At 38.7% G+C, this 277,824-nt stretch overlaps 2 protein-coding genes across 5 annotated transcripts; one reads left to right on the top strand and one right to left on the bottom strand.

Annotated features, from left to right (window-relative positions):
- Positions 1–63,857: 63,857 nt before the first annotated feature.
- Positions 63,858–121,842, top strand: PRKAA2 (protein kinase AMP-activated catalytic subunit alpha 2). 4 transcript variants are annotated; one of them, XM_061186531.1, is made up of 9 exons: positions 63,858–64,030; positions 95,935–96,076; positions 105,941–106,034; positions 106,615–106,759; positions 107,996–108,083; positions 109,501–109,725; positions 117,163–117,667; positions 119,964–120,090; positions 121,361–121,842. In XM_061186531.1, exons 1-9 carry the CDS (start codon positions 63,937–63,939, stop codon positions 121,597–121,599), a joined length of 1,659 nt encoding a protein of 552 aa, XP_061042514.1. In that variant the 5' UTR covers positions 63,858–63,936; the 3' UTR covers positions 121,600–121,842. The 4 variants fall into 4 exon arrangements, with proteins under 4 accessions (XP_061042514.1, XP_061042518.1, XP_061042515.1 ...); XM_061186532.1 differs by lacking the exon at positions 63,858–64,030 and adding an exon at positions 82,441–82,522; XM_061186533.1 differs by lacking the exons at positions 63,858–64,030; positions 95,935–96,076 and adding an exon at positions 82,460–82,522.
- An 11,079-nt stretch (positions 121,843–132,921) lies between these two features.
- Positions 132,922–265,175, bottom strand: FYB2 (FYN binding protein 2). Its single transcript, XM_061186530.1, has 20 exons — positions 265,075–265,175; positions 218,340–219,084; positions 214,118–214,279; positions 212,299–212,332; positions 190,884–190,984; positions 182,681–182,715; positions 180,360–180,391; positions 176,178–176,280; positions 173,893–174,052; positions 163,153–163,264; positions 163,016–163,056; positions 154,271–154,331; positions 153,094–153,192; positions 148,851–148,879; positions 147,009–147,069; positions 139,131–139,217; positions 137,337–137,418; positions 133,804–133,960; positions 133,664–133,697; positions 132,922–133,316 (listed from the first exon to the last, which is right to left on the bottom strand). Exons 1-20 carry the CDS (start codon positions 265,081–265,083, stop codon positions 133,295–133,297), a joined length of 2,166 nt encoding a protein of 721 aa, XP_061042513.1. The 5' UTR covers positions 265,084–265,175; the 3' UTR covers positions 132,922–133,294.
- Positions 265,176–277,824: the final 12,649 nt, after the last annotated feature.

Genomic DNA, 277,824 nt, shown 5'->3' with positions numbered 1-277,824 from the left:
ATACGAACAGGAAAAGGACTGCACGACTCTGGACCTAGACCCTGTGGACTGGAATCTTGGCCGTGGCTCTGTGCCTTGGTTTCCCCATATGTAAACTGGAGATAATAACTGTTTCTCCTAAATAGAGTAATTGTGAAGACTTAAATAGCTAACCCATATAAGCGCCTACAACAGTGCCAGGTATATAGGTGTTAACTATGACTTTTACTCCTGTTTCCAGGGTGAATGAGTTCCAAGCCCTACAACCCCCTGCTAGTTCAGCTGGCCCCCAGCCTGCTTGTACAACTGTGGGGGGTAGTTTGGGGGGCAATCTAATGCTTTGCCTTAGAGGCTGTCATATGCTTTTAAATTAATTATTTTATGTGAATTAATTTTTCTTCCAGGTAGACTATAATCATTTCCAAGGCAAGGGCCTTTCCTTCTATCTTCTGTAGTGCCTAGCAGAAAACTGGGCACACAGTACAATAAATAGGCATTTCTTCCAGATGTCTCTTTTTGTACATCCAAAAATAGAAATAGTTGTAGCTTTTTTATATGTTATATTGTTCACATTCTTTTTTTATCCTGACTTGTTACGGGGTTCAGTAACCCTATATCCAGCCACCACCAACCACTTGACCTTTCTCCAATAGTCCTTTCCCACTGCACACCCCGTCCTCCTTTTCCCTCTGCCTGTAATGCACATCCATCCCTTCTCTAACTACCAAAATGCTTCTCTTGCTTTAGGGTACTCTGAAATGTCACCTTCTCTCTGAGCCCTTTCTTGATCTCTAGACAGAATTAACTTCACTTTCAACACTTTATTTATAACACTCTTGTGGCACTCATCACAGTCTGATTTGGCGTTATACTTAGTAAAGGCTAGTCCGCTCTACAGTTTATCAACTCCAAAGCATCTCCCAGGTACCTCGCACAGAGTCTGACGCCTGCAGAATTAAGCTTAAGTCCAGACTGCACAGCAACAATTGGGCTGGCAAAGAAAGGCAAAATCGCTGTCTTCTGGAAGCAAGAGTAATTGAATCTCTGAGACAGTTTTGGAGCTGGGGTATCTAGCTGCAGATCAGACACAACATTCTCAATCAAAGAGCAGCAAGTAAAAGCCAGGGAAACTAGAAGAACAAATTCCTTAGACGGCTTTACCGTGAGAAATACCTTCACTTGACATGTTAAAATAGCAGAAACAATACAAAACCGATTTCACCATTACTGACATTCTGAAAGGAATTCTGGGATCCTGGTGTCTTCCCTTGCCCACTCAACGCTCCTTGTTATGATAATCATCCTTGAAGTTCTAAGTCACCAAGCCACATCTTTGGAATCCCAAACGAAAAGTAAGAGCAAACCCCTGAAACTTCAGCAGCCCACTCTGATCTTTCCCTCCTTTGAGTTTCAAAAGTCCTAGGGCATCTGTGCCACTGACAGCCACTAATATTCCACTGTAGAGTCCTCTGTTCTTATTTGAATTTTATAGTCACCTCCCTTTACATTTCCTGTCTGTTTTTCCTTCTCTGTGAAATGACTTTTATTAATTTAAGAACAGACATTTTTAAAAGCCAGACTTTTACTGTAGCTAAATGGTATTATAACTCAGCAGTCACTGCTGGGCCCTTTAAAGTTACTGGGTAAGATTGATGGTAAACTTCAGCTGGCACTAGATTGAATACTAGGAACCTTTTTGGCTTCAAGGTTCCCTGGATTAAATTCAGCTACTTATTAAGAAAGATAAAAATCTGTTATTCCAGGAGTGAATAAAAGGGAAAATAAATGGATGTTTAAATAAGAGCTTTATATTTCCATTTACAAGGCTCTGTGGGCTATTTTTTTCATAACAAAAAGATCATAGTGTTAATTGATGCATGTCGTTGGGTGCAAACAATTATTACATTTGGATAACTCTTCAAGGGAACAGAACACTACAGATACTCATTAAAATGGACTTGAACTCGTCATAAATATAGCTATTCTTTATGTACTAGGAAATAAAACAGCCTCCCCAGATACATCTGAAGGCCTCTTTGCTTTAAATCCTAAAATTGAAGAGTCCAATTAGCAAGTAAAATGCAACAGAACAGACTGGATAGTTTAGAATGGTGTCATTTCAAAGTAATTACATAATCTAAATTCCTGGTAAACATAGCCCACCAGAATGCACACCTGAAAATGACATCCAGTTCACTAAACTAGTCTGTATAGAAACTATAACATCAGCGGGGATAAATGCCTTTTTAAGATTAACTTATTATGTGTAGCAACAACGGCACATCATTCTTAAATAACTGATACCTCCCAAGAGATTTAAATGGCCTTCATTTCTAAGATCTCTCGTTACCTCATAATTTTATTTCTTTCTTTTTTAAACCCCTAACATTTAATAATTAATCATTTTTTATTTTTTGAAAAGGCATGAATTGGCTCTGGAAATACTTAAGGGAAAGGTAACTGAGTTCCTTTACATAAAATTGTGTAGTCAAAAGGTCAGAGCCCAAACTTCCCAAGCCATTGAAATTCACTTAAAGAAACCTAAGTTTTAGCTAACAAGTACCCATTTATCCAAGTTCTTTAAAAGTGTTACATTCCATCTCTGGTTTTTACTAAACAGAACTTGTTGGCTTGCTGCTCTAAGTGTTGGATTCAATATCACGAATGCTCCCACTGGACTAAATAGAGGCCTCCAGAGTAACACTCTGGAGAAAAGGCAGGAAGGAGCAGAAGCTTTGAGGTCTGAACATCTTGATGTGCTGTTTGATCTGAGATATGCTCAACAACCTCTCTGAACCTGAATTTCCTCAACTTTTAAATGGGACTGACATTTTTCTCTGGTTCTGGGGACTAAAACATTAATAATGAAATAATACATTTGAAAATACCTAGTACACAATAGGTAGTTGACAAATGTTAATTGAATGTTAATATTTTAAATGAGCACTTTATTTCTACAATATACCTGTTTTAAACACAGATATTAAAAGTTATTCAGTATAGATTAAGGATTAAAGTCTTGGTGGTTCTTGTATCAGACTGCCTAGGTTGCAAATAAAGATGTGGCAGAGATCTTAAAAGGTGTTTATCCAGTACTAACTCTGAATGTACCATTTAATTTTATTCATTTTTCCCTAGATGCAAAAACACCTTCAGCATCTCTATATCTATCTTTTTTGAAATGTGCAATTTCTTGAGAATTCTGAAGAGATTGAATCAAACAAGCTTATTTCTTTTAGACAATTTAGTTACACATTATTTTCTTCAGGATTGTTTGTGAAACTCAAGAAAAGCTATTTGCTTAAACTAATAATCTTGTACAAGTGGGAGTACTTTCATTTTAAAGGCACTTTCACACCTATTATTTTATTCTTACAGTTCACTGAAGTGGGGGGGGGGTTGCTATCATTAGCCCATTTTATAGATGACAAAACTGAGGCAAGCCCATTTAACTGGATAGAAATGGTTTTCCTCGAAGGTAAAATGGAAATGATTCTAACATTAGCTCATGCGGAGTAAAATAGAACCCTTCACAGTTTATAAAGGCATTTACATTCACTGATCTCATTTCAGGTAGATAAGGCAGAGATTATTATCTTCGTTTTAGAAATGAAGGTACTGAATTTTTGAAAGATAAGAGATTTGCTTAAAATTGGAGGTAAGGAGATTCCTGAAGGACTAGAATTCCAGATCTCTTAATTTCTAAACTAAAATTCTTTTCTTTACAGCCTCAAAGGTGCTCAGAAATTTCTGCTGCTCAACCATGGTTTCACAGAGTAATTTAGAGGGACTGCAGAATTAGCCTCACGTCTTTACTAAAAAGATGGAGGAGAAGTTTTATGTTGTTTTGTATTTTCTTATAGACTTGGAAAGGAACAACATTGTTGCACCTTGTGTCACTGAAAAGCAAGAATTGGGTTCATTGTTTGTCAAGCAGTTATTTGTTACAAAAAGGGAGCTTGATAACACAAAACAGTAGTATTACTGTACAGCAGTCTCAATTCATGTCAATATGTTTACCTTTCCACAAGCAGTCATCTTTTCTTTAGCTAGAAATTATAGCAGTTAAGAGCTAACTTTATGATAATTCAAAGAGTGAATGCTGTTCATTAAATTAAAAAAAAAAAAAAGCAATCTAGAATGGACAGAGGAACTTGCAAATAAAGATGTGGCAGTTTGTCTCCAGAATGGGTAAAACTGGAGCATGGCTGGTAACTCAAAAGGAGACTGATGCTGCCACCTTGTGTCATTGTAGAAAAATGCTAGGACTCCCAAAGTGAAAATTGTCATAGTTGGGAGATGGGGAATGGTTGTAATGGGAATTCAGAATTTTTACATCATATGTGAAATAATAATAGCCCAGAGTTTTTGATATTTTCCTGATCCAGTACTTATCATTCATGTGACAGGTATATACTGAGTATCTGATATGTACCAAACAATTTTAGGAGCTAGGGATATGGCAATGAACAAAGCAGACAAGAATTACTGTCCTCATTGAGGACCGATAATTAGGTCTCTAATTATCTCATGTGTATGGACTCATTAAACAACTCTATGAGGAAGGTTTTCCCATTTTACAGATAAGGTTACTGGGGCACAGGGAAGTTAAGAAACTAGTCTAAGATTATGAGGTTACTAAGTGGTAAAGCCTGGATTTGAACCTGGGCCGTCTGATACAAGAGCCATTGAAACTTTAACCATTAATCCACACTGAATAAATTTGTCCTCTGTCTAAGGTACACAAGGGAAAGATCAGTGGTTTCCCCAAGTGGCACTTCAGCTGTGTGTGTCTGGGAAGAAGGGTAGAAGATGTGAACAGTTTTGTGTTTGTGTGTGGGTATACACATACATACACATTTATGTGCATTTACTGAATTCATATGTATACATATTCTGTATACCTATTCACAAACATTATGTGTGTATTTATTCACTGTATATATATGGGTGTTTATTCATTCGTTTAATCACTCACACATTTTCATGAGCACCTGTTCTACACTAGAATTCATGCTAGATGCTAGAGATAATCAAATGAAAAGCTTATGGTCCCTTTCCTCAAATGACTCATTTTTAGTAGGAGAAAAACATAACCAAATACTTGCAATATTATCCTGACTCTCATCACATTTTATTATAAAGACTTAATTGGTTTCTTCAAAAGCCTGTACTCTTCAGACAAAAGCCAAACCTTTGTGCCTAGCGTGGTATATAATAAGTCGTCAAAAAGTAGTTGTTGAATAAAAGGCTAGCAGAGAGTTATAAGTTCCACATAGGGCCATCAGGGAAAGCTTCACAAAGCAGATAAGGCAGGGCTGCATAATAAGGCTGGAAAAGACATGTAATAACTTGAGGACATAGAAACAAAAGAGTTAAACCATTCATAAAACTTAATCCCAGAAGGATCATTGATATAAACATGAATGATAAAATACAGCTTTTAGAATCGAACAAAGGAGAACCTATTCATGACTGTGGGGTAGGCAAAGATTTCCTATATGGGAATAAAAAACAATAATGACAAAAGAAGAGATACAAATTGGAATATTTTAAAATTAAGAACTTATATTTATGAAATACATCCGAGGTCACTGAACTATGGCCTGTAGGTTAAATTCAGCCCACTACACATCTTTGTACAGCCTGTGAGCTCAAAATGGTTTTTATGTTTTCACATGGTTGAAAAAACTCTAAAGAAGAATAATATTTCATGATATGTGAAATGTATATGAAATGCAAAATTTTGGTGCCCATAAATAAAGTTTTATTGGAACACAGCCATGCTTATTCATTTAATTGTATGGCTATCTACAGCTGCTTTTGTGCCACAAAGACAGAGTTGAGTAGTTGCAACAGAGATCACATGGCCTACAAAGTCTAAAATATTTTCTATCTGGCCCTTTACGGAAAAAGTTTGATGACAGCCAAAATACACAAGCAAGAAAGTGAAAAGACAATTAGGACAGATTAGGAAAAGATGTATATCCACAAACAGAATTTATATGCAGAATGTATAAGGAACTACAAATCAATCAAAAATACAGACAACCCCTAAATTTTTAAAGGTTCGGGGGAGAGGGGCAAGTCTTGAATAGGCACTTCATGAAAGAGGATATATGAATGACCAATAAGCGTAGGACAAGGTGCTCAACATAATTAGACATTAGGGAAATGCAAATTAAAAGCACTGTATATCTATCAGAATGGCTACAATTAAAAATCCTGACAATATCAAGTGCTGGTGAGGATGTGGACCAACAGGAGTGAAAACTGGTATAGTTGCTTTGAAAAATTCTTTGGCAATATCTACTAAAATTGAACATATGCATATCCTATGACCCAGGAGTCCCACTCCTATGGATGTGCCCAACAAAGATAAAGGCATATGTCTATCAAAAGACTTGTACAAGAAGGTTCAAAGCAACTTTATTCATGATAGCTCACAAACGGAAGCAACACAAATGCCAATCAAAAATAGAATGACTAAATAAATTAGGATATATCATACAGTGGAATACTATGCAGCAGTGAAAAAGAATGACCTGCATCTACACAGAGGAACATGGATGAATCTCTCAGGCATAATGTTGAAAAAAAGAAATTGACATGCAGAAGCCCTAAGAAACTAATACCTTGAGTTACTGAGTATATTATTTTCTTCAGTCCAACAAAAACTTTTCTTTCTTTCTTTAAATGTTAGAGGGTGGGGAAATGGGATACAGAGGGTAGAGACAGGAAGATGCGGGACCTTTGCACTGAATGTTCCCTCTGTTGTAATGTTCCCCTCCTTCAGCCAGCCCTTTATTCACCATGTCCACATCTCTCCTGACACCATTAATTTATTTTTCTCCATAGAATTCCTGCATCTTACTTGTTTGTTTCTTTCCTGTCTTCCTCCACCAGACTTCAAACTCTATTAGAATAAGAACTTTTGTCTTTTTTCACCTTGTGTCTCCTTAGCGCCTGGCACTTAGCAAATATTTTTGAATTAGTAAATAGTCAACTTAGTAACTAAGTCAATTACTAAATAATCAAACAAGTGAGTGAATGAATGAATGACCAGCTGGGATGGCACACACGAATGCTTCAGGAAGAGTTAATGATAAGTTTAGATATTGTCAAGTCAGAGTCCTCACGGGAGGAGGCCTGCTTTATTGATATTCATCAGATAAAGGACACAGCTGTGGAGTTTCATCTCTTAGCAGCCAGTGTCCCAGACCAACCCAACTCTCCTTTTCTCAGCAACTATAGTGTCTGCTTCACTGTTTAAGCTGAATTCCAAATTTGCTAATTGCGTTCTATCTTCCCAGCCTGGACTGTGCCTCCTCTCTCAGACATTCCTTTTTCCATTGTCCCCTCTTCAGCAATGTTAACCGGGCTTTATCTCCCATCTTACACTGTTGGGCGGTATAGTGGGCTTTCCAGTAGGAGAGGGTGTCTCAGGTTAATCTAATCTGGATAAAAGCTAAAAGTTAGATTAAGACAAAATTCAGGTGGAAAAATAAGGAAAGAAATGTTAGTCCCATTCTTCGAACATCTATTACACACTGGTGTCTTTCATGTATATTATATCATCTCTTCATGTTAACCCTGTGAGATAATAGTAATAGTTACCACTTATATCGGGCTTATATGCCAAGCCCAAAGCACTTTGCTTGTATTATCTAATGCAGCAGTCCCCAACTTTTTGGCACCAGGGACCGGTTTCGTGGAAGACAATTTTTGCACGGACGGGGTTGGGGGGATGGTTCAGGCGGTAATGCAAACAATGGGGAGCGGCAGATGAAGCTTCGCCACTCACCTCCTGCTGTGCAGCCCGGTTCCTAAGAGGCCATGGACCGATACCAGTCCGCGGCCCAGGGGTTGGGGATCCCTGATCTAATGCATGTACTACTTAATGTCCCTAGCAGATAGGTGCTTTTATTAATGGGATTCAAAGAGGTTAAGTAACTTGCCCAAGGTCACACAACAATAGTCATGGTGGAGCCAGGATCCAAAACAGACAGTTGGGGTCCAAAGTCTGTGCTCTTAACCAACAAGCTGTAATAACCCAATAAGCTACTATTTGACTATTAGAGGGTATTGCTATCTCCTGATGAAGGAATCAGGAAAAAAATAATTTTACTCATTGTCACAGTGCTAGTAAATGGCAGAGCCAATATTTGAACCCAATTTAGACCATATATCAAACTACCTATGTACATAGACGCTTTGTTGTTTTCAGATGCATCTCAAATTAAGCATGTCCGGAAATATACTATCCCAAACCACTCTTCCTCTAGGGGTATCCACCTAAGTAAATAGAATCTCCATCTACCAATATCCTTCATGCCCTACATCCAACCAGTCACCAACTTTCATTGCTTCTCCCTCCAAAGTAGATCACAAACTCTATCTCTTACCTCTGCCTCAACATCAACCATCCTTTCTTCCTTATCTACTGCAATAACATTTTAATTGCTCTGGTTTTACATTTGCCCACTTCTAACTCTCCACACAACAGCCAGAATGATTTTTGAAATGGGAATTTGATTATGTCACTTACCTGCTTAAATCCTTTTTAAACTTTGAGGCTTATGATAAAATTTAAAATCCTTCATAATGTGGTCCTTAACTAACTCTCCAGCTTATTTCCCACCTTGCTCATACACTCTGGGGACACTGGCTTTCCCTGTATTCCTCAAAGATACTAAGTTCCTTCCCAATTTGGAGTCTTTACATATACTGCTCCTCTTATTACGTTCTTTCCTCCCTTCTATTGCCTTCCATTTTTTAACAGCTTTATAAAGATGTAATTCACACATCAAAAAATATGCCCATTTAAAGTGTACAGTTCAATGGTTTTAGTATATTCACAGAGATGAGCAACCATAACCACAATCAATTTTAGAACATTTTTATCATCCTCAAAAGAAACCTGAAAAAATATATATGTATATGTATATGTATATATATATATATATATATATATATATATATATAAAATCAATTTTAGAACATTTTTATCATCCTCAAAAGAAACCTGAAAAAAAGAATATATATATATAACTGAATCACTTTGCTATACAGCATAAAATAACACAACATTGTAAATCAACTGTAGTTCAATAAGATAAAATTTAAAAAAAGAAACCTGTACCCATTAGCAGTCACCTCCCTATTTCCTCCAATCCCTCCAGGGCTAAATAGTCACTAACCTATTTTCTGTCTCTATGGATTTGCTTATTCTGGATATTTCATATAAATGGAGTTGTATAATATATGGTCTTTTTTTGACTGGCTTCTTTCACTTGGGTAATGTTTTCAAGGTTCATCCAAGTTGTAGCATGTATTAGTACTTCACTTTTTTTTTCTTACCGAGTATTATTCCACTGTATGGGTACACCACATTTTTGTTTATACACCCATTGGGTGACATTTGGGTTGCTTCCACTTCTTGGTTATTATGACTAAAGCTGCTCTAAACATTTGTTCCACTGAGGGACTTTAGCCTTTACTCAGAATGAAATGAAAGTCTATTTCAGAGCTGGGGTCAGAGGAGTGATGATCGGACTTGACTTTTAAAAGAATCATTCTGGATGTTTTGAGAGTAGACTGGATGTGGGCAAAGGTAGAAGCAGGACTCTCTAGTTTAGAGACTATTGCAGTAATCCAAGAGAAAGACAGTTGTGGGTCAATTTAAGGCAGTAGGTAAAGAAGGTGATGACAGAGGTCAGATTCTGGAGATACTTTGAAGGTAGAACCAACAGGATTTGCTGACAAAATGCATGTGTGGTAGGAGAAAAAGAGAGATGTCAAAGATGACTTGGAGGCTTTTAGCCTGGGTAACTAGAAGGATGGAGTTGCCATCCCTAGAGGTAAGAAGAACTGAGAGGGAAGCAGGTCTGGGGAGGGAAGATCAGGAGTTCAGTATTGGACATGGAAAATTTGAAATATCTATTAGTTGTTCAGGATGTCAAGTAGACAGATGTATATTATAGATATCATTTTATTTGTCCTTGTAACATCAAATAACATACAACTAATTTAATTTTTTACTCATTCAGTGAACAATTAGTGAATGCCTAGATGTTTAAGGCACACCTGTAGATATCCAATAAAGATAATCTAACTCTGTTTATGCCTCTGACAGTATTCTACATACTGCCAGTGAATCAGTGAAAGCAGCATGGGGTGTGGAGACAAGAATGTTAGTTCTGTCTCTGTTGCAAGTGATCATGTGACTTTGGGCAAGTATCTTCATTTGTTTGTGCTTCAATTTCTTCAACTTTAAAATGGGGGGGGTTGGACTTCCCTGGTGGTCCAGTGGTTAAGAATCCACCTGCCAACGCAGGGGACACGGGATCCATCCCTGGTTAGGGAAGATCCCACATTGCCACGGAGCAACTAAACCCATGTGCCACAACTACTGAAGCCCGCGCACCTAGACCCCGTGCTCCGCAACGAAGAGTAGCCCCTGCTCGCCACAACTAGAGAAAGCCCGCGTGCAGCAATGAAGACCCAGCGCAGCCAAAAATAAATTTTTAAAAAATGGGGGGGTGTGCAAGACGATAGCCAAGATCCCTCCCACACCCCCAGCCCTAAAAATCCTTCAATTTGCTTACCTTAATTGAAACCTAGTTTTCCCCAGTTTACAACATTTCCTTAAACTTTGCTGAGGAAGGCAGCTACTTTTCCTTCTGTTAATTCACTGAACAAAGAAAAAGAAGTTGGTCTATATATTCCTGACTCTCCATGGCCACTTCCATAACTTTGTTTCTCGTTCATAAATTTAACAATCTCTTCTTTAAAAAACAAATGAATCTTTTTATTATTATTACAAAAGTACTACATATTCAATGTAGACAAAAATTAAAATTTAAAATTATGTTGTGTCTTCTTTTCCGTTGCTAATTTCTTTTTTAAATTTTTTTAATTATTTAAAATTTTAATTTTTTTACATCTTTGTTGCAGTATAATTGCTTTACACTGCTGGGTTAGTTGCTGCTGTATAACAAAGTGAGTCAGCTATATGTATACATATATCCCCATATCCCCTCCCTCTTGTGTCTCCCTCCCACCCTCCCTATCCCAACCCTCTAGGTGGTCACAAAGCACCGAGCTGATTTCCCTGTGCTATGTGGATGCTTCCCACTAGCTATCTATTTTACATTTGGTAGTGTATATATGTCAATGCCACTCTCTCACTTCGTCCCTACTTGCCCTTACCCTTCCCCATGTCCTCAAGTCCATTCTCCACATCTGCGTCTTTATTTCTGTCCTGCCCCTACGTTCTTCAGAACCTTTTTTTTTTAGATTCCATATATATGTGTTAGCATATAGTATTTGTTTTTCTCTTTCTGACTTACTTCATTCTAGGTCTATCCACCTCACTACAAATAACTCAATTTCATTTCTATTTATGGAGTAATATTCCATTGTATATATGTGCCACATCTTCTTTATCCATTCATCTATCGATGGACACTTCGGTTGCTTCCATGTCCTGGCTATTGTACATAGGGCTGCAATGAACATTGTGGTACATGACTCTTTTTGAATTATGGCTTTCTCAGGGTATATGCCCAGTAGTGGGAATCCTGGGTCATATAGTAGTTCTATTTTTAGTTTTTTAATGAACTTCCATACTGTTCTCCATAGTGGTTGTATCAATTTACATTCCCACCAAGAGTGTAAGAAGGTTCCCTTTTCTCCACACCCTCTCCAGCATTTATTGTTTGCAGATTTTTTGATGATGGCCATTCTGACTGGTGTGAGGTGATACCTCATTGTAGTCGGGATTTGCATTTCTCTAATGATTAGTGTTGTTGAGCATCCTTTCATGTGTCTGTTGGCAATCTGTATATCTTTGGAGAAATGTCTGTTTAGGTCTTCTCCCCATTTTTGGATGGGGTTGTTTGTTTTTTCAATATTGAGTTGCATGAGCTGCTTGTATATTTTGGAGATTAATCCATTGTCAGTTGCTTTGTTTGCAAATATTTTCTCCCATTCTGAGGGTTGTCTTTTCATCTTGTTTATGGTTTCCTTTGCTGTGCAAAAGCTTTTAAGTTTCAATAGGTCCCATTTGTTTATTTTTGTTTTCATTTCCATTTCTCTAGGAGGTGGGTCAAAAAGGATCTTGCTGTGATTTATGTCATAGAGTGTTCTGCCTATGTTTTCCTCTAAGAGTTTTATAGTGTATGGTCTTACATTTAGGTCTTAAACCCATTGTGAGTTTATTTTTGTGTATGGTGTTAGGGAGTGTTCTAATTTCATTCTTTTACATGTAGCTGTCCAGTTTTCCCAGCACCACTTATTGAAGAGGCTGTCTTTTCTCCATTGCATATGCTTGCCTCCTTTATCAAAGATGAGGTGACCATATATGCGTGGGTTTATCTCTGGGTTTTCTATCCTGGTCCATTGGTCTATATTTCTGTTTTTGTGCCAGTACCATACTATCTTGATTACTGTAACTTTGTAGTATAGTCTGAAGTCAGGGAGCCTGATTCCTCCAGCTCCGTTTTTCTTTCTCAAGATTGCTTTGGCTATTTGGGGTCTTTTGTATTTCCATACAAATTGTGAAATTTTTTGTTCTGGTTCTGTGAAAATGCCATTGGTAGTTTGATAGGGATTGCATTGAATCTGTACATTGCTTTGGGTAGTATAGTCATGTTCACAAAGTTGATTCTTCCAATCCAAGAACATGGTATATCCCTCCATCTGTTTGTATCATCTTTCAGTGTCTTATAGTTTTCTGCGTACAGGTCTTTTGTCTCCTTAGGTAGGTTTATTCCTAGGTATTTTATTCTTTTTGTTGCAATGGTAAATGGGAGTGTTTCCTTGATTTCTCTTTCAGATTTTTCATCATTAGTGTATAGGAATGCAAGAGAATTCCGTGCATTAATTTTGTATCCTGCTACTTTACCAAATTCATTGATTAGCTCTAGTAGTTCTCTGGTAGCATCTCTAGGACTCTCTATGTATAGTATCATGTCATCTGCAAACAGTGACAGTTTTACTTCTTCTTTCCAATTTGGATTCCTTTTACTTCCTTTTTGTCTCTGATTGCTGTGGCTAAAACTTCCAAAACTATGTTGAATAATAGTGGTGACAGTGGGCAACCTTGTCTTGTTCCTGATCTTAGTGGAAATGGTTTCAATTTTTCACCATTGAGGATGTTGTTGGCTGTGGGTTTGTCATATATGGCCTTTATTATGTTGAGGTAAGTTCCCTCTATGCCTAGTTTCTGGAGAGTTTTTATCATAAATGGGTGTTGAATTTTGTTGAAAGCTTTTTCTGCCTCTATGGAGATTATCATATGGTTTTTATTCTTCAATTTGTTAATATGGTGTATCACATTGATTGATTTGTGTATATTGAAGAATTTTGCATTCCTGGGATAAACCCCACTTGATCATGGTGTATGATCCTTTAATGTGCTGCTGGATTCTGTTTGCTGTATTTTGTTGAGGATTGTTGCATCTATGTTCATCAGTGATATTGGCCTGTAGTATTCTTTTTTTTGTAACATCTTTCTCTGATTTTGGTATCAGGGTGATGGTGGCCTCGTAGAATGAGTTTGGGAGTGTTCCTCCCTCCACTGTATTTTGGAAGAGTTTGAGAAGGATAGGTGTTAGCTCTTCTCTAAAAGTTTGATAGAATCGCCTGTGAAGCCATCTGGTCCTGGGCTTTTGTTTGTTGGAAGATTTTTAATCACAGTTTCAATTTCAGTGCTTGTGATTGGTCTGTTTATATTTTCTATTTCTTCCTGGTTCAGTATCGGAATGTTGTGTTTTCTAAGAATTTGTCCATTTCTTCTAGGTTGTCTATTTTATTGGCATATAGTTGCTTGTAGTAATCTCTCTTGGTCCTTCATATGTCTGCAATGTCAGTTAATACTTCTCCTTTTTCATTTCTAATTCTGTTGATTTGAGCCTTCTCCCTTTTTTTCTAGATGAGTCTGGCTAACTGTTTATCAATTTTGTTTATCTTCTCAAAGAACCAGCTTTTAGTTTCATTGATTTTTGCTATTGTTTCCTTCATTTCTTTTTCATTTATTTCTGATCTGATCTTTATGATTTCTTTCCTTCTGCTAACTTTGGGGTTTTTTTGTTCTTCTTTCTCTAATTGCTTTAGGTGTAAGGTTAGGTTGCTTATTTGAGATTTTTCTTGTTTCTTGAGGTATGATTGTATTGCTGTAAACTTCCCTCTTAGAACTGCTTTTGCTGCATCCCATAGGTTTTAGGTAGTCGTGTTTTCATTGTCATTTGTTTCTAGGTATTTTTTTATTTCCTCTTTCATTTCTTCAGTGATCTCTTGGTTATTCAGTAGCATATTGTTTAGCCTCCATATGTTTGTATTTTTTACAGTTTTTTTCCTGTAATTAGTCTCATAGTGTTGTGGTCAGAAAAAATACTTGATACAATTTCAATTTTCTTAAATTTACCAAGGCTTGATTTGTGACCCAAGATATGATCTATCCTGGAGAATGTTCTATGAGCACTTGAGGAGAAAGTGTATTCTGTTGTTTTTGGATGGAATGTCCTATAAATATCAACTAAGTCCATCTTGTTTTTCCTTATTTATTTTCATTTTGGTTGATCTGTCCATTGGCGAAAGTGGTGTGTTAAAGTCCCCTACTATTATTGTGTTACTGTCGATTTCCCCTTTTACAGCTGTTAGTATTTGCCTTATGTATTGAGGTGCTCCTATGTTGGGTGCATAAGTATTTACAATTGTTATATCTTCTTCTTGGATTTATCCCTTGATAATTATGTAGTGTACTTCTTTGTCTCTCATAATAGTCTTTATTTTAAAGTCTACTTTGTCTGATATGAGAATTGCTATTTCAGCTTTCTCTTGATTTCCATTTGCATGGAATATCTTTTTCCATCCCCTCACTTTCAGTCTGTATGTGTCCCTAGGTCTGAAGTGGGTCTCTTGTAGACAACATATAGATGGGTCTTGTTTTTGTATCCATTCAGCCAGTCTATGTCTTTTGGTTAGAGCAATTAATCCATTTACATTTAAGGTAATTATCGATATGTATGTTCCTATTACCATTTTCTTAATTGTTTTGGGTTTGTTTTTGTAGGTCTTTTCCTTCTCTTGTGTTTCCCGCCTAGAGAAATTCCTTTAGCATTTGTTGTAAAGCTGGTTTGGTGGTGCTGAATTCTCTTAGCTTTTGCTTGTCTGTAAAGGTTTTAATTTCTCTGTCGAATCTGAATAAGATCTTTGCTGGGTAGAGTAATCTTGGTTGTAGGTTTTTCCCTTTCAGCACTTTAAATATGTCCTGCCACTCCCGTCTGGCTTTCAGAGTTTCTGCTGAAAGATCAGCTGTTAACCTTATGGGGATTCCCTTGTATGTTATTTGTTGCTTTTCCCTTGCTGCTTTTAATATTTTTTCTTTGTATTTGATTTTTGATAGTTTGATTAATTTGTGTCTTTGTGTGTTTCTCCTTGGATTTATCTTGTATGGGACTCTCTGCACCTCCTGGACTTGATTGACCATTTCCTTTCCCACATTAGGGAAGTTTTCATGTATAATCTCTTCAAATATTTTCTCAGTCCCTTTCTTTTTCTCTTCTTCTTCTGGGACCCCTATAATTCGAATGTTGGTGCATTTAACGTTGTCCCAGATGTGTCTGAGACTGTCCTCAATTGTTTCCATTCTTATTTCTTTATTTGCTCTGTGGTAGTTATTTCCACTATTTTATCTTCAAAGTCACTTCTCCGTTCTTCTGCCTCCGTTCTTCTGCTACTGATTCCTTCTAGAGAATTTTTAATTTCATTTATTGTATTGCTCATCATTGTTTGTTTGCTCTTTAGTTCTTCTAGGTCCTTGTTAAACGTTTCTTGTATTTTCTCCATTCTACTTCCAAGATTCTGGATCATCTTTACTATCATTACTCTGAATTCTTTTTCATGTAGACTGCCTATTTCCTCTTCATTTGTTTGGTCTGGTGGGTTTTTACCTTGCTCCTTCATCTGCTGCGTATTTCTCTGTCTTCTCATTTTGCTTAACTTACTGTGTTTGGGGTCTCCTTTTCCCAGGCTGCAGGTTCGTAGTTCCCATTGTTTTTGGTGTCTGCCCCCAATGGTTGAGGTTGGTTCAGTGGTTTGTGTAGGCTTCCTGGTGGAGGGGACTGGTGCCTGTGTTCTGGTGGATGAGGCTGGATCTTGTCTTTCTGGTGGGGTGGACCATGTCCAGTGGTGTGTTTTGGGGCGTCTGTGAATTTAGTATGATTTTAGGCAGCCTCTCTGCTAATGGGTGGGGTTATGTTCCTGTCTTGCTATTTGTTTAGCATGGGGTGTCCAGCACTGGAGCTTGCTGGTCGTTGAGTGGAGCAGGGTCTTAGTGTTGAGATGGAGATCTCTGGGAGAGCTCTTGTTGATTGATATTACATGGGGCCAGGAGGTCTCTGGTGGACCAATGTCCTGAACTTGGCTCTCCCACCTCAGAGGCTCAGGCCTGACACTTGGCCAGAGCACCAAGACCCTGTCAGCCACATGGCACTATATTAAATTCTCCCAGTGATATCTTGTTCTTGAATAGTTGTTTGTTGTACTGCTTCTCTTTCCCAGAAGAGAATGTAAAATCCTTGAGTGATGTTTCCTAGTCTCCCTGATACCTGCTGGTCTTGGAGGGTCTCCTGGGAGGGGGGGGATGCAGCTGTTCATCACTTCACTCAGGCTGGGGAGGAGTACAGCAGCCACGACTGGGGTGTGTACAAAGTGCCTGTGGTGGCAGAGACCAGCAGGCAGTTGCAACAGACTCCTTTGCTAATGTCTTGTAACACTGTACTCACAGCTCTGGTAGCATCTGTAACATTTTGTCTGCTATTATAGTTATTTGTGTACCAGGAGATTGTACATTTCATGAGGTCAGTGATTGTGTCATACACATTTTTACAGTTCTCATAGTGTTCAGTTCATTGCCTTGTCGATAACAGACACCCCAAAAATGTATACTGAATTAATGAGCGAGTCAATCAACCAACTATAACAAAATAAAATTTAAAATATTTAATATACGGGGGCTTCCCTGGTGGCGCACTGGTTAAGAATCTGCCTGCCAATACAGGGGACACAGGTTCAAGCCCTGGGCTGGGAAGATCCCACATGCCACAGAGCAACTAAGCCTGTGTACCACAACTACTGAGCTACTGAGCCTGTGCTCTAGAGCCTACAAGCCACAACTACTGAGCCCCCGTGCCACAACTACTGAAGCCCGCACTCCTTGAGCCCGTGCTCCACAACAAGAGAAGCCACCGCAATGAGAAGCCTGCAAACCACAGCAAAGAGTAGCCCCTGCTCACCGCAACTAGAGAAAAGCCCACGCACAGCAACGAAGACCCAACACAGCCAAAAATAAAATAAATAAAAAACATTTAATATACAATAAATAAAATTTCCCAGGAAGACAGTTTTGACATCTGTGGATAGTTTTTCTGCTCTTTTTGAGTTTTTATGTAATATCATTAAACTCCCTTTGATTTTATATATACCTATGAGATCACTGGAATTATCTCTGACACAGGCAAGATATTTCTAATTTTTGAAAAAAGTAGTATAATGGAAATATCACAGCAAGTAGAATCAGCAATTTGAATTCCAATCAGTCACTAAGTAGCTGTGTGACTTTGGGCAAGTTGCTGTCTCTTCTTAAGCCTCAGTTCCCAGTGTGAGAAAGCGAGAATTGCAGACCTTACATTCTGGGCTGATGTGGGAATACAATGAGATAATTAATGTGGAAATTCTTTGCAGACTGAAATGACCATAGTAAAAAAATCATCTTTTAAAAAAATTAATTTCTGAGAAGATATACTATTATTACATTATTTTTACTGTTAAAAGGATCATAATTCTTCAATGGAATAGGTTAGCTGACTCCTAGTTTAATGCTAAGATTTGATAGGGATTTTACTAGAGAGGCATGTTTTGTAATTTTCAAATAAGGGGACAGAGAAATATGTCCATAAAGATTTTGGAAATGTATAAAATCTTAGGGTCACCACACGTGGCTACACAATTCCAGGATCTCCATCCACGTGGACATATATGAAGGCCCCTGGTCTTGTATAGCATAGCAGTCCTGGTAGTCAGCCATGTGGTTAAAAAGCATGGAGAGCCTTAGAATGGAGCACCAGATAAATTCTGTGGATATTTTCAGAGGTAATTATAATTTATAGATGTTTAAGCCTCAAGGAAAAAAGGTGGTGGGGGAGATAAAGACCATCTCTAATTTTTATGGGGTAAAATCTTCTCGAGGTAAGAAAGACTTAAGACAGCTTGGGGCTCAATATGATCGTTTGACAAGAGGAATTGTTTTAAGCAAGACATTGAATCACTGTCAAATATGTTTCATTCCAGCCAATGGGGAAAAACTTATAAAGCCCTTTGTGAGCCAAATTCAGAGCTATGAATGCTGGAAGGGGAAGACCCTTTTCCATTCCCAGTGATACCAGGAAGGGAAGCAGCAGCAGTTTTGGAATGAGCCCAGCAAGTGTCAGAGCAGCAGGGAGACCTGGAGTAGCTGTAGCACCAGGAAGAAAACTTCATCCAGGACCCCATGTGAAAGGCAGCCACTTGGGGGCTTGGGATTCCAGTGACCTCACTGAGAAAGTTTAACAATATTAAAGGTGGTCCCACAGTAACAAAAAGAAAGGGTTTACACAAAGGGACTTGTCACTCAATCTTTTATAAGAATGATAAGCCTGTTTATCTTTTTTTTTTAATCTTTTTTTTTTTTACAATATTATTTAAATTCAAATTTTCCGTTTTTTAACCCAGTTGGTAATATAGTCATAAAGAAGATATTATCTTACAGTTGAATCTGGGCAAAGTATTCTGTCTATTGCCCTAATCTGTGAGTTGGAATAAAGGTAAAGGTCACTGCCTCAAGGCAATCACACATAAAAGTTTGTGTTCTTTCCTTGATTATTCTTTCTAGGTCACTCTTCTGGGATAATCAGTAGTTATTCAGGTTTCAGGATTTGATACAGATACTCTCTCTTAAAATAGGGCAGGAAACAGAAAACAGGAGAAAATATTAGGACTAATGTTTGAGGAAGTTCCTTAACCCTTAATAGGCATGTTTCTGAATTTTTTTTTTTTAATTTGGAGGATAATGGATGTCTTCCTTGAATTACATAAATGATTCATTTGATTAAACTCGATATTATGATAGTACAGAGTCAGGATGAACTATTTACTAGCACGTGTGACCACGGGCAATTGACTTCAGCTCTCTGTCCCTAGAGTTTCCTGATCCGTAGAATGAGGAGACTAGCTCTGCTTTGAAGTGCTCCTGGGCAGACTAAATAAAGAATGTATATAAAGTCCCAAATAACATGCTCAATTCACAGTAAGTGTTTTATATTTCAGCAATGTAATGGGAGGACTCCCTAGAAACTACATTCTGTCATGAAGGATTAATGCTTCACATACGGTAACTAACTGAAATGCTCAAATTTCTAAAATGTATAGACAAATGAGAAAGGAAACTTAGTATTCTAAACCAGGCAAACAGATTCATCAAAACAGAAAGAGAGCTAAGGAGGAAAACAAGACTGTGAGTTCATGCAGACCAATAAAAATCTTCCTCTGAAAAAGCCTGGGAGGCTGTTGAAATTCTTCCTAGGCTTTGTCATCTGACCTCTAGATTATTTGATTGTATCTAAGTAGGAGGAAGGGTGATAGAATCTACACTCCTCCCCTCTGCAATTTACAAGTTGCAAAACTGGTCTGTGTCCACCTTTGCCACGGAAATAAGGTATCTCAGCAGAATTAATTCTTTAATGCATAAACATCATCAAATTTTAGACCCCTAAGAACTCTTAGTTGTAGTGTGGACCTCATTTTATAAGAAGGAAGTTATTTTAGGAAGACTAAGGAACTTGCTTAAAATAGAGAAAGACCAAGATCCCAGATTTGGGGTGATCTGTTTTTTGTTCTTCTGTTTTTTTGTTTTTGTTTTCAGTTTAAATGAATTGAATTTTTTAAAAATCCCAGATCTTCTCATTCCTAGTCCTGTGCATTTTTCACCACACCACATTGATTTTGTTCCTGTTTTGTTTTGTTTTACATGTAAAGGATTCTGTTTCACCAAAGAAATCGAAGGGAAAAGACACTTTACATTCATATACCTATTCCTCTGCCTCCTAATCCATAACTCTTATATATGTGGTTTTCAATCAGAGATATTTAGAAACATAGGATGATATTTTTTAGTAGTAGTGCTAAAATAACTTAGCACTCTTTTTAAAAAGACATCAAAATTGATACCTGGCACCATAACCTCACGATGTCTAGATTCCAGTGAAAAATTGCAAAGAAGCAAAGAAACGTGCAAAAAGGCAGGAAAATGTGACCCATAACTAGGAGAAAAATAAGTTAATATAAACAACTCAGAAATGACAGATGTAGGCACGAGCTATAAAACAGTTCAAGAATTTAAAGGAAAATATAAATACAATGCAGAGGAAATTAAAAATTTGAAAAAGACTAGAATGGAAATTCTACAGTTGAAAAATACAATATCCCAAATTTTAAAAATTCACTGAATGGGTTTAACAGCGTAGGTGCTACAGAAGAAAAGATGAGTGAATCTGAAGACATAGTAAGCTGAAATATAGCTAAGTGAAGCACAGAGGAAAAAGACTGAAAAAGAATGAGCAGTTACAATGACTTGTGGGATAACACAGGCATATCTCATTTTATTGCACTTTGCTTTATTGTGTTTTGCAGATATGCATATTTTACAAATTGAAGGTTTGTGGCAACCCTGCATCTATTGGTGCCATTTTCCCAACAGCATTTGCTCACTTTGTGTCTCTGTGTCACATTTTGGCAATTCTCCCAGTATTCAAACTTTTTCATTATTATTATATTTGTCATGGTAATCTGTGATCACTCATCTTTGATATTACTTTTGTAATTGTTTTGACATTTTTTAGCAATAAAGTATTTTTAATGAAGATATAGACATTGTGTTTTTAGATATAATGCGATTGCACATTTAGTAGGCTACAGTATAGTGTAAACATAACTTTTATATGCACTGGGAAACCAAAAAATTTGTGTGACTCACTTTATTGCAATACTTTATTGCAGTGGTCTGGAACCGAATCTACAGGGTCTCAGAAATATGCCTATTTGTCATGTAATACATACGTAATTTGAATCCCAGAAGAGGAATAAAGGCTGAAAAATCTCCAAATTTGATGAAAACTATAAACCCACAGATCCACGAAATTCAACAAATAGCAAGCAGAATACACACACACACACACAACAAAGGCACATCATAAACAAATTACTGAGCACCAGTGTAAAAAGAAAATCTAAATGCAACCAGAGGAAAATAGACATATTACACATATGAGACATTGTCAGAAAAAATTCTAGCCAGAAAAACATATAACAATATACTGAAAGTTTCTTGGGAGGGAGATGTCAATCTGGAATTATATACCCAGGAAAAATATCCTTTAACAATGAAAGTGAAATATAGATTCTTTCAGACAAGAACATGAAATTTATTGCCAACAGACCTGCACTACAAGAAATAATAAAGGAAGTTCTTCAGGCTAAAGGAAACTCATCTCAGTGGATTGGGGCATGGATTGTCCCTGATCCAAGGTTGTGGCCAATTGCTAAAACCCTTAGGTGGTAACTTGAAAGAATGTTCTGGTGAAGGGGATTCCTTGGTTGGTGTAATGATTCAAGCATGGGAGTGGGAGGCGATGCATACAAAGACAATGGAATTGGCTAGTTGTTACTAAGTTGTATCTTACAGGTTTTCCCTCCTACAGAGGGATAATGAAAAGCTGAGGGCAATTAACAATGCAAAATTAATTGTGAAGGCCAGAGATCCTTTGTGGTATCTTAGAAAGAGTCCTACATCACCTGCAGTGAGAAGCAGAAAAAGCTAAAACCAAAAAGAACTAGAGAGAGTTCCTAACTTCAAAGACAATTGAACACATAACCAAAGAAGGTCCATCATGCCCATGTCAGTGCCCTGGTTGGGAAAGCCTAGGATCCTGACCCATGGAATAGAGATAACTGCATATCCCCTGAAGATTTTTGCTCCCCAGACTTATCTAAACCCTCAGAACCTACAGAGGTGGCCTACCCTTCCTCACTTAGAGCCAGCATGCTCTTCATAGACGAAGACACTCGAGGGATCTCTCCTTGACAGTGCACCTGGTCCCAGGTGCCAAGCCAGTTGCTCCACAGAGTAATAGCATAAGCCAGCTGAGTTCATGTTGAGCCTGGTAAGAGAGGATAAGGTTAGTACTCCAAATGCACTGTGAGAATTCATAAGCATGTTCCAGGTGGAGCCAGGGGTTACCTGTGGTACTGGATTTTAGAACATTTTATCAAAGGAACATAAACCTGAATAAGGGAGAGTTTATTGACTTGGTGGGAGCTCTCTTGAGATATTGGCTGTAACTCTCTTGAGATATTGGATGTAACACCCTTCTAAGACACTCAAGCGACAGTGCAAACTCACTGCAAGTGTGGCTGCAGGAAGTAATGGCTTATGCCAAGATAAGTAGAAATGCTTGAATTTCTGTGTATATGGTGGGCAGAGAGGATAAAGAGTTCAGGCAATGGACACACTGGGGTAGACATACCATGTAAGGCTAAAAGACCCACCAGAAGACTTTGTTCCATGGAAGTCCCAAAGATCATGCAATTTACCAAGGCCATCAGGTATACACCAGTGAGAGAGGCACCTGCATCACTAAGAAGTTTAGTGGTGGCTTTCCTCTAAAGGGCAGGTCTGACAGTAAGAGAGGTATGAGAACTTAGCTCATTGTTAGGAAAGGGGATGAGGCCAACAGGTAGTGTTTAACCACCAGAAGTCAAAGGCTCACAATGATCATAATAATGGGCAAAGTTGATGTAGCATCTAAGATACTGACCCACAGAATTGTAGAGATGGTTAATAGAACACAGTGTCCCTGGAGGCAAAACAGATGGGCAGTTGAAAAAAGGTACTGCTTTATGCCTCTAATAAAAACAAAGCAAGAATAGATAAACAGGGAGCTGAACACAGTGACCTCAATAAAAGTTGATGATTCCTTGATCAGTCTCTGACCTGTGGCAGATACCAAACGTGGAGTCCAATTTTTTCAGTCTGGGTGCAACCAGGAGATAGAAACCACACTGTGATTTAAACAAGGGAAGTTCAATATAAAAAATTATCAAGCAATGATAAAAGAGTAAGTATAAGATATAAATATACCTTGGGGTTGAGGGAGAGTAACCAAGAAAGGACAAACAAGTACAGGAGTTCAGACCTCACTGGAGAATGTGTAGCTGCAGTCCACTAGATGATGAAAAATTCTCTGATTTCCCAGACCACAGCTGGTCCACAGTTGCTGGGAAAGCAGGAAACAACCCTCTGGAGCATAGGCAAGCCGAAACCAGTTGGCATGCACGGGTTGTAGGAGAAGGCTACTTCCCTGAGTAGGGGAGCTGAGAGCTTGAGTTTGTCATTTTTTTCTCTGTATGTGCTGAAGTGCTCTCAAAAGAATCCATGCCATACCAGAGTCCTTATAGTCATCTGACGGTCACAGTGGTCAAACACAGTAGACACGCAAGTTTCCAAGGCACATGCTCCATCTGGCATTTCATCGCAATCAACCACAGCTGGATTAATTGCAATGCCATTGCATGTCATGGGTTACTAGCATCCCATTTCCCATTACCAATGTGCTCAGCACTGCACTCAAGCCCATGATCAACCCAATCCCCAAATCCTAAATTTCTGGGACCATTCCCATCCTATATCAGTCTAAGTCCAATTAAGAGACAGAAACCACACCATAATTTGAAGAGGGAAGGTTCAATATGAAGAATAATTAAGCTATGATAAAAGAGTAAGTATAAGACATTAGTACCCTAAGAATGAGGGAAGGTACCCAAGAAAAGACAACTTGTAAAGTGGAAGGTCTCTCCTGAAGACTGGGTTCAGATCTTGTTGGAAAAGGTATAGCTGCGACACACTGACTGGCAGGGACATGTGCTGATTTTCCCAGGCCAGGGCTGGACCAGTTTCTGGGCAAGCAGGGAGACAACCCTTTGGGAGTGAGGATGGCCTGCAGGGGGAGTCAGGGTGCCAAGTGGAGATGCCATGTCTGGAGAGCACAGCGTCTGTATCAGGAAAGCCACACCATTGCCGGGGATGTAGGAGACAAACCTCTGGGGGGAGGGGTGGAGGCCAGCAGGAGGTGGGGTGCTGGTGCAGGCAGTATGCTTTGAGGGTACAATGTCTGTGTGGAGAGGGCTATGGGAAGATCGTCAAGCTAGGCGGGAGCGGTTCATTCTGGGAGCGAGGCTCGGGCAGAAGACGACACTGAGCAGCCAGAAATAGTGAAAGAAGCCCTTTCCTCCAGCAATGCCTCTCTAGTGCTCTCTACTGAGAAAGCTTAGCATTTGGCTCACTGTAAAGAACAAATGCTTAAAAGGAAGGATTCCATCCATTTTCATAGAGTACGTATTAATGTGTAAATTTAAAGCTGGGAGGTAATAAGTTGATAACTATTCCACCACTGAATAAAGAGGTGATTGTCTTCAGGAAGAAGGATCCTGAAATACCACACTAAGTATATACTCAGATTCCCCAGACCTTTCCCAAAGGGACCTAGGGCCATTTGCTTGGGTGACTGTACAGTGGGGAAAGAGAAATACCAATACATTTTTTTAAACTATTGGAAAAGAGTCTGACTTTTGACATCAATACTGTGATGGTTAATTTTATGTGTCAGCTTGGCTAGGCTGTGGTGCCCAGATGTTTGGTCAAATACTAGTCTAGATGTTGCTGTGAAGGCATTTTTCAGACGTGACTAACATTCAAATTAGAAGACTGTTTTTTTTTTTTTTTTTTTTTTTTTGGCTGTGTTGGGTCTTCACTTCTGTGCGAGGGCTTTCTCTAGTTGTGGCAAGTGGGGGCCACTCTTCATCGCGGTGCGCGGGCCTCTCACTATCGCGGCCTCTCTTGTTGCGGAGCACAGGCTCCAGTCGCGCAGGCTCAGTAGTTGTGGCTCACGGGCCTAGTTGCTCCGCGGCATGTGGGATCTTCCCAGACCAGGGCTCGAACCCATGTCCCCTGCATTGGCAGGCAGATTCTCAACCACTGCGCCACCAGGGAAGCCCTCAAATTAGAAGACTTTGAGCAAAGCAGATTACCCTCCAATGTCTGAGTGGGCCTCATCCAATCAGCTTAGGCCTTAGGAATAAAAAGATAGGTCCTCTGTAGGAAAAAGTAATTCTTCCTCTAGACTGCCTTTGGACTTGAGTTACAATAGCAACCTTTGCCTGGGCGTCCAGCCTGCCAGCCTGCCTTGCAGGATTCAGACTTACCAGTCCCTATAATCACATGAACCAATTCCTTCAAATCTCTCTTTCTCTCCGTACACACACACACACACACACCCCATATTGGTTTTGTTTCTCTGGAAAACCCAGGCTAACATAGATACCTAGAAACCCAATATCATCCTAAACTTCTGTACAGTGGATGCAAGAGTGAGCCGGGCAGTAAGTGGATTCTTGGCCAAAGTCTGACTTAAAATCTGTATACTAGGCCTGTGCACCCACCCTGTGGTTATTTCCCCCATCCTTGAATGTATAATTGAGAGTGACATACTTGGCATTTGGAATAACCCTCAGCCTGTGGGGTAAGGGATATGAAGGTAGGGAAGGCCAAGTGGAAGCCTCTGAAGCTGCCCCATCCCCACCCTTTAATCAAGATAGAAACAACACTGTATCCCAGGGAGGATGGAGTGGGTTAGTACCACTCTTAAGGATCTCAAGGATGCGGGGGTGGTGATCTCTACGATATCTCCATGTGTCCGGCCAGTCTGGCCTCTGCAGAAACCAGATGATAGATTCTGGAGAATGACAACTATGAGCTCAACCAAGTAATAACCCTAATTTCAGCTAACAGACTGGACATAAACCTTTATAAGAGCACATTAATTATGGCCTTAGGTGTATGGTATGTGATCATTAACTTGAAGGATGTAGTCTTTTCTATTCCAATCAAGAAAAAGGACCAGAATCAGTTCACATGGAATGGATAATTACGTACATTCACAATTTTGTCCCCAGAACTACCTTACCTCTTCTGCTTTCTGACATTAATACAGTCAAAAGAGACAAGGGCTTTCCTTTCCGGACGTTCCACAAAACATCACATTGATCCATTGCAGTGATGACATCATGCTGATTTGGCAAGATGAATAAGAAGTAGCTAGCACACTAGCTATTCAGGTTCTCCAGGAGGTGGGAGATATATCCCATGATAATTAAGGGGCCTGCTATTTCGGTAAAGTTTTTAAAGCTCCAGTGGTCAGGTACTTGGCAGAACAACTCTTCCAGAGCAAAAGACAAATTGATGCATCTTGCACCTTTCTATAAAGATGGAAGCACAATGCCTGGTAGGTCTTTAGGTTCTGAAGGTAGTACACTCCACACCTAGGAATACCACCCATATGTTGGTGTCATGAAAGTCTGTCAGCCTTGAGTTGGGCCTGGAATACGAAAGGGCTCTGCAGCAGATCCAGGCTGTAGGGCAAGCAGTTCTGCCACTTGGGTCAGACATTTGGTAGAGCCTATGTGTTGGAAATAGTGGTGGAAAAAATTGCCATGTAGAGTTTGTGGAAAGCTCTAGTTGTAGATTCACAATGCAGGCCCTAGGGCTTCTGGAACAAAGATACTCTATTCACAGCAAAGAATTCTGTGCCTTTTGAAAAACAGCTCCTGACATGGTACTGGCTCCTGGTAGATGTGGAATGACTTAGGTCACTAAGGACTTAAGGACCAGGTGTTCAGAACTGCCTGTCATGACTTGGGCTCCGTCAGACCCACCAAGTTATAAATTTGGGCAGTCCCAATAGTAATCCATCATAAGATGAAAGTGTTACATCTGAGATCAAGCATAAGCAGAACCAAAGGGCACAAGTAAACTGCATAACTGGCTATCCCAAACATCCAAAGAACCCTGGAGGAGATATTCCCTAGGGACTGCATGACATAAGAGGTGGACTGTAGTGGTCATAGTGGTGCACCACTTAGCTCTCCCTTCAGGAAGGAACTTGTTGTCCAGCCACAGTTGCAAAGAGTGAAGTCAGTTGACAGCTTCCAGTTTCAGTGTCTTCAGGATTCATTTTGGCTTTTGAACTGAGAACTTCCTCTTTCCAGGCAACACCAAGCCAATGACTAAACACAGTGGAGGTGTGTTATGGACTGAATGTTCGTGTCCCCCTTCTACCAATTCATATGTTGAAGCCCTAACCTTCAATGTGATGATGCTATGGTCTGAATGTTTGTGGGCCTCCCAAATTCATATGTTGAAATACTAATGCCCAGGGTGATGGTATTAGTAGGTGGGGATTCTGGGAGATGCTTCGGTCAAAAAGGAGAGGTTCTTCAGTCCTCTGAAGATTAGTGTTCTTATAAAAGAGTTCACTAGCCCCTCCTGCCATGTGAGGACACAGCACAAAGTCTATGACACAGAAGTGGGCCTTCACGCAACCATGTTGGCACCCTGGCCTCAAGACTTCCATCCTCCAGAACTGTGAGAAATAAATTCCTGTTATTTACAAGCTACCCATTCTGTGGTATTTTGTTAGAGCAGCCAGAACAGACTAAGACAGATGGTACTTGGAGACGGGGACTTTGAAGTTAATTAAGGTTAGATTAGGTCATGAGAGTGGGGTCCTGATGGTGTGATTTGTGGCCTTCTAAGAAAAGGAAACTGAAAGGACATGTGAGGATGTTGAGAGAAGGCAGCAGTCTGCAAGCCAGAAAGAGAGCTCTCACCAGGGACTGAACCCTGTCCGACTTTGATCTTGGGCTTCCCAACCTCCAGAACTATGAGAAAATAAATGTCTGTTGTTTAAGTCGCCCAGTCTAATGGCCTTTTGTTATGACAACCTGAGCAGACTAAGTCAGTATACTACAGCCTGGCCATTTATGTCCAACCAGAACCCTGAATCTTTGCTCTAGAGCTCCTCATTGGATTGATTAAGACTTTGTCAGCTCTGCATTTCAGTCTTATGCCCCTGCTTTATTGGTAACTATTCAAGATATATATGGTTTGCAATTTTGTTTTTTAATATAAGCAAATACTAATATATATAGCTGAATCCTCCCCTCCCATTTTTAGATAAGTGGTAACATACTATATGCTTTCTCCTCCTTGCTTTTTACACTTAACACTATATCCTGAAGGTAACGCCATAGTAATATATGTCTTTATTCCTTTTTTTTTACATTTGCTTGGTACTCTATTATATGAATGTGCTATAGCATGCTCATCTAATTCCCTGTTGATGACACTGGGTTGTTTTCAGTATTTTGTCATCAGTTTATCTTTAGGATAGAGTCTTAGAAGCATAATTGCCAAGTCGAAGAGCAAAAAAATGTGTAATTTTGCAAGATATTAACCGGCATTCATTCTTTAATTTGCCATGAAATCCATTTCTGCTCTTTAATTTACCATCTTCCCACAAATAACCTCTCTCTATCCAGTCGAACAAGTCAGACTTTTGGAAATTTCCTCCAACCCTCCTTTAATTCCCTGCCACCGTCAAAATAGGTATAAAATTAAAATAATTTTGCTTTCCAGGGGTGTTTCAAATTGGGTTCTGACTTTGAATCCCTAAAGCCACTGCTTTAATTCAAACCCTTGTAAACTGTTTGGACATGCTCTCTCTTACATCATATTATTGGTGTCTTGGTGCCTAGGACGGAGTGTACAGTAGGAATTTGACTTAGCTGGAAAGTCGGAGAATGTTTGCATTAAAAAGATGATTTCTAACATTATACCTGAAGACTGAACAGACATTAACTAGAGAAAGGGCATTCTAGGCAGAGGGAAAAGCATATCCTAAGGTACTGTGGTAGGAGGGCACATAAAGATTGGGAGGGACTGAAAGAAAGCCAATGAGTTAGAAGCACAAAGAGCAAAATAAAATATACTGAAGAGGTAGGTAGAGGTTAGAACAGGCAGAATTTGTAGGCTAGATTATGGATTCCTTGTTTTATTCTAAAATATATAGAAACAATTTAAAGATTTTAAGCAGCCGGGTGACTCAATCAGATTTGGAAATTTGAAACATTATTCTGGCTGCTGGGTCAACAAAAGCTGGAGTAGTCCAGGCAAGAGATACCAGACTGGTAGCAGTGGTGGCAGCAAAGTAGACAGATTCAAGAAGTATTTTTAAATAGATTTAATGGCAATTGAATTAATTAAAATACTTTAAAACTCTACAAATAGACACGCTTAGTGATGGACTGGTTAAGGGGGTACTTCCCCCTTAACCACGTTTCTGCTTATATGACTTGATGGTCAGTCACACCAATCATCGAAACAGAGAACACCAAAAGACAACCAGGTTGGGCAGAGTGGAAGGTGGGCTGGAAATAGTGAGTTGGTTTTTTGGACACACTGAGCCTGCAGTGCATTTGAGATTCCAAGATAAGAGAGTAAGCACAAAATGGAAATAAGGGTCAGAGGAGAGGTCTTGGTTGATGAGATATACTTGTGAGTCATCTGCAAATAACATAATTTGAAATCAGGGGGGGGTATATGGGAATGCCTAAGTATGTAATGAGGAGGGAAGAGGCGTAGGCCAAGTCCTGAGGACTCACAGCATTAACAGGCAGAAAGAGGAGGAGGAGCACACAAATGTAATAGAAAAATGGCAACGTGTAAGTGGGGTTAAAAGGAGGCCAGGGAAAGAGAGTGTTTAAAGGAGAGAATGCTGAGTTGTGTTGACTGCTGCTTGAGGCTGAGTTAAAATGAAGCCATCAATAAAGATCGTTAGATTGAGCAACAGAGAAGTCCTAGGTAACCTTTACAAGGGCAGTTTTAGTGAAGTGGTAGATGTGGAAGCCCAATTAAAGTGAGTTGAGGGGTGGATAGCAGGTGAGAGAGTGGAGACAGCTTTCCCTGTAGACTGAGAAACGAAGTACAGAAGCAGTAAACGACTACGTGCAGTAAGGGGATGTCTTTGGAAGATGGGAGAGCATTTTGAATGCAGTCGAGTGAGAGAGATGATGGTTGCAAGGAGGAGGGAGAAATAACAAGGGACCAAGCCTGGGAGAAGGCCAGAGGGAATCAGATCTGTATTGAGGAACTGGCTGCCAACAGGAGAAGGGACACTTCATCAGATGAAATAGGAGAGAAGGAGGAGATGTGGGCAGGGTTTGTTGACCTAGTGATAAGATTATGACAGAGTGCCCATCTGATGGTTTCTATTTTCCCCATTCAATTTGAAGAGAGGTTATCAGTTGAAGGTGATAGCAATGGGGATAGGAAGTTGGAAGGTAGAGATTCTATGAAACAGATATCTCAGAGAATATGAAAGTGAGCTTATGAGAGAAATGTAACCTTATGGTTGGATGGTGCTGACAGCTCATTTTACTTGTCAATTGTCAACATTACTGTTCTTCTCAATTTAACTTCTTAGCTTGTAAAATTAATCCAAATTGATCTCTGCAAGAGTTTGGTCTGAATTAACCAGATGATGGTTTCAATTTTCCACTTTATTTATGTCCTAGCCTGGATCTCCCAGAAGCAGAGCTTGAAGCAGAGGGCTTAAGTGCTCTTATTTTATTAAGGAGTATAATCCCAGGGAAGAAGAGTGAAGGGCAGGCAGAGTGGAGCAAGGAAGGCACGAAAGCCAAAGTAAGGATGCTATATGTTATTGTTGCAAAGCTTGATTGTTGGCTGGATCCCAAAGCCTGTGCTCTTAAGAGTCAGGACACAGTGTTTCTCAGGACTGCCCTCTTAGGAAAGAATGCGGTAGAAGAGAGGAAGATTTTAGCCATTGGCTATAATCTGTGAGATCCTTGGTTCACCCCCTGTGCTTCCAGGTTTTATATGTCTGGATGTCTGCACTCTAGTAGGGTCCAGAAGGGGCTGTAACACAAAGAAGCCCTGGGATGGGAAGAGAGAGGCAGCAGGCAGGGCCAGGAGGTGAAGTGCTTTCAACTTGGGCCTGTGTGAACTTTGTCAGAGCCCACGCAGAGCTGGTTGGCCCCATAGCAGGTAGAATAAGAGACAGGTACATCCAAAGAAGTATCTGATACAACTTACAACTGGGAATATGGCTTCCTTGATTTGACTAAACTCACCTAATACTTTATTTTTTTTTAAGATTTATTTATTATTTATTTATTTTATTTATTTATTATTTTTATTTTTGGCTGTGTCAGGTCTAAGTTGTGGCACGTGGGATCTTTCATTGCGGCGCGTGGGCTTCTCTCTAGTTGTGGCGTGCAGGTTTTCTCTTCTCTAGTTGTGGTACACAGCCTCCAGGGCGCGTGCGCTCTCTAGTTGAGGCACGCAAGCTCAGTAGTTGTGGCATGTGGGCTTAGTTGCCCCACGGCATGTGGGATCTTAGTTCCCTGACCAGGGATCCAACCCGCGTCCCCTGCATTGTAAGGCGGATACTTTACCACTGGACCACCAGGGAGTCCCTAAACTCACCTAATTCTTTAGAAACACAGACAAAAATGCGAATCAACTAGTCTGTTTCTAAAGTCATGATAAAGTCCTCTAATCCGGATGATGAGCTGACTAGAGATTTTTAAGATGCTTTCAACGTAGCAGGAGGATTTCAGATTTGCATTGGGCAGAAAACAACTTTAAAATTGTTATTTTAATAGGACAAAAGAGTCTTATGGATTCTGAAGGCTGACTTTTTCCCCCTTAATCATAAAGCACTCTGTCCTGCCATCTAGCGTTCACTAGCTTATCAGAGGGAAATTTGTAAGGAGTTACTTATCTGTTTCCCAGTGGCGGCACTACCAGCATTTTGTGGCGGGACAATTTCTAGTTATGAGGGGCCACCCCAGGCATTTAGGAATACTTGTGTCTCTGCCTCCACCCCACCTCCTCACTAAATAGCAATAACCAACCCCAGTTATTGTGAGGACTGAAAACATTCCCACATGCTTTCAAATGTACCACTGCAGGAGGGGTTGACCGTGAGTCCCCACTTTTCAGATGAGGAAACCAGGGCATAGAGAAGCTAAGTGACAAGGTCACGTTACAGAAAAGCAGTGGGGCAGGTGCTCAGTAAACACAGGTCCTTTTCTAACTTCCCCCTTTCCCTCTACAAAGGGTCTTGAAGTAACTTAAGCATTCTTAGTGCATTTGTACAATGACACAATTTATAAAAAAATTATTTTCACATGGCTGTATTTCATAAAGTGAGGTTCAATTGTAAGATTATCAGGGTAACAAAAATAAGACAGTTGAGAGATCAAAGTCATGAAGTACAAAGATCACTGAAAGTTTGAGAAAGAACTTGTGAGAGGAAATTTTAAGCAAACTTGGCTATTGAGTCTAAAAATTAGAATGAGGATTTGATAATGGCCTTCTGGCATATGAAGGGTTTTCACACAGAGAATGGTGTGTTTATGTGACATACTACATAGTCTGAGATAATATGAATTCATGGTGATTGTATTGGGGTATTGTTTGTACAGCGCTTAAAAGCTTATCGAGCACTTTCATATACATTATCTCATTTAGTCGAGTTAAAATGTCAATGTTATTTATATGTATCTTGTTATGCACATATGTAAAAGACTAGGAAAAAAGCAAACATTACTGATAAAAATGAGAAAAAGGGCTATTGAATACAAACATATCTAATGACCAGGTTTTAATTAGATAGGAAGATAGGAGTTCATATGAGCCCATGCCTGACCACCTAATATCTAGGTAATGTAGGGAACTGATTAATTTAATTGAAGGTATAGGTATGTATTACAAGACTTAGTTAGCTGAACAAACCAATAAAACATCAATCAAAGTGAAATCAAGTTCAAAGAGAAAGTATATATGCCTGACATATTGCCAGTTATCTATGAAAACAAACCAGAAAACAGTTAAATTAGGGACACAGAATTACAGGGAATGCATGAGGCACAACAAAAAGACAGGACAAAGAAGATGATATAAGAGAAAAGCCTGAAAAAACAAGAGATTTGAGAACTCCTTATGAGAACAAAACTACATGTAAGCTGCAACCATCTAATTCATTATTCATGAAGAATTGTCCATCCAACTACCCACGTTTGTTAGCCTGAATAACTAGAAATGGGCACCTGATATGAGGTAAGAATGATTCACTACACATTATGAATATTTGTTTTCATAGTCACAGTATCTGACCAACTTTTAAATCAAGGAATTATCTTCTGTGATGGTGCTGTTACACCTTCCTCCTTGCATTATTCATTCCACAGAGAGAGCACCCACTATGTGCCAGACACTATTCTAGGCACTGGGGATATAGTAGAGAACAGGATAAATATATTCTTACCCTCATGGCGATTACTTTCTCATGTGTATAAGAAGCAGGGGAGGGGAGAAATAGAAGATAGATACACAAAATAAAGAAGTAAAAGAAGTGCAGCATGTAAATAGTGTTACAGAATTAGTAAAGCAGGAAAGGAGGTTAGGGACTATTGGGGCATCAAAGAAAAAACAACATTTGTTGCTTAGGATAAAATATTAGGTGAATAGAGCAGGACTGAAAACTGCATGTAAGTACATTGCTTATTTTTATGTAAAAATATATTTTAAAAATATATATAGAAAACAGAATCAAAGGAAATACTCTTGAATATTAAAGTGATTATCTTTTTGGTTGGTGAATCTCAAAGTGGTTTTTAAAGTGAATCTCTTTATTCTTTGCTATTTTATTAGTTTTTCTATGATTAGCCTATATTACTTTTATAAATCAGAAACAATAAAAATTTTAAGATATTTTTCTAAATATGTTTTCCATTGCCACTGAATATAATGGTTTATGTTCCAGCATAATATATTTGTGTTAGATGTATAGAAGAATCATTTACTCAAGGGATAAAATAAAACCTTCCTGAAATGTCCTGTATTATCTATCACTACTCACATTTCTGTTAAAATGTTATTAATTTTTACAGTTCTGAACCATATACCCCTGACTTCTCTCCCCTCATGCACTTACTGCTTAAACCACTCATAAGATGCTTATCATGTATTTTCTTGTATCAGTAGCCCCCCTTTGAGAAGCAGCATGATAATCTCTAGGTCCATCCATGTTGCTGCAAATAGCATTATTTCATTCTTTTTTATGGCTCAGTAAAATTCTATTGTGTATATATACCACATCGTATTTATTCATTCATCTGTGGATGGGCATTTAGATTTCTTCCATATCTTGGTTATTGTAAATAATGCAGCTAGGAACATTGGGGTGCATGTATCTTTTTGAATTAGAGTTTTTGTCTTTTCCGGATATATGTCCAGCAGTGAGATTGTTGGGTCATACGGCAGCTCCATTTTTAGTTTTTTAAGGAACTTCCATACTGTTTCCCATAGTAGCTGCACCAATTTACATTCCCACCAACAGTGTAGGACGGTTCCCTTTTCTCCACACCCTCTCCAGCATGATTTGTAGCCTTTCTGATCAATGTGAGGTGATACTTCATGGTGGTTTTGATTTGCATTTCTCTAACAATTAGCGATGTTTGACGTCTTTTCATATGCCTGTTGGCCATCTGTATACCTTCTTTGAAGAAATGTCTATTTAGGTCTTCTGGCCATTTTTATGATTGGGTTGTTTATTTTTTTGATATTGAGCTGTATGAGCTCTTTGTATATTTTGGAAATTAAGCCCTTGTCAGTCACATCCTTTGCAAATATTTTTTCCCAATCTGTAGGATGTCTTTTTGTTTTGTTGATGAATGTTACTCATTATTATTCTAAATTTAATTTTCCAAAAGGCAGGGACCATGTTTTATATTCCTCTATATTCTTAGCTACAGCTAAGCACATAGTAAATGCATCCATCCATTTTATTTCCCTAGGACCTAACATGTGGGGAACAGGTGAGATTTGGGGTGGCGGTGGGGGAGAATTAAATGCCAGTTTTAATTAAAAATTAAATGCAGTTTTATATGTTACGTTTGTAATCCACTCTGTTATTCTGTGAGGTAGATAGCAAATATGAAAGATGAGGCTCTGAGAATTTAAACAACTTGCCGGAGATCACCCGGCTGTTAAGTGCAAATTAAGTGCATGTTTGTTTGACTCTTTCCATTGTACTGTGTGTTTGAAATGAACGTGAATAAATGGATGAGTGAATTTGAGAAGGATCTGGAATTGTCTTTTGGCTCCTCCTGTGTTTATCTATTTACCACTGTATTCCCAGAACTTCCCACAGTGCCTACTTCACAGGAAGAGTTCAATAATTATTTTTTAAATGAATGAATAAGTAAATGAAGAAAAGGACAAAGGAACAAATCAAGGAATGAATGGACAACATAGCCACTCAAAAAGTCTCCTACATCCAGTATATGACATATTTATGACAAATTCTTCTATTCGGTACCTAGAGAAAGTGGAGGAAGTAATTCATTACCTATTTGCTACACGTACAGATTCAGACCAACTGGTACACAATCACCTTTGGCTTTATTTTTATAAAATGAAGAAGTAATAAGTCTCTAGTTGTGCAACCACAAGCTTCATTTATTTGTCTGTGGGTTCACTTGGAATAAGCAAAGGAATTCAAATAAATCTGTGTAGTGTATCCCAAACATATTTTTTCTTTCTGATTCAAGGAACTTTGGGAAAACACACATTTGTTTGCATTTTAGATAATTGTGTTCAACTCCCACCCTGCCCCACTCCAAAAAAAACAATCAGCCTCAAGCTGGTAAGGGTCTACAGGGACTAGGGACTCCTGGAGGGACTATTACAGATACTTCTTTGGATTGAAACTAGTCTCCCACTTCCTCTTAATATAAGCATGGGGGAAACACCATAAGCTTAACATAAAATGGATTTGTTTATAATAAGATGTCATCATGATAAAAACACATTAATACATCTGCAGGGTACAATGAAAAACTACTGCAAAAATCAGCTGTAAAAATAATACACATTTTGATGAAAAATACCAGATAGCTCAGGAACGAGCCAATACATGTCTTTGTGAAGGAAGTTTATATCCCACTTGTGCTTATAAAACATTTCTCAATTTATAAAAATATGCTTTCTTGCATAATTTTAGAGGATATAAAAATACTCATACTGGAAATGGCATAATATCACTATGTTTTAAATGGTTACATTCTCTCCATTCACACATACAAATCTTCAACATTATAATTAATTTTGGAATGCTGAGGTTGTTCTGAGATAGCCACATAACTAAGAATCACAAATACTTTGTAGTGAGAATAGTAGAAATATAAATGAGTGTTAGTTGTAGGTGATTTTCAAGTTTTGTGATGTACTGCTAATGCACAGCATTGAACAAGAAGTCTTTCTTAGTGTTAGAGCTACAACCTTGCTACAAATGAGGAAATTGCTAATGTTTGGTATGATTATTTTTATTATCACACATATTCGAGTGTATAGTTATATGGCATTGTAGTCATAAACATGGCTTTTTTATTTTGTTTCCTGTGGTCATTGGTGGATAATGAAAACCGTCTGAAGCATTTAATAAGCCTAAAGTTCTATTTTATTACAGTGAAGCTCCCTTACCTCATGTAATTTTCTGCATTGCATTCGATTAATGGCAATAAACTTTATTGTAAAAATGAATCACTGTCCTTTTGAATTTTATAATCTAAGGAGAATCATGACAGATACATAGCTATTAATTATTTATACAATCATACAGATATATAGACATACCTGTAGATTATTGCCTGGCTCCTAATATTTGCATCCTAATATTTACATACAATTTGGTACTAAAAAGTTGACATTCTATTAAGGATGATCAAATGGAGCATATTCCACAATCTGTATATAACATTAGCTTGTTTTTTTGTATTGAAAATCACTTCAGATATCTTGCCTTTTGTTTATATCGTTTACTTTTTTTCACATATGTGTGCTCATAAGGTTGACTCATATTAATCTTATTTGCTGCAGTAACAAACAACCTCAAATTGCTGTGGCTTATACTAATAAAGATTTATTTCATACTCATAGGTCTGTGAGTTGCCTACAGCTTTGATGGGCTCCGTGTGTTTTCTCAGTCTAGGACTATCTGAGGAAATCTCTTCTTTTGGCAGAGGTCAGAAGCTCAAGAGGCCTTGTCAAATTGTGCAAGCATATTTAACACCTCTGCAAAGACGGGGTGTATGTCACATCTGCCCACGTTCCATTGGCCGAAGCAAGTCACATGGCTAAGCCCCTGGGGAAGTACATTCCTCCCATTGTGAGGGAAGGGGGATTGGAGAGTTAATATTAACACACTCTATCATGACTACCGATTATAAAGTTAAGTCATATCCCTGAGTTACAAAAAGAGTTAAATACTAAAAAATCATTGCAAATGTAAGTAAAAGTTTAATATTTCTTTGAACAGCTACTTACCAAGGACATTATTGTTTGGGAGCCAGAGTGGAAGTTGAGAGAAAAAAGTCCGATACATTAATTAAATCTAAGAAAGTACAAAACAAAACACATTCATTCCTCTTTGGGGCTTCCTTAGCACCTGTGCTTACCTCTATCAATCATGTTGCTTATCACTGTGCTTTCTGATTGTTCAGTTCTAAGACAGGAGCACTACTGATTATCTTTGTATACCCGAGACCGAGTAAAATCCCTGGCACAGAGTAAGCACTCAATGACTGTTTGTTGAATGACTAAATGAATCCATGCACACATAACCCAGAAAACATTGTTCTATTGTTTCTTTTTTTAAGTGTGAAGTTATTTATATTTTATGACATGGGAGAACTAACATATTTGCTTTTCTACTCCCCATTTTTTTTTTTCTATCTGGGACTTTTCATGTTTCCTTCCCTCAGTGAGGTTATTTTATTTTATTTTTTCTCTTTTCCTTTTATTTCTTAAATTTAATTTTATTTATTTATTTTTACTACAGCAGGTTCTTATTAGTTATCAATTTTATACATATTACTGTATATATGTCAATCCTAATCTCCCAATTCATTCCACCACCACGCCCACCCCCCACAACCGCTTTCCTCCCTTGGTGTCCATACGTTCGTTCTCTACATCTGTGTCTCTATTTCTGCCCTGCAAACTGATTCATCTGTACCATTTTTCTAGATTCCACATATATGCGTTAATATACGATACTTGTTTTTCTCTTTCTGACTTACTTCACTCTGTATGACAGTCTCTAGATTCAACCACGTTTCTACAAATGACCCAATATCGTTCCTTTTAATAGCTGAGTAATATTCCATTGTATATATGTACCACATCTTCTTTATCCATTCATCTGTCGATGGGCATTTAGGTTGCTTCCATGACCTAGTTACTGTAAATAGTGCTACAATGAGCATTGGGGTGCATGTGTCTTTTTGAATTATGGTTTTCTCAGGGTATATGCCCAGTAGTGGGATTGCTGGATCATATGGTAATTCTATTTTTAGTTTTTTAAGGAACCCTCCATACTGTTCTCCACAGTGGCTGTATCAGTTTACATTCCCACCAACAGTGCAAGAGGGTTCCCTTTTCTCCACACCCTCTCCAGCATTTGTTGTTTGTAGATTTTCTGATGATGCCCATTCTAACTGGTATGAGGTGATACCTCATTGTAGTGTTGATTTACATTTCTCTAATAATTAGTGATGTTGAGCAACTTTTCATGTGCGTCTTGGCCATCTGTATGTCTTCTTTGGAGAAATGTCTATTTAGGTCTTCTGCCCATATTTTGATTGGGTTGTTTGTTTTCTTAATATTGAACTTCATGAGCTATTTATATATTTTGGAGGTTAATCCTTTGTCTGTTGATTCATTTGCAAATATTTTCTCCCATTCTGAGGGTTGTTTTCTCATCTTGTTTATAGTTTCCTTTGCTGTGCAAAAGCTTTTAAGTTTCATTAGGCCCCACTTGTTTATTTTTGTTTTTATTTCCATTACTCTAGGAGGTGGGTCAAAAAAGATCTTGCTGTGATTTATGTCAAAGAGTGCTCTTCCTATGTTTTCCTCTAAGAGTTTTATAGTGTCCGGTCTTACATTTAGGTCTCTAATCCATTTTGAGTTTATTTTTGTGTATGGTGTTAGGGAGTGTTCTAATTTCATTCTTTTACATGTAGCTGTCCAGTTTCGCCAGCACCACTTGAAGAAACTGTCTTTTCTCCATTGTATATCCTTGCCTCTTTTGTCATAGATTAGTTGACAATAGGTGTATGGGTTTATCTCTGGGCTTTCTATCCTGTTCCATTGATCTATATTTCTGTTTTTGTGCCAGGACCATACTGTCTTGATTACTGTAGCTTTGTATTATAGTCTGAAGTCAGGGAGTCTGATTCCTCCAGCTCCGTTTTTTCCCCTCAAGATTGCTTTGCCTATTCGGGGTCTTTTGTGTCTCCATACAAATTTTAAGATTTTTTTTTCTAGTTCTGTAAAACCTGCCATTGGTAATTTGATAGGGATTGCATTGAATCTCTAGATTGTTTTGAGTAGTATAGTCATTTTCACAATATTGATTCTTCCAATCCAAGAACATAGTATATCTCTCCATCTGTTTGTATCATCTTTAATTTCTTTCATCAGTGTATTTTAGTTTTCTGCATACAGGTCTTTTGTCTCCTTAGGTAGGTTTATTCCTAGGTATTTTATTCTTTTTTGTTGCAATGGTGAATGGGATTGTTTCCTTAATTTCTCTTTCTGATTTTTCGTTTTTAGTATATAGGAATGCAAGAGATTTCTGTGCATTCATTTTATATCCTGCAACTTTACCAAATTCATTGATTAACTCTAGTAGTTTTCTGGTGGCATCTTTAGGGTTATCTATGTGTAGTATCATGTCATCTGCAAACAGTGACAGTTTTACGTCTTCTTTTCCAATTTTTATTCCTTTTATTTCTCTTTCTTCTCTGATTGCTGTGACTAGGACTTCCAAAACTATGTTGAATAATAGTGGCGAGAGTGGACATCCTTGTCTGGTTCCTGATCTTAGAGGAAATGCTTTCAGTTTTCACCATTGAGAATGATGTTTGCTGTGGGTTTGTCATATATGGCCTTTATTATGTTGAGGTAATTTCCCTCTATGCCCACTTTCTGGAGAGTTTTTATCATAAATGGGTGTTGAATTTTGTCAAAAGCTTTTTCTGCATCTATTGAGATGATCATACGGTTTTTGCTCTTCAATTTGTTAATATGGTGTATCACATTGATTGATTTGTGTATATTGAAGAATCCTTGCATCCCTGGGATAAATCCCACTTGATCATGGTGTATGATCCTTTTAATGTGGATTCTGTTTGCTAGTATTTTTTAAAATTTATTTATTTTATTTATTTATTTTTGAGTCTTCCTTGTTGGGCGCAGGCTTTATCTAGCTGCGGCAAGCGGAGGCTACTCTTTCTTGCAGTGCGCTGGCTTCTCTTATTGCGGAGCACGGGCTCTAGGCACGTGGGCTTCAGTAGTTGTGGCACGTGGGCTCAGTAGTTGTGGCTTGTGGGCTCTAGAGGGCAGGCTCCTGTAGTTGTGGCACACAGGCTTAGTTGCTCCGCGGCATGTGGGATATTCCCGGACCAGGGCTCAAACCCGTGTCCCGTGCATTGACAGGCAGATTCTTAGCCACTGCACCACCAGGGAAGCCCTGTTTGCTAGTATTTTGTTGAGGATTTTTGCATCTATATTCATCAGTGATATTGCTCTGTAATTTTCTTTTTTTGTAGTATCTTTGTCTGGTTTTGGTATCAGAGTGATGGTGGCCTCGTAGAATGAGTTTGGGAGTGTTCCTTCCTCTGCAATTTTTTGGAAGAGTTTGAGAAGGACGGGTGTTAGCTCTACTCTAAATGTTTGATAGAATTCACCTGTGAAGCCCTCTGGTCCTGGACTTCTGTTCGTTGGAAGATTTTTAATCACAGTTTCAATTTCATTACTTGTGGTTGGTCTGTTCATACTTTCTATTTCTTCCTGGTTCAGTCTTGGAAGCTTATACCTTTCTAAGAATTTGTCCATTTCTTCCAGGTTGTCCATTTTATTGGCATAGAATTGCTTGTAGTAGTCTCTTACGATGATTTGTATTTCTGCAGTGTCCGTTGTAACTTCTCCTTTTTCATGTCTAATTTTACTGATTTAAGTCCTCTCCCTCTTTTTCTTGATGAGTCTGGCTAAAGGTTTATCAATTTTGTTTATCTTCTCAAAGAACCAGCTTTTAGTTTGATTGATCTTTGCTATTGTTTTCTTTGTTTCTATTTCATTTATTTCTGCTCTGATCTTTATGATTTCTTTCCTTCTATTAACTTTGGGTTTTGTTTGTTCTTCTTTCTCTAGTTCTTTTAGGTGTAAGGTTAGATTGTTTACTTGAGATTTTTCTTGTTTCTTGAGGTAGGCTTGTATTGCTATAAACTTCCCTCATAGAACTGCTTTTGCTGCATCCCATAGGTTTTGAATTGCATTTTTCATCATCATTTGTCTCTAGGTACTTTTTGATTTCCTCTTTGATTTCTTCAGTGATCTCTTCGTTATTTAGTAATGTGTTGTTTAGTCTCCATGTGTTTGTGTTTTTTATGTTTTTTTCCCGTAATTGATTTCTAATCTCATAGCGTTGTGGTCGGAAAAGATGCTTGATATGATTTCAATTTTCTTAAATTTACCAAGGCTTGATTTGTGACCCAAGATGTGATCTATCCTGGAGAATGTTCCATGTGCCCTTGAGAAGAAAGTGTAATCTGCTGTTTTCAGATGGAATGTCCTATAAATATCAATTAAGTCTATCTGGTCTATTGTGTCATTTAAAGCTTGTGTTTCCTTATTAATTTTCTGTCTGGATGATCTGTCCATTGGTGTTAGTGAAGTGTTAAAGTCCCCCAGTATTATTGTGTTCCTATCAATTTCCTCTTTTATAGCTGTTAGCATTTGCCTTGTGTATTGATGTGCTCCTATGTTGGGTGCCTATATATTATAATTGTTATATATTCTTCTTGGATTGATCCCTTGATCATTATGTAGTATCCTTCCTTGTCTCTTATAACATTCTTTATTTTAGAGTCTCTTTTATCTGATATGAGTATTGCTACTCCAGCTTTCTTTTGATTTCTTTTTTCAAGGAATATCTTTTTCCATCCCCTCACTTTCAGTCTGTATGTGTCCCTAGGTCTGAAGTGGGTCTCTTATAGACAGCATATAGATGGGTCTTGTTTTTGTATCCTTTCAGAGAACCTGTGTCTTTTGGTTGGAGCACTTAATCCATTCACATTTAAGGTAATTGTCATTATGTATGTTCCTATTACCATTTTCTGAATTGTTTTGGGTTTGTTTTTGTAGATCCTTTTCTTCTCTTGTGTTCCCCACCCAGAGAAGTTCCTTTAGCATTTGTTGTATAGCTGGTTTGGTGGTGCTGAATTCTCTTAGCTTTTGCTTGTCTGTAAAGCTTTTGACTTCTCTGTCGAATCTGAATGAGATCCTTGCTGGGGAGAGTAATCTTGGTTGTAGGTTCTTCGCTTTAATCACTTTAAATATATCGTGCCACTCCCTTCTGGCTTGCAGAGTTTCTGCTGAGAAATCAGCTGTTAACCTTATGGGAGTTCCCTTGTATGTTATTTTTCGTTTTTCCCTTGCTGCTTTTAATAATTTTTCTTTGTCTTCAATTTTTGTCAGTTTGATTACTATGTGTATTGGCATGTTCCTCTTTGGGTTTATCCTGCTTGGGACTCTCTGCACTTCCTGGAGTTGGGTACCTATTTCCTTTCCCAGGTTAGGGAAGTTTTTGACTATACTCTCTTCAAATATTTTCTCAGGTGTTTTCTCTCTCTCTTCTCCCTCTGGGACCCCTATAATGCAAATGTTGGTGCGTTTAATGTTGTCCCAGAGGTCTCTTAGTCCGTCTTCATTTCTTTTCATTCTTTTTTCTTTATTCTGTTCTGTGACAGTGAATTCCATCACTCTGTCTTCCAGGTCACTTATCCATTCTTCTGCCTCAGTTATTCTGCTATTGATTCCTTCTAGTGCCTTTTTCCTTTCAGTTATTGTACTGTTCATCTCTGTTTGTTTGTTCTTTAATTCTTCTATGTCTTTGTTCTTTAATTCTTCTAGGTCTTTGTTAAACATTTCTTGCATCTTCTCGATCTTTGCCTCCATTCTTTTTCCAAGGTCCTGGATCATCGTCACTATCATTATTCTGAATTCTTTTTCTGGAAGGTTTCCTATCTCCACTTCATTTAGTTGTTTTTCTGGAGTTTTTTCTTGTTCCTTCTTCTGGTACATAGTTCTCTGCCTTTTCATTTTGTCTCTCTTTCTGTGAATGTAGTTTTTGTTCCACAGACTGCAATATTGTAGTTCTTCTTGCTTCTGCTGTCTGCTCTCTGGTGGATGAGGCTATCTAAGAGGCTTTTGCAAGCTTCCTGATGGGAGGGACTGGTGGTGGGTAGAGCTGGCTGCTGCTCTGGTGGGCAGAGCTCAGTCAGTGAGGTTATTTTAAATAAAATAAGTTGAACACGCTTGGTTTGATATACGTCAAGTGTGTTCCTGCAGATAAGCTTTGTGAATGCACATGTGTGCACCTGGGTGTGTGTGTGTGTGAGAGAGAGAGAAAGACATCTGTGTTTTTATACATTTAGGAAATATCTTTAGGGTATTCACTATATATTAATGAATACAGTTCTTGAACTTTCTTGCCATATTTATTTCTTTTGTGATTTGCTTACTGGGAAAACCTTCAGAGAGTCACATTATATAGTTATGAGCCTTTCAGAAGGACTATTACCATACTAGCACAGTTAAAAAGATTTCAAATAGGTTGTATAATGCAGTGCCTTCACAGTAAATATAAGACAACAATAAAGGAATGAGAAAGCTATGATAATTCAAAAGAAATGAAAATGGAAATAGCAGAATGCCAACTGGTTTCTATTACTATTCAACACAAATAATAAACTTTTCAATTTCTATAAAATTATTGTTAAACTCACTTGGTTCAATTGTGTATTTTTAAACTTCACACTGAAGTATTTTCAAATGAAGTTCATAAAAAATTGTATCTTTGCAAGTCATCAAGAAATAATATAGAGATATCATCTTTACAGTTCCCCACAACTTTCCAATTCTGTGTCTGGTTTTTGATAGACTATGTATGTGACAAGAGTAGAAAATATTTCAATGTAGCTACAGAAAAGGAAACAGAATTTGCTCATGATTTTTACAAATGCATATCATCTTACTGTGGAAAACTTAATTGCTCATGACAAAACTTCTGAGCTCTCAGAGGGATGATTTCTCAGTTCAAGTGACCTTGGGTTTTTTTTTTTTTCCTTATAGGTTAAAATGTGAATAACAGTTTAGAGACTAAATGAATAATCCAAAGCACAGAGCAAAGCCAGCTTGCCCCATGAAATATCAGATGTATAAGGAATATTCAGAAGAAAATTTTAACTTTGGAACTTAGACATATCATGGCAGGAATACTAAAGTCATTAAAAATAGTTAACATTTGAAATCTCAAAATCTTTGCTGACTGCTGAGAAATATTAGCAATACAATAAGATTGTTGTTTTTACTTGATGATTGATTCTATTCTAAGGATGCTATCAAATACAGACTCAGCTAAGACTCATGACATAAACCTATGATATAGAGCTTCCAACGGCAAAGGAATGAGCATGTACAAATTCTTGTAGGGATTTATTTCTTAATTTATATTTGAAAAATGTTTCTAACAGATGGGAAAAAGTAAGGAGCTATTCATAAAACCTTTGGCTTATTCCCACGAAAATGCTCCATTTATTGAACAGGAAACAAGGTGTTGAATGTACTTTTAACCAAACTGAGAATTCATTTCTCCAATTTATAAAAGCTATTCATTCCTTCTACCAATCCAAACATTTCCTCATCTGATACCACTCAATATGCTTGACTTCTTAAATCAAGCTCAGGAAGAGAAAAAAAAAAACATCCCTTTTCAAAGTTGATGAATTCTAGTGAGTGACAAGGTTGGGGATTACTTGGTGTGACAGAAAACTTGACAGATTGGCATGTTCCTGGTTTATTTGATACTATGGCAACCTTCTACTCAGGCAAAAGCCTGGAGCTTGCTAGGGGGTGCCCACAATTTTTAGAATGAATTTTGGACCTGTGAGGATGAGCCAGATGCTTTGGAGACCTTTAGACTGTGGATGGAACAGGAATGGAAAACAAGCGTAAACATCAAAAATGTAGAATTAACTGGCAAACTAAGAGGGAAAGTAAGGAACCACTGGTGAGCTGGTGAGCACATATTTACGACCAATGCAGAGAGCACTTCCAGCAATAACTCAGAGTTGAAGCTGAATTTTGGATTCAAGGAACATAATCAATGTCAGGGTTTAGAAGATTTATTACAGACAGGTTTGATTAATTCTGTCTCAAAAAACAAAAACAAAAAAACAAAACCTCTTCGCCTTCCAGCTTGTTTTCACTAAGCAATCACCATACCATTTAGTTTTTGTCCTGGGGGCATCATAAAAACATCATTAGATTTTAGAATGAAGAAGTAAAGAAAAGGGTGGAAAAAATGTATAATCACAGTCTCTCTCTCTTTTTTTTTTTTTACAGGTCTATGTTTCTAAGGGTATTTATGTTAAATGCAATGAAAGTAGGTAACAAAAATCGGGTAACTTCTTTCTTATGTAACTAAGAGAGTTTGGTGAAAGAAATATAATGAGCCGCCGTTTTCATCCACGAGTTAAAAGATAAGTAACTTGTCTTTAAATTGTTTCCTGGGTATAAGTCTTCTCCTTGAGAAGGTAAGAGCCTTCAGGGCATTGTTCATGAGATACTTCTTTTGTATCTAGCACAGTAGGCATTAAAAAATCCTAGAGGCTTGAATCATACTCTGAAAAATTAGCATTTAACTTACTCCAAAAATTCCTCTAATGATTCAACTTTATAATAAGCCAAATAATAACTAACTGAAAAAAAGTCATGTTAAAAGTAGTTGTAGGGGCTTCCCTGGTGGCGCAGTGGTTGAGAGTCTGCCTGCCAATGCAGGGGACATGGGTTCGAGCCCTGGTCTGGGAGGATCCCACATGCCGCGGAACAACTAGGCCCGTGAGCCACAACTACTGAGCCTGTGCGTCTGGAGCCTGTGCTCCGCAACAAGAGAGGCCGCGATAGTGAGAGGCCCATGCACCGCGATGAAGAGTGGCCCCCGCTTGCCGCAACTGGAGAAAGCCCTCGCATAGGGACGAAGACCCAACACAGACAAAAATAAAAATAAATAAAATTTAAAAAAAAAAGTAGTTGTAAATTTGAGAAAAGTGAATTAGATCAGCTAAAAAAGTACCTCCAATTTTAAAAAATTAATTGTTCCTTAAACGGCCTTTGAAATAGTTTGTAGAAGGCTTGACATGTACTTTATAAAATGAGAGGAAGATACTTAAGGTGCTTTTTTTTAATTCCTTAGGAAGAAAACCTTAAAGCCCTATTTCTAAGAATATAGTTAAAGATAGCTTTGAATTCTTTTTCTTTTTCCTGAAACAACTCATGAGAAATGTTGTGATAAGTTTTTCATTATACATCATAATTGTTAGCATTTCCCTATGTCTGTAGCTAAGTACACCTGAAATTCTACACAACTTATTACATAATCTATGTGAGATATCAGGTAGATCAAGTAATGAAAGAGTAAAGGAGCAGGATCACTGTGGAGATGCCAACCACATGCTCACTTTCCAAATTCTGGCAAGGGCACCAAAGTGTCAAATTTGCACAGGGTCCTCCCCACAACATGGCTTGTTCTCCCTTCTCCCTTTATCTCAGTAACAGGAGAAGCCTTCTGGGGCACTAGGATGATGACAGAAAAAGAAAAAAACAAAGTGGGGGAAATAAAAGCTGCCTCCAATCTTTGGAAAAGTAGAAGATGTTCCCTGCGAAGGTAACCCAAGTGGTAGAAGAAAGCAGAAAAGACAGGTACAGTTGACTTGGGCTATTCAGTTATGGTTTGCAGGGATACTGCTCATGACTACTTGTGGATGATGTCCTTAGTATGCTGCTGAGTCCTTTCCCTGAGAAATCTGTTGCCAGCTCTTCATTGTCAGGGGCTGTGGACTAAAAGAACAAAATCACCTCATCAATTGTTAGAGTCGTCACCGTGAGGAGAAAATAAAAATCCTTCCTCCTTAATTTTGAGAATCAGGATGGCAGCAGAGGGCACCAGATGGACAAACAGCGCTGAGGATCACTGGGGGATGGAAATGAGTGTGGGTCACATGGGTTCCACAGAGACTAGAGGTCAGAACTCAATAAAACCTCAGGGTAAACTCAGTTCCTGAAACATTTCTACTTGTTTCCAAGACTAGCATGACCTGGGGAAAGAAGCATCATTTTTAAAAGTAAAACTATTATTTTCTTGAGAATTTAGTTTATGAAGGACATTATTGCCTTCCTCTAACCTGCACAAATAATTATTTCTGGCTCTAAATAGTAATAGATTAAATGAGTGGACTTATTTTGTACAAAAGACAAAGTCTGAATTCCATCTGAACTTGGTAGTAGAAATAATGCTCCTTCCTTCCTTCTTTTATTCATTCAGCAATTATTTAAAGAATACCTACAATGTGTAAGCTTCAGTGGAGCAAAAGATAATCATAAATAGTTACTAATGACAGTGTAAATGCACTAGAATAATTGTTTATATGAACAAAATAAACCATATCAGATTCAAGAGTGTTGATTTACATTCCTCTCTAGTGGAAAAGGGTAGAATTATACCAAGTGCTCTAGGAATTGGTAGGGGTGTGTGCTACCCAAGTACAGCAGTACACAGAAGAGTTGAGAATCACAACATATGGGCATACAATGAAGAATAAAAGTTTTCTTGTTCTTAGGCTTTCGTAGATACTGTATATCAATAATATCCTAGAAAGTGATAATTACACAGAAGAGATATAGCTACAGTTTAATAGGATGCCAGAGCAAAAGATTAATTCTAGCCAAGAGTGATTAGGGAATTCTTTGTGAAGGTGGAAAAAGATGGGAATGATTACATGATATAAGACTTTAAAAGGTAAGATAGCTCTTTAATTATTAAGTAATACATTCTTAAAACATTTATTGCGAACCTAGGTGCTTGGGATACAAAGATAAACAGGATAAAACCCACGCCCTTGAATATTTCAGGCAGGGAGAAATGTTTTTCTCTCTCAAAAAGGGAGAAAAAACAATCCCACAGAACAAATACAGTGTTATATCACAACATAGTGCTAGAACGGAAGTGATAGAGGGCCTTATAGGAATAAACCAAAAGAAGCCTTTAGTGCTGCCTAGGAGGGGATAGGTAAATTGAGATAAAGTTACGCCTGAACTGAGATTTCATTCGTTACTCATGCCTACTATGTTCAAAGTGCCTGCTCTCAAGGACTTAATAGTCAAATGGTGGCCCAGACATAAATAGATAAGTACAGTGATGGATCTAATTAAGTGTAATTTACACAGCATTATTACATGCAAGTGGTCAAATGCATCTGGGAGGTTGAAGAAAGCCTGCATAGAGGAGGTGAATTTTGAAACTATGTCTGTTAGGCAGACTGTGATTGAGAGTACCAAGGACTAAAGAAGTTCCAGACAATGAGAACAATGGAGAATGAGTACAGAGGTTTACTATAGCTTGGTGTGTACACAGAATGGAAAGAAATTTGATATGAATAGAGCTTTGAGGAAGGAAGATGAGGTTGGCAGAGACCAGATAGAGGGCCTTGAATGCAGAGTTAAAGACTGAATTTGACTCTGTAGACCAGTACTTTTCAAACTGGATTCCACTAAGTCCTTGAGTTCCAAGGAATTACCTCAGGAAGATGAAGGGCAAAAGGGCAGATTTTAGAGGTCCATGAATTCCAGTATAGAGTTTCAAACATTAATTTTTAGGCAATGTAAAGTCTTTGAATATTTTGAAGGAAGGAAGTGATAGACTATAACAGATTTTGGAAGATTTATCTATCACAATACCATCATCCAGAATTGCCCCATTTCTCTCCTAATTTATAAATAAGCATCACCAAATCCTATTCATTCTTTCTCTTAAATATCTCTCAAATTCATCCATTCCTCTCCTTCCCTACAGGAACTGCCAGTGGCTCGGGTCCTCATTATTTTTCCTCTGGTTAAATAAAAGAGCCTTTTAACTTTCTGCTCTACACTCTTCAGTCAGTCTTATCCACAACTTTGTCATATCACTCACTGCACCATTTTGAAATTTATTAATTTAAATGTATATGTTTTCCATTAGAGTTTAAGTTCCTTGAAAGCAGGTATGGGTGTTCCTGAAGGAGCATCAAAATGGGATCCACAGCTAAATGTTCTATAGTATTAACTCCGTCACACACAATCCTTTTTTCTTTTTCTACACGATCATTCCTATCAACATACAAGCATGTTGAATTTTTCTTCACCCTAAAAAAATCCACCCTTGCCTCCACATCCCCGCTTTGTTACTGCCCCCTTCATAGCAAAACAAAAATTTCTCTGCTCCCTTTCATGGCAAACATTAAAAGAATTGTATAGAATCACCTCTCTACTTCTTCACTGCAGCTTTCTCATAAACTCAGTCCACTCTTTATCTCCATCATTCCACTACAAAGTCATTTGTCAAGGCCATCAAATCTAACTGTCAACTCTTCATTCTCATCTCACTTGATCTTTTGGTAGCATGAGACATGGTTGATAAGTGTCTTGAAATAGTTGACAATAGTTTCTTAAATTTTCTCCCACTTTAGTGGATATTCCTTTTCAGTATCTTTTGCTAACTCCTCTTCCTTTTACATATCCTTAAACCTGGGATATCTCAGTCTGAGAATCTCTTCCTTTTGCTGTTTCTATTTACTTCCTAAGGGATCTCCAGTCCTATTGTATATATGCTGATGATTTTGAAACTTACATTTTGTCTGGACCTCTCCCCTGAAGTTCACACTCTTGTGGTCAGCTACTACTTGACATATCCTTTCGAATTTCAATTAAACATCTCACACTCACAATGATCAAAACAGAATTTTGTCCCTCATCATTCCCTTCTTCCCAACTTATTTCTCATGAAGTCTTTTGCATGTCAGTCTATGGCACCCTTGTTCATCTAGTTGTACGGGCCAAAAAACCCAAGTCTTTGATCCCTCTTTGGTGATTCTTCTTACACCTCCCATCCAACACTGGCAAATCCGCTTGGTGCTAACATCAAAATATATGCCAAATCTGAATGCCTCTCACCATCTTCATTGTAACCACTGTGGTGTAAGCTACTATCAGCACTCAACTGATCTACTACAATGGGCTCTTAATTAGTTTTTCTTCCACTTTTGTCCCCTTAGACTCTTTCCCACACAGCCAAATAGAGATCCTTTATGTTTATAATTCATATCATATCACTCCCCTGTTCAAAAATGTTCCAAAAATATGTGATCACACTTTAAAAGAAAATCCATAGTTTTTAACATAGCCTACTCTAGATGATCCGGCTCCAGGCATTCTAATTGCAAACCCTGCCATTCTCATTCTTGTACTTACCACTCTGAATACACTGACTTTCTTGCTATTCCTCCGAAATGCTATTTGTACTGTCTCAGGGCCTTTGCACTTCCCCTTCTTTCTGTCTGGAATGCTCTTATCCCAGATATTTCAATGACTCCTTCCTTCACAGAATTCTCAGGTCTCTGCTCAAATGTTACATTCTCAGAAAGACTTTCTCTGACAACCTATATAAAATGCCTATTCAACCCTCCCCCTTTCCCCACTTTCATCTTTGTATCCATTTACTCTGCTTATTTTCCTTTACAGCACTTGTCACTAACAGTACATTATATTATATATTTGTTTGATTGTTTATTGTCTGGCTCTTCCACTAGAATGTGACAAAGACTCTCTCCTTGACCTAACTCTTGTCAGGCTCCTGTGAGCCCAAATAGGCCCCATCCTTGGGCACGTCTTCAAGAGCCCAGTTTAAACAGGAATCCTGCTAAGTCAGTTTAGCCAGAATAATCATCCTTGATATCCAACAAAATTCCTCATCCTCGCCATCACCTTGGCCTTCCTCTGGCAAGGATCCTGTTAGGTTAGTTTAACAAAGAATTACCCTACCCTCTTAGTTATTTTCTACCCACCAATACTCCCACCCTGCTCCTTGGCTGTAAATCCCAACTATTCTTTGTTGTATTCAGAGTTGAGCCCAATCCAATTTCTCTCACCTCCTGCAAAACCCTATTACAGTAGTCCCTATACCTATAACAATAGTCCTGAATAAAGGATGACTTAGCTTCTTTAAAATTGTCATGAATATTTTTTTCTTTAACAAATGTTAACACTACGAGTGGTAAACAAGAAAGACACCAGGTTGTCTTGTTCATTACCATATCCCCAGTGCCTAGAATAGTGCTTAGCACACAGTAGGCATTCAATACATCTTTCTTCAATGAATGAATATATTTAGAACAAGGAACAATATACTCAAAGACTCTGGGAATCTTTAATTGGTGAAATAGCTAGTTTTACACCACTTTTAAAACATTTCAGTATTTTAAAAATGAGAGTGAAAAGTTTATTAATGAACATTTAAAAAAATTATTAACACATTTAATTTCATAAAATCAGAACCTCAGAATTAAGAGCCATTCAAGGGCACCTAGTACAAGCCCACATTCTAATTAAAAAAGAAATGGAAATCTCTGGCTAATTTTTAAGGTCTTTATTCTCGGAGGGAGAGTTATTTTATTATTTACAGAGCATTTGCAAAATTTGAAATTAGCTAATTGATCTTAAGTTTGCACTAATTAATCATGTTAAAGCTTTGTAGTTAATGTTCACAGGATTGAACCAAAAAGCCAAAGCATTAACACCTGCTGGAGGTCATTAAAAGTGTATTATAAAAGACTTCAAATAATGTATATACTGTATAGTTTTGTCAAGGGTTGTTTTAATTCCAAAGCACAGCCATAACAAAGATGATAATCGTTTCAAGGTGACATTGGTATCTCTTTATTCAAACCTCACTAGTGTAAAAGCACAGTATAGATAGGCACTGAATCCATGCCAGGGAAGAAATAATTGATTTAACTGATTTAAAAGTATGTTTGAGATTTTTTCAGACAAGCTGTCAACACACACATGAAAGCAAGGTTCTAAAAATGCTGTTAGATCCATAATGTTTATACAGCAAAGCAAACAATCTTTGTTATTCCAATTAATGAATCTGCTCACGGAGGAAATCTGATCCAAAATGTTTTATTTTTTTCTCAACTACGCTGAAAAAATGTTGACTCATATTGAAGCAATTTAGAAACATACTCGGCCACAAAATGGAAATGGATTACATTAAGTTTAATATTTGTTACTAGGCTATCTGCTAAAAATAACATCGCAAAGTTTTACACTTCCTTGAAAGGGTTTTAACGGTTGTCACATGTATTGTATCTACTAATCTTTTTGGAGAATGTTGGGCCAGGTAATATCATTCTCTCAACCTTACAAACCAGTAATAATAAATGTCAAGAGGTAAAATGTATGCAAGGAAAATAATGTAGCAAGATCAGTTTGTTGAGATACCTTGGACTACAGCCTATAGTACTTCATAGTAATCTCCCTTTTTCCTTTGATAAAATGGGGAGTGGGATTTGGGAATTGAATTGCCTAACAGTTGAAAAGAACTTTAAAAATAATCTACTTCAACACTACTAGTTTTACCAATGAGATGTAAATGATCTGTTTAAGGACACACTGTTAAGTGACTAAGCTGAGACATGAACTCAGGATTTTGTTTCTAAATACTATGCTTACTACAACACCATACCACCTCTTATGATCAAGAATAATTATTGAGCTAAGTCCAACAAGGTTTATGATATTCAACAGGTAAAATGACCCACTTTTTCAGCAAATAAATGACATTTTTTAAAAAGAGGGAGGAAAAAAATCATAGATTAAAAGAGATATAAGATCCATCTCAACAAAGAGCTAACTGTATACTTTTAAAAATCTTGTTTAGAATAAACTAAATGTACAATTACATTCTTAAGACAATCAAGGGAAATTGAACACAGAGTGGGTGTTTTATAATAGTAAGGAACTATTGTTAATTTTGTTAGATATGATAGTGGTAGTATGGTTATGCTAAAAAGAAGTCCTTATCTGTTAGAGGTATATACTGAAGTATTTACCAGTGACATAGCAAACAATATGTTTGCTATAAAACACCTTAGGAATCAAACAAATTAAAAAGTGCAAAGATAGACTGGTAAATGTTAACGATATTGATAATCATTAAGGGTGGGGGTTATTTATCCTACTTTGGTGTATGTTTGAAATTTTTCATAATAAAAATTAAAAAGAAGGAATTATTGAACTTATACCACATATAAGACACCATCGACACACTTCATTAATCACTGAGTGTCCAACTTTCTTTTTATTTTAAACTGGAGAACGATAACAGGAAGACCTTATCATGAATCTTAAGGTCCTATACGTTCTAGGTTCTGCCTATCACCAACCTCACTAATGAGTGCAACACAGAGATGGGAAATTCTGCTTTGTATTTAACATATGTATGCATAAAATGAAACATTAATTTTGACTTATTTTTAAAAATACTTTTCCCAGAGGTTGGTTCAAGATGGCGGAGTAGAAGGATGTGCACTCACTCCCTCTTGTGAGAGCACCAGTATAACAACTAACTGCTGAACAATCATCGACAGGAAGACACTGGAACTCACCAAAAAAGATACCCCACATCCAAAGACAAAGGAGAAGCTGCAATGAGACAGTAGGAGGGGTGCAATCACAATAAAATGAAATCCCATAACTGCTGGTGGGTGACTCACATACTGGAGAACACTTATACCTCAGAAGTCCACCCACTGGAGTGAAGGTTCTGAGCCCCACATCAGGCTTCCCAACCTGGGGGTCCAGCAATGGGAGGAAGAACTCCTAGAGAATCAGACTTTGAAGGCTAGCGGGATTTGATTGCAGGACTTCGACAGGACTGGGGGAAACAGAGACTCCACTCTTAGAGGGCACACACAAAGTATTGTGTGCATCAGGACCCAGGGAAGGAGCAGTAACCCCATAGGAGACTGAACCAGACCTACCTGCTAGTGTTGGAGGGACTCCTGCAGAGGCAGGGGGTGGCTGTGGCTCACTGTGGGGACAAGGACACTGGCAGCAGAAGTTCTGGGAAGTACTCCTTGGCGTGAGCCCTCCCAGAGTCCACCATTAGCCCCACGAAAGAGTGGGGTAGGCGCCAGTGCTGAGTCGCCTCAGGCCAAACAACCAACAGGGAGAGAACACAGCCCCACCCATCAGCAGACAAGCGGATTAAAGTTTTACTGAGCTCTGCCAACCACAGCAACAGCCAGCTCTACCCACCACCAGTCCCTCCCATCAGGAAGCTTGCACAAGCCTCTTAGATAGCCTCATCCACCAGAGGGCAGACAGCAGAAGCAAGAAGAACTACAATATTGCAGTCTGTGGAACAAAAACCACATTCACAGAAAGAGAGACAAAATGAAAAGGCAGAGGACTATGTACCAGAGGAAGGAACAAGAAAAAACTCCAGAAAAACAACTAAATGAAGTGGAGATAGGAAACCTTCCAGAAAAAGAATTCAGAATAATGATAGTGACGATGATCCAGGACCTTGGAAAAAGAATGGAGGCAAAGATCGAGAAGATGCAAGAAATGTTTAACAAAGACCTAGAAGAATTAAAGAACAAAGACCTAGAAGAATTAAAGAACAAACAAACAGAGATGAACAGTACAATAACTGAAAGGAAAAAGGCACTAGAAGGAATCAATAGCAGAATAACTGAGGCAGAAGAATGGATAAGTGACCTGGAAGACAGAGTGATGGAATTCACTGTCACAGAACAGAATAAAGAAAAAAGAATGAAAAGAAATGAAGACGGACTAAGAGACCTCTGGGACAACATTAAACGCACCAACATTTGCATTATAGGGGTCCCAGAGGGAGAAGAGAGAGAGAAAACACCTGAGAAAATATTTGAAGAGAGTATAGTCAAAAACTTCCCTAACCTGGGAAAGGAAATAGGTACCCAACTCCAGGAAGTGCAGAGAGTCCCAAGCAGGATAAACCCAAGGAGGAACACGCCAAGACACATAGTAATCAAACTGACAAAAATTGAAGACAAAGAAAAATTATTAAAAGCAGCAAGGGAAAAACGAAAAATAACATACAAGGGAACTCCCATAAGGTTAACAGCTGATTTCTCAGCAGAAACTCTGCAAGCCAGAAGGGAGTGGCATGATATATTTAAACTGATTAAAGGGAAGAACCTACAACCAAGATTACTCTCCCCAGCAAGGATCTCATTCAGATTCGACAGAGAAGTCAAAAGCTTTACAGACAAGCAAAAGCTAAGAGAATTCAGCACCACCAAACCAGCTATACAACAAATGCTAAAGGAACTTCTCTGAGTGGGGAACACAAGAGAAGAAAAGGATCTACAAAAACAAACCCAAAACAATTCAGAAAATGGTAATAGGAACATACATAATGACAATTACCTTAATTGTGAATGGATTAAGTGCTCCAACCAAAAAACACAGGTTCTCTGAAAGGATACAAAAACAAGACCCATCTATATGCTGTCTATAAGAGACCCACTTCAGACCTAGGGACACATACAGACTGAAAGTGAGGGGATGGAAAAAGATATTCCTTGAAAAAAGAAATCAAAAGAAAGCTGGAGTAGCAATACTCATATCAGATAAAAGAGACTCTAAAATAAAGAATGTTATAAGAGACAAGGAAGGACACTACATAATGATCAAGGGATCAATCCAAGAAGAATATATAACAATTATAATATATAGGCACCCAACATAGGAGCACATCAATACACAAGGCAAATGCTAACAGCTATAAAAGAGGAAATTGATAGGAACACAATAATACTGGGGGACTTTAACACTTCACTAACACCAATGGACAGATCATCCAGACAGAAAATTAATAAGGAAACACAAGCTTTAAATGACACAATAGACCAGATAGACTTAATTGATATTTATAGGACATTCCATCTGAAAACAGCAGATTACACTTTCTTCTCAAGGGCACATGGAACATTCTCCAGGATAGATCACATCTTGGGTCACAAATCAAGCCTTGGTAAATTTAAGAAAATTGAAATCATATCAAGCATCTTTTCCGACCACAACGCTATGAGATTAGAAATCAATTACGGGAAAAAAACATAAAAAACACAAACACATGGAGACTAAATAACACGTTACTAAATAACGAAGAGATCACTGAAGAAATCAAAGAGGAAATCAAAAAATACCTAGAGACAAATGACGATGAAAAATGCAATCCAAAACCTATGGGATGCAGCAAAAGCAGTTCTAAGAGGGAAGTTTATAGCAATACAAGCCTACCTCAAGAAACAAGAAAAATCTCAAGTAAACAATCTAACCTTACACCTAAAAGAACTAGAGAAAGAAGAACAGACAAAACCCAAAGTTAGTAGAAGGAAAGAAATCATAAAGATCAGAGCAGAAATAAATGAAATAGAAACAAAGAAAACAATAGCAAAGATCAATCAAACTAAAATCTGGTTCTTTGAGAAGATAAACAAAATTGATAAACCTTTAGCCAGACTCATCAAGAAAAAGAGGGAGAGGACTTAAATCAGTAAAATTAGACATGAAACAGGAGAAGTTACAACGGACACTGCAGAAATACAAATCATCATAAGAGACTACTACAAGCAATTCTATGCCAATAAAATGGACAACCTGGAAGAAATAGACAAATTCTTAGAAAGGTATAAGCTTCCAAGACTGAACCAGGAAGAAACAGAAAATATGAACAGACCAACCACAAGTAATGAAATTGAAACTGTGATTAAAAATCTTCCAACAAACAAAAGTCCAGGACCAGATGGCTTCACAGGTGAATTCTATCAAACATTTAGAGAAGCGCTAACACCCGTCCTTCTCAAACTCTTCCAAAAAATTGCAGAGGAAGGAACACTCCCAAAGTCATTCTATAAGGCCACCATCACCCTGTCACCAAAACCATACTATATTAACATACTATACTAACCATAGTTAGTAACATACTATACTAACCATACATACTAACAAACATAGTATAAAAAAAAAAGAAAATTACAGAGCAATATCACTGATGAATATAGATGCAAAACTCCTCAACAAAACACTAGTAAAAAGAATCCAACAACACATTAAAAGGATCATACACCATGATCAAGTGGGATTTATCCCAGGGATGCAAGGGTTCTTCAATATACGCAAATCAATGTGATACACCATATTAACAAATTGAAGAATAAAAACCATATGATCATCTCAATAGATGCAGAAAAAGCTTTCGACAAAATTCAACACCCATTTATGATAAAAAATCTCCAGAAAGTGGGCATAGAGGGAACCTATCTCAACATAATAAAGGCCATATATGACAAACCCACAGCAAACATCATTCTCAATGGTGAAAACTGAAAGCATTTCCTCTAAGATCAGGAACAAGACAAGGATGTCCACTCTCACCACTATTATTCAACATAGTTTTGGACATCCTAGCCACAGCAATCAGAGAAGAAAGAGAAATAAAAGGAATACAAATTGGAAAAGAAGAAGTAAAACAGTCACTGTTTGCAGATGACATGATACTATACATAGATAATCCTAAAGATGTCACCAGAAAACTACTAGAGTTAATCAATGAATTTGGTAAAGCTGCAGGATACAAAATGAATGCACAGAAATCTCTTGCATTCCTATACACTAACAATGAAAGATCAGAAGGAGAAATTAAGGAAACAATCCCGTTCACCATTGCAACAAAAAGAATAAAATACCTAGGAAGAAATCTACCTAAGGAGACAAAAGACCTGTATGCAGAAAACTAAAATACACTGATGAAAGAAATTAAAGATGATACAAACAGATGGAGAGATATACCATGTTCTTGGATTGGAAGAATCAACATTGTGAACATGACTATACTACCCACAGCAATCTACAGACTCAATGCAATCCGTATCAAACTACCAATGGCATTTTTCACAGAACTAGAACAAAAAAATTTCACAGTTTGTATGGAAACAGAAAAGACCTCAAATAGCCAAAGCAATCTTGAGAAAAAAACGGAGTTGGGGGCTTCCCTGGTGGCGCAGTGGTTGAGAATCTGCCTGCCAATGCAGGGGACACGGGTTCGAGCCCTGGTCTGGGAAGATCCCACATGCCGCGGAGCAACTGGGCCCGTGAGCCACAATTACTGAGCCTGCGCGTCTGGAGCCTGTGCCCTGCAGCAAGTGAGGCCGCGATAGTGATAGGTCCGCGCACCGCGATGAAGAGTGGCCCCTGCTTGCCACAACTAGAGAAAGTCCTCGCACAGAAACGAAGACCCAACACATCCATAAATAAATAAATTTAAAAAAAAACAAAAAACGGAGTTGGAGGAATCAGGCTCCCTGACTTCAGAGTATACTACAAAGCTACAGTAATCAAGACAGTATGGTACTGGCACAAAAACAGAAATATAGACCAATAGAACAGGATAGAAAGCCCAGAGATAAACCCACGCACATATGGTCACCTAATTTTTGATAAAGGAGGCAAGAATATACAATGGAGAAAAGACAGCCTCTTCAGTAAGTGGTGCTGGGAAATGTGTACACCTACATGTAAAAGAATGAAATTAGAACACTCCCTAACACCATACACAAAAATAAACTCAAAATGGATTAGAGACCTAAATGTAAGACCATACACTATAAAACTCTTAGAGGAAAACATAGGAAGAACACTCTTTGACATAAATCACCACAAGATCTTTTCTGATCCACCTCCTAGAGTAATGCAAATATAAACGAAAATAAACAAATGGGACCTAATGAAACTTAAAACGTTTTGCAAAGCAAAGGAAAGTACAAACAAGACGAAAAGGCAACCCTCAGAATGGGGGAAAATATTTGCAAATGAATTAATGGACAAAGGATTAATCTCCAAAATATATAAACAGCTCATACTACCCAATGTAAAATAGATAGCTAGTGGGAAGCAGCCGCATAGTACAGGGAGATCAGCTCGGTGCTTTGTGACCACCTAGAGGGGTGGGATAGGGAGGGTGGCAGGGAGATGCAAGAGGGAGGAGATATGGGGATATATGTATATGTATAGCTGACTCACTTTGTTATAAAGCAGAAACTAACACACCATTGTAAAGCAATTACACTCTAATAAAGATGTTTTAAAAAAAAATCCAATCAAAAAATGGGCAGAAGACTTAAATCGACATTTCTCCAAAGAAGACATACAGATGGCCAAGAAGCACATGAAAAGCTGCTCAACATCAGTAATTATTAGAGAAATGCAAATCAAAACTACAGTGAGGTATCACCTCACACCAGTTAGAATGGGCATCAGCAGAAAATCTACAAACAACAAATGCTGGAGAGGGTGTGAAGAAAAGGGAACCCTCTTGCACTGTTGTTGGGAATGTAAATTGATACAGTCACTATGGAGAACAGTATGGAGGTTCCATAAAAAACAAAAAATAGGTGGGCAGGACTTCCACCGGAAATGGAGTGGTCTGGGAAATCTCCGAGCTGAATTCAGGCCGGGTTTTTCCCTGAAGGTTTGGCTTGGGGGCTGGGTGAAGATGGCTTGCGCCGCTGTCCGGTCCCCGGCCGACCAGGACAGGTTCATTTGTATCTATCCTGCTTATTTAAATAACAAGAAGACCATAGCGGAGGGGTGGCGAATCCCCATAAGTAAGGCTGTTGAAAATCCTACAGCTACAAACCAAAAACAAAAAAACAAAAAATAGAATCACCATATGACCCAGCAATTCCACTACTGGGCATATACCCAGAGAAAATCGTAATTCAAAAAGACACATGCCCCCCAGTGTTCATTGCAGCACTATTTACCTTAGCCAGGTCATGGAAACAACCTAAATGTCCACTGACAGACGAATGGATAAAGAAGTTGTGGTACATATATACAATGGAATATTACTCAGCCATAAAAAGGAACGATATTGGGTCATTTGTAGAGACGTGGATGGATCTAGAGACTGTCATACAGAGTGAAGTAAGTCAGAAAGAGAAAACCAAATATCGTATATTAACGCATATATGAAGATCCTAGAAAAATGGTACAGATGAACTGGTTTGCAGGGCAGAAATAGAGACTCAGATGTTGAGAACAAATGTATGGACACCAAGGGGCGAATGTGGCGGGGGGGTGGGGGGTGGGATGAACTTGGAGATTGGGATTGACATATATACACTAATATGTATAAAATAGATAACTAGTAAGAACCTGCTGTATAAAAAATAAATAAAATTAAATTAAAAAAATTTTTTAAAGTTGCTCTTCCCTGTATTCTGTTCCTTGGTTCTACAGTTTGGTAATCATTTTCTTTATTTCAATTCAACAAATATTTCTTCAATAACGTACCAGGTCTGTTAGGCCCTAGGAATAGCAGATGGAGTATGTCATTTTCACATGTATATGAAATATTAATTTATTTATGAAAATATGTGAAAGACATACGAAGTATTCATATATATAACAACAGAATTGATAGATGCTGTATTAACTATATGAAAAAAGCGCTATGGGAGTCCTAAAGAGGAAGATGTGAAGAGAAACTTGATCAATCATGTTAGAGGAAGAATGGAATTATCTTTCTATTCTCTCTATAAAAATATAAAATATGAAGAGGCAATCAAAGAATACATAGCCAAAAAAATGTAGAAAATAAGTATTATAGAGACATGTGGAACAGCTAATTTATAAAAATATTGTTATTTTTCTGGATTTAGGGATGTTTGTATTATTTGTTAGCTTCAAAAATTTTGTAGATAGTTGTGTTTTTTTCATTTCAAATATTCACTTTCGTGCCCAATTTTGTATTTTTTAATTAAAGAGGTTCCCCCTCACTGTATAAACTTCAGGTGCCCCACCAGCTGAATCCACTGGAGGGTCTGTAATTTGCTAGGATATGTCAGTGCTAAGGATACATCCATCAGTGAACAAAAATAGAGGGGAGAAAACTCTCTTGTGAAGCTTACATTCTAGTTGTGAGAGACAGACAAAACAAAAATGTAATAAACAAGGAAATTAAACAGTATGTCAGAAGGTAAGTGCCATGGAAAAAGTGGAGAAGGGTTAAGGGGATGAGAGTGCAAGGCAGGGAGCGTTGGGTGGGTGGTCAGAGTAGGTAAGCCTCATGGAGAAGCAAAGAATTGAAGGATCTGGTAATTGATAATATCAATGGAGTCTAGTTAAGTATATAAGTTTAGTGGTGCTTCATTATTCTATTACTCAGGCCCCCAGTTTAGAATATTTGAAGTAAAATAATTCCAAAGTCACAGTAGTAGGAGGGTAAAGCAGTAACAGTTGGACTGGGGTTAAGAATTGAATAGCTGCGTGGGACATTAATCTTAGAGACAGGTACTGAACAACAGAGGGACACTAAAACATCACTGGAAAATAATAAAATGGGGAATACTGTATTTACTATAACTTCTTTGGAGGGGGGAGATGAGACCCCCAAGTGGCACAGCTCTTAAGGAGATTCAGTCTGATGAACTGTCAGATTGTATTGCGGGGTAGGGTGAGACAAATATGGAACCGTATCTGAAATATTCAGGGCAACAGAAGGCTGAGGGCTGCCACCAAGAGTTGTCCTTTCCCACCCTCCTCACCCACTTAGCATTCGATCTTTCCTCTAAATAAAAGTTGGGAAAACAGCCAAAAATGTAAGTTTAAAGTATATATTGTTAGTCTGCCCTAAAAATAATAAAAAAATGAGAATTGGACTATAATTGTGAAAAATGTAAACGTTCTTAGAGCATCACATATTCTTTTTTATATTGGTAGCTGTTGTATAGTAGAAAGACAAATGGACAAGTCAGAACTGGATATGAGTTCTGACTCTGCCACTTAGCTGATTTGCCTTGGGCAAATCAGAAGTGGAAAAACTAAGATTTATCATCTATGAAACGGGGATAATAATAAGTTTCTTTTATGACAATTGGTGAGATAACTGTGTTTAAATGAACTTTTTAATCAACAAAGTATCATCCCACTTGTTTGGCATAATAATAAAGCTACAAGGTAGTTCATAGTTGCTAGGTAAGGACCACAGTTATGAGGTGTATAATAGTTCAAGCTGCAATTATCAACCAATAGTTAAGACAGTGCAGAATGCTTTAAAATCTCTATTTATAGGCTGTCTTCATATAGCTTCAAGAAAGCAATCTAACACTCTTTAACATCTTTTACTAGGACTTTATAACAAGAGACACATACATCTTGTACCTCAAAAGTAGAAGAGGTATTTTTTCTTACTAACTTGAATGAATACTGAAGGAGTGATCCTTAACCAAATGAAGGTTCAGTATCAAAAATAACTGGCTATTTTCCCCGAATTGCCGGCTAGGTAGAGTGATTCTTAAATGATACTTCTTGTCAGCAAGAAGGAAGATCCCAAGAATGAACAAAAATAGCCTCTGTTCAACAGCTGTGATGTCTATAATTTATAAGCTGCGATCATCTCTCATCGGATTGTCTTGGTGCCCAAGCAAGAATGGATGCATGTTTGTCATTTGTATATTTATCACTTCTCAGAAAACAAATTTTTGTTACATCTTATTCTTTCTGATCAATACATTTTTCTCTTTATCTATAAATAGTGAGCTGAGACTTACTGTATGGAGAATGTGACCTTGAAACTCTACTGTCAGACACAAAGTTAAAAATGTTCAACTAATCCTTAAACATTTATTCTCAATCACTAAAGCACTAAAAGACAGGCAACACTGAAGAATAGGGCATGCAAGGAAGGAAAGAAAGAAGAAAAGAAGGAAGGGAGGGAGGAGGAAGCGATAATCACTTCATTTACCATACCTCGGCAGTCTTTAAATGCTCTGCCTGGATGTCACGCTTCTAGTTACCTCTTACCGGTTTTCTCCCCCCCTTCAATCTTCATCTTTAATTTGTGTCCTTATATAGCTCTTGCTCTTCATAATTCTTTGTCCCTTAGGTATCTTACTTCCCATGCTCACCACATGCAGTTTCTCTCTCCATTTCTTTCACTGTTTCCCTCTTGTGCAGCTCTACCACAAACTATTCCTACGCTATATATTTATGTAAGTATGCGTTAAAATACAATCGAGCAAATATTGGGACTGATTGACCGGAGAACTTTGTGCAAACTAGTTAAAATTGAGAGCTCTGGGGGAGAGGGTCTCCTCCATCTCCAGGGCAAAATAATTGAGAATTAGAAAGTACGTAGAGGAGGACCACTGAAGCCAGCACAGAATCGGGTTCTCTATTGCGCCGTGACCTGTATCAAAACACTCAGCCCATGACTCAAGAAACTTCCTTGTGGCTCTCCTCCGACTGACCTTCGATCAATGCCCTTCCCCACCGTCTCCAGCCCCCACTTCCCTTGGACCCACACGCTGCTTTTCACGTCCCTCTCTCCTCACACTTCAGGCCTGTTTCTTCTCCAGATTCTACTTCCATCTCTTTCCATTCGCTAAGATTCGGACCAAATCTCACCCTCTCTTTTCCACTCCCTCCGGTTCTCCTGCTCACGGGCCCCCTAACCCGGCTCCCGCCCTTGGGCTCCTCCCCCAGGTAGCGGGGCGCCGTCCTGCCCCTCACCCCTCCCGCGCACACCTGTCTGCCTCCGACCCTCCCCGCACGGAGCTCGCGCCCTCCCTCCACTCCTCCCGCAGCGCTCGGCGTCCCGCGCCCACCCCGGCCGCCCACCCCGGGGGCTGGGCGCGCACACGCCCCCCCGCCCCGCCCACCTGCTCGTGGGCACTCCCCCCCCCCCCCCCCCCGCCTCGCCTAGTCCCCGGCATCTCAGGCCCCCGCCCCCGCGGGCCCGCTGCACTGTGGGTAGGCGGCGGCGGCAGCACAGAAGAGCTCGCGGCGGCGGCGGAGCGGACGGCCGAGCGAGGCTGCGCGCGCCGAACATGGCTGAGAAGCAGAAGCACGACGGGCGGGTGAAGATCGGACACTACGTGCTGGGGGACACGCTGGGCGTCGGCACCTTCGGCAAAGTGAAGAGTTGAGTATGCGCCGAGGCCGCCGCGCCGAGCTGCCAACCTCGCGGGAGGCCGAGCCCCGGAGCCCCGGAGCCCCGGAGCCCCGGAGCCCGGGAGCCCCGGGCCGTGGGCGGGCGGCTGGCAGCGGGTGGCGGGGCCTGGCGGCAGGTGGAGTGGCCCCGCCCGGGCCGCGCGGAGCCTGGGGACCCCGGGAGGGCAGCGGGCAGCGCCTCGCCCCGCGGCAGCTGCGGGCGCCGGGCGAGGGGGCGCGGGCGTCGCGGGGTCCAGGGCCGGCGCCCACCGCGCTTCTCCTGGCCGTCCTCAGTGCCCTCCTCTGTGAAGCCGGGAGACTGTGCTGTAGGGCGAGGTGCCTTCCAGCTGGGAGGCTGTACGGATAGGACTGGGGAATGACCCACGTTCCTGATGGAGTTTCCATTTCGTGCCAGGTGCCCAATTAGGTGCTTCACGTGTGATCTCCTTTAATCCTTATAGCAGGTGCAGGTGTTATCTTCACGTTAAACGTGAGAAAACGGGGACCCCTAGGGGTCTAGGAACGTGCTCAAGGTCACACCGAAATTGGCAGAACCGTGATGAAGGTCTAAAATGTCCTCTAATTTTGGCCAGGCTGGGCGGTTCCTGACATCCCGATTCTTTCGTGCTCCCAGACTCTGGGTTGGTGGGGATGACAGTTTAGGGGATGCTCCCCGGGCGAGAGCGGGGTGGGTCTTTCTGATGCCTGTGTGAAACGCTGGAATGCAGCTGGCTTGGGTCAGGGCTTAATCAGAACTGGGAGGTCTGAAGGTTGGTTGGTGTTTGTAAAATGGTTCTAGGAAGGCTTCTGGGATGGGGAGGACGGAGATGGGGATCTTAGAGGATGTAGGGCTGAGGCCAGAACTGCTAAGACATGCTCTGCTGAGGTCTGTATTCTTGGTGATGGGATCCCATTTTGGGTGTAGTAAAACAGGCTGGTTTTGAAATTTCTTTACTTTACTTCTTACTAGTTAAGTATTGAACTTGCCTGTTTTTCTTGTTAATGAGGGTCACGTGGGATTTAATTAATTTGTCCTCTCTCCAGAACTAGAACGAGCTTATTAAAAATACTTCTCTTTTGATTGTTGCAAATCCAATATTATAAGTAAAATGTTTGTTTTTTTTTTTCTTTTCTTTTTGCAGGGGAAATATTAGGTAGGCAGTTTGGAGATTTTATTGAGGCCTCTATTTCCTTAAAAAATCATATTTTAACCTTAAATCAAGGCTGTTAAATGGATAGAAGAGACTTGTTCATTCCTGTGACAAGGATCAGCTCTTATTTATTTCCACGTGTCTTATACCCTTTCGTTTGTTCAGAAAACACTTATTGAGTGCCTACAATGTGCCAGGCACTGTTCTAGGTAATGGGGATACCCTAGGAACAAAATCAGATTAAAATCTCTCCTTTTGTGAAGCTTCTTTTCTAGTAGGGGAAGACAAACAATAATTGCAATATGTATATAAAATATTCAATATACAGTATTTTTAGTACTATTGAGAAAAATGAATCAGAGAAGGGAGGATAGGGAGTTTAGTGAGGTTAGCAATTTTCAATAAGGTTGTCAGGCAAGGCCTCACAGACGGTGGTATTTGTGTAAAGACCTCAAGTTTGTAAAATTCTTTGAAGTCCTGTGAGGGCTGTGAAGTCCTGGTTTAGGTTTGAAAGACATCATAAAGTGGACAGTTAGTAGAATATATTTAGAATGAATATAGGAGGATCCAGGAATTGGATTAATGCCTGTGACATTACTAAGGACTATTGTGTTTTGACGTTATACCCTCAAACCTTTGCCATCTAGACATGTACACTCTCCAGGTTATATAATGTACCCTACGCCCTTTCAACTTGTGTTAAAATTTTTGTCTTTTTAAATTCTTCTGTAATCTGAATGTTGGCTAAAACACCCATCAGATCAATCGGTCCATTGTCATAGGACAACTTAAATATCTTTTTTGTATATATTCTTGAGCTGCTTCTAGGCACTGAGTTCTTAAAATATCAACCAACAGAGGTACTTTGATTTATGAGAAATCCTTTTCCTGGAGGACCCCTTCCCAGTGAGCAACCAACTGGAGGGGTGTTCCTAACACTATATTAGCACTTCTCCAAAGTTAGGCTGTGGTTTCCCATCCAAGGTTAGAATTAGTACAATTGCTTAATAAAAATTATATAAGTTGCTGCAGTCTGAAGTTACTCATTTACAGTTGACCCTGGAACAACACGAGTTTGAACTGCACAGGTCTACTCTTACAGCAGACTTTTTTCACTAAATACATACTACAGTGTTATACAGTCCCAGGTTGGTTGACTCCTAGAATGCGGAATCATGGTTACTGCAGGCAGACTGTAAAGTTAAATACAGGTTTTCAACTGCCTGGGGTTCAGTGCCCCTAACTCTGGTGTCGTTCAAGGTCACTTGTAATTCTTTAAGGAACTAGAAACAAAAGCACATGCATTTTAAACACAGCTTTATTCAGGTGTATTTTACATATCATAAAATTTACCCATTCCAAGTGTACAATTCAGTGATTTTTAGTAACTACCGAATGGTACAGCCATCATCATAAATCGATTTTAGAACATTTTCATCACTGCAGTAAGTTTCCTCATGCCCATTTATAGTTAACCCTCAGCCCTAGGAAACTGCTAATCTGTTTCCTGTCTGGATAAATCTGCTTTCTCTGGACATTTCTTATAAATGAGATCATTCAGTATGGAGTCTCTTGTGTCTGACTTATTTAACAATGCTTTTGAGGTTCATGCATGACACAGCATGTGTCAGTAGTTTGTTCCTTTTTATTGCTGAATAATATTCCATTGCATGAGTATGCCACATTCTGCCTATGCAGTCACCCGTTGATGGCCATTGTTTTCCGTTTGGGACTATTACACATAATGCCACAACAAACGTTCACATGCAAATCTTTGTGTGGACATATGTTCTCGTACACATTGGGTAGATACCTAAGAGCAGAATTGTTGGGTCATATCATAGTTTTATTTTTAGCTTTTGGGGAAACTGCAGACTTTTCCAAAGTGGTTGTACCATTTTACAATCCCACCAACAATGTATGAGGGTTCTTATTTCTCTAAATCCTAAGATTTGTTTATTGTCGTCTTACTATAGCTGTTCTAGGAGATGTGAAATGGTATCTCATTGGGGTTTCAGTTTGCACTTTCCTAGTGACTAATGATGCTGAACATCTTTTCATGTACTGATTAGCCATTTGTGTATCTCCTTGGGTGAAATGTCTGTTCATATATTTAGTTCATTTGTTGAGTTGTTTGTTGTAAGTTGAGTTTATAAGAATCTTTTTTTTATAAATTCTGGGTACAAGTCCCTTACTGCAAATATTTTCTCCAGGTCAGTTGTTTGACTTTTCATTTTCTTAATGGTGTCTTTTAAAGTATAAATGTTTTGAATTTTTATGAGGTCCAGTTTATTGACTTTTTTCCTTTTATGGACGATGCTTTTGGTGTTATATTTAAGAAATCTTTGCTTTGGGTTTCAAGGATTTGCTCGTATTTTTTTTTAAATAAATGTTTTATTGTTTTAGCTCTTACATTTACATCTATGACCCATTTTGAGTTAATATTTGAATATGGTGTAAGATGAGTTTCTAAGGCCAACGTTTTGAATATGGATATCCAATTGTCCCAGCACCGTTTGTTGAAAATACATGCATTTTTATTTGGTATAGATTTAGACTTTGTAAATTTAATTTCTACTAAAAAACTTAGTAGTAAATGATTTAGTTTTATATGGCTATAAAAACATGGAAATGGAGGAATGATGAATATTTTGTGTGCCTTCTCTCTTAACTATTATGTTATTTACAGATATTGAAAGTTTAACTTCAGTTGTTGATGTATCAATTTACAGACCAAAGTTAGGTACAGTAAACAAAAATGGAAATAACTAGTTTTCATTTAATAGTACTGGTTTCAAGCTATTTTTAAAAAGCATATGGAAATCCTTCTATTTATTGATAAATAATTGAAGCCTTATTTAAAATATTCTAAATTGATTTTTCTCCATTGTTCTAGTGTAAGAGTACAAGGGGAATGCTTATGGAAACAGATTATGTGGGCTGACAGGGTTTAGAAGTAATGCTTTTTACCTACTTAAATTTTTTTCTGTATATTGATTGTTTTGGTTCTTACTCTTTCCAGGGTAAGGTAGAACTTCTGTTTAAGAGCCCTTGTAATTAGACCTGCTCAGTTCTTATCTAAATAATGAACATGATAGAAATTCTAGAATAGATCTGGTGTTTGTGTTATACACTGGTTGAAGAAAAAAAATGTTTTTAATATAATGGTAATTATTTGTTTAAAAAGAAGCTTGTATTTTTGAGGTGAGGAGTGATAGATTTGGTTTATGAAATAATTACTCTTCATTGGAATTGTACACCATAGGATCCTTTGTTGTCAGAGTAGCCTTTTCTAGTCAACAAGGTCTCATCAAGGCATTACTTTTTCTGTTTTTCAAATAGTTATGTGCATGGCTCACAGAATTGGCTTTCAAGAAATTAAGTAAATATTTTATTAATTCCCCACTTATTTTTTAGATAACAGGAAAGATAAGCAAATGGAAAATTTTTTATTAATTTTTTTAAACAAGCAATGTTACTTTTTTGAAATGTAAGTAACAAGTCCTAAATGATAAATTAGATTTTGGACAACTGCCTGGTCAGTTGGTGGGCCTCAGAGTTACACCTATGGTATTTGGGGCCCACACTGGCATTGTTTTTGACTCTCTTGTAGTATCAAGGCCCTAAACAAGACATTTAACCTCTCCGGGCTTTGTTTTCTTCTTCTAAAGCACAGCACTAGAACTTGAAATTTGTGAGGTCTTTTACAACTTATTTTTTAAAGATTTAATTTCAAAATATGGGAGCGTTTAATTGTTCCTTCCGGCTTAATGGAAATTTGAATTACTGAAGACCAGAGCTGAAATAAAGATGTAATATAAAGCAAAAGAAAAGGGAAACACATTTGTAACACTTTAGTGATAAAAGCTACAACTTGAATCAGTGTTTACTATATATGCATTTGATTTTATTTATTCCCCAGAGTAATCCTGCATTTGATATTATCTCCATTTTACTAATGTAGATATTGAGAATCAGCTACTTTAAGTAATTTGCCCAAGGTCATGGTGCTAGTAAGTGGCAGAAATGGCAAATTCAGGGTTCTCTGATGCAAGTCTGTGGTATATGGAATGGAAAGTAAAAATGCATAGTGTGATATCTTTTGAGTTTCAAACCTACAAGGATATAATTTTTACATGTCCATAGATATTTATCAAGGATTAAGAAAATAAGATTTAAATGTATTTGTTTTAATCCAAATTTAGAGCCAATAACAGTTTTTTTGAAACTCCATATGGATGGTTAAAAATTATATTTTCATATAAATTTTACTCTGGTGCCTTAATCCATTCCATTTTTTACATGATAAATTTACTGAATTCTGACAGTTTTAACCCAAATTTTTAAAAATACCAGGTATTTCAGGGTTCCCCCCCAATTATGAAAATAACCTTGACTAAAGATTACCAGTAACCTTTAGTAAACAGACTAAAGAGAATTTGTAAAAAAATAGCTTGATGTCCTAGGAAGAAAGAACATTGGTTTAGGAAGGCATTAGCTGGGGATTTTAATTCCATACCACAGCCAGTTATATGAATTTGGGAAAACCATTAAACTTCTCTGAGCCTGTTTCCTTCTTTGTAAAATGGCAATAACAACACTTGGCCTACCTGCTTTCTATAATTTTTTTGAGGATTAAATGAGTTGAGGCACTAAAATGGCTTTAAAAAATAAATTGCCGTACAAATAGATGGCACTGTTGTGGAGATGACTAGATACACGGCCATTGTGAGTGAATCCTGCACCCTGTGTGAGGTGTTAATAAGTGTTTGCTGATTGCAATTCTGATTGCAACATTGAGACAGAGCTTTTATAATCTGCCCCTATTTTTTGGTTGCCTGCATTGGAAAGTTCCCAATGACTAATTCATTTGTGCTATATGATAATTATTAATGTTTATATTAAAAATGCGGTATCCTTTTTGGTTAAGCCATGAAATTTGTTTTTTCACAAATATGGAAAATGAATAAAATAAAAATGAAGTGGAAATAACTGAATGTTCATGTAAGTTGCTAGCTGAACTGATTTTACTTTTGAAAATATGCAAATTCTAAACAACTGTTAAACGATACTTCCAAATAATGAAGCTATATATTTTCTGAAATACTAGAACATTAGTGTTGGAATGAAAATCAATTCATCATATCTCTCAAACAATTAAGTAAACAGTGTGCTATTTAGGGTTTTGTTTTTTGGTTTTGCTGATTTATATATTGTTTTTTATGATTTCAACATAGGTAATTTTGTCCTTAGTGCTGCATGGATTTTGTTCATTTTGTGTAATCCATTGACTCTCAAAAGATATTTTTCCATAGGAAACAATGTTATAAATGATGGATAGATTTCAGGTTAAGTCCACAAAGGCAACATGGTATATAGTATGGAGAACACTGGATTTTAGAAGGCCTGGTGTGGAAGTTTGCTGTTATAAAAGCCAGCTATGCAACCTTAAGCCAAAGTCACTTGATCTCTGAAAAAGGGAATAAGACTATATGTTCTTTTATACTGTTAAGAGTAGTACAGAAGAAAATGTAGGTGAAAAGATACAAGTACTTAACTTTTAGGTACTTTATATACTTGGGTCCTATTATGTACTGAAACCTGTAATTTGCTGAACTCTGAGAATAATCTGTGATCTGGTTCTGAGACCAGAATTTATTTGATGATGAGGAGGAAGAGTTTACTATCTCCTGTTTTATTTTTCCCTGGTCTTCTTTCCTATTTCATTTGATTATGTTCATTAATCTAATTCTCTAGACGCTGCTCACTTATCACCATCTTCTGTACACCATGCGTATGCATGCAATGCATATATGCAAACATGTAACAGATGTATATTCCAGGTCTCATGGTAGTGATCATAGAACTCTTGGAAGAAGGAGGCAAAGCTGGAAAAGGGAGGAGGATGTGAGCAGCAGTTGGCAGTTTTTATGTGTGGTTTGTTGTCAAGGTTCTACTTACAGTAGAACCAAAATAATACATGCAGTTCATTTTTTGTCGAACTATGGAAAATGCAGACTCTGAGCTAAAAATGCCTTTCTACAAACTTTCTCCTAACATATCTATGTAAATTAGAAAGGATTTTTGTAATTCATCATATACTGAGGAAATTACTTCAATTCTGTGGACTCTCTCCCTTTCCCATGCTGACACAGCACTGCTTTGTCTAGATTTTTTTGTTTTTTGTTTTTTGTTTTGTTCGTTTGTTTTTTGTAAGAACATGCCAAAATATTCACTTACCTCCTGGTCCATGTTAGCCTTCCTTAAAGCATTTCGTACTGTTTTGTAATGATAATACTGCCCCTTTTATTCTTCTGAGATTCCTGTGGTTTCCTTGATGATAGAGAAAATATTTTATAGAGAAAGCAGTTAATTTTTTGAAGCCAGGTAGATAATTTAATTGGATCTAACAGAAGATCTAATCTCAAATCCTTTAAGAGATAAGGAGAAAGTGGGCACACAAGACCCCTAAAATACTGAATGGGTTATGAAAGTGAGAGCCAATCTCCCTAGTATATTCATTAGATGCAGATATAAGAGCAAACACTTTGAATCAGGTTGAATAGATTTTTATCTATTATTTAAACCATTGAAATGCATGTGCAAAGCAATGTGTTTATTTTTAAATGTGGTGAACCATTTTATTTTTAGTTTGGTGTTATTAAGGAAAGAATTTGAGGCAGTGCTTATCTCTGCTAATAATAGAAACCTTCACCCCTTCAGGGGAACAGTATTCTTGCTTAAGTGGTGTCTTATGGTTAACAATGTTTGCCTCTGATAAATTTTACTGTATTTCTTTTGGTGGTGCTTTAGTTTTTAAAGTGTTAATAATTCCTTTTTTAATTTGCCCTTAGTTTTTTTAAACAGCCTTTTATATGATCATCAAATCTTGCTGTAATGTCTCTTATCCTGAATGCTTATGTATCAATTTATTAAAATACTTCTTTTAGAATCTTTTTTCTTCATAGTATTTGTACATTTTACACGCTATTAAAAACACAATGAGCAATATGTTCTCATTTAACATCTCTCAATTTCTAAATTATAAATTAGTTATGTTATCTAGCTATCATAATTGAAAATAATGGAATTAAAATTTTAAATATACCATAAATTTTTCTAAATTCTTACTTTACTTGATAAATACCATAAGTATTAGTTATTTAATTTTTGTTTTTACTGTATTGGAGCATAACTTGGTACCATATGTATTCCATAATTGACTTCAGTTCTTCCAGACTTAGTTAATGAAATAATAGAATGAATATATATTAAGCATCTACCATGTTTAGTCATATTGGATTTTAAGCAAACTATTTTTACCAGTGTTAAAAATGTGGCAATGATACTACAACAGATGATTTACTAATTTAAAATAAAGAGGAAAATATTCATCACCGAATTTACTTAAATGATTCTTCTCTCACATTTGAATTCTAAGTCAAATATGATATGATGAATCCACCTTTTACTCAGATTTATACCAGGCCCTCTTAGTGCTCTACTAATTCACAGTTGGATAGTATAACAGTTATACTATATGCTGTAAATTTGCTTTTAGTAAGAAATTTGACTTTGTGTCTTATGGTAGCTTTTCGGATAAGATAAAGAAATGTGCTCTGAATGTCTTATTGCTGATGAACAACTATTCCCAAAGAATTTAGGAGTCATTCTAAAGGGAAATCTTTGTCATTTATTCTATTTAATAAGTATAGTAAGATTTCCTATTTGGGGTAGTACAAAGCTAGATGAGATAATTAATAGATAAATCACAGAATCAGAATTTAAATGTGTATCGACTGCTTGAATTGCTAGGTAGAATTTAATAGGGATAAGTGTCAAATCTAGCACTTGGTTAAAAACAGAAACAAAAAACAGGTGCATAAAAGAGTACAACAGTTGATAGCAGTTCCTAAGATGTTGAGGTTCTGTCTGACCATGAGTTTTGGAAATATATGTTATGAGTGCTTAAGTGTAAAAAATAGTTATTGGATAAAAAATAGACATATAGAGGCCATATTAGTTGATAGTTGTAGAGGTAGTATAGTTCTGTACTTCGTATTAAGCTAAATTTTGAAGATTGGGTTTAGTTCTTTGTTCCACAATTTGGAAAAAATCTTAGCCAATTATGTTTCATTCAGAGAATGATCATTATAACTAGGGGAGTTCAAAAAGTATGCCATATGAGGTATGGTAAAGGGTATTTTTCATACTATGAGAAAACCTATTTTAAGTGTGATAGCTGTTTTTAGACAACTAAAGTACCATCATCTGGAAAAAGGAGTCCCCATATTCAGTGATGCTTTGGAGGATAGAACTGTGACTATTGAGTGAATGTTTTAAGGAGGCAAATTATAATCCAGAATAATGAGGATCTTTCTATCAAGGAGACTGTCTAGGAATGCTACAACTTATACCACACATCAATTGTATTTCTGTTATTGACATACTTACTTGGGTACCAGATGGCCACCAAGATTGTTGCCATAAAATTTCTAGTTTGAATGGAAAGTTGGCGTAGATAATCTATAAAGTTCCTTTTAACTTTAATATTCTATTACTGCATATACATTTTTTTCCAGTGTGATTCACTTCCATATCTGGCTATGATTTCTAACTTGCATCTAATCAATTTTCTAGTTACAAACAGTTAGAAAATCTGGAGAAAGTTAAAAATCTGAAGGCAGACAGGACTTGAGTGATCACTATCCCTGGGAGAAGAAAAATGCATTGGACTGAGTCTGACATTTTATTTGGCTTTTCTCTTTGAGTGATTTGCCAATTTGTAAAAATGGTAACTGTAAGAAGCCAAACAGAGAGCAGTGGCTAAAAGGCACTGCAGAGTTTGAATCCTGGGGAGAACAACAGCTGGAGTTCATAACTTATCAAGGAGGAAAGTCCCAGGTAACCAGTTGGGTTTTGGTTGCAACCCCCTGAAGACTGAAATCCTTAGAATCAGCTTAATCCTAGACTTATTAAGATGATCTGCCTCCTATCTTTATTCTCTGGAGGAAAATAAAATCAGGTGGACCCTCTACAGTTTTTCACACACAGTGTTTAACATTCCAGGAGACAAGGCCAAGACAGTAGAAAAAAACCCCTAAGGATTCAGATATTAAAGCTATCAGACATGGACTTTAAAATAACTGTGATTGGAGTTATGTCAGCATCATGGTGGTGTGAGTTGTTCCTTTTTTCTCTGCCCTTCAATTTACATCTAATTGGACATGCCTAACCGAAAAAAAAAAAAAAAAGCACTTCTGCATAGCATACCAGGACACTCGAGAGATCCATCTATCTGTGTACCTGAAAGTGGGTAGATTGGACTGCAGAAGAGGCTGTGGAGTGAGGGAATGGTGGCAGCAGGTCTAGCCATGGGCCAGCACAGACCTTTTTGGCAGAGGAGGTGAGGGTGAAGGTGGTCAGTGAGGTCTGCCCAGCTTTGCATGCTGCAGCTGCAGGAGCTTGTTGCTGTCTCTGAGGAGGGACCTCAGTGACTGGGGGAGGGGAAGGAAAGGGAATTAGGCAGACAAAGAAAACTGAAGGAAAGCATCTCCCGCTGTTGGTCCTAGGATTCTGGCAAGAGGACTGCCCACGGTTGCTGGCTGCCCGTACCCCCCAGCCCCAAACTTGGGGATTCCTCTACTAGGATGTGGGCACACCCAAAGTCTGAAGTGCTTAACATACACCTCCCTCACTGTGCCGCCAGCCACCCTCCCCTCTTTCATTTTTCTCTGACAGTTTTTGTTTTGTGTTGTTTTGTTTTTAATGTACCACTCCCAACTCCCAACCTTAGTGATGAGTTGGCACTGGTAAGAGAAATGAAGAACCTGTGCTATAGCGCCACCTTCTGGAAAACAAAAGGAAGTCTTCTAATTACCAACCTACTGAACTGTTAGGAGCAAAGTAAACAAAGCCTTCCCTAAAGAAAGGTGTTTCTACTTCAAATGTGGCAGCAAAGGCTCTTTTCATCAAACACAATGGAAAAAAATCATTGTAATATGGTATCACAAAAAGAAAATGACAGTTTTCCAACAACCAAACCCAAGGACATGGAATATTGTGATCTAACTGATAAAGAGTTGAAATTAGCTGTTATGAGGAAATTCAGTGAGCTACAGGAAAACTCAGGCAATACAGTGATCTCAGGAATAAAATTAACAAACAGAAGGAGTACTTTACCAAAGAGATTGAAATTCTGAAAAGGAACCAAACAAATTCTGTAGCTGAAGAACTCAATAAGTGGGATGAAGAATTAGAATGCAGTGGAAATAGAGCAGATCAGATGGAAGAAGGAATTAGTGAGCTCAAGGACAGGAATATAGAGATGATTGAGGTGGCAGAAGAGAGAGAAATAAGATTTTTTAAAAGTGAAGAAACTCTGCAAGAACTCTTGGACTTCATTTGACTAGCCAAAAGAAGAAGAGAGAGAAAAGGGAGCAGAGGGTATATTAAAGAAATAATATCTGAGAACTTCCCAGACCCGGAGAAGGAACTGGATATACAAGTCCACAAAGCTAATAGAACCACTAATTATTTCAACACAAAAAGACATTCTGCAAGACAGATTATATTAAAACTGTCAAAGGTCACTGATAACTTTAAAAGGCGGCAAGGAAAAATAGTAGCCTACAAGATTACCTTCATTAGGCTATCAGCAGATTTCTTAGGAGAAACTCTTATAGGCCAGGAGAGAGTGGAATGATGTATTCAAAATATTGAAAGATAAAAGCTGCCAACCAAGAATATTCAATTTGGCAAAATGATCCTTCATATATGAAGGAGAAATAAAGGCTTTCCCAGACAAACAAAAGCTGAGGCAGTTCACCACCACTAGACCTGCCTTACAGGAAATGTTGAAAAGAGCTCTTCAAGCAGAAATGAAAGATGAAAGTACACAAAGCTCTGATTAAGATGATAGACAGAAAACTAACCTTTTTTAGAATTGTATATTAAACTCTTAGAGTATAAAGTTTAAAGGAAAAGAACTGTAGCTGCCACAACTTGTAATCACCGCATAAAAAGATAATTTGTGATGTCAAAAACGTAAAAGGGGAAGAGTAAAAGAATGGAACCTTCATAGGCAAATGAAGATAAATTACTATCAGCAGAAAAAGGACTGTTTTATCTATGAAATGTTTCATGTAAATTTCATGGTACCCACAAAGCAAAAATCTAGAATGGAGATTGAAACATTAAAAGAAAAGGGGAGGGACTTCCCTGGCAATCCAGTGGTAAAGAATCTGCCTTCCAATGCAGGGGACGCAGGTTCGATCCCTGGTCGGGAAACTAAGATCCCACGTGCTGTGGGGCAACTAAGCCCGCGTGCCACAACTATTGAGCTCATGCGCCTCAACGAGAGAGCCCGCGTGCCACAAACTACAGAGCCCACTCTCTCTGGAGCCCACGCGCCACAACTACAGAGCTCAGGTGCCCTGGAGCCCATGCGCCACAACTAGAGAGAAGCCCAGGAGCTGCAACTAGAGAGAAACCCTAGCAGACCGTGCACCATAATAAAAAGATCCTGTATGCCTCAACAGAGACCCTGTGTGCTGCAAGTAAGAGCCAACGCAGCCCAAAAAAACAAGGAAAATAAATATTTTTTTAAAAATGGGAGACTGAGCAAATCACCATGAAAAATCACCATGAAAAATCACCAACTTGTAAAGGTAGACAGAAACAGAAGGAAAAAGAAACAGTGGAGAGAGAAAAATAACAGAAGATACAAATAAAATGGCAGTAGTAAATTCTTACATATCAGATAATCACCCTAAATGTAAATGGATTGAACTCACCAATCCAAAGGCACAGTGTGGCTGGATGGATTAAAGAAAAAAAAGACCCAATTATATGTGACCTACAGGAGACTCTTTAGCTCTGAAGACACACAAAGGCTCAAAGTAAAAGGATGGATGATGATATTCCAAGTAAATGGCAACCCAAAGAAGGTGGGCATAGCCATACTTATATCAGACAAAATAGACTTCAAGTCAGAAAGTATAAGAAGAGACAAGGTCACTGTATAATGATAAAGGGGCCAGTATATCAAGAAGATATAACAATCATAAATATATATGCTCCTAACATGCAAGCACCAAAATGTATTAAGCGAATAATAACAGATCTTAAGGGAGAAATAAACAATAATACAATAATTGTAGGGGACTTCAGTATTCTAGTGCCAGCAGTGGATCATACAAACAAATTCAACAAAGAAATGTTGGAATTGAATCATACTTTAAAACCAATGGACATGTACAGAACATTCTATCCAACAGCAGCAGAATACACATTCTTCTCAAGTGCACATGGAACATTCTCCAGGATAGATCATATGATAGGCTACAGAACAAATCTTAGCACATCTAAGATTGAAATCATACCATCTTCTCTGATCACAGTGGTACGAAACTAGAAATCAACAACAAGAAGATAGTGAGAAGATCTAAAAATATATGAAAACTAAACAACACACTTATAAGAAACCATTGGGTCAAAGAAGAAATCAAAAGGGAAATAAAAAGTCTTGAGACAAATGAAAATGGAAATACAGTATATCAAATATTTTGGGAAAGCAGCAAAAGCAGTTCTGAGAGGAAAGTTTATAGCAATATACACATATATTAAGAAATTATATCTCAAATAAACAACCTAACTTCATACCTCAAGGAATTTAAAAAAAAAGAGCAAATTAAACCCAAAGTTAGTAGAAGGAAGGAAATAATAAAGATCAGAAAGGAAAACAATGAAATAGAGACCAGTAAAACAATAGAAAGGATCAATGGAACTGAGAGCTGGTTCTTTGAAAAGATAAACAAAATTGACAAACCTTTAGCTAGACTAAGAAAAAAAGGAAATAAGACTCAAGTAAAATTAGAAGTGAAAGAGGAGACATTACAAATGACTACAGAAATATAGAATCATAAGAGACTGTTATGAACAGTTATATGTCAACAGATTACATAACCTAGAAGAAATTGATGCATTTTTAGAAACACAGAACCTACCAAGACTGAATCAGTACTGGAAACCTAGCTAGAGCAGTTAGGCAAGACAAAGGAATAAAAGGCATCCAAATTGAGAAAGAAGAAGTAAAATTATCACTTTTTGCTGATGATATGATCTTACATAAAAAAATCCTAGAGTCAGTCAAGAAACTGTTGGAATTAATCAACAATTTCAGTAAAGTGGCAGGATACAAAATCAACATACAGAAGTCAATTACATTTCTTTTCACTAATGATGAAGCATCTGAAATAAAGAAATAAAGGAGACTATCCCAGTCACGAAAGCATCAAAAACAATAAATGCTTAGGAATAAACTTATCCAAGGAAATGAAAGATCTATACAGTGAAAACTATGAGCCTTTGCTGAAAGAAATCGAAGACACAAACAAATGGAAATACATCTTGTGTTTATGGGTTGGAAGAATTAATAGTGTTAAAATGGCCGTACTATACAAAGCCATCTGCAAATTCCATATAGTCACCATCAAAATGCCAAAGGCATTCTTCACAGAAATAGAAGAAAAAAATCTTAAAGTTTACGTGGACCCACAAAAGACTCTGAATGGCCAAAGAAATCCTGAGGAAAAAAATAAAGCTGAAGGTATCATACTTAGGAATTTTAATCAAAACAATATTTTACTGGCATAAAAATAAGCACATTGACCAATGAAACAGAATAGAGAGCCCAGAATTAAATTCCAGCATGTATTGTCAACTAATTTTCAACAAGGGAGCCAAGAATACCCAGTGGGGAAAGGATAGTCTCTTCAATAAATGGTGCTGAGAAAACTGAAGAAACGCATGCAGGACAATGAAATTGGAACCCTCTTTCACAAAAATTAACCCGAAATGGATCAAAGACTTAAACAAAAGACCTGATATTATAAAACTCCTAGAAGAAAATGTAGGGAAGAAGCTCATTGATTTTGGTTTTGGCAATGATTTTTGGACATTATGCCAAAAGCACAAGCAACAAAAGCAAAAATCAACAAATGGGACTACATCAAACTCAATAGCTTCTGCACAGCAAAAGAAACAGTTAACAAAATGAGATAACAGATTTGAAAAAATGTTCATAAGATGTTCTCACTCCAGATGAACACTAGAATCTTCCAGAAACACCCCAAAGCTTCTTAAATCATCTGTAGGTTTATAGAATGGGAGAAAATTTTTGCAAACCATATATGGGATAATTGGTTAATATCCAAAATATATAAAGAATGCAGTCTCCTTAATAAGAAAACAATTCAGTGACAAAATGGGCAGAAGAACTAAATAGACATTTTTCCAAAGAGGACATGAAAATGGACAACAGACATGAAAAGATGCTCAACATTGCTAATCATCAGGGAAATGCAAATCAAAACCAGAATGAAATATTACTTCACACCTGTTATAATGGCTGTCATCAAGAAGACAAGAGACAACAGGTGCTGGTGAAGATGTGGTGAAAATGGAACCTTTATACTTGTTAGTGGGAATGTAAATTGGTCCAACCACTATGGAAAATGATATGGAGGTTCCTCAAAACATTAAAAATGGATCTACCATATGATCCAGCAATTCCTCTTCTAGGTATATTCCCAAAGGAAAAGAGAACAGGATTTTAATGAGATATATGCAATCCCATTTTTATTACAGCATTATTCACCATAGCAAAAATATGGAAACAGCCCAAATGCTCATCAACAGATGAATGACTGAAAAATTGTGGTACATGTACACAATGAAATATTATTCAGCCATGGGAGAGGAGGATATCCTCCAATTTGTGACAATATGGATGGACCTTGAGCGCATTATGCTAAGTGGGATAAGTCAGAGAAAGACAAGTATTGTATCATGTCATTTATATGTGGAATATAAAAAGTTAAACCTGTAAAAAACAGAGTAAAGTGGGTGTTACCAGAGGATTGGAAAGGGGGTTAAGAGTGATGGTATTTAAGGGTACAAACTTGTAATGAATAGTAAATAAGCTATAGAGATCTAATTCACATTATAATTAATATAGACAATGATACTCTATATAATGTGATAAATATTGCTATGTTGAAAAACATATTACAGCATGTAAATGTATCAAAGTAACATGCTATACATCTTAAATTTACACAATATTGCATGTCAAATTTATTCAATTGAAAAATAATTGTGATTAATATGTTCAAGGTGGAGAATTTTAGCAGAGAACGGGAATCTATAAAAATAACCAAAGGAAAACTCAGTGCACCCCTTGTGCAGGGCTTAGAAGCTGCATGCATTGGCTGTTATTTGATGTGGTTACTGTTTGAGACTTATGAATGCTGGAGTAGGTTGTATCCATCTACAACCTAGTCTCCCTGTGTGATTGATTAAGGGTCTGGGAAGCAGCCACTGATATTTTAAGGACTCCTGATAAAGATGTGTTTGATTTTGCCATGCTGATACACTGTTTCCAGTCCTAAGTCCTTCCAAAAAGCTAAGTCTTAAGATTACTACCTGTTGTGTCCTGTGAGTATGAATGTCATTTTGAACCCAAGACCATTGATGATCATGCAGAGTAGGCACTTTCACAGTTCCAGAAAAGGAAGGGAGAGGGAGTGGGGCAGAAGCAATATCTGAAGAGATAATGGGAGAAAGTTTTCCAAAATTGATAAACACATCAAGCCACAGATTCAGAAGATAATGAACCCTAAGCAGAATAAATATAAGAAAACCATTCCTAGGCGCACATCATTGGAAAACTGCTCAAAACTGTTTTTTTGTTTTTGTTTGGTTTTGTTTTTGCTTGAGACTCTCCTATACTGGAGTGGACTTCATCTGTCTATGCAGAGATGGGGGAAAATGTTTAGAGAAAATCTTAAAGTAGCCAAAGGATAAAAAAAAGGCATATTGTTTTCCAAGGAACAAAAATAAGCAGACTTTCTCAACAAAAACAATGAAAGCAAGGAAGCGGTGGAACGATATCTTCAGAGAGGTGAAAGAAACAAACTGCCAACCTATAATTTTGTACCCAACAAAAATATTCTTCAAAAATAAAGGCACAATACATTTTCAGGTAAGCATAAACTGAGAGAATATGTCTCCAGCAGACCTACAGTAAAGGGCGCACCAAAGGGAATTCTTCAGGCAGAAAAATAGGTGATGCTTTCCCAGATGGAAGACCGTTGGAAAGGGTAAATATGTGGGTAACTAAATAGATATTCACTATGTAAAGTAATAACATCTTGCGAGATTTTGAATACATGTAGGACTAAAATACAACAACAGAAAAAGTAGGAGAGGAAGCATAGAGTTAAAGTGTTCTAAAGTCTGTGCATTGTCTAGGAAATGGTGAAAACATTATATTAGATTCTGTTAATGTCCAAGATGAATGTTGTAATGTCTAGGGTAACCACTAAAATGAACACTTGGAGAGACCTCTAAATTATTCCACAATTCTACTTTCAGGAGAAATTCTATGGAACATAAAATGATATTCAGTAAATATATTCAAAAACAAAAATTATTCAGCTAGGGGCAGTTGATGGGCATAGAAGGGGAGATGTTTGAAGACAGGAAAAGGAAGGAGAGTGAACAAGAGGGAGACAAAGCATGTAGAATAAGAGAAACACAGAAAGAGAATAGACACATAAGGACCAGAGTTGGAAAGACAAGAGGGGATGATTTAAGAAGCTTTGGGAGTGTTTCCGGAAGATTCTGTTGTTCATCTGGAGTGAGAAACATCTATGAACATTTTTTCAAATCTGTTATCTCTGACCTGAATGCTAATACTTTCTCCAGCAGTTTTAAATAATCTATACCAGAAAACTTTTTCCCTGACTCTATGTAAATGATTCATCTTAAATGATTCTGTAAAAAGTAAGTTGATTCTCCTATGGAATTCTTGATTGACTTAAGTTTTAAAGAAGTACTTTAAAATTGTAGTCCAAGCCAGTATAAACACAGGTTTTAAAAATAAAGCAGAATACAGCATATCATGTAATCAGTTCTCAAAGAAGGTAGCTTTAGAACAAGTCTTTGCTAAAAAAATCACATCCTCAGGCCCTTCCTGATCTGTTTAAATTAGTTTTCCCACCTTCACCCCAGTCATTCTTGTTATTCCCAGTACTCTGCTTAATTTTCATTTTTTTATCATTCTATCACCATTATTATATGTTCATTTATTGTTTATATTCTCCTCCAGAATACAAGTTCCATTTATACCTGCATTTTCAGCATTTGGAGCAATGGCTAGTACACATTAGACCCTCAGAAGATATTTGTTGATTGAATGAATGAACAAATGAATGTTGAGGCCAACAGGGAGTAAAAACAACTAAGAGAAGAAGGTCTTCAATGATATGTGAGTTTGTTCTCTCAGTAAAAATCTAGTGCATGTTGCATATTGTATTATGGGATTATTTCAGTCTGCATTTTATTTTCTTGAAATTAGGCAGTTTTTAAAGAACATCTTTCATATATCTGAACCATAGTAAAGGCCACAGCCCTACCCCAGCCTGCATTTGAGCCGAACATAGAAGTCTTCTTCCTTGATTTTTCTCACTCCGTCCCTTTACTGTGTCCTAATTTCTCAGCTGAAATGCTGGACATAAAAGGATAAACATGCAAGTAAGCACTCTTGACGTGTTATAATCAAGAGAGCCTGGTTATTGGGAGGCAAAGTAATGTGAGTTTTGAGCTTGTGTGTTGGAGGCAGATAAACCTTGCTCCTCATTGTTCTCTAGTTCTGGTTTCTTCATCTGTAAACTAGGGGTAATGTTTACTTTTAGGGTTCTGGGGAATAAATAAGATTTGTATATAAGGTGCCCATAGTACTTTTTTAATCAGTGGTATATCAAAACAGGAAGTCTTTTGCTTCCTGTTCATAACTGTCCTTTAGAGAATTTTAAGGGACTTTCAAGGAAAGGAAATTTGGAGAAAAGCAATGAGACTGTTTTGTTTCACCATGGGCAAAGAAGAAAGGAGGCTTGTGTTATTTTGGCAGGAGTCTGCTGAAGGTAGGGGTCAGAACATGTGTGCATCAGATGACACTCCGGAGTCCCAGAATGAAGGCTCTTGATACAAATGAGTAAGGGTGGCTGGTGCCACACAAGGCGCTGCTTGCTGACACATGGTGTCCCTTGGCTTGTAATGGCCTAGGTATGGATATAGTGTCATCCAAACATTCTTTCTTAATGTTTTAAATTGAATTGTACCATGTATGTAAAGCGGTACATACATTCTAAGTGATTTCTTACATAAATCCTCAATGAATTTTCACAGACTGAACATAGACATATAACCACTACTTAAAGGCACAAAAAATGACCAGTATCACACAAGCCCCCCACCTTTGTCCCATTTTAGTTAACGTTTCCATCTTCCACCCCCACCAAAGGTCACCACTATCCATGGATTATAAATAGTTTCATCTATTTTTGAACTTCATAGGAATATAATCTTATTTCTCTCATTTATTTAACTTGAGATTATGTTTGTGAGATTTACCCATGTCATTGCATGTAGTTGTAATTCATTCATTCTCATTGCTGTATAGTATTACATTAAGACTATACCATTATTTATACATACTGTATAACAATAATATAATAATTCAAATTATTATACATATTATACAGTTTGTAGCCTTTACAGAAGAATGACATTTTGACAGTTCTTTGAGCCTCAAAGATAAATAGATAATAATTTAGACCTAAAATACACAATAGTTTATTTTTTGATCTTTTATTAGATTTTAATAAAGGATTTCTATTAAATTAGATTTTAATAAAATATTTTAATAAATCTTAATTAGATTTAATTGTTTCTTTGCTTTATTAGATATATTACTGTTCTAAATTATGATATTAAAATTGAATGAAGTATTTTAAATGAATTAATATGGAATAATATATAGGAAGAGAAGTGTTCCAAGTTATTTTTCATAAAAAAAATTATAGGGTCCGTGCTTGTGGTAAAAAACGCTAGACTTCATTGGGAATGATACTGGACATTAGAAAAATTATAGTCTTTGTGCAAAACAATCATGTATTTACAACTCCATAATACAGCCATAAGAAGTCCTGCATCTTGTGTATCAAGAAAAGCTGGAAAGCATCCAGAAAATGACAACTAAAATCAAGAGGCTAGAGTGGCTTAAAAGATTTATACCCTTAAAAGATGTAGTGTGGAATGATCCTTGGGGATATAATTACAAAAATCTTAGAATTGGAAGGGGAATTAGGCTTGATCTAGTCCAACCTGTTAGTTAATGCAGGAATTTATCTTATGGTGATCTTGACAAATGGCTGAGCTTCCTCTATTTGAATATTGGATGGTGCGTGCTGCTGGGTTTTAATTCCAGCCCTGCTACTTCATAGCTGAACGACTGTGGGCAAATTCTTAACTTCTCTGTGCCTCATTTTCTTGGCTTACCGCTTATTGCCAACCCTGGCAATAGAAAAAGACTACAGGGGACCTGACCTCCAGCCCCCTCCCATCTAGTATTGAGAGATGAACTGAAAAATCGATAAATGTTAGCGTTACACATCCTGTGAAAAAAAGGATACTCAGGGTACAGTAGTAACATTAAAAAATTTTAATGTTTTAATTTTCAGTATAGGCTTGAGTGGTGAAAAAGGAGGTGAGAGGGTCTTCGTAGAGCAGAGGACTCTGTTGAAAGAATTTGTATTGATTATTCCCAGTTTTGCTCCTAGAACAATATAAAACAGTTTTATTCTTTCTTCTGTATAACAACTCTTCACCTTATCAAATGTAAAATTCTAAAAGGATAGATTGGGTAAGTATAGATTTTTCAATCGCTTTAGAGAGTATTCTGTGTAATTTGAATAGAGTTTGGGAAAAACAAAATGGACCGCTAATGAGTGATAATTTTGTAGAATCCTTTAATCCAAGAAATTGTGTGGGCTATAAATTATAGTTTATTTCCATTAGTTAATGGATGGTAGTTTAGCAAAATGGGAAATTTGAAATAAGTTCAAACATTTTGCATTTTAAAGTATTCTGAATAGGGTATTATTGAGATTCAGCTGTGAATGACAAGAATTTTCAAAATAAGAATAGCTTAAACAAGATAGTATTTTACTCTCTTGTAACAGTCTGAGCAAGTAGTTCCAGGCTTCAGGATGGAGGAAGAGATGAAGAAGCTGCTGCTAGAGACATTTCTGCTCGCATGTCATTGGCCAGAACATAGGTCACATGGCCATACCTAGTTACAAGAGATATTAGGATGCAGTCTCTACTCTGGGTAGACATGTGCTCAGGTGTAATTTGGGAATCACATGTCTGGGAAGGAAGGCTGGAATAGATATTGGGGGACACCTAGCAGTGTGACAGAACTAATTTGTTCACTGCCTACATCCCAAGTGCCTATTAACTGCACTTGGTATGGAATACACCATAGTAGGCATTCATTAAATAGTTGTTCCATGGATGAGTGTTCTTTATTGCTCCTGTCAAAAGAAGTATTGATCTGCATATTTACTTATATACATGATAAATTATGGCAAATTTGTCCATCCTTGGTTTTTAAAAATGTTTTGTTTCTCATCTATGTTCTCCCTTCACAAATAAGGTATCCCTAACAGTTTTCAGACAGATTTGCTACCATACAGAATCGATTTTAGCTCCTTTATTGCTCATGTTTCTTCTCCCTGCTAAAACTTGGAGACCTATTAAATCTCTCTTTACATGTGTCTTTGATCAACACAGTCCTGGCATGTAAATGGTGCTCAGTAAATGTTTTTAGATTGAATAAATGAATGTTAGTTAAACATTAATGAATCCAAGCCTTTTTTTCCCTGTTACTTCCGTAAAAAGGTTATAGCTGTAATACACAAAAAGAAATTCTTGGTGTTAAATCTGTTTATATTACAAGATTTTTAGGAATGTTCATTTGGCTTTCAGGTAGGATGTGATTATGAGACAACTATCTGGATTTAATTAATTATAGCTAAGTACTAATTCACTTAATAAGTTATTAGAAAATAGAGGCTAGTATATTTCAGCAAAAAGAGGGGGTGTTCTTAATGCATTTGTATCTTTTGACCTCAGATAACCAATTAGCTTATCAGTGTGCTTAAGTGTTTCAAAGGATGATGCCATTTCTTTTTTTTTTTAATTTTATTGGAGTATAATTGATTTACAATGTTGTGTTAGTTTCAGGTGTACAGTACAGTGATTCAGTTATACATATACATATGTTCATTCTTTTTCAGATTCCTTTCTCGTATAGGTTATCACAATATTGAGTAGAGTTCCCTGTGCTATATAGTAGGTCCTTGTTGGTTAGCCATATATAGTAGTGTGTGTATGTGTATGTTAATCGCAAGCTCCTGATTTATCCCTTCCCCCGACGTTTCCCCTTTGTAAACCATAAGTTTGTTTCTGATATCTGTAAGTCTTTTTCTGTTTTGTACATAAGTTCATTTGTGTCATTTTTTTAAAAAAATTAGATTCCACAGATGAGTGAAATCATATGAAATTTGTCTTTCTCTGTCTGACTTACTTCACTTTGTATGATAATCTCTGGGTCCATCCATGTTGCTGCAAATGGCATTATTTTGTTCTTTGTGGCTGAGTAACATTCCGTTGTATACATGTACCACATCTTTATCCATTCCTCTGTCGATGGAAATTTAGTTTGCTTCCATGTCTTGGCTATTGTAAATAGTGATGCAATGAACACTGGGGTGCACATATCTTTTTGAATTATGTTTTCTCCAGATATATGCCTAGGAGTGGGAATTGCTGGATCATATGGTAGTTCTATTTTTGTTTTTTAAGGAACCTCCATACTGTTCTCCACAGTGGTTGTACCAATTTACATTTCTGCCAACAGTGTAAGAGGGTTCCCTTTTCTCCACACCCTCACCAGCATTTATTGTTTGTAGGCTTTTTGATGATGGCCATTCTGACCGGTGTGAGGTGATACCTCATTGTAGTTGTGATTTGCATTTCTCTGATAATTAGTGATGTTGAGCATCTTTTCATGTGCTTTTTGTCCATCTGTATGTCTTCTTTGGAGAAATGTCTATTTAGATCTTCCACCCATTTTTTGATTTTTTTTTTTTTTCATTTTTGAGCTGCATGAGCTGTTTGTGTATTTTGGAGATTAATCCCTTGTCAATCACATCATTTGCAAATATTTTCTCCCATTCCGTGGGTTGTCTTTTCATTTTGTTTATGGTTTCCTTTGCTGTGCAGAAGATTTTAACTTTAATTAGGTCCCATTTGCTTATTTTTGTTTTTATTTTCATTACTGTATGTCATGGTTCAAAGAAGATTTTGCTGCAATCTATATCAATGAGTGTTCTGCCTATGTTTTTCTCTTAAGAGTTTTATAGTGTCCGGCCTTACACTTAGGTCTTTGATCCATTTTGACTTTATTTTTGTGTATGGTGTTAGGGAATGTTCTAATTTCATTCTTTTACTTGTAGCTGTCCAGTTTTCCCAGCACCACTTATTGAAGAGACTGGCTTTTCTCCACTGTGTATTCTTGCCTCGTTTGTCATAGATTAATTGACCATAGGTGCATGGGTTTATTTCGGGGTTTTCTATCCTGTTCCATTGATCTATATTTCTGTTTTTGTGCCAGTACCATACTGTTTTGATTACTATAGCTTTGTAATATAGTCTGAAGTCAGGGGACCTGATTCCTCTATCTCCTTTTTTCTTTCTCAGGATTGCTTTGGCTATTTAGGGCCTTTTGTGTTTCCGTACAAATTTTTAAAAATTGGGGGCTTGTTCTGTGAAAATTGCCATTGGTAATTTAATAGGGATTGTGCTGAATCTGCCTTGGGTAGTGTAGTCATTTTGACAATATTGATTCTTCCAATTCAGGAACATGGTATGTCTTTCCATCTGTTTGTGTCATCTTCGGTTTCTTTCATCAGCATCTTATAGTTTCCAGAGTACAGGTCTTTTGTCTCCTTAAGTAGGTTTATTCCTAGATATTTTATTCTTTTTGATGCAATGGTATATGGGATTGTTTCCTTAATTTTTCTTTCTGATCTTTTGTTCTTAATGTATAGGACTGCAACAGATTTCTGTGTATTAGTATCATATGCTGCAACTTTACTGAATTCCTTGAGGAGCTCTAGTAGTTTTCTGGTAGCATTTTTAGGATTTTCTATGTATAGTATCATGTCATCTGCAAACAGTGACAGTTTTACTTCTTCTTTTCCAATTTGTATTCCTTTTATTTCTCTTTCTTCTCTGATTGCCATGGCTAGGACTTCCAAAACTATGTTAAATAATAGTGGTGAGAGTGAGCAACCTTGTCTTGTTCCTGACCTTAGTGGAAATGGTTTCAGTTTTTCACCATTGAGAATGATGCTGGCTGTGGGTTTGTCATATATGACCTTTATTATGTTGAGGTAATTTCCCTCTGTGCCCACTTTCTGGAGAGTTTTTATCATAAATGGGTGTTGAATTTTATCAAAAGCTTTTTCTGCATCTATTGAGATGATCATATGGTTTTTATTCTTCAGTTTGTTAATGTGGTGTGTCACAGTGATTGATTTGCAGATACTGAAGAATTCTTGCATCCCTGGGATAAATCCCACTTGATCATCATGTATGATCCTTTTAATGTATTGTTGGATTTGGTTTGATAGTAGTTTTTTGAGGACTTTTGCATGTGTGTTCATTAGTGATATTGGCATGTAATTTTCTTTTTTTGTGATATCTTTGTCTGGTTTTGGTATCAGGGTGATGGTGGCCTCATAGAATGAGCTTGGGAGTGTTCCTTCTTCTGCAATTGTTTGGAAGAGTTTCAGAAGGATAGGTGTTAACTCTTTTCTAAATGTTTGATAGAATTCACCTGTGAAGTCATCTGGTCCTGGACTTTTGTTTGTTTGAAGTTTTTTAATCACAGTTTCGATATCAGTATTTGTGATTGGTGTGTTCATATTTTCTATTTCTTCCTGGTTCAGTTATGTAAGGTTGTGTATTTCTAAGAATTTGTCCATTTCTTCTAGGTTGTCCATTTTACTGGCCTATAGTTGTTTGTAGTAGTCTCTTATGATCCTTTGTATTTCTGTGGTGTCCGTTGTAACTTCTCCTTTTTCATTTCTAATTTTATTGATTTGAGCCCTGTATCTTTTTTTCTTGATGAGTCTGGCTAAAGGTTTGTCAATTTTGTTTATCTTCTTGAAAAACCAGGTTTATTTCATTGATCTTTTCTGTTGTTTTCTTTGTCTCTATTTCATTTATTCTCTGATATTTATGATTTCTTTCCTTCTACTAACTTTGGATTTTGTTTATTCTTCTTTCTCTAGTTGCTTTAGGTGTAAGGTTAGGATGTTTATTTGAGATTTTTCTTGTTTCCTGAGGTAAGATTGTATTGTTCTCAACTCTCTTAGAACTGCTTTTGCTGTGTCTCATAGGTTTTGTATTGTGGTGTTTTTGTTGTCATTTGTCTCTAGGTATTTTTTTAAATTTCCTCTTTGATTTCTTCAGTAATCCATTGGTATTAATCCAACATGTTTAGTAACATGTTGTTTAGCCTCCATGTGTCTGTTTTTTACAGTTTTTTTTCCCCTGTAATTGATTTCTAATTTCATAGTGTTGTGGTCAGAAAAGATGCTTGATATGACTTTAATTTTCTTAAATTTGCCAAGGCTTGATTTGTGGCCAAAGATGTGATCTATCCTGGAGAATGTTCCATGTGCACTGGAGAAGAAAGTGTGTTCTGTTGCTTTTGAATGGAATGTTCTATAAATATCAATTAAGTTCATCTGGTCTAATGTGTCATTTAAGGCCTGTGTTTCCTATTGATTTTCTGTTTGGTTGATCTGTCCATTGATGAAAGTGGGGTCCCCCATTATTATTGTGTTACTGTTGATTTCTCCTTTTATGGCTGTTAGCATTTGCCTTATATATTGAGGTGCTCCAATGTGGGGTGCTCCAATGTGGGGTGCATATGTATTCACAATTGTTATATTTTTTGTATTGATCCCTTGATCATTATGTAGTGTCCTTCCTTGTCTCTTGTAACAGTCTTTATTTTAAAGTCCATTTTGTCTAATACGAGTATTGCTACTCCAGCTTTCTTTTTATTTCCACTTGCATGGAGTATCTTTTTCCATCCCCTCACTTTCAATCTGTATGTGTCCCTAGATCTGAAGTGGGTCTCTTATAAACAGCATATATTTGGGTCTTATTTTTGTGTCCATTCAGCCAGTCTGTCTTTTGGTTTGAGCATTTAATCCATTTAAATTTAAGGTAATTATCAATATGTATGTTTTTATTGCCATTTTGTTAACTGATTTGGCTTTGTTTTTGAAGGTGTTTTTTCTTTCCTTCCTTTTTTGTTCTCTTCCCTTATGATTTGATGTCTATCTTTTGTGCTGTGTTTGGTTTGCTTTTTCTTTTTTGTATGTGTATCTATTGTAGATTTTTGGTTTGTGGTTCCCATGAGGTTTTGATATAGCAGTCTATATATGTACAAGATTGTTTTGAGTTGCTGGTCTCTTAATTTCCAGTGCATTTTCAATATCCTGTGTTTGTACTCTTCTCACAATTGCTGGTTTTGATATCATATTTGTGTGTGGGTGATTTCCTACCTTTGCTTTGTGTTTGCCTTTACTGATGAGCTTTGTGATTTGTAATTTTCTTGTTTCTAGCTGTGGCCTTTTATTTTCTGCCTGGAGAAGTTCCTAGGATTTGTTTAATGCTGGTTTGGTGGTATTGAATTCTCTTAGCATTTGCTTGTCTGTAAAGAATTTAATTTCTCTGTCAAATCTGAATGAGAGCCTTGCTGGTAGAGTATTCTTGGTTGTAGGTTCTTCCCTTTCACTTTGAATATATCATGCCCATTCCCTTGTGGCCTGCCAGGTTTCTTCTGAAAAATCAGCTGATAACTTTATGAGGATTCACTTGTATGTTGTTTGTTGCTTTTACCTTGTTGCTTTTAAATTTTTTTTTGGCTTTAATTTTTGTCAGTTTGATTAATATGTGTCTTAGCGTCTTGTATGGGACTCTCTTTACTTCCTGGACTTGAGTGACTGTTTCCTTTCTCATGTTAGAGTAGTTTTCAGCTATAATGTCTTCAGATATTTTCTCAGGCCCTTTCTCTCTCTCTTCTCCTTCTGGGACCCCTATAATGTGAATGTTAGTGCATTTAATGTTGTCCCAGAGGTCTCTTAGACTGTCTTCATTTCTTTTCATTATTTTTTCTTTATTCTGTTCTGCGGCAGTGATTTCTACCTTTCTGTCTTCCAGCTCACTTATTCGTTCTTCTGCCTCGATTATTCTGCTATTGATTTCTTCTAGTGAATTTTTCATTCAAGTTATTGTATTTTTCATCTCTGTTTCTTTGTTCTTTAAACCTTCTAGCTCTTTGTTAAACATCTTTTGTATCTTCTCGATCTGTGCCTCCATTATTTTTCTGAGCTCTTGGATCATCTTTACTATCATTACTCTAAATTCATTTTCAGGTACGTTGCCTATTTCCACTTCATTTAGTTGTTCTTGTGGGTTTTTATCTTGTTCCTTTGTCTGGAACATTTTTCTCTGCTGTCTCATTTTGTCTCACTTTGTGTGATTGTGGTTTCTGTTCCACAGGCTGCAGGATTGTAGCTCCTCTTGCTTCTGCTGTCTGTCCCCTGGTGGGTGAGGTTTGTCCTTGGGCTTATGCAGGCTTCTTGGTGGGAGAGACTGGTTCCTGCCCACTGGTGGGTGGAGCTAGGTCTTGTCCCTCTGGTGGGTAGGGCCTTGTCAAGGGATGTGTTTAGAGATGGCTGTGAGCTCAGTATGGTGTTATCGGCCTGTCTGCTGATGGGTGGGGCTGTGTTCCTATCCTGCTGGTTATTTGGCCTGAGCATTCTAGCAGTGAAGCCTGTAGGCTGTTGGGTAGGGCCAGGTCTTGATACCAAAATGGCGACCTCTGGGAGAACTCACATTGATCAATATTCTCTGGGGTCTATGCCACCAATGTCCTTGCCTCCACAGTGAACCACGGTCCAGCCCTGGCTCCTATTGAGTTACTGCTTTCTGCTGGGTCCCTGTGTATGTGAAGCCTGTGTGAGCCCTCCAGGAGTGGAGTCTATGTTTCCCACAGTCCTGTGGAGCTCCTGCACTCAAGCCCCACTGGCCTTCAAAGCCAGATGGTCTGGGAGTTCCTCCTTCTGATGCCAGACCCTCAGGCTGGGGAGCCTGACGGGGGCTCAAGATTTTCACTCTTGTGGGAGAACCTCTTCAATATAGGTATTTTCTAGTTTGTGGGTCATCTACACAGGGGTATGGGATTTGATTATGTCATGAAAGCACCCCTCCTACAGTTTTGTTGTGGCTCTTTCTTTGTCTTTGAATGTAAAATATCTTTTTTGGTAGGTTCCAGTCTTTTGTCGATGGTTGTTCAGCAGTAAGTTGTGATTTTGGTGTTTTCATGAGAGGAAGTGAGCTCAAGTTCTTCTTCTCCACCATCTTTTCCGGGATTGAGGAGCTGCTCTTAGTTTGGATGCTGGCTGTCTCTTTCCTCAGCGTGTGTTGGCTGTTATCCCTTTGATACAGCGTATGCAGGTGCAGTGGCCCTTGCGCACTCTGGGGAGAGCGGGGGCAGGACTTGTTGCCTGCTTGCGGGTCTGCTAGGGGCAGCTGCCATTCCCACGCTCCCGGGACAGAGCTTGGCACCTGCTCACCAGTCTCCTGAGGGCGGCTACTACCCATGCACTCCTGGGACAGCACTCCTCTGGAGCCCAGGATGGTAGTGACAACTTGTGCCCACCCCCAGAGTTCCTGTAGGCGGTGTCCTCTTGCCTGGGAGAGCTCACAGGGAAGGAAGCTCTTATGGTGTTCCCGCCTCTCTCCTCGTGCACCCCCAAATAATGGCACCTTGCCTCTCCAGTGGGCTCTGGTTTCTTCTGAGTACCCCCTCAGTTGCCACAGTCCAGCCTTTTCAGGCTGTCTCTGCACATCCAACCCCGGTCCTCTTCCTGGGTCTGACCTCTGAAAGCTGAGCTTCAGCACCCAGCCCCCACCCACACTGACAGGCAAGCGTCTAAGGCTGGGGAGCACAGGGTGGCAGTGACAACCTTCTGTGCTCGTTACTCTCCATTTTGCCTTCCACAAACTGGTTGTTGCACTCTCTTCCTAGGCTCCAAAGCTCCCCCTCCATCCAGGCTGATCTCCACACTGGTGAGGGTACTCCCCAAGGTGCCTAAACCTTTCTTCCTTCACAACTCCCTTCCTGGGGTTCAGGCCCTGTCCCAATTCCTTTCTTTATCTTTTTCCTTTGTCCTATATGGTTACATGGAGGTTTTCTTGCCCTTGCGGAAGTCTGAGGTCTTCTGCCAGTGTTCAGTAGATCTTCTGTATGAATCATTCCACTTGTAGATGTGCTTTTAATGTTTTTGTGGGAGAAGGTGAGCTCCCTGTCCTACTCCTTTGCCATCTTGATCCTCCCCCAATTCCATCGATGCCATTTCTTTGCCATTGCTTCACGAGGAAAAATTTCTTCATAAAGAAATTTTTTTTTATAAAGATAAATGAGTGTGTTATTTCTTCAGATATCATAGACAAAGCAATGATTTGAAAAAAACTTTAATTAAAGATTCAGCTTTATTGGGGTATAATTGACAAAATTATAAGATATTTAAAGTGTTCATCATGGTGATGTTTTACATTAGATCCTCATATCTTATTCATCTTAGCACTGAAAGTTTGTGCCCTTTTACCCACTTCTTCTTATTTCCCTCATCCCCCAGCTCCTAGCAACCACTTTTCTACTCTCTGTTTCTATGAGTTTGACTTTTTTTCTTTGATATCCCACATATAACTGGATCTCATGTAGTATTTCTTTATCTGGCTTATTTCACTTAGCATAATACCCTCAAGGTCCATCCATGTTGAAAATAGGATTTCTTTCTTTCTCATGACTTAATAATATATTGCACTCTGTGTGTGTGTGTGTGTGTGTACGTGAGAGAGAGAGAGAGAGAAAGAAAGAGGGAATATGCACACCACATCATCTTTATTCATTCATTCATATGTTCATGGACACTGAGGTAGTTTCCATATCTTTGCTTTTGTGAATAATGCTGCAATGAACATGCGAGTGTAGATATTTCTTTGATATCCTGTTTTTATTTCCTTTAAGTATCCAGAAGTGGGATTGCTGGATCATATGGTAGTTCTATTTTTTATTTTTTGAGGAACCTCCACACTGTTTTACATAGTGGTTACATCAGTGTACATTCCCATCAACAGTGCACAAGCGTTCCCCTTTCTCCACATCTTCACCAACACTTGTTATCTTTTCAGTTTTAGTGACAGCCATTCTGACAGGTGTGAGGTGATAGCTCATTGTGGTGGTGGTTTTGATTTGCATCCACCTGATGGTTAGTGATGATTACCTGATGATTTTGTGTACTTGGCCATTTGTATACCTTCTTTGGCAAGAGGTTTATTCAGTTTCTCTGTCCATTTTTAAAATCAGATTGTTTGGGTTTTTGCTATTAAGTTGTTAAGTAATTTATATATTTTGGGTATTAACCCCTTATCAGGTATATAATTTGCAAATATTTTCTTCCATTCAGTAGGTTGCCTTTTCATTTTGTTGATGTTTTCTTTTGCTGTGCAGAAGCTTTTTAGTTTATTTAGTCCCACTTGTTTATATTTGCTTTTGTTGCCTTTGCTTTTGTTGTCAAGTCCCAAAAAATCATTGCTAAGACTAATGTCAAGGAGCTTACCCCCTTCTAGAAGTTTTATGGTTTCTCATTTTAAATTTAAGTCTTTAATCCATTTTGAGTTGATTTTTATGTACCGTGTGAGATAGGGGTCTATTTTCATTCTTCTGTATGTGGCTATCCAATTTTCCCAACACCATTTATTGGAGAGAGTATCTTTTCCCCATTGTATATTCTTGATTCTTTTGTCATAAATTAATTGACCTTATATGCATGAGTTTATTTATGGGCTCTTTATTCTATTCCATTAATCTCTGTGTCTGGTTTTATGCCAGTACTGTGCTGTTTTGATTACTATAACTTTGTAACATAGTTTGAAATCAGGAAGTGTGATGCATCCAGTATGTACAAAATACTGTGCTTATATATTGCCTAGGAGATTCAGATGAATACTGACTGTCTTATTCAAGGAGGGTAAGAGCTAATAGCTCATGTCATATGATTTTTCAAAAATACAAATATATATAATAGCCTCAAAATGATGAATGACACATGAGCTTTATAAATATACTGTGAGGGTTTGAAAGAAGTAGAGATTCCATCAAATAGGGAGAAAATGGGAAAGCTTTATAGAAAAGGCAAAAAAAAGGGTTACATGTGGATTTTCTGATGAAATAGTTTTGAAACTAGTTATGGGTTTTAGTTTATTATAGCAATTATTTATTCTTCAATAATACAATGACTGGATTAACCAGAAGAGGAGAAAGAAGGAGATTAACAAAACATAGTAAATTCTATTCTATTCTATCCAAAAGATGTTTCAAATTTGATTATACTTTTAGGTAAGAATATGGAATTCAGTCATCCTTTCCACAAAGATTTAATTAACATCTCTGTGCTAGGTGTTGAGGATACAGAGGAGACTAAGATATAGTTTCTGTCCTCAAGGAGTGCATACTCCAATAGAAGAGACAGACATGAAAAGAGATATCTTCTGTTCTATGCAATAAATGACATCAAAGAGGCATATGTGAGTAAAGAAGTTTGGGGTTACAGTGGAAGGAAGCATGAATAAATAATTATGTTGCTATGACAGCAAGGTTATTTTCCTTTTTCTTTTCTCTAGTTGGAGAACATCAATTAACAGGCCATAAGGTGGCAGTTAAAATTTTAAACAGACAGAAGATTCGCAGTTTAGATGTTGTTGGAAAAATAAAACGAGAAATTCAAAATCTAAAACTCTTTCGTCATCCTCATATTATCAAACTGTAAGTATTTTTGCACTTGATAATATAAAAGAGAAACTGTCTTGAAATATTATATTTAATAATTATTTATTTTTAGTTAAACTTTTATAAATATACAATTTTTTTATATTTAGCAAGTGTTAATTCATTTAACCTCATCAATCCTTTTTTTCATACTTATGGTTTAGAATTAAAAGTCTAATTGTAAATTGGCTCATTGCTAATATTCATGTTGAAGGTCATTTAGTATTTTGCTATTTCTAGATTTCTTTTATAATTATTTTCTAGTCACTTTTAATTAACATACCAAGATATTTTTTTTATGGAAAAGGTAGAAAGTTGCTATTAAAGATTATCTGCCACAGTATTGAATATTATTTGCCAAACTGCAATCATTAATTACTGATCGTAAAGCCCTTAGGAAGGCAAATGAATTTTTTTCTTTTTGGATAAGACAAGTTACAAATTTAGAAGATAAGTAAATTAAGAGTTTAATAAATAAACTAAGTAATTAAATAGAAAGATAAATAATAATTTAAAATCAACTAGATCCATAGAAAATTTAGACATTAAGTGTGCAGCAGTGTTCCTTTACATCATTTGAAGTTGTGTTTAATATTTATTGTGAAAATGTAATTGCTAAACACTGAAAACTGTCTTTACTTTTATCTTAAAGCTTGGATAGAGTTTAATAAAATAAATATTAATTTTATTGACTACCTGATCATGGCTAGAAACTGTATTGAGCATTTTACATACATAATTTCACTTCATTCTCACAATAAGCATATAAGGAGTATTATTATCCTCATTTTATGGATAAGAAAATTGCATATCTAAAGAGGATCAGCAACTTGTCCAAGGTTAAATAGCTAGTAAGTTGCAGAGCTAGTAGTTGAGTTCATATCTGATTTCAAATGCCATGCTGTTAATTTCTACTCCAGTACTGAGAAAACTGAAATGACAAGCAGTAGTATTAATATCTTTGAGGCTTCATTTGCTAGGTCATTATAGTCAGAGGTTATATTTAGCCTAAACTTTGTTAGTGAGTAATCTTTAGATGTCAGCATTGATGGGGAACAACTTGATAACCCTCTAGAGGTATGTTGTTTACCTAATAACAAGGCTGCGTAGTAGCTGTGGTAGGGAATAGTGGCCCCCAGTCCCAAGATGTCCTAATGCCCAGTGAGTATGTTATATTACATGGCAAAGGAGAAGTCCAAGGTTATAGATGGATTTAAGGTTGCTAATCAGCTGACAAAAATAGGGAGATTTTCCTGGGTTATCTGGGTGGTCCGAGTGTAATACAATGGTCCTTAGAAGTGGAAGAGGGGATCATAAGCCAGAGGGAGAGATTTGAGGATGGAAGCAAGGTCAGAGTGATGAGATGTGAGAAGGACTCAACTGGCTGTGCCTGGCTTTGAAGATGGAGGAAGGGGGCCATGAGCCAAGGATTGCAGATGGTCTCTAAAAGTTGGAAAACACAAAGAAATGGATTTCTTTTAGAGCCTCCAGAAGGCAATGCAGCCCTGCTATGTCTTGATTTTAGCCCAGTGAGGCATGTGTCAGACTTCTACCCTATCAGACTTCTTACCCCTGTGTAAGATAATACAGAATACATTTGTGTTGTTTTAAGCACTAGGTTCTAAGTATGGCAACAATAGGAAACCAATACAGTAGCATTCTTGAAATCCTTAACTGAATGGCTGATCCAGTTATTGCTGGGATTTGGAACACACATTTATATATTTCTAGTATTTATAGTATTTCTGTAACTAGATACATTTATTGCTAGAGAACCATTGCAAATTGGTATGTTAAATGAGGGTCCCACTCAGTGTATCTTACCAACAGCATGAATATGTCACTGACTGTTCAAAGAAGGCTTTTTTTGGGTTTGGTGTGCCATTGGGTGACCTGTGATGACTCCGTTCTCACATCACTATGATGAAAACTTCATTCTAACAGTAAGCTTCAGTGTCATTTGATCTTCATTTGAAGTTCACTTGATCATAAACGTAAACAGGAAATGAGGCCCCTGAAATTGTATGGCAGTACTTGATTATGAGGTTGTCATCTAGGACCTGTATTCTAGATAATCCAGAATATGTATATACAGGTTTTTAAAGATTATCATAGGAATTAAAATATCACCTATGAGTTCAGTTACTCACTCTCGTATTCTTTGTTTCCTTAACTTTAAAATGGGGATACCCCATGGTGCTGTTTGAGGATTAAATGTGTTCTCGCTGTTACAATGCCTGCTACTAGATGTGCATTGGCCCAGAAGCAGGAATGGGCAGCCTGCAAGCTGATTCCAGTCCTCTCATCATTCCGAATGATTTTCAGTTAACTGAAACAGCTCATGTCTGACTTCATCTCCATGTTAGTAATGACTTTATTCTAGTTACTGAATGACTTCTAAGCTAAGTCTCTTTGCTCTTCCTTACTGAGTGGTCACGTCCTATAAGAGGAGAAAACTGGGAAACCAGACTAAAAATGTCATATGCCAAAGTGAGAATGGAGAAGGGAGAGATCTCTGTATTTTCCTTGTTTCCTAACTTCATCACTTTTAGAATGCCAACCCTGAAAGATCCCAGGGAAACTTTGTCCATTTAGGGTATGAGTTCTAGTTCCTGTTCTGTTCCTATAAACACAAATCAGATTTTGTCAATAAGCAGTTGCAGTTGTCATGAGGATTTAGAAGCTTATTTTTGATGTTATAACTGCTAGTGTTTTCTTCCTTCCATTTCTATAATTACTTATAATTTTGGTTTGATTACTTATATCATTCTGTTTTAGAATTATTTAATTATTTGCTGTTTTGTGAAGGAGTTATAGAATGTTCTCAGTATTGGTCAGAAGGTAATTGGCAGAGGTGAATTTAGTGTTTAAAGCTTCTGGCTTCCAGCCTTGAGCTTATCCATTCTGCCACATTTCCTCTTTTATTGTGGATCTGAATTTTTTTTAAAAAGGCACCCATGTATTCTTGCTACACAACAAGCTTATTGACATAGCCTCTAACAGTGTTAGTGATTTAAACAGGGAGAGAGACCTGGTCCTTTTAGTGGTTTTGTTTTTTCTCTGCAGTCTTGGACTAACTGCCAAGAATAGTTTCCTTGCTACAGAATGGGCTTCTACAGTAAGCAAGAAAGTTTGAAAACTAAATACTAAGAATGAAGGTTATATATTGCACAATTTCTCTATTAATTCCAATTGAAAAAACCCCGCTGGGAGAAAATTAAAAGGAATAAACAAGATTGAAAGGAAATGCCAAACTTTCCCATGAACTAGAATTTGTTGAAATGACTTTTGTCCTTGTTTTTCATTCCCCCATGGTTCTTAGGGAAACTTCATTTTAACTGGTCAAAGGATCAATACTTTCTAATTTGGTAGAGATGGTTTTGCCTGCCAACTTTTCAAAATGTTTATCTTATCCAACCTATGGACAGCTTTTAACATTATTCATCACTACCACCTTGAAATGTTGTAGTCTCTAGGTTTCCATGGCACCACAGTCTTCTGATTTTCTTTTTACATTCTTGCCTCTTCTTGAGACTTTCTTTTATGGGTCCCTTGTTATCTGCCTGGCCATTAGATATTGATGTATTTCAGCATTCTGAGCTAGAGTAATCTTAGTGAACCCTTTTTGGGTGACCTTATCTACTACCACGGTGTCATTTGTAATCTCTATCTTAAAAATTTACAAATCTATATTGCTCCTGAATTCTGAACACATTTATTGAACTATTTATTAGGTGTTTCCATTCTGGAGTCACAGAGTCATCTGAAACTAAGTTGAACTTTTTCTCCCATATATACATATTTTTGTGCATGAATGAGAATACCATTCACACAGCTTCCTAAGCCTAAAACTTGGGCATCATATTTAATTCCTCTTCCCTCGCCCCTTACATATAATTGATCATTAAGTTCTGCCACTCTTAATCTTGAGTGTCCCCTAAATCTGTTCATTTCTCTCTGCTCTTATTGTCAGGTCACCATCTTCTCTTGCTTGCTATATTTCAACTGTTGCTTCTGCTTGGAAAACTTTACCTATATCTCCCTTCCTCTAGGCTTCCAATTCCAACTTGTCCTTTAAATATCAGCTTTTAAATGCAACTACCTCTAGAAAAACTACTTTGCCCTAGTCCTAACACTGGGTTAGGTTTCATCCTCTCGGTCCTGGAGCACCCAGAATTTCAGCTTTTCCAAAGTCCTGGGCATTATATTGTAATTGGTCATTTTCTTATTAGTATCGCCACGAGACTGAATTCTTTAGGAGCAGAAGCTATGTTTGTTTTTTCTTTTATTCAGCAAACTTTTATTGGGCACTTAGTATCTGATAGGTACTGTTGTAAGGCATTGGGGGTACAGTGGTAAAAGACAGCATCTCTGCCCTTGTGGAGTTTATGTTCTAGGGGTATCTAGCAGTTCTCGATAGTAAGTAAACAAATTAACCAGACTATTTTAGGCACTGATAAGTGCTATGAGGAGAGTGAAACAGGGTGCTGTCCTAGGGTGTGATGAGGAAGGAGGAGGTGCTAATTTAGATTGGGTTGTTAGGAAAGCTTCACTGAGAGGTAAGGTTTGAGCTAAGACCTAAAGGATGATAAAGATCTAGCCATTTGAAAATCTGGGGACAGAGTGTTTTGGTTTTTTTTTTTTTTTTTTTTAAGGAATTCCTTTATTTTTATTATTTATTTATTTATTTATTTATTTTTGGCTGTGTTGGGTCTTCGTTTCTGTGCGAGGGCTTTCTCTAGTTGCGGCAAGCGGGGGCCACTCTTCATCGCGGTGCGCGGGCCTCTCACTGTTGCGGCTTCTCTTGTTGCGGAGCACAGGCTCCAGACGCGCAGGCTCAGTAGTTGTGGCTCACGGGCCTAGTTGCTCCGCAGCACGTGGGATCTTCCCAGACCATGGCTCGAACCCGTGTCCCCTGCATTGGCAGGCAGATTCTCAACCACTGCGCCACCAGGGAAGCCCCAGAGTGTTTTTAAAGCAAGGGGACCAGCAACCTCAGAGTTGCTGAGGTTGAAACAATGTTCGAGTATTATAGGAAAAAGAAGATTGCTATAATGTCTGGAGTGGAGTGAATGACGGAAAGAGAGGTAGTTCATGAGGTCAAAGAGTAGACAAGGACCACATATCATAGAATCTTGAGGACCTTGCCGATTTTGGATTCTGTTCAAAATGGGAAGCTTTCAGAGAGCTGGGGGAGTGACATGATATGACCATAGTGTGGAATGGGTACAGAGGCAGAAGTGGAAGCAGAGAGACCAGTTAGGAAGCTGTTGCTATGGTCCAGCTGACAGATTAATTGTGGCTTTAGCCAAGTGGTGGTATAGATTTGTGCTGTCCAATACAGTAGCCACTAGCCATATGTGACATAAATTTAAATTAAATGAATTAAACATTTTGGTTATCTGGTCACACTATCCACATTTCAAGTGCTTAATAGCCACATGTGGCTAGTGGCTATCGTATTAGACAGAGAAGATATAAAATATTTCCATCATTGCAGAAAGTTGTATCTGACAACACTGGTCTAGCTGGAGGTAAATCTGTCAATTCAATGTATATTTTGGAGGTAAAACTAATAAATTACTGAGGAAAAGAAAGGGAGTGAGGACCCTCCCCCCACTTTTTTTTTGCCCGAGCAACTGGGATTTTGGGTTTTGGCTTGAAAAACTAGGTGTTGATAATGATACCATTTTCTGAGATACGCAGAATGGAGCAGAACCATGTTGGGGTACAGGTGAACATTAATGGTCTGCTTTGGCTGTGCTAAGTTGAGAATCCCATTAGATATCCAAGTGGAGATGTCCAATACCATCTTAATCTCTCCAGCACCTAGTACAACACTAGGTGTTCAGTGATTACTTACTGCATATATAAGGAAGTAAATGTGAACAAGGTCCTGATGATTCTAGGAGGACAGCAAAGCAAAAGAATGAAAGTGTAAAGAACATGGTGTGGTGGGAACAAACAGTCTGGTTTGTCTCATGCACAGAATATGTATAGGGATATGGAGGAAAATAAGGCCAGAGTGTTAGCTTGTTGATCCATTCATTCAACAAATGGTACCATTTAGGTACTGGGGATACACCAGCAAACAAAAAGATGACAACAAAATTTCTGCTATTATGAAGCTCATATTTGTGTGTGTGTATTTTGTGTGTGTGTGTGTGTAGCGGGTGGCGTTGAAGAGATACACAATAAATGCTATGTCAGTAAAATATGTTGTATGTTAGACAGTGAAGAAGAGAGGGAATATGCATGCAGATATCTGGAGGGGGGAAATAACAGATGGTGAGAACAGCACATACAAAGGCTCTGAGGTGGAAATTGCTACAGGCAGTAGTAGGTAGATCATAGTAGCAGAGTGATCTAGGGGGAATTGGAGTAAGAGATGTGGTCAGAGACATAAAAGGGAGCCAGATTGTGTAGGATATACTAGACCACTGTAAGAGCTTTGGCTTTTAACTCTGAGTAAAAGAGAAGCCACTGGCAAGTTTTATCCGGAGGTGTGATGTGACCTGACTTACGCTGAAGCAGGGAAATCAGTTAGGGATCAATTGCAGTATTCTGATTAAAAGAGATGGTGGCTTGGAATAGAGCATAGTGTGGAGGGTGTTGAGAAGTAAGCATATTTTGTATATATTTTCAAGATAGAGAACAGCATTTGCTGACAGATTAGATGTAGGTTGTGAAAGGAGAGAAGTCAAGGATGACTCCAAGGTTAACTGGTGTGGGCAAATAAAAAAATGGAGTTGCCATTAATTGAAATGGAAAAGATTGTAGGAGGAACAAGTTTGAAGTGGGATGTTAGGTATCAAGAATTCGATTTTGTTTTTTTTGAAGTTGAAATGTTTATTAGGCATCCAAGTAGAGATGCAAGTAGGTTATTTGATATATGAGTCTGAAGTTAAGGGGAGAGGTATAAACCAGAGATAAATTTGGAAGTCATCAGCGTATAGATGGTATTGAAGATACTTAAGGCCCAAAGACTAGATGATGTCACCAAGGATGTGCATATAAATAAATAAGAATTCTAGGGATTGATCTCTATGGCAGTATGATGTTAAGATGTCTGGGAGATGAGGAGGAACCAGCAAAGGAGAATGAAAGTGAACAGTTAAAATGGTTGGAAGAAAACCAAGAGAATTTGGCATCTTGAAGCCAAGGGGAAAATGTGTTTGAAGAAAGAGAGATTATTAACTGTTCCTATACTGCTGAATATTGAGTAAGATGAGGCTGAGGAGGAAGAGCTAATTGTAGAAACCAAGTCCTTTAGTAGGTGGGGCAGAGGAATCCAGTGCATAATTGGAGGAGTTAGTCTTAGACAGTATATGACCATGGAATGAGTCATTGTGTGTGGTAGAGGAAAAGAGAGTTAGAACTGAGGAGTCAAGGAAGTTAGAGGGCATGTATTGGGCAGATCATCTATATGGATATTTTGTTCACCCGGAATGATGACAGCATTAGCAGTGGGGAAAAAGACATTAAGTCAAAATGAGAGGGAGTTGACAGCGAGGTTGGTTGATGACTATAACAAGAAAAGGTATTGGGTAGTGTAATCTGGTGGCCTGCACTTCAGAGACAGTGGGGTTTTTGAGGAAGGATTTCCTTTAGACCATAGTTCATTACTAGACTCTGGAAATTGGCCAGCATTTAAAATTTCATTGTGAGTTAATAAAATCTAGGCTGTGATCAGTAATGGCTGCTAATATCTCAAAAAAGAGACAGATATCCTACACCTGTGGCTGGAAGCACATACCACCATCTAGTCTTTAAGAAGAAAATTAAAATCAAACTGAAATCTGATCAAGCCTCTGGATCCAACAGTATTTACTGAAGACTGCAATATACTCGGAGGAATCAGCAACTAAATTTATTAGAATTGCGTCACTTTTCTCTTTTACCCCAAAGATGTACAAAGCAGAAAAGTGACTGAGAATTCTGTTACTGAATTAGATCAGCCTACAGTGAAGTGACACAGTGGGTGCTCCTGTTCCTCACTATTCATTTTATTCAATTAGAGTTTGCTGCCTGTTAGGATTGCTTTTATAGAACCATTTTTTTCCTCGAGTTCTCAGGGAAGATTCCCTTTTCGCAGTTCATTTGAAGTAGACTCAACCTTATTTGCCAGTTATATTAGTTTATTCTGTGTAAAGTGGGGTACCTTGTCATTTTTCATCCCAAAGACTAACGATGGCTATTATAAATATTTCTTCTGAAAGTCTGTAATCATTTTCAATACTACAGCTTTAATTTTTACTTTTTTCTAATTCTTTTTTTAATTGAAGCATAGTTGATTTACAGTGTTGTGTTAATATTTTACTTTTTGCAAGTGTTTAATTTATACATGATGTGTCCTCTTTTAAAATATGTAGTATATAGTTATATCACCAACTTCCTGGTCATTTTTTCCCTCCTCTTTTATGAAGACTAGTAACCAGAACCGCCATTTAGAACATGCTCTCTTTTTTGCACCTTAATAATAAAAGGTGCCCCATCTGGGTGGACTAATTACCAAAATGTTCCCCTGCTTCTGGCATATCCTGTGTCAAGGCATACTGCCTACAGGGGGGCATCTGGGCCACTTCTCAGCCCCTGCTTGTGCCTTCCACTGGGTGCCTTTAAGCCATGCAGAACTGCCAGCTACACTTAGTGGCTTTAAATAGCAACTCAGTGTAAATTAGATATTGCTCATGATCAACCAGATTATAAATAACTCTTTATAAATAAAGCAGAGTAGAACAATTTTTCTTTTATATGTGTTAAATGCAACCTTCATTTAAAACATTAGTGTTATATTTAACTTGTTTTTAAAGTTTTCAAAACTCTGGTACAATTGTGTGTGTATGTGGAAGTTGTAGTTTTTTAGGAAAAATTTTATTTTGTCAAATAGAGCTAAGGTTCTTTATTGTTTTATGTGCTCAGCTTTGAGTGCCTAGAAAATGTACATATATATTTTCACACACATAAACACACACACATATGTAAATACATACATCTATTTAATTTTTTATTATGGAAATTTCATAATGAATACAACAGTAAAGTAATGAAGCCTCATTTATCTGTCATTCAGCTTCAACAGTTATTAGTGTATTGTTTTATCTGCTTCCTGCTACTTCTCCCACCCCAAATTATTTTGAAGCAAATCCCAAATAGTATGTTTTTAGTCTGTAAATTCTTCAGTATCTACTGTGGTAATTTAAAGGCTCTATTTTAATAAAACAAGCACAGTTCAGTATCACACCTAAACAGTTAGAATATTATGAACCATCCAGTCTGTATTCAGATTTTCTTGATTGTTTCATAAATGGTTTTTAAAGTTGGTTTGTTTGAACTGGATTGAAAGAAAACAAGTCTATACAGTATAATTGGTCAATATGTCTCTTGATTTGCTTTTAATCTATACCTTCCCTTCCCTTTTTTTGCATTTCATTTTTTGAGGAAAGGATCATTTGTCTACTTTTTAGATTTTGCTGATTTGTATCCCTTTTGGTATCATTTTACCTTTCCAAGAATATTTTTCACTTATGTTTAAATATAAGCTACCTCATCTCTATAGACTACAAACAAATTTTTGTTTAAATGGAAAAATTGATGCTTAATTTAGTTGTTGAGGAATGAAGGATTTTGTAAACGTGAAAGGGGGGATCTGAAGGGAAGTCTATAAGCCCTAGGAAGTAATTGAGTTTTGTGAAGCTTCGTGTTTATAGCTCTGTGATTATTTTGATAACATTATATAATTTGTTGCCATCTTAAAATATTGTAGAATACTGGAATACCAATTTATAGCAAGAATGGATGTACTAGGTTGATTCTGGTTACAGTAACATTTTTTATTAAATTTTTTCATTTACAAAAAAGATACCAGGTGATCAGCACTCCAACAGATTTTTTTATGGTAATGGAATATGTGTCTGGTGGTGAATTATTTGACTACATCTGTAAACATGGACGGGTGAGTAACATGCTGTTTAGTACAATAAGCCCTTAAGCTAAAAAAGAAGAAAGTAGTGAGAAATAGCAAACCACAAAGGTATCTTCAGAGTCGGGGTTGCTTCTGTAATAATGTCTAACTAAACATACAGAGTATTAGATATATTTTTCCTTAAAAAGTACACCTTATGAAATACTGATTTTAGGAAATATATTCCACTTAATTGCCAACGTGAAAAGCCTATGCTTTTCAAAATGAAAAATCAGTTCCATAACATCATGTTGAAGCTTCAGTTATTTCCTTTTCTTTGCAATTTCACGTAAGTTCTGTTTTAGATTATGTTTTACTTGTTGATTCCCTGAAACATTGTGCACACTTAGTAATATTAATTGAAAATGAACTGCCTAGCAGCAAAGAAAAACCTGTTGATAGACATGTTGAGCTTGAATGCAAGTTTTTGGCTTGTTTGTCTCATTTGTTGAGAATTCTAGCACAGTTCTGATTAGCGTACTCAGTTATATTTAGGCTGATTATGAAACTAAAACTTTTGCTATGTCGATGTCCCAAATGTTCTTAGTGCAGTTTCTTTTATACCTGATAGGTTGAAGAGATGGAAGCCAGGCGCCTCTTTCAGCAGATTCTGTCTGCCGTGGATTACTGTCACAGGCATATGGTCGTTCATCGAGACCTGAAACCAGAGAACGTGCTATTGGATGCACACATGAATGCCAAGATAGCTGATTTTGGTATGTAACTCCAGGGTTGTTTAGAAGTATGCTAGCTGCCTTTGCAAGTGTGTCAGTACCAACTCTTAATGAACTAAGAACTTTCAACTTCATTCATGTAAATCCTATACCGTGAAAAGGGATTAGTTGGACAGTCTGCACGCTAGCTTGTTCTATTCATTTAAACCACTTTTTAAAAATGCAAGTATTTCTAGAGACATTCAGAGGGCTTGCGTCAAGGTAAATCCACTCAATCTGCATTGCTTCCTGAGGAAATGAGACTTAACTGTTTTTTTGTGAGGGCCACAAACTCCTTTGAAAACCTAATGAAAGTATGGGCACTTTCCCTGATAAATGCACTTAAATGGAGGTACATGAAAATTTGCACGCAGTTTTGGAGCGTTGGAGTCCTTCTGAATTGATCGAGGAGGAATGTCAGTGGACTATGGGTAACAGGTAACAACTTGGTAGAAGAATAAGAGTTTTTGTTGGTGGTAAAATAAGAGAGTAAAATGTAATTTTTATGCACCAAACACTTTCTGGGATAAACATACTTGGACAGGGTGCCATAGTAGAGGAAAGGATTAGAAAGTGAGAGATTATAGAAAGAGATGAAAAGGTATCAGAGTTCAGCATTACTTATTTAAAATTTTTGTCTGTACCTTGTCTTTAATCTAAAAGCCAGGAAAGTCATTTTCCTATTTCTCTTCCTTCTCTAAATCACAAAGCTCATTTAGTGCTGTAGTTCAACTAGATTTCTGGTTCAATGGAATATTTTTCTGCGTTGAATTAAAGCTTTCCAAATTAAAAACTTTTGGAACGTAATGTTTATAAATTGGAGCCTATCTGATTTCTACTTAGAGATTTTTAAAAATGCCTTTGAAAGCAGAGTATAAAAAAGTAAGAGTAGTCTCTATTTTCTTTCATTTGCAGAAGTGGGTAAATAATATTTTGATGCTTTTATGTTTGGAAAAGTTCATATAATTTAGAATAACCTCATATTTGTGAAGTGAATCAACATTCTTATTTAGAAAAGGAGTTTAGTTTCAATCTTAGGCATGGTGTGCTTTAGCTTTTTTGTCATGTATGAGCACTCTGAAATGGAGTCTTTCTAGTTCAACAGATGCTTTCTACTGCTTTTTAAAATAAACATTATGATATGTGAGGCATTACAGACCTGACGTTTTTCCTTATGCATTTATCTATATTTAGTTTTAAACATGTAGCACCAGGTAAACATATTACTCTTATTTTCAGGATTATCTAATATGATGTCAGATGGTGAATTTCTGCGCACTAGTTGTGGCTCCCCAAATTATGCAGCACCTGAAGTCATCTCAGGCAGGTAATAATATATCAGTGAAGAGTAAGCTTTTTGTAATGCTTTGTTCATTCTGATAACATTTAACTATAATATATTCTCTTTGGAAGATAAGATTTTTAACATAATAGAAACATATTGTCCCTTTAATTTTTCTATTGTTGAAGAGAGATTACTTATATTAAACAATTTTTTAAAACATTTGATTTAGATTTTGTTATGGATGTATTTAAGGAGTTTTTCCACTAAAAATTGAAAAAAAAACTTGATTTCTTTTTTTCATTTTAGAAAATTGCATCTAGGAGAGCAAGCATTTGCTGCATTTAAGCTAGTGTCATTATTTCTTCTCAGACACAGTCCTTTAATAATTCTGTATATACTCTTTTATAAAGCATACAGAGTATTGTTTTTATGTTTTGTTTTTAGAAGAATGAGGTTTTCTGGGGGGACAGTATTGTCATTTCATGAAGTTAACTGCACAAGAGAAGACTCTGTAATTATTCATGTAACTTACTCATTGGTACATTTTTTAAATGTTTATACAGATTGCAGTGATAAATTCAAGTCTTCTATGGTGACCAATGTCTGATTTTAAAAGTTTACAGAATTCTGTGAGAGAAAATAAAGAAAAGGTATTATTGCAGATATAGCAGTTTGGACTATACAGCAAACAATGTAAATAATGGACAGCAATTTTTATTGAAATGGCGTGTATTTTTTTAATTGGAATTGTAGAGATCTACTTTGTTACCTCAGACTTAGGTTTGAGTTTGGTAATGTGCTATCAGGGGAATCTTAATAATGTAGAAAGGTGAGAGGAAAAAGGAACAACATTCTAGGCATAGGTTTTCTGGATAAAGGTAATCTTAGTCCCAGGGGCTACCAGGTGGTTAGAATGAAAGTAGTAGGTACCCAGGATAATGTGATACAGCATGAATACTGTGAAAGAGATTGCAGTAGGACTAGTTAGGTACTTTACTATTTCAAATATTCTTTAAAATAGGTGTGCCAGGCATAAACATTCTATTATATATGCATTTTCTTTTAATAGCTTTATGGTAAGAAGATATAGCCTATACACTATATAGTATTGCTTTTCTTCAAGTTTCTGGTCATCCACTTCGATGTTTCTATCAAAAATCAACCATAGAAAGTTTCATATTTTTTAATTAGTCAATTAGTAACTTCAGTTTAGTTTGTGTCAAAAAAATAAAAATACTATTTTCTCTTGGGAAATTTGAATAGTATTTGGTTAGACCACTTATTCTTTCTGGGGAACAACCATTGAGTGTTGGGGAGCGGCCACGGACTTCACTAAAGACCTTGGAAAGCAATACATATAGAGTCTATACTGTGTATATAAGTACATATAGAAACAGGGTACACGTGGATGGGAAGTGGCACTTGCATTTCAGGTGTGTGTTCTCATCTTTTCCCCTAGGTTGTACGCAGGTCCTGAAGTTGATATCTGGAGCTGCGGTGTTATTTTGTACGCTCTTCTCTGTGGCACCCTCCCGTTTGACGATGAGCATGTGCCTACGTTGTTTAAGAAGATCCGAGGGGGCGTATTCTATATCCCAGAATATCTCAATCGCTCCGTTGCCACTCTCCTGATGCATATGCTACAGGTTGACCCCCTGAAACGAGCAACTATCAAAGACATAAGGTGAATAGTCTTTTTGTTGCTATTAAGTACATATTCTAGTATTAATATTAGTACCACTACCTGAATGGCTGCTTTATGTTAGGCACTGTAACACTTGATTTTATACGAATTTTACTTTCCTTATTACATAAAGCTGATCCTGTCACTCAACTTTTAAATATTTCAGATTGTTTCCCAAACTTTTCAGTGTAGGTAACAAAACATCCAAGGCCCTTCCTAGTAAAGGCTCAACGCTGTACCCCTTATACCAGAGCTTCAGCCACAGTGAACTTTTCCTTGTTCCTCAAACATAATGCATATTTTATGCCTCATGTCTTTGTTTATATTATTCCCTTTGCCTCTGATGCCTTTTCTGCATTTTTGGACCTGAAAGATTTCCATTCATCCTTTAAAATTCTGCTCACTTATCACCTTCCTTGTGAAATCACTTCTGATTCTCCTGGGAAGTTTTAGTTGCTTCCACTTCTGTGATTTCCACATTTTGTTCATGCTTTCATTCTTTCATTCTCATTCTGTATCTAGTTGTTTTCAGTGTATCTTTCTCCTCTCTTGTAACTATAAAAGGGTAGAGAGAGTGTTTTATCATCTTTGTATATACAGTGCTAGAAGGCCTAGAAATATAGTATACACTCAGAAAGTATTTGAATAAGGTTCAAATGGAAAAACAGGGTGAGAGTTATATATTTTACATACGGTTGATGAAATAAACCATAAAAAGTTTTGCTAAGATTTTGAATCCAAAAATAGCTGCTAGTGGGTTTGCTGAGAAGGATTTCTTGTTATGTGAGAAACTTTGGAAAGTGCAGTTGCTGGTGTTACTGTGAATATGACCTTTATATAGCACACACAAGTCAGGATGATTCATTGCCTTCTACTTTTTATTTATCAGTCATGTTTCTTAGAGGGTTTTTTGTTCTTACCTAACATTTCATCAGGTATTTATTTGCAAACGCATTCTTTTGACATCTTTCCAGAATACTTTGCCTTGTCTTCATAAGCCAGAATATGACTCTTGGAATATCTAAATGGTGGCTGAGGTAGTTGTTTTTGTGACTGCTGCTGATCTCTTTTGCACTCCCGTTGCATTCGTGTACTGTTTTCTTCCCCCAGCCTCTCTTAGTGTTCCAGGCTTCATACATAAAAATGTAAAATTGTAAATTAGAACCAGATTTAGTTATGGAAATGGACTTAGTAGGGAAAAACTCTTTTGTGTTCATAGTCCTTTAGAATAAATAGTTCACTTAATTGGCTTTTCCTTAGAAAGAAAATTGGCTTTTCCTTAGAAAAGAAAATTAAGTATGCTAATATATATATACTTGCACCTGTTTGTATCAGCACATACATTTAGAATAGTAAATGTACTGATTCTGTTATATTAAAACAGGTGTCTGTATATTTACAAGCTTTAGAAGAAAAATGTAAATAAAAGTCTACTAGGATGAGTTAATTTACACATATGTAGGTGGTATAAAATAGTGGCAACCATCTCTGTACTTAAAATAATAACTTGAATTTATAGTTTTCATCATTTTCTTATTTATCCATATTCTGTTTGTTAATGTTTGGGAGTTCTTCATTTGACAAAATATGGTTCAACAGAGTTACTAATTATTGAACGATTATTATATAACAGGCATTTTGCTAGATACTTGACATATTTTATTACATTGATTCTTAATAGGTAACTACTATTATTCTCATTTTACAAACCATGAAACTGAAGCTTAGAAAGGTTATGTTTCGATTTATGTATCTGTTTGCCCCTATTAAATTTTAGGTTCCTTTAAATTAGGGACCAAGTATTAATATGTTCTAGGCATTGTGCATTTGATATGAACTAAGTTTTGAGTAAATCTGTATTTGTGAAAATTACCCAGCTAATAAGAGGCAGGCAGAAGTAGGGCTCAGAAATTGCCTGATTCAGAACCTGTACTACTTCCGCTAATCCAGCTTGGCACACCAGTTCTATGACATCCATCCTTTCTCCAACATACCATGATATGTTATATTTCTCTCATGTTACCACATTCTGTCTTACAGTTACAGGCACACCTAGTTTTATTGTGCTTCACTTTACTGTGCTGTTAAGATACTGTGTTTTTTACAAATTGAAGGTTTGTGGGAACCTTGTGTTGTCAGATGATGGTTAGCATTTTTTATCAATAAAGTGTTTTTAATTAAGGTATACACACTGCTTTTTTAGACATAATGCTATTGCAAACATAATAGACTACAGTATACTCTAAATGTAATTTTTATATGCACTGGGAAACCGAAATATTGGTGACTTGCTTTATTGCAATATTCGCCTTATTGCAGTGGTCTGGAACCAAACCAGCAATCTCTCTAAGGTATGCCTGTATTTTTGTATAGATCTTTTTTTTCTTTTAAGATGGTAAGCTATTGGAGGTTAGAAAATATATCTCAGTGTTTATTCGTTCATTTAATCATTTTTGCTTTTATTTATTTAACATCTACTCTGTTTAAGGTCCTATGCTAGGTGCTGGGAATATATTGGTAGGCAAGACAGACATTGTCTTCAGGAAAATCACATCTTTAAGTGTCGTAAGCTTAGTATTACTGTTAATGTTATTGTGGTTAAAAGTGAGTGTCTGAAGTTCAACTGTCTAATTACAAATTCTGATTCTTTGTTTACTAGCTATTGGCTTATTCCTTATAACTCTTCATGCTTTAGGTACATAATATATAGTGGAATTGTTTGGAGGATAGTCTTAGGTTGAACCATATGAATTTACTGTTTCTGTAGGTCTAAACACAGTTGAATATTAGAAACTGCAAACATTCATCCTAATGTAATTAAAGCTTTTCGAATAATGCCCAGCATACAATATTAGCTATTAATATTATTTTAAAGTGAATATATAAGGACCTTTTAGCTGCACTTAAAGAAGTTTGCACACATTGTGAAGTTTCTAAAATTTGATTGGTAGTCATCATAACTCATTTAGTCTTAAGTCATATATCAAAATCAGGTACTAGGCAATAGTGACAGAGGGACATAATTTCTGGTGGCTGTGTAGTAACCCATATGAAATGAATTGATTTTGTCTCAGGTGAACCTTCATAAACATCCTGGTTACTGCTTACCTTGGTCAAGTTAATTTAGAAATTGACTCCTGAAAATTAAAAGCTGGAAGTATGGCTTTTTTTTTTTTTTTTTACATGTGGAGTGTTGCTTTATTATTATAATTATTTTTTTTAATTGAAGTATAGTTGATTTACAAGGTCATGTCGGTTTCAGGTGTACAGCACAGTGACTCAGTTACACACACACGTATATGTATATATATGTATGTATATATTCCTTTTCGGATTCTTTTCCGTTATAGGTTATTACAAAATACTGAGTATAGTTCCCTGTGCTATACAGTAGGTTCTTATTGCTTATCTATTTTATATATAGTAGTGTATATATATTAATCCCAACCTCCTAATTTATTCCTCCCCCAACCCCAAAGTATGGCTTTTTAATTGGCACTGTTGTTATTATGAAGAACTGTGGTTCTTTTTCTGAATTAATTGGAAATGAAAATTTAGATTACTTCTCTATTTTTTTTTAAACATTTATTGGTATAATTCACATACCATAAATTTGCTTCTTTAAATTGTATGATTCAGTGGTTTTTAGTATGTTCACAAAGTTATACAGTCATCACCACTGTCTAATTCTAGAACATTTTTCTCATCCCCAAAAGAAACTCTATACCCATTTCCTCCTCCTTGCAGCCCCTGGCAACCACTAATCTACTTTCTGTCTTTATGGATTTCCCTCTTCTGGACATTTCATATAAATGGAATCATACGGCATGTGGCCTTTTGAGTCTGGCTTCTCTCACTTAGCATGATGTTTTCAATGTTCTTTCATGCTGTAGCATGTATCAGTACATCGTTACTTTTTTGCTTGAAAAATATTCCATTGTTTAGATATACTAAATTTTGTTTATCTGTTCATCACTTAATGGATATTTGAGTTGTTTCCACTTTTTGGCTCTTTCATAATGTTGCCATGAACATTTATGTATAGGTTTTTAAATGGTCATATGTTTTTATTCCTCTTGCATAGATGCCTAGAATTTGTAATTGTTGTACGTTGTTGTTGCTCTTGTTTGTTAAGTGATTTTATTGAACTAATTCCGTAAGTCTATATTCTTTGTCATGGGTGGCCACTAAAGTCTCTGCTTGGTTAGCTTAATGGTCAGCTAATTGTTAGACAAAGCTTTCCTTAAAGGCCTTGATCTAATAAGTCTCCCAGCCTTTGCTGAGGGACTTTGTGTGCATGTTGGGGTGTGTCTTCAGTGCTTTAATGAAAAGCTCATAACTCTGCATTAGTCTTCATTCCTGCTAGCACAGGGCCTCAAAGTCAACCAGTGATGAGAAATCAGGGCCTTTCTTGGAAATGAACACAGCCCTGCATTTGTGAGTCCCAGGATTATATAAGAGTATTTCAAGGACCCCTATGGAACTTATTTCCCTAACTTTTCCTTTTTAGTTTTTTGACGAGCTTCTTGTTTGCTCCAACTCTTATTGCTGCTTTTAGCAGCTGGGATGTTAGACAGTTGCCATTGATTGTTTTTGACAAATGTTCTGGGGAGAAGGCTTTGTAGAGGGAGCTCTGAGTCAGGTCAGATGAAGACAGGGCTTGAGTGTAGAGGTTTCCAGAGATCTGCCAGCCATGTCAAATAACGACAGTTCTCTTGGGATAGGACTTTTGGAGAACTCTAAACCTATTCTTCTCCCCATCCCCCCACCAGTGGTTGCTAGATGCTGGTTTTTGGGGCTACAATGATTGTGAGGCTGTTGGTTTTCAAGGCTACCGTAGAAATGGGGAAAGGAGATGGATATGGAGTAACTTAACACTTTATTGACTGGGGGATTTTTGCAGAAACTAACACCTGTGGCTGTAATACGTCTCTGGTCAAAAATGTGTTAAAGTGTCACAAATCTCACTGTTCTTACTGAGACTCGGCCAATTTTTTAAACAAACACTCCTCAGATTATTACAGGCCTTTGGTTAATTTCCAGAGTTCTGAAAAAGTTGATTTTGACAACTTTCACTAGTAATCTCATTTCTGTTATGGAAGAATAGAATTTTTGGAGTTCATTCAAAAGTGTTCATCTTCCCTATTTGTCATTGATATTTTAAAAACGTTAGATGTGTAACACTTTATTTTTTTCTATTATTTCTTTTGAAAAAATTAGTATCCACCAGTCATTTTTATTGCTAAACATTTATTTAAGTGCTTATTATTATCATGATATAGCAATTAAACACATTATGAATTCATTTTTGACTTCATTGGCTATTCATCGTTTATTCTGCATTTATTGAATATTTACTCTGTACTGGGTCCTGGAATGCAGGTGAATAAGGCATGGTCCCTGTTTCAAGGAGTTCCCAGTTTAGTGGGGAGGATTAAGAAAAAAAACTGTAACAACCATAAGAAAGTATGAGTGTTATAATAGCATCACCTACTAGAAGCTGTAGAAGTTTCGTCTCTGTGTATATACTCAAGGCCTGGCACACCATCATTTCTCACTTGGGCTATTGCGCTAGCATCCTCCTCCTCCTCATCATTATTACTCTTATCTTTTCAATTCAATTTCTTTATCACAAGCAGAATGATCTTTACAGAATGCAAATTAGATCATGTCACGCCTGTCTCTTTAAAATCTTTCAGTTATTTTCATCACCCATAGGTTCATCCAGAAACCTTTTTTATAGCCTACAGCTGTCAGAAATACCTGATATCTTTTGCCACTCCAACCCGTAACTCATTATGATTTCATGAGTGTGACCTCAGTCCAGTTCCTTGAACATAGCAAAATTTTTTCTTATCTCAGAGTCTTTGCATATATTGTTTCTTTTGCTGGGGATACCTGTTCCCCAGCTCTAGTTAGCTGACTTCTAGTCATTCTGGTATCTGCTTAAATATTACTGAGGGTGGCTTCCTTAATCACCTACCTCCCATTCTGAATTATATACTCTTATTTTACCCTGTACTTTTCACTCATAATCTTTATCACAGGATTTTTATATTTGTATATTTGTAACTATATATTCATTTTTGAGAGTGTTTGTTTAATCTGTATTCAGCTAGAATATAATTTCTGTGAGAAGGAGTGTGCCTTTTTACCACGGTTATGTCCTTAGTAAATATTCATAAATGAATTAGTCAGTAGAAGGCATTCAGGTAAAATATATACTGAGCTAAATTTTGCTTAGGGGGTGCCCAATTTACCATGTAGCAATGCTTACACAATCTTGAAGGAATAGTACATGTGTTAGTTAAATGAAAAGGGGTGGGATATTCTAGGGTGGCAATAGTAACATCATATGCAAAGGCCCAGAAGAGTGAGAAAATAAGATCTAGGAGACTGGTTCTCAAATATTTTGGTTTGAGTACCCCTTTACAGTCTTAAAATGGAGGACTCCAAAGAGTCTTTTTTTAAATATAGGTCATATTTATCAATATCATATTAGAAATCAAAACTGAGAAATTTTAAAAATATTTAATTCACTTAATAATAATAAACCTACTACATGTTATTCTGAATAATATGTCTCTTATGAAAAATAACCTTATTTTCCAAAACAAGAAAATATGGTGACAAGAGTACCTTTATTTTACATTTTTCAAATCCTCTAAATCAGAGACAGCAGCTAGGTTCTCATTATCTGCTTCTTCAGTCATCTGTTGCAATATGTTGTATTAGTTGAAGTCTAGGAAAAATATCGGATCCCCAAAAAGTGGTGGGAAAAGGGAGGAACATTTTCATAGCCTTTCAGATAGTTACAGATATTTTTCTTTGATATTAAACCCAAGCTTAACATGTTAATTGCAATATCAAATAAGAAAACATATCAGTGAACTTCTGTACTTTATTACATTAAAATCCACTGGTCTATTGTGCATTTTGAGTGGCTCTTTTGCCCATGTATGATTCTGTGACATCTTGCATTGGTCATATGGAAAATATTGGGTTATTGAGGTAGACTGATGTTCCAAATGGTGACACATTTTATTATATAATATCAAATTACAGTCATTATCCTCTTCACGATAAAAGTAGAAGCTGTCAAACTCATGGAGACAGACACAAATTACACAAAATTCTAACATTTTGCTTGAAAGCTTGAATTTTATGATTGGCAACAAATATTGCCAGTTGTTTCCTTTGACGTGACAGGCTCATTTCATTTATTTTTGAGAAAATGTCAGCCAAATACCCAAGTCTGAATAATCATAGTTATTCAAGAGCAGGGATGAATCAACTTACCCAGGGTCCTTACCCAGCTAGTAAGTGACTAGAGACCAGGTCTTTCTGATTCTGTTATATTGTATTACCCCATGTCTAAATTGTTTGGGACTTGCCAAAGCATGTTCTTACAATAGTGTATTGTGGTATTTTTCCTAGAGAGCATGAATGGTTTAAACAAGATTTGCCCAGTTACTTATTTCCTGAAGACCCCTCCTATGATGCTAACGTCATTGATGATGAGGCTGTGAAAGAAGTGTGTGAAAAATTTGAGTGTACAGAATCAGAAGTAATGAACAGTTTATATAGTGGTGACCCTCAAGACCAGCTTGCAGTGGCTTATCATCTTATCATTGACAATCGGAGAATAATGAACCAAGCCAGTGAGTTCTACCTCGCCTCTAGTCCCCCAACTGGTTCTTTTATGGATGATAGTGCCATGCATATTCCCCCAGGCCTGAAACCTCATCCAGAAAGGATGCCACCTCTTGTAGCAGACAGCCCTAAAGCAAGATGTCCATTGGATGCACTGAATACAACTAAGCCCAAATCTTTAGCTGTGAAAAAAGCCAAGTGGCATCTTGGAATCCGAAGTCAAAGCAAACCATATGACATTATGGCTGAAGTTTACCGAGCTATGAAGCAGCTGGATTTTGAATGGAAGGTAGGAAATTGTAGTATATGAAGATCATTTGTAGAAGCCATTTTTTGTGTAGTAAGCTGCTCTGAGCTGCTGAGTTGAGTACTAAGGTCAATAAAAAAAGTTGGTTTTGATTTAGATATGAATTTAGTGGTCTTGATGCTTCTGGCTGATAAATCCCATTCTTTCCAATAATGTACCATGTGCATTCAAAACAAAACAAAACAAATCTCTGTAAGGATGAAGAACTGTCAATGTTGGGGACCTATGTATTTTTTTAATTACAGAATAGCATTCTTGGCTGAGAAACAAAGTTTTAATCAACTTGAAATCGCTTGAGAAATTAATCTCTTGAATTCAAGAGAATTTAATCTCTTGAATCTCTTGAGAAATCTCTTGAAAACCTGTTTCAGCATGCATCATAACAATAAAAAGTCACGTGTCTTCAAAGACACTATGTTTTTACTTTTCTCTCTCCTTTTTAAGGGAGGGTTTTTTTCTTTTTGCCAGTAGCTGTAACAGCAAGTGGTTGATACAAATTATACCATCAGGACATATTTATTCAGTAAACAAATACTTTTCTGTAAGTTGAGAAAAATCTGTCTTATTTGGCTTGTTCTTTTAGTCCTTAGTTGCGGTGTATTTTTCTTATTCTCAGCCCACATTTTACTTTTTTATTAGTGCTCAAATTCATTTCAATTCTATTTGAGTATATGTGGGGGAAAAATCAGTTTTTCATTTTCAGGTGCCTTTTACTCTTGTTCCTTTCTTGAGGACTGTGAATGTACTTTTTTTTTTTTTTAACATCTTTATTGGAGTATAATTGCTTTACAATGGTGTGTTAGTTTCTGCTTTATAACAAAGTGAATCAGTTATACATATACATATGTTCCCATATCTCTTCCCTCTTGCATCTCCCTCCCTCCCACCCTCCCTATCCCACCCCTCTAGGTGGTCACAAAGCACGGAGCTGATCTCCCTGTGCTATGCGGCTGCTTCCCACTAGCTATCTATTTTACGTTTGGTAGTGTATATATGTCCATGCCACTCTCTCACTTTGTCACAGCTTACCCTTCCCCCTCCCCATATCCTCAGGTCCATTCTCTAGTAGGTCTGTGTCTTTATTCCCATCTTACCACTAGGTTCTTCATGACCTGTTTTTTTTTTTCCCCCCTTAGATTCCATATATATGTGTTAGCATGCTGTATTTGTTTTTCTCTTTCTGACTTACTTCACTCTGTATGACAGAATCTAACTCCATCCACCTCACTACAAATAACTCAATTTCGTTTCTTTTTATGGCTGAGTAATATTCCATTGTATATATGTACCACATCTTCTTTATCCATTCATCCGATGATGGACACTTAGGTTGCTTCCATGTCCTGGCTATTGTAAATAGAACTGCAATGAACATTTTGGTACATGACTCTTTTTGAATTATGGTTTTCTCACGGTATATGCCCAGTAGTGGGATTGCTGGGTCGTATGGTAGTTCTATTTTTAGTTTTTTAAGGAACCTCCATACTGTTCTCCATAGTGGCTGTATCAATTTACATTCCCACCAACAGTGCAAGAGTGTGAACGTACTTCTAACGGAAGAAAAAAATTTTCAAACATATCATGTAAATATTCATTTGACATGTTTTTATTTCATTATTTGTACATGGAATGAATAAACAAAATAATATTTCCTTAAAACCATTTAAAAAAAAACAGATCTCCCTTTTCCGAAGCAGTTTTATTTAGTTAAAAAGGAGATGTTAATGTCTTTAAAATTCTTACTGAGAAATTTTTGGAACTAATTTGATAAGATGTTTTGAAAACCAGAATCTTCTTTATCTGAGTTGCGGTTTTATTATCTTCAAAAGGCAAATAGTGTCTTCTTTACGAGATTACTACGATACTTAAATTTTATGGCAGTACCTGTTAACAGTGCCTGATTCAAACCATTGACATGTTATTTGTCCTTTTTCTGTCTGTTCTATATTCATAGGTAAAGGTATCCAAGTTGATACCTTTGGGCAACCAAAATATTACTGATGGTTTAGAGTGGAGGCATATCTGGAAAGAAGGCTGGACTCTCTAGAGTCTCTGAGTTCCCTTTGAATTTTAACTGTTGTACACAGTACTGTTAGTGGGATTAAATAAATACTAAACTACTATGTAATGTTAAAAAAGAAAAGGTCATTCAGGAATTCCCTCTCTACCCCACCTCTATCAGTTATTTGTTTTGATATTATTCTTTGCAATAAGAATAAGGGAGATATTTTGTAGTTTGTTATTTCGAATGTTTTTCCTTAAAGACTTTTCATTTTAGGTAGTGAATGCATACCATCTACGTGTAAGAAGAAGAAATCCAGTGACTGGCAATAATGTGAAAATGAGCTTACAGCTGTACCTGGTTGACAATAGAAGCTATCTTTTGGACTTTAAAAGCATTGATGGTAAGGAAGCCATGCAGGCATGAGCTCTGAGAAGATAAAACTTGGCACTAGTTGACAAGATGTTAAACCATCTCAAAGACATGGTGGGTAGGTCTTCTATACTGGTTTTTAAGTAATCTAGATTTAACTAAAAATGTAAGTGAAACAAAAAGGATTGAAGATGTGGAAAATCTCTAATCTAGCACTTCTCCAAAAGAAGTGCTTCCTTGGTATAAAAAATGTCATTTGTAGTGTTGGCTGTGGAGAAAAGTAAGGAACAACAGGAAAGCAGTTTTTACCTAAAATTAGCTGATGTTGTTAGATTCTTTGTCACACTTCTCCATTCATCTTTTATCAGTAAGCATTATAATATCTAAACGTCATTCTTCATCAGCTTCTCTCATCTTGGGTGGCCAAGGTATCCAGATAGGCCTTTCCTGGGATTTGGGCTGGATTTTGGTGCCCATGGCCATCCAGGAGGCAGAGGAGTCAAGGGAGGCGGTCACGTCCAAGGACCTAGTGTGTGCCAAGAGTCAAACCTGGCTGAGCAAATGTGCTTATTCCACTCAGAGGCCCAAGTGGGGTACAAGTAGAATAAACCAAGAGTCCACTGCTGGATGGAACCAGAGGAAAACTGAGTTCATAATTAGGGAAGTTGTTTTCAACAGCATTTAAACATTTTTCTTGAACTGCCATCAACTATAGCTGTATTTATATGGTCCGCAGACCACCTTCATCAAAATTACCCAGAGTTCTTGTTAAAAAGAGGATTCTTAGGAACTCTCCCAGACCTAGCAAATCAGAATCTCTGGAGATGGGTCCTGGGAAACTGGGAATCTGCATTTTTAACAACAAGATTTCCCTTGCCCCTTCCCCTAGGCAGTTGCAATGTACACTGAAGGATCAGTGCAATGGTAACTTTTGTTTTTATCTTAATGATTTTTTTCTGTTGATACAACGCAAGAAAATAATCTTCCAGAGGTGTTCTTTCTACAGATGAAAGGGATATCAGTTTGATTTCAAGGTTACTGTCAAATACTATGTTGAGAAGGATTTAGGAGTCACATTTTGACTGTATGGGAGTGTTGAGATTGGTTAGTGATGTCTGTTATGATTGTGGGAGGGAAGAGCTTTTGCCACCCCTGCTCCTAAAACACTGAAACATGACATTTGCTGTCAGGTTGCCCTTGCTCAGATGTGCCTACTTAATATTCTGAATAAGGTATCTTCATAGGAAGGGCTCGGGCAAATATACCTTTCATATAAATTGCACTTCTTTGGTCCATTTCAGATGAGGTGGTGGAGCAGAGGTCTGGTTCCTCAACACCTCAGCGGTCCTGTTCTGCTGCTGGCTTACACAGACCGCGATCCAGTTTGGATTCTGTAACTGCGGAGAGCCATTCACTCTCTGGCTCTCTCATGGGCTCCTTGATCGGAAGCACATCGTCTTCAGTTCCACCTCGCCTGGGCAGTCACACCATGGATTTTTTTGAAATGTGTGCCAGTCTGATCACTACGTTAGCCCGTTGATGATCTTTCCTTAGTTTCTATCTTTCTGTTTTTGCACTGTGAAAATCAGATATATTCTTTAAATTATTGTTTTACTTACGGATATCACATACTCTGCAGTACTGCTTGAGAGCTGTGACTATCTCCAGGGGACACTCAACGCCATTGAAATTACTGAAAACGAAAAAGTCTGACATCTTATTTACTGTAGACATCTGTAATTCTGTTTTGCCTATGATAAATTTACATAGGTAGTATCTTTAATACGTGAACATTGATGAAGATTATTGTCAATCTAAAATTGTGGATTCACTACAGATGATTAATACACCTTTACTGGTGAACCATCTCAGTCAAAGGGTGGTTTGGCAACATCTTCTTGCTTTACTGTTGAGTGTAGATAAATCCAGTTTGCTTTCTAAATTTCAGCAGGCTTTAAGCTGTGTTTATGCACAAGAAGATTAAAAAATAGCACAAACATTAGTAAGATAGTAATTAAATGTTGAAATCTTAAGAACCAGCCCGCCAAATTTCAGAAACCAAGTTCTGCTAGCAGTTTTTGCAAATATTGCCCGGTGTTCAACAGAAGGGCTGTGGTCCTGAAACAGGTAACGGCCATTTCCAGGTTCCTTAAAAACAGCTATAACCAACTAGAGGTTTTATCTTGAGATTTTCCTGAATAACATATTTAAGAGCCTTCAAGGTTCTACTCAGTACTGGAACATCTGGAATTACAACAATTACAACAACTTTTGTCTTTTTCATAAACTTATATCATTTTACAACATGCCTTCAAAATCTACGTTTCTCAAATTCTTTTTCACTCTATTTATTTTTGTACTTCACCAAGCATGATAAAATAGACAGTTAAATGAAACAAAGCAAAATATCAACAGTCTCTTAAAGAGAACTCTTATCTTTGATCCCTTATTGTGTGTGGTGGCGAGGAGTTTGGTGTGTATGTGTGTGTCCTGTTGTATCCCATAATGCTAATTATTCATCAGAAGTTTGTTACTGTATTCACCCCCCTCCCTCACCTTCCCTAGTCACCTTTGTCTTTGTTTATTGTTTGATCCTTAGTGGCTAATTGACTCAGCTTTGAAATCTTTTCTGGTTCTCTTTCTTTGTTCTATATCTTGGTTGCTAGCCATCCAGTTTGAAACACTGTTCTGGCCCTAAGGGCTTTTGTGTACTTCCAAAGCTTGGTAGGCTGTGACTTTCACTGTTGAACCTGGTAGGGCAGGGAAGCCTTAAACATTCAAAAAATTCTCTCTTGAATAAATATATGTGTTGTTTACATATATGCATATATGTATTCGCACCAGTGCTTTTAAATGAAAAACCAAACTTTTTTTTTTTTTTGGCTTTGTGCAGGTTTTTTTAAGGCTTTTAAAAAAACAAAAAACCTATATACAGCAGGGTAGATAATAGCCCATTGATTACATTTTGTTTTAGTAAAAATATTTAATTTTAAAATTATGTATAATTTATCGAATTTGTATTTATTCATTTGTCTTGTTTAATATGTTATAATTAACAATCTCATTCACCTGACTTACCCTATAAAAGATTAAGCTCTTGAAAACAAAAAGTGACATTGCCTTGACAGGTTTCTCTTTGCCAAAAATAATGTGTTTTCTACCAAGAAGCAAATGAGAATGTTAGACCAAATTTCTCTTGTGTTTATGAAAGACAAGTATGTCTATCTTTAAAGAGCTTTGAGTCAGGAGTTTGCAGTGTGTCACATCATATTGTTTTGCAGAACTTTTAAAAAATGGTGTTATATAACTTTTAAGCCTGACTTCTTAATATCAAAATACAAGGAATCCTTGTTAGCCAATTTGGGGAAGAGGGTGGGGTTGCAGTTAAGATGTGTTAAGTTTAAACCTTTGAAAGATTGCCATCTAGTGGCATCGAAGGATACTTTTTTGTGAATATTTTTATAGGGAAAAGCAGTCCTGCTGCATATAGGTATGGCATAATTTTGGCCTCAACAAATGTGTAAATACCTCTTTTGGGAAAAACAGGACCACCTCATAATACTTGCCTATGAATGGGGTGACCTTCAAAATAAGGAATTAATCTGATTCCTTATTCCCAATGACAAAATCCCTAACAATTTTGAAGACAGAGAAACGGTAGGAAGGAATCCAGTGGCATTTTAGCTTCTTTAGTCTAATGAATCAAATGTTAGAAACTTATATCAGAGTTGCTTTAAATGGATGATTGTCATGTTTTTTAAGAGTTAAAAAGTTATTTACTATTTTCTCATTCTTGCCAGTATTTATGAATATCTACATTTTGATAGCCATCTGTTGAATTTTAGGAGAACCAAGGGTCACAGTTTGGGTTCTTGTGTCCTTAAGTTTCTAGAGCACAGCTCTTCTGTGAATGTAGATGGCGTAGTACTTTGTAGAGACAAGATTACAGGAGACTCAGCCCAGCATAATGGGGCTAGAACATTTTCATAGGAGACTCTTTGTTGCTAATGAGTAGGGAGAGGGAAAGAAATCAGTTGCTAAATTCCCACATTTCAGTCTTGTAAACTGGGTAATTGTGGATGTGGTATGTGGTAGACAGACCTGGGGTAGGAACGGTTTCTTCGTGTTAAGATTCTGGAGGAGAGCTGCTGTTATTAGGCTACAGATAAAGTCTTAGCTATATCATGGAAATGGAGTCCATACTGGTTCTAGAATAGCATTTCCCAAACTGTCTTCTGTCAGATGCTCTGTGGAAAAGGGGTTTCATTGAACAAGTTTGGGAAATGATGCATGTTACTCTCCTGCTTGAAGATGACAAAGGATGTGGGCATAAAGACTTTGACCAATCCTTCTGTGAAAAAAAGAAAACCATTTAACTTTGTTTAATCCTGCTTTGCCCAGATTAATTTAAACATGGTTTTAAACTTACTACCCCCTGGGAAAAAACATATTTGAAAAATACTATTTTAAGAAAATTATTGTACCAGGTTGCCATAATGGGTAGATAAGAATAAAATTAAGATTTCCTTTTCCCTTATCAGTTGTTGGAGAGAATCTGGTTCAAAATCAGAATAATTTCATTTTAACCTGTAGACATATTCATCTTGAGCGAATGCTGGATTAGTAGAATTTTATATGTCTACAACTTGTTTCATAGCACCTTGATTTTCTTAATCAGGTTGTGGTATTTTGTGGAGGGCAAAATTTATCCTTTTTTGTGTTGAATGGATAACTGAAAAACCTTAAACAAGATTACTTCTAAAATTGGTCTAAGAGACTAGTAACTAATGCTTATGGCTCTATGGGTAATGAGTCAATAACATTGATTTTTACTTTCAGAAAGTATAGTCAGTGAACATTTTCTAAATACTTTTATATATAGAACACCATATTTAGATCTAATTCCTGTTATTCTTTAATGAAGGAACAAACAACATCCCGAATTAGATATGTTGGGAGGGAGGGAGGCAAACTATTATAAGTTGGGCTTTCGTCTTGATCAACAAATTTTTGAGACACTTTTGTAACCACTAGTGTTTGCATTCCTTGATACTTGCCAGCTATAAAGAGAATCCAAGAGCCTAAATTATTCAGAAATAACAGTATTCCATGTCAGGGAATTGGCTCTATGTAGTACAGACAATTCTCCCCTTTCTGCGAGTAGGTTTCCTGGGACAGTTACATAATCCTGGGCTTGCTTTCTCTTATTCCCTAGCCAGTTTGTACTCAGGGAATACAAATTGATTTTTTATTAGATGAGACATAATTGAGAAGATAATCATAGATAACTGTTACAGATTTTTTGACTATTTGGATTTATCTGTAAATGTACAGTATATTGAGTTAATATAAGCAATGCACCTTCCATTTATAAAATATAAGATCTTGGAATGTGCCTCCCATAGACACTGCATGTTTCTCTATTCACTGGTTAATAATTTAAATCCTGTTAATGGCTGTGAAATCTCAATATCTAAATGCTAGACATGTTCACAGTTTTGTCTGTTTTTATTTCTTTTTAAAGACCTCCACGTTTTCAATTTGGCACGTCTTTACCTGATCATTCTGTCACTCTGTGACTTAAAATAGGGAATGTACTTTATTTTAATAATAGTTCTCAGAAACTCTAAAATTCTGGATGAGGGATCTGTGCAATCTGTTTGTAAGTCACATCCTGTGTTGGGCCTCATTTTTGTAACCTCTAAAGTGGGAGGGATAGATTAAAAGACCTCTGAGTTACCTTTCAGCTTTAAAGTTCTGTCTTCTCTGCCTTTTCATATGATTTGTATTAGTGCTCACTTTTTACACATTTAGAGATTTTATACTAGTGTGAATGGTTTGTATTTGTTTGGCGAGGTGTTTTGAAGGTATATACTAAAATATTTTTCTAAATACAGCTGCCCCCCTGGAATACAAATGGTAAAAATCATCCAGAAAACCAAACATGTTAAAATGTCATGTGCACTTGCCATAAAGCAAAAGATTACTAATTTGGAGTGATGGAAGTGTTCCATACATTTTAATAGTGATTTTTAGATCCAGAGACCCTCCATATCTTCTATTAATTTATTTAATACATTACAGTAACCTTGTGAGTTAACGATTTTCCAGATGAGAAAGCAGGACCAGAAAGCTCTTCACAAGGCTTTAATGCCATACAAGTGTTCAATGATGATCACTGCTCTTTATATGCCCCCTTCCTCTGGGGGAAAACAGTCTGAATCACTGAAATATCTGCATAGTTGAGTAATAAAAATAAAGATGTATTGCTTTCAAGTCTTAGAGTGACATGAAGTAGTCTTAACTGAATATTTTTTAGTTTATTTGAACCAGTTGATTGTACCAACTAGATGTAATTATCGTAAGTATTTATGATTAGCATATTGATTTTTGTTAAGTACTTCTAAGTTATTGAGGGTGCTTAAAAAATACTGAAGAAACTTTTTAGGACATGATTCTTCCTTTAACTTTATTTATATGATTCTCATAGCACAAGATTGTTTAGAAAGTAAAACTAGCCCCAACTCCTATCTTAAATTATCATAGTTTTTGACTATTAATCTAAATTAGGCTTATCTAAATTTCATATACAGATTGATAATTTTTCATTTTATATGCATATTAGATGATAAGACGCTATTTTCATAGAGTATATTTCTATTCACAGACTACCTAATTATTATTAGCTTGATATGGATTCTTTCAAACCTTATAAAAATTTGAAATGTAATTTGTGTTTGAGCTTTTAAAAGTGTATCTTATTTAAGCAAGTTGCTGGCATCCTTACCAGCCTTTCCCTATATAATTATAATGCATTTGATGCCACTGAACAGTAATAACATAAAGAACAGGACCCATGGTCTAGACTATGCTGAGTTTTAATTAAACTTTTTCAGTCATAACCTGATAAGAATCAGGCTGGGTCTAGAAGTTAGACTGCGGGGCTGTATTAATTTCATGAGCCAATGTTAATGCTTACTGCCAGCCTGCATAGCAGTGCCAGTTTGCAGCCGTGATTGTGTATGTGACTTTTGGTAACTACTGTTTATATGTAAAGCAGCTCAGATGTTATGGAAGTAGCTCATGATTATTTGGACAAGCAGGGTAAGTAAATTTAAGTTACGTTTGAAAAAGTGCAATTAAGGAAATCCGAGAGCAGAATGCTCTTTCCAGGAAAAAAGTGAAGTGCTTGTAGAATATCCTAGCATGACAACTCTTTTGAACATACAGAGAATTTTGACAGGGTTCATACGGAGGGAATTTTTTAATTCGCGGTTTGCTACTTTGTGTCGATTTAAAACTTCAAGGAAGGATGGGAGGGAGGCTCAAGAGGGAGGGGATATGGGGACATGTGTATGCATATGGCTGATTCACTTTGTTGGGCAACAGAAACGAACACAGTATTGTGAAACAATTATACTCCAATAAAGATGTATTAAAAAAAAGACTGAAGAAAAAAAATAAAATTTCAAGGAAGGAATAGGAACATTCTAGCCAAGGAGAACTGCATATTTAATTCTTGCTGCTAATTTAAGCATGCATTTTTCACAGCTAAAACTCCTTTTTAAGTTTTGTTACAAAGAAAGTCCATTTTTCTAGACAGATAACATTTTCCTAAGATGGAAAAAAACAGATCCACTAAAAAAACAAAAACACCTTAATTAATTGTGCCTTTTCTCTTGAATTGTAGGACTAATAATTAGTCAAAAACTTGTTTAAACTGTGTTTTTCCCCTAATTCCTCTCATTTTTCCTTAAATCTGTCCTCCACAAATAGTCACATTGTTTGCTTTTGCCTGTTTGTTTTCAGGTTCCTTTGGCCAGACCTCACTATCATTGTCAGAAATTGTTCACTAAATGTGTTTTTCTGTTTGTTTTATGTTGCTTCACTTTTTAAGTCACCTTGGTAAAAGTTTGGCTGCCTTTTCATGTTTTTAAAATGAATGCAATGAATAGCAGTCTTTATATTTCAACCCTTTAAAAAGTTTGTAAAGGAAAGAAATAATGCAGAGCAAAGAACAAAATCTAATTTTTGAATCTGATTCTCAGTTTGGCTGCTTGACAGCAGCAAGTCATTTAACCTCATTTAGTTTTTTCATCTACAAAATGTGGATAATAACCTACCTCACAGATGTGTGTGAGAAACTGAAGGCCCTTGTTTAAAATACAGGCTTTATCATCATATTTAATGTAAATCCCTTCCTTTTTTTAATAGATATCTTTGATACTGATAGGATGAGTATCTTGATTTTAGGTAAGTCTTATGTGGTAAGAATATAGTGGTAAAAATGTTTAAAAGACCACAGTTTTACAAATTATGGTATTCTTATTTTAAGGGACTTTTAAAATTTCTTGAAAGTATCAAATATCCAAATATCAAATTTGTCTTTTGTTGCAACAGATATTCAGAACTTCTTAAACTGTTGGCTGAAGATGCCTTAATGTACCAAAATACAGCTTTCTCTCCAGACTATTCACAAATATCTATGGTTGTATGATGTTTTGAGTGTTTAATGTAAAATTGTTAGAGAACTGTGAACTCTAAGCATAGTAATCTTAATGTTGTTTTAGGAAGAATGTTTGTGTTCTGTATCATGTATGCTTAAATATCATACAGTGACTTTTGAGTGCAACAAACAAAACTGAAAGTTGACAGCCATTAGGTTGTATCCATGACAATCATAAGAAAATGTAAGATTGGATATTAATTGTTCAAAAAATTTTCAAGAACACTTTGCATTCATTCTTTCTCAGCCCATCTTTGGAAAACAAATCCCATAGACTGATGCATTTACCCACCGAAGCACTTGATTACATATCTATTAAAATAATTTTTTTAACTGTTGAAATTGGGATCATTTTCTATAATTCATTTCAGGAAGAGAAAAAAAGACCAGACTCTTAGTGCTTTTGTGTTTTAATAACCATAGATTCAAAGTTCAGTTTTGTTTGTTATGTATTTTTTGTGAGTGTTAAATGATCAGTGGGAAGAATGTCTTCCAGCAACTGTGTGGTAAAGATGTCTTCTTGAATTACACAGCACTTCATAGTTACAGATTCTCCCTAGTTAATACTTGCACTGTACAAACTCATAGGTAACAAACACAAAAGAGAAAAGCAGCCTGTCTGATTACTTATAAGCTTTTTTCACAAAATCAAATTAAAGTCTCTGGTTAATTTGAAAGCTGTTTTGTTTCTGTTCAGTCATTAAGCTAATATTCTGCAACTCAATTAATAGTTACAGACAAAGCCATTGTAGAACTTTGCTGCCTGTGATTCCTTGGAGATTCCATACCATCTTTGCCCACTTTTGTCTTCCTTGTTGTACACTGTAGTTTCTAACTTTAGCCATTGTATTAGTTTCCTATTGCTGCCATAAGAAGTTACTACAAACTTAGGGATTTAAACAACACAAATTTATTGTCTTACGGTTCTGTAAGTAAGAAGTAAGTTCGGTGGGCTTAGCTGTTGTTGTTTCTGCATCAAGTCACGCAGGCTGAAAACCAAAGCATTGGTAGGGCAGGGTTCTGGGGCAGAGTCTGTTTCAAGGCTCATTCAAGTTGGTGGTGAATTTAGTTCTATGCTGCTGTGGGATTGCAGTCCCATTTCCTTTCTGGCTCTTGGCTAGGGATCACTTGCAGCTTCTAGAGACCAGCATCATTCTCTGGTCCATGGCTCCCTTCATCTTCAAAGCCAGTGACAGGGGGCTTATGCTTCAAATGTCGCCTGCCTCTTCTTCACTACATCTCTGACTGGCTGACTCTTCTGCCTTCCTCTTCTGATTGTAAGGACCTGTGCTATTAAATAGGGCTCACTTCGATAACCTCCCTATTTAAGGCCAGCTGGTTAGCAAACTTAATTTCATCTATAAAGAAGTCTCTTTTTTCCAAGTCACATAACATATTTACAGGTATTAAAACCAGGACACGAAGATCACGGAGGCCAAAATTCTGCTTACCATAGAAGACCTCAGGTTTACAACAAAATTTTACACTGAAGGCTGCTGAGAATAGAGAACAAGCAATGTAGATGTGGTCCTATGTGCTTGTGATGGTCACCTCCCATATTTATATATCTATCATCTAAAAGCAACTTTTTGAAAAATATTATATGCTAGCTCTCATTAAAAATACATCAAAGTCAAGCTATATAAGATTTCAATTTGCTTTATCCAAACTTTTAGAAGAACAGATTTGTTTTTATTAGCGAATACTTTTTTCCTTTAGTTCCTAAATTGTATGGGTAATAGATGCTTATTGTAGCAAATCTGAGTACAGGAAGTTTGAAGAAGCTGAAAAAAATTATCCGAACCCTGTTACCCAGAAACAACCACTTCTTAGGAATTTGTCATTATATATTGACTTTTTGCTCTTCCTCTTCTTCCCCTCAGAATCTATGTTTTAAAAGTTCTGAACATGTGCGGGAGAGGCCCTGCTCAAGAGAATGCTATGTCGACTTGGAAGACCAAGTGTGTCAGAGGTACTCAAAAGGAGGAAGGGACAGCTTTGGTGGTGCATGGTAACAGGTTGCTGGTGGCCCGGCCTATAAATGAACGAGAGGCCCAGTGGTAGCCTCTGTTAGGGTCAAGTCCCTGTGTAAGCTGTCTTTTATCCAACAGAGTGTTGTCATCTTTAATGATTTATTTTTATGCAAAATTAAACAGTAAAATAGAAACTCAGTTTTTCCATTGAAATGTTCTGCTAGATTAGGGTTTCTAGGAGACAGATGACATTTGCTTGAGACATTACTGAAACTTTAGTTATGATGTTTACATTAAAGAACCTTGTAGATTAATAGTGTATGAAGTTTAGTTTCAGTGCCGTGATTTAAAGAATGGAAGAAATGTGGCTGATAGCGAAATAGAAACAACTACTTCGATATGGATGGAATGTTCTTCCTAAAAATGTATTCCATATCAATAAATAGTAATTAATTAGGTACTAGTTTATATTAGACCAAATGGTTTATACTTCAAAAAGCATAGAAAAGTGTTCAGTTTCAAAAGCCTGTTAGGTATATCTATGTAAAATTATTACATCCTAGCCATTCTTTCTTTCAAGTCTTAACCTTTGAATTTCAAAAACCTGTTTTTATGTTCAGCATCTTCCAACGTCAGAAAAGCCCAGGTACTAAAAATAACAACACTTAGACAGTATTTTGTATTAAGGATTTTAAGACACTTTTATTTATATTATTACATTACAGCCTGACAACAACCCTGAGAAGTAGACAAGGTGAGTGTTATTAGCCCTGCTCTACTGATGAGGAAATGGAGACTCAGAGCTGAGTCATGGAATTAATTAGAATAAGAGGCCATGCGATGAGATGGAATGTGCGTGGGACAAACCTGTGTCAGGTAAAATGTAGTCCCACGGCCACCTCAGGATTTAAGATACTTCATGTTTTGGTGCGGTGGCAAGTGTGATATGTGGGTTTTGATCCTCTTTTGTACAGGATTATTGCAGGAATGGTGTCTGCTCAACATAGCCCTGCACTCCCTCTGGCTTACCACCTTGCCCATGGGCCATACCTGTCCCATGTCCTCCCTTCTACCGTGCCCAGTGTGGGAGAGGGCTGCTGTTGCCTGGTCGCCCTGCCTCTCACTGAGAAGTAAATTCAATCCAGGGGGGTCCAAGCAGAAATATATTCCCAGCCTTTCTTTGGTGCCAGCCTTAATCTCATCTCCCAGAAAAGAAATCTCAGTGTCACTTCCTAATTAATTTCTTTTCTCTCTCACTTCTACCTCTAATGGGGCTCCTGAAACTATATATTTCTATTGCTGCTGTCTTAAGGTCTAGTGGTCTTTCTTACGCCTCGAATATTGCAAAAATAACTAGTCTCTCCTCGTTCTAATCTGCCATCCATAATCTGTCACCCATATTGCCATGAATTTTTTTTCCTTTTTTCTCCAGACACCTGGCATTGTCTTCCTGCTTAAGACCTTTGAATGGTTCCTACTCTCTAGAGGAAAAAAAGTCCACGTGAACTCTGTCACATTCTAGCCCTGACTTACCCCATTCCAGCACTTGTCATTTCCTACCAGATACACTATACTCCTTTTACCTTGAATTTCTTCCTGGTCACCAGGCAGAGCATGAATTTTTCCATCTCTGTGTCTTGTCTAGCAATATATGTGTTTAAAGACCAAGCTTCAGTGTCACCTATATGTTGTGTGTTATAATTGTTATTTGTAATAATCTCTGTACCTATCATCTTCCTCTCTAAACTTTATGAATATTTTTGATCCTTGTCTTCTAGAATAAGCTTGGCCTTTATTGGCACATGCCATTTGGAACAAGAAAAAGAAGATAAAAGAGCATAGAAGCTTAAAAAATAGTCTCACAGTATAAAGGATGAGGCCATGGATCATACCCTTGAAGGGCAGAATCACCCTAACAACAGGCAGTGTACATCATCTGAAAAATAGAATGTTTGTTATTTACAGCTCAGCTTATTTATGTTTCTTTACTTTCTGTAAGTAAAAATACCTATGAATTATTTTAATAGATATTTGGGCATAAACAAAATAATATCCTGCTGTTTAAAATAAGTCAAATGGTTATTTTAAACTGATACAGCATATATATTATTTAAATTTTATTAAATATATTTAGGCAATTCTCAAAAATGTTGGGTGAATTTAGGAAAAAACTACTTTTCAGCATACTATTCCCAAAGAAACCAATTTTGGGTAGCATTTGTCTGATTTTAGTTTTGTGATAAAATTGGTATATAAATGTCCTTCTGCTTTGAGATTATACCTTTAATTGGAGTATTTAAAAGATGTTGGTTATACTATTTACTTTTCAGAATTAAATTATACTCAATTTAAATGCACAACATCTTCTAGAAATTATAAACACTCATGTACTAATATTAGAAGCATTAGAAGCAAACTAACCATCTGCACAACTGACTAGGTGCCATAAGGCGTGATTTCTAACTTTGGACATGGCTCATTAAGCAAGTGCTGGAATGCCAACACACACTGTTTCACAGTCTCTTGAGCCAGCCCTGAAATAGATACTGAAATAATAGACATTGAAAGATAACTGCTTAGGAGCAAAATCAACATCTAAATGTGGAGGATTTGTTTTTCTCCTCTAAATTCCTGATGAAAGTTTCCACAGACTCCACCGTCTCATGCTGACACGTAAACTGATTGATGTGAGGCAGGACTGAGACCTTAGAACTAGTTCTCACTTGTGCAGACTGTACCATTTGATCTTGATCTTCCTAAGGTGACCAAACTTCATGCCTGAGAAAAAAGAAAAATAATAATAGACAGACAACATTTTGAAATACAGGCCCATGGAATAGTGAGTAGGAGACTTCTTCAGGGGAATTTTTTATCCAGTTTAATATTTTTATGCTCCTTTAAAATGTTTATAAATATGCTCTGTAGAGAAGTTTGATAACCTCAGGAGCGGCAGACACAAAAATAGTCTCTTCCAAGAGTAATCCTTATAGAATAGGGCATTGCATATTGAAAAACTTTTCCTGAATTTAAATATATGAAATAGTCTTTCCTTGAGACTTAGAGACATAATAATGTATTATGTATTTAGAATTTATTATTTAAAGTATAAAAATCAAACCACTTACTTGAAATCTAGATGTTCAATTAGCACATATCCATCTATAGAAATAAAAATCACTATTACTAATCTGAAAGTTATAATGCTTTGAGATTTTTTTTTAAAAACAGTGATTGAAATCTTATGGGCAATAAGCCAGTAACTTACATTTGCCTTTAGAATTGCGACATATCACTAGATTTTCTTCAGTGATATCAATGACTTCCAGTTCTTCTCCAGGGGTTATTGGCAAGTCGAATATTCCATTTCTTGAATTATTGGAACATGCCACTGCTGTGTTCATGACAGTAATTTCTTTGTCATACTGAAAGGAGAAATTACTAATCGGAATGTGCTTGCATAGTTTTCATTCTTTTTCATTGTAACAAAATTAATGGAGGACATACTATATAGTAACTTCAAAATAAACTCAAGATGCTAGATATTAATTAGTTAACTAATGACTAAGGGAAAAGAAAATAATAGCAAGATATTCAGGGAAAGAAAAGTTATTTAAGGAAATAATAGTACATTTATTATTATCACAATCTTACATTTGTTTGTTACGATCATATTTTCAAAGTGTTTTCACACCCATTATCTAATTGTACTAGAATGAATTCTGGTGGGTGAGAAGGCATTAACATTGGTATAAATTAAGTACCGTGAATGGTATGTTAACTGTTGCAGTAATAAAGTCACCACCAAACCTGGGAAAGGACAAGTTAAAAAAGAAAAAAAAGAGGGAAAGAGAAAAACCTCTTTCTTTGTGTAGTGCTTTAGAGTTTATAATTCTTTCTTTCTTACACACAGCATTTCTAGCTGTTCTTTCTACCCTTGCTCTCTGGTGGGCTCATGTATTCTTACATACATACAGCTGTAGCACACACATTTTAAAGAGGTAGGAATGATGTGTGGGGCAATTCCCACTCTCCCTTGGTAGCTAACGATGAGCATTTGTGAAAAAAACTGAGGAATTTGATTTCTGACCTCAGGGGAGTTTTTTTCTGTGTGGTAAACTAGCCAACCCATACAGCAACAGGTACACCACCTTCTAATGTACTGAAATCCATTGACTGGAAAAAAATAGTTCCAGAATATGTAGCTTATATTTACAGATGTCTGCTTCACCAAATTAGGGTGGCCAAACATCTTCCTTTGCTTGGGATAGTCTCTACTTATAGTTAATGTCCCTATTTATAAATACTTACTGTGATTAAGTGTGCCTCCTTCCACTCTCAGAAATGTCCTGAATTTGGATGATAAGTTATGATTAACCTATACCAAACGGGATCTAATCCACAAGATTTTTCTTTTGCCCAACAGAGTGATCTTACCCTTTCCAGGCCATTGTTCACTGTGAATGCACAGTGATTTCTTAAAATGTAAATCTGATTAGGTGGTCACCTTCTTTTTTTATAAAGTACTAGAAACTCTTCATTCAGGGTAAGATCCACATTTCTTAGTTTGACATTCAGAGCCCTTTGCCTACCATCATTCCCCGTCCCCCCATTTCTGTCCCATTTATTGAAGCCACATCAAGCTATATGATAATCCTGAATGTGCTGTGTACCTTACATATTTCCATGCCATTGCTCCTACTGTTTTCTCTGCCTGAAATACTTTTTTCTTAAGTACCTTTTGTGAAGACTTTCATGACTGCCATGTATAATTTACTGTTTTAACTGCACTTTGTATATACGCCTATTATGGTATCTGATTAACATACCATCTCATAAAATGAAAATGGAAAACAGTTTTATCCATCCTTGTACCCTCAATGCCTGGTACAAATGGGGCACCCAATATTTTGTGATTTGAGCTGAATAAAAATTATTGAAACTGTATAGTTTTTCTAAAGATATATCAAGGAAACTCACCATAGGTGATTAGGAAAAATAGACTCATGTACATATGAGAGTGTCACAGCTGCAGTGGGGGGCACTAGCTAGAACGTAGGGTCCTTTCAACAAGTAATTGTTGCACACTTGTTTTTCAGCTAATCAAATAACTTCACAGTTTGCAGTAAATAATATCATAGCACAATTCCTAGATATAGTAACCCTAATCAGCTTTGGTCCAAGCAGAATTTATTAATGATTATGAGGGATTTGTGTATGTTCCTATGTTAGTTCAGTCCAAAAACGTTTTTGGATATTTACACAGTGTTAGGTACTCCTGTTCTGCTCTGTGTATGGATATAAAGATAGATCATATACCCTTGTCCTCCAGGAGCTCATAGTTTAATTGAGGAACATGTTATTGCAATAATGCTAACATTTTGTGATAAGCTAGAGGTTTGCTCAGGTATATAGGTATGTATAGGTATGTAATTTCTTTAATCAGGAAGTATGGGTTCCTAAAGGAGATGCCTCGATTAGGTCATCATAAATGAATAGGCGCTAGTCAGATGGAGAAAAGTAGCAAGGGTACACCAGACAGTTGGAACAGACCAGATAAATGCCTAGAGGAAGGAAATAGCAGGGCAAGGATAAAGGTGGACGTTCATTCAAGAAACAGAACTGTTGGGCTTCCCTGGTGGTGCAGTGGTTGAGAATCTGTCTGCCAATGCAGGGGACACGGGTTCGAGCCCTGGTCTGGGAAGATCCCACATGCCGCAGAGCAACTAGGCCCGTGAGCCACAATTACTGAGCCTGCGCGTCTGGAGCCTGTGCTCCGCAACAAGAGAGGCCGCGATAGTGAGAGGCCCGCGCACCGCGATGAAGAGTGGCTCCCGCTTGCCGCAACTAGAGAAAGCCCTCGCACAGAAACGGAGACCCAACGCAGCCAAATAAATAAATAAATAAATAAATAAATAAATAAATCAAACATACGCATCTGATTCAAGATCCTCATGTTAAAAAAAAAAAAAAGAAACAGAACTATGAACAATTTGTGGCCAAGGCACAAAGTGCAAGGTGAAGAATGGCAGGAAATAAAACCAGAAAGACAAGCAAAGGTCATGACATGAAGAGCTCTATATCTCATGTTAAGAAACCTAATCTTTATCTATTTGGCAATGGGGAACTTTGGAAAGATTTTAGGCAAAGTAGTAATTTGGACAGATTCCATGAGCAGGGTGCATACTTTCGCTCAATCCAATGTCTGGTACATGGAAGGTGTTCAATGTATGTTTCTTAAAATTAATAAATTCTCACTGTGACAGTATATGAAATCAAAAGGGAGGAGTGTTTGAACCTTGCAATTATAGAAAAATGCCCCATGGACTCTAAATGAAAGAAGTTTTTAATCATTTAGTGTGACCATTTTTATGTTGGGAGCTGGAGGGAAAACTTGAACAAGACAAAAAATCTCTTCTTCAGAAGGGACTCAAGACTTTAGTTCAGAAGACACACACACACACACACACACAGTAATAGCCCTGATTAGTGTTATAACGGATACTGTGTAATAGATGTATGAAATATGCTGAGGGAGTAACTTTGCCTGGTTGAGTTAGGGAAGCGTGGGTGACATTTGAACAGAGCCTTAAAGAATGACTTAGCAGTTTTTCCAGGCAGAGGAAATAGCATGTACAAAGGCATGATAATACAGAAATGTATCAGGAAAAAATTAACATATCAGATGTTTAATCAAAGATCATGTCAATCCCAGTGAGGCAGATGTGCAACACACTTATAGAATCTTTAAAAAAAGAAATTCCTCTTATTGTTAATTTTTACTTTCAGAGGAGAACGTACCTTGAATCTTTCTCTAAAAAGTTTTTCTTCTCTTTCCATTCTGTTCTTTTCTAAGTTTTGCTTCTTGGTTTTGAAGAAATTCCTGGGAGATAAGCAGGCAGAAATATGCAGGTAGAGTAACATGTATTATAATAAAACTCTAAGCTTCCAAAGCCATAAACTCATTCTATTTCAGGATAAATTCAGATATAATTTTATGTGTTTAATTTTATACCATCTTCCTGTTGCCTCTCCTTCCTCAAATCTATCTGCATACCTTCCTCCAGAGTCATCTTTCTAAAATTTAATTGATCAAGTCACTCTCTTGCTTAAAACCTTTCAATCTGTCTCTACTGCCTATAAGATAAAGTCAAATTCCTTAGTGTGGTACACAGAGCATTTTATAATCTGGCCCCAACCTACCTTTCCAGCTGCCCTTTTCCATATACATTCAAAGTCTACATGGAACATCTTAGAAGGTGGGCTATCATTTCTATGCCTTTATACCAGGGATACCCTCCCCCCCCGACTCCTCTGAAAACTGGTCATCATCTTTGATTAATAAAGGGATAATAAAAGGGTTGCACTAATATAGAAAGTAATTCTTATCGGTAGAGTAAGTTGGTAGAAACCATTTAAAAAGGAACAAAGAACACATAGAAAATTGATACATCAATTTACAGGAATAATAATAGACTCAATATTGCATTTTCAAGTTTACTCAGTTGAGAAAAAAAGTAAACCATTATATCAGTTTGTTGTAAGAAATAAAAAAGCATGAGAAGATTGTTTCCTGAAAAGACTTATGTATAGACATTAAAATACTAGAAAGCTTTCTTTGGGGTGGGGAAGGTAAACAATTTCACTGTTATTTCATCTCTTGGAATTCTGTTTTGTTATGCTACGCAAAGTAAAAGTGTGAAGTTTAAGGTAGAAAGATGCTCTTCTCGTCTAATGAATACATCTTTCCAACTTGGGAAAAATAAATTACATCAAGTCTAAACTTAAAGAAAACAAACTTAAGGGAAGGGCCATCCTGTGCCATCCTCTGAGTTTAAATTTGGTATAGACTGATGTCTGATTTCTTTCGGGGTGCCCGTGTAGGACTTTTCTAGACAGATTTCCCAGAGCAGACAGACCATGCAGTGTTCCCAGCTCAGTGACCGTTTAGACAAGGATTTCCCCAAGACACTTGTTAAACAAAGTGCCTCAGCTCCTGCCCCATATCCCAGCAACTGAGAAGACTGAAGCACAGGGCCCTAAGTGACCATCAGAGATAGGAAAAAGCATCACCACCCCACCAAGCCAACTGGGAATTTGAATCACATGAATAAAGGTGAGATCTTGAGTCAATAAAACATTCTTTTTTATTTCTAACACTAATGTAGTGATAACTAGAATTATATTGTATTTTAGGGAAATCAGTCTTACTATATGATACCTAGTTTCTCTTCTCAAAGCATCATTTAAGGTCCAATTGGTGTATTATTTAAGTTCTGTCTTACCGGGGAAAAGTTCCTACAGCCCAAAGGAAGACTGGAAATTTTTCATCGTTTGATAAGGACTGGCTAGAATTCTTCTCTTGCTCCCTATCCACCAAAAGCAGGAATGATAAATGTGTGTGACACTTTACATTTTCATATTCTTTTTCTCTTTTAATCCTCTCAGTTGTACTATAATGTAGGTGTTAATATTCTCATTCTGTAGATGAGGAATCCGAAAATCAAATTTAATGACCTGCCCAAGGTCACACAGCTAGTAAGAGGTATAAATCGCAGCAGATAAGCTGTAATTTAAGTGTACATTTGTGCTTACCTTTCTGATTCTTTAGCACCATTTTTCTCTTTTTTTTCCTTTGATATCAAAAACTTGGGCTTCCAAGTCTTTAGTTTATCTTCATCACTGAGAAGAAAAATATTTTGAGCAAGTAAATTAAGATTGAACTAAAACCCTTACGGAACAGTCAGTACTTTCTGGACAACTGTGTTTTACCAAAAAATTAAAAATTAAAAAGTCATCTAGAAGTATATTTTGATAATCTATGGCAAGGCCAGAGCGTAAATATTTTAGGCTTTGCAAGCCATGCCATCTCTATGGTAACTACTCAACTCTGCTATTGCGACTGTATTTACAATAACAAGTGGCCGGCCACATTTGGCCCCCAGGCCATAGCTTGCCAACGCCTGATCTGTGGCAATCCAAATTTGAAGCCAGAATCTGAAAAAGAATGGATATATGTATATGTATAACTGAATCACTTTGCTGTACACCTGAAACTAATACAACATTGTAAATCAACTATACTCCAATATAAAATAAAAATTAAATTAAAAAAAAAATTGAAGCCAGAAGCAAGAGATCAACCTGCTTATAATCACACTTCCTCTCCTTTCTGAGCCTGTTTCTTCACCTCTAAAATGTGAATGATAAAATGGACCTTCACTGTGGGACAAGACTAATCCAACTAGTATTTAGCATGAGAAGAAAAGGATGCAGAGAGGAGAGAGGGTATTATAGAAGGAACTAATATTTTTGAGCACCTATGTGTCAAGTCTTATGCTAGGCATTTTACATATGTTAACTAATGTGGTTCTTACAGGAAGTATTACAACAGTCCTTTAAAGTAGTCTTTCATAAAGTTTTACAAAGGGGGAAAGAGATGATCTAGGTAACTTATTATGGTCACAGAAATAGTGGCTTTGAACCCAGTGGCTTTGAATCCAAGTGTGTTTGACTCCAAAGTCTATGGTCTTTCATCATGCCTGCTGCTTTAAAACGTTACCTTGCTGGTATGACAAAGTAACCAATATGTTCATCATTGATGTGAGCAAAACTGGCCCCTCCTCTATCAACCATCTGTATGTCTATGGTGTCTGCACATCAGAACACAACTTTTCACTGGGTAAACTATAACCACAAGAATATTACGTCAGAGGAATTTAAAATTTTTCCAGTGACATTGTGTCACAATTCCCTTCAGATTATGGTCACAAGGTCCAACAGAATATCAGGGACTCAGCGTCTGACCAGCATTAAAGATGAGGCCTAGGAATATGGGTTTAACAGATACAAACTACTATACATAAAATAGATGAGCAGCAAGGATTTACTGTATAGCACAAGAAATTATATTCAATATCATAATAACCTATAATGGAATATAATCAGAAAAAATAACTGAATCAGTGTGCTGTACACCTGAAACTAACACAATATTGTAAATCAACTGTACGTCAATAAAAAGGAAAGACGCAGCTTAGGGAAAGCTTTTAAGAAGACTTCCAGGACTTGTCTAGGGATCTCCGATCACTCTCTTTTCTCAATGTCTGTTGCCTTTGGAGTCTATAACAACGAGCTCAGCAGTTACTTCTTTTCTAATTGTCTGATGTTCACTCATTTTATCTCTTCACTTTAGGTTCCCAAAAGATGGGATCCAGACACACATTCCAGATATATCTACCACAAGCTCAGCACAGTGCTAGGCACAGAGCAAGTGTTTAATGAGAACTTGTGCATGGACTTGTTAGGCAGGAGCAATGGCTGTGAGGGCAGGGAACAGGCAAAGCAAATGCCTGCTTAACAGTTTATTTTCTTTAATGATTATAAAACAATATATTATTTCCAGAAAAGTCATACCAATTTTTACCCATGCCAGCCATGTGACCATTATGGTCAACTCTTTGTCAACTTATTTTAGCTTTTATAGGGATCTAGTTAGAGAGCTTAATTAATTTGGCAGGATGAGGATTGTTTTTTTGCCGTATCACAGGTTAAGAAACTAAGATTCAGAGAAGTAACATGACATGCCATAGGCCCCACTGGGACCAGGTTGTAGAAGCTGTTCCAGTGTCTTTTTCAAGATCCCCCTCTTCTTCCTTCCCTTGCTGACTCTCTAGGGGAAATTCTAATGAACAAAAGGAAATGAAAATCAGAGGTCCGGATTGTCTAGCAGCAATTTAATCCAGAGTTGTTTAGGCATCTCTTCAACCTAATACGTACCAGGACGTGACATGCAAACTAGCCAAGCTGACAAGAACTCAGATATCATCTTCCATCTCCCTTCCTATCCCCAATTCTGCTATTTTCCATCAGTGTTCCATCTGCTACAAATGTCTTTAATAATTGATTTCTCTGAGGCCAAACTACAGAAGATTTACTCTATCACATGAAAAAGAAATTGGTCAGATTTTGATAGGGTTAAGTGACTTGGTAAATATCATTTAATCTTAAAATATCTTCTTCATTTTTTTCACCACCCCAAAACACATTTTGATCATCTTTCACCTGAGCACCTTTAACAATATTCTAACAAATGTTCTACTTCCGACCTTCCCTCCAAAGCATTCTGCAGAAGGATCTAGGTCTAGTTACTCTTCCTGAAGTGTGGCTCTGATTATATTGTCCTCTTGCCCATAGTTCTGGACTTCCTTATTTGGCAGTAGGGCAAAAGAATTTTCTGATAGGGCCCTCCCAGTACAAAACTGCTAAATCCTGGATAAAGGTTTTTTTGTTTTGTTTTAACAAATTGCCACACTTTACACTTAGATTAAGTCCTGTACATTATACCTTAATAGCCCCCAGCAAATAAACTGAAACCAGAGAGAGAGCAGTAAGCAGTATGCAAGCACAGAAGATAAGTCTGTCCTGAGGAAAATGCTATCAGCACCACAATATTTCAGATTAAACTTTACATTAGGGCAAGGTAGGAGTTAAGGTGTATCATCATGTTAGATATTTTTAAAAGCCAGTTCAGCTCTATGCTATTTATATAAGACACACTGAACAAGAATATGGAAATCAGAAAAAGGATCAAAAATGTATCCTAGGGAAATACTAACTAAAAGAAAGGTCAGGTAGGTATAAGATTGGGCAAATTAGACTTTAAGACAAAGCATCACTAGGAAATTAGCTTAGTGTTGTAGTAAAGAGAATGGATTGGGAGTCTAGTTGCTGGGATTTGAATCCTGGTTCTACCACTTACTGGCGCTATGAGCTTGGGCAAATAACTTCACCTCTGTGTCTCAACCTCTCTTCTACAAAATTTGTATAATAATAGTATCTACTTCACAATTGTGAAGATTGAATGAGTTAATACATGTTAAATCTAAAAACAGTGATTGACTCACAGTAAGACCTACATAAGTATTATTTTTGTTATTAATATTATTGATATTAGGGGGGATGGAGATGGCTACAACCTAAAAAGAAACATTTAATTCAGCAGAAGATATTTAAAATTTTGTATGCAACTAATAAAAGAGCCTTAGAATATATAAAGAAAAAAATGATAGAACTTTTGGAAGAAACTGACAAATCTACCATCTTTCTGTGAGATTTCAAGCCACTTCTTTCATATATTAATGGATCAAGCATCTAAAAATCCATAAATCTATAAACGATTTTATTAAGAGAATTAACACATATTGTGTTGGCCAAAAAATTCGTTTGGGTTTTTCCGTAACAGTAGAAAAACCTGAACGAACTTTTTGGCCAAGCCAAATATTTGATTTAAAGGACATAAGTTGATCCATGAATCAATTAGAGAAGTCATATTTTTCTAAAGTACACATGGAACATTTATAAAAATTGACCATATACTAGGCATGAATCATGTCACAGAATATGTCAAAGTACTGATATCAGCTACTTCCTCAGTGTGCTAATACCGTATCAACTACTTTTCCAGATCACAATTCAATTAAGATAGAAATGACACATGGGAAGGGGGAAGGGTAAGCTGGGATGAAGTAAGAGAGTGGCATTGACATATATACACTACCAAATGTAAAATAGATAGCTAGTGGGAAGCAGCTGCATAGCACAGGGAGATCAGCTCGGTGCTTTGTGACCACCTAGAGGGGTGGGATAGGGAGGGTGGGAGGGAGATGCAAGAGGGAGGGGATATGGGGATATATGTATACGTGTAGCTGATTCACTTTGTTATACAGCAGAAACTAACACAACATTGTTATACTCCAATAAAGATGTTTAAAAAAAAATGACACAAATAGAATACAGAGCATGGAAACAGATCTTCAGATTTTTGGAAACTTAGTATGACAAAGATGTCATTGTAGAAATGGGGAAAATAGAGGCTATGCAATTAATCATGCTAGAACATTTACCCACATGGAAGAAAATTTAATTGGATCTCTACTTCACTAAAAATGCCAAAATCAGTTCCAGGTAGATCTAAGGCTTATGTGTAAAAGCCAAAAAGTTAACAGTTTTAGAAGAAAATATGGGAGAATATCATATGATCTTGGGATAAAGATTTCTTTAAAGATATGGAAAGCAACAATCATAAATCACGTGTATACTTAGAAGGGAAAATACAATAAATGCAAATTTTATAGGGAATGCAAATTCATAAGAAAATGCCAGCTTATTTTCCAAAGTGGTTGTACCAATTTACACTCTTCCCAGCAGTATTTAAAGGGAATACTGATCCACATTCTCACCAACAACACAGAAAGAATTCTTAATTTTTGGCAATCTATTGGGTATAAGATACTATCTCATTGTGGTATTAATTTGCATTACTTTCATTACTAACAATGTTGAACCTCTTTTAATATGTTTATTCAGCCCTCATGTCTTTCTTTCTATAGAAGACCTGTTCATATCTTTTGCCTATTTTTCTGTGGAAAACAAGTTGGCATTTTCTTATGAATTTTCATTCCCTATAAAATTTGCATTATTTTCCCTTCTAAGTATAGATATGAGAATATTTGTAGCAATATTGTTCAAAAGTGCAAAAAATATGGAACTACCCCAATACTCACAAGAAAATGGATAAATTGTGGTATGTACATAAAATAGAATATTGTAGAACAGTAAAAATGAATAAATTAATAGTGGCTTAAAAAAGGATGGATTTTGATTAAAATAAAAGTTGCAGAATTCTATATACAACGTACCATTTTTACAATGTTAAAATCCCTAATGAAATAATATATTTTTATCACCTGTGTTTGATAACAGGATTTTGGTTTTGAACAGGAAGTGAAAGACGCGAAATGTAGGAGAGTGTTTACCTTGGGGGAAGGCAATGAGATAGACCAAGGGATGTGCACAAGGTAGAGAAACCAAGGCACTGGATATGTTCTGGTTCTGAACTTGAGTTATGGGTTGAGGGAAATTTGTTTTATCTTGCTTTAAACTTACATGTTTCTTATTTTCATTTTTACAAATATCATATAATTTATTTTGAAGAAAGAATTCATTCTTAACTCTAATTTTATATTCCAGGGCTCTCCTCTCCATCTCCTGCCAAATTGCATTTCCTGCTTGTAACACCCACTTTCTTGATCACATGCCTTATGGTCCAATGAAACTTCCCAAACACACTTGTTTTCCATTTACACAGCTGTCCACCCCTCTCCCCCCAGCAAACCTTCCCCGCTTCTCTCTCTCTCTCTCTCTCTCTCTCAACCCCAATCTCCAGCTGTCAAAATGTTTCCTATCCTTGCTTCTTTAACTTGGCACAGAGACTTTTCTGATCCCCTAAATAATGGAAATGTCTACCAATTCTGAGCTTCCAAATTATTTTGCACATGTTTTGGAGGCGGGTCCTTCTTTGTCATCTGATTTAACAAACTATGTTTTGGTATGAGGCCACATGATAGAGATCAGAAAGCCACAGCCCCTACCTCAGGGAGTTCCCATCTAGAGGAGGAGACAGGCAAGAAATAAGACGAATACAACTATGAAAAGAATGTTCTGATAAAAAGGGGGACCTAACCCAAATAGATAAGCTCAGAGAGGACTTACTGGGGAAAGCAAAATCTGAATTCAGTTTTAAATAATGAAGGATAAAATAGTCAACCAAGCAGAAAGCATGGCAAAGTGTGTTAGACAGAACAATTCTTTTGTTCTTAAATACTCACCTCCTTGGAAAGGCCTTCTCCAGATATCTACTTTAAAATGACTATCAATCTCCTTCCAACACACACACCATATGTCCACTCTCTTTCAGAATACCCAAAGCAATCAAATTCCTATGTTTAATTATAGATTTTTAAATTAATTTATCTGTCTCTCCAATCAGATAGGGATAGGAATTACATCTGTTTCATTCACTGCTTTATACCAACACTTAGCATAGTGTCTGGCGTATAGTACATGCTCAGTAAATATTTGTTGAATGAATTGAAGAAGTTGGAACAAATGTGAAGGTTTAGAAATGCTGGAAAGCTTGAGTTCAAGGAACACCCAAATGTACAGTATGGATGGAACATAGGAATGGTGAGTGAGTGGGAAGTACAGCTGAGGCTGAGAGTTTGCCAGGAGCTGGATCAATAATGAATTTTATGTCTTCTTAAGCAGTTTGGATTTCATTTTGAGAGCAATGGACAACCACTAACCATGTTTAAGCTGGTGAATGGTGGGTTTTGTGACATGATCCTATTTGTACTTTAGAAAGTTTGGAAAATAAACTGAAGTGGAGGTGAGGTGGCCATTCAGGAAGTCATTGCAATGATCCAGCTGAGAAGCAATGAGTGCCTTCATGTGGCTGTGCAGTGGGGATGGGGAAGCAGGAACATTTTGAGAGTTATTTAAACAGAAGAGGGTGCAGGGCACGAGAGGAGGAGGAGTCAAGGACAATGAATGCCTAGGGTTTTGGTTTGAGCAACTGTGTGTTTATTGAAACAATCACCAACATAGAAATTAGAAGAAAGGGATCATATTTGGATGGGGACAGTTGAGATTATGAGTTATTATGGAATTCTGAGTTTCAAAGAGAGTTATCTAGCAGGCTTATTAAAGTGGAAGAGAGAAATCTGACCTCAAAATTGTAAATTTTGATATCTTTACTATAGTGATTGTAATTAAAGCCCTAGATGTAGATGAGACCATTCAAGAACATATAAAGGAAGAAGGGAAGAGAACTGATACAGGAAATCTGAGAAACACATAATTTTTAAAGAAATGAATGGCAGAATTAGAACACGTACATGCACACAAAACCAAAACTAACCAACCAAACAGGAGGAGCAACAGCCAAAGATGAAGAATAAGAAATAATGATAACATAGAAACCTGGGGAAAAGTTAATATTTTTTTCCTTTGAAGGATGGCATGATCAACAATTTAAGATATTACAAAGACGCCAAGTATAATAAGGACTTACATGTATCCACTGGATTTAACAAAGAAGTTATTAGTGACCTTACCAAAAACAAGTGCACTGTCATGGTGGAACAGAACCCCAGTTGCAGTGAGCTTGGAAAGATGTATCCAAGATGAGTAGAGGAGACCTTTATTTGCAACCATTTAATTGAGAGGGAAAGGACAGATAATAAGTAGCTAGAGAAAGGGTATTGAGTTTCAGGATGGTTTCTCTTTTTTGATTTTAGTTATTTAGGCCTTGAGAACAGAGGTTCTGTCAGGTGGTGCTTGCCATCCTCCACAGGAGGCATTTAAATAAGTATTTGTTACGTTGAAATGAGTTTCAAGTCTATAGATTCAAAGGTAAGAAACAAAGCTCCAGTGAGTTTTGAATCACCTACCACTGTTAGGTCATCTGCATTACTCATTATTTTCCTTTCCTAGTGGGGGCAATATATCACAACTTGACTTTTCACCCAGTAACCAAGGATCTGAAGGGATGGCCCTCTGACCGTATTTAACAAAGCATCAGGAAATGGGTTAAATATCAGCAGGGATGACCAATGCGGTAAATTGACTTACTTTGACTTTTTTTCATTTATGTCCACATCATCATAGATAATAACTTCCTGAGACCTAAGTTCTAGGGTCAAGATAGGATCAAAATAGTCTATTATTAGGTATGGTTTATACAATCCCCAGCTTTCCAAATTATACACAATTACTTAATTATCTAGGTGCATCCCCATGCCTGTTTTATCAAAATCTGATCATAGGATATAGAAAGGATCAAAGAACAAAACAAGTATCCATTTGGTAAAAAGTTCAACTGAGGATTAAAAAATAGTGAGATGTCCTAGTATCTCAAACACATGCATAAATATTTATATCAATTTGATTTCGTGTGGATTTCCAGAAAATATGAGTTGCTGAAAGGATCATGTTTAGACTAGGTTCCCATCATCCTGGAACTGGACAAAGATGTTATAATGCTAGAGCAGTGAGAGGGCTTAATTTCTAGGGCAAAAAACACAACTTAATAGAACATTAATGTTGATTTTTCTTCCATGATTTTTATTTCAAAACACTGACAACTGCTTCTTTATAATAATCTTGCATAAAATTGAATCTAACTTAGTACATAATCATAATTAGACGTTTTCAGTTTAGGTATTCACATTCCTTGGTGCTCTACGTAGAATTCCATAATATTCAAGTGACTCACCACTTGAACTAGTTAGAAACCTTTTGGCATAATTATTCACAATTCATAATTCAGTTATTCATATATTTGGATGGGGGTACAATGCGTGCCTATTCTAAGTTGACTTTTTTTTTTTTTTTTTTACATAGACGGAGGATATTTTGGGAAAGCTGTTATTTTTAAATTTTATTTATTTATTTTTATTTTTGGCTGCGTTGGGACTTCGTTGCTGCACACAGGCTTTCTCTAGTTGCGGCGAGGGGGGGGCTACTCTTCATTGCGGTGTGCAGGTTTCTCATTGCTGTAGCTTCTCTTGTTGCAGAGCACGGGCTCTAGGCGCACGGGCTTCAGTAGTTGTGGCACGCAGGCTCAGTAGTTGTGGCTCACGGGCTTAGTTGCTCCGTGGCATGTGGGATCTTCCCCGACCAGGACTCGAACCCATGTCCCCTGCATTGGCAGGCGGATTCTTAAGCACTGCGCCACCAGGGAAGCCTGGGAGAGCTGTTATTATACCAAGTTTATGTAACTATTTGTTATTTAGTGCAGCAAACTTATATTTGTGGAATATAATATACATTTGAATTGTCAAGTCAGAGTAAAATCAAAGTAGCCACCATCGCTAGAGCCCATAAACTAAACCTGACAAACAACAAAACACATGGCCCTCTCTCATCGATAGATTCAACTTACTGAACGTGATTGAGAGCGAGCGCACTAAATGTCAGGCACTGTACTAATTTGTGCACTGTTGTTTTTATAGCAAAGCAAAAAGTATTCCAATGACGCATCCTTGATTCAGTTAGTATGTGTACTGCAAAGTGGTCATGTTCAAATTGCTATGTCTTAATTCGGGTGGGCTGGCTGTTAAATCCTTCAGAAGGTTATGTGGTATAATGTAAAATGCACGAGCTTCGTATTCAGAGACTTGAGTACAAATCCTAGGTCACTAAAATATGGATGTGAGTCCTAGAGCCTTCGTAAAAAGGGATAATGCATCTATTTCTCGGATTTTAAGAGGCCTGGCGTATAGGAGGCACTTGAGAAATGTTACTCATCTTCCCCAATGTAAGTACTACTATTGTGTAAAATGTCTTTGATTTTGATGTATCAATTTTTCATTAAACGTGGAATGCAGGAAGGATTACTACTTCTCTTTCTCAGACTGTGAATATGTCAGTGCTGAATAATTTTGTTCCAGCAAATAAGCGAATGTCACTTACCTAAATCAGGCAGCGAAATGGAAAGTGCACTGTTAATTGACAAAAGACACAAAGGGTTAAGGGAAAAAGCCATGTTCAGAGATATTAGCTGATACATCTCAAATAACATATTGATGACTAGGTTTCTTGATATAGATGCTTTGGGGGAAAGATAGGAAGCAAACCTTTCCTGCAGCTTTGTTCTGATCACCTCCCCTCTCCCGTAAATGAGCTTATTTATCCCCAGTGACCACCCACAGCCCCTTTCCTAACGAGACAATCTCAGGCTGTCCCTTAGCCCTGCCCTTCTTTGTCCACAGGATTCTGTTTCTGCCTTCTACCTTCCACGATGCCAATTCAATGTGGGGTAAGTATGGTGAGAGAGAGCCATCTGGAGACGCTGGACCCTGACTATGTATATGTTTAACCAAAGAGGTGACTTGAGGGGAGAATTCCAGGCCAGGTGGAAATGGAAGATGGTAAATGTGCTAAGTAGGAGAGGACATTGGCTAGGTAGATCATCTGGTTTTCTTCAAATCTCACAGTTAAGATTACATGAAAGGAAGCATGATGTGGTAGGAAAAAATCCATGTATTTTAAGCAATTAATTTAAGTTCAGTCCTACAGGTATTCTGGGGACACTCATCACGGGCCAGGCCCATGTGCTGGGTATACAAACTGATCAGACACAGTTTCTGTCTTGAAGTAGCTCGCGGTTTAGTGAGGGACACCAAAAGTAAGTTAATATAACACTCTGTGATAAGAACATAATAAAGGACTGACCAAAGGAACAGCACTAACCTTTATGGAAGCTTTAGTTCTCCATTTCCAAAATGAATACCAGCACCTATCTTGTAGAGTTCCCTTTGTACGGGATGAGCTTTCCTAAGTGAATGTGCCTGGGACAGTGATCCCTTCCGTTGGTGTCTATGAGACCAGAACTGTGATGTGCAGGACACAGTAGGAGAAACACATGGTCACTAGAGTCAGAGCTGATTTGACTCTCAGTTCCGCCACTTAGCCACTTACCCTGGGCAAGTCACATAACTTTTCAAAGCCTTAGTTTTTCATCTGTAAAACGGAGGAACAAGTTTCTAACTCATGGGTTATTGTGAGGATTAGAGAGAACACGTGTGAAGCCTTAGTGCACTTCCTGCCCTCAACATCTAATGAGCACATATCCTTGGGGCCTCGGCTTAAGCAAGCGGTCCCTTGCTTAAGGGAGCCTTTCTTAACACCCATTCCCTTCCTCCATTTTAATTAGGTCAGGGTGCTGGTAGCTCCTATTTAAACACAGAAACCAAGGCCACACACAAAAAAAATCTATAATGATATTTCCTTCCTTTAGGTCATCTATTCATTCAACAGATATTTATTGAGTGCCTATTATATCCCAGGCACTGTTCCTTTTTTTTTTTTTTTTTCTTCCACGCACTGTACTTTATGTTGCAGATACTGCAGTGGACAAAACAGTCAAAATCCCTGCCCTCATGGAGTCTAGTAGAGTGAGACAGACAGAAAACAAACAAGGAAATTTATGATCTGTCATGTAAGGAAATTTATGGAGATAAGTGCAATTAAGAAAAATAGAGCAGGGTAAGGGGGGAGGGGGACTGGAGGTGAGGGCTGGTTTGCCATTTTTCAGAGGACCTCAGGGAAGGCTTCACTGATAAGGTGATTTTGAAGCAGAGGCCTGAAGATAGTGAGAGAATAGGCCAACTAGATATCTGGGGTAAGAGCATTCCTAGGGGAGGAAACAGCAGACACAAAGACCCTCAAGCTGAGGAGTGCTTGGCCTGTTGAAAGAAGAAGTCAGAACATTTGGAACAGAGGGAGTGAGAAGAGGCTTAACATTTAATTCCCATGTAAAACTCATAGCATAGCTAAGACCAGTGGCATTTAATTCTTGGTTTATTTATGCCTAAATCAAGCCATTTAATAATGACTATCCTAACAGGCAGTGTGTGCGTGTGTGTGCATGTGTTTGTGAGTGTGTGTGTGTGTGTGAGAGAGAGAGAAGATTGAGAGCCCCAACTCTTTTTAAAGGTCACATTTTCATGGTTGCAACCTCCTTCTGAAGATTATGCAACAAACTAGGAGTTGATATTCCAGAGAGGAGCCCTCAATCAAAAGGCTCAACAAAAGGTAAACAAAGAAACAAATAAATAAACAAAGTTCTGTTTTTACCTTGGTATGTCTCCATGCTATTAATTGAAAAATTAAGGTAGAGAGGCAGATTTTGGCAAAATTTAAGGGGAAAAAGGCTTTTTAGACCTTCCTACAAATGGCAGATTTCCCCCTGCACATAGTGAATTTCTCTTTATAGAGGTGTGCAGGCATAGAGATTTGGCTTCTTAGGAAATCTGCAGAGAAGCTTGTGTAGTGGGTTGGACTAGGTATATGGATTTCTCTTCTTACCCTGAGATTCTCTGACTCTAAGAAAAAGGGTTTCTCAGTAGTATTAATAGATGTTACAAGATGTGCACGGGATGTTACGGAAACATAGAAGAGAAACCGGTAATACAGGTTTGGGTAGAAAGGTTCATGGAATGCGTCCCAGAAAGGACAATGTTTGACCAAACTTTAAGGGAAGGCTAGAACTTTGATAATCAAAGGAAGTTGGAGAAGGGCAGGTACATTCCAGACCAACGGAATGTCGTGGTCAAAAGCAAGGAGGCATGAAACGCCAGGGCACTCATATACAAAGAGGGAATGTGTTAATGGGCTGGTGATGAGAGTAAATCTGAGCGAGAGATGGAGCTGGACAAGTAGGAAGGGGCGGCCACAAAAGTATTGACTTGCAATGAAAAGGGATTGGATATTTGTTCTAAAAGTCATAAGCAGTCACAGTTCTAAGAATAGCTCTAAGAAAAAGGAAATAACATTTGCATTTTAAAAACATCAGCATTGGGACTTCCCTGGTGGCCCAGTGGGTAAGACTCCACACTCCCAATGCAGTGGGCCCGGGTTCAATCCCTGGTCGGGGGAACTAGATCCCGCATGCCTACCGCAACTAAGATCCTGCGTGCTGCAACTAAAACCCTGTGCAGCCAAAATAAATAAATAAATATTATTTAAAAAAAAAAAAAACACGCATCAGCATTCTCACCTGGATCAAATTTTTATGGGACTGCAGGTATCACACTAATAATTTTTGTCAGAAACATCTAACCTGCTAAGGTCGGGGTCTGCCTTTAGGTCTCATTGGCCACTGGAGCTAGACTCCCTCTTCTTCCATGGTCAGGACTACAATTTGTAACCCCATATTCTATATCAATCTCTTGGTAGATCTACATCCACAGACAATTAGACTTAAAGTCATGTTACTCTGAGGTTTTATAATTGAAAAGAACTTCAAGGTAGAATAACATAATTCCATGTCAATATATGTAATAACCTGGGTCAAATTATTTTACCATCCTCTGCCCTCATAAAATACAGAACTATGTCTATGTTTTTGTGTGTGTGTCTCTCATATATATATATATATACACACACACACACACACACACACACACACATATATATGAGAGAAGTGCCTCCAGAGACCACTCAGTCTCCCTCCTCCCTCCTATTATACACAAGAAGAAACTTGATCCCTATGAATACAAAATGGAAGTGATTTGCCCATGGTTGCACACTGAATAAACAGAAAAGCTGAAACTAGAATCCAGAACCTAGGCCTCTTGTTTCTTTCTCCTTCTCATGAATTTCTAACCTTCCCAATTCCCACTGGTAATTAGCTAGGGTGATCTTGGAGGGTCCCTTCCAGGTCTAAGACTTTGAGGTACATGGACCATTCAGCTGAAAAATTCATCTTCCCTTTCCACACACTGCCTCTCTCAAGAGAGGCAAATTAGAATATGGAAGTGTAGACAAATAAAACCACTGGAACTTGTAGGGCTGAGAGAGCATAAAAGGATGTAATTAATAACATAATGCTCAGTAACAACAACAGGAATCTATGCCAAGGATGATGAGGAAAGTTTCTTTCCTGGACTTTGTTTAAGACTTTCCCTCTACCGTTGTTCACAACCTTTTCTCATCAATTTTTTCAAAAGGGACATTGTCACTTTCCCATTAGCATCTGTGGGTGTAGTTCACTCAAATATTGGCAAGGAGGAGGTAGGTGATAACCAGGGCCTTTGGTTTTAGTTTCTGGTACCACTGCACTAGAACAGAATAGAGAACATCAGCTGTGTAACTAACCAGGCCAGCACTGCTAATCCTTTCCTGGAAAGAGAAATAAAAAGGGACCTTTTACCTTATATTTTCTTTTGACTTGGTTTTCTTCATTTTAAATCTATCCTTTTCTTTCTTGAAGAACCTCTGCAGTCTTTTAAGTGCTTCTTTTCCATCTAAACTAAGAGGAATCAGAGGATATAAATAACATGGTGTTTGAGAGAGTACTGGGGATGGAAGCCTGCTGTAGTAAAAAGGATCAGAGACTTCAGTCTCATTTCTTCAACACACCCCACTCAAGGAAGAGCAGGAAAATGCCTTGTCAGCTTCTATGCTCTTCTTTGTTTAGATGCTGATAGGAAGTAACACACATCAGCTATGGATGGAATTACTATATTTCAAAACAAACTTTCATCTACTCCAAATGGTTTCTATTTTAAAGAGTTTATGGAGCAAAGTCTTCCTTTTAGAGACGATGACTCAGGGACCCATAGTTTACAAACTATACTAGAAATACATTATAGAAATTCCTAGCTTCTGAAAGTCACGTCACTGATCTTTAATTTATGGAATGATAATATAACGATGATGGTACACTGACTGCCTGGTTGATGATTAAAATTTTTCCAAATATGCTCTTGATTGGGGGGGGGGGGGAGTAGGGAGAGGGAATGACACACTCACATCATCCCACCCAGCATGAATGCCCTCTTTTCCCTTCAACCCTCAAACTTCTTGCTTTTGACTACTGCTGTTTTCCTTTCCACAATGTGTGCCTAATAACTGAATTTGATTAATAATGCCCATTTGAACAAATACTGTCCTTGATAACACTGAATTATTAGATAATAAATTAAGCTCCAATCCCAGAGATAGCCTCATTAACTTTCAAAGATACAGGTAAATCATAACCATTAATTTCTTCCTAGAAAAGCAACTACAGAATTGAAGCATTTTATTGATATTTACTTCTCTTTTCTCACTTATTCCCTAACACAGTATCAAAGTCCTCTACTCTGGGAGACGGACATTTTCTCAAAAGATAAAGCAATGTGATCAAAATTATTAGATATGATTGTACACAATTACAAGTACCCTATTGATCACAATGTTGTATTACAGTAGCTTATCTCCATTCTCTATGCATATCTTCCCTAACGATGGGGTGGGTAGGGATGGAGGTCATTTCTTAAACTTTGGTTTTCCTAGACTAACAGGAAATACCCTTAGCTATGAAGCCAAGAAAAAGAGAAACTCACTCTATCTTTGGGTAGTTGCTCTTTGTTTTGTAGACATCTTCATACATTTCTTCACTATTTTCTTTTGAAATTAAAAAAAAATTATTCATTATAATGGCAATAATTCAGATTCATATTTGACACAAAATTATTGGATACCTACCAGGTGCTAGGTACTCTAATCTTTTGTTTGTGAAGTAGTTTTTATTGAAACATATGCACATGTTTTTACAAGCATGTGGTAAAAATAAATAACCTCTATAAAAGTACGTACAAACAAAAATTAATATTTGCTTCTACCCTGTTTTCAAGTCTGTCTGATTTAGTCAAAGAAAGTTAATTTATTAACAGATTCCCGCCTTCAACCCTTTGCATATTTTACATATAACAATCAGTCTACTAAATACCAGACATTGTGCTGAATGCTGGGGAAATAATGGAGACAACCAGACACATCTTGAACAATCTTCCCCCATCATAGCATGGCTTTCACCTAGTCCAACACATAAGCTTAAAATACACAGATATACTTTGAATCTACCCTGGCAATGGAGGATTTTCAAGTTCAGAACTTGATTCACAATGAGTTTAGGACAGTCACTTAACTTCTCTGTGCCTCAGTTTCCTTTTTTTAAAATGAGGGTACCGTGTTTAATAATCTCTAAGATTGTTTCTCCATCTAAAATTCTAATATTCTAAGAAGGACAAAACCAACCAGAGTAGCATTTCATTATCCCTCCTCCATTAACTTTTCATTCATTCAACAAATATTTTTTGAATATGTAACATGTGCCTGGCATTATGATAGGGGCTAGGGAAAATGGTGAGCATAGAGAAGGAAATCATCTAGGAGGGAAGAGAATTATTAATCAAAGAATCACATAAATATAGAATTACAACTGTTACAAATGCTATGAAAAAGAGGGTCAAGGTACTATAAGACTGTATACCTAAGAGAATATTCCTTGGGGAATAATGATTGAGCTGAGATCAGAAGAAAGATTAAGAGTCACTTAGACAAAGGGGCACATGGGAGTAAAGAACATTCCAGGAAGAGGGAGTAGAATATGCAAACACCCTGCAGTGGGAGCTTAGCAAGTCAGAGAAGCTAACAGGTCAGCATGACTGGATCTCAAAGATGAAGCCTGAGTATGTATGAAAAGAGGATGGAGGGGTAGGTAGGGGCATTCAAGTCCTCTATACCATGTTAACGTCAATCTTAAAAGTATTGGGAATATACTACAAAGTTATAGTAGTCAAAACAGTATGGTACTGGCACAAAAACAGACATAGATCAATGGAACAGAATAAAAAGCCCAGAAACAAACACACACACTAACAGTTAATTAATCTATGACAAAGGAGGCAAGAATATACATGGAGAAAAGACAGTCTCTTCAATAAGTGGTGCTGGGGAAACTCCTAGAAGAAAACATAGGCAGAACACACTTTGACATAAGTCTTAGCAATATTTTTTTTTGGATCTGTCTCCTCATGCAAGGAAACAAAAGCAAAAATAAACAAATGGGACCTAATCAAACTTAGAAGCTTTTGCACAGCAAAGGAAAACATTAACAAAACAAAAAGACAACTTACTGAATGGGAGAAGATATTTGCAAATGATATGTCTGAAAAGGGGTTAATATCCAAAATATATAACAAGCTCATACAACTCAATATCAAAAAAACAAGCAACCCGATTTTAAAAATGGGCAAAGGCCTGAATAGACATCTTTTCAAAAAAGACCTGCAGATGGCAAACAGGCACAAGAAAAGATGCTCAGCAACACTAATCATCAGGGAAATGCAAGTCAAAAGTGCAATGAGATATCACCTCACATCTGTCAGAATGGCTATCATCAAAAAGATGACAAAAAGGGGCACCTTCAAGTTGGTGGAGGAGTAAGACGTGTAGATCACCTTCCTCCCCACAAATACATCAAAACTACATCTACATGTGGAACAACTCCTACAGAACACCTACTGAATGTTAGCAGAAGACCTCAGACTTCCCAAAAGGCAAGAAACTTCCCACGTACCGGGCCGTGTGGCTGACAGGGTCTTGGTGCTCTAGCCGGGTGACAGGCCTAAGCCTCTGAGGTGGGAGAGCCAAGTTCAGGTCATTGGTCCACCAGAGACCTCCCAGCCCCACGTAATATCAAACGGTGAAAGCTGTCCCAGAGATCTCCATCTCAATGCTAAGACCCAGTTCCACTCAACGACCAGCAATCTACAGTGCTGGACACCCTATGCCAAACAACTACCAAGACAGGAATACAACTCCACCCATTAGCACAGAGGCTGCCTAAAATCATAATAAATTCACAGACACCCCAAAACACACCACTGGACGTGGTCCTGCCCACCAGAAAGACAAGATCCAGCCTCATCCAGCAGAACACAGGCACCATTCCCCTCCACCCGGAAGCTTACACAATCTACTGAACCAACCTTACCCACTGGGAGTAGACACCAAAAATGAACCTGCAGCCTGTGAATAGGAGACACCAAACACAGTAAGTTAAGCAAAATGAGAAGACAGAGAAACACAGCAGATGAAGGAGCAAGGTAAAAACCCACTAGACCAAACAAATGAAGAGGAAATAGGCAGTCTACCAGAAAAAGAATTCAGAGTAATGATAGTAAAGATGATCCAAAATATTGGAAATAGAATGGAGAAAATACAAGAAACGTTTAACAAGGACCTAGAAGAACTAAAGAGCAAACAAACAATAATGAACAACACAATAAATGAAATAAAAAATTCTCTAGAAGGAATCAATAGCAGAATAACTGAGGCAGAAGAATGGATAAATGACCTGGAAGATAAAATAGTGGAAATAACTACCACAGAGCAGAATAAAGAAATAAAAGAATTGAGGACAATCTCAGAGACCTCTGGGACAACATTAAACACACGAACATTCAAATTATAGGGGTCCCAGAAGAAGAAGAGGCAAAAAATGGGGCTGAGAAAATATTTGAGGAGATTATAGTTGAAAATTTCCCTAACATGAGAATGGAAATAGTCAAGCCCAGGAAGCACAGAGAGTCCTACACAGGATAAATCCAAGGAGAAACACACCAAGACACATATTAATCAAACTATCAAAAATTAAATACAAAGAAAAAATATTAAAAGCAGCAAGGGAAGCAAGAATTAACATACAAGGGAATCCCCATAAGGCTAACAGCTGATCTTTCAGCAGAAACTCTGCAAGCCAGAAGGGAGTGGCAGGACATATTTAAGGTGATGAAAGGGAAAAACCTACAACCAAGATTACTCTACCCAGCAAGGATCTCATTCAGATCCAATGGAGAAATTAAAACATTTACAGACAAGCAAAAGCTAAGAGAATTCAGCACCACCAAACCAGCTCTACAACAAATGCTAAAGGAACTTCTCTAGGCAGGAAACACAAGAGAAGGGAAAGACTTACAATAACAAACCCAAAACAATTAAGAAAATAGTAATAGGAACATACATATTGATAACAACCTTAAATGTAAATGGATTAAATGCTCCAACGAAAAGACATAGACTGGCTGAATGGATAAAAAACAAGACCCATATATATGCTATCTACAAGAGACCCACTTCAGGCCTAGGGACACATACAGACTGAAAGTGAGGGGATGGAAAAAGATATTCCATGCAAATGGAAATCAAAAGAAAGCTGGAGTAGCAATTCTCATATCAGACAAAATAGACTTTAAAATAAAGACTATTACAGGAGACAAAAAAGGACACTACATTAATGATCAAGGGATCAATCCAATAAGAAGATACAACAATTATAAATATTTATGCACCCAACATAGGAGCACCTTAATACATAAGGCAAATGCTAACAGCCATAAAAGGGGAAATCGACAGTAACAGAATCATAGTACGGGATTTTAACACCCCTCTTTCACCAATGGACAGATCATCCGAAATGAAAATAAATAAGGAAACACAAGCTTTAAATGATACACTGAACAAGATGAACTTAATTGATATTTATAGGACATTCCATTCAAAAACAGCAGATGACAATTTCTTCTCAAGTGCTCATGGAACATTCTCCAGGATAGATCATATCATGGGACACAAATCAAGCTTTGGTAAATTTAAGAAAATTGAAATTGTATCAAGTATCTTTTCCGACCACAATGCTATGAGACTAGATATCAATTACAGGAAAAAATCTGTTAAAAAAACCAACACATGGAAGCTAAACAATACACTACTAAATAACCAAGAGATCACTGAAGAAATCAAAGAGGAAATCAAAAAATACCTAGAGACAAATGACAATGAAAACACGATGACCCAAAACCTATGGGATGCAGCAAAAGCAGTTCTAAGAGGGAAGTTTATAGCAATAAAATCCTCCCTCAAGAAACAAGAAACATCTCAAATAAACAACCTAACCTTACACCTAAAGCAATTAGAGAAAGAAGAAAAAAAAAAACCCCAAAGTTAGCAGAAGGAAAGAAATCATAAAGATCAGATCAGAAATAAATGAAAAAGAAATGAAGGAAAGAATAGCAAAGATCAATAAAACTAAAAGCTGGTTCTTTGAGAAGATAAACAAAATTGATAAACCATTAGCCAGAGTCATCAAGAAAAAAGAAGAGAAGACTCAAATCAATAGAATTAGAAATGGAAAGGGAGAAGTAACAACTGACACTGCAGAAATACAAAGGATCAGGAGAGATTACTACAGGCAACTATATGCCAATAAAATGGACAACCTGGAAGAAACGGAGAAATTCTTAGAAAAGCACAACCTTCCGAGACTGAACCAGGAAGAAATAGAAAATATGAACAGACCAATCACAAGCACTGAAATTGAAACTGTGATTAAAAATCTTCCAACAAACAAAAGCCCAGGACCAGATAGCTTCACAGGCGAATTCTAACAAACACTGAGAGAAGAGCTAACACCTACCCTTCTCAAACTCTTCCAAAATATAGCGAAAGAGGAACACTCCCAAACCCATTCTATGAGGCCACCTTCAGCCTGATACCAAAATCAGACAAAGATGCCACAAAAAAAGAAAACTACAGGCCAATATCACTGATGAATATAGATGCAAAAATCCTCAACAAAATACTAGCAAACAGAATCCAACAGCACATTAAAAGGATCATACACCATGATCAAGTGGGGTTTATTCCAGGAATGCAAGGATATTTCAAATATGCAAATAAATCAATGTGATAAACCATATTAACAAATTGAAGGAGAAAAACCATATGATCATCTCAATAGATGCAGAAAAAGCTTTTGACAAAATTCAACACCCATTTATGATAAAACCCCTCCAGAAAGTAGGCATAGAGGGAACTTACCTCAACATAATAAAGGCCATATATGACAAACCCACAGCCAACATCATTCTCAATGGTGAAAACCTGAAACCATTTCCTCTAAGATCAGCAACAAGACAAGGTTGCCCACTCTCACCACTATTATTCAACTTAGTTTTGGAATTTTAGCCACAGCAATCAGAGAAGAAAAAGAAATAAAATGAATCCAAATCGGAAAAGAAGTAAAACTGTCACTGTTTGCAGATGACATGATACTATATATAGAGAATCCTAAAGATGCTACCAGAAAACTACTAGAGCTAATCAATGAATTTGTTAAAGTAGCAGGATACAAAATTCATGCACAGAAATCTCTTGCATTTCTATACACTAATGATGAAAAATCTGAAAGAGAAATTAAGGAAACACTCCCATTAACCACTGCAACAAAAAGAATAAAATACCTAGGAATAAACCTACCTGAAGAGACAAAAGACCTGTATGCAGAAAACTATAAGACACTGATGAAAGAAATTAAAGATGATACAAACAGATGGAGAGATATACCATGTTCTTGGACTGGAAGAATCAACATTGTGAAAATGACTATATTACCCAAAGCAAACTACAGATTCAATGCAATCCCTATCTAACTACCAATGGCATTTTTCACAGAACTAGAACAAAAAATTTCACAATTTGTATGGAAACACAGAAGACCCCAAATAGCCAAAGCAATCTTGAGAAAGAAAAACGGAGCTGGTGGAATCAGGCTCCCTGACTTCAGACTATACTACAAAGCTATAGTAATCAAGACAGTATGGTACTTGCACAAAAACAGAAATATAGATCAGTGGAACAGGATAGAAAGCCCAGCGATAAACTCACACACATATGGTCACCTTACCTTCAATAAAGGAGGCAAGAATATACAATGGAGAAAACACAGCCTCTTCAATAACTGGTGCTGGGAAAACTAGATAGCTACATATAAAAGAATGAAATTAGAACACTCCCTAACACCATACACAAAAATAAATTCAAAATGGATTAAAGACCTAAATGTAAGGCCAGACACTATAAAACTCTTAGAGGAAAACATAGGCAAAACACTCTATGACATAAATCACAGCAAGATCCTTTTTGACCCCCTCCTAGAGAAATGGCAATAAAAACACAAATAAACAAATGGGACCTAATGAAACTTAAAAGCTTTTGCACAGCAAAGGAAACCATAAACAAGACAAAAAGACAACCCTCAGAATGGGAGAACATATTTGCAAGTGAAGCAACTGACACAGGATTAACCTGCCAAATATACAAGCAGCTCATGCAGCTCAATATCAAAAAAACAAACAACCCAATCCAAAAATGGGTAGAAGACCTAAACAGACATTTCTCCAAAGAAGATATACAGATTGCCAACAAGCACGTGAAAGGATGCTCAACATCACTAATCATTAGAGAAATGCAAATCAAAACTACAATGAGATATCATCTCACACCGGTCAGAATGGCCATCATCAAAAAATCTACAAACAATAAATGCTGGAGAGGGTGTGGAGAAAAGGGAACCTTCCTGCACTGCTGGTGGGAATGTAAATTGATACAACCACTATGGAGAACAGTATGGAGGTTCCTCAAAAGTCTAAAATTAGAACTACCATACGACCCAGCAATCCCACTACTGAGCATATACCCTGAGAAAACCATAATTCAAAAAGAGTCATGTACCAAAATGTTCACTGAAGCTCTATTTACAATAGCCAGGACATGGAAGCAACCTAAGTGTCCATCGACAGATGAATGCATAAAGAAGATGTGGCACATATATACAATGGAATATTACTCAGCCATAAAAAGAAATGAAATTGAGTTATTTGTAGTGAGATGGATAGACCTAGAGACTATCATACAGAGTGAAGTAAGTGAGAAAGAGAAAAACAAATACCGTATGCTAACACATATATATGGAATCTAAAAAAAAAAAAAAAAAAAAAAAAAGGTTCTGAAGAACCTAGGGGCAGGACAGGAATAAAGACACAGACGTAGAGTATGGACTTGAGGACACGGGAAGTGGGAAGTGTAAGCTGGGGTGAAGTGAGAGAGTGGCATGGACATATATACACTACCAAATGTAAAATAGATAGCTAGTGGGAAGCAGCTGCATAGCACAGGGAGATCAGCTCAGTGCTTTGTGTCCACCTAGAGGGGTGGGATAGGGAGGATGGGAGGGAGATGCAAGAGGGAGGAGATATGGGGATATATTTATATGTATAGCTGATTCACTTTGTTATAAAGCAGAAACTAACACACCATTTTAAAGCAATTATACTCCAATAAAGATGGTAAAAAAAAAAAAAAAGATGACAAGAGATGTTGGCGAGGATGTGGAGGAAAGGGAACCCTCCTACACTGTTTGTGGGAATGTAAATTGGTGCAGCCACTATGGGAAACAGTATGGAGGTTCCTCAAATAATTAAAAATAGAACTGCCATATGATCCAGCAATTCCACTCCTGGGTGTCTATCTGAAGAAAATGAAAACACTAATTCAAAAAAGATGCACCCTAATGTTCATATTAGCATTATTTACAATGGCCAAGATATGGTAGCAACCTCAGTGTCCATTAACAGATGAATGGGTAAAGAAGATGTAGTGTATACACACGCACACACACACACACACACACAGGAATACTACTCAGCCATAAAAAAAAATGAAATTTTGCCATTTGCAACAACATGGATGGACTTGGAGAGTGTTATGCTTAGTAAATAAGCCAGACATAGAAAGACAAAAACCGTACGTTTTCACTTACATGCGGAATCTAAAAGAGAAAAAGAAAAGAAAAATAAATGAATATAACAAAACAGACTCACAGATACAGAGAATGAATTGTTACCAGTGGGAACAAGTGTGGAGGAAGGGGCAAGGTGGGGTATGGGCAAGATGTGGAAGGGGATTAAGAGATACAGACTACTAGCTATAAAATAAATAAGATACAAAGATACGATGTATAGCACAAGGACTATGACAAATATTTTATAATAACTTTAAGTGGACTATAATCTATAAAAATATAAAATCACTATGTTGTACATCTGAAACTAATGTTGTAAATAAACTATACTTCAATTTTTTAAAAAAAGTATTGAGAATCCATACAAGTGTTTTGAGTAAAACACATTCCTATCTTCAGACTTGGATTGTGAAGAGATCAGGAAGAAAGCAATTTCACATCAAAGTTGCTTTCTTGCCACAAAAGACCCATTACCAGCATCTTCACCTTCATGATTCTAAATGCATTTATTCACACATACCTTGAACCACTTCTATTAGCTTATCATCACCCCACCCAAATGGCATTAATAAAAATATGTAAATAAAAGATACCTTACTACTAATCTGCCACAGAAACTCTTAGCAATTCCTATTGACAGTTTCAAATGTTTTCTTAAACTTACCATTATCGGAGACAAATGAGTTAGAGAAATCTGACTTTGCTCTGTGGGGAGAAAAGATACAAAGACCGTTGACCTGTTGTATTGTACTTTTAAAGTCTCATCACATTCATCTCGCTGAAGGGCTGGCACGTACTTACCTCTCTCTCCCGGGGTACTCAACATCATCATACGTCTCAGAAATGGAATTTGGCTTAAAGGCTCCTTGGCCTGGGGTTTCTTTAGTCATCTCCAAGGCCTTCACATACCCCCCTGTAAGGAAAACAGAGAACACCCTGAGAACATCTCACCAACTGCTCTCATAAATGCATTCACACGGGTCACTGGCAATGGAGACAATAATAGGAAAAGGCAGACTAAATATGGTAACACTGGATTATAACCTTGATATGTATGATCCTTTGGCAAACCACTTCACCTTGCTGAGCCTCAGTTATGATTCTCTCAAGTTGGGATAACGATAGTAACCCCTACTCTTGGATGATTATGGCAAGGATTAATGCATATTTATGAAGGGTGCTAATTACCCAGTAAACCAGTGATTCCTCGCTCTTCTTGGATGTTTCTTCCTCTAAGCCCTGACCTCAAATGTTGAAGTCTACCAGGGCACAGCCCTGGGGCATTGCTCCCTACATTTAGATGACTTTATCCAATTTGTGGCATTTTTTCTTAAAGTAAAATTTCTTAGACAAGTTGATTGAGCACATGCCAACATTTATTATGCATTAGTGATGGAATCAGCCAAATAGTGTGCCAGGTTAAAAAATGCCTAGGGATTGTTTGCACAAGTAGCTACCCTGTTACATGCAAGAGCTGGTTTATTTCACAGAGCTGTAAACTTGTCATAACCTTAAAACTGTCACCATTTTATCAGTTGGCATAGGTTAATATTTACAGTATGGGTGATTCAGAACCATTTGCAGACATGAACTATTAATCGGAAATAAGTAATATATCTGAAAAATAACAATAAGCACATTGAATTTTTTTTTATAATAAGCCTTTTATTTATTTATTTATTTATTTATTTATTTATTTATTTATTTATTTATTTATATTTATTTTTGGCTGTGTTGGGTCTTCGTTTCTGTGCGAGGGCTTTCTCTAGTTGCGGCAAGTGGGGGCCACTCTTCATCGCGGTGCACAGGCCTCTCACTGTCGCGGCCTCTCTTGTTGCGGAGCACAGGCTCCAGACGCGCAGGCTCAGTAGTTGTGGCTCACGGGCCTAGTTGCTCCGCGGCATGTGGGATTTTCCCAGACCAGGGCTCGAACCCGTGTCCCCTGCATTGGCAGGCAGATTCTCAACCGCTGCGCCACCATGGAAGCCCAGCACATTGACTTTTACCTATTTTTTTTTTTTTACATCTTTATTGGAGTATAATTGCTTTGCAATGGTGTGTTAGTTTCTGCTTTATAACAAAGTGAATCAGCTATACATATAAATATATCCCCATATCTCCTCCCTCTTGCATCTCCCTCCCACCCTCCCTATTCCACCCCTCTAGGTGGTCACAAAGCACAGAGCTGATCTCCCTGTGCTATGTGGCTGCTTCCCACTAGCTATCTATTTTACATTTGGTAGTGTATATATGTCCATGCCACTCTCTCACTTCGTCCCAGCTTACTCTTCCTCCTCCCCGTGCCCTCAAGTCCATTCTCTAGGTCTGTGTCTTTATTCCTGTCCTGCCCCTAGGTTCTTCAGAACCTTTTTTTTTTTAAGATTCCATGTATATGTGTTAGCATATGGTATTTGTTTTTATCTTTCTGACTTACTTCACTCTGTATGACAGTCTCTAGGTCCATCCACCTCACTACAAATAACTCAATTTCGTTTCTTTTTATGGCTGAGTAATATTCCATTGTATATATGTGCCACATCTTCTTTATCCATTCATCTGTCGTTCGACACTTCGATTGCTTCCGTGTCCTGGCTATTGTAAATAGAGCTGCAATGAACATTGTGGTACATGACTCTTTTTGAATTATGGTTTTCTCAGGGTATACGCCCAGTAGTGGGATTGCTGGGTCGTATGGTAGTTATATTTTTAGTTTTTTAAGGAACCTCCATACTGTTCTTCATAGTGGCTGTATCAATTTACATTCCCACAAACAGTGCAAGAGTGTTCCCTTTTCTCCACACCCTCTCCAGCATTTATTGTTTGTAGATTTTTTGATGATGGCCATTCTGACCAGTGTGAGGTAGTACCACACTGTACTTTTGATTTGCATTTCTCTAATGATTAGTGATGTTGAGCATCCTTTCATGTATTTGTTGGCAGTCTGTATATCTTCTTTGGAGAAATGTCAATTTAGGTCTTCTGTCCATTTTTGGATTGGGTTGTTTTTTTGATATTGAGCTGCATGAGCTGCTTGTAAATTTTGGAGATTAATCCTTTGTCAGTTGCTTCACTTGCAAATATTTTCTCCCATTGTGAGGGTTGTCTTTTTGTCTTGTTTATGGTTTCCTTTGCTGTGCAAAAGCGTTTAAGTTTCATTAGGTCCTGTTTGTTTATTTTTGTTTTTATTTCCATTTCTCTAGGAGGGGTGTCAAAAAGGATCTTGCTGTGATTTACATCACAGAGTGTTCTGCCTATGTTTTCCTCTAAGAGTTTTATAGTGTCTGGCCTTACATTTAGGTCTTTAATCCATTTTTAGTTTATTTTTGTGTATGGTGTTAGGGAGTGTTCTAATTTCATTCTTTTACATGTAGCTGTCCAGTTTTCCCAGCACAACTTATGAAGAGATTGTTTTTTCTCCATTGTATATCCTTGCCTCCTTATTCATAGATTAGTTGACCATAGGTGCGTGGGTTTATCTCTGGGCTTTGTGTCCTGTTTCATTGATCTATATTTCTGTTTTTGTGCCAGTACCATACTATCTTGTTACTGTAGCTTTGCAGTATACTCTGAAATCTGGGCGCCTGATTCCTCCAGCTCCGTTTTTCTTTCTCAAGATTGCTTTGGCAATCTTTGGGGTCTTTTTTGTTTCCATACAAATTGTGAAGTTTTTTGTTCTGGTTCTGTGAAAAATGCCATTGGTAGTTAGATAGGGATTGCATTGAATCTGTAGTTTGCTTTGGGTAATATAGTCATTTTCACAATGTTGATTCTTCCAGTCCAAGAACATAGTATATCTCTCCATCTGTTTGTTTGCATCATCTTTAATTTCTTTCATCAGTGTCTTATAGTTTTCTGCATACAGGTCTTTTGTCTCTTCAGGTAGGTTTATTCCTAGGTATTTTATTCTTTTTGTTGCAATGGTTAATGGGAGTGTTTCCTTAATTTCTCTTTTAGATTTTTCATCATTAGTGTATAGGAATGCAAGAGCATTAATGCAAGTGCATTAATTTTGTATCCTGCTACTTTAACAAATTCATTGATTAGCTCTAGTAGTTTTCTGGTAGCGTCTTTAGGATTCTCTATATATAGTATCATGTCATCTGCAAACAGTGACAGTTTTACTTCTTTTCTGATTTGGATTCATTTTATTTCTTTTTCTTCTCTGATTGCTGTGGCTAAAACTTCCAAGACTATGCTGAATTATAGTGGTGAGAGTGGACAACCTTGTCTTGTTCCTGATCTTAGAGGAAATGTTTTCAGTTTTTCACCATTGAGGACGATGTTGGCTGTGGGTTTGTCATATATGGCCTTTATTATGTTGAGGTAGGGTCCCTCTATGCCTACTTTCTGGAGGGTTTTTATCATAAATGGGTGTTGAATTTTGTCAAAAGGTTTTTCTGCATCTATTGAAATGATCATACGGTTTTTCTCCTTCAATTTGTTAATATGGTTTATCACATTGATTGATTTGCATATTTTGAAGAATCTTTGCATTCCTGGGATAAACACCACTTGATCATGGTGTATGATCCTTTTAATGTGCTGTTGGATTCTCTTTGCTAGTATTTTGTTGAGAATTTTTGCATATATGTTCATCAGTGATATTGGCCTGTAGTTTTCTTTGTGACATCTTTATCTGGTTTTGGTATCAGGGTGATGGTGGCCTCGTAGAATGAGTTTGGGAGTGTTCCTCCCTGTGCTATATATTGGAAGAGTTTGAGAAGGATAGGTGTTAGCTCTTCTCTAAATGTTTGATGGAATTCGCCTGTGAAGCCACCTGGTCCTGGGCTTTTGTTTGTTAGAAGATTTAAAATCACAGTTTCAATTTCAGTGCTTGTGATTGGTCTGATTATATTTTCTATTTCTTCCTGGTTCAGTCTCGGAAGGTTGTGCTTTTCTAAGAATTTGTCCATTTCTTCCAGGTTGTCCATTTTATTGGCATAGAGTTGCTTGTAGTAATCTCATGATCCTTTGTATTTCTGCAGTGTCAGTTGTTACTTCTCCTTTTCCATTTCTAATTCTATTGATTTGAGTCTTCTCTTCTTTTTTCTTGATGATTCTGGCTAATGGTTTATCAATTTTGTTTATCTTCTCAAAGAACCAGCTTTTAGTTTTATTGATCTTTGCTATTCTTTCCTTCATTTCTTTTTCATTTATTTCTGATCTGATCTTTATGATTTCTTCTGTTAATTTTGGGGGTTTTTTTTTTCTTCTTTCTCTAATTGCTTTAGGTGTAAGGTTAGGTTGTTTATTTGAGAGGTTTCTTGTTTCTTGAGAGCGGATTGTATTGCTGTAAACTTTCCTCTTAAATTGCTTTTGCTGCATCCCATAGGTTTTGGGTCGTCGTGTTTTCATTGTCATTTGTCTCTAGGTATTTTTTGATTTCCTCTTTGATTTCTTCAGTGATCTTGGTTATTTAGTAGTGTATTGTTTAGCCTCCATGTGTTTGTATTTTTTACAGATTTTTCCCTGTAATTGATTTCTAGTCTCATAGTGTTGTGGTCAGAAAAGATACTTGATACGATTTCAATTTTCTTAAATTTACCAAGGCTTGATTTGTGACCCAAGATATGATCTATCCTGGAGAATATTCCATGGGCACTTGAGAAGAAAGTGTAATCTGCTGTTTTTGGATGGAATGTACTATAAATATCAATTAAGTCCATCTTGTTTAATGTATCATTTAAAGCTTGTATTTCCTTATTTGTTTTCACTTTGGATGATCTGTCCATTGGTGAAAGTGGGGTGATAAAATCCCCTACTATGTCTGTGTTTCTGTCGATTTCTCCTTTTATGGCTGTTAGCATTTGCCTTATGTATTGAGGTGCTCCTATGTTGGGTGCATAAGTATTTACAATTGTTATATTTTCTTCTTGGATTGATCCCTTGATCATTATGTAGTGTCCTTCTTTGTCTCTTGTAATAGTCTTTATTTTAAAGTCTATTTTGTCTGATATGAGAATTGCTACTCCAGCTTTCTTTTGATTTCCATTTGCATGGAATATCTTTTTCCATCCCCTCACTTTCAGTCTGTATGTGTCCCTAGGCCTGAATTGGGTCTCTTGTAGAGAGCATATATACGGGTCTTGTTTTTGTATCCATTCAGCCAGTCTATGTCTTTTGGTTGGAGCATTTAATCCATTTACATTTAAGATAATTATCAATATGTGTGTTCCTATTACCATTTTCTTAATTGTTTTGCATTTGTTATTGTAGGTGTTTTCCTTCTCTTGTGTTTCCTGCCTAGAGAAGTTCCTTTAGCATTTGTTGTAAAGCTGGTTTGGTAGTGCTGAATTCTCTTAGCTTTTGCTTGTCTGTAAAGATTTTAATTTCTCCATCGAATCTGAATGAGATCCTTGCTGGGTAGAGTAATCTTGGTTGTAGGTTTTTCCCTTTCATCACGTTAAATATGTCCTGTCACTCCCTTCTGGCTTGCAGAGTTTCTGCTGAAAGATCAGCTGTTAACCTTATATTATGTTAACATAACATAAGGTTATGTTATTTGTTGTTTTTCCCGTGCTGCTGTTATTATTTTTTCTTTGTATTTAATTTTTGATAGTTTGATTAATATGTGTCTTGGCGTGTTTCTCCTTGGATTTATCCTGTATGGGACTCTCTGACTTTTGTCTATTAATTAAAGGCACCAAGGAACAAGATTTTATCTTCTGACAAGAAGTCAGTTAGCATATAGGCCCCAAACCGTGTCAATGAATGTCAGCTCCCAGAGGCATAAAGGCCCTACTTTTCCTTACGGAGTTATTGGTATGTTTCTCCAGCACAAAGCAAAGATGCTGAGCACACAGTTGCTTAATTCTTACTTCAGGACACTTTTTTTCTTTCTTACTCCTTCCTTTTTGAGGCAGACATATTGAAAAATGTTTATGGCTTCATTTTAAAAACACAGACAACTCCCAAATTACATCCCTAACTTCGACAGCTCTCATGAGTTCAGCCTTCACACAGTTTCCATTTGGTTGTCTCAACATATTACATTCCAAACCAAACTCTTGCTTTCTCTCTGCGAATGTGCTCTTCCTGAAGTCTGCCCCATCTCAACAAAGAGTAGCAACCCCAACCTTTCAGTTGCTCAGGTCCAAAACCTTGAAGACATCCTTGACTCCTTTCTCTCTCATGTCCCACCTCCAATCCATAACCATCTGTCAGCTTGATTTTCGATCTATATCCTGAATCCAAGCATATCTCGACAACTTGACATGGTACCCTCCTCCAAGCTACCATCATCTCTCAGTTAAATTCTTGCAACAAACTCCTAACAGGTCCCAGGTTCTTCTACATTCTTTTTTCAAGACAGCAGCCGAGATATGATTCTTTAAAATACAAGTCAGATCATTCTGTTCTTGTGCTCAAAACCTTTCAATGTTATTTAAAAAAAATACATCTCTCAAAATAAATGCCAAAGTTCTTGCAATGGTCTACAAAAGCCCCTATATTACCTGGCCCCTTGTTATCTCTCTGACCTTATCTCCTATTACAGTCTCCTTCAGTCACTGCTCCAGCCACACTGGCCTCCTTACTATTCTACCAACACATCTAGTAGACTCCTGCCCTGCGATATTTGCACTCCTTCCCCTCTCTCCCTAGAACATTCTGGATAGCCATGGCTCTACTGCTCACCTACTTTACATCTTTGAGGTCATCTATGTGCACTTTAAAATTGCAACTTCCACTCCCTCCACCTGCCTCCCTAATTCTATTTTTCTTTTTTTTTTAAATTTATTTATTTTATTTATATTGTTTTTGGCTGCGTTGGGTCTTCGTTGCTGCGCACAGGCTTTCTCTAGTTGTGGCGAGCAGGGCCTACTCTTTGCTGCGGTGCGTGGGCTTCTCATTGTGGTGGCTTCTCTTGTTACAGAGTACGGGCTCTAGGCTTCAGTAGTTGTGGCACTCAGGCTCAGTAGTTGTGGCTCACAGGTTCTAGAGCACAGGCTCAGTAGTTGTGGCGCATGGGCTTGGTTTCTCTGTGGCATGTGGGATCTTCCAGGACCAGGGCTCGAACCTGTGTCCCCTGCATTGGCAGGTGGATTCTTAACCACTGCACCACCAGGGAAGCCCCCCCTAATTCTCTTTCTTTGCTTTACTATTTTTTTCTACAATATTTACTACCATTCCACATAGTGAATATTTTATTGTTTATGTATTTATCATCTGTCTCCTCAGATCAGAATGTAATCTCCATGAGGACAGGAATTTTTGTCTGGTTTATTTGCTGCTATACCCTCCAGCACCTAGAACAATGCTGGGGACATAAAAGCTACTCAAATATTTTTTAATATTGAATGATTTGAATGCATATGTCTTCTAAGGAGAGAGTTTCATGTTTATAGGGTTTACTGATATTTTGAAATTTATATCTAGTATTTTATTACATACTTTTTATTTGTTCTATTTTTCCCTCATTTTCCTTGTGCTTGACTGACTGAGGTTTCCTCTCTTTTCTTCATTCTGTTTTTCTTTTTTATTTGTTTGGAAAGTATACATGCTGGGTCTATCTTTTGACAGTTACCTTGGTAAAATTAAAATTAAAATTTTAATTACAGTATAACATACAGGAAAGGGCACAAATCATAAGAGTACAGATCAATGAATTTTCCCAAAGTGTGCATGAGGATCAGCTATGGTAACAGATTTTTTTTTCCTTTACCCAGCACCAGGGGCAAAATGGGCAAATTTCCTTCTGCTCCCTGGGGTTTGTCTTATTAATTCTTCTTTTTTTTTTTAATGGAAAGAAGTAGTTCTTTTTATTTTGTTCATTTTTTTCAAAAGAGGTCCATTTGTATAGAAGGAGTATAGAAAGACACTCAATTGTATTTTTTTTCCTCAAAACTTTCCTCTCTGTTTTCACGCCCACTTTCCTTGACTAAGCATTTTGTGCTTCTCATCACAAGAGAGTAGGGAACTATTGCAGAGAACTATTAAATGGGTTTAGCACAAGTTCCCTTTGTGCTTTAGCAGTATGTACAGATTACTTAGAAGAATCTTCTTCAGACTGTTTTCAATATAGTGTTAATTCCCAAATCTATAGTGACTCTTCATGGACAGTACTTAATTGCTTGAAAATGGCTTTCAGCCCCATATTTAGGCCTCTCTTTTAAATCTTTTATTCACTTCAGCTTGTTTTCCTCCCTTCCATTTTTTTTCTACACTCCAAATTAGTCTATCCACTTCTCATCTTAAGGCATGGTTTTAGATTCAACCCGACCTCTGTGCTTTTCATGTGTCACTTATCTCATTAGAAATGTCTTTTTTTATTTGTCCCATTTCTTTATTTTTTTTAAATTTTATTGTGTTAAGAACACTTGAGGTCTACTTTTATAATAAATTTATAAGTACACCATATAGTATTGTTAAGAATAGGCACAGTCCTATTCATTCTGTGTGGACATAATTCTTTGAGGTCCCTGTTATAAACTCACTTTGGGCAGGCCCTGGGTTATAGCTCCTGTCCTCTGTACACCATGCAGTCAAAACCAGAGCTCAAGGGACTCAGAGCTAGTGAAAACCCTCAGGGCCAGAGTAGCTTTGGCACTCACTCATTGCCCAGGTTTCCTGGTTACTGCAGGTATGTGGATGCTTCCTTTTAAATCAGTTCTGTTATACTTTTATGAATTTTCCAAAAAAAAATTATTCTTTACTTGTTTTAGTCAGGAGAATCATTCAGATTGTCAAATCTACCATACTCTCTCACTGAAGTTTGATTTATTCTTTCATTCCTCCCTTTAACAAAGTTTTGTTGGGTATATCCACTGTGCCAGGTTGCAGAGATACAGAGAAAAATATCAAATGGTCTCTGACCCCATGGTGCTCACTGTGTACCATGGGAAACAAACATGTACACCGTGAATTATAATGTAAGGCATGCTGTAATTTTTTTTAAAAAAAGGAAATAAAGAGAACTGACAGTTATGTAGCAATGAACCAGATACTTTATATGCATTGACAAAGAGCCCTGGGAAGTAAATAGTACTACCCCCATGTGTACATAAAAGTAAGTAAATTTCCCAAGGTTGTGGGATTAATGCATAGTAATCCTGGGTCCCAGAAATGCTTGACTCTAAAACCTAATATGGAAAAGTGGCCATTTGGTTGTTGTTTAAGTGTCCTGGAAACAGAGAAGAGTGAGCGATTATGGTCTCTGGAGAGTGGGAAAGAGGAGGATGGAGGTAAGGAAGGCCTCAGAAGAAGTGACTTCTGAGATAGATCTTGAAGGATGACTAGGACATCAGCAGGTAAAGAATGGGCATAAAGCCATCTCAGACAGAGGAAAGAGATCAAGCAAAGTTATAGGGACACTAAAGCACATGACATAGTCAGTTAACTTAGAATAAAGAGTATATTGGGAAGGAGGTGGGTGGCAGGGATGCAGCCATCTAGCCTGGAGGCAGACTTTATAGGGCCTGAGTCCATCTTATGATTGCAATGTATTCTCATCACTCTGATTATAGCACATTATGAAATGTTTGCCATGGCTTATTGGGCTGGAGTAGACATCTGTTTTGCCTACCCAGTGTCTACTGTTTTTTCATGATAACAGCTTTTTAATTTTCCTTGAGAAATCCTTCAATCTGAAATGATACCGTTTGGGTAGAACTAATTCTACCTTCAGCTCCAGATGTGAATTTATGACACTGGCTGGGTCAATCAGAGCATCCTATCCCACATTCATGATAACTGGATAGGGGTTGGCATGTGACACAATCAAGCCAACAAGACTCAAATCTGGGCCTTTTCTTGAAACTGTTGAGAGGATAACCACTTCTAGTTTTCTTCTGGGGTTCCTAAGAGGACAGATAGTGCATAAGCCTGTCACTGCTAGATGCCATCTTGCCTCCACAAGGGTAGAGTCTGCTTGAAAATGGAGACAAGAAGGAGGGGAGCAAAGCCAGGAGTAGAAAAAGTAACACTGAGTCCTTGTGATACTGTTTGTGTCCCTGGGTGCAGCCATGCCCAAACCTTCTGCTAGGTGAGCCTGCTTTTCCTCTTTTGCTTAACACACTATGATTTGATAACTTGCAATCAAGAGTCTTGACTCACATGAAAGTAAAATGCAACTTGAATAAAGTCAAAGAATAATATCATACTATGTCATCAGTGTGTCAATGTCTTGGGTCTACAAAGAACAATAGGAGCCGGTACATATAAAAAGAAATCAGCAACATTTGCTGAGTACCTATTACGTAACATGTCAGATTTGGTCCTCACCAAACCCCAGTTTGATCTATATTATGATCCCCCTTTTTTTTATGATCCCTTTTTATAAATGAGGAAACTGAGGAATATGAAGGAATATGGAGTTACTATGTTACATAGCTAATAAGTATGAGAGCCTAGATTCGAACTCAGGCCTCCTACTTCTAAATCCAGTGCTTTTTTCACTCTTGCACAGCTGCCTCACTCAAGCAAGTGACTTTGTATATAATAGATGCTCAGTAAATATTTATAAAAGAAATTAAAATCTTGGTCACACACAGCTTTAAAATAATTCGATAATGGTGAAGAGAACCAGGAAGAAACACAACTCACAGTGGCCATCGGAGTATCTGGCCAGCTTGGGGTCCTCGGGGCAGGCCTCTGTCTGGATGACATCAATCTCAGCGTCCTGCTTCCCGGCCAGTGTGCTCCTCCTACCCCTGTGGACTTTCACCATCTGGGTTTTTCCAGGTATCTCTTCATAGGCACCCACCTAAACACATGCAACAGGGACAGTCTGGCGGGGCTTTGGTTTATCTGTTGGTTTTCTGCTTACTCATGCTGTTCTGTATTCATTCATTCCTCCCAGGTAGCCACTGTTTATTCCTATATTTAACAGAGACTTATCTCTCTAAGTTTCACAGGGGCACATATAATGTCTTTTGTTGCCCTCTGAACAGCCAATGAATGCCTGGCACAGAGGCAGGCCCATAGGACACAGTCAGGAGATGACGGAGCTCTGACCGCAGGATAGGCTCTTGATATGTTTTATCTCACTTACTCTTCATGACACCCCATTCGAAAAATATCATGATTCCTCTTGATAAAGAATTTAGAAAGGTTAAATAACTGACTTCTGGTCTCATAGCTAGTCATCTGCCTAGGCAGGTCTGGACCCCAGAGCCCTGTGCTCTTGCCTACCAAAGGATGCTGTGCTCCTTTTGCCTGACATTTCATCTTCCCACCCTCCATTCTTCTGTTTCCCCCTGCTTCTTTCCACACTTCCTCCCTCCAGCATCTGTCATGCACTTACTGAAGGAAACACCATGCTAAGCCCTGGAGAAAGAGAGAGATATGATGGGCATAGTGGCTTCCACGCTGGTTATGGAGCAATACATGCAAACAATTAAGGTATATTGTGGTGAATATCATTTACAGCAGGATTGCTCACTGAGGTGGAAATAGGAAGGGCAGGTCAGTTCTTGTGGCTAGGAGACAGGGTGGGGAAGACTTCAAAAGCAGGTTTTATGAAACTATTTTAAAATGTAAGTAAGAGATTGGTTGAAGGGATAAGGAATACCTGGTAGATAAATCAACACAGGCAAAGGGACAGAAGTGTTAGTGTCCTCATAAGGGTGGGACAGAGGCTACTGATGAAGAAAGAGTGAAGGGGACAGAGGAGGAAAGACTGGAGGTGAGGCTGAAAAGATCAGCTAGAATGGAGCTGAGTTATGAAGGGTATTGCACACGAGGCAAAAAGTGTGGGCTTTATCTCCTAGTCTTAGGGAGCTAGGCAGGGAAGAAACCTGATCAGATTTGCATTTCAGAAAGATCTGGATAGATTGGCAGGAAGAGACGCTGGAGGCAGAGGCGAATTGGGACACTTCTGGCCATCCAAGTGTTTCATAATTACGAGATGATGATGGGAGAGGAGATTACTGTCCTTTCAACTACAAGTGGACACAGGGTTGACTGTGACAATCATCTGAAAGTACTTGCAAAAAGGTAAAATAATGAATAGATACAAGGCATGGAATTTCCTGAGTTCTTGGTGGGATCTGGGCAAACGAAGAGGAAAAGAAGAGGAGGGGCATTCTTTTAAGTCACACAGCCAAGAATGAAATTTTTAAATGGGGAAAAAATGACAGGAAAGTAATGATATCATTCCACAAATGACACAAATATAGTGTTTCACGCAAATATAGTGACCACCGTCCTTCAGCAGAGCCCCTACTGCAGCAGTGCACGGCTTCTCTCTCTGACCACATGGTTTTGAAGGGGATAGTGTCCATTGGATATGGATACACACATATACAGTGTTTACTATTAATAAACAATGTTAATTAATCAATTAATTAATTAACAACAATATATTTCATTTTAATGGTAGCTTGTGGCTTACAAAACACCTTCATCTACATTATTTCATTTTCCCATCACAAATGAGATAGAATCAGGATGGGAGTGGGGATGGTAATCAGGTGCGGATTATTTATTCTCACTTTACACATGAGACGCCTGAGCTCAGAGACTAACTCCCTGTTCTCAGCAGGGCCTCAGAGCACAGAACTTAAGGAGCCCTCCCTCCAGGTTCTGCAAGAGCAGGGTGGGCACCTGAGTGACTGTCTCTTTGTATTTTGCCCTCTGGGTACCTTGCTGGACTCATACCCATCTCAGCCCTGCTTATGAGGCCTGCTTCCTGGCTAATAAGTGGAAAATCCAAGGCTAGAGTTCAGTGTTATTGTCCTGTCGATTTCTTTGATAAAACACCCAACACCCACTGCATCTTCTGACTGTCTCTCTGTCTCTCTGGAGAGCTACATGGCTCAGCCTCTAAAAAGTCACCCCATGAACTGATCCTATTACATGGCTGACCTGGACTGCTTGGTCACAGATACCTTGGAAAGATAGTCTGAATATAGATCCTTTTCTGTTTTTCGTGGTTCCAATTTGCATGGTTCTTTTTCCTCCATTTTTTTATCTTCATCTTCATGTTTCAGGCTGAAATGTGAAGAGAAAAAGTGAAGAAAAAGTGAAGGTGAGAGTATTTCGATGATAGTGTGCCCCTAACCCTTTTATTTTTTAAAGATGAGGGGACCAGGATCAAGTCAAACATAGAAAATTTCCCTGAGTTTCTGCCTGCTCCAATCAATGCCAGAGTGAATTCCTGCTGAAAATCTCTTAATCTTTAATCTCTTAAAATCTCTTAATCATCCATTGCCTGATGGATAAAATATCAGTCCCACTGTGATCTGGCCCCCACCTTTCTTTCCAACCCCATCTTCCTCTGCTCCTTCTATCCACGTTTATTCTAGTCTACACTCTCCTAACTCCCCAATCCTTCCATCCCATTTTGAGCAACTCTCCCTTCGTATTTGCTATTTCCCTTGTCAGTCATGCCTTCCACATCTTACACTGCTGAGAAACGCAGTACCCTTTCCAATCTGTCTAAATCAGCTTACCTCTGAGAATCTTTGCTTGATTCTCCCAAGCAGCCATACCCTTTAATCTGTTCCCCTAACACTCTGTCCCTCTATCTTGTGTTAAACTGTAGTGTCTATGGATCTGTTTCCAGTTCCTCCACTTTCCCTTGTCAACTAACTAAAAATCAGAGCTCTGTTACTTATCTGTATCCCCAGCACTAATGCTGTGTAACCTGTGGTAGCAAAGTGATCCCCAGCCAGTATTCCTTCATAAGAGGCATGCCTGCCATGCACCAGTAATATGGACACCAGCCACAGTGGAAGAGCAGAGGAGGAGATCAAGGTGGAGAGTTCAGTGAAAAAGCTGAAAGCCGGGAGAGAGCACTGAGGAGCATCAGCGTGCATGTGACAACTTCTGTTTCTGGCATCATAGTGAAGTGGATAGTTCTACAACCACATTTACATGGAAAGCAGAGACAGAAGAGCCCTCAGAGAAAACCAGAAGAGGTGGCCGTGAAGGAAGGAGAAACACCAGGAGAGCATGCTGTTCCGAAAGACCACGGGAAGAATTTTAAGGAGTTTCACTCATCCGTTCAGCCAAGGACTGATGACTCTTATCCACCATTAAGGCCACTAGTTCTAGAACATATATTAGAACAGGGGCTGTGTAGGCAGGGCTGGGTTCCAGCCCCCACTCTGTCTCTTTCCAAAGCCTAAGATGAACTTTTCTAAAAATCAAATTTTTCCAGAATGGAGATATATATATATATATATAAAACTGTCAAATTACATTTAATATTGTGACTCCTAGGAATGCTAGGGGAGAGGAGTACATTACTTCTGCTTTAAAACTCTTCTGTGGTTTCCACCGACCTATAGGATAAGGTCTAAATCTGTGCCATCAAGACAGTGGCCACTGTCCACATGTGGCTATTGAACACATGAAATGTGTCTGGTCCAAATTGAGCTGTAAGCAGGACTTCCCTGGTGGCTCAGTGGTTAAGAATACGCCTGCCAATGCAGGGGACACGGGTTGGAGCCCTGGTCCGGGAAGATCCCACATGCCGCAGAGCAACTCAGTCCATGGGCCACAACTACTGAGCCCGAGCTCTAGAGCCCACGAGCCACAATTACTGAGCCCACACGCCACAACTACTGAAGCATGCACACCTAGAGCCCGTGCTCCGCAACAAGAGAAGCCACTGCAATGAGAAGCCCACGCACCGAACAAAGAGTAGCCCCCGCTCAATGCAACTAGAGAAAGCCCGCACACAGCAATGAAGACCCAACGCAGCCAAAAATAAATAAATAAATTTATTTAAAAAAAAACTGAGCTGTAAGTATAAAACACATCTGGATCCTGAAGACTTGGTATGAAAAAAAGGATCTAAAACACTACCAAACATAAAATAGATAGCTAGTGGGAAGCAGCTGCATAGCACAAGGAGATCAGCTCGGTGCTTTGTGACCACCTAGAGGGGTGGGATAGGGAGGGTGGGAGGGAGGGAGATGCAAGAGGGAAGAGATATGGGAACATATGTATATGTATAACTTTGTTATACATATACACTTTGTTATAAAGTAGAAACTAACACACCATTGTAAAGCAACTATACTCCAATAAAGATGTTTAAAAAAAAAAAATAAATAAAATAAAATAAAATATTTCATTAGTAACTTTTGTGTTGATTACATGTTGAAATGATAATGTTTGGGATCTATCAGGATAAATAAAATACATTATTAAAATTAATTTCTTTTTTTTTTTTGCTTTTTAAAAGATGGCTACTAGAAACAAATTAAGTGACATACGTGGTTTGCATTACATTTCTATTGGACAGGGTTGCTCTGAATTTAATTAGGGAGCGCAGGCCCTCCTGGATCCAGCTCTGCATATGACCCCGGCCTCGTTCCTGCTGTTCCCACACCACACTTTGTGCTCAAGCATCATCCAGCTCTTTGTGGATCCCTGTACTGGCCTCACGGTTCAACACCACGTCTTTGCTCCCACTTGTCCTTTGCCTGGGACATGCCTTCTGCCATTTTCACCTGGCCAGTTCCTACATGTTTTCATGATTCAGCTCAGTTGTCACTCTTGAAGGAAGCATGCCTGGTGCCTCACCTCTGTGTTTTCACAACTGCCTTAGCAGTGATTATATGATATTGTAATTTCCTACTTATGTGGTCATCTTCCCTCCAAGGGACCACCTCATCCCAACCACTCTGGTCTCCACTCTCATCTTGCACTAAGCATTAGAGATATATTCTATTCATTTTCGAACCTCAGAGTCTAGCAGTGTCTGAACAGAGAAAAAGCTCAATAAATGTTGAACTAAATAGGTAATCATCTGACACGTGCCTCCTATGTGCCCAGCACTGTGCTAGGTGCTAGAAGGTAATTGCAGGGGTCATGAATTTAGGGTCAGGCAAGAACCCAAGGAGAGAGATGAAGCAGGGTTTTCCCCCATGATTCAGCTCGTGTGTTTTTAGCCTCAGCCAGGAAATGTTGATACTTGCTCCTCCAGAGCTCATGGACCATGTTTATTTAATGCATTAAAAAGATGCAGACATAGAGAATGGACTTGAGGTCATGGGGAGGGGGAAGGGGAGGCTGGGATGAAATGAGAGAGTGGCATGGACATATATACACTACCAAATGTAAAATAGATAGCTAGTGGGAAGCAGCTGCATAGCACAGGGAGATCAGCTCAGTGCTTTGTGTGCACCTAGAGGGGTGGGATAGGGAGGGTGGGAGGGAGATGCAAGAGGGAGGGGATATGGGGATATATGTATACACATAGCTGATTCACTTTGTTATACAGCAGAAACTAACACATCATTGTAAAGTAATTATACTCCAATAAAGATGCTAAAAAAATTTTTTTAAAAAGAAAAACTCCGGGGGGGGGAGAGAGAGAGAGAGAGAGAGGCGGACTCTGAAGAGTCAGGTAAAAGCACTGTTATGTGCCAAGGCCCTGATCTGGACCAAGAATGAGAAAAATGGGCCCTGCCCACAAGGAGCACACAGACAAGAAGGGGAGGGGAGAGTGAGGATGAACTGGCATCTTAGCAAACGAACGATATACGTGACATTAGTGCAAACGTGTGTGTGACTTACAGCAGTACTGCAGGGAAGGGACTGGTTACTCCTCTCTGAGGAGGGGAATTAGGAAGGCTTCTTACAGGAGGGGACATTTGATGGTTAGTAGAAGTTTGCCAGATCATTAAGTTGGGGTGAATGAATTAAATGAGCAAAGGCAAAGGGGCCTGAAACAGCATGGTGCATTTTGCAGACTGTCAATTCTTTGGGATCCATGTGATTGTTATATGCCTGTTTGACTGTGTCTCTCCCACTGGGGAACCCCTGAGGGTAGTGGCTAGGTCTCTGTCACTGCTCCAGCCCTAGTGGTTAGCAAATGGCCAGCATGCTGGGGACTCGGCAAGCCTCTGCTGAGTGAGTGCAGTGTGCTAGAACGAGATGAACCTGAAAGGCCGGGCAGGAACCCCGAGCACCTTTTCTGCACCAGGCACCTTGAAAGGTGCTAGGGGTGTTGAACCAGGTCAGGCACTGGAAACAGCTGGCCCATTAAGGAAAACCAGTGCAGTGCAGAGTGTCAGCAGCTGATTAATGCTTTTCCTTTTGACGATAAAACTCACCTAAGTTCTTGATGGAGAAAACTCTTCCAAGGCTGAAAGTAAAGAGAAAAACGGTCCTTTTCAGAAACCTACCCAAGTCAAACCCCAACCAGGCCTCTGTTGTTTGGTTACAGATCATTAGAGACCTGAGCGGCCAGTGAGGTCTCAGTACAGAGCAAAGGTAGACGCTGACAACAGAACGTTCCATGAACTGCTGCCAGAGTAACTGAAGATCAATCGAAAAGAAAACAGGCGTTTCTGAAGTTACGGTGTGTGCCAGCGGGAACGTGTAATTTGACTTAGAAAAATAAATTGTTCTCTGCACACTTTTCCAGGAATGCATCTGTAGAATAAAGAACTTTTAAATCTTATGAGCAAACAGGAATGTGTGATATTTGAGCAATGTTCCAGTGGGCAAAATTGGTACAGGCAAGTGTGCAAGCCATGCCAGGAATTCCCCGTTCCTGATCATGCACCGCCTGATCAAAACTCAGCTCTCACGTAATCTGGACTTGGTGCCATTAAAATTGTGTCCCAATGACCATAACATAGCTCCTCATTTAGTCAGTGGTCACATATCTGATGCCATTCCCTATCTGGATTCTAGCCAAGAACCTGAAGAGAACAGAAAATATCTAAGCATCCAAAATGCTGCTACAAAGTCCAGGCCCAAGAGCTCATATACCCTCCTTTGAGGAGAGCCTCACAGCTTTCATTCAGGTATGACTGGCTCTCATTTTCCATATAATCCTAGCAGATTGGATGGCACTGGTAGAAAGACAAGTCAGACAGACCTTGCTTTGTATCTTTGCTATATTATTTATAGGTTATTTAACCTCTCTGAGCCTTGAGTTCTCGTCTGTAAAATGGAAGCAGGGATACCAGCTCACAGGGTGACCGTGAGGATTATGAGCTGCCTTGTATGCACAAGCGCCTGTCCCCAAACAGGGACTTGGTGTGTGCTCGACCACATGAAAGACTCACTGCTGGACGCAAGAGGCTGGCAGGAGAAGGAAATAATAATTGATAGAAATAAGAAAACAACTACAGCAAACAGACCATGGTGGTTCGGTGTGAGGGCAACTGGCTCTGAACACCTACGAGGGCCCAAGAGCATCTCATAAGAAAAGCATGAACAGTGCCCACTCAGCCCCTTATGTTCCACGGGACTCCAAGTCATCAAGAAAGGGTGAAATCAGATGCCAGCCACCGAGCTCAAAAACACTGAGATGAACGTAATGCATATCTGAAGGTTGAAAGATTAAAAAAAAAAAAAAATACTTTCATGCTTTTTTATTTTGAATGGGATAAAATTTGGTCATTTGGAAAGTTCCCTGGTGCAGAGAATTTTATTATTTGCTGATATTGCCAGCTAAGTGAGGCATCTTAATGAACTGTTTCTGCTTTTGTTAATAGGAATAATAATCATTTATAGTTTTCTATCTATAAAGTGTATCACAAATGAACAATCCTTTCCAGTAAGCATTAGAACCATGAAGCAGAAAGATGAAGGACCTCAACTAAATGTACCCAGTGATAAAGGAGTAGTACCTTAACTGTCCCAGTTAAAACATTAGGTAAGTGCCTACTGTGTGCCGTGTGCTGTACTAGGTGCTCACCTACTTTGTCTGGCTTAGTTCTCTCAGCAATTCAGTGAAACAAGTATTGGCCCCTTATTTATTGAGCCTCTACTACTGCAGATGAGGTAACCCAAAGGCATATGCTTCCTGCCCTCATGGGGAACGCACCATTTTACAGAAGACACAGCTGTAGCTCAGAGAGGTAAAATGCCTGGGATAGATTCCAGCACTTCCTATTAAACTGTTTACCGGAATTTACCTCTTTTCATTCTCACAATGACTTCTGATGGGGATGCTTCTATGACCACTATTTTACATGTGAGGAAAGGGAGGTTCAAGGTCACACAGACAGGAGCCGGGATCAAAGCCCGTGATTCTGCTTGGGCCCCAAATCAACTTGCTAGCCCTGTGCCCACCAGAAGCCCAGAAAATATGCCTTCAGAAGTCTGGTCATTCTCGTGAAAGCACAGGAGCTCTTCTCTCTGAAGGGACAGTTATTAAAGGCCAGTTGGTGCTGGCCACCCTAGATAAGGGGCCAGGAATGGATTAGGACCACCTTCTCCCATCCTAACACATTTTCTGTCTCTGATCTTATAGGGCCTCAGGCTTCAGAATCTTAGCAGCTAGAGTATGGAAAAGCCCCCCAAATCAGGGGAAAACCCAAAACAAAGACCATTCCTCCCTCATGAAAGAAACTACTTCAGAATCAACTCTGCACACTTGCTTTAGTTATGAAGCTGATAAGAAGAGAAGAAACAATACCTTTCGGAGTTCTTCAATTCTGACTTCGTAAGTTGCTAAAATAAACATGAAAAAATTATTTCAAGGCAGTTTCTTATAGTACCCATTTCTTATACAGTATGCAGGATTAAAGCAATTATAGAAGGTGGCAGAGTTCAGTTTTCTCAACCTTCAGAACAATCGGTCTATGGGAGACTTGTCCACATGGTTTGGGAAATTCTCAGGTCATTGATCATGGTATCATTTCTGGGGGGATTTCTAGGATGGAATGTACAGTCAATTTGTTTCAAAAACATTTGAAACAATTTTCAGTTTCCTTTTTGTTAAGTAGATTCATACTCTACGATGAAGAGAAAGTGCTGCAATTTAGTGGTAGCAATCAGAAGGCAAACTTGAAAGGAAAGGGAAAGGAAAAAGGCCAACAAAAGTCCAAATCCCACTTCAACAAGTCAAACTCCACAGCACGCCTAAAAGTGTTTGGCTCCATGAGTGTTTTGTTTCCTTAGTACAGCTTGGAAAGAGGAGACTGACCACCAACTAAGGCTTGAATACCTTTTGATTTTTTCCAAAAGTTTCGTGGATTTTATTTAATGACGATGACAAATTTAACCATTAACAAATACAAGTAGTAGCAAGAATTTGGGTTCACAGCCTAGTCCTGCCACTTCCTGTGGAACTGCAGACAAATTACTTCATTTCTTCGAACCTCAGATTGCCCATCTGTGAAATGGGGACAACTGGAACCTGCCTTCCAGGGTTCATGGGGAGATTAAAGGAAATGATGTAAGTCACGTATACCTAGCAGAACACCAGACGTTGTATAGAAAGTGACATGTTTTTTGATAAAATTGCTAATTTAATTTTTCTTTGCTTATAAGTTATCTATAAAAGTTTTCCCCCTACTGTTAATGAATATGCATGCATAATAAACAGGACTACCCCAGTTCCTTTTCTCTTTCTTGCTGCTAAAGTCCTAAAGCTTTAGTTTACAGAACTGACCAAACAATAACATGCATTGCTTAGCCATTATTATTCTACACATAAAATCCATTAATAAAGTAAATGAAATCACAGTTTTTCTTTAGGGACTATGTGCATGTGATTGTTGACACAGGGACCTAAAATTCTGTGTGGAGGATTAATAACATGTACTTCAGCTTCGGTAACTGTACACTCTTATTTTCACCAATTTTTGAATCAACATATTTTATTCTGCTATTACGTGCTTTAAAAACATTTAAGAATACCTGCTTATAATGCAGTCTGCCTCATCCTTTTCAAGCATAAATTTATTTTCCAATTTTAAAAATGATAATCTCCTTCTCTCTCCCTCCCCCTACTTATTTACTGTTCTGTGTTTTTGAAAGAATTAACAAATCATGATCTCCTTGCTTCTACCTGCCACCTGGTGGGGAGGGAGATACTATTCTGTCCTAGAAATGGGAAAACCAAGGCTCAGAAAGGACTTATTCAATACTTGCTAAGGCTAGTAAATAAAGATAATCCACACACAATTAATAATGCACTCACAATTTGATACTGTTTTTTAGCAAAGTGGAGGTTCTCCCAACAGTAAGTATTGCCATCAAAACCTGCTCCCAACATAGGAATATAAAATACAAATATCACATCCCAGGGGGTCAGGAAAGGACTAGGAATTATAATATAACAGGAGGATGTAACCCAAAGCGTTAGAACCCTCACTTACTTTCCACAGGGAGTTATATAACTCTTTCCACTGAATAGCTTTGTCCCAGCTGGGAGAAAAAGGACAAATATCAGAAGATGGTCCTCAGCAACCCTCCAACTGCAGTATCATATCATGGTCATGTCTTCCAGCCCTCAGCTCTTTTTCCATTTACTAACTCCCTGCGTAACTTTGGAAAAGTCCCTTCACCTGTTTTATACCAGGAGGTGAGACAATTATTACTAATATTATAAAGACAATAATAAAAAATAGCTAACTTTTTAAAATGATAATCACTACTAAGACTCTGATTTACTGATGAGGAATAGACACCAGAGAAATGAAGCAACTTGCCCAGGTTCGCTCAATAGGAAATGGCTTTCAAATTTTCTTCTAGTCATGGAATCATTCATTTAAATGCAATATTACAGGAGCATAAACAGAACTTCTCTGGAAGTTATCCCCGAGGGTCTCCAGGACCCCTTAGGACAGCCCTTGGTCTTAGGAAGCACCGTCTGAAAGGCACTGGTTTAGATGAGCTCTGAGGACAATTCTGCAGAGCTTCCAGACAAGCCTAAATCCTGCTTACACATCACCAAGTTCTGTACGAAAAGGTGAAGCTTCAGAAAGGCACCTATGTCGAGCTATGCACACCTGAGGTGATGGCCTTCTGTTTTCTGGGCATTGTTTAAGGGACAGACTCACTCAAAAGTGATGGCAAAAGTCTCTTTCTCCTTCCATTCCTTTCCCCCTCATTATCTTCTTCCCAGAAAGGTAGCATTTAGATTCCTCACCATTGGCAGGCAGAGGAAGGAAGAAACCCATTTTAAGCTAATTTTTTAAATAAGATGTGAGACTTACACTGAGGCTTATTTTTTTTTTTAACCTATGGATATCCAATTGCTCCAACACCATTTGTTAAAAGGCTATCTTTCCTCCATTGAATTGCTTTACAATTTTGTAAAAATACAAAATCAGTTGGGCATATTTGTGTAGGTCTTAATTCTGGGTTCTCAATTTTGTTCTATGGTTCTATGTGTTTCTCTCTGTCAATACCACACAGTTTTGGTTACAGAAGCTATAATTCTTAACATTAGGTAGTCTGATACCTCCCACTTTTTCTTCTCCAAAACTGTTTTAAGCTATTCTAGTTTCTTTGCCTTTCCATGCACATTTTAGGATAATATCTATATCTATAAAAGAATCTTGCTGGGATTTTACTAGAAATTGCATTAGACCTGTATGTCAACTTGGGGAGAATATTTTTACTGTATTCAGTCTGCCAATCCATAAATGTGGCATAAATGTTTCTCCATTTATTTAGATTTTCTTTGATTTCATCAGCATTTTGTAGTTTTTAACATTTAACTCTTATACATGTTTTGTTAGATTTTAGTCTAAGCATTTATCTTTTTTGAGTGATTGTAAATGGTATTATATTTTTTTCATTTTTAGTGTTCAAGTGTTCATTGGTAGTATATAGAAACACAATTGATTTTTTTATGTTTATTTTGTATACTGTGACCTTGCTGAACTCATTTATCAGTTCTAGAAGGTTTTCTTTTTTTTGTAAATTCCTTGAGATACCCTACTTAGACAGTCATGTCATCTGCAAATAATGACTGTTTGTTTCTTTCTTTTTGATCTGCATTCCTTTATTTCCTTTTCTTGCCTTATTGCACCCACTAGAACTTCCAGCACTACACTGAATAGGAGTGGTGAGAGTGGACATCCTTGCCTGGTTCCCAATCTTAGGGGGAAAGTATTCAGAGTTGCATCATTAAGTATCATGCAGACTTTTTGTAAATGTTCTTATCTAGTTTAGGAAGTTCCCCTCTACTCTTATTTTTCTGAGAGTTTTTATCATGAATTGGTGTTGAATTTGTCAAACACTTTTCCTGCATTGATTGATATGGTTGTGTGATTTTTTTCTTCTTTAGCTTGTCAATATGGTGGATTTAATTGATTGATTTTTGAGTATTGAACCAACTTTACAATGAATAAACCACACTTAGTCGTGGTATATAATTATTTTTCTATCTTGATGAAATCTATTTGCTAATATTTTGTTAAGGATTTTTATGACTATACTCATGAAGGATATTGATCTGCAGTTTTCTTCTTTTGTACTGTCGTCTGGGTTTGGTATCAGGTTAATGCTAGCTTCCACTTCTATTTTTCGGAAGAGATTGTGTAGAATTGGTATTAATTTTTCTTTAAACATTTGGTAGAATTCTCCACCGAAATTATCTAGACTTAGAGATCACTTTTTTATAAGTTTTTAAATTATGCATTCAATTTTCTTAATAATTACAGGGCTATTCAAATGATTTATATTGGGTGAGTTGTGTTTTTTGGGGAATTGTTCAATATTTATCTAAGTTGTCAAAATTTACATGTATACAGTTGTGCATAATATTCACTTATCCTTTTGACATCTGCAGGGTTTGTAATGATATCTCTGTTTTGCTCTTAATATTGTTCATTTGTGTCTTCTTTGTTTCTTTGTCAGTCTTACTAGAGGTTTGTTAATTGTATTGCTCTTTTCAAAGAACACGCTTTTGATTTCATTGATTTTCTCTACTGTTTTTCTGTTTTCAAGTTTATTTAAGTTTCTTTATTGCTTCTTCCTTTATACTTGCTTTGGATTTATTTTGCTCTTCTTTTACTATGTTCTTGAGGTAGGATTTTAGATTTGAGGCTTTTCCTATTTTTCATATAAGAATTTAGGGCTACAAATTTCCCTCTCAGCATTGCTTTAGCTGTGTTCCACAATTTTGGGTATGTTGTATTTTCATTTTCATTTAGTTCAAATGTATGTTTTGATTTCCCTTGAGACTTACTTTTTGATCCACACTTAGAAGTGCTTTTTTGTTTCTGAGTGTTTGGAGAATTTACTGTTACCTTTTGGTTCTTGATTTCTAGTTTGATTATATGGTGGTCTGAAAACATACTCTTCATAATTTCAATTCTTTTAAATTTTTTAAGGTTTGTTTTATGGCCCAGAATATGGTCTATCTTGGAATATGTTTATGGGCTCTTGAAAAGTATGTGTATTCTGCTCTTGTGTGTTCTATTGATGTCAATTAGATCCTACTGGTTGATAGTGTTGTTGAATTCTACTGTATTCTTACTGATTTTTTTGTCTAGGTGTTTTGTCAATTGTTGAGAGAGCAATATTAAGGTCTCAAACTATAATAGTCTATTTGTCTATTTCTTTTTTCAGTTTTTGCTTCACATATTTTGCAGCTCTGGAATTTCATGCGTATACATTTAGGATTGCTAAGTCTTGTTATTGCTCCCAACGCAGCCTTTGCTGATACCACAGGGAGAGGGTGGCTGCCTTTACTACTGGGTGTTTGTGAAAGTCCTGACTCTCCATGAGGTCTGCTCTGACACCAACCCAACAGGGAGGGGAAGGGATGCCTTGTTATTTCTGGGTGGAGGGCTGGAGTCCATGCTCCCCATATGGTCTTCACTGGCTGTCACTGTAAGTGGAGTTTTGTTACCCTGGCAGGGATGAAAGTCCCAGCTCTCTACTTGGCCTTCTCTGAAAACACCTCAGCGGAGGGGTTGAGGTGCATCATTGTAGCTTGATGAAGGTGGATGTCCAGGCTCCCCACTCAGCATTGGCTGGTGGTGGTAGGGCCAGTTTTGTTTTGTTTTGTTTTCTGTTACATTTAGCTGGGGGAGAACAGTTGTTGTCTAGAGGCTTTCTGTCTTTCTAGGCTCCCCTTTTCCTGGTCCTTTGGTCAGAAAGAGCAGGCTTCTGTTGGAGCTGTTTTGTCTGTGCCCATTGGTGTTTCTGGGTTGGCAGCTACTTCAGCTCCAAGTCTGGGATATATGAAGCAAGAATAAAACCCAAGGAACTCACCACTTATCCTTGTTGGATCCAGAGGTCCCTAGCTGGTCTCCCTTCTTCTTGCTACCTTTTCAGAGTGTTCTAGTTTTCTTATGTTTGAATATAAAAATATACTACATATATATATATATATACACACACACACACACACACATATATATAGTGTGTATATATATAGAGTGTATATATATGTATACACTATATATATATATATATATATATATATATATATATATATTTTATATATAATATCCAGGGGTTTTAGTTGTACTTAGCAGGGGGACCAGGGAAAAGTACATCTGCTTCATCGTCTCAGAGCAGAGTTCACTTGACTTTAAATGTATTACCTTCTCAAACACACAGAACAATTACACAAAGGAGACATTATACCAATTTTGTAGATGAAGAAACTGAGGTTCATATATCATTCAACCAGTAAGTGTAAAGAGGATGAAATACATGGGAACTGTCAAACGAACAGGGACAAGTGGGGGTCAAATAGTCCACTTCCTTCCCTTTTTTTCCTGTAGGGTAATTGTATCTTGGCTCTTTAGAGAGGGACAGAGAAAGGAGTGGGGGATATAACAGAATCTTTTTGATCCCAGGCTGCAGTTCCCCAGCTTCTTCAGCCCTGGCAGCCCTCTTTCTAACTCCCACAGGATGCCATTCTGGCCTGGGAAGCTCTCACCACCCTCACCCTTCTCTCACCCTACCGCCTTCCTATTGCCCTCTGCTCGGTTACCTCTCAGTTGCATCAGTGGGTTATTTTCTGAGCCCTTTCTCTTTTTAGTCATAAACACTTGCTTCCTTAGCAGCACGGAGGGACACAAAGAATTCCTCAGTGGAAGACTGAAGAGAGGCCTGGGTTAGTGGTTCCTTCTTTGGGTATCTCAAATGATGTCCCCCACAGGCCCACCTTGGACATCTGTAGCCTGGAGAGAACAAATGCAGGCCTCTGGTCCAGCTTCCTTCCTCCCTTCTTTTCAATCCTCAGCTTCACCCTACACATGAGGGGCCTTGCATATGTCAACCCCATCCTCTCCTGCCCCCCATGAACAGATCTCTCTGCAGCCCAATGTGTCTTGAGGAGGAAGGACCTAGGGAAGAGACCCAAGCAGGATCTTAGAAAGCTACTTGTGGGAGGGCATTCTGGGGGTCTCCTGTAGTCCAGAGAGAAGGTGCAGGCTCTGACCGGAGAATCCCCTTGGCCCTGTGAGCTCTTAGCTTTGTAGAAAAACACAGTTGGAATGTAGTCCAGATGGGGCCCACAGCCCTTCTATTCAAAGTGTGGTCTGTGAACCAGCAGCATCAGGATCCCTAGGGCACTTGTTAGAAATGCAGAATCTCAGGCCCGACCCAGAGCTATGGAACCAGAATCGATGTTTTAACAAGATCCCCAGGTGATTCATGCAAACATTATAATTTGAGGAGCTGTGCCCTTAAGGCAAGGGCCTGGACACCCCAAGTATGGAGCAGCACTGCCTTCTGGGTTGATGGGGACAGGAGTTCTGCTTCTTATGGCTAGTACTTTACAAGCCAAATGGGAGAATCTAGAGTTTGCCCAGTCTAGGAGAGAATTTTTTCCAGGAGTTCTTCAACCCCTTATTTCCCAGGGGAGGGGAGGGAAATCTCCATGGGTTCTAACTGTTACCCGTGAACTTCCTAAGCGTGTGATCCCAGGCAAACAACTTCCTCTCCCAGAGCCCTGGGCTTCTTGTCTATACAATAAAGAGGTTGTAGGAGAGGATCTCTCTCTAACTCTCCTTTCAGGGAAGTCAACATTCTTGACTGAGAAGCAGCATAAAATTGTGGAAAGAGCATGGATCTTAGAGGCAGTCTGAACCGTTGCACATTACAGCCCTACTGTGTATTACTTGTGTGACCTTATGCAACTCAGTCTCTCTGATCTTCAGTTTTCTGTCTCGAAAAGTGGGTTAATACAACCTCTATATCAAAAGGGATGTACACAGAGGTCGTAACACAGAACTGTGGCCCATAGTACAGGCTCCATAAATACTAGTATTTATTCCAGCACTAATATTTATGCCTTTTGTAGAAAATTGGCTGATCCTATAGGCAGAACAAAGACATAGAAACCTGTAGAAATGCTGTGAGTCCCTGCTTCTTCATCATCTTGCCTGAAGGGGTCTCCTTTTTCACTGAAAGTTCTGAGCTTTGTCGGAAGACTTAACTCTGAACAAGTGGTCAGATCCTTTTAATGAATCCTCTGCTTCTATTCAGGCTAAACACAGGGACCTCATTTCCAGTCCCTTATCTCCCTCTCCACACACTGAGTTACCAGGGGACTTCAAGACAGACACCACAAGAAAAGAGATGACGTTCCCATGGGAGGAGAAGGAAGAAAAATGAATCGCCATATCTTGATTTTCCCTCCCACGTATCTACAAAAGGCAAAGCATCTAAGCAGATTGGTGAAGGAGAGAATAGAAGAGGGTAGAGAGAAGCCAGCACTAGGACTGGGAGATAGCCCTGATGCCCAACTGGGTTTATTTATATTTTTAAGAGACTAGACAAGGAAAAAATAAAAGGAAATGTGATAGTAAAGCAACATGGCTGTGAATTTTTAAACTTAGAGTTAGCTGGGGGAAAATACCATTTTGGACACATTTTCATTCCATACAGGGTTACAATATTAATTGGCTTAGCAGACTTACAATCAGCAATCTCTTTTGTGGTGCACAGGTTAATGGAGTTGCTGGAGTGTCTCAGACAGGAAATTGTTGCCTCATAATTATGTGGTTCTTCAAATTCAGCACTGAGAAGTGTGGAGGAAAAAAGTTACTTAAAGCAAAACATTTTTTAAACATATTTTCAAACTTTGGGTATTTTTTTCCGCGTTAGAGAAGTAATATAAGTAAGTCTGGTCCATATGGTGACCTCGACAGACGTGGAAGGCATTCCACCCCCACCTTAAATACAGAGGAATTCTGGATGAAGTATAACGATGCAAAGAATTATAACAAGAACCCATAACTAACCTAGAAATCAATAAGGTAAAAATCCCCAGGTGCCAGACATAAAGAGGAAACTTACAATTAAAGATATCAGTGAGAATTGCAGCCAAGGTACTCCATGGAAAATTGGGATCAAAGAAAGATCTCACTGATTGGGTGGCTGGGGATTTGATGGCTGGGGATTTAAGTTCAGTCTGAGCCACAGGCCTCATCTGAATGGGAAGCTGGAACTGAGCTAAAAGAATAAGGTCCAGGGTCATAAAATGCCATCCCATCTCTAAAACTAATTCTAAAAAATAACTGTGCACTCTCCCAGGGAGCAAACAGGGAAGCTTGCTATCTGACCAGGGCCACTGGAGCTCAAAGAGTCACCCACGAGAAGGCAGAAACTCTACAACCCAGCACCGAGTAGGGGTTCTAGATGCATATGATCTGTGTATTTCTGAGACACAAAGCCAAAACTGCTACTTGAAATCCACCCCTAACCTGTCTTGTAAAGGAAGTCTGAAATCGTTCTGTAAACATGCTCCCACACCCATGGCACCTATGGTTTCCAAAGGAAACAATTCCCACTCAAAACAAGTGTATAATGAAAAACTGCAAATCACACAAGGAGATGAACCACCATAGGTAGTCAGAAGATGTAACGAATGGGAGAATTAAATATTAGAATGATATGAAAGTGACATTAAAATAAGTATGTTTTAAGTGTTCAAAGAAATAACGTGAGGAATAAAAGCCATTAGGAAAAACAATAGAGTGTGAAAAAAATATAGATTTGGGGACAGGATAAGAGTTATGGAAATCATAAATATAGTTTTTTAAAATTAATTTTTAAATTAAGGTATAATTGATGTACAATATTACATAAGTTTCAGGTGTACAGCACAGTGATTCACAATTTTTAAAGGTTATATTCCATTTATAGTTATGATAAAATATTGGCTATATTCCCTGTGTTGTACTATATATCCTCATTGCTTATTTATTTTATACACAGTAGTTTGTATCTCTTAATCCCCTACCCCTATCTTGCCCCTTTCCGCTTCTCTCTCTCCACTGGTGACCACTATTTTGTTCTCTATATCTGTGAATTTACTTCTTTTTTGTTATATTCACTGGTTTTATTTTTTAGATTCCACATTGAAGTGATTACATACAGTATTTGTCTTTCTCTGCCTGACTTATCTCACTTAGCATCATACCCTCCAAGTCCATCCATGTTATTGCAAATGGCAATATTTCATTAAATATAGTTTTTGAAATAAAAATGTAGAAGTTGAAAAGTAGACTAGACACAGCAGAAGAGAGAACTGGTGAATTAGTTAGACCTGAGGAAGTCACCTAGCATGTAGCACAGAGAGATTAAGAGATGGAAAGTATTAAAAGAGAGCTCACAGTAGGGAGGATAGAATGAGAAAGTCCGATCTATATATACGAGGGATTCTAAAAGGAAAAAAGAAAGAGGATGATGAAAAGGAGCCAATATTCAAGTGATAATAGCTAAGACTTTAATATTGAAAAGGGAAATAAATCTATCTATTGAAGCAGCTTTAATAATAAATCCACAGGTATACAGTTTTTAATAAATCAGAATAAGTGAAAGAAAAAAATGTAAAAGTTGTGTGAGAGAAAAGACAGATTATCTACAAAGGAATAGCTGTCAGACTGGCAATGGTATTCTCATTAGCAACAACAGATGCTGGGGATTGTGGATATCTTAAGGCAATGAGCTAAGATAGCGGTCAATGTAAAATCCTCTCCAGATATACTATCATTCAAGGGCAAGAGAGAAACAAAGATGTTTTCAGAGTACAGATACGTGTATTTACTGCTCCCAGATCCTTGCTGAAAACATCAAATGAAACTGAACTAGTAATGAAATATCATATAAGAAACAATGGTGATCAAAGAAATTAATAAAGCTATTGGTAAATCTAAATAAATACTGACTGTAAAAAATAATTTGTAGAAGTTTAAGAATAAAATAGACTTAAAATACTAAATAATAATATGGAAGATTGTGAAAGAGGGCTATGGGAGTTATTCTCAGGTATCATTTAGGAGCAGGATAGAGATTTTGATTATCATTAGACTTGGTTAATTGTGGATGCCTTTAATTGTAATCACTAAAAAGAATAGAAATAGAATATTTAACTTCTCAACTGGTAGAAGGAAAATATTCAATGAGAAAGCTTAAATATTAAACAAGAAGGCAGAAAAGGAAAAAAATGCATGTAAGGAAATTGCATAGTAAATTTAAAACATAAAATATAATGGGAAAAAGTCCAAATCAATCAAGAGTCACAATAAATGTACATAGATTAGTCTACTCCAATAAAAATGGAGAGTATCTGACAGGACGTTGTAAAAATCTCGCTAACGCAGCTCAAAACCACCAGACAAACCAAAGCTCCCATATCAATGTATGGAGAAAGAGATGCAAAACAAACTATCCAAAAGAAAGCTTAGGTAGGTATATTAATATTAGACCATACTTTAGCATGACTGATCAAGAAAATGAGAGAAGTTACACACACGTGCATGCATACACACACATATACGCAAATCACAGATACGAAAGGGGACAAAACTAAAGTTAGTTTTAGGTTTTCAGAAATCTAAGAAAATGTTAAGATCAGCTCTCTGCCAATAAATTTGAAAATTTAGGGAAATTGGCAAATTAATAGGGAAATATAAAATTACCACAGTGACTGAAGAAGAACTAGAAAGACTGATAGGCCAATAAACCATCAAAGGGCTTGAATCAGTAGTACACACACCCGCCTCCACACTCAGGTCACCTCTCTCCTTTTCGTCTGCTAAGTAGTTTTATGAGCAAGTTTTAGCAAAGTTTCAGGGGATAGAAAAACAGAAAAGCTACCCTACTCATTTTCAGAGGATAGTGTAATTTTGATATGAAAACCACAAAATGACCAAACAATAAAATAAAAATAAAGCCCAATTTCACTTAAGAAATTTTAGCCCAAACTCACTAAATACTAAATAAATGAATTAGTCAGTATTAAAATTAACTCAGGAATAACTAAAATTTATTCCAAGACTTCAATGATGGCTCAACATCAGAAAATCTATCTGATGCAAATTATTGCAATTAATCACATTGAAACAGTAAGAGAGGAAAAAAACCCAAATTATTTTAATAGATGCAAAAAAGCATTTCACATAGATAACTCTCTTAACTAGATTAAATACTAACAAATATCACACTTAATGGCAAAGTGTAATAGACTTCAGCCAATATCTAAACTCTGTTGGGAACTCCTGAAATAGGAAAAAAAAACAAATCCATAGAAAATTGGACAAAAGGATATGATAGACATCACAGAAGAGAAAAATGGAATAGTTTATAGAAGTAAATACACAACCTTATAGTCAACAGGGAAATGGAGTGAAGACAATGAGAATTTGGTTCATATCCAACAATTCAGCAAGAATCCCCAAATTGGAAAATAACATCACATTTGGCAAGAACATGGAGAAACAGAAACTCTTTACACTGGTTTGAGAGTATGAATTGACACAGCCATTTTGCGAGACAATTTTTCAATATCTAGTAAAACTTAAGTTCCTTATTTACTATTGTTTAGCAATTCTACTTTAAGTAAATAACCTAGTGAAACTTGCTTATGTTCACCTGGAAATACGTGAGGATTACCATTGCAGTATCATTTGAAAAGGTGAAAATATAAAACAATCTAAATGTCCCTCAGTAAGAAAATACACAAATTGTGATACATTCGTATGATGAAACATATACAATATGCAATTATAATGAATAAACTAGACGTACATGCATCATCATAGATAGAATATGAAAACAGCTTTGAAAAAATTCAAGTGTCAGAAGGATAAAATGAGATGCTGTTTATACAAAACTATAAAATACTGTATCTTTAACAGATATCTGAGTTTGTAGCTGAAGAATAAGAAATACCCTAAATGGATTCACTCCAGCATTCACAGTTGGAGTTGCCTCTGGGAAGAAAGAATGAGAAATGGGACTAGGGAATGAAACAAAGGGGACTTCAACTGTATCCACAGCAAATGAAAAATCACTTCTTCACCCCAACTGTGGATAGGAGAGAGAGAAAAAAAAATCACCCATAATTCTCCCACCTTCACACTAGTGAGCTCTTTGCATTTTGGAATTCTTCCTGATTTTCCCCATATTCTTATAGTTGTTATAGACAATGAAAAGGTTGGAGTTCTCTCTTTACTTTTTTCCCTCTATTTATTTTATAAGCATATTCCACCAATTGTTTTCCCATCTATGTTTGACCACTTTGAATATTTCAGGGTTTTTTTTTCACAATCTCTGTAATATTTTAAAAGATGTATATGAGTAGTTCATTTTGCTGAAGAGGAAAAATATGAACTCTGATGCACCAGTAATTTCTCCCCTCATCATTTTGTTCCCCTCCCCCTCCATGAAATAATCCACAGAAACGTTCTTAAATTATAGACTATGCCATATATCTTATGCTCCAATGGCCTAACAATCTCAATGTGTCTACGGTAAATTAACTCTATTAATAAGAAACAATTTGCGGAAATATTGAAAGAAGATGTGTAATCAATTTCTTGGACTATTTTTGTCAGAAATGAATAAATATCTGACTTCAGATGATCTGAAAGAACTTCAAGAGAATGTAAAAAAAAAGTCATCTTTCAGATCAATTGTCTTTGTAGAGAGGCAGTCTCAGGATTAATGTTGAAAGGGAAAAAAGATATTGTACATGTATTTAAACGTCCCTTTTGGTTACCCGAGGATGTCTTTTATCTTTTTCCTGGTCCATTAAAACCAGATCTGAGATCTACCTTGATTTAATACAACATGGGTCAATATAATGAACTTGGATTGCTGGGAAGAAATAACTCTATAATTTAAATACATCTATGCTTCAATTTCATTGTTTCCACATTTATTAAAACATTCATGTCTCCAGGACTTCAGACGTTATTGGGAGGCAACACAGAATTACAGACAAACTTGGGGCTTGGGGTCAGACATTTGAATTTGAGTCCTATCTCTTCCATTTTCTAGTTTTAAAGTATTGAATAAATACCTTAAATCCCCAGTTTTCTACTCTATAAAACAGTAATAATAAAATCTACTTTAAAGGTATATTATAGATATTGAATGAAATATTTGCCCTCTGCATATAGGCATCCCACCAAAATTGGGCTAGTAATTTTATTATATTATAAAAATTACAGCATTTTTAAAAAGAAGTGTTGAGGTTTGCATTTTGGAAAGTTCCTTTTATTACTGGCATAGCATCAGTTTCTATCTTTTCTGACTTTCTTATAGAAAACCTCTAGTAATTTAAATATTACGTAATAAAACACAAATGTTTCTTAATGATATCTTCAACAATATCTATGTTCCTGGAGAAACAAGAGCTCCATAAATGCAATAGAAATGTTAAAGATGATTTACAAAAGCAGGTATTTTCTAATTGTGTTTGGACGCTTGGAAACCTATCTTCAAAATAGATTTTTGAACAACTAGGGGTCTCTCTGGCTAAAACACAGACTTGTGACCTCCCCTTGTGGTTGTTTCCACTTGCCATGTCCACCCCTGGGCTACCGCCTTCCTTTGGAGAAAATAATTCGTCAACCTCTGTATCAGACTGTACATGCTAGGGAAGCAGCTCACGCAGCTCATTCAAACATCTGCTCATTTGGGCAAACAGAGAAATTGTTCATGACAGGATTAGGTGCTATTTGTTGAGGGTTTACCACGTGTTGGGCACTGTACCTAGATTCATCCCATCCACCTCTCACTGGTCATGTGGTCTCAAACAGTTAGCTCCTCAGAGCCTTCATTTCTTCATAGGGTCATTGGCAGTTTGATGGGGGAATAACTGAGTTAACATGTGGGAAATGCCTGACAGGTACATTTCCTTTCTCATCTTCTCCTGTGCCACAGTGCATGAGGGTGAGTCGAAAAGTTTCACTGCGAGACAGTTTTGGAAAATCTAAAGAGCTTGCATTAAAGTAGAATGATTGAGACTTGAACAGCAAAACCAGTGAGGCTTTTGCATTTGTTTTATTAGGGGTGTGGACCTAAGTTGAAAAATCCAGCTTCTTCCACTTATGTCAATGGCCCACATGTTCTGGAAACAGGAAGAACACTTGTAGCTTAGCCAGCAGCTGCTCTCTGTGACATTCCACAGGTTCCTGGTGACAAGGAAGGATGAGACCATCCGATTTCCCAATTACTCAAAGTCCCAAACTGGGAAAGTTCCTGTTTCCAACAAATACTTCTTGTAAGACTACTCTCCCCATAGGCTTTTCACTTAAGAAATTCTTGAAAGAAAGAATTAACTCTTGAATCAAATAACTGATAATTAGACTTTAAAAAATGGCATCCGGGGCTTCCCTGGTGGCGCAGTGGTTGAGAGTCTGCCTGCTAATGCGGGGGACACGGGTTCGAGCCCTGGTCTGGGAGGATCCCACATGCCGCGGAGCAACTGGGCCCGTGAGCCACAACTGCTGAGCCTGGGCGTCTGGAGCCTGTGCCCCGCAACGGGAGGGGCCGCGATAGTGGGAGGCCCGCGCACCGCGATGAAGAGTGGCCCCTGCACCACGATGAAGAGTGGCCCCCGCTTGCCGCAACTAGAGAAAGCCCTCGCACAAAAACGAAGACCCAACACAGCTAAAAATAAATAAATAAATAAAGTAGCTATTAATTAAAAAAAAAAAAAGCTATGTGTACCCACTTGGAGAGGATAGTGAGAAGTAAAAAAAAAAAAAAAAAAAAATGGCATCCATTCTATCTAAAATTGATCTCAAAATGCATTCATGCCAGGTTCACAAAAATGCATGAGAAATCTTAAAGGATTTTTTTTTTCTCATAAGCTATTCCAACCTCTGTCTTCTACATATAAGATAGTGGTTAAAGATGAAGCAGTTGAGCAGAATGCTTATAAGGAGACACAGGCTATGGAAAGAGAGGTGTGGGGCTGAATCTCAGCTTTACCTGGCTGTGATCCTGGGTGGGTAATTGGACCCAAGTCACTTCTTCCTTTAACCCTCTTTTTTATGAGGATGCGGTGATGTATATTATGCTGTGCTTAGTGCAGTGTTTGGCACAAAGAGTTCACTACTTCCACTTCCACTCTTATGTTTACTACCACTTCCACCTCTACACACATCGACCACTTGGACTTCAACTTCTACAACCTCTACCACCAGTTCTCCCGCTTCTACCATTTTTACAGAACACACACACACCTCTGCATACACATCTTTGTATATCATGCCTATATTTTATGAATCATATATATGTTTATGCATATACACATGTATACACGTGTTTGTATGCAGGCCTAATTCTACTATTGCATGTTTCATAACCTTACGGATTCTACTCTGACGTCTACAACCAACAGCAACAACAAACAACATATACAAGGCCTCCAATGTCATTCAGCCCCGGGCAGTAGGTATTTCTTTGTTTCTAATTCATGAATGGATAGCCCAATTATTTCTATAAAGGGCCATAAAAGTACGACGACTGGGATGGTTAATTTTATGTGGCCACAGAGTGTCCTGATAAATATTATTTCTGACGTGTCTGTAGGGTGTTTCTGGAGGAAGTTAGCATTTGCATCAGTGGGCTCAGCAGAGCAGATTGCCCTCCCTAATGTGAGTAGGCATCATGCAGTCCACTGAGGGTCTGAATAGAACAAAAGCAGAAGGGAAGAATTCGCTCAATTTTTCCTGCCTCACTTATTGAGCTGACACATGTCAACTCATCTTCTCCTGCCTTGGACTAGGATTTATACCATTGGCTTCCCTGGTTCTCAGGCTGTTGGACTTGGAATTACACCACTGGCTTTCCTGCCTACAGATGGCAGATTATGGGACTTCTTAGCCTCAATAATTGTGTAAGCCAATTCCTCATCCTTCTTTTTTTTTTTTTTTAATTTACTTATTTATTTATTTTTGGCTGTGTTGGGTCTTCATTGCTGCGCACGGGCTTTCTCTAGTTGTGGCGAACGGGGGCTACTCTTCGCCGCAGTGCTCGGGCTTCTCATTGTGGTGGCTTCTCTTGTTGCGGAGCACAGGCTCTAGGCGTGCGGGCTTCAGTAGTTGTGGCACGCGGGCTCAGTAGTTGTGGCGCACGGGCTTAGTTGCTCCGTGGCATGTGGGATCTTCCCGGACCAGGGCTCGAACCCGTGTTCCCTGCATTGGCAGGTGGATTCTTAACCATTGCACCACCAGGGAAGTCCCTAATTCCTCATACTTAATGATTAAATAAATATTATATATGTAATATATACAATCTAATATGTAATATATAAGTATATAGAATATATGTGCTACTACTGGTTCTGTTTCTCTGGAGAACCCTGACTAATACAATAACCAAGTAAATGTTATTAAAGTGATCCCAGTTTCGGGAGTATTACTAACTCTGAAGCTACTTTGTCAAACCATTGATCTCATTCAAAAGGAGGGCGTGTCAACAATAATGATAGCTAATAATTATTACACACTTACTAGTGCCAGGCACTGTTTCAAGTATATGTATCAATTTATTTGATTCTCATTTGAATCTATGAAGATACTGTCATTCTTTCCATGTTCAGATGAGAAAACTGAAGCACAATCCATGGTCACAGAGTAGTAAGCGGCAGAGCAGAGATTAGAAGCCAGATATCTGAGTGCAGAATCTGGGGTCCTAACCACTCTACTGGAGACCGTCTCGGAAAAAGGGAAGTGCCAGCTGAAGTCAAACAGAGCGTGAGCAGCTCCACCGCAGTGGAAGTCATCACAGGAGGAGGTCATTGGCACACACAGCAGAGAGGCCCCCAGAGGACAAAACAAACTATGAAGCAAAGCCATGATGAGAAGCAATCACATGTGCTGAAGATGGGAAAGTACAGAAGATCTGGGATTTCTCATTCATTAACTCACACGACCTCATTCCCTCTTTGACCAAACTCTATTCATGCTAATGTTATGTATGTTCTCTCCTTGAGTCCTCTCAGTAGCACTATGAGGCATTTTACACATGTGGAAACTAAGGCTTGGAGATATTCAGGAACTTGCCCAAGATAGCACCACTGTGGGTCCAGAAACCAGGCCTTCTAATTCCTAGTCCGTGCTCTTTTCCTCCAAACTACTAGTCACTCTAGAACCAAGGAGAAACTAAAATGAAAATGATGAAGCCCAGGTTGATGGTGAAAGTCAAGGAGCTAACAAGTGGGTTTTGGATGATATTTTTCAAAATATCATTAGGCTGATCCAATGGTTTCACAGATCAATTCCTCTATACAGTAGTCACTTACATTGGGAACATGTGACAGGGAAGTTACTATACTTCTCTATGCCTGACATTATCATCTATAAGAGAACAGTATTACTTAACCTGTATTTTGAGGTTAAGGCAGAATCTATGAAATCACTGTTGAACTTAGGAACGACTCTTTAAAAGCACCCTGACTTCTACTAATGCAACCATGAGAGCAATTTCTCAATAATCCAGCGGCAACTTCCACAGCATGGACAAAAGATGACCTCAAGCCCTCATTTTCATTATTAAGGTCAAGCTTTAAAATATCTGAATTTCAAATTTCAGGGTGTCTGCTTTGAAGTGCGCCATCATGTCTGAGAGCATTTGTTTTAAGAAGTAGAAGGCAAGGTCATCCTCTGAGCTGCTGGCAGACTTTCCTAGGAGACCGGCCTCCTGACTCCCAGCTGCTTCCTGTAGCCCTAGACCTCGTTACAGACAAACCCTGCTACTCCAAACACACGACAAATTGCTACCATTTATCAAGTGTTTACAACATTGCCAGGTACTTTGTGGAATTGCAGATATTTATCTCAATCCTCACAGCAACCCTAAAAGGTAGGATTTATTGATTTCTCCATTTTCCCATGTGAAGAAATAGGAGGCCCAGAGATATTAAATAACTCTCCTAAGATCACACAGAAAGTGTGGCGCTCCAAATATAAACCCAAGGCTATCTGACCTGACCCCAAAGTCTATGCTCTTAACCCCTTATAACACACTCCCTGGGTCTTCTCGTTTTCAAGTATTGCTATGTCATTCGATTTAAACAAATTTCATTTATGTAGCTGGTAAGAAAGAAGTATTTGATTCTCCCTCTGCTTGCAAAGAATTTATAATTTAGACAGGGAGGTGAACTACACCCCAAACAGACTGAATATAATAGAGTCGTAAGCTAAGAACCATCTAAGTCCATTCTATTATTCAGCCAGCATTTGTTGAACTGTTATTACATGCTACACTGCCCTGTATACACACTACCACTATACATTCCAATTACATCAAATTACCTGTGATTCGTGGACACACCAGGAGTTTTCCTGCCTCTGTGCTTTTGTATGTGTGGTTCCCCTGCTTGTAATGTCCTAACCTCCAGTGTCCTTTTCACAAACTCCCACTTATTCTTTAAAGCACTAAGTGTTATTTTCTCTGGTCCTTCTACAGTCTATTCTCCACACAGCAGCCAGGATGATCTTTTAAAAAGATAACTTACATCGACACATGAATGGATAAAGAAGACGTGGCACATATATACAATGAAATATTACACAGCCATAAAAAGGAACGAAATTGAGTTACTTGTAGTGAGGTGGATGGACCTAGAGTCTGTCATACAGAGTGAGGTAAGTCAGAAAGAGAAAAACAAATACTGTATGCTAACACATATATATGGAATCTAAAAAAAATAAAAGGTTCTGATGAACCTAGGGGCAGGACAGGAATAAAGACGCAGATGTAGAGAATAGACTTGAGGACACGGGGAGGGGGAAGGGTAAGCTGGGATGAAGTGAGAGAGTGGCATGGACATATATATACTATCAAATGTAAAATAGATAGCTAGTGGGAAGCAGCCGCATAGCACAGGGAGATCAGCTTGGGGCTTTGTGACCACCTAGAGGGGTGAGATAGGGAGGATGGGAGGGAGATGCAAGAGGGAGGGGATATGGGGATATATGTATACGTATAGCTGATTCACTTTGTTATACAACAGAAACTAACACACCATTGTAAAGCAATTATACTCCAATAAAGATGTTAAAAAAAATTTTTTTAAAAGATAACTTAGACCTTGTCACAATCCTGCTTACAATTCTTAATTAAAAACAACAACAAAACCATCAAACGCTTCACCTTTACGATCTCATTCCTAGCAACCTCTCCAAACCCCTGTCCTGCCACCCTCTCCCTCCCTCATTACACTCTAACCACACTGGCCTCCTTTCTGTTTTGCAAGGATACTATCCTCTCTCCTACCTCAAGGACTTTGCAAATGCTGTTCCTGCTTCCCGGAATGCTCCTGTATGGTCAGCTACCTCTCAACCACGAGGTCTCACCTTAGATGTGTGGACGAAGAAAGTCACCTGCCATATCAGTAAAAAAAAGGATGTTGCGGCCATCAGGCCACTGCACCCCGCCCCCCTCCCCACTTCCTGACTGTGCACCCTGAGGGGATTAAAGATGGAGAAAACAGGATTCTGGCCTTAGGTAAGTTAAGATGCATATCAAAGGAATGATTTCAATGAACCCAGGCTCTCTCACCTTCCCATACAGAAAAGCGCTAAATTCATTCACTTGAGATTTTTGTTTTTCCTTTAATTAGCAGAAATCTTTTGATGTTCAACTACCTGATGTTTGCAAAGCTCCCCTATACCCTGGCTCTTCCCTTACCTCTTGGGGACAGTCTCTCAGAGCTATCTGAGAGGCTGTCACCCCGGCTTCAGTCCTCAACAAGTCCGCCAAATAAAACACAATTCTCAACTTTTAGGTTGTGAATTTTTTTTTCAGTCGACAGACATCACCTTCAAGAAAGTCCTTCTCCTGCTACTTTTTCCTGAGAGCCCTCTTCCCCACCTGTTTCTATCTACCATAATTCTTCGCTTTATACCATTCTTAATAGTTGTCATAAATCTTTAAATTATTTCATTACTTTTATTAGTTTAATTCTGTCTCTTTTACTCTGGGGTCTTATACTGTATCACTCACCGCTGGGTCCCCAGTGACTAACACTACAGGCTCCCAGTGATCTGGGTCCTCCTCTGATGCTCACAGAAATACTGAAAACTCCTACTAGATGGACAGGTGGATGATGTCATATCATTAATTTTTTCATTGAGCTCCTCCTCTGTGCCAGGCACTGTTCTAGAATATAAAGGCAAATGAGAGACAAGGTCCTTGAACTCAAGACTCTCATGGTCTCAAATAACACAGAAAATAAATAACTAGAATAAACATTATCATTGGAAGCATTAATAAATACTAACAGAAGAATAAAGCAGCCTTATATATGGAATAGATAGTATCTTGGGAGAGAAAACATGAGCTATAGTCAGGGAGGCTGACATTTCAGCATTTATCATTACCTTACATTATACCGTCATTTGCTTATTTATTTTTCTTCCCAGCTAAAATGTATGTGTCATGAGGGCAGAGACTTTTTTGTTTTCTGTTGGATTACCAGCATCTAAATGATGTCTGGCACATACTTGGGGTGCAAAAAAGATTCATTGAATGAATGAATGAATGAATGAACAAACGAACAAATCCTGCACGATGAGAAGGAGTCATCAGGTGAAGATCTGGGAAAAGACTACTCTATACAAAGGAAAAAGCAAGTATTTCTGCCTGGTAGGAACATGCTTGTTGTATCTGCAGAGAAGCCAAAAGGCCAGTGGGCTGAAGACAGTGAACAAGGGAAAGAGGGGGTTAGGAGAGGAGCAAAGAGCAGCCAGAATGACAGGACCTTCTTGGCCCTTGTGAAGAGTCTGGGATTTTTAAATTTTATTCTAAATGTAAAATGGAGGTGAAGTTCTCAGTGATTAGTTTGATTAAATAAATATCAATAGTTAATTCAGAGTGTAATGGGTCCACGGAAGAAGGGGAAGAGGGCTAAAATAATAAGGACAAGCTTGTTGGCAGAGTGTCACTTGCTGGATGCTAGACTAAAAAGGAGAAGAGAAAAGAGAGGATTTCATGTGAATCCACATCTTCATAAGGCAGGAACCCTTACATGATACACAAGGGCAAATGAAGAGGTCAGATCATCCTCATTATTCGGCTTTGTTTAAATTAGAAGGATATGATATCGCAGGTACAATCAATGCAAAATATATAGATAGAGTCTTGGAATGTTTAGTTATATCAAAGTCCAGAGAGGGTAATTCATTCTATCTGTCCATCCTTCTCCCCATCAGTCTGTTTATCTGTCACTCCACTGGTCCATCACCTACTTAGTTAGTACATAATTATTACTTGCATGTCTACTTCCTGGGGAAACAAAGGTGAAAAAGACAGATGATCCATTCCCTCACTGAGTTTACAGTCTAACAGAAGTGTCCCAAAATCCCTCATGTTGAAACAATTTTGACACAGGACACTGTGGTTGAAAATATTTGTAAACACACAGTTCTGAGTTCACAACCTGGATAAGCTCTGTATTATCTTATACTTTAGGTCAAGTCATGAAATGTCTCTGAGCCCGTGGTTTCTCCTCTACAAAATAGGAATATTAGTTTTGCCCTCTTAAAATGGTTATGGGGTTCAAATGAGTCTAACAGATATAAAGGGCTGAGCAATGCCCAGGATGTGCCCAGTAACCAAAGATTAGTTTTCACTCAACTTTTCTGAATATACCTATGTACAAAAAAAGGCTCCAAGTCTACAACTTGTGATTGTCTGATTTCTTCCTAAATCGTGACCTTTTCCTTATCAACTGAATGCTACCAAAGAGAGAAGGCACCGCTTGACTCTAAACACTTTCCACTGTAGCCAGCCTCCCTCACACAGATCTTTCTGCAAAGAGAAAATGAAATCCTAAGGGCACAAGTCTCTTTCTTTTATATATAATTTTATTTCCATTTTATTCACAAACTCATTTTTAATTAGAAAGAACTGGACAATAGGCAATGAGGACAGCGTAAGGGGTGAATCCACAGCTATGCCACACGTGAAATGCTGTAAATATTTGTCAATTACCAAACAAAAAACAAGGAGGCCAGGAGTCTCTTAAACCTTGCCCTCTTTTTTCACAGGTAAGAGTCCCATGAGAATCCACAGTAAGGCGCCTGGGAGGCTGTGCTCTGGAGTTGGGCTGACCAGGTCAGACCCCGGCACTGCTGATTCAGTTGCATCTTCCTGGATTACTTAACCTGACTCTGTGGTTAGAGAGTCCACTAACCACTTACTTCATGGGGTGGTCGCAGTTGGGAGTTTTAAAATGAAAGTGGGGACATAAACATAAGGCACAAGGCTTTGTCTATAAAAAGTGCTCAATAAGTAGAATCTTTAGGTGATTTTTTTTAAAAGGAGGAAAACTTAAAAACATGAAAGAAGAGAAAAAGCCTAAATAAATCCACTGTTCCCACCACCCTTGCCCTTGTGAAAGGCAGACAGAACAGCGGCCTTGGTATGTCTCTAAAGTCCAATTAAAAAGGGATAATAAGAAGTTATTGAAGTGGCTTGAGCTGAAGCCACCTGAATGTTCTGGATCTAAAAATTAATAAAGGCACAGGCTTAAAAAAAAAAAAAGTCCTTCTCTTTATTTTTGCCCCAAAGTGATTCAGTTTAACACACTGGGATCTTGGGGCCAACTTTCACATTCCAGATATCATTATGAGAAGCCTACTTTGCTGTTGGTCATTGGGAGCAGATCTATATTAGTATTAACTACCTAAAATGCAGCCATTCATGAAACAGCACTGTAGTTGCAAACAATTTAAAAACTAGCCTTTAGAAGTTCTAGTGTTACATGCATACGGCACGACGACATGCTTGTTTTGTTAAATAGAAACCAATCCCCAATAGCTTTTAGGAAAGTTCCATCTTGTGCTGAGCACTGCTGATGTGCCAGGCACATTGTTAAATATCAACAGTGATGGAAACAGCAAATCACCTACAAGTTCTAGATTCCTCTCTTTCCCTCCCATCTCACTCCCCACAGCTGATCCAGCAACTGCTGGCTTTCTTTTAAAACATAACTTGAATCCATTCATTTCTTTATCTCCATTTCTACCCCCCTGGCCGTGTCAAGTTATTTAACCTCTCTGTGACTCAGTTTTCTCATCTATAAAATATATAATAGCTTCATCTACTTCTTAAAGATTGTCACAAATGGAATCGTTTATATACTTAGAACAGACACCATATCAGTGTTGATTGCTATTTTTAATGTTATTGTCATTGTTTCATTGTCACAATGGCTTCCTAGGCTGTCTGCCTATTTCCACCTGCTTCTCCACTAAATTTAGTATTTATACAGCATCCAGATAGATCTTCACAAAATAAATGTCAGCTCATGTCACTGCCTGGCTTAAAAACTTTCCTCTGGCTTCCCAATGCATTTAGAGCAAAATCCAAACTCATTCCACGGCTCCTAAGAATCACCACCTCCATTCCCCTAGAGCACTGTGCTTTAGCTGTGCTCCCCGCCTTTCTGGTTCTTGAAATGTGTAGAGGGTGGTTCTTGAGAATTCGCCCCAGCTGTTCCCTCTCCTGGAACATCTTCTAGACCTTCTATAACTGGGTCCTCATCATTCAGGTCTCAGCCCAAATGTCGCCACCTCAGGGAGGCTTTTCTTGATCATCCTACACCTCCTTTATTTCACTCCCAACCCCCTGTTATTATCCTAATATGCTTTAAATGTTTTTCTTTATAGAAGCAGACCCACAGAGATAGAAAACAAACTAGTGGTTACCATTTGGGGGGGGGGCAATATATGGGTGGGGAAGTGGGAGGTACAGACTCTCGGGTGTAAGATAAGCTACAAGAATGTATTGTACAAAAAAGGGAATATAATCAATATTTTGTAATAACTGTAAGTGGAGTGTAACTTTTAAAACTTGTATAAAAAATTGTTTTCTTTATAGCACTTACCACTATTCAAATAAGGACTACAGCTTCATCTTATTTGGCCACCATGTCATTTCTCTGTTATCATCATTCTTTTACTTGAATGCTTTAGGAAAGGCATTTATTCCCCAGGTTCTGTTCTTCCCGGTTGTCTAACACAGGTCCTAGGCATAGTCACATAGTCTGCTCAGCCCTAGAAGACGCTTGTGTTTCCCACTCTGCATGGGGAAGAAATAGCAAAAACCAAACACAGAAGTATGTCCCAAAGTATTAGGTTGAAGGAGGCCATCCAGAAGATTGCAAATAGGCTTATGTTATCTTTTAAAGACGATCATCAAAATTAAAAGTCCGGAAGAGAATATGGTGGAATCCTGAGATCCACGCACAGACCCTCGCGCGAGAAACAGTGTACTGTCTGAATCTTCTCTACTCCTGAAATAAATAGCCTCTCCCTGCCTTAGTGTCTAAGTCAGAGATTCCCTGACTCAGGACTACCCTCTGACTCTTCTTAATAGGAGAAAACCCATATTGATAGCTAATGAATAAAATATTAGCCAACTCTGTTAAGTGCTGACATAGACCCAGGGCTGATTGTTGCCCTGGGACTACCCTGCTTTGCTCACAAACACAAATAGGAGCTGCTTATTCAAGAGGCATGCCAACCAGCTTGGTTTGCACGAAAGAGTGATGACAAAGGATAAACTCCAAAGAGTCATTTCATTAATGCGATATTAATATTCCAGAGATAAGAAGACATGGAGAGGCCAAGGGTTGAAGAAACGAAGACTCACTGATCATCTTCTGTGTACTCCATGCTTTATATAATTTATCTCATTTAGTCTTTGTGACAATCAATGAAGTAAATATTACTATGTTCACTTTACAGACACGCATATCAAAACTCTGAGCTGTTGAATGACTTGTGTAAAATAGAGGAGTGGTTGAACCCATGCTAATCTGACTCCAGACCTGTACTTGCTCCATTACACAATGCTGCTTATATTTAATACACAATATAGAGAGGCTCAGAAGTAAAAATGGCTATTCTAAATGCACTGAGTTCCTAACAAGAGGATTACAAAATATATCCACAGAAATACAGTGAAAACACAAAGACTCCCGTTTTATGAATAATGGTTGAAAACAATGACAGTTTGAGATTAGAGAAGAAAGTAGTCCTTAGATGTTTTAAAAACTGTCATGTAAAGAAGGAGTAAAGACAACATCCATTGTACCAATGAATAGATCTTGGAGGGATGGTTGGGAATCTAGAGTAAGGAAGTCATTTCTTTTTCCAGCCCAACTTGGAGGACTTTTGAATAAACAAACGAACAAATGTGTGTGTGGGTACATGTAAGATATTTTATACACTGCTGTATTCTCAATGTATATAAGAGGGTTTGGCATATAGTAGATGCTCAATAAATATATGTTCAGTGGATAAAATCTGGCCCAACGAAGAAAAACACTGGACTCTCCAGGCAATGAGCTCCCCATCAAAGGATTTTTGAAGAGACTAAGGTTCTGAGCATGAATTCTTGCCTTTGGTGGGAGGTTGTATAACAGCCAAGCAAACTTTATTGAGCACTCTCTAGATGCTAGGTAATGTGCTAAACACTTTACAATCATTACTTCATTTAATCAACACCACAATTGCATGAGTTAGGAACTATCAATATCCCATTTTACATAAGTAGAAACTGAGGTTTGCAGAGGTTAAGGTATTTGTCCAGCACTACATAGGTGTTAAATGGTAAGGCTTAGATGAAAAGCCCAGATTTTTGTTAACATTATGCTGTAATGGCCTGGCTGCATTGGATAATTGTCAGGTCTCCTTCCAGTAATAAGATCCGACATATTCTATTTCTAATCTAATATCTTTATTGAAAATTAATACCATGAACGTGGAAGATGTTCTTCCCAAACAAGCACCAGTTTCCACGGAAGTTGTATCTAAGGCTGCTTAGCATCATGGCATTTACTTGTTCGAACTAATTTCTTATCATTGACAAGATAGAATTCAAAATCCTTAGCATGGCACTTAATGTATTTCAGGATCTAATGTCGTCTCTTACTTTTCCACATCAGCATACTTCTTTTGTCTGTTTATATCCTCTTTTTTATTACTACCACCTTGCTTTCAATCATGTTCTAGCTCTATACTGAACATCCATTGCTCTGTCCTTTAGTCCATCCATCCGTCCATCCATCCATCCATCCATCTACCAACTACCAGTCAAGAATGTGGTTATTTCTGGGGACAAAACCCTGCCCTCACCTATCTTACAGTCACACAAAAGGGAACAAATAAGTAAGCCTACCTAATCCTGACCTATCATACAGGATACATCTCAAGGTTTTTTTCCTTCTGTGAAGCCATGCCTAAGTATTCGGGTGCCTCTTCATCTCTTGTCTTTCACTCTTATAGCAGTATGGCCCATATCATAACCAAAGTATAGTGAGTCTCATTTTAGATGAGGTTAGGTTCTAAAGTCAGTGTGAAAGGACAGAATAGGGAAACTGTCCTTGTAAATCCCTTAGGAAGAAGGTGTCACTTTAGAGGCTAACTACAGTTTCCCAATACTTGTCTATCACAGCAAGTTTGCCCCTCATGTTGAAATGGATGATTAAAGTGCCAGAGAAGGAGTCAGCTTAGTTTAGAGCCAAGCTGTAGGGAAAATGCATATCTAGCTGAACACTAGATTATGAGTGGGCTGAATCACACTCATAATCATACTGAGATGCTCACAGTATTTGAGGCAAGAGGGAATTAAGACTGACTCAGAGCACAGCAGAATTACATTGTCCCCTCAAACTGTGATACTGAGGCCCATGTTCACTGAGTAAATAGTACAAATCATCTCCCAAGCCTTCTAAATTTTTTTCTCTCTTTCATATAAATGCACATAGAAGGCAGCTCCACTGACCTACCTCATGCCATCCCTGAACTCTTTCAAATAGACAACTGAACCAGGAGTTCCTAGAGCACATGAATATTTTCTAGCATCATTCAGTCTGTTCCTTGTTGAACAAGAGCGTCGTATCAAGTCCTTGGTGTACAAGATCCTGTCTCCCTCCCATTTCTTTCCATTCCTTACTATACTTTCTATACTCTAACTCAAGTAGTTCTAGTTTCCAAAAGAAGACTTGTTACTCCACAATTCCTGCCTCTGCCTATAGTGTACCTTCCCGTGTTTTCCAACAGATGTTTATCCTCAATACTTATTTCAAATGTTGCCTCTTCACTGTTAGGTTGATTGAATTAATGCCCCTATTCTTCACCCGTTCATGGATCCCTGCCCACTGCCATGTAAAACTTCAATGCCCTCTCACTCTGACTCAGTATCAGCAAACTGTCTAGATAGTCTTCAACATGTGAGCCACACCAGCTGAGCCCAGCCCAGATCAGCCGAACCCACAGTTATTTTGTATACTGTTGATGTTCTGTTGGTATTATGCAGTATTACTGTAGCAACAGACAACTCATATGTTTTCTATAAAGACTTGCCTGACCCTCCCAAGGAAAAATGATCCCTCTGCATTTTTGCAACCTCTGAAACTTATACCTTTCTCTATTACAAAATGTAACACATTCTACTATTATAAACATTTAATGAATGAATAAGTAGTATGATTATTTTTATGTTTAGTTCTCCTTCTAAGACTGACCTTCTTGAGAACAGGAGCATCTTTGTGAAGGAGTTTGTATAGTCAAAATAGTTTGGGCATACCTGTTAGTACAGCCACTATGGAAAACAGTATGGTGCCTCCTTGAAAACTTAAAAATTGAACTGCCATATGATCCAGAAATCCTATACCTTGGTATACACCTGAAGGAAGCAAAAACAGGATCTCAAAGAAATACCTGCGCTCCCGTGTTCATTGCAGCATTAGTCACAATAGCCAAGATATGGATGGACACCTAAGTGTCCACAGATGAATGGGTAGAGAAGATATGAAATATATACATATATATATATATATATAATCCACATTATATATGTATAAATGTGTAAATGTGATAATGTTATAGATATATGAATGTAATATATTATAAATGTGATATATATATATATATATGCACACATTTATATATGGAATATTATTAAGCCTTGAAAAAGAAGGCCATTTTGCCATCTGCAAAGACATGGATGAACCCTGAGGGCATTATGCTAAGTAAGATAAGTCAGACAGAGAAAGACAAATACTGCATGATATCACTTATATGTGGAATCTTAAAAAAAAAAACAGAACTTGTAAAAGCAGAAAATAGAATGGTGGTTACCAAGGGCTGGGGAATGGAGAAATCGGAGATGTTGTTTAAGAGTACAAACTTGCAACCTGTAGATAAATAAGTTCTGGAGATTCAATGCACAACATAGGGATTACAGTAAAAAAATAATGCTATATTATAAACTCAAAGCTGCTGAGAGACTAGATTTTTAACTGTTTGCAGCACAAAAAAAATAATTATGCAAGGTGATAAAGGTGTTAGCTAATACTACCGTAGTAATAATATTGTAATATATAAGTGTCTTGAACCAATACACTGTGCACCTCAAACTTATACAATGTTATATATCAATTATATCTCAGTTAAAAAAATAGTTTGGGCACATCTGGGTTGGAATCATGCCTCTGCAAGTGACAAATTTTCTGAGGCCAACTATCTTTAGCTGTAAAATGAGGACAGGGGCAGCAACTTTGCAGCGTTCTTGAGAAGAGGAAGTGAGAACATCTGTATACAGTAGCCAGCTTGATGCATGACACATCAGAGGGCTCAACAGATAGTATGTGGCTAAGTGATTAATGGACTGACACTTCATGGCCGAAGTCTTACAATGAGTGCACCAAAACCAGAAGGTCCTTTGTCCCATTACCGATTCCTAACATCACACTGGCTGCCCACAGCACTCTGTGGCCTCTCATCTGATTTATTACTACAGAGGCTGATGTTTCAATTTACTGAACCCAACTGTATCATAAGTAAAAGGACCTCAAATGACCATCTTTGCAACTTAACGCCAGCCTGGTTTTTAAATGCAGTTTATTTAATCTCTCATTTAATCAAAAGTTGCAGTTTGGTGCTTATAAATCTGCTCTTCCTGCAACTCTTCTGAGAAATACAGACACCTGGCGTGTGTTTATTGCCTGCTTTTGGGCAGGCTAAGCAGCCTCCTTGATGGGCTACGCTCCTGCACAATTGAAAAACGGGTACTCACCTCTCTGGAGGCAGGTCGCCTTCCTCCCCAGCTGCTGCAAGATCAAGAGACAGGGTGAAAAAGAGGGGTTTCAGTGGCAGCCTGTTTAAGTGAATTGCTTGTGCAATGACCACACCCCCCGACCTCCTCCCCCCACCCCGAGACAAAACGTAGAAGGGCAGCTTACCTGTGCCCCAAGCCGCCCCTCGCCCCTGGCATCCGGGAACCTTCGGACCTGCATGCAGTGTTCACCTACACTTTATGATGCTTATTTATGAGTGCAATCTCCTGTATTAGACTTTGACCCCCCTTGAGCCCTGGAACTCCTGTGGGTTTTACCTCTTAATCTCTTGTTTCTATCACAGAGCCCGGCAAAGAGAGTATAGCTGCTCAGTGTGTGCTTGAGTTAATGATAACAGTGCCTTTATCGAGCACTTACTGGTGTGCCGAGCACTGTTCAAAGTCTTCCCAGGCCTCATCTCATTTCTCCTCACAATCATCGAGTGTTATTATCATCCCCATTTTACAGATAAGGACAATGAGGCTCAGTGAGTACCATACCCAGACGTATATAGCTAGTGAGGGGGGAGCTGGGATTTACAAAGCCCATTTTATTCCCAAAAACTTAGTCCTATGTTCTCTGTTCTCTGACAACCTTCTTCTCTTTCAGAGAGATGGTTTGAGGCCTGAATTATTTAATGTTTATAAAAGTCATACTGAGCCTTCTTTGACATGGAGGTGGCCATATTATCCAAGTATACTCAGAAGAGCTCGATTTCTCGCCATAGGATTTTCTTTGGGGATAAGACTTAAGATGACTTACAGCAGTGGTTCTCAAAGTGTGGTCCCTGGGCCAGCAACATCAGCATCTCGCCGTGAACTTGCTAAAAAGGTAAATTCTCAGGCCCCAAACCAAGACCAACTGAATCAGAACTCTGGGGTTAAGCTGTGTTTTAACAAGTCCTCTAGCTGACTCTGATGCATGCTGAAGTTTGAGAATCACTGAGTTAAAGAAATTTCACCCTGTTTGCCCAAAGCAGTCTAATGAACAGTCAACAAACTAAGAATACATGAACGAAGAATTAGCTCTTTTAGCGTACCATCCACAGGCACTCGTGGCCACAGTAAGACAAATGCTAGCACAGCACTACGTATCACCCCAAAGTGTATGTTCACCTTGTGTTTCACTAGAGCAAATGTAAGCGAAGGTGTTTACAGTGTCAACAGGATCAGGCTGCAGTGGGGGGAAAAGGGGGGTGAGAAGGTTCCCTTTGCATAGCAGAGGAAAACACACAAGAGCACAGAAGGATGGCTGCCAAGGATGCTGCAGGTCCCGGAAAGGACTAATGGGGGCAGGGGTGCGGGGCCCTTCAATTCATTCCTGAAGGCAGATCACAGAGGCCCAAGGGACTCCCAGCATGATCCCAGGTCAAGTGCACACTGACTTTCCTCTCTTCACTCCCTCCCCCTCTCCTACTGCCCTTGGTTGTGTTGACAACATGGGCTTTGTAGGAAAACAAAGACTCCCTGCCTCCCTCCTCAGCTACTTTTTGTTTTCTTCCTCTTGGACAGATTCCCAGTGATCAAATGCAGTGTTCTCAGGGGAAGCAGGCTGGCCCAGGAGCGATAAGGGGCCAATTCCCACAGATGTGTCATTTCACAGGCGAGCTGCCACAGCCTCTACGTGAGAATAAGCAGTGATGGATGTCCAGCCCCACAGAAAAGCAGTCCGGCACTGTCCCCTGGGAGTCGATGCAGAGGAGGAGGTGACGGGGATCCGGCCACGGGAGCCATGACTTCTGTTGGTTGGCTGTGCACGGGGCCCTGCACATTTCCTTACCTTCCCTGTGGGTCTTGGGAAGAGCAGGTGCCTGCCTCTGGAAGGCCTGGAGGTTCACGACCGGGGGCCTCGGTGGCTTCGCGGGAGGAGGACCCAGGGACTTGACGGAAGGCAGTGGCTTGGTATTGGGAAGTTGTGGATGACTGACATCCGGCTGGTTCTCTGAGCATAAATAGTCCAAAATGTAGGTTAATATTTCCATTTCATGGCTGGCCTCAGCCTCACTCCCCTCCCATCTATTCTCCACCCAGCAGCCAGAGTGTCCTGATCAAAATGCAAACCTGATCTTTTTATGTTTTTTGTTTTTGTTTTTTAAATTTTTATTGAAGGGACTTCCCTGGTGGTCCAGTGGTGAAGAGTCCGCCTTACAACGCGGGGGACGCAGGTTCAATCCCTGGTCAGGGAACTAAGATCCCACATGCTGTGGGGCAGCTAGGCCCATGCGTCACAACTACTGAGCTTGCGCGCCCCAACGAGAGAGCCCGTGTGCTGCCAACTACAGAGCCCGCGCGCCACAACTAGAGAGAGAAAAAACCTGCACACCACGACTAGAGAGAAGCCCACACACCGCAACTAGGGAGAAGCCCTTGCGCTGCAATGAAGACCTGATACAGCCCCCAAAATAAAGAAAATAAATAAATAATTTTTTATTGAAGTATAATTGATTTACAATCGATGTTGTGTTAGTTTCAAGTGTACAGCAAAGTGAATCAGTTATACATACACATATAGTCACTTTTTTTAAAATTCTTTTTCCATATAGGCCATTACAGAGCACTGAGTAGGGTTCCCTGTTCAAACCCGATCTTGCCACCATCCAGCTGCCCAGAGGATGAAGCCCAGTTTCCTCAGCTGCCGTCCACTCACTCCATACTCTGGCGTTTAAACACCACACAGCCTCAATCTACATTTCTTTTCTTACCACACTTTACCACCCTCCTTCCCCAACCTTAAGCCCTAACATCTTTCGCTCACAACCACTGGCTTCTCAGTTTTCCAGATTTGATTTTTTTTGTAGTTTCTATTTTTTTAATTTACTTTTTAAATTGAAGTACAGTTGATTTACAAAGTTGTGTTTGTACAGCAAAATGAGCCAGATATATATATATATATATCTGGAACAGCATTCCAGATTTAACTTTAAAAGCCTTAAATAGCTCTCATATATCCAAGATTTTGTTCATGCCATTCCTCCTGGTTCTGGAATGCTGTTCCCTCACTTCTCCCTTGGCGAACTTTGACTCATTCTTTAAGGCCCTGCTCCAATGACACCTCCTCTAGGAGGCCTTTCTTGATTTCTACCAGAAAACAAGCTCAGAATCAACCACTCTTTGTTCTGTATCCCCTAGCACATTGTTACCACTTCTGCATCAGTGTTGTGGCATATTAAAAGAGCTGGTCTATCTTCCCACTGAATGTAGGCTCCTCGAGGGCAGGGACTAGGCCCTAGTGACCTCCCCCCAGCACCAAGCACAGGGCCTGCATCAGGGGAAAGGGATAATGACTATTCCCTGAAAGGATTCTTCAAGCACTGATGATGGGCAACTAACATGGGAGGCACGAAGAGGAGTAACAATTCGTCTCTGATTTCCAGGGCTCAATGCCTAGAACAGGCTTCAAGGCTGGCTTTGTGGTACCTGGGCACCTGTGGATTTTGTGTCCTAGAATTTTCCAGGACAGTCCCAATTTCACGTATTTTGTCTTTCTGCACTGATAAGCCAACCAACAGAAATTTCAACATTATATATAAAAATTGTATCTGCCTCTTACACTGAAAATAGCACAAAATCTTATATTATTCAAGTGCCTTGATTTTTTGGTTTACATAATACAGTGGTTGACCACATGGCAAAACTAGAGAAGCTGGCTAGTGTTTCACAAGTACCTCGGTGCAACCTCCTGAAAGCCCTGCTATCTTTTGCAGGTGGGGAGCTGGGCTTCCTTCTAGCCCTGCCAGCAGGGGTTACATAGTCAGGGCCAGAGTTCCATTCTTCTAAGTCTTGAATTATAAGCCGCAATGTCAGAGATTTTAGTCTTTATCAACTTAGGGAGAAGACAGTGAAAGTGAATGATCACTTACTAACTGAGCTCCTAACTTTTACCAGGCACTGTGCTAAGCAGTTTACGTAGGTTAACTCACTTAATCCTCCCAACAGCTCTATCAGGTAGGTTATCTAGCCCTTTCTTGCCTCCCATCTCTCCTTCCTCCCATTCATCCTCTCTTCATTTCCATCCCTTCATCAATAACTATTTACTATATTCCAAGCATTGTTCTAGGGGCTGGGGCTAGAGTTAAGAGCAAGAACATATAGAGTTCTGCCCTCAGGAATTTTCATTCTAATAGGAGGAGGCTGATGATAAACATGCAAACAAATAAACAGATAAGAAAATCACAGACGGGTGGTGGGAAGCGGGAGACAAATCAGGCGTTTGGGATTCATATATACACACCACTATACATAAAATAGATAACCAACAAGGACCTACTGTATAGCACAGGGAACTATACTCAATAGTTTGTAATAACCTGTAAGGGAAAAGAATCTAGAAAAGAATAGAAACACATATATATGTATAACTGAATCACTCAGCTGTACACCTGAAACTAATACAACATTGTAAATCAACTATACTTCAATTTAAAAGAAACCCAAAAAAGAAAATTACAGCAATCTATTAGTTCTATAAAGGAAATAATGATGATATGAAAGAATGTGAACTGTTGGTGGTGAGGTAGTGGTCTTTAGATGGACATCTCTGGCTAGAGAAGGCTTATCTGGGAAAGTGTCATTTGAACTTAGATCTAAAGGCAATTATACAAAAATCAAAGAAAAGAGTTGTCTAGGAAGAGGGAACAGCAATTGCAAAGGTCCTGAGTCATAACAAAGTCTGTTCAAGGAACAGCAAGAAATCCAGGGTGTTATCTATGGGCTAGTGAACCAGGGAAGAGAGCAGGAGGTAAGTCAGAGACATAAGCAGGGACCCGAAGAAGCAGAGCTATGAAGTCAGTAAGTAGTTTAGATGCTATTCTGAGTGCAAAGAGAAACCATATAAGATTATAAGCAGGAGATCCATCCATCCATCCATCCATCCATTCATTCAATCATTCAAAAAATACTTTCTTGAGGACCCACTGAAACTGGCCTTGTTTTTCTAGGTTCTGGGGATACAGTGGTAAAGAAGACAGTTTTTATCCTCATTTAACTTATATTTTACTCAGATAAGCAAACAAATACATAATAATATACCAGATAAGGATAAGTGATACGAAGAAAACCAAAGCAGTGTAGGAAGATAAAGAATGCTGGCGGTGGGGTGGCTATTTTAGATAGAGCGATTTACAAGGTCCACTCACAGCAGGTGACATTGAGCTGAGACGCTGATGAAGTGAGGGAGTGAGACATCAAAGTCCTAGGGGAAACATGTTCCAGAAGAGGGATCTGCAGGTGCAAAGGTCCTGGGGTGGAAATAGTTTGGTGTCTCTAAGGAATAGCAAGAAGGCCAATGTGGCGAGAGAGGAGAGGGTAAGAGAGGTAGTCAAGGAGCAAATCGTATGGGCCACTGTAATATGGCTGTGGTTGAAATGAGCTGGGGAGTGACATGACTGGATTTATGCTTTAGAGGATCACTGTGCCTGCAAGGAGGAGAGTACAATATAAGAGGGCAAGAGTGTGAAAGCAGGTCCAGGCAAGAGATGGTCCATGGTGGTGTAGACATGGGCAGAAGGCAGACATGGAAGCAAGTAGAGGGATTCAGAACATATTTTGATGATAGAACCAAGAGCTTGCTGATGGATTAGTTGCAAAGAATGAGGGGGAGACAGGAATAGATCATGACTCCTAGATTTTTGGCCTGAGCAACCAAGAGGATGGTTGAGCTATTTACCAAGACAAGGAAGATTGGTGATGGATCGATTGACAGGAGAGCAGACCAGGCTTTATGAAGTTAAGCAGATCGTCCAGTTTCATGCATCTTGTAAGAAGTAGAGCTAAGATTCAAATCCAAGTTTGCCCCAACTGTGTCTCCATATAATTCCAGGAGATTAATCACTTTACCCAAACCTGGGTAAATTATAACCTAGCAAATGGGCCTAGAATACCTCTGCTGGAGTTTGAAGCAAACATTGCCCAGCTCACATATGTGACCAATCCCAAGCCAGCAAGCTCTAAATTAGAAACACAGTGCCCCTTCCCCCCAGGCCTGTGGGGATTCGATTTCTCACCTGGGACCTGGCTGGTGAACTCAGTGACATCATAGATAGGGTGGCATGTGCTCCCTGCCGGGCTCCTCTCAGGACTGGGGTTTGCTCGGCTCCTCCTGCCATGTTGAGAAAGTCGAACAGTGGGATCTTCAGAGGTGGCACACAATCTTCTTTGGGCCATCAAGTGCCTCTGGGAAGGAAGGGTCTGGGCTCCTTTTCTTTCCAGCTTTTTCCTGGGCTCCTCTGGAGTAAGCCCCATGCTTTTCTGCTCTTCCAGATGGAAGGACCTGCTTCCACAACTGGCAGGGATAAAGACTGATGACATCTCACTTTTCTGAGATAAAACCTCCCAGTTCCAGAGCTTGTTTCTGAAGCTGTTGTTCACCATTACTTTCTTCTTATTGGTTATCTCAGCATTTGACTGATTCACATCTAACAGCAGAGAAGCCTTCTGTGAATTTACTGAAGAATCAGAAGAACTCCCAGGAGGTTCCAGGGAATTAGAACATTTCTGAGTCTCACTCTTCTGAGCCAACTTCACTTTCTGGGGTTTAAGAGGCTGGGAGTCACCACTGGCACAATCGGGTAGGGGCTCATTGTGGTTGGAAGAGGGGTGTTTCCCACTGGCCAAAGTCTTTGTGGACTGTCTGCTTCCAGTGTCACCCTTTTGAGAAACACCTTCTGGGAATTTAACAGGTCCTGGAAGAGATGGCGCATCCAGCTTTTGAAATCTGGCGCGAAGTTCCTTGAAGTTTCTTAACACTTCCTAGAGCGTAAAAGAAAACAGTAATGTCTCGTTATTCTAGGAAGAAAGCAGCATGATTAGCTGACTTCACTGTACCTGCTAAGAAGCTGTAGGTGCTGATGTAATGCCATCACTTATCTGTTGAGTAATATCAGCCAGTAATGCTATTGTCTATGTGAGGCAGAGTGAAAACAATTGTGTGCTCTTTGAAACACTTCGGGTATGTTTAATTTCTTCACAACATATAAAGAATGCTTGTAAAAGAGATAGTACTAACAATTACCGATAAATCCCTTGATATAAACTTTGGTGGCTCTCTGCTGCCTATGCAAATAAACCCCTTCGCGTGGCATTCAAGAACATTGGCAGAAGTTGTGGAATTATGATCTTAAAGAGGGCAGAATTATGATCTCCAGCCATAGGTCAACATAACCACACTTAAACCAAACAGGATAATTTACAGTTTTCCTAGAAACTGTACTCTCCACCACCCTGACTTCGCTCATGTGTTCTTGCTTCCCCCAAGTGCATCCCCCGTATACTTGTCAACTGCTTTCTTCCAACAGTAATGCCCACCTTCTCCATCAACATTCCCCCTGTGGCTGACACGTAGAGCTAACTCCTCCCTGACTCCACATTGCTTCCACAGCTCCTCATAACTTGGCTGTTGAACTTAACACCACAGGGTGGAGAAAAGAGCAATCTTTGGAACCTTTGGACAGGTCTGTGTTCAAATTCAGACTCTGCTCTTTATCATCTAGAAAAATACTTTGGGAAACTTGGTATCATCAGTGCAGTCTCGTCATAGAAATAACTTGCAAGTGGCAGAAGGATGAGGGGTGCCATATGTAAAGTGCCCATCACAGTGCCTGACACATAGTAAATAAAGCTACTCATAAGAGACGAGATGACGCTCTTGTATTTTTGACTCCCCTTGGGAGACTGTGTTCCACTTTCTAAATTCCGCTCAAATTCAGTATATGAAGATGGGGGTAGTAATAGCAGCGCAACGCTTTGGGCAGAGGAAGGGACATGCCTGGGATTATACAGTGAGTTGGTGGTCTACTACATAGGTAGGATTAGGCTTGACTCCTGCTCCTTGCTCTTCCCAGTTTCCCCCTTTCTCTCATGAGATTTAATTTACTTTTGTAAGTGTGTTTTGTCATTTTCTGTCTTCAGAGGAGGTTGGAGGGGGAGGAGATAGAGCATGGGAGGACATCTAATAGAGCCATTTCCAAAGTAAGAGCCACCATCTTCTCTTGATCATCTTAAAGGTCTTAATTTCATGTATACATACAACCTCCATGCTACTGACTTCTGATTTTGCCTGCTGAAGGAATGACTGTTGGGTGACGTTTTCTCACTGTGTTTACAGTTGACTCACACTGTAGATTAGTTGACTCACACTGCCCTCTGAAGATTTAGGAAGGGAGAAAAGTTGAACAGGAAATATGAAGCAGGTGTCTGGGAGCTTGCTTGCATGCTCTTCCCTCTTTCCTCCTCTCTCTCTCTCTCTCACACACACACACACACACACACACACTCACACCATACACACATTTATAGCTTTCCTCACAAATTGCCCAGGGTTAATTTCTTCCATTTCAACCAGCAGTCAAGTTGATTCCATTGACCTTCCTTTCCCCTGATGTGGTAGAAGCCAGCACTGGGCATGGAACTAGGAGATCTAAGAATGAGGCTCAGCTTTGCCATTTTCTAGTCATGTGTCTTCGACAGTTCACTTTGCTTCTCTGAGCCTTATGTTCCTCACTATAAAATGGGACGATTCTACTAACAGTTCAGGGTTATTGCAAGGGTCACATGAGATGACAGATGTACATACCTCAGCGGTTAATATTTTTTAAATTGTGGTAAAATACACCTAACTTTAAATTTACCACCATAGCCATTTTTAAGTGTACAGTACAGTAGTGCTAAGTACACTCACATTATTGTGAATGTCCAGGACTCTTTCATCTTGCAAAACTGAAGCACTATATTCATTAAACAACAGCTTCCATTCCCCCTCCCTCCAGACCCTGGCAACCATCATTCTACTTTTTGTATCTACGAACTTGACTACTCCAGGTACCTCATATAAATGGAATCATATGTACTTGTCTTGTTGTGACTGACTTATTTCACTTAGCATATTGTCCTTAAGGTTCACCCATGCTATAGCATACTGCAACATTTTCTTCCTTTATAAGGTCAAATAATATTCTATTGCATGTATATAACACATTTTGTTTATCTATTCATTCATCAGTGGGCATTTGGGTTGCTTCTACCTTTTCGTTACTGTGAATAATGCTGCTATGAATATAGGTGTCCCAATATCTCTTTGAAACCCTGCTTTCAATTCTTTTGATTATATGCCCAGAAATGTAATTGCTGGATCATATGGTAAAGCTATTTTTACTTTTTTGAGGAATCACCATACTGTTTTCCACAGTAGCTGCACAATTTTACATTCCTAATTGGCACATGAGTTCCAATTTTCCCACATCTTTGCAATACTTGTTATTTTGTTGTTGTTTTTTTTATAGTAAACATCCTAATAGGTGCAAGGTAATCAGTGGTTAATATTTTTGAAGGAATACAATAATGATAATTTTTAGCTCTTCACTGTATGAAGCCACGTGAACTACAATGTTATTGTGATAGATTTTAGTCTCCATAGGAATGATTAGGAAAAATCCCAGCAGGAAACAGAATTAAGGATTGATAACCTTCAAGCCAAGGTCCTGGGTAAAGATCGCTGGTTCAGGAGGAACTAAACCTGATTATACCTAGCTCATTCCTCTTTCAGCAAATGCTCATTAAGTATTTACTATATGGGCAAAACACTGTTTTAAACAGTCAAGGGCTCTGCTTTTATATATCACATTCTAATGTCAGGAAGAGACAAAAAATAAGCAAATACACATGAAAATATTAGAGATAAGTTCTATGTGGGGAATTAAATAGATGATTAGATAAAGAGTGACTGGGTGCCTATCACTGATTTTCAGAGGTACTGTAGGAAAGTCATTCCTTTCTTCTGAGTTCAATCATTTATCTACTCAAGGAATTGCCTGGGTGATCTCCAAGGCCCCTTCTATCACTAACATTTGGATTTTATTTTTCTTGCTATGGGAAATAAAAGTTACACATACTGTCATCTATCATACATCACCCATTGGTGGGAGGTCAGGGTTGAGGGTATGAAGCAAGCTGAATGAGGATGGGTTGGGAGGTGGCCAAGGGGACATTCTGGTTAAAAGCATGCTCCACTTTTCTGGGCCCACAGCTAGTCAGTCATCACATCCTGCTGATCTTAATTCTTAAAAGCCCATGAGCCTGCCCCTTCTTCATGCCATTGCCACTGCCTTTGAGTCTTCCTTACTTATTGCTTAAAATAACTTCTTTCTGGCCTCCCTGCCTCCACTCTAGGCTCCTCTAATCTACCATTTACCCAGCTGTTAGACAAATCTGACTGAAAACATGAATCTGATCATGTACATCCCAGTTTAAAATCCTTCAATTTGGCTTCTTCAAAGCTTCTCAATACAACTTAAACTCTTGCTTAGTACCTAAGGCCCCCCCGAATCCCAACTCTGTTAATTTTCTGACATCTATTGGGCCCCTCCCTGACATGCTTTCTTCCTTCTGACTTCACTGAATTACTTACATTTTCCTAAACTTATTTTGCTCTTTCATGTCTCTATACCTTTGAATATGCTATTTTCTCTGCCTGGAATGCCCACCTTTCACCCAATTTCTTGAATTAGCAAATTCCTACTTGTTCAAAATTCAACTTGTGACACCTCAAAATATTCATTGGTTTCCTATTATGTGCTAGACAATAGGGTTACAAAGATGAATAAGACATTTCCTGAGCCCTGATATCAAAGCCAGACAAGGATGCCACAAGAAAAGAAAATTGCAGGTCAATACTGATGAACATAGATGCAAAAATCCTCAACAAAATATTAGCAAACCAATTTTAACAGTCCATTAAAAGTATCATACACTGTGATCAAAGTGGGATTTATTCCAGAGGTGCAAGGATGGTCAAACATCAGCAAATCCATCAAGGTGATACACCACATTAACAAAAGGAAGACAACAAAACATATTATCTCAATAGATGCAGGAAAAGCATTTGACAAAATTCATCATCTATTTATGATAAAAAAAAAAAAAACTCTCAACAAAGTGGGTATAGAGGTTACATGCCTCAACATAACAAAGGCCATATATGATAAGCCCACAGTTAACATCAAGCTGAATGATGAAAAGCTAAAAGCTTTTCCTCTAAGATCAGGAACAAGATAAGGATGCTTACTCTCACCACTTTTACACAACATAGAACTAAAAGTCCTAGCCAGAGCAATTAGGCAAGAAAAAGAAATAAAAGGGATCCAAATTGGCAAGGAAGAAGTAAAACTATCACTATTTGCAGATGACATGATACTATATATACAAAACCCTAAAGACTTCACCAAAAACTGATGAAATAAAATTTATATTTTAAGGCAGGACAAGAAAAGAAACCAAACATAAAATTCTCTCTGTGTGTTTGTTTGGGCCTTCTCTCTCCCTAATATGCAGTGTGCATCTGCATTACACATTAACCAAAGCTCCTCAAAGATGGGAGTGCCTGCTCAACCATAAAGATGATTTTTTCTTTCTTCTGATGCAAGCAGTGTAACTTCTTAAAAGAACAGTGTTCTTAGCCAGCTCTGTAGGGGGTCATGGTGACTTGCTGCTTACTTTGTACATGCTTACCTGGACTATGTATCCTTGGTGACCTTTCTGTAAAATATCAGTATGTCATTTTGATGTATGATCCTTTATCTCAAAAATGTATATGACTAAGCCTTTGACTTCTAAAAGGTGGAACAGTTTTCAGAGCTTTCTGAGAATCTGCTTTCTGGGTTACAATCTGCAGTTTGGCTCAAATAAAATTCCCTTCGGGCTTCCCTGGTGGCACAGTGGTTGAGAATCTGCCTGCTAATGCAGGGGACATGGGTTCGCGCCCTGGTCTGGGAGGATCCCACATGCTGCAGAGCGGCTAGGCCCGTGAGCCACAACTACTGAGCCTGCGCGTCTGGAGCCTGTGCTCCGCAACAAGAGAGGCCACGATGGTGAGAGGCCCACACACCGCGATGAAGAGTGGCCCCCGCTTGCCACAACTAGAGAAAGCCCTAGCACAGAAACGAAGACCCAACATAGCAATCAATCAATCAATCAATAAATAAATCTTTAAAAAAAAAAATTCCCTTCTTTCTTCTTAACTTGATAGTAATTAAATTTTTGTCAACAGATCTAATAAAGAAATTCAGTAAAGTTGCAGGATACAAAATCAATATACAAAATTCTGTCACATTTCTATGCACTAATAAGGAACAATCAGAAAGGGAAATTAAGAAACCATCCCCATTTCCAATTGCATCAAAAAGAATAAAATACCTAGAAATAAATTTAACCAAGGAGGTGAAAGACTTGTACACTGAAACTGTAAGACATTAATGAGATGAGGAGTCAAGATGGAGGAATAGGAAGACGTGGAGTTTGCCTCTCCCCACAAGTACATCAAGAATACATTTAAAAATGGAACAATTCTCACAGAGCACCTGCTTAACACTAGCAGAGGACCTTGGATGCTAAAAGGACAAGAAAAATCCCTGCCAAACCAGGTAGGACAAAAGAAAGAAAAAAAGAGAAAAGAGGAAACGGGATGGAACCTGCACCTCTGCAGGGGCAGCTGAAGGAGAGGAGAGGTTCCTGCACTCAGAGAACCCCCTAACAGGTGGGGAGATCAGCTGGGACAGAGAGGGAGCTCCAGAAGCTTGGAGGAGAGCACAGTAACCAGTCTGTGGCAGGCAGGACAGAGTAAGACCTACATGGATGGTCCATGCTGCAGCCCTGCATGGCCCAGCCTGAGTCACGTCTGCTGGCATGGAGTGGGGCTCGGTGCTGCAACATGGGGTTTGGAGAGCAGACCCAGGGAGAGGACAGCTGTTGGCTACGAAGAGACAGCCTAAGGAGCAGGTGTAAGGAGCTCCACAACCGGGAATGTTTGTGGAAGAAGCCTGGGCCACCATAGAAGCCAGGCGCCATTGTTGAGTGGTGCACAAGGAGCTGGGCTGCCATTGCAGCCCCATTTCCCTTGTGCCAGCCCCTGCCTCCAAGGGCACTAGGAGGGGCGCCTGCCTGAGCAGGCTTGCTCACCCTCCTACCAATGCCTCCTCCAGCTCTGCCGGCCCCAGTGGGCTCGCGTGCCCCGCCTGTGTCTTTCTCCACCCCTGCCTGCCTGGGCAGGTGCATGTGCTCTGGGGCAGCCTGGGGAGCAGACATCAGTGGGAGGAACACATGCAGAGGTGGGGCTGAAACCACAGCTGAGCTCCAGGGGCCACGCAGCTAAGAAAGAAGAGCTGAATTCTCACCTCACGGCTGCAGGAACCGTGGATTTACACTGCTGCTGCTGGCTTTGTAAACCCAGCACCTGAGGAACATCTGAATGGATGAGTGATCACACAGCTGAGACTGGTCTAGCTTTAGTAGGCATGTACATGCAGGGATTGGACCAAGCCAGAATCTGAGCTGCCTCCATAGCTCCCACAGGGGATCCATGTACATGATTACTACAGTCTTGGGACCTGACTTTGGTGGATCCGTGTTGGTGGCCTGGTGAAAACAACTCCTGAGAGACACTAGGGCCAATTGCTGGCATACCCACAGTTAAGGTGGGGCTGAGAGCAGTTCCAACAATAGTGTAATTTGTGAGCCAGCACAATGGGTGAAAAGTGACACAACAGAGTACACTCACAGGTGAACAGCTCCAGAGAAGGAAAACTCAGTGGCTTCTCTCCCAGTGGGAGTGCTCCAATCCCACCTACCTCACACTGCAGATCAGAAACACAGCCCAGAAACAGATCTGGGGGCCTCTACTCCAGCAACCAGGGAGCAGACCCTGCCTCTGATAGGGCAGTAACAACCACAGAGCAGAGGGGAGGCCCTGCTGAATATCCGGTGCAGGCTCAGTTCACCACATCAGTCACACCGCCTATCAAGGGGATAATGGCCAGCATACACTGAGGAAAGAGGGGACAGTCATCCATACTAAAAACAGCCCTTGCACCAAAAAACATTAAACACACACACAGACTACATAGGGATGTTCTCACATAAAAATAGCCCTCCAAGACAGTCTGAGGGTCAGGCATCAGAAGAATCCCCCAGCGCATTTGGCTTTGAAGGCCAGTGGGGCCTGAATGCAAGAGCTCCAGAGGGCTGGGAGAAACAGAGACTCCACTCTTGGAGGGTGCACACAAGACCTCACATGTGCTGGGACCCAGCACAAAGCAATACTTACATAGGAACTGGGGTTAGACCTAACTAGGGGTCTGGGAGGGTCTCCTGGGGAGGCAGGGGTTGGCTGTAGTTCACTGTGTGGGCAAGGATACTGGTGGCAGAGGCCCCAGAAAATATTATTCAGTGTGAGCTCTCCCAGAGGTCCCCAACTGGGCACCAAGACCTGGCCCCACCCAATAGCCTACAGTCTCCAAAGCTGGAACTCCTCAGGCCAAACAACCAGAAAGGTAGGAACACAGCCCCACCCATCAGCAGACAGGCTGCCTAAGTCATAACGAGCTCACAGTTACCTCAAAACATATTCCTTGACACGGCCCTGCCCATCAGAGGGACAAGACCCAGCTCCACCCATCAGAGAGCAGGCACCAGTCCCTCCCACCAGGAAGCCTGCACAAGCTCCTAGACCAACCTCATCCACGACAGGGCAGACACCAGAAGCAAGGGGAACTACAGTCCTGCAGCCTGTGGAATGGAGACCACAAACACAGAAAGTTAGACAAAATGAGATGAAAAAGAAATATGTTGCAAACAAAGGAACATGATAAAAACTGACCAGAACAACTAAATGAAGAGGAGATAGGCAATCTACCTAAAAAAGAATTCAGAGTAGTGATAGTAAAGATGATCCAAAAACTCAGGAAGAGAATGGAGGCATGGATCGAGAAGATACAAGAAATGTTTAACAAGGAGCTAGAAGATTTAAAGAACAAACAAACAGAGATGAATAATAAAATAACTGAAATGAAAAATATACTAGAAGGAATCAACAGCAGAATAACTGAGGCAGAAGAACAAATAAGTGAGCTGGAAGACAGAGTGGTGGAAATCACTGCCACAGAACAGAATAAAGAAAAAAGAAAGAAAAGAAATGAGGACAGTCTCAGAGACATCTGGGACAACATTAAATGCACCAACATTTACATTATAGGGGTCCCAGAAGGAGAAGAGAAAGAGAAAGGGCCTGAGAAAATATTTGAAGATATTATAACTGATAACTTCCCTAATATGAGAAAGGAAACACTCACTCAAGTCCAGGAAGTGCAGAGTCCATATAGGATGAACCCAAGGAGGAACTCGGCAAGACACATATTAACCAAATTGACGAAAATTAAAGACAAAGAAAAAATATTAAAAGCAACAAGGGAAAAAGCAACTAATAACATACAAAGGAATCCTCATAAGGTTATCAGCTGCTTTTTCAGCAGAAACTCTGCAGGCCAGAGGGGAATGGCACAGTATATTTAAAGTGATGAAAGGGCAAACCTACAACCAAGAATAGTCTACCCAGCAAGGCTCTCATTCAGATTCGACGGAGAAATCAAAAGCTTTACAGACAAGCAAAAGCTAAGAGAATTCAGCACCACCAAACCAGCCTTACAAGAAATGCTAAAGGAACTTCTTTAGGCAGGAAAGAGAGCAGCAACTTAAAACAACCTTTTACATACATAGACTGCTATATCAAAACTTCATGGGAACAGCAAACCAAAAAACTACAATAGATACAAACACAAAAAAGAAAAAGCAACCCAAACACAATACCAAAGATAGTCATCAAATCACGAGAGAAGAGAATGAAAGAGGAAGGGAAGAAAAAAGACCTACGAAAACAAATCCAGAACAGTTAAGAAGATGGCAATATAATTACCTTAAATATAAACGGTTTTAAGTGCTCCAACTAAAAGACACAGACTGGCTGAATGGATACAAAAACAAAACCCCTATATATGCTGTCTACAAGAGACCCACTTCAGATCTAGGGACACAAACAGACTGAAAGTGAGGGGATTGAAAATAAGATATTCCATGCAAATGGAAACTAAAAGAAACCTAGAGTAGCAATACTCATATCAGACAAAATAGACTTTAAACTAAAGACTGTTACAAGAGACAAGGAAGGACACTACATAATGATAAGGGATCAATACAAGGAGAAGATAAAACAATTGTAAATATATACGCACCCAACATGGGAGCACCTCAATATATGAGCCAAATGCTAATAGCCATAAAAGGGGAAATCGGCAGTAGCACAACAACAGTGGGGGACTTTAACACCCCACTTAACACCAATGGACAGATCATCCAAACTGAAAGCCAATAAGGAAACACAGGCCTTAAATGACACATTAGATACAGATGGACTTAATTGATATTTGTAGAACATTCTATCCAAAGGCAGAAGAATACACTTTCTTCTCAAGTGCACATGGAACATTCTCCAGGATAAATGACATACTGGGCCACAAATCAAGCCTTGGTAATTTAAGAAAATTGAAATCATATCAAGCATCTTTTCCAACCACAACACTATGAGATTAGAAATCAACTAAAAGAAAAAAAACACGTAAAAAACACAAACATGTGGAGACCAAACAATATATTACTAAACAACCAAGAGATCACCAAGGACATCAAAGAGGAAATTTAAAAACACCTAGAGACAAATGACAATGAAAACACGATGACCCAACCCCTATGGGATGCAGCAAAAGCAGTTCTAAGAGGAAAGTTTAGAGCAATACAATCTTACCTCAGCAAATAAGAAAAATCTCAAACAAACAACCTAAACTTACAACTAAAGCAACTAGAGAAAGGAGAACAAACAAAATCCAAAGTCAGTAGAAGGAAAGAAACTATAAAAGTCAGAGCAGGAATAAATGAAATAGTGATGAAGAAAACAATAGAAAAGATCAATAAAACAAAAAGCTGGTTCCTTGACAAGATAAACAAAATTGATAAACCATTAGCCAGACTCATCAAGAAAAAAGGGAGAGGGCTCAAACCAATAAAATTAGAAATGAAAAAAGAGAAGTTACAACTGACACCACAGAGAAATACAAAGGATCAAAAGAACCTATTACAAGCAACTATATGCCAATAAAATGGACAGCCTAGAAGAAATGGACAAATTCTTAGAAAGGTACAACCTTCCAAGACTGAACCAGGAAGAAATAGAAACTATGAACAGACAAATCACAAGTAATGAAATTGAAACTGTGATTTAAAAACTTCCAACAAACAAAATTCTAGGACCAGATGGCTTCACAGGTGAATTCTATCAAACATTTAGAGAAGAGCTAACACCCATCCTTCTCAAACTCTTCCAAAAAATTGCAGAGGAAAGACCACTCCCAAGCTCATTTTGTGAGGCCACCATCACCCTGATACCAAAACCAGACAAAGATACCACAAAAAAAAAAAAGAAAGAAAGAAAATTACAGGTCAATATCACTGATGAACATAAATGCAGAAGTCCTCAACAAACTTCTAGCAAACTGAATCCAACAACACATTAAAAGGATTATACACCATGATCAAGTGGGATTTATCCCAGGGATGCAAGAATTCTCCAATATACACAAATCAATGTGACACACCATATTAACAAATTGAAGAATAAAAACCATATGATCATCTCAATAGATGCAGAAAAAGCTTTCGACAAACTCAACACCCATTTATGATAAAAACTCTCCAGAAAGTGGGCAAAGAGGGAACCTATCTCAACATAATAAAGGCCATATACGAGAAGCCCACAGCAAACATCATTCTCAATGGTGAAAACTGAAAGCATTTCCTCTAAGATCAGGAACAAGATCAGGATGTCCACTCTCATCACTTTTATTCAACATAGTTTTGGAAGTGCTAGCCATGATAATCAGAGAAGAAAAAGAAATAAAAGGAATCTAAATTGGAGAAGAAGAAGTAAAACTCTCACTGTTTGCAGATGACATGATACTATACATAGAAAATCCTAGAAATGCTACCAGAAAACTACTAGAGCTCATCAATGAATCTGGTAAACTTGCAGGATACAAAATTAATACACAGAAATCTCTTGCATTCATACGCACTAACAACAAATGATAAGAGAAATTAAGGAAACAATCCCATTTACCGTCACATTAAAAGAATAAAATACCTAGGAATAAACCTACCTAAGGAGACAAAAGACCTGTACTCAGAAAACTATAAGACACTGATGAAAGAAATCAAAGGTGACACAAACAGATGGAGAGATATACCATGTTCTTGAATTGGAAGAATCAATATTTTCAAAATGACTATAGTACCCAAAGAAATCTACAGAGTCAATGCAATCCCTATCAAATTACCATGGCATTTTTTACAGAATTAGAACGAAAACGTTCACAATTTGTATGGAAACACAAAAGACCCCAAATAGCCAAAGCAATCTTGAGAAAGAAAAACGGAACTGGAAGAATCAGGCTCCCTGACTTCAGACTATACTACAAAGCTACAGTAATCAAAACAGTAATGGTACTGGCACAAAAAACAGAAATATAGATCAATGGAACAGAAAGTCCAGAGATAAACCCATGCACCTATGGTCAACCAATCTATGATAAAGGAGGCAAGAATATACAATGGAGAAAAGACATCCTGTTCAATAAGTGGTGCTGGGAAAACTGGACAGCTACATGTAAACTAATGAAATTAGTACACTTCCTAACACCATACACAAAAATAAACTCAAAATGGATTAAAGACCTAAATGTAAGGCCATATACTATAAAACTCTTAGAGGAAAACATAGGCAGAACTCTCTCTGACATAAATCAAAGCAAGATCTTTTTTGATCCACCCCCTAAAGTAATGAAAATTTTAAAAATATAAACAAATGGAACCTAATTCAACTTAAAAACTTTTGCACAGCAAAGGAAAGCATAAACAAAATGAAAAGACAACCCACAGAATGGGAGAAAATATTTGCAAACAAAGCAACGGACAAAGGATTAATCTCCAAAATATACAAACAGTTCATGCAGCTCAATAAAAAACAAACAAACAACCCAATCAAAAAATGGGTAGAAGATCTAAATAGACATTTCTCCAAAGAAGACATACAGATGGCAAAAAAGCACATGAAAACACGCTCAACATCATTTCTCCAATTATTAGAGAAATGCAAATCAAAACTATAACGAGGTATCACCTCACACTGGTCAGAATGGCCATCATCAAAAAATCTACAAACAGTAAATGCTGGAGAGGGTGTGGAGAAAAGGGAACCCTTCCACACTGTTGGTGGAAATGTAAATTGGTAACAGCCACTATGAAGAACAGTATAGAGGTTCCTTAAAAAACTAAAAATAGAACTACCATATGATCCAGCAATCCCACTCCTGGGCATATACCTAGAGAAAACCATAATTTGAAAAGATACATGCACCCCAATGTTCATTGCAGCACTATTTACAACAGCCAGGACATGGAAGCAACATAAATGTCCATTGACAGAGGAATGGAAAAACAAGATGTGGCACATATATACAATGGAATATTACTCAGCCATAAAAAGAAACGAAATGGAGTTATTTGTAGTGAGGTGGATGGACCTAGAGTCTGTCATACAGAGTGAAGTAAGTCAGAAAGAGAAAAACAAATACCATATGCTAACACATATATATGGAATCTAAAAAAAAATACATAGTCATGAAGAACCTAGGGGCAAGACGGGAGTAAAGACACAGACCTACTAGAGAATGGACTTGAGGATATGGGGAGGGGGAAGGGTAAGCTGTGACAAAGTGAGAGAGTGGCATGGACATATATACATTACCAAACATAAAATAGATAGCTAGTGGGAAGCAGCTGCATAGCACAGGGAGATCAGCTCGGTGGTTTGTGACCACCTAGAGGGGTGGGATAGGGAGGGTGGGAGGGAGGGAGACGCAAGAGGGAAGAGATATGGGAACATATGTATATGTATAACTGATTCACTTTGTTATAAAGCAGAAACTAACACATCATTGTAAAGCAATTATACTCCAATAAAGATGTTAAAAAAAAAAAAGATGTGACACATATATACAATGGAATATTACTCAGCCATCAAAAAGAATGAAATAATGCCATTTACAGCAACACGGATGGACCTAGAGATTGTCATACTGAGTGAAGTAAGTCAGACAGAGAAGGAAAATATCGTATGATATCACTTCTGTGTCGAATCTAAAAAAATGGTACAAATGAACTTATTTACAAAACAGAAATAGAGTCACAGATGTAGAAAAAAATCTTATGGTTACCATCAGGGAAAAGGAGGGGAGGGGTGGGATAAATTGGGAGTTTGGGATTGACTTATACACACTACTATATATAACACACATAACTAATAAGGACCTACTCTATAGCACAGGGAACTCTACTGAATACTCTGTAATGACCTATATGGGAAAGGAATCTTAAGAAGCGTGTATATATGTATATGTATAACTGATTCACTTTGCTGTACAGCAGAAAGTAACAACATTGTAAATCAACTATACTCCAATAAAAAATTTTTAAAAAAGAATCAAGTAAGAAAAAAAGACATTAATGAAAGTAATTGCAGAAGACACAAATAAATGGAAAGATATCCTACAGAAATCTACGAATTCAATGCAATCCCTATCTAAATTCCAAAATTCCAACAAACAATTCTGAAAATTTTATGGAACCACAAAAGATCTCAAATAGCTAAAGCAATCTTGAGAAATAACAACAAAGCTGGAGTATCATATGTCCTGATTTTAGACTTTATTACAAAGCTATATTAATCAAAGCAGTAGGTATTGGAATGAGAACGTACACATAGATGAACAGAATAGAACAGAGAGCCCAGAAATAAATCCACACATATATGGTCAATTATTTTACAACAAAGGAGCCAAGAATATACAATGGGGATAACAGTCTCTTCAATAAATGGTGTTCGGAAGACTGGACAGCCACACGCAAAAGAATGAAATCAGACCACTATCTTACACCATACACAAAAATTAACTCAAAATGGATTAAAGACTTGAACATAAGACCTGAAACCATAAAACTCCTATAAGAAAACAGGTAGTAGGCTCCTTGACATCAGTCTTGGTGATGACTTTTTGGACCTGACTCCAAAAGCCAAGGCAACAAAAGTAAAAATAAACAAGTGGGGCTACATCAAACTAAAAAGTTTCTGCACATCAAAGGAAACCAACAACAACATGAAAAGGCAATGTACTGAATGGGAGAAAATATTTGCAAATCATATATTTAATAATGGGTTAAAGTATATTAAAAAACGCATACAACTCAATAGTAATAAAACAAAGAATCCAATTTTAAAATGGGCAGAAGATCTAAATAGATCTTTTTCCAAAGAAGACATACAGATGGCCAACAGGTACATGAAAGTTTCTCAACATAATATATTAATAACCAGGGAAATGCAAATCAAAACCACAATGATATATTACCTCACAGCTGTTAGAACAGCTATTATGAGAAAGACAAGAACTAAGAAGTGGTGGCATGGATGTAGAGAAAAGGAAACTCTTGTGCACTGTTTGTGGGAATGTAAATTGGTGCAGCTACTGTGGAAAACAGTAAGAGATTCCTCAAAAAATTAAAAATAGAACTACCATATGATCTCCAGCAATTTCACTTCTGGTAATTTTTCTAAAGAAAAGGAAAACAGTACCTCAAAAATACATAAGCACCCCCATATTCACTGCAGCATTATTTACAATAGCCAATATATGGAGACAACCTAAATGTCCATTGACAGATGAATGGATAAAAGAAAATGATACACACACACACACAATGGAATATTATTCAGCCATAAAAGAAGGAAATCTTGTCATTTTTGACAACATGGAGGGACCTTAAGGCATTATGCTAAGTGAAATAAGGCAGACAGAGAAAGAAAAATACTGTATGATTTCACTTATATTTGTAATCTAAAATAACAAAACAAAAACCCCATCAAGCTCATAGATACAGGGAACAGACTGGTGGTTGCCAGAGGTGGGGGGTGGGAGGTAGAAGAAATGGGTGAAGAGGGTCAAAAGGTAGAAACATCCAGTTATAGAATAAGTAAGTCATGAGGATGTAATATACAGCATGGTGACTGTAGTTCATAACACTGTGTTGCATGTTTGAAAGTTGCTATAGGAGAGCAAATCTTAAAAGTTCTCATCCCAAGAAAACAATTGTAGCTATGCATATGGTGATGGATGTTTCCAGACTTATTGTAGTGATCATTTTTCAATGTATACAATTATCAGATCATTATGTTATATACCTAAAACTAATATAATGTTCTATGTCAATTGTACTTCAATAAAAAAAAAAAAGAGGAAAAACAGTCCCTGACCTGTCTGAGCTTGTGGAATGAGGGAGGCAGACGCAAATTGATCATTCTAGCATAAAACAGAAAGTTATTAGGTACACAGCACAAAGCCTGCTCTGAGAACATAGAGATCAGAAGAGATCATGATGCCAACGGTGGGGAGGGTACAAAGCAGGCTTCCTAGAGATAACTCCTCGGATAAAACAGGCAGTCAAGCAAAGAACAGCAGGAAAGGCAGTTCAGATGAGAGAAGGGCATCAACAAAGGAGGCATGGCATGTGAAATAACAGGTCATATATGGGAAGAATAGGAATTCCATATTATTGGAGCCCCAGAGTTCAGTGTGTAAGGCTGGAGAAGGAAGTACAGATCAAGTCTCCTTAAAGTAGCTGAGCTTAATTTTCAGAGTGGATGGAGAGATACTGATGAGTTTTACATGGGGATATGACATGGTTCGATTTATATTTCATGCTGATTAGAGACCAGAAACCAATTAAGAGGCCACTACAATGGTCAAGTAAAAATGATGAGAGGCTGGACTTGGGCAATGTTGGTGGGAATGGAAGAAGGGGACAGATAAGAGAAATGTGCAGAGAGTGGTATGGACTGGACCTGGAGACTTACTGGGTCTGAAGAAAAGGGGAGGAAGGACTCCAGGACGATGCCCAGGTTTCTAAATTGGGTGAGAGATGAATGTTAGTACCTGAAACTAACACTAAGGACTGGAGATATAGATATTGGAGAAAGATGATGAGCCCAGTTTGGGATGTGATGGGTTGCATTTTTAGGGAAGCCATCCAACAGGTAGTTATACATGTGAATCCTATAAGGGTTAGAAATTTAGATTAGGCATTACAGTATTAGTTTATTGGTTAGCATGGAGCTTAAGAGCATGGACTCTGAAGTCCAACTAAGTTTAAATGCCAGCTCTGCTATTTATTAGCTTTATGACTCAGAGCAAATTACTTAACTATTCTGTATTTGTTGCCTTATCTGAGATAATAATTGCATTCCTCAAAGGGTGGATGTCATAAGTAAGATAATGGCACCTCAAAGATGTCCACATCCTAGTCCCTGAAACCTGTAACTATGTTACCTTGCATGGGAGAAAGGACTTTGCAGATGTGATTAAGGTAAGGATCTTCAGATGGGAAGCTTATCCTCTATTATCCACAGGGGCCTAATGCAATCACAAGGGTCCTTATAAGAGGGAAGCAGGAGAGTCAGAAAAGGAGATGTGTCAATGCAAGTAGACATGAGGGAGGTAGGGGCTGAAGATGCTACGTGCTGGCCTTAAAAATGGAGGAAGGGTCCACGAGCCAGGGAAGGCAGGTAGCCTCCAGAAGCTAGAAAAGGTAAGGAGAGGGATTCTTCTCTAGAGCCTCCAGAAGGAATGACATTGGCAAACACCTTGATTTTAAGCATCTGATCTCCAGAACTGTAAGATAATAACTTTTTAATGCTATTGTAAACTACTATACTGGTGGTAATTTGTTAAGGCCTCACTAGGAAACTAACACAGCTGTTATGAGGATTAAATTAATAAGTACACATAACACATTTAGAAGGCATAATAAGTGCTCATTAAATTTTAACGCTTGCTGTTATTATTAGAAGTGGTTGTGGAGGCCATGAGACTGGATGGGATCATGGAAGGGAATGTGTGGTGAGATCAGAGTCATAGGACAATAGCAGAGGCCAAGAAGAAAGTCTAAGAAGAAGCAGAGAGGTATGAGGTTAGGAGAGAAAGAGAAGGAGTGGGCAGTATTAATGAGGAACGAGTGCCCACAGTGGCAAGTGCAGCAAAGAAGTTCTGTAAGATAAAGATGGAAAAGCGTCTGGTGGAATCTGTCAAGGTGGAAACCATTTCATGGACACTGCAAAAGAATGTCATGGCAGAAGCAAAGCTGCAGTGGCTTCCAGAGTGAATGGGAGGTGAGGGAGTAAAAAATTGTCTGTAACTTTTCTTTTAGGAAGCTGGCATGGCAAAGGAAGGAGAGGGGAGTAATTAGAAGGGGATTCAACATCCACCAAAGGTTTTAAATTAATTTTTCTTCCCAGTGAGCCTTCCCCTAACACAGATCCTGGAAAGCTCATAACTATATTTTCCAGGCAGTCTTTCAGCTAGAATTCTGCCAAGCACAGGTGTCTGTGGGGTGTGGGAAATGAGCACATGAGGGTGTAGCCACTCAGGGGGAGAGGGGATCCCCTGTGGAGCAGCTGTGACAGATGTTCCCATGCTGTGCACTGGGCGGTAGCATCGATGAGTTCCCACTGGAATGGTCCCACATTGGACATTTCCCTTAGTTGTAGCATACAAGCTCATCCCCAGCCCTTCTGGAGGTTCCTAACATAATCTATTAAAAATCCTTTCTGCTCAAACTGGCAACTACAGATTTGGTTGTCTACAACAAAACCCATTGACCAGTACATCTTAGTTTACACTTCTTCATAGCATCTATCAATGCCCAATATACCATCTATCTCCCTCCGTCAGAATGTAAACTCCTTGAGGACAGGTACTTTGTCAGTATGTGTTCACCGCTATAGCACCAGTGCCCAAAAGCACATTTGGCCCATAGCAGGTGCTCAATAAAAATGAGGTGAATGAATGAATCCTTGATTTACAAGTCTTTCAACATCCTTTCAAGACAAGGATAGTGTCTCATTTATTTTGGTACCCCCAGTACTAGCCCTGGGGAGCACCAAATGTTTGTTGAATGAATGAATCAGTGAATGAACATTTAGAAAAATTAGCTGGTTCATATAATGTATACACTGTAACTGTACAGAATTTAAAACTTTTTTTTCCCCACGGACAGCTTAGGATGCACATAGAAACAAGTTATCTACCTGCTTCTGATCTGGATGGAACAAGACTCAAATACCTCATCAGGGAAGCAAAGACCACAACAATTCCAGATATTGTAGGAACAACCTAAGATAAAAGACAGTGGTGTCCTCTTAACAGAAGGGATTTATCTCTTTGATATGGAAATTAACCAAAGAGGTAGCAATCAGCCAAGAAAAACAAAGACATTGCTATTCTAGAAGAATAGGGAGACCAGTGTGAGAAGGTTACAAGTCTGAACTCTCATCCTCTAAATGTGGTACTATTATATCTACATGAATATGTATAGCCAAACTAGGGGGAAAAGACTCCATCAAACAGACGTCTCTCATTCAGTATTTCTTTTACAGGAATCTAAGGAATGATAATGATGATGATAATAATAATAACCAAGATAGGCATTAAATGCCTATTTGACATACACATGCCTTACATGACATCACTGTGGGCCAGACACTGTTTAAACACTTAACTAAACAAAAAAACAACCTAATCGAGAAATAGGCAGAAGACTTAAATAGACATTTCTCCAGAGAAGACATACAGATGGCCAATAGGCACATGAAAAGATGCTCAACATCGCTAATTATCAGAAAAATTCAAATCAAAACTACAATGAGGTACCACCTCACACCAGTCACAATGGCCATCATTAAAAAGTCTACAAATAACAAATGCTGGAGAGGGTGTGAAGAAAAGGGAACCCTCGTACACTGTTGGTGGGAATGTAAACTGGTGCAGCCACTATGGAAAACAATATGGAGGTTCCTCAAAAAACTAAAAATCGAGTTGCCATATGATCCAGCAATCCCACTGCTGGGACTATACCAAGACAAAACTATAATTCAAAAAGACACATGCACCCCTATTTTCATAGCAGCACTATTCACAATAGCCAAGACATGGAAACAACCTATGTCCATCAACACATGAATGGATAAAAAAGATGTGGTATATTTATACAATGGAATATTAGCCATAAAAAATAATGAAATAATGCCATTTGCAGCAACATGGATGGACTTAGAGATTATCATACTAAGAGAAATAAGTCAGAAAGACAAATACCATATGATATCTCTTATATGTGGAATCTAAAATACAATACAAATCAACCTATCTACGAAACAAAACAGACTCACAGATATAGAGAGCAGACTTGTGGTTGCCAAGGGGAAGGGTGGGTAGGGGAGGGAAGGAATGGGAATTGGGATTAGCAGAGGCAAACTATTATATGTAGTATGGATAAACAACAAGGTCCTACTGTATATATAGCACAGGGAACTATATTCAATATCCTGTGACAACCATAATGGAAAAGAATATGAAAAAGAAAAAAAAATATATATATATACACACACATACATATATATATATATCTGAGTCACTTTGTTGTACAGGAGAAATTAACACAACATTGTAAATCAACTATATTTCAATAAAATTAAAAAAAAAAAACAACACTTAACTATATTACACCATGACCATGTATCTTGTATTTTCAAGGCAGTGGTTTAACGTAATTTAAAAGGTGATAAAAAAATGCAGAACCAGATAACAAAATACAAGTTAGTGTTGTTATACCCTTTCAAAATAGACCTGCAAATGAGAATAAATTCTGTGTCAAATCACATGCCCTGACTTCTGGTTTATAAAATATGGTACAGGGAGCTGCTCCACCTTCTCTGGAGTTTGCCCTGCTGTGGCAGGCTGCTTGGAAACCCGCTCCTGCGTCACAGTTCCCTGAGTTTATATCTACAATGACATATATCCCAGCACAGTGAACGAGGACTACAGGTGCTCAGTGGATTCATAGTGACTCAGGAAGTGAAAGTCGCCATCAAAATATACATAAAATAAGTTCCCAAAGGAGAAGACACTGTTTTGATGCTGATTGAAAAAGAAAAGTGAACTCATTCCTGAATTTCTGCAAATCGTTGAATAGTGCCTTCCACAGGGAGAAACAATGACCAACATCAAATGGCAACAGTTTATAATGTTGAACATTCTTCTGGTAAGCAAATGCAAGACCCTTAAGGAGAATGCAAACTCAAAATCCAAGGCTTGGGGAAGGCAGTAGAAGTCAAGAAATTACAAGCCCAAAAAAGAGCTGTCAAATCCTATCTAAGATGTAAAGAAATAAAAGTTGATTAATATTAGCATCTGAGTCAGCCTTTATGAATAAAAGGGCTTTGATTCAATCCTCAGTACTACAAGAGCTGTAACAAGGGAAAAGTGGGTACCAATGATTGATTCCAAAGCCCCCAGGTAAGGGGTAGGAACAACAGAGCATAGAAGTGCTGTTTAAAATCCTCCCACCTGCCCTCTGAACAGACCTAGGATAGAAAGGTTAAAAGCTTCCATCATAAAGGTGTAAGAACCAATAACCGCACATACCATCTCTCCATTACCCATCAGGTCAAGTCAGTACTTTTCATCCTTCAGGTTAGATATGGGCAAGAAGCCCAGCTCTGCCAGATGTGTGATCTTGAGTAAGCTACTAAATTCTCTGCATGTATAAAATGGGGCTAATAATGCCCGAGACATGGAGTTATTGTAAGGTTTCAGTCAAATGGGTACAAAGCCTGGTAAGTGTCTAGCCCCAGGCCAGTGCTCTTGGTAAGACTGCCCCTCCTGTGGTTGCAACCACATATGCTGCATGCTAAATAGGAGGCATCTAGAGCTCCCCATGCTACTTGTAAAACCCCTCCTGCCCCAGCCATGACACTGCCCACTGCTGCCTTTAAAAGCAGCCCACAGAGTCCCACGTGGTTCTTTTTTTTTTTTTAATTTATTTATTTATTTTTGGCTGTGTTGGGTCTTCGTTTCTGTGTGAGGGCTTTCTCTAGTTGCAGCAAGTGGGGGCCACTCTTCATCGCGGTGCGCGGGCCTCTCACTATCGCGGCCTCTCTTGTTGCGGAGCACAGGCTCCAGACGCGCAGGCTCAGTAGTTGTGGCTCACGGGCCCAGTTGCTCCGCGGCATGTGGGATCTTCCCAGACCAGGGCTCGAACCTGTGTCCCCTGCTTTGGCAGGCAGATTCTCAACCACTGCGCCACCAGGGAAGCCCCCCCATGTGGTTCTAATAAGACTACCGTGTCTCCCTCATGACAGTATCCCCTGCATCACCATGAAAGCTGTAGTGGGCAATAGTTAGCCAATGACTCAGCGTCCCCTAAAACAACAAGCCATCATGCCTTATATCCCTGTTTACCTTGGTCATTGTTGGAAAGCCAAGCTAGCCCATTAACACAGGGCTTTACCTCCCACAGACCTTTATAACATCCCCAGTTGAATCCCATTTCTCACCCTTCCCTCACCTCCCCAACCCTTCCACTGAGCAATCTGGAAATCACAGTCAGTGGTCAGGAAAATTCCTCAGATCTTCAGTCTCGTTTAGGAACATGCCCTCTGCCTCTTTACTGTAACTCAAACTGCTGTCTCCCCTGAAGACACAGCTTCCCCTGATGCTCTCCCAAGTATGGCTTTTTTTCGGCCACGTTCCTCTACTCCTGGGCCAGGAGGTGGGTAAAGTGTTCTCTTAGCTCTTCACTGTTGCTTCCAAATCATTTCTTCTTCCTTAGAGATACCAGCTGCTACTAACAGGATACCAAACTAAACCCACTGCTCCCAATGGAAGTCATCTACAACATCCCTGGCCAATCCTCTTCTTTATTGACGATTTTAGCACCTGGCTCATTCCTCTCCCTTCCCTACGACACCCATAACAACAAGTAAATTTAGAATCCATATAGATAATCCTTCCAACACTCTGGCTTCATTTCTGATGACCCTATCTTCACCCTGAACCTCAGCCACTGGTTTCCATGGATACACCTTAGACTTTGTCTTTACCAATAACTGGACCATCTCCAACACATCAATTTCAAGTATCACCACCTCCTATTTCAGTCTGCCTATTCTGGTACCTCAACTCCAGCAATTTTTTGGCCCCATCACATTAATCCTCAGGCCCCAATATTTCTTCCCTGTCTAGTCTCCCCTGCTGTCTTCATTTCCCCATATACCCAGATTAGATCCCATGGATGGGCACTATAATCACTCTCGTGTATATCAATTCTCTTGCCTCCCTCCCACTTCACATTACTTGTGCCTAGATGAAGGCATAAAATGTGCCTAGAATTCTATCCCTGTTTAAACTCTCTTCCTACTCTTTATCTGTACCTGTAGTGTACCCAGGGTAGCTCCTACCTTGCGGTGTATAAAAAGCTGGAATTATCTATTAGAGTAGGAGCATGCAGAAACTTGGAGTCTGAGTTAAGGATTTAGGATTTTTTTCTGTAGGTACTGGAAAGCCTCTAAAGATTGTAAGCAGGAAAGAGACACAGTAGGTAACCCCTACACATTCAAGTCTCATTCAAGGCATTGTTTCCCAAGCCTCCTGTCCTCTCTCAGTTCTAGGCCAAGTGCCTCCCTCTGCTGACTTCTGTCTCAGTGCTTATCACACTCCAGCTTATCATAATGGTTTACTGACCTGTGGGATCTTTTTCCAGGGCAAAGATGATGTCATTCCACCACTGTAACTTCAGTTGACCTCTAGGCTAGCTAAACAGACCAATTCAAAACTTTTGATCCCTGTTTAGTGAAGGCACTTATGTAAACAATTACCTAACAAAGTCTGTGTATGGGATCCATGAAAATACAGTGAGGTGAAAAATTAGTTTGGCCTGGCCCATTCAAGTAGTCTTTCCCAAAGGAGGTAAGATTGAAGGATAAGTGGCTTTTCATTGGAGAGAGGCAGGGGCTCTGAATTCGAGGCTAAAGGAACAGCATAGGCAAAAGCAGGAGGCATGCGGGTCCACTGTATTTTCAGGCGAGTAGATAGAGTGAGTGAGTTGGAAGGAGAAAGGCATTATTCTTCCCTGAAGCCCTTCTCACTTAGGGCCTTCAACGCTTTCACTCAAAGAAGTAATAAGAGGACTTCCCTGGTGGCGCAGTGGTTAAGAATGTGCTGGCCAATGCAGGGGACATGGGTTCGAGCCCTGGTCCGGGAAGATCCCACATGTTGTGGTGCAACTAAGCTCATGCACCACAACTACTGAGCCTGTGCTCTAGAGCCCGTGAGCCACAACTACTGAAGCCCGCACACCTAGAGTCCGTGCTCCGCAACAAGAGAAGCCACCGCGATGAGAAGCCCGCGCACCTCAACAAAGAGTAGCCCCCGCTCTCAGCAACTAGAGAAAAACCTGTGAGCAGCAGCAAAGACCCAACGCAGCCAAAATAAATAAATAAATAAAATTTAAAAAATAAATATATATATAAAAGAAACTTTCTGGAATTACACAACTATATTAAAAAAAAGAAGTAATAAGATATTTTTTTAAAAAGTAATAAGGAATATTTTTTAAAAAAAGAAGTAATAAGAAATTTTAGTTGCCTTTGATGGACAATAAGAGAGAAATGATGTTTTGGTGCAGAGAGCCTTTTGGTAGATTTAATATCCTATCACTTTGCTACTTTCTTATCTACATCTACCTATGCCCTTCTCTTCATGAGGGCCTTTCTGCCCACCCATCACTAACCACAGAGCCATTAGAATTTTCATTCAAGAATCCCAATCGTATTTTGACACCAACATACATAATCGCCTCCCTTGCATTCAACATGAAATCCTGTTAGCGCTACCTCTGTAAAGCCTCTTCCATCCATGTCTTCCCCTTCATAGGAGCTTAGGCCCCATTTCTTCCTCTTTTCTTGGAAAATTACTTGCGTTCTCTAAGATTTAGTTTCAGCCTTTACAAAACAATGCTAATTTAGGTCTATAATCCCTTTACAAAACCCTTGGGCCAGATGTACTTCGGAATTCAGAAATTTTTCAATTTTTGAAAGGTTACAGATTACAAATTCTATATATGCGGTCTAAGGCAGCATGCTGTGATCAAATGTGGTACTACTTCTGTAGTAAGACATATTAACGTTCATCTAATGTAGCAAAAATAAAGACTATAACATGGCTCATGTTGGTTCAGGTAGGCTTCTGAAAAAGCCTACCTTTTATGAAAAACTTGTGGTTTTTAGAGCTTATTGGATTTTGGAATTATGGGTAAGAAATCATGGACTTGTTCCTATTCATTTCCTAGGGTTCTTTCAAGGCTTAAAGAAGGAGAATAAAGCAAAACAATTATCTTAACTCCAAGCATAATAAATGGTAGCTGTTACTATAATTATCCCTTGTTCAGCTGGTCATCTTCTACTAAGATTTTTTCAATCATTTTCTAACAGGTGATCTAGCCTCATTCAGACATTTCTTCAGTGACCCAATGGCTCTAAAATACAGTTCTGGTTATGTCATTCCATTTTTTGAAAAATTAGTAATGTTTAATAATTATCTAGCAATTAAAGTATCAACTCCTTTGCCTCCTTGATCTGGTCCCAAACCACCATTACACCTCTTTATGTTACAGTCATGTACAACTCTTGGGGTTCTCCCAATGTGTGGTTTCTTTTCCTGCATCCCACCATAGCCTATGCACCTGCCACCTAGAATGGCCTTGCCAGACATCTGCTGTCCAAATTCTACTCATCTGTCTAGACACAGCTCAAATGCTTCCTACTCCATGAAGCCCTTCATCACCAGCCCCTTTAAAAATGTAACCTCTCCTTCCTCAGAGCTCTCCGGCAATGGTTCTCAAATCTGGCTGTGCACTGGAATGTCCTGGGGACTCCTAAACCTGCCCCACTAAAACAGAATTTCTGGACAGCCCATGTATTATGAATCATCTTGAGGGCTTATTATGTAGCCTGCATCTGGTCCAAGGAATAGATTGAGAAACATGTCTATAGAATTTTATCTGCATATCTCTTTTGGTCTCATGCCTCTTATCACTTTCCATGTCCTACTACTATTACTCAAATAAATGCCTCATCATCCCCAGTAGTCTGTGAACTCCTTGGCAGCAGGTAGAAAAATAATATGTACCTCTGTAGAGCCCACAGGCTCAAGCATGATGCTTTACTCCTAGTAAGTACTCAATAAATATTTGCCAAATGAATATTGAATTAAACAAATAAATGGGTTTCTGGGGTAATGACCTAGAGGGGTTGCTCTTTTTTTTTTTCTTCTTTTCTGTTTGGCTGCGCCAGGTATTAGTTGTGGCACGTGGTACGCAGGATCTTTTTAGTTGCGGCATGTGGGATCTAGTTCCTTGACCAGGGATTGAACCTGGGCCTCCTGCATCGGGAGCATGGAGCCTTAGCCAGTGGACCACCAGGGAAGTCCCAGGATGCTCTTTAAAAAGACTTTCTTAGAGATTTACAAATCAAGTTCATACCAATGTTGCATCTAAAATTCAGTTCTGATTATGTCACTCCCTGTTAAAACCCTTCAGTGATTCCCCATTACCCTGATGATAAATCATACCTTCCTCAGCCATACATATAAGAACCTCTGATATTTTCCTGCCTCTATCACCAGCTTCGTTTCCCAATTCCTGCCTCTAACTCACCCCTCCAGCAAAACTGAACTTGCCCCAGTGCATTTGTTCATGCTGTTCCCTCTGCCTGGAATGCCTTTTCCATACCTATTCACTTGGCTAAACGCATTCATCTTTTGAGATTTAGCCGAGTTATCAATCTCTCCCAGAAGCACCTTCCAGCTCTTAGGTTGGGCTAGGAGTACCTGATCCATATTTTGTAGCACCTTTGGCTTACCTCTACCTTCCCATTTGTTTAATTTTATTAAAATCTTCTATATTTATGTCTGCTTACTCACATCCCATTCACACTGTGAGGTCCTCAGGGTCATGGACCAGACTATATTCTTTTCTACTTGTGTTTCTGTCACTATGCCTGGGCACACTGAACTTAGATGGACAGTATATCTTCTTTTGAATTGAACTGAGCTGATGAGAAAGCATTTGGATGTATTTATAGATGGAGGAAACTGAGGGAAAGTTAGGAATAATTCCAAATAAAAGAATATGAAAGGTGCATTGAATCCTTATTATGTTATTAGGCTTCTAGGCACCGTGCACACAACATGTATTTCCTCTCAATTACTCTAATCCTTATAATGGCCTTCTGAGCTGTACCCCTGAAGGTGAGGACAAACCAAGGATCAAAGTTTTCTGTACCTTGCTCAGGTCACATAGCTAATGAGTGCCTAGCCAAGGGCGGAACCCAGTCCTGACATTAAAGCCTGTGATGTTTTATTATTATTATTTTTAATTTTATTGAAGTATAGTTGATTTACAATGTTGTGTTAATTTCTGCTGTGCAGCAAAGTGATTCAGTTATACATATATACATATTCTTTTTCATATTATTTTCCATTATGGTTTATCACAGGATATTGAATATAGTTCCTTGTGCTATACAGTAGGACCTTGTTTATCCATCCTATATATACTAGTTTGCATCTGCTAACCCCAGACTCCTACCCCATCCCTCCCCCCATGCTGGCCTTGGCAACCACAAGTCTATTCTCTATGTCTGTGAGTCTGTTTCTGTTTCATAGATATGTTCATTTGTGTCATATTTTAGATTCCACATATAAGTGATATCATATAATATTTGTGTTTCTCTGTCTGACCTATTTCACTAAGTATGATAATCTCTGGGTCCATCCATGTTGCTGCAAATGTCATTATTTCATTCTTTTTTATGGCTGAGTAACATTCCATTGTATATATACTATATCTTCTTTATCCATTCATCTGTCGATAGACATTTAAGTTGTGTCCATGTCTTGGCTATTGTAAATAGTTAAAGCCTGTGATGTTTTAAAATGAACTCTATGCTATAGCATGCCTTTTCTCTGTGACAGGCTTTCATTTGCCTTTCCCCAAATTCATTCAGCAATTGTGTATTGCATTCCTACTATGGGTAACATAAATGATTAAACCACACACAGGCCTTGCCCTCATGGTGTTCACAGTCTTATGGAAAAGACAGACAAGTAAACAGATGATAACAGCACCCAATGGTCACTGGGACCAGGCAGCACCAGGGCTAGCAGAGGGAAAACCTAACCAGGTTTGGGGAGTGCAAAGTCCTTCCTGGAGAAAACCAGATGTGAAGAACAAACAGGAGCTTGACCGTCAGAAGGGTGGGGGACATTCTAGGTAGAGGAGACATTTGTAAGACCTGAGACATTTATAAGACCTAAGTCTGGTATGTGTGGGTTTCCAAAGTGGAGAGCGTGGCTGAAATGTGAGATGGGGAGCGGTAAGAAATTGGGCCAAGCCTGCAACCTGAAAGGCCCTGCAAGCCATTAAAAACAAACTTCTCAACACATGTTTACATGTTTGCATTTTTATGTTCTAAATACCTTCACAGGCTATACAGGGAAATGGTAAATTAGAAATCAATATTTTGCAACTTACCCTCATTCAAGTCATGGCAATATAGAAACCCTCAAGATGAGGAAAATGGAGAGAGCTATTCATTTCAAACAAATGAGGTTTATGATGTCTTTTAGGAAATCGAAAAAAAAAAAAAAAAAAACCAAAACAACCTAAACCAAAACAGAAAAACCACAATGGTCTAGAGATTGCTTTAAGATACCAAAATGTTGCTTTTTAAGGGCATTTTGTGGTGGGGTGAAGGTCTCAGAGGAAATATTGGGCCATACATCCTCAGATGCCTAATTCAAACTGAAGCTCCCAGCAGAGGGGCTCAAGTATGACTGAGTTAATAGTCTGGGGATAAGGGCCTGAAGTCAGAATTTATGATCTCTGCCGGCAGGCCAGTCCTTAAACTACCCCATTACCGGCCTCCTCATTACATTCTCTGTGCTTGTTTGGCATTGAAACTTGGGGCAAGCACAGGGAAATTTCCCTAGACTGGCTGCCAGCAAGTTGGAAAAATTGACCACAGAGTGTCCTTATTTGAAAATTCTTCCTGCTCTCCGTACCGCCCTCTCGTGCCCCAGACAGAACAGTCATTCAGCGTCCATTGGGTTTGTGACAGTTTTATTTAAAGCGCAATTTACTGAACACTGAAAAGAGAAGGGCTGAATAACTTCTTTGAGCCACTTTATTGCTTTGACCCTACAGCGTGTGATATAAACTCCTTAGCCAATGAGGCCATTTTAATTTCTTAGGTTTGCTTTTCAAATTAGAGTCCCAGCTGCATGAAGAAACAGTAAAAGAAATCAAAGACATCATTCTAAATGCAACAGGGAACAGATTTTACAGGTGTTTGATGTTTTTATTTTGTTTTTGTTTTCTAAAGAAGAGAAAGCAGTTCCTATCTCCTTTTCTGTCTATTCAGTATCTTCTCTCTCCAATAATAGCCATAGAAGTCACCTTGAAGATTTGCAGTGCCAATAATCCCCATGGGTATCACCATCCCCTCCACCACCTCTACCACCATGGCCCCACCACCATACCACACACTAAGCTCTGTGGACCCCTGCAACAGTTGCTTTGCAGATATAACATCCTACCAACCAGGCTGGGCAGGTGTTATTATCCCTATTTTAAAGATATGAAAACTGAGGTTTGGAGAGAGACAACAGTTTAGCTTAGAGATTAAAAACCATGTTGTGATCACTAATTATTAGAGAGATGCAAATCAAAACCACAGTGAGGTATCACCTCACACCAGTCAGAATGGCCATCATCAAAAAGTCTACAAATAAATGCTGGAGAGTGTGTGAAGAAAAGGGAACCCTCGTACACTGTTGGTGGGAAAGTAAATTGGTGCAGCCACTATGGAGAACAGTATGGAGTTTCCTTAAGAAACTAAAAATAGAGTTGCCATATCATCCTGCAGTCCCGCTCCTGGGCATATATCCGGAATAGATGAAAACTCTAATTTGAAAAGATACATGCACCTCAGTGTTCATAGCAGCACTATTTATAATGGTCAAGACATAGAAACTACCCAAGTGTCCATCAACATACAATTGGCTTAAGATGTGGTATGTATATACAATGGAATATTACTCAGCCACAAAAAAGAATGAGATATTGCCATTTGCAGCAACATGGATGGACCTAGAGATTATCATACTAAGTGAAGTAAGTCAGACAGAGAACAACAAATAGTATATCACTTATATGTGGAATCTAAAAAAAATACAAATGAATCCATATTCAAAACATAAACAAACTCACAGACATAGAAAATACACTTATGATTACCAAAGGGGAGAGAGAGGAGTGAGGGATAAGTTAGGATTATGGGATTAATAGATACAAACTACTGTACTTAAAATATACAAGCAACAAGGATTTACTGTATAGCACAGGGAATTATACCCACCATCTTATAATAACCTATCATGGAATACAGTTTGCATAAAAAAAAGAATCACTACGCTGTATACCTGAAACTAACATAATATTGTAAATCAACTATACTTCAATTTAAAAAAGCCATGTTGTGGACTTCGTGTGTTTGGATCCTGCCCTTTCACTCTCAGCAAGGTGATGTCCAACTTTACCTTTATCACCTCAGTTCTCATGAGTAAAATGGAAACAATAATAGTGTTTACTCTACTGTTGCCAATTAATTTAGACAATCCTTGTTAAGTGTTTAGCATGGGGCCTGGTGCATAGCATGTTTTCTATAAATTCTAGCTATTATTATTACTGGTGTTGTCGAAGTTTGCATCATTATTAAGAGGTAAATTTGAATTTAAAAATCAAGTCTGATTCCAAAACTCAAGCTCTTTCATTCTACTGCATTGGGTTAGACCCTTTTCATACATTGTTTTGTTTACTCAACGCTGCCATGGAGAAGTGGTTAACTTCCTTTTACAGATGAAGAGACTAAACTGGAGGGACCAAGTTACCTGCCTAAGATCAAAGGGCTAAGAAATGGCCAACCCTAGACCTTGGGACCTCCATCCCCAGCTCTTTCTAAGACACTACTGCAGCCTCAATTTTTGTCTGAAAACAGTCAAGAAATGCAACTGAAGAGTGTCTTCCAGGCCCTTTATCTGGGACAAGATTTCTTCATCCAAAACTGATGGTCAGCAATCTTTGTACTTTCTGAATACGTATCCTGCTAATCCACTCACTGAACCTCGGGATCTTTACTCAAAGAACTAGTGAAGTCAAAGCCTCTTGTGAGAGGTTTGCAGCAGCAGTTTTACTTACACACTGATCCCTGACACAGGCTCCCGGCACCAGCTCCCAATTTCCTTCACCTTGGGAGGGTGCCAGCTGTGTGGGACCAGGGACAAACTCTGCAACCCAGCCATTTCCTAGGAAAGAGGCAACCTTGGCCCCTTGGAAGAAACCATGAACTGATGGATTTATGGAGAAACGGCACACTGTAGCAGAAAAGCATTGACTAGAGGAGGCCTGCGTTCCTCTTTTGGCTCTTCTCCCTAGATGTGTGTTTTGAGGGAGGCCCTTTATACCTCTTCCCCATCTGTGAAATAGACACGCTGATTTACAGCATGAGAGTTAACTAATGCCTCTTTCATGACTAAGAGGCTGAATAACACTAATCTCTGTTGAGAATTCCTTCCTGACTTCTTCATTCGTTAGCTTATTCAATCAACAAATATGAATCCCCTGGAGCAGATGTGAACCCAAGTTTCCAAGCTGCACATCCCCAGGGGCACTTGTCACATTGTGATCACACAGACCATTCACACAGACTACCCTGTAGACAGTGTCCTCTGGAGACCTGCAACTCAGTGGCTCCCCTGCAGATACAAGTGGTGATCGTGGTGAACAAATGTTCTCTGTCCTCGTGGGACTAATTATAAGCAAATGGATTGTGTTAAAGGTCAAGAGAGATCATTCATTCAGTCGTTCATTAACTAGTCAAATGCCTATTATGTACTAGGTTGTGTTCTAGGCATGTGAAAAGGCACGATAAATCACAACACAGGATATTATCAACAGCTTGTTTTCCTCTCATTTCCCCCTCTAAATTCTTATTGTTCTTGAAGCTTCCAGACTTATCTTCTCTAGGGCATCCACTGCACTGGATATATTTCTCTCTTTCTTACTCACCCTTGGTTTTCCTAACATAGTGCCTGGAGCAGATAAGACAGTAAATATTTACTGGAGGAATGAATGCCCCCATACTTTCACACACACTTCACCCTCTGCCTAGAATGTTCTTCTCCTTTTTTCTTGTCTGAAATGTGTGCACTGCTTGACTCGGCTCAGTTGTAACTCCCTGAGGAAGCCGTCCATCAAGTATGCAGTGAGAGGTACTGACTCCTCTCTGCTCCCGGAAACCCTGTGCTTCTCTCAGTTGCAGTGTTGATTACATAGTTATTGTCTTTTACATTTCCCCTTCCTTCCTAGACTAAGAGCTACTGTAAGTGCAGCAATAGGATTAAGCATGTGGGCTTTGTTTGGAGTTGAAAGTCTTAGGTTAAAACCTTATTGATACAGCCACTATGGAGAACAGTATGGAGGTTCCTTAAAAAACTACAGATAGAACTACCATATGACCCAGCAATCCCACTACTGGGCATATACCCTGAGAAAACCATAATTCAAAAAGAGTCATGTCTTCTTAGCCAATATGTTATAAAAGACTTTTTGCTTATTTAGATTTTGTTTTCTTTTAATGTTTTGGTGACAAAGAAGTAAATGATTTCTAATTAGTCATGCCATTTTCTACTTCATGTGCATAGTTCTGACCATTTTAAAGGGCAGGGTTTTTATTTGTTTATTTGTTTTATGAATGTTCAAAAACGTCAAAGATCTAGTTTCCGTAATTTGAATGTAAGTGAGTTCCAGGGATGTTATTTTTATTTGTCCTATAATTCCTTTTATATAATATTTCACGTTTAGTAAGAACTCAGTAAATATTTTCTGACTTGGCCTTTAAAGTTTTTCTGATGATGTTATGCAATAAAAAACAATCACACCATCTTGTATATAAAACAATTATGGATAGTATAATGAAAAATACAATGCCAAGGAAGCAGCTGGAAAAGAACCATTAATACATGTTACTGTCTTCACCCTTCAAAAAAAAAAAAGAGTCATGTACCAAAATGTTCATTGCAGCTCTATTTACAATAGCCAGGACATGGAAGCAACCTAAGTGTCCATCAACAGATGAATGGATAAAGAAGATGTGGCACATATATACAATGGAATATTACTCAGCCATAAAAAGAAACGAAATGGAGTTATTTGTAGTGAGGTGGATGGACCTAGAGTCTGTCATACAGAGTGAAGTAAGTCAGAAAGAGAAAAACAAATACAGTATGCTAACACATATATATGGAATCTAAGAAAAAAAAAAAAGGTCATGAAGAACCTAGGGGTAAGACGGGAATAAAGACACAGACCTACTAGAGAATGGACTTGAGGATATAGGGAGGGGGAAGGGTAAGCTGTGACAAAGTGAGAGAGTGGCATGGACATATATACACTACCAAATGTAAAATAGATAGCTAGTGGGAAGCAGCCGCATAGCACAGGGAGATCAGCTTGGTGTTTTGTGACCACCTAGAGGGGTGGGATAGGGAGGGTGGGAGGGAGGGAGACGCAAGAGGGAAGAGATATGGGAACATGTGTATATGTATAACTGATTCACTTTGTTATAAAGCAGAAACTAATACACCATTGTAAAGCAATTATACTCCAATAAAGGTGTTAAAAAAAAAAAAGAAAAACCCTATCTGTATGAATTCTGGCTCTGTCACCTTGAAAAAAACTATTTCTGTTCTCTGTTCCCTATTTCCAGATTAGTAAATTGGAGATTCAACTATTCACATCATAGAACTGCCATGGACATCAACACTGGCCCAGTGCCTGGCACAAAGGAGGCCTCCAGTAATGACATTTTGATGAGAAGAGTTGTAATATGGATAAAAAGAATGATGATCATGAACAGGAGGAGGAAGACGATGATGTTGATGATCATGATTATCGTGGTGATTTTGACAATGAGGAAATGATTGTCTGTGTCAAAGAGCACATGCTTAGGAAATAGTACAGAATTAATTGGCCTGATGATTTCAGATGGAAAAATTGTATCCATTCTAATTGGTGGCATTTTGGTTTCCAATAACAGAAATGCTTCCATTTTGACCCCCCTCTTCTTCTGCATTCACTGACCTGAAGTATCCATGGATTTTACCCCTTGGTTCTACTCATTTTGTGAAATCTCTGTATCCTTCTCCATTCCCCACCTGTGCCCCAACCCAGCCAACAAACCTAGTTCAGAATAATGGACAGCAACACGGGACTCACCTTTCAAACATTCAGTTTGGCTTTACTTAGGCTCAATCTACATTTGCACTCCCTCCTGAAGGCTTCTCTTGTTTACTGGCAGCTAAATCTAGAAATACCAAAGGGCCCCCAAGCAAGAAAAAAAAATGACAAGGCAACTAGATGGAGATGGCCTTGTACTGATCTCATGGGTGCTGGGTCAGACTTTGTCACTTAGCTCAGAGATACTAGCTTGAGGTAAACAGGCAGAATAATTGAAGGGCAAAATTAAGAGACTGTATGGCTTAGTGGTACACTAACTGAGATTTTATTGTGTGTTAAGTGACCAGAGGAAATACTAAGGCTTTAATAACAGATGATTCTTGCAAACAAAAAATAACCATTGGCAATTGCCTAACTTCGAGAGAAGAAATATGAGAACTAGGAGAGAAGTGATCTAGCTGATTTTTAAGGTGTATCTCCTTGGGTCCTTGTGAAGAATGTGTAAGCTTTTGACTCATTGAGGCCAAATTGAATATAGAAATAATATTGGAATCAGCCCAGGGGTGAATATCTATGTCACTCTGTGATCTTTGAGAAGTCATTTAGTTTCTCAGAGCCTCAATTTGTTCATCTATAGAATAGGATACCTTGCTTTTGAAAGTTTGTGGTAAGGATTAGAAATCCCTGAGTCTAACTCGATGCTGATCACACAGTAAACAGTTAATGAATTTATGTCGACTAAAGGAACATGCATACAAGAACTTTATTAACCACAACCTTATTCAACCATACAGAAATTATTTCTCACAGCATTTACCATGGCTTGAGGAAGTAAGCTAAAACACATATTGACCAATTGAAGATATAAAATCTCATTCTTTTTTTGTAATACTTAAAATGTAAATAATTGTATTTGTCCTGTCTACCTCACAAAGTCCTTATAAATATCAAATACAATGAATTATGAGGACACTTTGAATAAAATAAAAAATAAACGGAATGCAACACAGATTTAAGACATTATCTTTAAACATGTATAAATGTCATAGATCTGACACAAAAGGATTTTCCAGATAGAAAGAGCAGTTAACCCTTGGAATTGGCTTACCAAAAGGGGAGAAGCAATTAGCTTGGGATTTCAGTGTTCAACAAGGCAGCTACCACGTGGTAGATACTCAAAACTACATACTAAATTAATGAATAGATGAATAAACCTCATGGGGGGCTGGGGTAAAAAGAGGGAGAATGGCTTAAAGCAGGACTCAATATTATGATTCTATGAAGCTCTATCTGAAACTTTGAAACTAAGCAGTTCCCTAACCACACACCCGCTGGCTCATAAGCAACTTGAGGAAGGGGGAAAGGACTTAGTTAATTCAGAATCTGTTCTATCCTTGCTGTCGGCCCACACACACACTCTTTACCCTAGTACTTGTCCATTGCTGTGTAGAGGATGCAGTCCTCAGCAGAGGCACACAAGTCCCCAAGTTTTCCTTATGCCACTGGCCCTTTGTACCCAAACACGCCATGCCATTTTCTGCCTCAGTTCCTGCGTATATGCTCTTCCCTATGCCTGGAATGCCTTTCCCTTTCCCATCCCCCATTGCCTGGTGAACACTTTTCATCTTTTAAAACCCAAATCAGAAATTACCTCCCTTGGGAAAGGCTTTTCTACCTTACCCAGGTCTAGTTAAAAGATTCTCTCTCTCTGCTCCCTCAGTTACTTGAACGTAGTGTCATTGTTCACATTGTTATAATTGTCACACTGTATTATAATTGTTATTTGTATACATCTTCCCTATTAAACTCTGAGCAATTTGAGGAAGGTATAAATTGTGTTTGATTTTGTGGTCCCTCAGCACCTTGTCTGTTAAATGAAAGATCTCTGGGACAGATTTGCGTTCAACTCCTGGATCAACTTAACAGTTGTGTGGCTTTGGGGTCTAGTTACTTAAACTCACTGAGGCTCATTCTCCCCACCTGAAAACAGGAGCAGTAATGTTACTCTTCCTTGCCAGATCGCTGTGCAGATTAAATTATATTATTCAAAGGAAGAGCTAGACACAGTGCTTAGACTCCAAAATGCTATCTATTGTCATTATTGTTGTTATTTAATCATTTAAACCATCAGGAGAGAGAACAGTGAACAAGAAGTAGGCACTGCCTCTTCCTAATGGAATTTACAATCTAGAGTGGGAGAAATTAAATGGATATTTACACTTAAAAAAAAAAAGCTGTGACCCATGCTCTGAAAAAAAAAAACACAACAACTTTGGGGTGAATATGGTCAGGATAGGCTAGGACTGTGGTAGGCTGAATAATGTCCCCTCCCAAAGATATCCATGCCCTAATCCTCAGAACCTGTGAATATGTCATCTTACATGGTAAAAGAGGACTTAGAAATGTGATTGAGTTAAAGATCTTGAGATGGGGAAATTATCCTGGATTATCCAGGTGGGCTTAATATAATTATAAGGGCCTTTATAAGAGGAAGGGAGGAAAGTCATAGAAGATATGAAGACGGAAGCAGAGGTCATAGAGAAGATACTCTGCTGCCGGTTTGAAGCGGAAGTGCCCATAGACCAAGGCATGTGGGTAGTTTCTAGGCTGAAAAAGGCAAGGAAATAGACTCTTCCCAAGAGCCTCCAGAAGAAACGCAGCCCCGCAGACCCACTTTAAACCTATGACCTCCAGAACCGTAAGAGAATGAATTTGTGGTACTTTAAGCCACCAAGTTTGTGGTAATTTGTTACAGCAGCAATAGGAAACTAGTATACATGCTCTGAAATAAAACTTAGGGGCATTTAGTGGTTAGGATAGGAGAGGTTTTATTGTAACCAAGCAACTTCTCAATCTCAGTGGCTTAACCTAAAGGTCAGGCTCGCTCGCTCTCTCTCCTTCTCTCTCTCTCTCACACACACACACACTACATGTCCGATATGAGTTGGCAATGACTCTGCTCCTCATCCTCACTGAGGGACCTACCATCTAATGATGTCACCCTCTCAACACATGGCTTGAAAGTCATGGAGCTAGAATTTGAACCAAATGTTTGACTTGATGCTATTAGATGCTCAGTATTGACTACGATCCTACATTTGGAGATCATTAGCCAGAGAAGCAAAAAGAAATGTGGAGACGTTAATGTGTGAGTTGTTGTTTCATATTCTACTTGGTAAAACAGTGGGTTTACCAATGAATAAAATAACCATCACTAATCCTCTTAACCTCCCCACGAATGAGAAATTTTCCCTTGATGTTAGGTATAAAATCTTTGAATGTCAGCACTCAAAGTGGTAACTGAAGATTCTGATTCAACCTATTGTTTTATAGATGAAGATTCTGAAGACTTGTCCAAAGTCACATAGATTTCCTGCCAAGGCCAAGACTGTTTCTCAAAACAACACTTTTCTTAACATTTTGGGTGGGAGAATTGAAGCAGAAAGACATTCCATGTAAATCTTTGCACCATTTTAATAAGATAGATTCAGATATTATTCCAACATTTCAGGTTTTAAACACTGAGGTCCATGGAGTTAATGTTCCAAGGGGTACAGCTTAACCTTCAGCCTCTGGAACCCTGCCCAGGCTCCTAACCTGTACCACGCTGCCTCATCTGGGTGGACGCGGCCCTCTCTCCATCAGTGCTGGTAGCATGGAAAGGCAATAATGGGATTCCTTCTCATCCCTTACCGCCCCCAGGTCCACACTGCACTCCTGGGTTGGAGGAGAAAACAGGAAACATCCTGACAGTAAGTCTGAAAGTTGAATATTCTCTCCTAAATCAGTCTTGTGAAGCTAAAAGTCAATAGAAATCTCTCTTCAGCACTAGTAAAGATATGGGAGATTTATAGCCCGTGAGGCAAAGATGAATGCCTTCGCCTGTTGAAGGAGTTAATTGGAAAGTACTCAAAACAGTTACAGATATATTTGGAAACAACTTTTCAGATGAAGGGCATTTACCAGGTTCTGTTTTTCTGCTGGGAGATTTCTTACTGTTTTTCATTGTGAATGCATGCTACGAAGAGATGTCTTCTGAAAGAGAGGCTTGGGGAACGGTAAGAATGTTTTGACTATGCCATTTTCCCTGGGGGTAGTATATGGTCAAAACTGCTTTTGTTTTTCCAAGCAGAGACTGAGGCTATTTGTGTCCTTGGGTTTCATGGCATTGGAGTGCTGGGATACCTTCCCTTTTTCAGCTAGCTCTGTACTTTTGACAGCCTGATACCACTATCCTAGAGTTTCTGGGAGAGAGGAACTCTTACAGAACATGTTCTTTAAAACTGCAGCTTCTGGGTTTGAATCCCAGTGCCACCACCAACTGGCTGTGTGACCTTCAGCAAACTGTCCAACCTCTCTGGGTCTCTCACAGGGAGTGCCTACCTCCCTAATGACAGTGCCTACCTTAGAGTGGCTGTGAGTTAATTCATATCTAGCACTCAGAGTCATGACTGATGTACAGATGTGCTCACTGTTAGCTGCTATTGTTAATAATGACAATAGCAAAACCATGTAACACCAAAGAACTTTTGTTTCCTCATCTGTAAAATGGGGATAATATTTCTCTCAGGTGATTGGTGAGCTTGAATGAAATAATGCACTTAGTGCAGGGATTGGCACAGAGTGGGTCCTCCATCAATATTATCTTCCTTCCTTCCTGCAATATAGTTCAACACAGTAGTCACTAAGCAAGGCACATGGGTGGGCCCTAAGGGGAATTAAGAGCACAGAGCTGGTTAGAGCACACCTACTGTTAATTCATTTGTGTCTGAGAATTACAGAGCCAGGCATTAGGGTCCCTTGCCCATGACATGTAGATGAGAATGAGGCAGAAACATCTTAAATTCTTCCTAAGGTCTTACCACCCAGCTTAAAAGGACTAGCAGGTTAGACTAAGAGTGCATGGATATATTTGATGCTAGCTGCTTTTTTTCGATATGTCACCTCATTCCTTTAATCCTTGTTAGTAAGTGAGGAAACTGAGGCTTCCCTGAGCTGAAACATTTGCCTCAGCGCACACAGGCAGGAGCGACAGAGACTAAATTCAGAAAGCGGTCCTCAGACTCCCAATTCAGTGTCCTGTCCTGGGTACCACAGCTTGGGGAAAAGCTCCAGAGCATGTACTCAGAAACAGCACTGGGTGAAAAACAAAACACAGGAGATTTTGGGGTGATATTTTTAAGGGTGTGGAAGGTGGCACTTCTGTCCTGATCCTTTAAACGTTTAAATGACAAACAACGCTGCTTTGTTTTTGTATATCAACTTCAAATTGTTAAACACCTTTCCCAAGTATGATTTCCTTTTTCTTACCTGAGATCACACCCTGATCTTTGAGATGAGCTCTTGGCTGGCTCCCAGAAAGTGGAGAGTGCAGGGCTTGGAAAGTGCTTTGAATTCTACTGTCTTCTCTGCTCAAATTTTGGTTGGGGAATTGTAATGATATCAACAATTCTGAATATTTGTATGGAATTTTATTATTTACAACAGTACCTTCACATACATTATCCTATGTAATCCTCACGGACAAACTATCAAATAGGTATCATTAGACACACAGAGATAAGAACACTGAGTCTCAGAGAAGTTAAGTGGTTCGTTCAAGGCCACATAACAAGCGGTTGGGATGGCAGACCTAGACTCAGATTCAGGCGTTCTGTTTGAAACATTTCTCAACACCTCTGTCCAATAAACCACTCACTGTGATCATTCTAAAAAGGAACCAAACCAGGGATCAAGAATAGGGACCCTGAGTCAAATATGTCTGCGTTTGAGTCCTGATTCTGCCTTACCTGTAAAATGGGTAAGATGAAAACAGTAATAGAGTGAAAAGTAAGGAGTAAAACTTTAACTTTTTCCAGTATTATGATTCAAAACTGTTCATTATTGCTGAAGCATGTTATCTGTAACTTGCCTGTATTTAGTATGTCCTAACAAAATATTAGTATTAATTTTAAAAAATCACCCCCAGAGCTTGCTATTTTAGAGTTTCACAGACGAGGAAAACCAAACCCAAGAGTCAGTGATCAGAAAGGAACACTGACCACTGGCCCTGAGAGCATGTCACTCCATTTCCAAAGCGGGGTACTAAGAAATACTTCTCAGATTTCTTCTCTGAGGAGTTAAGCACAGCTGTCTTTTTTTGAGAAGTCAAAACAACAACATGGTACAAAATCCTTCCCAGGTTGATGGAGGAAGGGCACTGCATTGGGTATTCACATAAATTCTCTTAATTTCCTGGTCAGGTCCATGTAAGAGTTTGCTAGGCCTGCCATAAAAAAAGGTACCCCAGACTGTGCGACTCAAACAACGGTTCTGGAGGTTGGAAGTCCAAGATCAAGGTGTCAGCAGGGTTGGTTCCTTCCGAGGGCTGTGAGGGAAGGATCTGTTCCAGGCCTTTCTCCCTGGCCTGTAGATGGCCGTCTTCATGTTCACAAGATGTTCTCCTTCTATCTTCACGTTGTCCTCCCTCTGTGTGTATCTCCATGTCCACATCCCTCCTCTTTATGAGGACACCAGTCATATTGGATTAGACCTGCCCTAATGACCTCACTTTAACTTCGTGACCTCTGTAAAAACCCTATTTCCAAATAAGGTCACCTTCTGAGGCAGTGGAGGTTAAGACCTCAACATATGGATTTGCGGGGAGGGGACACAGTTCAACCCATAATTGTCCATTTATTATGACTGTACCGTATTGCTATTTTAGTTTGTAGAATTACCTGCCCTTTGAGCTCATTGAGCTGTCCTAAGCTCTTTATATAAAACTCAGTTGACTGCTGAGTGGTAGCTATTATTATCCCATTTACAAATGAGAACTGGGCACAGGGAGATTAGGTAACTTGCTCAAAGCTGAACAGCTAGTAAATGGTGGAGCCAGAAACTGAAACCAGCTGGGCTGCCCCAGAGTCTGTGCTTTTAAGTGCCAGGCTGTGTTGCCTCTGGGATCTCACAGTCCAGACCTGGGGCTGTTCAAAGGGCTGGGGTCTTGCAAGGTGGAGAAAGACCAGTTGTGAGCCAGGGGCTAGGGAAGGCTTCTCAGGGAGGTGATACCTGAGCTGAGTATTAATGAAATGACAATCAGGATTCTGGAGAGAGGAGCGTGCATGGGGTAGAACAGGCTGGAGCACAAGGGGTGCAGGGCCAGGAGGCTGGGGTGGGAGCACCTTGGCCTTGTCAGCCAGGTGAAGGGGCTTGGGCTCTACCTGCACAGGCAACAGGGGACAACTGAAAGGGATTCAGCAGGGCTGTGACATGATCAGATTAGCCTATTAGAACCACCTCTCCAGTGGAGAAATGTAGGTGCATAGTTTGGGGAAGGGAAAGCTTGACTCAATGTCAAGGTAACACTGGGTAAATCCGGGGTGCAAGCTGCTGGTTAAGACCGGACATCAGCCCTGCAGCTGTGCAGGCCACTTAATGTTTCACGGTCAAGGGCAAAGCAACACAGTTCAAGAGGCCCCTGCAGCACATTTTCTCTGCAAAGACAGTGGTGAGGTGGCCAGTCTTTAGGAATCGTGAATAATTGGGTGATCTTTCCTTGTCCCCTTCTCAGATATTCTCTTGGAACTCCCAAGAAGCCTCACCCCGATGATCTGATCTGAATCCCCAGTGAACTCCACTCTCCCAAGAACAAGCTCGTTGACAACAGACCATTTTTATAGCTACATCCTTCTCAGCGGGCCCATCCCCTTTTTCAGCTGTTACCCTGTCTCATTACCTATTTACTAAAGATCAGAGAAAGACAAATATCATATGATATCGCTTATATGTGGAATCTTAAAAAAGGGTACAAATGAACTTATCTACAAAACAGAAATAGAGTTATAGATGTAGAAAACAAACTTACGATTACCAGGGGATAAGGCATGGGGAGGGATAAATTGGGAGACTGGGACTGACATACACGCATGACTATATATAAAATAGATGACTAATAAGGACCTACTGTATAGCACAGGGAACTCTACTCAATACTCTGTAATGGCCTATATGGGAGAAGAATCTTAAAAAAAGTGGATATATGTATATGTATAACTGAATCACTTTGCTGTACAGCAGAAACTAACACAACATTATAAATCGACTATACTTCAATAAGTTTTTTTAAAAAATCAGAGTATTCAGGAAAAAACCCTGAAATTGTTCTTGAGGGCTTGCTAAGTGGTCTCACAAGCATTTAGAACCCAGGTTCTAGACTAAGTGCTGTCAAAAATAAGCCACATATGACCTTGAGAAAGTCCTGCAGTCCCAGGACGTCAGAGCATGAGAAGACTGCAGGGGACGTTTAGTACCATTTGGGAGGTGCAGTCCCTCAGTGGCTCCCTTGGCCTCCAGGATGAAGTACATCTGCATTCAGGGGTTTTCTGGTCCCTATTTACTTCTTGGGATTTGATTCTAGCTCCTTCCTTCCTGGATTCTCACCCCACCATGTTGCTCAGCTCTGCTCCTTTGTCCATGCTCTGCTTTCCTCCCCTCCTTTCCTCTTTCCCTGATGAAGTGCCACCTAGTTCTCTGACGTGCAACTCAGATACCAACTCCTCCAATGCGCCCAGGATGGTTGCACTTTGGGTTAGGCCCCTAATCTCGGTGCTCCTGTTGAAACCTGAGCCTTTCTTCCTTATTCTACTTTTCATTAATACTGCAGTTGTCTGTTTTCTTGACACTCTCCCCTGCAAAACTGAACAACTAGAGGGCATCTATGATAGGCCCCCTCTCAGAAATTCTAAGTAAGGGCCTGATTCAGAGAAGATGTTTGGTGAATTTCTATCAAATAATGCAAGGGGAGAGTGTAGGCATCTGCTGCCCAGAGTTTACTCTCAGAATTAACAAGAACATTTAAGAGCATCCACTCTGTGTGAGGCACAGTGGGGAAGTAGTTACAAAGTGTGTGCCCACTTTCCCCCATGGGTCCCAAGTTTCCCATCTCTAAAATGGGAGTTGATAGACTGGTTGGTCTTTGAGAAATCTCCCAACTCCTACATTTTATTTTTCAATGGCTGGCTCAAATCACTTGACTATTAAGAGGCAGAAATAAACATAAATATGGATCTTTCAACTCCAACTCCAATGCTCATTCATCAAAAATTCAAGTACCATTTTCTAAGCTTACTAGCATTCCCAGCTCAAAAGTGCTAGGATTCTCTCTTGCCAAGACGGTGGGGCTACCCAGCTGAGGGAGTGCACTAGGGTAGAACTTCACTCTCAGATTTAGAAAAACAAAAGCTCATCAATCTCTCTTTGGGTAGCTAAACTACATAATAAACTATATTTTTATAGAAACCCCCTGGAACCTTATGTCTATAGGGGTGAATGATATGTTTTTTTATAACCAAGAAGAATGAAGGATACTTGTACCTATTGATGCAAAACAAACCACCTCAGAACTGAGTGGCCTGAAACAATAACCATTTTTCCATACCTCACAATTTTGTGGGATAGGAATTTGGGCAAGGCTCAGCTGGGTGACTCTTGTGTTCCACAGGGTGTTGATGAAATTGACCCAGTGGTATCTCACTGGTGGATGGGCTGGTCTGCAGAGCCCTGGTTCTTGTCTTGCAGGAATGCTGGAAGGCTAGGCTTAGGTGCTCAACCAGACCACCTACCTGAGGTGTCTCCAAAGACCTCTTATGTGGAGGCTGAGGGTTACAAGAGTGAGGGTTCTCACAAACCAGATGGAAGCTGCATAGCCCTTTATGTCACAGCCTCTGAAGTCACATAATGTCACATGTGTTGCAGTCTATTGGCTAAAGCAGTCATGATTCTGCCCAGATTCAAGGGAAGGGAACACAAACTCCACTTCTTTATGGAGGAATGTCAGAGAATGTGTAGCCAAGTTTGAAAACCACCATGGTAACATATACTAAACACTACTATGCACCCAGTATTTGCTAGGCAATGAAAATTTACTCTCTTAGTCATACTTACTGCCTGGGCCTCTACCTTGAACTCTAAACCCAAATATCCAACTGCCCACTCAGCCCCTCAACCTACAACTTACTATGTCTAAAATTGACCCCTGATCTCCTTGCAAACCTGTTCTACCTTAAATTATCTCATTCAACCTCAACTCCATTCTTCCAGGCGCTCAGGCTTCACACCTTGGAGTCATTTTTTTTCACATTTTTTTGGTCCAATCCTTCAGTTAATCCTCTTGAATCTACCTTTAATATATATCTGGAATCTGACCATTTCTAGCCGTCTTTACTGCTAAGATTCTGGATTGAGCCACCGTGCTCTCTTGCTTGAATTAGGGCAAGAGCCTCCTAACTGGTCAGCCAACTTCTCATCCTGCTCTTTCTATCATCGAGTTTGTAAACAATAGCCAGGTGATCCTTTTAAAAAGTAAGTTGGATCATTCCCTTCTGCCACTCATGACACTCAGGTGCTCTCCATCTCACTCAGAGGAAAACCTGGAATTCCTACAATGGCCTCCGGCACCCTACATGACCTGACCTCTACCTCTGACCACTCTCTCCTTTGATTTCTCTTCGCCAGCCATTTTACTGCCCCTTGAACACATCACACAAGCTTCTGCCCCAGGGCCTTTGCATTCGCTGTTATCCCTCTGCAGAACACTCTTCCCTAAGAGATCCACAGGGCCATCTTCCTCACTTGCTTCAAAATTCTGCTCAAATGGCACCTTACATTGATGCCTTTCTTGAAACTATCCCACTTAAAACAGCAGCCTCTCCTGCTTGGTGCCTCACCATCCTTAAACTCTTCCTTATGCTGTGGTTCTATGTTGAATTCACTGCCATTTGACCTAATATATATATATATATATATATATATATATATATATATATATATACTGTGTGTATGTGTGTTTGTCTTTGCCACTAGTAAGTTGTATAAAGGCAGGCATTTTTGACTGGGTCACTGCGGCATCTGTAGCCCCTGAAACAGGCCTGACAACACAATGCAGGTGCTTAGTAATGCATATTGAATGGATATTTTATTGACTTAAGAAAAAAACCAAATCCTCCTTTTAAAATGAGAAATAACCCATATTTCTCTTTTGATCTTTTTTTCCCTCTTTCTCTGAGCAGAAAAAGTTGCATAACCACATCAGCTTATCCCATAACTGCATTATCTTCTCCCATAAAAATGTTATGAGCTAACATGCCCTTTGGTACATTTTTCTCTTCAGTTGCCTAACATTCCACCTGTTTTCTTGTCATCCTTGCTAGTGATACCTGGTTTACAGTTGGTACTCAATATTTGTTATTGACAAATTGCAGCCTGTGCTACTTACTGTGTGATATTGAGCAACAGACAACATTCTGACTGTTTTCCCCCTATAAGAGCTGGGGCATTTGGCATTGACCTCACTATGTTGTCATGTAGGTAAACTGAAATAATGGATGCCAGTGCATATCCTGGCACATCAGAGAGGGCAAAATATAAGTCCATTTCTTTTTCTCACAATCACAGTAGATCTATTCAGCCTGCCATTTTTCCATCAAGGAGGAGCTTCTCAGAAGTTGCTAAACTGCAGGGTAGGGGGAGAGAGAATTCAGAGGAGGGGAGACGGAAGCCATACCAGCGTGCCTTTGCTCTCTCTTTTCCAAAACTCAGCTAGTTAAACTGGAGGGTCTGCCACAGAGAGACACATGTCCGCTGCCCTGGAACAAAGGGGAGCTTCTCCTGATGGGTGACTGCTGAAGTGGGTCCTCCGTCCCAATGTACCTCTGGGAAGGAAGCCTCCTGATTCACAGGAGAAAACGACTTGACTCCAAATGTATAATAAAGAAGGTATGGAGGTGAAACGCATCCCTGCCCCGCCCCCTTGGAAAGAAACTGACTTACTGAAGGGGGGAAGGGAGGGGATGGAGAATTAGAGAAGGAAAAAGGAAACTGTGGTCAGTCAGGCGGAGAAACTCCAACTAGGCAAACAGCACGTGGCCAGCCAAGGAGAAGGGAAGCCCACCTGCTCTGTGCTGGGCACGTCCGCACAGGTCATCTTTATTTTTTACAAGCAGCTCCAATCATCTCACAAACGACTTATTCTAGTAGTAATCCTATTCTACCAGCGAGGAACCAGACGCTTAGGAAGATGCACTTACTGGCCCCAGGCCACACAGTTCATAAGACGCAGAGCCGGCAGGAAAGTCACAAGCCACTGAAGAGCCCCCGCGGCCCTGCCCTCTGACCAGGGAAGCCCACGAATCTCCGGAGGACCGGCACAGTCTCCAAGGGCAAGCAAACAAAGAGGCCAACACTCACTGACACCCAGGCTGGGGGCGGGGGAGAGGGGGGAGGAGGGGAGGTTGGAAGCCCAGCTCGCAGGGTTAGAGGTAGGGTCCCTCACGCCACCCCTCCTGAGAGCCTCTGTGCCCTCAGCCTCCAAGGTGGCGCAGGACGGGTACATACCCCTCTTCCGTCCCCCCCCTCCCCCGCCAGGCCGGTGTGAGCTGGGCAGCACTGACACAACTAACACGTCCTGTTTATTCCTCTCCATGGGGAGGCGGGGTGCACAGGCAGCCTCTCCCCCACGCTTCCTCCTGGGAGGAACGGGACCCGGCAAGAAAGGATCCACAGAAAGCCCACAACTGAACCCACACGACTTACCCCTTCCATGGCTTTCCACCGAGGCAGAGTCTGGGAGACAGAGTCTGGATCCTGGGGCCAAGAGTCCGTTTTGCTCCGCCTGCACCGGCCAGGAAGCAATCGCTTCCCCCGGCCGCCACGGACACACCTGAGCCCAGGCTCCCCACCTGCCCCACCTGGGCGGCAGCTCCTCCCTCTGCGGCGGCTGGAGCGTTCTTGCCCGCGGCGGGGCGCGCGCCGGCCTCCGTCCGCCAAGTTTGCAGGGCCGGCACCTGCCGGGGTCGAGAGGCATCTCTCCGACCAAAGATCTGCAGACTCTGGCCCTTCTCGGCAAGCGGCTCTCCCCACTGTTCTCCCCCAGGCTTGGCCGACAGTCACCCTGCAGGGAGTTCACACTGTGCCCGAGGCTCGGGGGAGCAGCCGGGGAACAGGGGGCGGCGGGGCTCCGGTTAGGGCAGCAGGCTCAGGCCCGACCATGTAATCTTCCTTAGTAACAGCCTCGGCCCACCCCGGCCAGCCCTGCGGATGGCTACTCACCCTCACAAAAGGACAGGGAAGCCAAAGCCCAACGGGGGCAGGTAGTGCCCAAGCTCATAGAAGGATTTCAGGGAGGCCAGAAAGGGAGCTGCTATAATAGGGCATCTGTTTTGGGTCAGGCACTATCTAAGCATGATACATTATTCTACCCAAATCTTGCAATCGCCCTAGGAAGTGCTATAATCCCATTCAAAAGGGGAGAAATCTGAGGTGCAGAGAGACCCAGTAACCTGCCCCATAGGTAGTAAGTAGAAGGATCAGGGTTTCAACACGGGTCTGGCTGACTCTAAAGGGATTTTATTTTTCTAGGTTTGTGTGGGTTTGTGTGTGTGTGTGCACGCTCTTTCGTTTTTCTGACAGAGCTGGTGCTGGAAACCCAATTCCCAGTTCTTAAGAGCTCACAGCTGTCCTGAAGTTTGGGAGGCCAGCACAGCAGGCAGTCTGTGTGACTTTTCTTGCTTTGTTAGGGCCAAACTCATGAAGTGAAAAGCCTCTCCTGCCCTGTCCAGGACAGAGGAGGGGGAGGGCAGGTGAGGAGAGCCCACCTGCCTGCCCGTTTCCTCTAACAGGTGGCTCCCATACGGTGCTGATCATCACAGCTACCAGGGAATATGTTACAAATACAGGCTTCAAGGCCCCAGGGCAGACAGGAGCCCACTCTTCTGGTCTAGGGTCTGGGAATCTGGATTCCAATAAGCTTTTTTAGGTCAAGGTGTTTTAATAATAAATGACTCACAGACCTATCTTTTATATCATGAGTCAGCACACAGGCACACACACACTAAAATTAAAATTTCTCAAAACAGTAATCACTCGTGCTGTGTGTGATCACAGTGATATTTTCTGTTTTCTTCTGAGCCATAATGTGATATTTAATTAAAAAATCAATGGTCAACACACCCACTCCATTGATTTCATGACTCACAGTTTGATCCATACTGTTGTCATGGGAGCTCAGCCCGCAATCAGATTAGGGGCCCACTCCTCCAAGCTACATGGGGCACAAGCCCAAGGTTCTCTGTAACTTTCCTTCCCAGCCTGGCCTTCACTCAGGTCAAAGGCAAGCATTTCTTGTATACATGTGTACAGGATACGGTGAGGAATCAAGGGCAGAAGCCCTCAGAAGAACTTGAGCCCTCCTCCCAATCCCAGTTGATAACTAGGCTGTCAAATTTCCTTTGCTCTTAATGCAAGGGCGCCCCCTGGTGGCTTCACACCAGCCTACAAAGGCAGAGAGGGATGGACTAGGTCAGAAGGGCTCTCACCTCCCTGGACCTGCCAGGGCTGGCAGCTCTGTGCTTTTTGGTTTGGGTCAGGACACGTTACAGTGGCAGGTCATAGGATGTAGTGGGCACTACTTATTGGTAGCTGTTAGGAGTCTTTTGCAAGTGGGCTTAAGAACCATGACTGTTAGAACCCTGTTATTACGTTATGATCCTCTAGATGCTAAACTCAGTATTCCCACTAAATGTTGGCCTTGGGAATGTCAACAAACCCCTAGGATGTACGTTTCTCTTGTGTACAACTAGATAAGAGGGCTGGAGGTGTTAGCTTGAGGATTACTGTGCCAGGTGAAAATCTCTACAGTGCTTACCGTTAATAAGCACCAAAAATATTGGTTCCTCTCTTCCCTTATTTTCTCCTTCTCAATTCATGGTGGTTATGTCACTGTCAAAATGCACATGTTGCACTTGGATGTACTAGTGAAGGAGCACTGTTTTATTTCCGTATAATGATCCCATTTTGCTCATGAGCTCCCACGCCATGAGTACGCAGGTCCTTGCATCCAGCTTGATACAAGGAGAACTCACACGGGCTTATGTGGGAGGGTGGAGGCAGGTACAAAGTGCAGACATGGGGGGGGGGATGGGTTTTGATCTAAGTTTAGATCTCGTTACACTTTAGGAATAAGTAATTCAACTGAATAAAGAACTATGAGATCCTCCTATATCTACAAGGTGTTTTGGTGGCCCACTGTGAGCTTCAGTGATCTGCACTTAATTATGGACCAGGAAGTGACTGGCTGAGGGTGTACTGCACACTGGGAATGGTCTCCCAGACCTTAGAAACATCACCTTATTTAGTTCTTATTATGATTCTCGTTTTCCAGTTGAGGAAACTGAGACACAGACCAGTTAAAGTCACCAATCCAGGGCAACATACTTAACACGTGGGAGAGCAGTCTTTGCAATCCAGGAAGTCCGGCTCCAGAGCCCATACTCACCACCACTCTGGTTGCTTCCATTTAAATCTTAGAGAAATGTAGAATAATAAACTCACAGAATCTGTGAGCTTGAAGGGTTCTTTGAACCCTCCTCTCATTCAGTGAGAAAGCTTAGCAGATACTTCGGCTGAAGGTAGGCTCGATATCTTCTAGACCTTTCTGTCTTTCAAGCCCCGAGCTTCAGTTTGCCCCCCTGGTAATGGGGATAATGGACCACACTCTCCAACAAGGTCCCGTCCATTCCTGGGCATACTGAGCAGTAGATATCAGTATTTCCAGCACATTCCTCATGCTTCCAAACCTTACTTTCAGTCTCAGATACTGCTTGTAGACTTTTAGTGTTTCCATTCCTGTCTGTCTTTCATTTCTCGGCAAACGTATTGCTACAAATTGCACCATAAGTAATGGTTTGTAGCAGAATACTGTGATGTAGAAAAGGATTTAAACAATATCCAAAAATGGGAAATCATGTGCATTCACCTCTTTCTAGGGTAAACTTTGAGCACCATTTGTTATATGAGGACAAAGGTGGAGCAAGTAGATTGATTGTCAGAATCAGGACGGTGCTGCTAGAGCAACATATGATTAATATTAAAATTATTATTGGTTACATTAATCATTTCTGAGGATTTCCAGTGCAATGCATGATTTATTTATGTATAATTTATATCCTGATTACTTTTGAAATGGAGAGAAGGAAAGAGGAAGGGAACTTAAATTTATTGAGAGTCTATTGTGTAAGAAGCTACACGGTTTGCATATGTTTTCTTCTATTCCTCAGGATGATGGTGAGATAAGAGATGTTATCCCTGGTTGACAAGTGAAGCACATGAGACTCAGCAAGGTCAAGGCAGATACCCTGGCCTTGAAGAGTCCAAGTCTGACTCTCTGTTTGGATCCTACCCTGCCTCCACACATGGCTCCTTCCTCCCTTCCATGCTGCGACCGGAAGGACTTGAAGGATTGGGCAATACAAAGCCAAATGAAGTAGGATGGTTGAACAGGAAGATAAATGCCATATAGAGGACAGGGTGCATGGGAAGGCAGAAGGGATGGATAAACAGTGCAGAAATATGGGATGGTTACTACAAGGTATGCAGTTATCTAAATGGAAATCATTTAAGGATAAAATACCTCAAATTATCTTAGGAGGTATGTGGGTTCAAAAAAGGGTCTGCTTCCTTTCTACTGGTTTGCAAAAACTGTATAAGCCAGCTGGTTTCTCTTTTGCCTGGAAGGAATCTCACAGCTGAATTTTGTGCTTATCTAAGGCATCAACTTAACACTATATCATAATTTAGTAAGAGCTTTTTTGAAGGATGCTAAAGAAACATGACCAAGGCAAGTTGCTTTCCCTTTAACAGCCTTTTACCAAGAATCTAAGCACCTAGTTTATGTCAAGTGTTGTGCTTGGAGCTGCAGACATAGCAGCCCTTTAGGCTCATCTTCCTCCACTAATGCCAGTTATATTATGTATGCATCACTCAGATGAATAATTAAGATGTTTTCTGATCTGCTTATCTTGTAGAGATCAAAGGAATACCACTCCTCTGTGGGAAGGAGATGGGGCTTGCCTGGAAGTAGGGAATTGTTCCCAGTATCAGCCATTCCCATATCCCATCATCCAGAAAATGGGGTCCTCAGATGGACAATTCAAGCAGGAATCCCTCTCTCTCTCTTTGGTCATGTTTCCTTGGGTCTGGACTTCAAGGCACAGGAATACCACATGATTGCAACTTGGAGGCTCGGAGTACTAAGACGTAGGAGTGGTACAGGTCAATTGGCATGTGACTCATGAATCATAATTCGGGTAGCTGATTTTATATATATTTGAAAGCTCTATCAAAGGATAAGAATTAGGAGGGAGGGGCAAGATGGCGGAAGAGTAAGACGCGGAGATCACCTTCCTCCCCACAGATACATGAGAAATACATCTACACGTGGAACTGCTCCTACAGAACACCCACTGAACGCTGGCAGAAGACGTCAGACCTCCCAAAAGGCAAGAAAATCCCCACGTACTTGGGTAGGGCAAAAGAAAAAAGAAATAACAGAGACAAAAGAATAGGGACGGGACCTGCACCAGTGGGAGGGAGCTGTGAAGGAGGAAAGGTTTCCACACACTAGGAAGCCCCTTCGTGGGCAGAGACTGCGGGTAGCAGAGGGGGGAAGCTTCGGAGCCACGGAGGAGAGCGCAGCCACATTGGTGCGGAGGGCAAAGCGGAGATTCCCGCACAGAGGAGCGGTGCCGACCAGCACTCACCAGCCCGAGAGGCTTGTCTGCTCAGCCGCCGGGGCGGGCGGGGCCTGGGAGCTGGGGCTCGGGCTTCGGTGCTAGCCGGGAGGGAGTCCGGGAAAAAGACTGCAGCTGCCAAAGAGGCAAGAGAATTTTTCTTGCCTCTTTGTTTCGCGGCGCGCAAGGAGAGGGGATTCAGAGCGCCGCCTAAACGAGCTCCAGAGACGGGCGCGAGCCGCGGCTATCAGCGCGGATCCCACAGCAACAGGGACGCAGAGGGAAAAACGGAGAGATTCCCGCACAGAGGCTCGGCGCCGAGCAGCACTCACCAGCCCGAGAGGCTTGTCTGCTCACCCGCCGGGGCGGGCGGGGGCTGGGAGCTGAGGCGCGGGCTTCGGTCGGATCCCAGGGAGAGGACTGGGGTTGGCTGCGTGAACACAGCCTGAAGGGTTTAGCGCACCACAACTAGCCGGGAGGGTGCACGAGAAAAAGTCTGCAGCTGCCGAAGAGGCAGGAGACTTTTTCTTGCCTCTTTGTTTCGCGGCGTGCAAGGAGAGGGGATTCAGAGCGCCACTTAAACGAACTCCAGAGACGGGCGCGAGCCGCGGCTATCAGCGCGGACCCCAGAGACGGGCATGAGACGCTAAGGCTGCTGCTGCCGCCACCAAACAGCCTGTGGGCGAGCACAGGTCATTCTCCACACCGCCCCTCCCGGGAGCATGTGCAGCCCGCCACGGCCAGGCTCCCGTAATCCGGGGACAACTTCCCCGGGAGAGCGCACGGCGCGCCTCAGGCTGCTGCAACGTCACGCCGGCTTCTGCCGCCGCAGGCTCGCCCCGCCTCCTCCGTACCGCTCCCTCCCCCCGGCCTGACTGAGCCAGAGCCCCCGAATCAGCTGCTCCTTTAACCCCGTTCTGTCTGGGCGGGGAACAGACGCCCTCAGGGGACCTACATGCAGAGGCGGGTCCAAATCCAAAGCTGAACCCCGGGAGCTGTACGAACAAAGAAGAGAAAGGGAAATCTCTCCCAGCAGCCTCAGAAGCAGCGGATTAAAGCTCCACAAACAACTTGATGTGCCTGCATCTGTTGAATACCTGAATAGACAACGAATCATCCCAAATTTAGGAGATGGACTTTGGGAGCAGGATATATTAACTTTTCCCCTTTTCCTTTTTTTTGTGAGTGTAGATGTGTATGCTTCTGGGTGAGATTTTGTCTGTATAGCTTTGCTCTCACCGTTAGTCCTAGGGTTAGGTCCGTCCATTTTTTTTTTTTTTTTTTTTTTTTGGCTTAAAAAATTTTTTTTCCCTAATAAATGTTTTCTTAATAATTTTTTCCTTATTTTCCATTTTTAAAAAAAAATTTTTAATAAGTTTTTTCATGTTTTTTATTTTAAAAAATTAAAAAATTTTTTTTCTTAATAAATTTTTTCTAAATAATTTTTTTCTTATTTTTAGTATAAAAAATTAATAAATCTATTTTTAAAAATTAAAAAAATTTTTTTTTCTTAATAAATTTACTCTTAATAATTTTTTTTCTTATTTTTTATTATAATTGCTTTATTTTATTTTATTTTATCCTCTTTTTTTCTTTCTTTCCATTTTTTCTCCCTTTTATTCTGAGCCGTGTGGATGAAAGGCTCTTGGTGCTCCAGCCAGGCATCAGGGCTGTGCCTCTGAGGTGGGAGAGCCAACTTCAGGACACTGGTCCACAAGAGACCTCCCAGCTCCACGTAATACCAAACGGCGAAAATCTCTCACAGATCTCCATCTCAACATCAAGACCCAGCTTCACTCAACGACCAGCAAGCTACAGTGCTGGACACCCTATGCCAAACAACTAGCAAGAGAGGAACACAGCCCCATCCATTAACAGAGAGGCTGCCTAAAATCATAATAAGGCCACAGACACCCCAAAACACACCACCAGACGTGGACGAACCCACCAGAAAGACAACATCCAGCCTCATCCACCAGAACACAGGCACTAGTTCCCTCCACCAGGAAACCTACACAACCCACTGAACCAACCTTAGCCACTGGGGACAGATACCAAAAACAACGGGAACTACGAACCTGCAGCCTGTGAAAAGGAGACCCCAAACACAGTAAGATAAGCAAAATGAGAAGACAGAAAAACACACAGCAGATGAAGGAGCAGGGTCAAAACACACCAGACCTAACAAATGAAGAGGAAATAGGTAGTTTACCTGAAAAAGAATTCAGAATAATGATAGTAAGGATGATCCAAAGTCTTGGAAATAGAATAGACAAAATGCAAGAAACATTTAACAAGGATGTAGAAGAACTAAAGAGGAACCAAGAAACGATGACAAGCACAATAAATGAAATTAAAAATACTCTAGATGGGATCAATAGCAGAATAACTGAGGCAGAAGAACGGATAAGTGACCTGGAAGATAAAATGGTGGAAATAACTACTGCAGAGCAGAATAAAGAAAAAAGAATAAAAAGAACTGAGGACAGTCTCAGAGACCTCTGGGACAACATTAAACGCACCAACATTCGAATTATAGGGGTCCCAGAAGAAGAAGAGAAAAAGAAAGGGACTGAGAAAATATTTGAAGAGATTATAGTTGAAAACTTCCCTAATATGGGAAAGGAAATAGTTAATCAAGTCCTGGAAGCACAGAGAGTCCCATACAGGATAAATCCAAGGAGAAACACACCAAGACACATATTAATCAAACTATCAAAAATTAAATATAAAGAAAACATATTAAAAGCAGCAAGGGAAAAACAACAGATAACACACAAGGGCATCCCCATAAGGATAACAGCTGATCTTTCAGCAGAAACTCTGCAAGCCAGAAGGGAGTGGCAGGATATACTTAAAGTGATGAAGGAGAAAAACCTACAACCAAGATTACTCTACCCAGCAAGGATCTCATTCAGATCCAATGGAGAAATTAAAACCTTTACAGACAAGCAAAAGCTGAGAGAGTTCAGCACCACCAAACCAGCTTTACAACAAATGCTAAAGGAACTTCTCTAGGCAAGAAACACAAGAGAAGGAAAACACCTACAATAACAAACCCAAAACATTTAAGAAAATGGGAATAGGAACATACATATCGATAATTACCTTAAATGTAAATGGATTAAATGCTCCCACCAAAAGACACAGACTGGCTGAATGGATACAAAAACAAGACCCATATATATGCTGTCTACAAGAGACCCACTTCAGACCTAGAGACACATACAGACTGAAAGTGAGGGGATGGAAAAAGATATTCCATGCAAATGGAAATCAAAAGAAAGCTGGAGTAGCAATTCTCATATCAGACAAAATAGACTTTAAAATAAAGACAATTACAAGAGACAAAGACGGACACTATATAATGATCAAGGGATCGATCCAAGAGGAAGGTATAACAATTGTAAATATTTATGCACCCAACATAGGAGCACCTCAATACATAAGGCAAATACTAACAGCCATAAAAGGGGAAATCGACAGTAACACAATCATAGTAGGGGACTTTAACACCCCACTTTCACCAATGGACAGATCATCCAAAATGAAAATAAATAAGGAAACACAAGCTTTAAATGATACATTAAACAAGATGGACTTAATTGATATTTATAGGACATTCCACCCAAAAACAACAGAATACACATTTTTCTCAAGTGCTCATGGAACATTCTCCAGGATAGATCATATCTTGGGTCACAAATCAAGCCTTGGTAAATTTAAAAAAATTGAAATCGTATCAAGTATCTTTTCCGACCACAACGCTATGAGACTAGATATCAATTACAGGAAAAGATCTGTAAAAAATACAAACACATGGAGGCTACACAATACACTACTTAATAACGAAGTGATCACTGAAGAAATCAAAGGGGAAATCAAAAAATACCTAGAAACAAATGACAATGGAGACACGACGATCCAAAACCTATGGGATGCAGCAAAAGCAGTTCTAAGAGGGAAGTTTATAGCAATACAAGCCTACATCAAGAAACAGGAAACATCTCGAATAAACAACCTAACCTTGCACCTAAAGCAATTAGAGAAAGAAGAACAAAAAAACCCCAAAGCTAGCAGAAGGAAAGAAATCATAAAGATCAGATCAGAAATAAATGAAAAAGAAATGAAGGAAACAATAGCAAAAATCAATGAAACTAAAAGCTGGTTCTTTGAGAAGATAAACAAAATTGATAAACCATTAGCCAGACTCATCAAGAGAAAAAAGGAGAAGACTCAAATTAATAGAATTAGAAATGAAAAAGGAGAAGTAACCACTGACACTGCAGAAATACAAACGATCATAAGAGATTACTACAAGCAACTCTATGCTAATAAAATGGACAACCTGGAAGAAATGGACAGATTCTTAGAAATGCACAACCTGCCAAGACTGAACCAGGAAGAAATAGAAAATATGAACAGACCAATCACAAGCACTGAAATTGAAACTGTGATTAAAAATCTTCCAACACACAAAAGCCCAGGACCAGATGGCTTCACAGGCGAATTCTATCAAACATTTAGAGAAGAGCTAACACCTATCCTTCTCAAACTCTTCCAAAATATTGCAGAGGGAGGAACACTCCCCAACTCATTCTACGAGGCCACCATCACCCTGATACCAAAACCAGGCAAAGATGTCACAAAGAAAGAAAACTACAGGCCAATATCACTGATGAACATAGATGCAAAAATCCTCAACAAAATACTAGCAAACAGAATCCAACAGCACATTAAAAGGATCATACACCATGATCAAGTGGGGTTTATTCCAGGAATGCAAGGATTCTTCAATATATGCAAATCAATCAACGTGATACATCATATTAACAAATTGAAGGAGAAAAACCATATGATCATCTCAATAGATGCAGAGAAAGCTTTTGACAAAATTCAACACCCATTTATGATAAAAGTCCTGCAGAAAGTAGGCATAGAGGGAACTTTCCTCAACATAATAAAGGCCGTATATGACAAACCCACAGCCAACATTGTCCTCAATGGTGAAAAACTGAAACCATTTCCACTAAGATCAGGAACAAGACAAGGTTGCCCACTCTCACCACTATTATTCAACATAGTTTTGGAAGTGTTAGCCACAGCAATCAGAGACGAAAAAGAAATAAAAGGAATCCAAATCGGAAAAGAAGAAGTAAAGCTGTCACTGTTTGCAGATGACATGATACTATACATAGAGAATCCAAAAGATGCTACCAGAAAACTACTAGAGCTAATCAATGAATTTGGTAAAGTAGCAGGATACAAAATTAATGCACAGAAATCTCTTGCATTCCTGTATACTAATGATGAAAAATCTGAAAGTGAAATTAAGAAAACACTCCCGTTTACCATTGCAACAAAAAGAATAAAATACCTAGGAATAAACCTACCTAAGGAGACAAAAGACCTGTATGCAGAAAATTATAGGACACTGATGAAAGAAATTAAAGATGATACAAATAGATGGAGAGATATACCATGCTCTTGGATTGGAAGAATAAACATTGTGAAAATGACTCTGCTACCCAAAGCAATCTACAGATTCAATGCAATCCCTATCAAACTACCACTGGCATTTTTCACAGAACTAGAACAAAAAATTTCACAATTTGTATGGAAACACAAAAGACCCCGAATAGCCAAAGCAATCTTGAGAACGAAAAATGGAGCTGGAGGAATCAGGCTCCCTGACTTCAGACTATATTACAGAGCTACAGTAATCAAGACAGTTTGGTACTGGCACAAAAACAGAAATATAGATCAATGGAACAGGATAGAAAGCCCAGAGATAAGCCCACGCACATATGGTCACCTTATCTTTGATAAAGGAGGCAAGCATATACAGTGGAGAAAAGACAGCCTCTTCAACAAGTGGTGCTGGGAAAATTGGACAGGTACATGTAAAAGTATGAAATTAGAACACTCCCTAACACCATACACAAAAATAAACTCAAAATGGATTAAAGACCTAAGTGTAAGGCCAGACACTATCAAACTCTTAGAGGAAAACATAGGCAGAACACTGTATGACATAAGTCACAGCAAGATTCTTTTTGACCCAGGTCCTAGAGAAATGGAAATAAAAACACAAATAAACAAATGGGACCTAATGAAACTTAAAAGCTTTTGCACAGCAAAGGAAACCATAAACAAGACCAAAAGACAACCCTCAGAATGGGAGAAAATATTTGCAAATGAAGCAACGGACAAAGGATTAATCTCCAAGATTTACAAGCAGCTCATGCAGCTCAATAACAAAAAAACAAACAACCCAATCCAAAAATGGGCAGAAGACCTAAATAGACATTTCTCCAAAGAAGAGATACAGATTGCCAACAGACACATGAAAGAATGCTCAACATCATTAATCATTAGAGAAATGCAAATCAAAACTACAATGAGGTATCATCTCACACCGGTCAGAATGGCCATCATCAAAAAATCTAGAAACAATAAATGCTGGAGAGGGTGTGGAGAAAAGGGAACACTCTTGCACTGTTGGTGGGAATGTAAATTGATACAGCCACTATGGAGAACAGTATAGAGGTTCCTTAAAAAACTAAAAATAGAACTACCATATGACCCAGCAATCCCACTACTGGGCATATTCCCTGAGAAAACCATAATTCAGAAAGAGTCATGTACCAAAATATTCATTGCAGCTCTGTTTACAATAGCCAGGACATGGAAGCAACCTAGGTGTCCATCATCAGATGAATGGATAAAGAAGATGTGGCACATATATACAATGGAATATTACTCAGCCATAAAAAGAAATGAAATGGAGGTGTTTGTAATGAGGTGGATGGAGTTAGAGTCTGTCATACAGAGTGAAGTAAGTCAGAAAGAGAAAAACAAATACAGTATGCTAACACATATATATGGAATCTAAGGGAAAAAAAAAAAAAAAAAAAGAGGTCATGAAGAACCTAGTGGCAAGATGGGAATAAAGACACAGACCTACTAGAGAATGGACTTGAGGATATGGGGAGGGGGAGGGGTGAGATGTGACAGGGTGAGAGAGTGTCATGGACATATATACACTACCAAATGTAAAATAGATAACTAGTGGGAAGCAGCCGCATAGCACAGGGAGATCAGCTCGGTGCTTTGTGACCACCTAGAGGGGTGGGATAGGGAGGGTGGGAGGGAGGGAGATGCAAGAGGGAAGAGATATGGCAACATATGTATTTGTGTAACTGATTCACTTTGTTGTAAAGCAGAAGCTAGCACACCATTGTAAAGCAATTATACTTCAATAAAGATGTTTAAAAAAATAATAATAAAATAAAAAAAATAGAATATAAAAAAAAAAAAAAAGGATAAGAATTAGATTTGCTTTCCTTGCAAGGAGTTAGGGATGCATAACTTCTCTCCTCCACCCATGTACACATCCCCCTCTCTTTCTAGCCACTCTCCTTCAAATGCCATGCTTATGTTTTGTGGACTTAACACACCTGTGTAGCGTTTCTGGATAGGAGGGGTCAAATGGCCCCTGACCTGTGGCTGTGGGACAGGAGTGTGGCAGGCAGGTGGTCCTACGGAAGACTCAGTTGAAGATGCATAAAATCCATTTTAAAAAAGCAAATTAGCAACTGTAGCTTACTCTCTGTTTATTTTTTAAAATTTTTATTGGAGTATAGTTGCTTTACAATGCTGTGTTAGTTTCTACTGTACAGCAAAGTGAATCAGCTATACGTATACATATATCCCCTATTTTTTGGATTTCCTTCCCATTTAGGTCACTGCAGAGCACTAAGTAGTGTTCCCTGTG

Source organism: Eubalaena glacialis, chromosome 3 (assembly GCF_028564815.1).
Source record: "Eubalaena glacialis isolate mEubGla1 chromosome 3, mEubGla1.1.hap2.+ XY, whole genome shotgun sequence".
NCBI lineage: Eukaryota > Metazoa > Chordata > Mammalia > Artiodactyla > Balaenidae > Eubalaena > Eubalaena glacialis.
Note: the sequence above shows the minus strand (reverse complement) of the source record. Positions and strands in the feature narration are given on the sequence as shown.

What these genes read in the sequence shown, in the direction of transcription:
- PRKAA2 (XM_061186531.1), top strand. Translation starts at nt 63,937, where the DNA reads ATGGCTGAGAAGCAGAAGCACGACGGGCGGGTGAAGATCGGACACTAC. An exon ending in GCAACTATCAAAGACATAAG is followed by an intron (nt 109,726 to 117,162) that starts GTGAATAGTCTT and finishes TATTTTTCCTAG; the next exon opens with AGAGCATGAATGGTTTAAAC. An exon ending in GGACTTTAAAAGCATTGATG is followed by an intron (nt 120,091 to 121,360) that starts GTAAGGAAGCCA and finishes GGTCCATTTCAG; the next exon opens with ATGAGGTGGTGGAGCAGAGG.
- FYB2 (XM_061186530.1), bottom strand. An exon ending in GAATTGAAGAACTCCGAAAG is followed by an intron (nt 180,392 to 182,680) that starts GTATTGTTTCTT and finishes CTTTACTTTCAG; the next exon opens with CCTTGGAAGAGTTTTCTCCA. An exon ending in TTTCTCCATCAAGAACTTAG is followed by an intron (nt 176,281 to 180,359) that starts GTGAGTTTTATC and finishes TTCACATTTCAG; the next exon opens with CCTGAAACATGAAGATGAAG.